Raw genomic sequence first — 288,358 nt, forward strand, 5'->3', positions numbered from 1 at the left:
GGTATTAACATCACCCCTCATCGCTACAATTCCTCCTAATGCAAACGTCTCTTGATTTTCCTATTTTTCTTAGGCTTGTATGTTTTTGAGAATCTGAGTTTTCTTGTATGCTTGAGTGTTTTCTAATAAGTTCTATTTTAGTATAAAAATTCCCTCATAATTTAACAGGCTCCTGGGAGGACTGACTCTGGTATACATAGGTTATTGCTCCTGTGTAATTTTTGCCACCTTTGCCCACCTAATTAGTTCCCCCACACCTCTCTTGAGGGCGATTTGGCTAACACCACCACCTCAGCTGAAGTAAACTAAAGACCATCTCTTCCAGTTTCCTCTCACTGAGGTTTCTCTAGTGATGGTGGTCCTACTGTTTCTGATCCAATTTGCACTGAAGGAGTTCAGACAGGTTAAAATTTGCCCCTTCAAATCCTTCCTTCTCACAGTGCTTGAGCTCAAGTAGTGAGCCCAGGAGTGGCAGGCAACGGGGAGCAAGCTACATGCCTAAGGGTGGGACTGTAACCGCTGTGTCATATGTTTTAGACCATGCCCTGAAAACCAGTCTGACTGCCTATACATTAACATGCACAATAGAACTTCTTACTTTAGGGAACAAAGTTTTCAAAAATCAGGTTTCGCAGAGGAGGGAGACATAACTTTTTCCTCCCTCAGTTACCTACAGACTGGAGAATAAAAGAGACCCACACCAGAAAGTGGCATTTTTCTGCTAATAAGCTTCTCAACTTCTCCAAAGATTGTTTTCTCTTCAGGAACTTTACTTACCAGTAGAGAGAATAGCACCTCCTCAGAAAACACCTCCATGTTCTCCCCCATAGACTCCCTTCCTACCTCAAAAAGCTTTTGTTGCTGCTAGATATTTACAGCTTTCTATAAATCATTTGCCACTTAGTGCTCTTAAAACTGTACTAACTGTGCTAACAGTGGGCTATATATATAAATGAGACCTGGCTGGGCCAGGTGTGTCATAAAATGTAATGCCTGGTAGTGGAGATATAAACTTTAAAAGGACACAGACAGACACAATTAAAGATTTAAAAAAACACTTAAAAGATGATTAAAAGATTAGCACTCCTGCAATATTTTATTTAATAGTTCCTGATAACTGACACCTTTTGCTCTGAATTATTGCATCAAAATCTGAACACAATGTCTGTGTTGAAGAAACCTTGAGTGTGCTGTTTGGATATTGGTCAGGTATGTGTCTGTAAGCTACAAACCTACTTTTGAGTTATTGACATTCATTACAGAAATCTCATGGTCAGTGCTTTGAAAACATGAAACAGTGCAGGGAAAATATGAAATGGCTGGGCACTATGAGCTTTTGTACATAAGTTGCTTCATGTGCTGGCCAGGCAATGGAGAAAATAGAGGCTTTGCTTTGTAGCTCCTGTGCAGCTGAGCATGCCCAGCAAGGCAAGCTGTGATGCAGAGGGAAGCAAGAGGCAGAGAAGGAAGCGGATGACAATTAGTTGCTTGTGAGCCTGATAGAAGCCCTCTGGGGGCCTGATTCAGCCATCAGGCCGGATGTTTGACATGTCTACATTAAATAGTTCGCAAAGGCTGGAGCTTGAGCATATAATTTTCAGCTGATAAAGCAGTTGATCCTTTCTCGAACATGACGACCAGGGCCGGCGCTGGGGGTTCTGCTGCTCAAGGCCCCAGCTCAGTGCCCCTCCTTCCCCCCCCAAAAAAGAAACCATGTGCGTGCAGGCGGCACAATGACGTCACTTCAGGCAGCCCCCATCCACCTTAGGCTTCCTGATTGGGGGAGAGCTGACAGTCGCGTCCCAGTGCCTTGCAAGATGTTGGGGACGAGAGCCCTGGTCCCCGTTCAGCCTTCCTGCAACACAGGGAGGCTGATGGGGGGGGGAGGAGCTGACGATCGCCTCCCAGGCACTTTGCAAGGCGGTGGGGACGTGAGCCCCAGTCTCTGTTCAGCCTTCCTGCAATGCAGGGAGGCTGATCAGGTGGCAGGGGAGCCGACGATTGCCTCCCGGGTGTCTTGCAAGGTGCTTGGGACGTGAGCCCCAGTCCTCACTCAGCCTTCCTGCAATGCAGGGAGGCTGATGGGGGGCGGGGGAGCCAACAATCGCCTCCTGGGCACCTAGCAAGGCGCTTGGGATGCGAGCCCTGGTCCCCGCTCAGCCCTCCTGCAATGCAGGGAGGCTGATTTTGGGTGCGGGAGCTGACGATGGCCCCCCGGGCCCCTTGCAAGGTGCTCGGGATGCAACTTGGTATCCTCCACAAAGTGCTCCCGCCCCCCGCTTCAAGGTGCTGGTTATCTTTAAAGCCCTATATGGTTGGGGACCTGCATACCTTAGGGACTACCTTTCCCCACATGTACCCCAGAGAACACTTCAGTCAGAGTCACAAAATCTGCTCTCAATCCCCAGCATCAAAGAGGCCAGGATCAAGATGACCAGAGCCAGGGCCTTTTCTGTTGCGGCCCCTGACTGGTGGAATGAGCTTCCAGAGGTGGTTAGGGCCCTGCGAGAGCTCTCACAGTTCTGCAGGGCCTGCAAAATGGTGCTCTTCTGCCAGGCATTTTTGAATTAAAATCTATGACAACAGAAAAAGCAGATATTAACCATCCGGCCCAATAAGAAACAGACTTCATTTGGCCCACCTCGAACATTCTGCTGGGACCTGGGACCTTTTTCTTCATAGGACACCTAGCAGCAATAGCTAAATAACATCAACTGAATAAACTTAACATTGACTGAATTGGTAGCTACCCACCATTACTAACACATTTATATATACTGTTTTTAGATCATAATAGCACCTGACATTGTTGTATGATATATGTTTTATTTATGATGTATTTTATATTTGTTATGTTATGGTTTATCAATACTGTGAGCCGCCCTGTGTCTGGTTTAGTGGGGAGATTGGGATCTAAGTCAAATAAATAAATAAATAACCAGTTTGGATTACTTTCTCCAACTGAAAGAACAAAATACTGGAACTTACTTGAAGGTTTTTTTCTCTTCAGTGGGGTTAAGTCATCCACACCCCACTGCAAAAATAAAAAATCTAGCCAGATGCAAAATCCATTATGCAGCTGGTCTGTTCAAAGACTGGAGGATCAGCCTCACATTGAGCCGATACAGTCTATGCAAATCTGTGTAGCTTTGCCTGGAGTGAGAGGTGGTGTGACCTAACCAGTAGGGATGCGCATTCGGCTCGGCCGAGCCGCATATACAGCCGAATCAACACTGATTCGGCTGTATTCGGAATTGGCCGCAGCCGAATGCCATTGCCGCCCATTATGCGGCTCCCGAATACGGCTTGCCGTATGCTTCTGAACAGCTATTCGGAAGTATACGGTACGGCTGTCAAAAAGGCTGTCAACAATAGAAAAGGCGGGAAGTAGCTCTGCAGCCTCAATGGAGCTGCTTGCTTACTTCTTTCCCGCCTTTAGTGGCCTCTTCCTGCCTCTCCTATACCTCCCTGGGATCAGGGAGGGGGGGAGGGGGAAGAGGAGCCCCAGCAGCCAATCCAAAGCATGCATTTGCAAAATGCATTGCAAATGCATGCTTTGCAGGGCTGTTGTGTAGCTGATGGCCCAGCCATCAGCTACATTGTTATTTTGATCTTTTGCTTACTTGGGTATCCAAGTAAGCAATGTTGTCTGGCCAATCAGAGAGCAGTGCTATTTTTTGAAATTGCTCTCTGTAGGGCCAGAGAACCTTTTTAAGGAGTCTTCCTGCTGGACTCCTCCATTGCTGTGTTGGTGTATGTGGGTTGGTGTGAGAGAGATTGTGCTGCTGCTGGTGGCTGGCCCTTGGCTTCAGCTCCTGCCTGCTGCTCTCTCACTGCCTTACCAGAGACCTCCCTGGACTCAGAGAAGACAAGGTAAGACAGTTTTGGGGTTCTTGTTTTAGTTTTTGTTGGTAAACGGACTACAGTCCCTTTACTTGTCCAGATTTGGGTGGGTGATACTGGGTGGGTAGGGTAGCCTATTTGGGGTTGGGGTTAGGTTCTGCTGGGGATGGGGGCCTGGGGTGGGGTTTTTTTGCTAATTTGCCCATATCTTAATTTAGTGAGAAGACTTTTTAAAGTGCAGTGTCCTTTTACTTCTCCTGATTTGGGTGGCTTGGATTTCTTGGGGTTAGGGTGAAGGGTTTTTTTTTGGGGGGGGGGGAGTTCCTGTATTATTAAAAGTTGAGTTTTTTACTGTTTCATTGTTTGATTTGTTGCTGCTGTGTTGTGTTGCTGCTGTGTTACTTTTATCTTCAGGTTATTGGGGGGGGTGTGCTGTTTGGCCTAATTTTCATTGTTTAAAAGGCCACTTTTGTCCCCCTTTTCTGGTTCTGGTTTTAGGGGTGGGGTGTTGTTGTTGACTGATTTGGCTTAATTTTTCTTATTGGTGAAAGGCCACTTTTTAAAATCTTGAGTTGCTTTGCTTGGCCTTTTTTTTCCTGTTGTCACTTTCTTGGTTTGGGGTTGGGGGGGGGGCTGGGGGGAGTGTTGTTGACTGATTTGGCTTAATTTTTCTTATTGGTGAAAGGCCACTTTTTAAAATCTTGAGTTGCTTTGCTTGGCCTTTTTTTTCCTGTTGTCACTTTCTTGGTTTGGGGTTGGGGGGGGGGGCTGGGGGGAGTGTTGTTGACTGATTTGGCTTAATTTTTCTTATTGGTGAAAGGCCACTTTTTAAAATCTTGAGTTGCTTTGCTTGGCCTCTTGTGATTCTGCTGGTTTTGTTTTGGTTTTTTAAAATTACCTCTGGTTGGTGTGGGGGGTTGGCGAGGGTGTGTGTGGGCTGGGTCACTTTCTTGTTGTTATAGAGTGATTTTTGGAATCTGAGTGTGCTCTCGGTTTGGGTAGGGCCACTAAATAGGCTGCCCCACTAATAAGGGTGTTTTTAGGGATTGTGTTTTTTTGAAATTTAAAACAAAATTAATCCAGTTTAGGGCTTTATCTCCTTTCACAATTCAAGTAGGCCAGATAGGGGTGCTTTAAAAAGTTTTTAGGTTTCTCATAAAAGGCGTGACTACTACTCATCTGCGAGTGCGACTTCCGCTGCTGTTGTTCATCCCCAGCCTCCCCAGCTAGGCAGTGTTTCCCACCAGACTCACGCCACGAGGAGTGCTGAGGTGACATTCATCAGGCGGGTCGTTGGCCCCTCTAGGAGCGGTAGGGCACCGAGAACGGAGACGGGTGCTGCGATGGTGAGGGACTATCTTTTTGAGCCCCTCGAGCCGCAGGAAGCGTCTCCTTTGGACTACTGGGTCACGAAGGAGGGGGTCTGGCCGGCCCTCTCCACCGTGGCCAAGGCGTTCCTCTCCTGCCCACCGACGAGCGTGCAGAGCGAGCGCGTCTTTTCACATATGGGCGACATTGTCTGCCCACATCGCAATCGACTGCAACCCTGGACAGTTCAGCAGTTGATCTTCCTGAAGGTCAACTTGCCTCTGTTCGGCTCCCCAAACATGGACTTTGAGATTGAATGAAGTGAGCACCTACTTGTGCCTGCATCCTCTCTTGGCCCGCGCTTGGAAGATGGTTGTAAAACGCTCCTCCAATAAAAACTGACTAGAGTCCAAAGACAGCCCAAAAACTCACTCACAAATTGATTGGCAGTGCATCCCCCCCCCCCTCATCCCTCCCCAAACCAAAAGTGAATGCTGGTTTAAAAACTGCAAAGCGATCCAAATTTCTCCAGTCCTCCACCCACACATGCCTCATGATACTGAAAGGGCCATTGCAGCCCCCAACTGTAACCGACAGCACCCACAGGCATAACCCACCCAGTTTTTTTTCAGGGGCAGGAGGAAGAAAGAGGGAGGTGCCAGTGATGATGACAGGCAGCCAGCAGCCATACCAATGCTGAGGTCCCTCTAATGGGACAGTGATGCTGGTGTGTTACTACTGAGCTGAGAGAGAAGGAATGGTTGCCTTCCTCTCACATAATCTGAGGCCCTCCCAGTGATCTTCCTCATTTGGGGTGTAATTCTGGCTCGCCTCCTCGTGGTGCACCCTGGGTAACGCGAAAGAGCCGGGACCAGCCAACCATCCATCACTCAAGGTAAGTCAAAATGCTTCTTGCTTTGTGTTGCAGAATGATGTAGAGCTAGGTGTGGTGGTCCATTACTTCTCTTGTTTGAGACTAGAGTTGTGTTGTTTGGGACAGGGAAGCTGGCACCTGGGTGAGAGACCCAGAGGCAGCAGGCTTTTTGTGGTTGGCCAGCTCTCCCCGTGTTGTTTGGGGCAGGGCTGGAGAACTGGCATCTGGGTTTGCTGCAGCCAGGTCTGCAGAGCAGACCTTGAGCAGATTGTGTTTTGTGTGGCAGTGACGTTGGCAACTGGGTTTATATTGGTGCCAGGCCTGCAGGGTTCATAGATTAGATAGAGGGATGTAGTGCATTTGGGGCCTATAGAGATTCTCTGGTGTGAAGTTAGGTTTGGCTTTGGGTGCCCCAGGAATTGGACCCCCTGGTCCAATTTTTTTTTTGGCCTTGTGGGTTTTGTGTGGGACAGTGCCCTGAAGCTGCACAGCAGTTTGGGGGGCTCTCCTCAAAACCTCCTGCTCCCCAGAGCCACTTTTCCCACGACAATTGCAGTGAGGAAGTGGCTCTAATTGGTTTTTTCTCACCATTGGGAGCAGTGTTCCTTTTGGGGTGCCCACAGATGGGTGCTGTCTTTTGGGGCCAGGGGGGTTGCATGCTGGGGAGTCCCCTGAAGCTGCCCTGCAGTTTTGGGGGCTCTCCCTCAACCCCCCCTCTGGCCAGAGCCACTTTCCCCACAGCAATTGTAGTGGAGGAAGTGGCTAATTGGGCTTTCCCCATCATTGTTGGCAATGGGCCTTTTGGGGAGCCCAAAGACAGGGACCTCCTGGCCCAATCTTTTTGGGACTTGGGGGGGTTGGAGGGGAGAGTCCCCTGCAGGTCCTCTGCAAATTTGGGGGCTCTCCCTCAAACCCCCTGCCCCCCCAGTAGCCTCTAATTATGCCCTATGTTGCCATTGATTTCAATGGCCCTTAGGGTGTAATGATGGAATAGGGGCACCCTCTTTGGGTGCCCCTGGAATGGGATCCCCTGGCCCAATCTTTTTGGGACTTGGGGGGGTTGGAGGGGAGAGTCCCCTGCAGGTCCCCTGCAAATTTGGGGGCTCTCCCTCAAACCTCCTCCCCTCCAGGCGGCTTCAATTATACCCTATTTGCCATTTATTTCAATGGCCCATAGGGTATAATGATGGAATAGGGGCACCCTCTTTGGGTGCCCCTGGAATGGGATCCCCTGGCCCAATCTTTTTGGGACTTGGGGGGGTTGGAGGGGAGAGTCCCCTGCAGGTCCCCTGCAAATTTGGGGGCTCTCCCTCAAACCCCCCCTCCAGGCGGCTTCAAATATACCCTATTTGCCATTGATTTCAATGGCCCATAGGGTATAATAGGGCCGTATATTCGGAAATAGCCGCGCATTACCGTACATGCGGCTATTCCGAATACGGTATTCAGTAGTACATGGGGAATCCGAATTTTTTTTCCCCGTGTACTTCCGAATCCGTGTAATTCCGAATATTTTTTTTTTGCACATCCCTACTAACCAGTTTGGATGACTTCATCCCACTTTACAGAAGAAACCTTCAGGTAAGTTCCAATGTTTTGCTCTCTTCCTCTGCATTCCTGAACACCCTAAATCTTTGGATCTGTTGTTGAAGATGTCTTGTGTGCTTCAGTGTTGGATAACAACAAAACAGATAATGAGCACACTTGACGAATGAGGTACCACAAACTTTTATTCATTTACCATATTTGGATTTCTGCACCATACATAGAGACATCATATAAAGAGAAGAAACTGTCTTTCTGCATCTGCATTCAGTATCCCAGGCATAAAATAGGGCAACAAACACCAAAAGGGCTGGTGACTTTTTTTTAAAGCAAGTCCATCAAACAGGGGACAAAGGGCACAAACTGAATTCTTCCCTAAAGTTCATCCAAGGAGTCTAGCAATAGTCAGGACCAACTTTGGAGTGAGGTCAGGGGGATATCTTGAATTATGGAGTTATTTCCATTCAGTCTATGAAAGGTTATGTTGCAATAATGGTCTTAGTCTTTGAGGTGCCACAGAACTTTTTGTTTTGTTTTTACCAAGTGACTAAACTTGGCTACTATTCCGAAATTAGGGCTACAGCTCAGCACATTTTTATATGCAGAAAGTCTTAAGGTTTAATTCCCCAGGATCCAAAACGGAAATATTCTGCTTCAGTAGAATCTACATGCTTGTGTAGAAGAAGGCAACAAAGACCACATAAAGCTGGTTTATCTTTAGTCAGAGTGAATGAAGCTGCCTAAAGAAGTTCCATGTGCCAGCTCAAAATTACCAATGAAGTGTCATTTTCTCAGTTTTGCATTAACAGACACTTAATTCTTTCTTCAAAGAATAACATAACTTGAAAGGATTATCATATCTATTCCAGTCTTTCCAAAGCCAGTACCACTAGCTACCAGTTCCAGACACATAAACCCATGTGCACTGCAGACAGCTAGTTTCAGACTGACAAATTCAGTATTATTCAAATAAACCTTGCCAGCAGATCTCAGCCATAAATTACCAGTAGGTCTTTTTTCCCCTTTGTTTGGATTTGCAGTGCTTGCTATATTCTCTTTTCTGATATTGGAACATTACATTTGATCACATTTGCATTGCATAACAGAAATACTAAAAAATGCAACATCTCTTAATGGATTATGAGATTTATAGGAATAATCCTTTTACTTTAATAATGAAATGGTCAAATCTCTCTGATTTAGTGTGTCTTGCTAGTCAGCAGCATTGAAAGCTAAGTGACATCCCATCTGATACTCTACAGGTCCTTTACACAATTCAGTAAGGACTTAATTAATAAATATAGGCCTTAACTGAAAACGCATCATTGTAATAAACCACTGAGTTGGTTACTGCTATAAACCAAAGGAGTAGCATTTTGCTCATACAGGTTTTCAAGGGTAGCAATCTCAAACCTCCCCCCAAAATAATATCTGATTGTAGCAGTACCTTGAACTCTGATCCAAACACAATATGTATATATTGAGAAAATCAGGTACAGGATCTGTTGAAATCTAACAGGAATTAAGACCACAATCCATCATAGGCATACTTTTGGATCTGTGAGCATACATGTGACAAAAATTGGGATTTTGTATTTTTGCGAAGACATTTAATACAGGTTAATAGAGAAAAATGAAAGGTTTAGGAGAAAGGAGAGATTAAAAACAGGCACAGGGCATCAGTATGTTCAATTAGTTGGGTTTAACTGTATTCTAAAACCTCACTGACAAAACCTGAATTAGACAGTTAGTAAGCATCTTCCAAAGGCTAAAATCCTAGCCCATTTACTCCAGAGTAATCCTATAGGTTGGGAATTGAATATTTGTCTTTTTTCCCCCCAACTTATTGTTGCATGTCCACCCATGGGATTACCGAAAGATTGCTGTAACTATTCCATATGCTACTCACTGGCACATTAGCGATACACACAGCTTCTCACATTTATTCCCCTATACTTTCACAGCAGCACACATACCATGTATTTGTATATACAGTTGCTTCCGCTTCCCCCACTTTCCTACAGGGTTTTAAGAAGAGGATAGATCTGAATTTGCACTTGACATGCATAATAGAGGATGCCACAGGGTGGAGTGGGAGACAGGTGGAGACATGACCAGGATGGAGAGGTAGCAGGCTTAGATGAAGAGATGGAACAGTAGCAGAAAATTAGTGCTGAAATGCAATTTTGCAAAACTTTGTAAAATGCCCTGTAGTGTTAGGAAGAAAACCAACAGCATAGCACCATTTTCAGCATTTCACTGATTATTTCCATAATATAGTTCAGCAGGTTAAGAAAAGATTACAACGGATGTTCCATATAGAATTCACCCATACAAAAATGTGCTCTGATTTCTGTGTAATGTTCTCCAATATGCTATATTTTATTGAAGACTATTGCTTGTTTGCTTGGAATAAGGTGAAATTTCTTCAAATGAATTCATTTTGGGGGAGTGTTACTCTTCTGGGTGCTCTTTCACAGCTGGATGCCCCTCTGCCCCAAGCAATAAGCAAACTACACGAAGTTGCTATAGCCTCATCCTCCTTTCAGAGTTTTTTTTAAAGTCCAAAGATGGTTTCCTAAGCACACCCTTCTGAGTCCACTGAATTAGTGGCTTAAAAGGGAGCAACTATGCTTAGGATGGCACTGCTAAGCTATAACATGACTCTGTCTGTATGTTTGTGGATACTGTCAAAGAACTGTAGAAAAGTTTGGTAAGCCTATAAAAAGTTTGGATACTCAAGCAACACATGCTTAGCGATGAGAGGAACACACTGATCCCTTCCCCTTCTTCAGGCATAAGATCAATATGGCCCTTATGTGTAATTCTTGCCTGAACCAGGACAAGTTTCCGCCGGTAGAATATGACTGCCTAGCAGCAGGGCTTTTTTTGAGCAGGAACACACAGGAACGCAGTTCCGGCTGGCTTGGTGTCAGGGTGTGTGGCCTGATATGCAAATGAGTTCCTGTTGGGCTTTTTCTACCAAAAAAGCCTGTGTGAAACCATGGTGATGTCAGGGAGTATGGCCTAATATGCAAATAAGTTCCTGCTGGGCTTTTTCTACAAAAAAAGCCCTGCCTAGCAGTATATGAGGGATGCGACCAGTGAAGGAAGGAAACATGTTGACTACGTCATGAACATGTAATATCTACTTTTATCTAGTGTTGGTTTCTGAAAGGATATGGAATTTTTTTTGTTATAAAACAATGGACATATCAGAGTCCTTAAGATTAAACTAGCTTATCTCGAAGCTAGTTTGAAACAAAGCAAATGCCATAGGATGATGGAAATGGAACAAAAGCAATTGATCCCACAGCACTGCTGTCCAGAAAAACCTTGATCTAGACTGTGGGTAGCAAGTAGTTCTAAATTGCACCATTTGAAAATGCTCCAGAGTATAGGCTACTGACAACAGACCCACGTTTAAAAGGGCAAGAGGATTCTCCCTCCTTTTTATGCCCTTAACACTTAGAAACCTCATCTGATTAGCTCCTTCTCAATCTTTATTCCTGCTAGATCAGGGCTTGGGAAATGGGACATACTCTTAAAGTCTAGCTTGGCAGCTGTGAGAAAGAGTCAACAGCAGCACCAACTTCTCTTGTAAAGTAACAAGACAAGCAACAAAGAGTAACAAACAGTGAAGGGACAGAGATGGAAGGGCAATCTTCATCAAAAGAATCAACAGAACCCAAGTTTTGGCAATGAATCTTGGGAATTCTGTGCCCTCGTGATCAAAGCTCTGTTAATCAACGAAAGGGAATAGTAGTTTGGCTGGGAAGCAATCAAATTTCCTGATAGTTCACTATAAGAAGATAAACTTTTTAGAGCCAATACATCTGAATTAAAGCAAGTTGCAATCAGTTTGTTCTGACTACAATACATTCCATGTGTCGTCAGTTGGCCAGCATCAAATAAGTTAAAACTCCTCTAATCAAAATATGTCTTTTCTTTTTTATATTATATATAAAAGAAGTTATGTTTATGTTTTTCATTTGATAAAAATTTCACCTTAATTTAAAAAATAAATCAAGAGCAATAAAAATACTTTATTTTAAAAAAATGAATAGCACCTTTTCTCTGCTCCATCTGAAGGAGCCTACAGACACACACACACGCAAACACAATTGTGCTACAAGCAGTGGAAATGGCAGCAAGGTGAGTCTCTGACCAAAGGGAGCAAGTATATATGAGATCTCGTGCAGGCTGCAAATAGGTTTCCCCTTCAGAACCTGCAGGGCTGGAGATCTCTTCTTTTGGTGAGTTCCTCCATTCCATCAGAATAAGATCCCCACTTCAGAATGTATGTATCTTTTTTCCTATCCATCTGCCAAAAACAAACAAACCATGATTGGTAAACAATACCTAGAAATGGCTCCTTGTCTTTTACATTTACCACATTAGGGAGTAGCTCCAGGTGAACAGCCATGTTGATCTGAAGCAAAAGAATAAAGTTAAGAGTCCAGTAGCACCTGCAGCAATAAATATGTCAAAATAGAAGATTCAAATGCTGTTCCCCTTAATTGGATCCATATAGCTGTTGACCTTGTGCGCTTTGCTTGTTGTCCCCACTTTGCCTCAAAATGTCTACATTATGTCATATGCTAATTTATTTATTTTTTCTCAATCTTGTCTATAAGTCTGGTGTGAGAGCCTGAAACCTCTTTGTCAGCTCTTACTTGCACTTGCTTGTGGCTTGCAATCATGCTCACAGGCCTCCCTGGAGTTAAATCGGTTGCGATTCCCTCTGCAGCCACTGTAGATGAAGGGTCGACACTCAGACACTCTTTGGTTATAGTACCACTTTAATGTGTAGTTGTTGCAGTCTCCCTCATCCAAGGGCAAGGCACAGGGGTCACCTGGAAGAAGAAAATGGACCTATACGTCAGCTTCTATAGGGTTAAGCATCTCCTCTCTGCTGTTAAATTTAGCAGAAGTCTCAACAGAAAACAATGTATATCTTCTCTAATGCTCCAGCTACAACATAAGGAGAGGATGGAAAGAAGCCATATGGGGTGGGTAGTTCACATACTAGCAGCTTTCACTTACATACAGTAGTGAGCCCTGTCAGTGTTACAGTATGTCAGTATTATAAGTTGCCTGAAAATTTCTGAATTAAATCTGAAGATCCATATGTAAGACATTGAAGGCCATGGTGGGACTTTTCTTAGTGGTTAACTTCAGCTTTCATCAGTGCAAAGCTCACACGTAAATCACTTATTATAAAAGCCCTTTACACATGGCCCATCTAGATGTTCACAGAATGTTTGGAGAGGCAGAGCAGGCATGAGTACGCTGGCTTTGTCTTCCACATTCATGGGATCACCATTCATGAGCACAGTCTCTGAGTGTGGAGAAACTGCCTGCTCATGTGATGCCTCATAGTCATTGGTGTTGCTTTCTGAATGCTGCAGATCATGGGAAAGGAGCATATGCATAGATGCTGTGCTCATGAACCAGCTATCACTTGGAGAGGGGGTTGGGGCCAATGAACTTGTGCCCAGTCTCCCTTTCCACACATTTAGTCAAGGCCCACACAGGTCATGTGCACAAGGGCTACATTTTCCCATTGTATCTCAAGATAAAAGGTAATTGCTGCACCCAAGGTAGCTATAATTGGGTCAGTATAGCTTATCTCATGCAAAACTGTAAGGTTTATCACATGTACTGTCTTTTGGAACTGGTTTAAAATGCACTGTTGTCAGATCAGAACTATTATCAGATCATATTATTAGTGGGCCAGCCATCATGGGATGACTTGGTGAAGTTTTGTTGATATATATTCAGCAACCCTGAACTGTCCAGCTGTTTTAAGATTTGAGCATGTTAGTTGTGCTGCAGTTCTATATACTTTAACAGTGCAATCCTAAGTGACTTCAATGGACTTAGAAGGGTGCAGCATTGCTTCGGACTGCACTGAGTCTTAATGTGCTGTTTGCTGTTGTCATTATTTTTTTATTTTTGTTGCATTTCTATCCCATCCTTACTCCAAGGATCTCAGAGTGGCATAATATAGTTCAACTCCACTTTATTCTCACAAGAGTTTCATGGATTTGAACACAGGAACACAAGATTCTAACACAGATCTCCCCTGTTAGTCCAACACTTTAACTACTACATTATACTAGCTTTTATTATTATCTATTCCTACACTGTCCCCTACACTTTTGGTACTGTTTTCATAACGAAGTTACATATAAAGTTTTTCTAATAAATGTCATATCTAGCTAAAACTTTAAAAATGTAATAAGAGTACACAATAAGATTCCAATGGGAAGAATACTTTGGATGTACAAAAGTCATTTGATGGAGCTGCCTCAAGATGATCCCTATTCCCCATTCAAAGTGTTGTGCCACTCTCACAATAAAAGCATTGTCGTGATAATGAATTCCTTATCTTGAGATGACTGACATCAGAAGTTGTATCACAATGCCATTTAAATTCTTGCAGAAAAACAGGTTTCCTACCTGTAACTGATGATCTTCGAATGGTCATCTGTGCATTCACACTCATGGGATGAAGCGCCAGCGCCGATCCCCGATCGGTAACTCTAAAGTCCGGGATTTTTCACAGCCTGACCCCGGTGGGCATGCGCGACAGCCCCAGTGTGCATACTCACCCGGTGGGTGTAAATATCCAGCCAGTTCCTTCCCGCTGCCACCTATCTAGCATACCATGACTAGCAGCAGAGGGAAAGGAGGGCGGGTAGTGTGAATGCACAGATGACCACTTGAAGATCAGTTGCAGGTAGGAAACCTGTTTATCTTCTTCATCATCTCTGTGCTTCACACTCATGGGAGATTAGCAAGCTAGGATTACCTGGAGGAGGGAGCTGGGGTTATGCAGAAGTAGCGGCTTGAAGGACCAGGGTACCCAGCTGTGCTCTGCGACGCTTCCAGACATCCAAGGCATAATGTCGCATGAAGACATGAGGAGATGCCCAGGTTGCAACCAAACAGCTGCCAAGGAAACACCCTTCAGAAACGCTGTGGACATAGCCATAGCCCTAGTGGAATGCGCACGGAGTGGCCCTGGCAAGGGACGCTTAGCCAACAGGTAGCAGAGACTAATGGCTTCTGTGATCCACTTAAAATGTCTCTGTGCAGAGATCTTGAAACCCAAATGGCTTGGTGCGATACACAAAAAACAACAACACCCTCTTAACATCCAGGGCATGTAGACGCCTCTCTTCCACAGAAGGAGAAGGGTAAAATGTAGGCAGAAACACCTCCAAATTGAGGTGGAAACTAGACACCATTTTAGGGAGGAATGAGATGTCCGGGGCCAAGGATACCCCATCATCATGAAATGAGATGTATGGAGCATCACACCTCAGAGCCACTAACTCACTTGCCCTCCTGGCCATAGTGACGGCCACTAAAAAGGCAGTCTTCCAGGTGAGAAGATGCATTGGGCAGGTAGCCAAGAGTTCAAAGGGCTGCCTTGATAGCCTTTCTAGGACCAATGGCAGATCCCAAGCAGGAAGAGGAACCTTCGACGGCGGGTGGAGCCGTAGAAGACCTTTAAAAAAACGCTTTGTATGCTGGTGTGTGAAAATCAATGCGCCATCCACGGGATAGTGATGAGTCGAGATTGCAGCCAGATACACTCGAATCGAGGAGTGATTAAGCCCAGCATCAACAAGAGTCAGTAAGAACTCAAACACAAGTTCAAGACTAGCAGTACGGGCACTGATGCCCTTGTCCTCCAGAAAAGTCAGGAACTTAGACCACTTCCCCTCATAGGAGAGGCGAGTTGACAGCTTTCTACTGTTCAACATCACATGCTTCACTCTGTCAGAGAATTCCAGAAGGTGACCCTCCAAGTCGTCAGTTTGAGATCAGGGATGTTGTGGTGAAACAGGCAACCTCCTTGAGCCAATAGGAGATCTGGCTCCGCAGGAAACTTGTGGTGATACCCCCCTGCCATGGGTAGGAGGATAGGAAACCAGTTCTGGCTCGGCTACCACAGAGCAATTAGGATGCACTCCGGACGCTTCTGGAGCAGTTTGTGAAGCACTCTGGTGAGAAGAGGCAAGGGCAGAAACAGGTAGAGGAACTTGTTTGCCCACGGGAGTAGAAGACCATCCCCTAGGGACCTTGGATCCGTCCCTCCTCTGGAACAGAATTGTTCACATTTTCAATTGTCTGCCATGGCAAATACGTCTATTCTGGGATGACCCCAATCCCGGAACAGGGGTTCGAGGTATATCCAGTTCACCTCTCATTCGTGATGGGAAACCGCACCCCTGCTCAGGGAGTCCGCTTGTACATTGAGTTCTCCCAGCAGGTGGGTGGCTACAACGAAGGTCCAGGAGGCTATGCAGGCCTCCCAAAGCTGCATCGCCAGCGCACAGTTTCCTGGACACAGTTCCCCCTTGATGATTTATATAACTTACAGCTGTCGTGTTGTCTGACATCACAGCTACAGTCTGACCATTGATCAGGGGTAGGAATGACCTCAAGGCTAAGTGAACTGCCATGAGCTCAAAGAAATTGATGTGATGGTGAGCCACTGACTGGAGCCATGGGCCGCCTATGTGAAGATCGCCTAGGTGTGCTCCCCATCCCCACAGCAAGGCATCTGTTGTTATCCTGACTGAAGAGAGTGGAACATGAAATGGAGCTCCTTCGCAGAGACTGGACTTCATCCTCCACCAACCCAGAGAGCGGACTACCAGCGAAGGAATCTGCAGAATCTTGGACGGGAGATCTCTCACAGGATTGTAATTCCTGATGAACCAGAGCTGAAGGATTCGCATCCTCAGTCTCACGAACCACTGGGCATTGGTAGTAGATGTCATGGGGCCCAAGAGACATTGGATCTGCAGAACAGAAGCGCATCCCACTGTTTGAAGGAGTTGAACCAGGGAGATGATATCCAGTGCTCGCGACTCTGGTAGAAACGCTAGGTGCCAGGTAGTGTCCAGAATCGCTCCTATAAACTGAATTCTTTGCGCTGGGACCAAATGAGACTTCTTTTCGTTCACCAGAAGCCCCAGTGCGCTCAAGAGCTTGAGAATCACTTGTAGATGAGCTCTTAGAGAAGCTTCGAACACAGCAACCACCAACCAATCATCTATATAAGGAAAAAGGATGATACCCTGGAGACGAAGGTAAGCCACCACAACTACCATGGTCTTTGTGAAGACCCCGAGGGCCGTGGAGAGCCCAAAGGAAAGCACCTGGTATTGGAAATGGTTTGTCCCAATGGCAAAACGAAGAAACCTCCTGTGACTGGGGAGGATGCTGATGTGGAAATAGGCATCCTTCAAGTCCAGGGTAGCCATCCAATCCCCTTTGTTGATGAGTGGAAGGATGCTCTGTAGAGTCAGCATTCTGAACTTCTGATAAGCGATGAATTCGTCCAGTCCCCTCAGATCCATAATCGGATGAAGTCCCTCGTCCCGCTTGGGAACCGTGAAGCATCTGGAGTAAAAACCCTGACCCTTGAGATGGTCAGGAACAGGTTCTATTGCTTGCTTCCTGAGAAAATTTTGAACTTCCTCCAGTGGAACAGCTGTTGAGTGTGTGATCACCAATCTGGAATGAGAAGGGGGCTGAACAAATTCTATCACATAACCCTCCTGCATAATTTGTCGGTGGTAATCCGCCGCCATGCTTGCAAAAATCTGTGGAGGTGGGTGGGCTCAGAGGATGGGGGGAAGGGGGGGTACCAGAGTCAAAGTCCCTGCTTAGGGTTCCTGTTGGTCTTGGACTTTCCCATGTGAGAAGAGAAGGAAGAAAACTTGGCTTTTCCTCCTGCTCTTTCAGCTTTTGGCATCATGCTGTCCTGCATGTGGCTTCCACGAACTCTCAGGGGATTTGGTCTGGTAGGACTTCTTAGGCCATTGCTTGGACCATAGATGAGGCCTGCCCGAGCGAGAGGAAGATGCAGGTACTCCCAGGTTACGAGACGTCTTAATGCTGTTGTCCATTTCTTGTAGGACTGCAACCGTAGTAGAGCTAAAGAGACCTTCACCTTCACAGGGGAGATCCTCAACCCAGGATCTGGTGTCTAACTGGAAGGCAGTGGCACGAAGCCAGGAATGACGACGCAACGTAATAGCCTCAGATGGTAAGCCTGGGACGTCTACAGTAAGCCTAGTCGAGGGAGTCTGCTCGATGTCGGGAATGCTGGAACGTGCTGGCTTACTGACTAACTTCGGGGTTGAAGTCGGCATCAATAAATCCCATAGACCCGGTGGAGAATTTGCTGAGACTCTAGAGCGGTGCGAGGCTTCAGAACACTGATCCAAGTCTGGGTTCTGAGGAGAGTACCAAAGGTATGGCGAATGGTAGGGATAGCCCCCAAATGGATAAGCCCACGGGCATGGGTCCCAGTTGGGGAGAGGATGTGGACGTCGAAAAGGGTCCAAAGTCTCCCCAAACCTATCAGGCTGTAGCATCAGCAGCATTTTTGACATTGAGCAGTCCTTCGGTTGCGAAACTTCTAAGTCCGATGCCGAACTTGGATCGCCGCCCTCCTTCGAGCATGCCGACCGCTCTGTAAGGTCAACCTCCTGATCAGAGCTGGAGAGGGGTGTGTGTGGAGCATCCGTTGGACCTGAGGGGCTTTTTGATTGGATCAGTGAACCAAGGATCTTTTCCAGAGGCTCCCCCAAAACGATCACCAGGTCCTTTGGTGGTGGAGAAGGGGTCTGCCGATCTTGGTGCATCTTCTTCTCCTTCTTATGCTTCCTGGGCTCAACAGAGCAAGAGTCTCGGATCCCTCTGGCCTTCTTGGCCGGAGTCAAGGGTTCTGACGGGGATACCAAGCTCGCCCACTTGTGGGGGCGGTCGGCTCCTGGAGTAGTTGAGTTGGTTGGCTCGATAACGAGGCTGGAACTGATGTCGATGCCGGAGTGGCCATCGAAGTGCTGATCGACGTGGATGTCGACATCTGTGGTGCGAGAGCCGATTTTAACAGCGCCACTGATAGTCTTGCCGCTGTTTTTTCTGGTCTGTTTAGAAAATTTCTTGCAGTGATGGCAGGGTTCCACCCGGTGACCTTCCCGAAGACACAGCAAGCAAAGAGAATGTCCGTCGGGAGAAGGGATCTTGCTCCCGCACTTAAGGCACTGCTTGTAAAACCCCCAACGCTTTTCCATAGACAAGGAATGGTGGGAGGGGGGGAGGGAAACCCCGAAGGGTAGTGACAACTAAACTAACAGTCTCTCTCTCTCTCTTTTTTTTACTAAGAACAAGAATGAAAGAAAAAACGAGGAGAAACCCAGAGAAGAAAAGGTAAGTAAACTACTGACTGGAGCAACCACGAACGTGTCCATCTGACCCGACGGTAAAAAAGGAACTGGCGGGATATTCGCACCCACCGGGTGAGCATGCACACTGGGGCTGTCGCGCATGCCCACCAGGGTCGGGCTGCGAAAAATCCCGGACTTTGGAGTTACCAATTGGGGATCGGCGCTGGCGCTTCATCCCATGAGTGTGAAGCACAGAGACCATGAAGAAGATTTGCAGGTTGGTCAAGTTTTCATGCTGGATAGGTGCTGTCTGCTCCAGTCCATAAACAGTAGTAAGAAAACTAAGATCTTGATATTTGAAATAAAGATGTTGACGACATGCGGAAAGTCTCCATAATGATATGGTTGATGAAAATGTAAAATATTTGCATTTAGGCCTTCAGTCAACAGATTTTCTTAATCTCACACAGCGAGGATGTTAAATTTGGGTTGTGGAAGCTAGCACAAGGACTATACTAAAAAATGCAGCTCTGGGCACCTGTCATTTTTATCCCAACAAGTTCAAGTAATATGTACTCTAGTGCATACCTACTACCAGCAGAATGCATTCTTCTTTAGTCTTCAGACTACATTTAAGTTTTGCTATCTCTGCTTAGAAATCTATACCATCTTACAATCAGGGTAGAATGAACCCATATTTGGTCACCCAAGACCATCCACCAACTTGGGACAGTTAGTGTCTGATTGCCATGAGGGTCTTAAGCATAAGCCGATTAAAAAACCTTTGGTACGTTGGAAAGAGTACACAGATGCTTTCTCTGTTAGCCTTAACCATCTGTTTTATTAGTCATAGGATGAGAAGCAGGAGGAACACATGGAAGAAGACCTGTTTCCCGGAGAGAAGGGCCATAAAGCAGGTCTACTGCTTACCTTGTTCAGAGAGAGCTCTCTTTTGTTGTCCATGTTTGGGAGCTGCCCTTGGGCTCATAATTTCTACAAACAGGGAGCAGAATACTGGTTTAAGAAGAAGATTTTGTATCTAACTCCTTTCCATTTAACCTCATAATGAAAAGAAGGAACACAATGACTAGAAGAGTGCCTATGGATTCAGATGACAAAGTGGACCTATTTCCAGTGAATAATAGAACAAAATAGGAAGCATAATCTTGTCTATATGCTTAATGAAAGAAAAGATGAGCTGGAGCAGTTCTCTCATCCTGGTCTCACTATCTGCACACACTTTCAGACTCAAGATCAAAGCTGCAAAATGGGACCTCAAATTTGTGCACAGTTTGCAGTACATAAGAGAAAAAAATTACTTGAAATCTATTGGAGAGATACAAGGAAAAGAAGTATGGCAGTAGCAGAATGAGTTCTTGCTCAGGGATAGCCCATTATCAGCACTCTACTTTTGGCAGGATGAGGAAGCCACATTTTATCACACACATCTTCTCTTAGATAGCTCAGTCAATGACATGCTATCCCAAGAGACAGCATTTTTGGAATGTAATTTTAATGCTGGATTTTGTGTGCACTAACCCTGCAACATAATGACATGTCATTTGTTCAGCTGCTGGGGAACACAGCTGTTGAATAACAATGATTACTGGTTACAAAGCAGTCTGCAGAATAATAAGATGGAAGCTTGTTGCTTGGCTCTCTTGGGGTCTTCACTTTGTGGTTGCTTGTTGTCTTCTAACATTTGATTCTTGTTAGAAGGCAAGGATGACCAACAGGTCCTACATTTGACAAAGACAACCTCTCTTATGTCTGGAAAAAAAAATCTATTTTTTAAGACTTTGCCAACTCTGAAATCAGTGGAGAAGAACATAGCCCAAATAGTGTCAATGGTTTTGTACCAAAGGTCTGTCCATGGACAAGCAGATACAAAAGCCAGATACATTGCACACAAGCTCCCAAGCAGTCACCAAATGGATATACTTTTACCAACAGGAGCTCTGTGTCACAGCCTATTCCTATAGTCACCTGGGGGCTTACTAAAGAACTCCAGTTTCTTCAAAAACATTTTAGACTGATGGACCTCACCATCCCTCAGCATAGGGCTCTCTGTCCCATCTGCTTCCAGGCCCTCTTCATAGTCCTCTGTGTAGAAATACTCATATTCAGGTTCATTTATGTTCACTATGTTTCGTGCGTGGTCCCCTACAAAACAGGAACAGCTTGTTCAGTAAGTCTCCAAGAATAAAAAGGGTTGCATGGCAAAAAATGAACAAAAATACTGGAAGATTTCATGTGCCTGAGGATGTTTAACCTCCTACTCCTAAGGAGCTGATGAATGTGCTGTCTTTAGTAACTGACAGAACATTGCAGCTGGTATACTGATTTTATTTGATCAGCAACTCTGGAAATATGTATTATCACCCAGAGTTGATTATCTATATCATGCAGGTCACTTGCTGAAAGATAAGCACCACAGCATTGGGACACGTGCAACTTTGTATACCACGGGCTATCAAATGCCAGTTCTTTGGCAAGGAATATCTATGGGCCTTTTCACATATGATATGCAGGTCACTTGCTGGAAGACAAAATACCACATCATAGGGACATGTACAAGTGTGTGTATTTTACGATAACAGTTGTCAGCTCTCTAGCAAAAAATACTTGCATGCTGTTTAACATATCACATGTTCTACAACCATCAGTTATTTCATGTGGATTTACCTTATTTAAAGTATTTTTACCCTACCTTTCAATCCAACATTTTTAAGCTGCTTTTCTTGTTGGGTATTATTAGTCTTGTTGCTACTGGGGCAAACAGACTGATATCACTATAAGGGTTAACCTGTATATTTTTGGCCTTATCACCATGGTAAAGATGTCTGTATTAATTACAAAGTAGTAGCTGTATTTGCCTCTTTTTGGAGAAACACAAAAAGCAACCGTGACACTATAAACTAAAATTTATTGTGGAATTAGCTTTTGTGGATGACAGCCCACTATTGTCAGATGCATACCTACCAATTTTAGGAGACTTATTTCCTGCACATGACAAAGGGGGCTCTTATCTGTGAAACTCTATACTTTAAGGCTCTGCTTTGTTACTTTATTTTATCATGCACTGCCCTGAGTCAGAAGAGAACACTTAGAATCCTAATAATCTGTATGGCTAAAATCTGCATTCTAAGCAATTCACATATTCCCTAAAATTTTAGTAATTGAGAAAGAGAAAATATGGTTGGAATTCCTTGGCGTCTGCAAGGAAATGAGAGGGTGATGACAGAAATTCTATGTATGATAACAGATATGATACTAAGCATAACAAAACAACAGGAGAGAAGACTCACCCTCCTCTTCCTCAGCGTGGGACAACTTAAGCACAGGTACTATTTGAGCATTAACAGATGGCAATGGTTGGGTGGATGGATAGTTGGGGAGGACACCTGGGAGGGGTGAGGTCACAATAAAACATCAACAAACACAAAAGAACAACTGATACATTACTCCTTCCCCTCATCAAGAACAATACAACACAAGCACCAGCTAGAGATCAAGAGCCACACCTGTGTTGTCCTGTTACCATACACAGAAGCAGAGTGCGTTTAACACAAGAGGAAATAACTCTGGAATAAGGTTTGTGTGATGGGCCAACTGGGATTGTAAGGAATAAAATTCTTTTTCCACACCAGTTCTATGGCATTCCATTTCCAGTTCAGGCATATCTCTCCACCATAGCAGCAGAGGTGGAAAAAAAACAGGTTGCTTACCTGTAACTGATGATCTTCGAGTGGTCAGCTGTGCAGTCACACACATGGGTTTTCTGGCTGGAACGAACCTGACCTCGGAGAATTTAAAGCTAGCCTACGCATTTATTTTGAGTGCATTCCCTCTCGCTCTGGGGAGCAGGCATCCACTGCGCATGCCTGGAGCGAGGGGGAGGCGCTCCACCCACCCAGTGCCTTCTAGCTGCTGTATAGAGGGATCTTAAAAGGTAAGCATAGCATAAAGCAGCAGTGGGGAAGGTTGGGCGGGCGTGTGTGACTGCACAGATGACCACTCGAAGATCATCAGTTACAGGTAAGCAACCTGTTTATCTTCATCGTGGTCTCTGTGCAGTCCCACACATGGGTGACTGATAAGCTGAAGTGCACAGAGGTGGGTGCTGGTTCTGAAAAGGAATGGCATGGATTAAGTATGCATATAGACACCCAAAAGTATTGTACTTACAGGAGAGGAGACTGTAGGCTTCAATCAAAGATAGAGCGAAGTACAGCTTGTCCGAAGGACACGTCTCGCCGTGCACGGATAGCTAAGGCGTAGTGCATGGCAAATGTCGATGTAGAAGACCAGACTGCAGCAGCACAGATGTCTTCCATCGGTACGCCCTTGGAGAAAGCCAAGGACGTAGAAAGAGCTCTAGTGGAATGGGCTCATAAATGTTCAGGTATAGGTTGTTTAGCTAGTTGGTAGCATAACACAATAGCAGCCACAACCCACTTCGAAAGTCTCTGGGTAGAGATTCTTTGCCCTTGTTTATGAGTTCCATAGGCTACGAAAAGTCTCGAGTCCTTAAGAAAAGGGCTTGTTCTATCAATATAGTAAGCAAGGGCCCGACGTACGTCAAGATTGTGTAAAGTTTGTTGGCCCTTGTCACTAGGATTCTGAAAGAAAGAGGGTAAAGTGGTTGGTTTTCCCAGATGGTAAGGTGAAATGACCTTTGGGAGAAAGGTTGGATCAGGACGTAGAACCACTCTGTCATGGTGGAAGACTGTATAAGGTGGGTCTGTCCGGAAAGCACAAACATCGCTAGCTCTTTTGCCAGATGTAAGTGCCACCAATAGCGCTGTTTTCCATGATAAAAGATGCAGTGGAATAGATGCCATTGGTTCAAAGGGAGGTTTCATTAGTTGACTCAGAACAAGGGATAAGCTCCACATAGGTTGCAATTGACGAATTGGGGGTCGTAGGTGTAGAATGCCTTTGAGGAATGATTTTGCAGCAGGATAAGAAAACACCATGCGTCCTTCAATATGTGGATGGAAGGCTGAAATAGCGGCCAAGTGAACTTTCAAAGAGGAGTAGGGGAGGCCTGAGTTGGAAAGAGATAAGGTGTATGACAGGATTTGAGCTATAGAGGATGATGTAGGTAAAAAATTGTGGTGGGCAGCATACTCAACAAACCACTTCCATTTTTGAGAATAAGACCTTCAGGTGGATGGTTTTCTGGCATTTAATAGGATGTGTTGGACTTCCGCAGGAAATTCTAAAAACTGATTCTCCATGTAGGCAGTCGCAGGAGCCCTGGATCGTGATGTAGGATCTTGCCGTTTTGTTGCGAAAGGAGGTCCCGAGTTTGAGGGAGGTAGTGAAATACACTGTTGGAGAGAAGGGGAAGTGTGGTGAACCATGGTTGACGAGGCCACCAGGGTGTGATTATTATGCAATCAGTCTGATCCGATTGGATCTTTTGAAGCGTTCTTGTTATTAGTGGAATGGGTGGAAAGAGGTAGTGAAGTGGTCCTTTCCATTGGTGGAGAAAGGCATCTCCCGCAGACTGAGTCGATAGGGGACCTCGCATGTAGAAGCATGTGCATTGGGTATTGTCCGGGGAAGCAAACACATCTATGACCGGAACTCCTAACATTTTGAAGACTGGTTGGAGATAGCATCATTTGAGCGTCCATTCATGATCGTTCACGAGTTGGCGACTTAGGGTATCTGCTTGAGTATTTTGGATCCCAGGTAGATGCACAGCTGTCAGATGTATGTTGTGAGCAATGTTCCAATGCCAGAGAGCCAGAGCTCTTTTGCACAGACAGGTAGATGCAGTACCTCCTTGCTGGTTGATATAGAACACGGTCGCAACATTGTCTGATGTGACCTGAATGTGTAGACCGTGAAGAGATGGCAGAAAAGACTTGAGTGCTCTGTGGACCGCCAAGAGCTCCAGACAGTTGATATGGAGGGATTTTTCGTAGGCTGTCCACTGCCCTTGCACCGTTAGTGTGCCAAAATGGGCTCCCCAACCCCATCTTGAAGCATCTGTCATGACAATGGCTGATGGAGATGATCTCATGAATGGCATCCCTGCCAGAAGGTGATGTTCTATTGTCCACCATTCCAGTGCTGGAAGAATGTGATGTGGGACTGTTAGTAGAGTTCTCTGGCATTGACGATGTGGATGGAATGACCTTACGAACCACAATTGTAGGGGTCTCATGTGAAGTCTTGCATGACAGAGGACAGAAGTCGTAGCCGCCATAAGGCCCAGCATGCGTTGAAAGATGAGAGCTATCTGGGTGGGATGAGATATGATGGTATTAGCTAGAGTCTGAATTGATGAATACGATAAGAATAAAAGGGGAAATTCCAAATACTTGGAAAGAAGCTGTAATCTCGTTGATTCCCAAGGAAGATAGAGATGTCACAAATGTAAAGAACTATAGACCAATTTCATTATTAAACAATGACTATAAGATATATCCAAGAATCTTGGCAGAACAACTTAAGCAATATTTGATCAATTTTATAAAGGAAGATCAAGCGGGATTTCTCCCTAAAAGGCAAATAAGAGACAATGTAAGAACTGTTGTAAATATTGTAGAATATTATGAGAAGCATCCAGAAAAAGAGGCGGTGTTATTTTTTGTAGATGCGGATTTGAACTGGGACTTTATGTTTGCAGAAATAGAAACAATAAATTTGGGAGAATATTTTATAAGAATGACAAAAGCAATATATATGGATCAACACGCAAAATTGTGTATAAATGCAGACCTTACAAATGAAATGAAAGTGAGTAAAGGTACAAGACAAGGATGTCCGCTTTCACCATTGTTGTTTATAATGACTCTTGAAATTCTGCTAATGCAAATACAAGACGATAAAGAGATAGAAGGATTGAAAATTAGAGGATTTTCTTATAAATATAAAGCATTTGCAGACGATATTGTGTTTATAATGGAAAATCCGATACAAGTGGTACCTTTGTTGCTAGCGAAGATAAAAGAATATGGGGAAATGGCAGGACTCTATATAAATAAAGAGGTCGAAATTTTTATGCAAAAATATGCAACTAAATAAACAGAAAGAATTGCAGAGTTTGACAGGATATGAAGTCACTTCTAAAGTTAAATATTTAGGTCTAGAAATAACTATGAAGAATATTGATCTGTACAAAAACAATTATGAGAAGTTATGGCGTAAAATGGATGAAGACATGATGAAGTGGAATAGACTAAATCTGTCCTTGTTGGGTAGGATTGCTGCAATTAAGATGAACATTTTGCCAAGAATAATGTATTTGTTCCAAAATATTCCAATTGTGAAAGATAGTAAACAATTTAATAAATGGCAAAGGAAGATCTCAGAATTTGTATGGGCCGGGAAAAAACCAAGGATTAAGATGAAAATTTTAACGGATGCTAAAGAGAGGGGAGGATTTCAACTTCCAAACTTAAGATTGTATCATGATGCAATTTGTTTGACGTGGATAAAAGATTGGATGACGTTGTTAAATAAAAAGCTTTTATTGTTAGAAGCTCATGGAAATAAATTTGGCTGGCATGCTTATATGTACTGTGGGGGAAAAAAAGATGGATGGTCTTTTTTCTCACCACTATATTAGAAACAACTTACTAAATACATGGATAAAATATAAGAAATATGGTGAGGAAAGAAAGCCGTTATGGATAGTGCCAGCAGAAGTAATAAAAATAACAATTGAATCTGATGAAGAGAGAGGGGTGTCATATAATCAACTGCTAAAGATTCAAGGTGATAAAGTTGAGTTAAAATCTGCCGAAGAGCTAAACAACAGGTATGACTGGTTTCAAATGCAACAAATAAAAAGTTTGATGGAAAATGATATCAAATCTGTTGGAATTAGACGTGAGCAAACGGAATTGGAAAAGGTTCTGTTTGGAGATAACGAAAAATTAATATCGAAAATATATTAACTATTGTTGAAATGGTCTACAGAAGAAGTAGTAAAATCTCAAATGATCAAATGGGCAATTAATGTAAATAAAGAAATTCAGATGGATACATGGGAATATCTTTGGAAGAACTCGATGAGAATATCAACATGCCAGAGTATGAAAGAGAATTGTTTCAAGATGATGTATAGGTGGTATATGACTCCGAAAAAACTGGCAAAGACCAGTAAAAAGATGTCGGATGTTGGAAATGTAAGAAATATGAAGGTTCTTTTTATCATATGTGGTGGACTTGTGGAAAAGCGAAAAAGTTTTGGCAGATGATACAACAAGAAATATTTAAAATTTTGGGATATGATTTTAAGAAAGTGGCAGAGACTTTTCTGTTGGGACTACAAATGGAAAAATTTCCAAAAGAAGATAGAACTCTAATTTGGTACTTGCTCTCAGCTGCTAGGACATTGTATGCACAGTTATGGAAACAAGAAAAAATACCAGAGAAATGGGACTGGATTGTGAAAGTTTTATCGTGGAGTGAGATGGATAAACTAACAAGAGACTATGATTTGGAAGTGTTTAAAAGGGAATGGAAGAAATTAAGAGGATATATAGAAAAAGAGTGGAATTTAAAAGGACATTGGACAATTTTTTAATAATGAGTATAAGAAAAGGGAGAAACTGAACTTTGACTGGTTAAGGGTACCTTTATAAGTGAACTCAAGTATATAACTTTGGCGGGAGTGTAGTACTGGAGGGAGGGGGGATTAGAAAATATCATATGGTTTAGGGATAGTAATGACATAATCAGATATTGTTACCATACGTTATTAATAAATTGTTTAAAACCAAAAAGATCTTGGCTGTCAAAAGGCAAATCTTCGATTTTAAATTTTATATCAGGTTGAAGTGATGAGGAGCGGAGCCAGGCATGCCTACATAGGGCAATGGAGGTGGCCATGGTTCTTGAAGAGCAAGTGACAGCGTGCCGGACTGAGCTGGTTTGTTGTTTACTTACACGGTTAAGCTCTTGTAGTATCTTTGAAGCTTGTTTCTGTGAAGTTTCAGGTAAGGATGGGACTAGCGTATTAAGTTGGGACGATAAATTGAAAGTATAGGCAGCAAAATAGGCCAAATAATTATGAATTTTGGATGTAGCGGTGGAGAGGGAGTAGAGTTTTCTGCCAAATGTGTCCAACTTCTTTCCTTCTTTTTCCGGTGGGACAGGGTGATGTGTCTGCTTTGATTTCGAGGACGAATGCACAATTTGGAGCCGGATGATTAAATAAGAATTTTGAATCTGGTGCATGTATTTTGTATAGGGATTCAATTCTTTTAGATGTTGGTGGTACTGATGCAGGCTTATCCCAAGCTTCCTTCAATGCTTCCAAATGGACAGGTAGCATGGGTAAGAAGGATCCTGCAGGTAAATCCGCATGGACCAGGTCGTGGACCACGTCTGATACTCTCAGCAGATCTGTGGTTAGTTTTATGTTGAGTGTATTTGCTATGTTTGTGAGTAGATCCAGATAAGCCTTGGATCCCTCAGATGGAGAAAGGTCAGCTGGCTTTGTGATGTCAGACGTAGGTGATGTTGGTGACAAGATTGAATGTGAGGACTCAAGAGTTTTTGGCTTTGGAATCCTCTGGAGCATCTATGGGAGTCTTGGGTCTGTCAAGTGCAGGTGTCATCAATGTTAAAGGTTTCGTCACCAGGGTAAGCTGGTCTGGTTGTATTGCTTGTTTAGACAGAGTGGATGTTGAAGGAACTGGTGATGTTTGCTTCGGTTCCTGTCGGAGTTTATAGTAGGCTTCGTCATGGTACCAATGATGTGTATCTTCAATATGCCTGTATTGATGAGCTTCCTCATGGTACCGAGGTTGATAGGATTCATCACGGTACTGAGGTTGGTCAGAGTACCGATGTCGGTATTCTACAGATGGTGATCTAGAAGGCCTGTAATAGCGATGGTGTCGGTATGGAGATGGAGACTGAGATCTGGATTGGCTATAATAGTAATATCGATCTCTATGTTGACTTGGGAATCGTTCTCGGTACTGACGAGTCGGGGATTCCCGATGGAGTGGGGAGACAGCAGAATCCTTAAATGTTCTTGGTGCTGATACCTCATGGAATGAATGCATCTCAAAAAGGTTGGCTCGTTGTGTTTGGAGTTGAGGTGATGGTTTCATAGACTCCATGGCTAAGATGTCTTTGGGCAGGGACTTGTGAATGGATGGTGACCAGGATCGAATCCGTATGATCTCGTCAGCAATCACATCAGTAGGCATCGAAAGTTCTGGTGGAACAATTGGTGCCATGGATTTCGATACCAAAGTTTTCGATACCAAGGTTGCACTCATGACATCCGAAGATCTCGGATCCGGTTGGGTCCTCAAAGTCGATTTTAATGCAGATTTCAACTCCTGCTGTCACTTGGACGAAGGTTCCAAATGGTGCTTTCTCTTGGATTCGTCAGACTTTTTAGTATGTTTGCCGGACTTAGGCTTACTGGGAGCCGATGCCACGGAAGCTGCCGGTTTTTCCACGTCCCTTTGTGAGGTCAGGGAAGGTGGCGAGTTTTGGGACCCAGAAGCGTGGGACATAACAGGCCGCAATGAAGACTCTAAAAGGTGACTCTTCAGCCTAGCGGTGCAGTTTTTTCTCGCCTATTTCCCAAATTGGCTGCAGTGGGTACAAGTGTCGGTCCTGTGGGCCTCCCCCATACAAAATAAGCACTGAGAGTGTCCGTCTGTTAAGGGGATGTTTGTCCTGCAACGAGTACACTTTTTAAAAGTGGTTTTCAGATCCTTTCCTTCCATATGCCCGGGAGGGGGGGAAGGGGAAGGAAGATAACGATACCAGTAGAAGATTGAAGAAGACGAAGAAGGAATACGAAGGTTGAAAAAGGTAGTATGGCTAGATGAAGCTGAGGAGACGCAACGAGGAAGGACTATCTCGAGTGGCGGTTAGAAAGAAACTGGGTGAGTGGAGCGCCTCCCCCTCGCTCCAGGCATGCGCAGTGGATGCCTGCTCCCCAGAGCGAGAGGGAATGCGCGCCAAAATAAACGCCTAGGCTAGCTTTAAATTCTCCGAGGTCGGGTTCGTTCCAGCTGGAAAACCCATGTGTGGGACTGCACAGAGACCACGATGAAGATCCACCAAATATATGCAGAAAGAAATTATATGCCAGTCCTCCTTTGCATGCTTGGGATTGGGGGCCCACACAGCGGTCTTGAATACTGGCATTAGTGTGCATATTGGGGGGGAATCAATGTTTCAGCAACACATACACACACATTCAAAACCACAGACCATTATTAGTGAAACATCCATCTGAAATTTATGTCAAGGACACAGATGAGCACAGCACATCATGCTCCTAGGTATGCAGCAATATTAGTGACAGATCGGAAGAAACCTGATTTCCCTTTTACTCTCCTTACAATGCCCCTTAGGGAAGAATCAGAATTACTGTCATCTTATGTTTATCCAGGTACTTGGCTGCTCTGTTTGTTCTTTCCTTTAAACATGTGGAAGTCAATGTAATCCAATGGCTGAAAACCTGGATTTTGACATAGGAAAGTAGGATTCAAATTCCATCAGAGTTGACAGCTTAGTGACAAGATAAACCAAGACACTCAACAGCAGATCTGGAAGTGGAAGCATGGATCTAAAAAGTGGAGCATGCATGCTCTGGAGGAGATAACATGACTGATAGGGAAGGTGTATTTAGCACTTCCCTCCCCAACTGCTTTTTCTAAGAATGCAAGAAAAAATTGAAAGGTTGGGCAACGTTATATGGCCCCTTTCTTCCTCACTACTTTTATATATGACCTCCATGTTTGGTGGCAGCATACATCTGCATGCTAATTGCTGGGGGAAAGTATATCTTTCTGGGTACCTTGCTGGCCACTCTGAGAAACAATATGCTGGACTAGATGGATAGTGCAGCCTGACTCTTCTTCTATTCCTATCTCCATAACACTCCTTAGATATTTAATAAATACCCATTTCCAGATTGAGGTCTCTGCTCAAGGTTTAGTTTGGTCCTGATAAATTATCACTCAGCTTTTTTTCCTTATTTGTAAAATGAGGCTATCTGCTTCTCAGGGTAGCTGAAGGGCTGAATGGATTTAAAAAATTGTTTCAAACCTTACAGAGATAATAGGCTGCAATTCTTAACAAATAATATTTAAAAATATAATATTTAAAAATACCCCACAGGATGTTGGTCTCACTAGCTTAATTATTATTAGAGAACAGAGAATACCTAGACGTAGGCTGCTGCATAACTAGCACAAGCTATTTATCAAACATGTGCTTGACAATAACCACAATACTCACGTGTGTCTGGTGGGGAAAACTGGCCTCCACAAGCTAAAATGAGACAAGAGAAAATGCTACTTTTATAGTGCAATCCTGCACAGAGGGCCTAAGTACATGCTGCAGGAGATCAATGATTAGCAGTGCAATCCTAACAGCACTTTCCTGGGAGTGAACTCCATTGAATAGACTTTAGTAGACTTCAGAGTAGACCTGTTTAGGATTGCTCTCTGAATCTTTCAGCATTTATTAAAATCAAAATACTGCCATGGAGATTGCTAATTTCTTTGGAGCAGTGGTTTCCACCGCCCCCCCCCCCCCAGGAATTCTTTCTTTCCATGTCATTCTACTGATTAAAATCCCTGCCAAATTCCCATATGGTCCCCCCCCCCCCAAAGCACAATCTGGAGAGCAACAATTTGATTTGAAAAATGGCATATGCTTGTGTGAAGAGAGTCTTCCTTCCCATTGCTGTAAGTTTAAAACCCTTTGTGAGTGCATTCAGATAAAAGTCAGGTGATACAATTGCAGATTTCTCACTCAGCATGACTTTAGCTCTAAAAGGACACTTCTTAAAGGACTCTGAGACACACACAAGAGGACTTGGAACGACAAAGCAAGCACAGTTTGAGCCCAGCCATAGTAGCTTATCTGAGAAAAGGTATTTAGAAGAAAGTGATGGGATATAGAAGGACAGAAAGGGAAATGATGAAAGCCTTGGGACAAAACAGGACGCTGGAGGCAAGTCTAAAAGCAATGAGTATAGCCTTACCACAGTGCTGACTCATCTCTGACCTGACAAACAGACGGATTTCTTCTTCCTACAGAAAAGACAGAACAAGGAGAGAAGAGAAATGAAACTATGTTATATATTATGGCACTGGTTGATAAAAGAATATGAGATGGAAAGAAGACGACATATCCCTTTTCTAAGCAAAAGAAGGGTTAAGATGGAGATGGCAAAAAAGAGGACTGAATCTTGACTGATCCCAATTTCTTGCAAAAGGAAGAAAAGCTATTGTAATAGCCATGCCTGGCTAATATAGAGTAGCATTATGCTAGATTTCTACTCAAGGTCATGCTTTTGATTCAGGATTTAATGTAGGAATGGCGGGATTTCTCGTCTCACCGTCATGCCAGGCTCTCCCTTCTCTCCTCTATGTCCAGCAGGCCCTTGATTTCCCTGCCAACAAAAATAAAAAGAACTCAAGAAAAAGGCAGGATTTATTGAATATAATAACATATGTGATACAAAATTAGATGCTGACTGGACCACAAGTAAGATGAAAAGAACAGGTTGCTTACCTGTAACTGATGATCTTCGAGTGGTCATCTGTGCATTCACACCCATGGGAGAGCGCGCCTGCGCTGATCCGATCGGTACTTAACAAGCCAAAGGATTTTCGCGCTCAGCTCCAGTGGGCATGCGCAAGAACCCCACCACGCATGCTCACAGAGTGGGCGCGGACATCCCATCAGTTCCTTCTGACCGCTGTATGATCCTAAAGAGTGCTGAAGGACCGACAGCAGTGGGGAAGGAGGGTGGGTGGTGTGAATGCACAGATGACCACTCGAAGATCATCAGTTACAGGTAAGCAACCTGTTCATCTTCTTCGTGGTCTCTGTGCATCACACCCATGGGAGATTAGCAAGCTAGGCCTATGTCTGGAGGAGGGTGCTGGAGGTCATTCAGACACAGCAGACAGCAGAAGCACATTGCACACTAGGAAAAACACAAGTGTAGATAGACGGTAGAGGCATAGCAGCTTGCTGACCGGCCTAGATCGCAGCTCTGTAGATCTGCTGTATAGACTTCTGTGGATCACCTGATGCAGCAGAGACATGGCTAAGGCCCTAGTTGAGGGACCTCAAGGCAGGTAAAGAGGCAACCCATGGTAAGGGACAGTAGAGCTCAGGATGTCCTGTTAGGCCTCCGGGAAGTCTCTGAGATCTTACAGTTTAGCTTGGAAGAAACTGTGGAGAAGAACAAGTTAGTATTGTTTCTAGAGTTGAATGAAGAACACAAAAGGAGGACCCTTTTGATATCCAAAGAAAGGAGACTTTCTTTATTTACCAACCCACAAAAAGAGTGTTTGCAAAAGAGATGTCAGAGTTACAAAGGGAATTCAGACTCTATTTCCAAGAGAAAGAATACCGCTGGAGAGTGGGGAAGAAGTATATTCTCATCATGAAAACAAAGGGTATCATAACATAGAGCCAGTAGTCCAGCTATCCAACCAGTGAGAGAGACAGCCCTCAATAACGCTGCTCCCTATGACAAGAAATGAATTGAACCAGTAGCCAGGGGTTTGGAGAGGTTCCCTGGCAGGATTGATAAGAGAAAGGCAAATGCCAAGGCGGAGTGGTCATTTGGCATAAAGATGAAAGCCGAGGTGGCCTTTAGGAAGTGAGTAATAGGAGAGTGTGAGGATGACCGGTACCCATCAATGGAGGTACAGTGTGCCAAGACGGCCAGGAGGCTGTCCAACCCAAGAGGAGTTGAGGCTGCAGCCCACAATTATGCCAATAGGATGTTCCATATTTGGAAGAAAGTAGGGGGAGTCTCTGGGACAAGATGACGCAGAAGAGGAAAGTAGCGATGGCAAAGCCATCATAGTTATGCCCTAGAGCAGTGAGGGCATGGCTTCGGAGTTTGTTGGCTACCCTGGAATTTCAAGGTGCACATGGGAACACGTAGAGGTATTGGCTGCGTTGCAGGAAAGGAGACAAGATCTGGTATCCACTCCTGCTCTGGGGTAGAACTGCCGATGTTTCCTATCTTACTCAGATGCTGTCGATTGATGAGTGACTCCAGAGGCATAACAGAGGGTGGAGAAAAACCTCTCAACATGAGGGGATGACGCCCTGCAGGTTCAAGAAATCACCTGTATGTTCAGGTCCGCAAGTGGGCAAATGACTTGTGGGAAGAGTGGAAGTCCATACCGTCTGTCAACATTCCCAGTACTAGGGTATAAGCATCCTGGCAATAGTCCATCTGTGACAGCTATAAGATGAGGGATGAGGCATTTATGCAAGGGTGAACACAGACCTCTCTGCAAGTGATAGCTGAGGGAAGTGTGTAGTGGATCTTATCGCCAGCGTTCCCAGAAAATGATGTGGTAGTTGGCATGGTCGGGAGGTTATAAGTGACTTGATACAGCCTGTCCTTGCCTCCCGTTCCCGGTATTCCAAGGAGGTCTCCCATCTAAGCACTTGACAGGGTTGGCCCTGCTTAGCTTCTGAGATCCGATGAAATCAGGTTCGCCTGGGCTATCCAGGTCAGGGCTGGTAAGCTCTTGACACGGGATCATTCATGTGCATCTTCCAGAATCAGACACTGGTTTGTAATGATCCAAAAGGAAGGACAGGGAGTTGGAGAGATGTCCCGAAAAACAGAAAGAGCTCCCATTATGCACCAATCCCATGGTTCAGGCAGTAGGGAGAAGTGGAGCAACAGGGGGTCTCTGAAGAGTCAGATAGATTTGAGGCACCAGAACTCCAGAAATGTAGGACATGCATGAGGAGGCTGGTAAGCACCCGGACCGAGGTGGTTGAAGCCATATGGCCCAGCGAGGATAGACATGGAAAACTGTGTGTTCTTACCATGTTCGGAGCACATGTTCAAAAGAGAAAGTTCTGCACTCCCCATATGATGTGTGCATGTGTGTGGACCCCACAGGCTAGCATTCATAGTTGTCCCTGTGGACTGGGCTATGTTTAAAGGATTTTAGATGTCTTTCTTTCTTTCTTTCTTTCTTTCTTTCTTTCTTTCTTTCTTTCTTTCTTTCTGTTTGGAGTTAGCAACCAACAGTTACAGGAGTGTGGTTAAACCTAGGAAGCAGAGCAGGCTGAGAGTTATAGTTTGAGAGGGAGGCATGATGAATTCAAATGCCCAATGGAAGTGAAGTGGTCCAACTGAAATGTAGTGGGAATACACACTCAGTGCCAATCCCTACTTCACGTTAGTTGGCAGGAGCATATCATGCAGGGCAGTCCTGCTAAAATTACTAGAGGGACTAGTACTACTGTCAATTGGAGAGCCAGTTTGGTGTAGTGGTTAAGTGCACAGACTCTTATCTGGGGGAACCAGGTTTGATTCCCCACTCCTCCACTTGCACCTGCTAGCATGGCCCCGGGTCAGCCATAGCTTTGGCAGAGGTCGTCCTTGAAAGGGCCAGCTGCTGTGAGAGCCCTCTCCAGCCCCACCCACCTCACAGGGTGTCTGTTGTGGGGGAGGAAGATAAAAGGAGATTGTGAGCTGCTCTGAGACTCTTCGGAGTGGAGGGCTATAAATCCAATATCATCTTCTTCATCTAGTGCTCTGTGGATCCTGATGAGGCAGAGGCCTCCCAGTCCTGTTCTTGATACCATGAAGTGCTGAAAGGGAAGGTGGAAACTTGGAAGGGTAGAAGAGCTTAGTCCCTGAACAGGAATAATGGGACTTCTGCCAGGAGAACAGTTGCTATTAATATGAGCCTACAACCGGCAGTTAGCTGACGCAGCTGCACTACATTCTCTCAGGTAAGAGAGAAAAGGTGTTGGTTAGTACTGAGGCAGAACCCTGCTTCTAGTAGAGTTCAGATGGTTGGTGCTAGGATTGTAGTTTGTTCTAGGCTGTGTTCCGGGTGGCATAGAACCTGGAGGCAGACCCAGACTGCAGGGCATTGTGATACTCCTGAGCATCTCATGCCAAATAGTATCTGCAGTAGAGTGGACAACAACTGTCTTGAGCAGGAAAACTTTAGTATATGTTCTAATACCCGACTGAGGCAGCAGAGCGAAGACATGATTGGCATCCAGGAATAACAACTACAAATGATGAGTTGTTGTGAGGACAAGAGCATGCCCCCTTTGAATTAGTTTGACAGCAGAATGCTGAACATACTGGGGGTGGGGGAGGCAGTGCTTCTGAGAGTTGTTGCTCTAACATAAACTGCCAGTAGCTGGTGTGAGTGGAGCAGCGGAGGGTCTAAACGCCAGGGTAACAACTGAATAAAATGTCCTGCCCAAGGTGTTAATTTCCCTCCCCCCTCCACAAAAAAGGGGGGGCTAGAAAGAGAGAGTTCAGTCCCCAGTTCATGTATTGTACACATATGATCCAGCCAAGGAGAGGAACTTGGAGGAAGGATCGGTGTAGTTCGAACTTCTTACTCCTTTATGGCACTACTGCTAGAAAGGGGGTGGGTGGGTGGGTGCTAAAAACAGCAAATGCCAAGTGAAATGATGTTAAAACACCATTGCAGTGGTCGAGGGTTGAAGTTGATAGGAGAAAGCGTCAGGGTATAGTCTAATGCTTTCATGCAGTTGCCATAGGAATTAGGGTCATCTGATGGTAAAGGCAGAGACCATAAAGCTCAGGGTAAAGAAACAGCGTGGAGGTAGGCAAGGTTTGATCTGCATCAAAACAGCCAGGGGATGGATAGAGACGCTGATATTCGGTGCTGATGGCAGAGCCATGTGAGTCTGCTCTGGAGGGCTGTGCAGATGCTTCTTCTAGCATTGATCCAATAATAGAGCAGCCAGGTCGTTGTTGCCAACAGTAGTATGATGGATGGTAAAGCATCCAGTACCTAAGGGAGGTTGCATATTGCTGGGCCAACCTGGGAGGTCCTTAGAACAAGAGCAACAAAAAGCTGCTGGGACATGGACACAGTGTGTGCCTCCTGCAGTCTGTCTTTATAAGACTAGAAGAACCCATGTGAAAACGAGAAAAGGGGGGGGGGGCAGCATCGCTGCCGACGAGCCTCTCTGCCCTCGAGGTCGAACATCGGTATGGGGGAGCGCTTTGGCTCCAGTGCCCACGAGACTGGCCAAGCAGAGGGGCATTGGCGCTTGGAGCCACAAGTATCGATGGGAGGTGCGTTTGCGCTATGAACTGGAGCGCGGAAGCACTCGGCTCGGGAATAAGCTGAGCGTCGGGGGGCTCAGTCGGCAATGTCAGACAGAAGCGATTGCCGATTCCGACGCTGATCCTTCCGATGCCGATCCTTCAGTGGGCAAGTGGCGTATGACGATAGAAGTCATGTTTGCCATGCCTGCTTCCACCTCAAATCCCTTGTCCTCCCCACAGCAGTTGCTGAAAGGTAACGAGGACTCCGACTTCGATGCCGAGAATGCTCGTAGGTCAGAGCGGTCGGCGTCGGAAAGGGAAGAGCCATGAGAGTTTGTCTTGCTCTCAGTGGGCTCCGGCACCAACATAGCGAGTTGGGCCGTGTGTTGTCCAGGCTGGAAGACATCGAAGTCCATTGAATCAGTTAGGGAGACGACGCAAGCAGTTCGAACAGGCACATTGCTGGCTTTTTCCTCGTTAGTCAGGAGGATTGGTGAAGATCTGTGCTGCGAGTCCCTCTCGGCAGGGAGAGGAGCGGAGAAAACGAATCAGGAGGGGAAATTTGATCCCAGCACTTGAGTCGGCAAGAGAGCCCGCCTCCATTGCTTTTCCGTAACGGGAAGGGGAAAAAAATGGGGGGGGGGGGAATCCGAAGGGCTGAGAGAGTAAAGTTTTTGACTTTTCTCCATCTCACTAGGTTTGTTTTTGAGGTAACATGAGATTAGAAGTGGCTATTTCAAAGGGAAGTAAATAAAAGTACCAGCCGGAGCGAGGAGATCAACTGATCAGCGCGGCGGTCAGAAAAGAACTGATGGGATGTCCGCGCCCACTCTGTGAGCATGCGTGGTGGGGTTCTTGCGCATGCCCACTGGAGCTGAGCGCGAAAATCCTTTGGCTTGTTAAGTACCGATCGGATCAGCGCAGGCGCGCTCTCCCATGGGTGTGATGCACAGAGACCACGAAGAAGATTATCCAAGTTGCAGCATGGAGCATGGATAACGAAAGATCCTACAGCTAAGAAGCACCTGCTGGAATTATCGTGGGTCAGCCATGGCTCTTGTAGGAGTTGTCCTTGAAAGGGCAGCTTCTCTGTGAGCTCTCTCTCAGCCCCACCCACCTCACAGGGTGTCTGTTGTGGGGGAAGAAGATAAAGGAGATTCTAAGCTGCTCTGAGACTCTGGTTCAGGGAGAAGGGTGGGGTATAAATCTGCAGTTGTCTTCTTCTGCTTCAATTGAGATCTTTGTTCCACTTACAGCCACAAATCTGATCACTTCCCTCTTTTCCTTCCTCCTGTTTGTCATGTTTTTCGCTTTCAACCATCCCTTGCATGTTCTTCCTACCATCCACTGTCTCTCATCTGCCGTAAAATCCTGCTCATTTACCTGACTAGCTCACTTTTGTTTTGTCCATCCTGTGGCGCTTTCCTCCCCCATCAAAGCTTTGTCTAAGATCCCTGGGGAACCTCAGCACTGGGATCCCACATTCCTCCTGCCTTCACTTAGAAACTTCTTGGCCATACTTTCAGCTCAGTCAAATGGTAGGACATCAGTATATGAGTTGCCTCCCTGTTAAAAAAAACTATGCTACTTACAGCAAGTTTAAAACAAACCAAAAACATCCAGATAGAAGACATAACGCAGTAAAAACACAACATAATTCAGCAATATGAAAACCAATTTTAAAATAGGTACATTTGACCCTGCCTGTCTTACGTAGCAACTAAGTTTTCAAACTGGAAACAGAAGTGAAAGTTCCAGCCAGAATTCTCAAAGCGTCCTATAACATGGGTGCTGCAACAGTGAAGAGCTTGTTCTGCAACTGTTCTGATCAGAAGGAACGCTGAGCAAGTGCTTCTCAGATGATCTCAATGGGCAAGGAGAAACATATGAGAGCAGACAGTCCTAAAGTACACAGGGCTAAGGTTGGTAAAGCTTTACAGTTAAGTAACTTTCTTCCTGTCAAGCTTTCACATCTATACAGAGTAATCCCTATGCAGTATGAATAATCTTGTTCTTTGCTTCCTTGCACCTAAGGATGTTATCTAATTCCTTTATAGTTGTCCTTCCAAATCTCAGTCTCGAAATTCTTTCTTGCAATCTTAGTCTGAGTTGATGATTGAGCCAAAGAATAGAAAATAATTGGCAATTTCTTCATTGTCAGCCTGTAATTTCTCAGTAGCAATTATTTTTCTCTTCTTGATGTTTAGCGATAATCCAAGTTTGGCAGTTTCTCCTTTAACTTCAGTAGTTCTTCCAGGTCATCACTATTTTCTGTCTGCAATATGGTGTCTCAAACTATTCATGTTCCTTCTACCAGTTTTCACCCCACATTCATGTAAATCTAATCCATCTCTCTTTATGATATATTCTGCATACAGATAGAACACATAAGGAGCTAATATACATCCTTATCTGATATCTTTGCCAATTGGAAACCATTCTGTTTCTCCATATTCTGTTCTGTCCTAGCAGTAGCCTCTTATGCAGAGGACAGGTTGCACCTCAAAGCAATCAAAGGTTGTTGCACACCCATTTCTTTTAAAACCATCCATTGCTTTTCGTGATCTAAACAGTTGAAAGCTTTGCTGTAATGGGTAAAACACAAACTGAATTTCTTCTGAAATTCTCTTGTATGCTCCAATAACCATCCTGGATCTTGTGGAGCAGATTTCTTGTTCTTTCTGTTTTATTATTCTCTTTTTTCTTTGCACCGGTTATTATAACAGTATTTGTCTCTGGATGCAAATTAGTGAAAAGCTGCATTTAGAATTCTATTTATGCCACATTTTACTTTTGCTTCTAGTCTATGTTTAGCAATTTTAAGAGTTTCATCTATCATCTTTTTGATTGGACTACAGGAATAGTCTTTGTGCTTTCTTCTTTGATGGCTATCCCAATAGTATGATAAATCCCTACATACAGTGACAAGTCCTGCTTTATTTCAAAGCAAGCAACAAAGTATGTTGGCAGCTAACTTAACACCAAACATAGGTTGGTACACATTACAAACCTGCTGTCCTCTTTCTCCTGGGACTCCTGGAATCCCCTGAGTTCCTAAAACAGACTCTCCTGGAGGCCCTCTTTCACCCTGTAATGAAAACAAACATATTGAGACAATTTTGTAGCAAGAACATCCCCTAGCATGGCCAGCAGTACAGTTAGCTGATCTACATCTACTTTCTGTAAAGAAGAGAGCTGTTTCAACAATATGTTCTTCAGTGGGGGAGTAGTTATGCCTAGATCCCTCCTCCCTCAGAAGGATGAATCTAGTACCTAAAAAAGGTGACACGGGCAACCTTCTTTCTCAGCATCTCACAGGGTCACATTCTCTAGACTCTTCCCTAGCCTGAAAATAGGATCAAACTAGGTTCTACAGTCACGTGGAAAGCATGCCCTCAAATATTGACCACAGGGGCTTGTCTGGGAAAAGTGATCCTAGAGGTGCATTGTGAAAGGGGTCTGGTTTCTAGCAGCTCCATTCCCTCCTTAAATCCATCAGCATTAACAACTGTCATCTCAGAAAAGGGCAGTAAACTAATTCCCTACATCACCTGGCCTTTCCTTACCTGGTTATCCTAAATATGTACTTAGTTAAAAAAATAGTTTTCTTGTCCTGGCAATTAGAGGTCATCAAACACAACAGACATTTTCACATGAAGTTACACTGCATATGCACATTTGTGGGAACACTGCAAAGCTTCCTTGCTCAAATTGTTTCACTATTACCATCACAGCATTATTCTAGGCGTTATCATGTCATGGCTCAAAGCTCAGAGCCAGATTGGTGTAGTGGTTAAGTGTGCGGACTCTTATCTGGGAGAACCGGGTTTGATTCCCCACTCCTCCACTTGCACCTGCTAGCATGGCCTTGGGTCAGCCATAGCTCTGGCAGAGGTTGTCCTTGAAAGGGCAGCTGCTGGGAGAGCCCTCTCCAGCCCCACCCACCTCACAGGGTGTCTGTTGTGGGGGAGGAAGGTAAAGGAGATTGTGAGCCGCTCTGAGACTCTTCGGAGTGGAGGGCAGGATATAAATCCAATATCTTCTTCTTCTTCATCTTCTATATCAAGTCATACTCTGTTCAGTAGCGTGTGTGTGTGTGTTTGGACATCCATTAACTTACACCCACAACACAGGGTTGGGTTTTCCTCTTATAGTGGAACACTAGTTTGTTTTGCTCATTCTTCTCCCTGAACCTTTGTCTCTTGGATAGATAAATATAGTCCCACAGAGTAAGTTTCCTTCTTTGTCTCTATAAGCTACTACTTTTATTTTCTCAGACTGGAGTTGGACCACTGTTTTCATCAAGTGCTTAACTGGTGTCAAAAACTGGGAAAAGTTAGATTCACATACAGTGACAAGCAACACTTCCAATTGAGAGGCAATTCTGGCAGATTTTCACTGGGTAATAAGTGCTAAGCAAGAGAGTCAGTTTTGTGTAGTGGTTAGGGACATAAACTCTAATCTGGGAGAACCAGGTTTGATTCCCCACTCCTCCACATGCACCTGTTGGTGATCTTGAGTCAGTCACAAGTTCTTTCAGAGCTGTTCTCAAGACCTGTTGTTGAAAGATCTACCTCACAGGGTGTCTTTTGTGGGGAGGGGAAGGGGAAAGAGACTGTAAACCACTCTGAGTGAAGGGCAGGGTATAAATCAGATCTCTCCTTCTCTTCTTCTTCAAGCTCAATCACTGATACTGTGTGTAGTGGTCTGTAGTACATTGTTCCCACTGGGTTCAGCAGTCTCCTGTATGTGGTAGTGAGCACACAGGACTGGCTGCTTCATGTGTAAAGAAAGGTTTAAGTTAACAATTAATATGTGTAGCAAACATCTGTGTGAGAGGGGGCTGTTACCCTTAGTGGAACGTCTCCTGATGAGTTTAGATGGGGAAATTAGGAAGGAAAACCAGGCTATGCAAAAGGTGGGTAAGGAAGATCTCCAATTATGTATACCAGGATATTTCCCTCAGCAGAACTCTCAAATAAACCAGGCAATGATGAATGAAATGGTTTTTATTAAAAAATAACTTAGAAAATTAAAATAGAACTATAGATTTGAAAGCATTTACTGAGAATTCACACAAGCTTCAGAGAGATGCATTACAGCTGACACAGCTATAGACTTCCAAAAGAGCACTGGGAAGGCAGACATAGTAAACACTACTAATACACTATTAGGACCTAAGATAGCCCCAAACCTACTATGAGATGGCAGGCCCTATCAGTGTCAAAACCAGGAACAGAACTATTGACATTGTTTTTATTTATTTATTTATTATATTTATATCCTGCCCTCCCCTATCGGGCTCAGGGCAGCTAACAACCGTTAAAATGCATAATGTTAATATAAAATACAGTAAAATCATTAAAATTCATTATACACATACAATACATTTGCCGTTTCAGTCTTAATTTCCAAGATAGTGTCAATATTATTAGTTCGTATTTGGCGCTGCATATGATAATGTTAAATATTGTTCAGCGCTCTATATTTACACTGGAATAGGTTTAGATATCAATGCTGTGGTATAGTGGTCGCTTCCTCATTAGCTGTTAAAAGCTAATTTAAACAGTTCTGTTTTACAGGCCCTGCAGAATTGTGGCAAGTCTCACAGGCCCTGATATTTTCGGGGAGAGCATTCCGGAGGACATTGGACATGCAATGGTGACTCAGGCAGAAACAGAATGAGGAAAACCAGACAGTGCTCTCTTGTTGCATTCCTAAGCTACAATGTCTTTCATCCCACAGACTTGTTCTCTGTCATTCTTGCCCTGTGTTTTTTTTTCCAGACAACAGGAGAAATGATAGCTGTCAGACAGTGCCTAAGACCCCATTTATTACTTTTAGCTGGGTCTGGTGTGCCAGAACCAGTGCTGTTGGTATGCATGTATATATGCATGAACATACATACACACACAGCCAACAGCTCTGATTCTGGCAAACAAGACATACTCATCTATCCATTCAGAAAAGCTACTTTCTCCACTGTGCTGGTTCATTCTGTCTCATGAGGCTCCCCATTACTAGATGTAGAAAAGAAGAACAAGGTCTTGCACAACACCTTGCTGTTGAGACTTAAACCCAGGAAGTGCTATACTATTAAACTAATGAAGCAACCGGACAGAGAAGTTTCTCCCCAGGTGACTGAGCACAGCATGGCACAGTGTTCCCTTACAACAGTTAGGAACAGATTCTGAAATAAATGATCAAAAAGTCAAAAGATTGGTACTGACCTTCTGACCCTGAATCCCTTCTGGACCTTTTGGACCAATGCTTCCAGGGGGGCCAGGAGGGCCTGGAGGTCCATCACTGCCTCTGGGTCCTGAGGAGCCAATAACACCTGGTACACCCTACAGAACAAGAAATAAGCATTAGGAATGATCATGACATAATCATTACCTGTGAACATCATTCAAACTGACTGCCTTGCTCCTGTTCTGAGTCAATCTTCTGCTGTACTGGCCTGGACTGTTAAGAAATCCTATTCAACATGTACCTTTTGGGCTGATTCCACTGAAGCAGACAGAGTTCCCAGCTGGGGCCTGCTGCAGGTGGTCACTGCCATGCACAGGACTGCAAACCTCTCAAACATCTGACATTTATTCTATGTGGCTCTTAAGTTAAGCAAGTTTGGCTACACCTGCTCCTAGGAATTTTCCAAATTTCTATAGCAACCCCCCCCATAGAGATTTGGGGAAATTCCCATAGCATCACTGATGCTGTGACCACGTTTCTGAATATTTAAGTGATGTTGCAGCATTATGCAATACCAGTTTCTAGAGTCTGCCTCCTCCCTCAATGCTTTCCAGGGACTGATGTGTTAAGGGCACATTTCACTGCTCTTTAAACCTACCTATGGATTTTTAGCGGGAAATTAAATTTGTTTCCATGTCAGTGAAGTGTTGGCACTACTGTGTCATGTTTCTGACCTTGATACTGCAAACTGGTCTTCATGTCAGCATAGGAAGTCTTGTCCTAGACCTAAGATGATTACTAAGCCCCCAAGAGATTGAATAAATCCATGTTTGGGTGATTTAGGATACTGGAACACCTAGCTTTGGTGAGCAATTAATGAGCATCTAGAAGGTGAGCAATTAATGAGCATCTATAAAGTCACTGTTCTAAAAACTGCTCAACATGTGTATCTTTTGTCCTTTTTTGTGATGTAAAATGCATTTATGTTGCTTTTCTCCAAAATGGGGAAGCACCGTACCACCATTTTATCTTCATGACAACCACCTTGTGATGTATGTTAGGTTGAGAAAAAGCTACTGCCCCAGGGTCACCCAGCAAATTTCAAAGCTGACTGTGGGTCTGAATCTGGGTCTTTTAGATTGTCCAACACTTAACTATACCATGCTGGCTTTCAATTGGATTATTATTAAAAACCAAAGCATAGCAGGGATGACAGGAACTGTCAAACCTCATACCAACAGATACTATGAGAACCAAATCTAATTTGCATAGTCCTGCCTGTATAGTAAGCAGAATGAATACTCATCAGGATATCCATCTCCAACAACAGCATCACATTATGTACCAAAGGAAAGAAGCATCTCAAGGGAAAGCCACTGAACTCCCCAGCAGTTTGATCCTGGCTTTGACCTCCAATTAAGTTAGCAGGCCACAAGAATAACTCACTCTGTCCCCTTTCTCTCCCTGGTCTCCTTTGGAGCCTTGCTGTCCATCAAATCCCCTGTCACCCTGGGAAAGAAAACAATGCAGTAAAGCATGGAGAGTACATTTTAGGCTCATTTTAACCTCTGTGGAGTCTACCAGAAACATCTCATAAAGACAGAAGCACTGCCAGGTAGTTTTAGTGCAGACAAATACAACATTCTCCTGTGGTCTGGTGGTTATCACTGAGAGACAATGAAAAAAAATAGCGTCATCTACTTCTTTGGTCACAGTTCAGTAAGAAAAAAACCCTGCTGTAAGATTTGTCTGTTAGATCCCAATAAGGGATGTGCAAAGCACATATTCTATACATATTAGTTTCATATTGTGACTTGAATGTCATCTTGTACAGCACTGTGCCAACTATTTATTGTCAAATTAGACAAAGACACAGTCATCATCAAGCTGTTACCTTTTGTGTAGCATTAATAACCTAACACTTGGTCCCATTTTAGTGATTCTGAACTCCATACCTTGGGTCCTATGAGGCCTTCTTTCCCAGGGATTCCTGGGGTTCCAGACACGCCCATTTCACCCTAGAAAAACAAAGCAGAAGGTAGGCTGACCAGTCCAAACACATTTCCAATTTTACAGCCTCATCAGCATGTGCTGTGAAAACTTACTGGCTCACCCTTCCTCCCAGGAAGTCCCATTCGACCTGGCAGGCCTGGTTCTCCCTAGAACAGAAGGAAAGATATATTAGAGAGAAGTAATGGGGGGGAAAACCTATGGCATTCTTGATAGACCTTTTGTACTTGGCTCCATAACTACTGAGCTGAGGGACTGCATCCTGTTTAGATGTTTGACAAAAAACAAACACAAGATTGCTTACCAGTGACTACTATTCTTCAAGTGGCCATCTGTGAATTCACACTTGTGCAGAGCTTCAGTTCAGAAATTTTTGGAGATACCTTTTAGGTGCAAAAATCCACCCAACTCAAGAGACACAGACTGATTTCCCACTAGCCTTAGCTCGCTCTCACTCTCCTCTTCTCAGCTGGGCTTCCGTCAGATTTCACACAAGCTGTCCCGAGGCTGCAACTCACTCCACCTCTTTTGCGCAGCAAACAAGATCCTCTGAAAACCAGTTTCTGTTTGCCGCACAAAAAAGGTGAAGCAAGTTGCAGCCCTGGGCAGATAGTGTGAAATCCAATGGAAGCCCCATGGAAGAGTGTGAGACCAGCATAAGGCTACTGGTCACAGTCCTGACTATGCATGTCCAAGGTGGAAGAGCTTCATCTCCCCAAAGGTATACCACAATAAATTAAAAGTTCTTATTGTAGAAAAGATGGGTGGTAATGTGAATGCATAGATCTCCACTGGAAGAACAAAAGTTAAGGCAAACAAGCTGTTTTGCTACTTCTTCATTGTCTCTATGCGTCGCATTGATTGCTGACAGCAAACAAACCTACCTGGTGATGGATTACAGGTGCATCTGGGAGAAGAGAGCACTGCTTCTAGATTCCTGATGACTCTAAAGTTAAGAAGCTCTGGAGGGAGTACATATAACTGGCTGATAGTATGCTTCCTGCAGTATGTGCCCCATTTCAACTGAGAGGCATCAGTTCTGAGTGTGACTTATAGAGATGGAAATGTGAAAGGGACTTCCAAGTGTAGGTGATGAGGATGACTCCACCAGGTGACCACTTCTGGGATAACTTTTTCCTGCAAGTCTCACATTATTGTGACTGACCCTATACTAGAGATCTCCAACCTATACTAGAGATATGGCAAATCACACTACCACAATAGATACTGCCATAAGGTTTAGATGCTGAATTTTCCTGACAAGCTGCAGGATGTCACAGAAGTACCACATGAGAGACTAGTGATAAGCAAGTCCAATGTGAACAGAAGAAAGTCCTCACAGAGAGAGAGTCCAGGGTTGCCAATATAAACTATGAAGTTTGAACATGGGAAGGACAGGAGCTTTCCTGTTGACACAAAAGCCCATAGCAGCTAGAAGTTAAGTGTCACATGCATGTGGTAGAGGAGGAAAAGCTGAGAGGAAACAGAGAGGAGCCAATTGTTATGTAGGAAAAGACTGTTATCTATTGATGCCAAAATGAGCTGCAACCAACTGTTATATACTTGGTGAAGACCCTTCGGATGTTGGGAGATTCCATGCACCTCTCCCAGAGCAAAAAGAAGTAAACAAAGTTCCTGGTGTTAGGTGGGGAAGGTCAGATCTCAAGAGCTACTATTTTGGGTGTGAAGAACTGACACCCCCCTCAGAGACTGAGAATGGGATGAAGAACTCTATCCTTCTTCAAAATAGTGAGGTATCTCAAGTAAACCCCTAAGCCTCTTTGGAAGAGCGGCACTGCTTCCATTACTTCATTCAGCAGAAGTCCATCCTGAAGATGAAGACAGAATTTGGGAAGTATATCTGAATACTTTGGATTAGAGAAGTGAAGCAAACTCAGTTATATACCCCAGTTTGATTATGGTTTCAGTCCAGGTGTGGTTTGTTGAATGCTTAGAGACATTTATTCTTAAATGAAATACTGATACATCAGCAAAGCATGCAGGTGAGATAGTTGGCCACTTTTAGGAACAGCACAACCATGGTGAGAATTGTTTACTCATACTGTCCAATTTCCTCTAATCATCACAATGAAATGTCAGGGAGAGTAGGGTAAAGGAACAACCATGTTGGTGGAATTGGAGGCTTTCCAGACTCTTAAACTTGAGACACACAAAGGATAGGTTCTCCCTTAAGCCTTTAGCCATTTGGAGGGGCACAGGGAGCATAGGAAGTGCCACTGATGTCTGCATGTTGGTACAAGATCTGGGACATTAGCACGGGGGTAAAGAGAGGAGAGGGGAAAAATATTTAGTGAAAATATTGGGCAGAACACTTGAACTACGGTGTATTAAATGAAGGATAAGTGGCGCGTGATTAACTGAGGAAACATTAATTGAGCCAGCCAGAGCAATGAGTTATGGTGAGGCAAAACAGAAGACACCAATAAAGATAGTGGATTCTCAAAACAGCACAGCAAAAACTTATATTCCTTTGAAAAAAGAACAAAACAGACTGTACAGTTATTAAAACCATCAGGGGTTAAAACTGGAAGAACATTTACAAGCATTGCAGCAAAATTGTGCTCATATAGCATTGTCACAGCTCTTTGTATAAAAAACTGTTTGTAATTAGTGTTAAGTGATTGCAACACTGGTGACGCCACAAAAATTGTTGTTTAGAGATATTAAGCTGTTTATACTTGTTAAATTGTGAATAATTTAATACACAAAATATTTTTTTTAACATGGAGAGCTTATCTGTTATCAAATATGAACACAGCAGACATGTTTTGGACTGGTCTTTTGGGACCAAATCCTGGTTATGTACAGCCAGAGAATCACAGGGATCTTGCCCTACTGACTAGGAGGTGAACCACTTAGGGAGCACTGTGTTGCTGTGAAAACCCTGGGGGAAATTGCCAAGAAGCAGTTTTTATTAGTTGCTTGAGATATGACTTGTCTGTATTAAAACAATTTTATTTCGGTAACATATGGTAACAATCAATTCTTCACATTATTAATTACTTCTTTTTATCTTTCCCATATATTACTTTTATAATCCCCCCTCCCCCCGTTACTTGACCCCCGCCGGTGTTGTATACTTAAAATACTAATATTTAAAGCTACCACTAATAAAACAAAAATTTCTATTTTTCTTTCTTTTAAGACTTAATTATTATCAAAAATTGTCCAATGTCCTTTTATTTTCCACTCTTTTTCTATATAACTTCTAAAATTCTTCCACTCCAACCTAAAAGTTTCTAAATCATAGTCTTTTAAAATTCTTATCAATTTGTCTATTTCACTCCATGTTATAACTTTTAAAATCCTGTCCCATTTCTCTGGTATTCTCTCTTGCTTCCACAACTGCGCATACAATGTCCTAGCAGCTGAGAGCAAGTACCAAATTATAGTTCTATCTTCTTTTGGAAATTTTTCCATATATAATCCCAACAGAAAATTCTCTGCAACTTTCTTGATTTCATATCCCAATCCTAGATATTTCTTGTTGAATCATCTGCCAATATTTTTTTGCTCTTTCACAAGTCCACCACATATGGTAAAAAGAACCTTCATGTTTTTTACACTTCCAACATCTATCTGGAATTTTATTGTTCATCTTTGCCAACTTTTTAGGCGTTATATACCATCTATACATCATTTTAAAACAGTTCTCTTAAATACTATGACGTGTTGAAAGCTTTACAGAATTCTTCCAAAGATATTTCCAAGTTTCCATCTGTATTTCTTTATTTACATTAATTGCCCACTTAATCATTTGAGATTTCACTACATCTTCTGTAGACCATTTCAAAAGCTTTTTATATAGTTTTGAAATTAATTTTTCATTATCTCCAAGCAGAACTATTTCCATTTCTGTTTGTTCTTTTCTTATTCCTTCAGTTTTGATATCTTTTTCCACCAAGCTCTTTATTTGTTGCATTTGAAACCAATCATATTTATTATTCAACTCTTTCGCAGTTTTCAGCTCTATTTTACCGCCTTGTATTTTTAATAGCTGATTATATGACAACCACTTTTCTTCACCCGCTTCAGCTGTTATTTTTATCACTTCTGCTGGCACTATCCATAACGGTTTTCTCTCATCCCCATATTTCTTATATTTCATCCACATATTCAACAATTCCTTATATAATGGTGAGAGAAAAAAATCATCCATCTTTTTTTTCCCATAGTACATATAAGTGTGCCAGCCAAATTTATTTCCATGACCTTCCAACGTCAAAAGTTTTCTGTTTAGTAGCATCACCCATTCTTTTATCCACACTAAGCAGACTGCTTCATGATATGGTAATTGGAATCCTCCTCTCTCTTTTGCATCTGTTAAAATTTTCAGTTTAATTCTTGGTTTCTTCCTAGCCCACAGAAATTCTGAGATCTTCCTCTGCCATCTGTTAAACTGTTTGCTGTCCTTCACAATCGGAATAGTTTGAAATAGATACATTATTCTTGGTAAAATATTCATTTTAATTGCAGCTATTCTTCCCAGCAATGACAAATTAAGTTTATTCCATTTTATCATATCTTCATCCATTTTACGCCATAGCTTCTCATAATTATTTTTAAACAAATCAATATTCTTCATTGTTATCTCCACACCGAAATATTTTACCTTCGAAGTAACTTCACAACCCGTTAGTTTTTGTAACTCCTTTTGTTTACTTACTTGCATATTTTACATAACATTTTTGATTTTTATTTATTTATATAAAATCCTGCCAGTTCTCTGTATTCTTGTATTTTAGCTAACAGCAAAGGTGTTACTTGAGTGGAGTTTTCATTTATAAACAGTATATCATCTGCAAATGCTCTATATTTATAAGTAAATCCTTTTATTTTTAATCCTATTTCTTTGTCTTCTTGAATTTGCATCAGTAAGATTTCAAGTGTCATTATAAACAACAATGGAGAGAGCGGACACCCTTGTCTTGTACCTTTACTAATTATCATATCTTCTGAAAGGTCTGCACTTATACATAGCTTTGCATATTGTTCAGTATATATTGCTTTTATTATTCTTATAAAGTCTTCTTCCAACTCCATTTTCTCCATAACTGCAAACATAAAGTCCCAATTTAGATTATCAAATGCTTTCTCTGCATCCGCAAAGAATGCTACTTCCTTTTCTGGATGTCTTTCATAATACTCTACAATATTTACAACAGTCCTATATTGTCTCTTATCTGTCTTTTGGGAAGAAACCCCACTTGATCTTCCTTTATAAATTTATCAAATATTGCTTAAATTGTTCTGCCAGTATTCTTGTGTATATTTTATAATCATTATTCAATAATGAAATCGGTCTATAATTTTTTACATTTGTGACATCTCTATCTTCTTTTGGAATTAACGAAATCACTGCTTCCTTCCATGTATTTGGTATTTTACCTTTTAATCTTATGTTCATCAATTTTTGGAGTTTCAGTATTAGTTCCTCTTTAAAGGTTTTAAAAAACTTAGCTGTATATCCATCTGGCCCAGGTGCCTTTCCAATTTTCATTGCATTAATCACTGCTTTAATCTTTATTCCTTCAAATTGGTGCATTCAAAACTTTTCATATTTTCTGTTAAGGGTGCTATTTTAATATTTTGTAAATACAGTTCCATCTTTTCTTTCTTTATTTTAACACCCTTAAATAATTTAGCACAATATTTAAAAAATTCTCTTTTTATTCCTTCTTGATCCACCATTTCTCTTCCATCAGCCACAATCTTACTAATAATTTTACTTTCTCTCTTTTTTTTCAATTGCCAGGCCAGGTATTTTCCAGGTTTATTTGCTCCATCAAAATTCTTTTGCTGTAGTTTTTTTCAAATTCCATTCCAGTTCTTTATTTAACAAATGTCTCATTTGTGTTTGCAATATTGTAATCTCCCTCATGATTCTCCTCTTTTTCCCTGGCCTTTTCTTTAATTTGCTTTCTTTTTTCTTTATTTCATTTTGAATGTCCAACATCTGTTTATCTTTTGCCCTCTTATCTTTATTATTCAATGATATCAATATTCCTTTCATTACTACCTAATAGGCATCCCACACCATCTGGAATTCAATATCTTCTCTATCGTTTACTTGGAAGAAAGCTTTGGTCTCCTTTTCTAGAGATGTCACTATTTCTTTATTCTTTAATAAATCTTCGTTTAACCTCCATCTTCTTTATTTTTTCAACAAATTTGTAATCCACATTATTGGGTTATGATCTGCTGCTATTTTAGGCAAAATCTCAATTTTCTTTGTTATAAGGCTCAAATCTTTAGTGCCCCCACAACATGTCAATTCTAGAGAAAGAACTATGTCTTGCTGAAAAAAAGGTATAGTCCTGTACTTCAGGATTAAATTTCCTCCATATATCTTCTAATTTTTCTTGTTTAACCAATTCAAAAAAAGATTTTGGCAATTTTGCTTCTTTATTATTCTTTTTTTGTCTATCCAATACATTCTGAATTGTCCCATTAAAGTCCCCCATTATCAAAACTTGATCATATGTTAATTCATCAATTTGTTGTGTAATATCTTTAAAAAATACATCCTTCGCCCCATTTGGTGCATAAAGTCCCAATAACAAAGTTTTTTTCCCATTCAACGTTATTTCTACTGCTATAAATCTTCCATTTTTATCTTTAAATACTAATTTCGGATCCAATTCCTGTTTAACATAAAAAAATCACTCCCCTTTTCTTCTGCTCAGCCAAGGAATGAAATTCTAATCCCAATTGTTTATTCCATAAAAATTTATAATCCTTTTGCTTGATATGTACTTCTTATAGACAAACTATCTTACAGTTTTGCTTTTTAATCCAATGAAATGTTGCCCTTCTTTTTTGCGGTGAATTTAATCCATTCCAAGATAAAAATTTGTAATCCATCATGGTGCAAATTCTTAATTTTCTTCATAAAATCTACGCAGTTCCTGTTCATTTGTAATTGTAATTCTTTTTCCCTGAAGTTCAAAGCTCAAACCTTCAGGTATTATCCATCTATACCTCATTTCATTGTCCTGTAATTTCTCTGTCAATTTTTTGTATGTTCTTCTGTCATTTATCACTTGCCTTGGTAACTCCTTCATGATTCTTACTCTGCTGCCAGCCACTATCAATGTCTTTTCAAAATTTTTGTTCATGATCTTTCCCACCATTTCCTTTGTCATATCTTATGACATCTTTTGGTAGATTATTTTTTTTGGCATAAAGTGAGTTCACTCTATACATATAGTCATACATATTTCTAGACCCTTCAGGATCTTCCTCCAAAAATTCTGCAATTATCTTTATTATATATTTTTTCAGGTCACTTTCTTCCTTTTCAGGTACTCCTCTCAGACGTATCTGAGTCTCCATCAATTTGCAGTCATTGATTGCCACTTTTTCTTGTATTTTCAACAAGGTGGAATCATGTACTTTGAACATATGAAGCTGCCTTCTACTGAATCAGACCTTCGGTCCATCAAAGTCAGTACTGTCTACTCAGACTGGCAGTGGCTCTCCAGGGGCTCAAGCTGAGGTTTTTCATGCCAACTTGCCTGGACCCTTTTTAGTTGGAGATGCCGGGGATTGAACATAAGAGAAGCCATGTTGGATCAGACCAATTGCCCATCCAGTCCAACACTCTGTGTCACACATAAGAACATAAGAGAAGCCCTGTTGGATCAGGCCAATGGCCCATCCAGTCCAACACTCTGTGTCACATAAGAACATAAGAGAAGCCATGTTGGATCAGGCCAATGGCCCATTCAGTCCAACACTCTGTGTCACATAAGAACATAAGAGAAGCCATGTTGGATCAGGCCAGTGGCCCATCCAGTCCAACACTCTGTGTCACATAAGAGAGGCCATATTGGATCAGGCCAATTGCCCATTCAGTCCAACACTCTGTGTCACATAAGAACATAAGAGAAGCAATGTTGGATCAGGCCAATGGCCCAGTCTGTCCAACACTCTGTGTCACATAAGAACATTTCATTCTCCCTTTCCTAAGTCTCATTTGTGAGATCTTCAATATCTTTTTCAATCTTTTCTATGATTTCTTTCTTAGAGGCAGTTATCATCTCTTTCATACCTTTCATCATTCTAGCCTCCATGGCCTCTAATTGTTCCTGCATTTTCTCCAGAGAAGTAGCCCTTGAACGGGTTTGCTTATGCTCTGACATTTAAAAACACCGAAAATTTTGTTCTCACCAATTTAAAATTTAACTATCAGGTTCAAAAGATTAGAGCTTGCTCTTTCCAACAAGCCTAATTTTGCCGTCCTCAGAGCTTCCTAGGCTGAGATATTAATTTTTAAAGTTTTTCTTTCAAAATGGCAGTCGTGACTTTCTACTTCCCTTTAAAAAAATTTCTTTTTTCCTTTAAAAGCTTTTAAAATCTATAATTAACAATAATGTCCAATAGTATTTATCTTTTCATCACCACCTCTATTATTTCCAACAATTTTTAATGTCCCGAACACCTTAAAAATATTTTAATTTGACCTCCTTGTAATGGCCGTCGATGTTTTTCTATGGTATTATAATCCTAGAGTAGGCTTTTCATCTGATACTTCCTGCTTTACTTGCCACCAAATCCCGTTTTTGCTGGCAGAGAGATCTCATGATACTTGACGTACTTCCTGTGTTGACTGTATATGCTGCAGGTCTGTGACAATGGTGCTCTTTTTTCAAAACCGCAAGTAGACCAAACAATAAATTCCTTCTCACTTTTTAGCACTGTCCTTTAAATTTAAAAAGTCCAAATTTTACCTCTTCATCCCTTCTTCTTTCAAGCTTTCTAGATTTCCATTTCCCACCTTCTGAATTTATTCTGTTTAACTTTAAATAGTCCCGGGATGAAAGATAGTAATCTGTACCTTTTCTGCAAGTTATCCAGGACCACACCGGTCTTATAGTTTTAGATATTTAGTAATGTCCAAGAAGGTTAGGATTCTGTCGAGCTTATGTCAAATAAATGACTCTGTAAACTTCTGCAGATGATGAAAATGCAACTCTTCTCCGGAGATTCCTCAAAGCCTCAAAGGAGCCCCCCTCCCGGGCCTCCCTTTTAGCCAAGGTAAATCTCCTCAAAGTTTTCTGTGCATATCTTGGAGTAATCTCTGACTGAAAAAAGTAGGCAGTAGGCATTAGTTTGTCTTCTACTACCCCGAACAGAAGTTCCAGCCTGCTCCCTTAATGAGAAGCAGCTCAGCTCGCCATTTTCCTACCCCGGAAGTCCCGAGAGATATGACTTGTCAAGGCATGGCTCTGACTTCCCATATCTCAAGAAAGAGAGAAGAAGGTAAAGGAGAATACTGACACAGGTACAGCAAAATCTGGAAAACCTGTTGTTTTCACTGTATCCTTGCGTAGAGCCCAGTAGTCCCTCTAGCCCACCTCCCTGCGAGGAGGCCAGTCTTGAGAACCTACTGTCAGGACCCTTTAAAACTTATTCCAAGAGAGAGGCAAAGCTCTGCTACCTTCCCTCAAGGTAGCAGAGCTGGCACCGACTGGGTATTCTTCCAGGGCCCAGTCCACTCTGTTCCCTCTAAAGGGTCAAATATCCCCAAATGGGCAAAAGATATCTAAGGAATGCACACTCTTCCTAGTAAGGCTGAAAGGCACTGGTCACTTCTGCAAGCCATAGACACATACTCCCAAAACAAGAGTTAAAATATGATTTATTTTGGGTACACAGGTATCTTCCCAACACCATGCAAAGAAAATAACAAAAAGCTTTAAAAGCTGACTTATTACCTTGGCCCTCAGGCCAACTGTAGGAGATAAAAGTCCAGAACTTCATAGGCTGTCTGGCCAAATCTTCTAGGATTCACAATGGTTCTCTTACTGACCCTCAGGTCACAACAGCCCCTTGCCTAAGCAAGCAAGCTAACCAGGAGGAGAAATCTCCTTCTTTTACCAACCCAGGGACCTCTAATTAGCAATCAAGACTTAATGCCTTGCAGCTGGCTGTTCCACCTGGGCTGCAAACAGAAGATGGAAGATCCTGCAAAACTTAGGTTAACTAAAGCTTAAGGCCCGGCACTACACCCTGCAACTATGTCATCTGGCATTGGAGCCCTTCAGCCAATGTACCTAAGTCTTTAACCACCTAAGACTTAATGCTGAACTGACCTCACATTGTTCGGTTTCTCCACTCAATAAAATCCTGTTCATTCAGTTTTGCTGGGTGAGGAACCAAGGGAAAATGTGTCACACACCCAGTTGTATGTTACCTGGTACAATCCATTTAGAGGAAGTAAAAAGAACATGGGTCCCTTGATTATTTCAAATAGTAGGGAGTAGTGAGGGGAGGCTGGAGAGTGCTGGTCCAGTTCCTTCATCTTAGTCTGTGATAACCTTTCTAAAAAGTGGTGCTCTGCACAAGGTTGCACCTTTTGTGGTGGTTATTACACATGTGCTGTGAACAACAATCATTAGTTTGGCACTGAGTTTTGGAATGAGCAAAACAGTCATGGACAAACTTTTGTGATGTTATAAAGAGTTTTGTGGGGCCTGAAGTGTTCTCCAAAAGATCCCCCCACCCCAAAAACCCCCCTGTTGTTTTCTACAATGTATCACTTCATTAAGTTCTTTTTCACTAGTCCTCTCAGCAGCTGTCTTGATGTTATTTTTTAAATAATCCTTTTGAAGAGGAGTCATATAATCATCATAACAATGCCACAGCACCAAACAGCCAATCAGATTTGGATACACAGTGACATCACAAAGTTAAATCAGAGTGAAGGGAATGTTGTTTGTCCTTTCTCTGCATGGGAAAAACATTTTTGCTCTATTTCCATAGCCCTCCTCTTAAAATAGGGGCAATAGTTTCAGAAGGGGGATTTTAAAAAAGGGAGTGGACCCCTCCCCCTTTTGGTTCAGCCCCACTAAGTTGCCATGCTATAATCACACAAACAGTAGCAACTGCACAAACTGTTCCTTTATGTAGGTGCTGGTTCATACAAATGGTCCTTTAGCGTGACCATCTCTGAGCTACGAACTGTCCCAAATTTCTGCTCAGCCTCTACTAAGCAGTAGATTCTTAACAATGGAAAGCAGACTAATTACCCTTTCCAGTAGAACAGCATCTCCTCTGTAGTTCCAATGACATAGTTTACCTTCTTTTTCATGAAAGAATTACAAATGAAGAGGTTACTGCCACATCTTGTAATGGAAAAAGAAAGAAAGAGAACCTCTGATACTTACCTTTTCTCCCTTCTCTCCATCCTGGCCACAGGCTCCTTTCATTCCTCGATCCCCCTTCAATAAGAAAACATCAACATGAATCAGTCTTCATTTCTGTAGAGCTTTTCAGAATACACAATACTTTGCATTTTAGCTTCAACCCACCATGTGAGAGTTTCATGTAACTGTTGTTCTTTTGCCAGTAATTTTAACTCTTTACTTATGCAGTGTTGAAACAGAAGTTTTAAAAGCTTCTAGGTTTAGTGTTTAGTCATAAAACCCTGTTCTCTTGAGCAGTGTCTTCTCCTGCACTCTGAGTGGCGATGGGAGTGATGTATGCAATGTATCCCTTCCACAGATAGCTGGTGAGGCCAATATAACAACCTACATCTATATATAACACTAGAAATAGCTATTTGCAGTACAATCACTATTTTCACTAACTGTGTACTAACAATATACAGAACACAACTAACCAGCTCCAAAGAAAGAGTTTTCCTAGAGAAGTTCCCAAATGACACAGCTGCCGCAGGACACAAAGGAGAACTGAGCAGGAAGGAACAGCTTCTCCCTGTAGGCATGTGCAGTCCAAACTATGCATCAGGGGAGAGGAGGGTTTCTTGACTAAACATTAGTTCTAGAAGTTTTCATTTGACAGTCGCACAGGTGCAAAGCCCATCAATGTGATGCCCGCAGACTGTGAAATAGTTTACAAGTTTGAAGGGTAGTGAATTTTCCAAAGCCTTCCAATAACCTACATGGCTGAAGAAGTATCTGAACTTAGATCTCCCACATTTAATTCAAGGTTTTATCAACTGTGTCACAATATCACATGATACATACTTTCTGCATGATTCAGGATGGCATTACACCTTTTTCAGAGACGGGTTTTACATGGCAACTTTGATGGTAAGTGCAAAGAATCCAATCCAATATGTCTAAATCACTATGTTTTCTTGGGAATATACACAACGTCAAGGGAGGCTTTAATAAGCCCCCCAGAAAAACTTTCCTAAAAGTACAAAGCCTGTATTCCCTCTTTGATGGCTCCCAAGTATCTAAAAGGCCTGTCAGTGGGCTCATCTTCCTCTGCTTTTGGGATGGGACTCATGCACATCCCAGCCTGGAAAGGCTCTCAAGATCACAGAACTAAAAACAAAAGAAAGCAACATGTGCTGTGTTACCTTTGGACCTCGCATCCCAACAGGCCCCATTTCTCCTTTCTCCCCTCTGAATCCTGGGATACCATCCTTTCCAGGTAGCCCCTGGAAGACAACAAGGTGGTGTGATTCTCAGGGTTCAACTTGCATAAATGGAGATCGACACAGCAACAAATGGCAAATCCTTACTGGCTCTCCTGGCTCTCCAGATGCCCCAACTTCTCCCTAAGTAAACACAAATACACAATAAGATGAGATATGAAGTGGGAACATAACCTAGACTTTACAGAAGAACTGTATTTAATATGTATACAACAGAAACCAAAGGTTTACAAATTGACATTACAACATTTCACCCATAAAATTAAATTGCACCTTCCTAGTAGCAAGAGAAACTGAATGGTGAAATAGTCATCTTTACCAAGACTGATTTTTCAAGCCTCAAAGGAGTGGCAAGGGAAATTAAGGATGGGGTTTCCCACCCCACTCCACTATCCATTCTGAATTTCTTCAGGTACATGGCCAATTCCAATATGACAACATCTGTATGGAATTTTAAACTATCTGCATTGAAACTTGAATGAAGATATGGATCTAGGTTGAAACTGTACTGACTTTAACCCCCAACAATGTGAATCAAATTGAACTAGTACCAGGATCTCTGTAGGATCAATACTATCAATAAAATGACAGATATATATAGTCTAACTATGTTTCTGTCAGAGAGATCCAGGTGGGTAGCCATGTTGGCCTGAAGCAGCAGAACGAAGTCTGAGTCCAGCGGCACACCTTTAAGATCAACAAAGTTGGAAGTGTGAATAAAACTTTGTTGGTCTTAAAAGTGCCACTGGACTCAAACTATGTTTCTGTCAGTTACCTTTGTTGGTGACTGTATAGCCATGGTTGATTTGATACCTTTTGTCCACCAGGGCAATTTGATTTGATTTGATACCTTTTGCTCATACCTTTTGCCCACCAGGACCTCGTGCTCCTGGAAATCCTGATGACCCCTTTTCACCCTGCTCACCTCTCACTCCCTGTAGGTTAAAAAAAAAACACAACCCATTACTGAAAAGCATTTGTGACAGTGGAAGGAGTATTTTTGCCTAACCCTATTATCAAAGGGACCAAAAAAAGGAGTACTCAACATTACTACAAGCTGAAACCAAAGCACTCCCTAGCCACGATAACCTTGCCAACACTAGATTAATTAGTTTCATTAACTCATTCCTAATTCTGGACAATGCTCAGTCTAAGTATCATGTTACTCCCCAATATGTCATCTATATCTCAGATACTGATGCAGGCAACATTATCCCTACATAACTGCAAAGGTGATATCAACTCTGCCATGTATGCATTATTTTCTGTTCACAGACTATGGTGACAGCTGCTGGTTTATTTACTGGACCAAACTTTATAGCAACACTTAGGAACAATAACATTTCCTGAAGTATAGTTTATATATGTAGCTTCTATCTGGCTGATGCTTCTATGTTTTCTGCCTCTTCAGAATAATGCAGATTCAGCTCTGTCATTTTGGATTCTTGGTGTTTACAGAGACAAGACCAGTCTAGGATAGCACTGCAGACAAGATTCTAATTTTTATTTAGTACTTGGCTTGAGCTGGTACTTGAGTCCTTGTGCACATAGTGCAGGCATGCATCCTACCCCAACTACTCCTCTACCAAAAGTATGGTGAACAGCTACCCAGGCATCTGCTGTGCTACCTTTTCTCCAGGAACACCTTGATCTCCTTTGTCACCTTTCTCTCCATCCATCCCTTTTGGGCCACGGTCTCCCTTGTGAGAGAAGAGTTAATTGTCAATAAATTGTCATCAATATGTCAATGTAATGGTATTGGTTGGATGAAAGATCAAAAAGTATATATTCAGCATGAAAGGAGAAGTACTTACAAGGGAAGAGTAGTATGTGTCAAATGGATTTTTGATGAAAACTGCCATCACTTGAGGCTTTTACTTTAATTACCCTAAATATCCTCAAGTTCGTTTGGACTCTGCTTTACTTAATACTAATGTCTATACCATTAAGCTATTAAACAAAGAGACTGAGATGGTAAAATTCTTCATTGGTTATGCACATAATTTTTCAATGCTATAACAAATGTGGCATTATAAAGCAAACTAAAAAAGGATCACCCACAACAACAAAAGGATCTGAAGAAAAATGAACCTCTATAATTACTACCCCTAAGATTACCATACCCAATTTGGAGATATTCTGCCTGGATACATAATAACTGTATCTCTGAGATTCTGTTCCTATACCACATATATTATTCTTGGGGCTTCTTCTAGAATGTTTTTTCCCCAGATCTCTTCCCTCAACTACCATAAACTTCCTATCCAAACAAACCAGCTTTTGCAGGGAATCAGTCAAAACAAAAGAAAATTTTCTAAACACATCTCATCTGATTTTTATTTCTTTAAAATCTTTATCTTTAAAATTGATCTTTAAAATCTGTTATTGAAATGAATTAACACCCCCCCCCCCAAATAAAAAAACCTTTTGTCATATAGAACATAAAACATTTTCAGGCTTCTGAAATGTCTTCCTAGTAAGAGATGAATAAAGTTTTAAATGTGCACTTGTTCAAGGCTGGGAAATGAATTCAGTAATTCATTTCTTTAGTTTTTTTATGCAACCATGTCATTTACCGGTTCCCCTTTGTTCCCCCGAGCACCTGGTGGGCCCTCCACAACGGCAGTATCACCCTATAATTGAGAAAGAATATGGCAACTCGTCAATGACTGAAGCATTCTATTGGTCTGCAGCCTACAATCCCATTGGCATATCCACTGCTAAACATCGTTTACTGCTGAGTACAACCAATCAATTTTTTTTACTCTAGAAGACATTAAAGAAAGTTTTTCATTTGACATGGCCAAAGTGAATGGTATTCGATGGAGTACGCCTCTGCTTTACAGTTAAAGAATTATTAGGGGAATGTTGGCAGTCAGGAAATACATAGTAGTCTGAAGAATAAGTGCTGGGCAATATAACCAGAGCATTTGAAGGGACTATATATTTCTTTAAAGTTTCTCAAGTGGATGGCATCAAGCCCTCTTTTCCTGTGAGTGGGAAAGTATTGTCTTTGTTTTTGAAGAATTTCCTTGGAACTGTTCAGGTGTCAATATGGCTGTATTTGTAATCAAAAAACAGTCACCAAGATTCTTTCACTGATGTGAGTACTTACCTTGTCTCCCTTTGGTCCTACAACTCCAACATCTCCCTAGGAAAGGAAAATAGGAAAAATAAGCCTAGCCAGAACTCAAGGCTCACTGAATTCTAACCTGACCATTCTAAACACATCAGAAGCTTATACTACAAACACATTTTGGAGGTTATTTATTAATATTATGTATTATTAACAGCACTTCATAGATCTGCCTTAGGTAATTTATAGGATTACAGTCTTCAGCTGAGAACCTGAGAGCCTGATGAACCCTCAGGAATTCCTTGCTTCCCAAATGCTGGATAAAAAGTCAAGACTACACAGGCTGTGCAAGGAAAGATGTGCTTTGCAGAGTTTGGTTCTGAATCAAATTATTTATAGCTCAAGATCTGCAGGACAGGACATCTATTGCTAGGCAGAAGTTCAGCAAATAATATCAATAAACCACCTGGTTTAGCTGTCTTCCTCCATTTGTCCTTACTATCAATGTTATCACTAACATTTGACATTTCAATGGACAACACATAAGAAGTAAATGAGCCAACTGTTCCTTTCCCACCATTTCAGTTCCCACGTTACTTTGCTTACTTTGTCACCTCTCTCCCCTCTGTTTCCTGGAGGACCCTATGAAGAAAACAGAAAAGACACTTCAAGATGACAATAAATGCCTGGTCTCAGATTTAAGGGAGCAAAGAAGGAAGAGTTAGATATTTACCGAAGGCCCCCGATCTCCGTCCAGCCCTGGACGCCCATCTTCTCCCTGAGAAAAAAAGAAAGCATTGAGATAGAGCAAAGAAAGGAAAGTTGGGGACAGTAGCTGCAGCTATAATCCAAGGCTATTGTGAAAAACTTGGTCCTTTGCTAGCATTCTGATTACAATGGCCAGCAAGCAGGATTTAGACAGGCTGCAGCTAAGCCTAAAGATACCATGTCAGATTTAGGCAGATCTTTGGACTATACCAAAGTGGGGTTTCTGCACATTCTGGTAATCATAAGCAAAATTATAAGATGGAGTGGCAGATTAGGTCTTCATCTGAAACTCCTGAACATCAGGCTCTCTTCATTGCAGCAGAAACCAGATGAAGAAACTGAAAACTAAACAGTACTACAGCCTTCCCCTTCAAGGTATGCAATGCTGTACACAGATGACTGATGCATCCTTTACCACTCCATACAGTTTTGGCATGCCTATGCACCCCACACAGCTGCACACATATATGCTATATACAGTGCAGCATCCCCAGCTGCCAGTGGGCTCCTCCCCACGCCTGGTCCACCTGCTGCCCAAGACACCTCCCCTACCCAGCCTCTCTGCTGCCACAGGAAGGCACAAGACTCAGTCTCACCTGTGGCCTTCTCTGATGGCCTCTGGACTGTTGCCCTGACCTCCACCAACCAAAAAAGATGCTGCTGTTTCTATCCCCTTCCTCCATGTCTCTTTGGATTCTGTTCAATGTCTAGGCAATAGATTCAGGCCAAGATACATACCTGTGGCCCTGGGTCTCCTCGCTCACCTCTAGAACCTGGCAGTCCAACACCTGTGTCTCCCTACAGTGCAGGAAAAGCAAGAAAAGTAAGATTTCACTGGTCTTGTTGTTGCTACTTGCTGTATCTTCCCAGTGAATTCATGGAATCAGCAACTTGGCAAAAGTTTTACGTATCTCAAAGTTCCAAAGTTCTGTATCAGAATGACCCTTACCAAGAAAAAATTGTTAGGCCCAATATAACTTAAAATAACAAGGTATGAAAGCTATGTTCTTTTTAATGATTCCTTTAAAAAACAGCCTCCCGTCTATTCTGCTCAGAAAACAGTGCAAAGTAGGGAAAGAATGAAAAAAACCTACTCTTTTTTCACTGTTTTATGTGAAAAGCACCCTTCTTCACTCTCTGTATTTGTTTTGCCTCTTCCCTTCTGCCTGCAAAGTAGCCAGCAGTGAATCAGGACTAATTTTTAAATGTGTTATTACATTATTTATGTTTTTATTTATGCATGTTTTTACTGATATTGTACATCACTTAAAGCCCTGCAATAGCAGGGTTTGGGTGATTCATAAATTTAAACAACAACAGTGAGGCACAGGAAGAAACGAAATTCCTATATGTTTTCACTCATATCTTTGTAACTCCAGAAGCTAAGCACTATATTAAAACAATGAAACAAGATATTTAGGATTCTGCAGCTGTTTGAAATACTTCCAAGTTACATGAAAAATTCCATGCTCAAGGCCTCATGAGGCCTAGCAAGCATGGGGGTTTAAGCCACTCCTCTTTCATAGCTGCTGAAGGCTAGCTGTATAAAAGAAAAAAAATCAGGGTCTACCTTATCACCTTTCAGGCCAGGGGTGCCCTGTGAACCCTATGATAGAAGAGGGATGAAAGAAAAAAAAAAGAGATACAGAAAAAATAAGATGAATAGTGCAGCATCACCACAGGAACATCAACAGGTTACATGACAACACGTGGGATGGGATAGGCAGACAGGCTGCAGCTAACTAGCTATACAAGCAACCCTCCTCACCTTGCATCCCAAATTCCCATGTACTTACTGCTGGCCCTGGTGGTCCAGGTGGTCCTGGCACTCCTGCAGTGCCATCTCGTCCAGGAAAGCCAATTAGACCCTGGAACAAAAAAGAGACCCCAGTTAATTCAGACAATGGCTTACCTGTAAAGTAAATCTACTTAAAGGGGAAGACATCCCGCTACATTTGGGCACTACTCCCATGATCAAGGGAGACAAGAAATAGGTAGCTCTCTCTGTCCTTGAAAAGAGAGAGCATACCCACCCCTCTGTAGTTCAGAGGCTTCTACAGCTGTTCAATGACAACATGATGTGTACCCAACTTTTCAAAATTTGATGACAGAAACACATAAACCCAGAAAAAGAAACAAAGGAACATTACTAATAACATTTAACACTCAGGAAAAAAATTGCTGGACCTGGGAGGAAAAACAACCAGAACAAAACACCACAATATGCGTGTTTGTGGGAGGGTGGTGGTGGTGGAAATGACACAAGTGAAAAAGAAAAAGAAAGATCCTCTGCAGGTAAACACAGTTGAAAAAAAGACCACACTTCAAACACTGGGTGGGTCCGGGATGTCATCCTCTTCCTCAAATATCTGATTAGATTACTAGGTCTATCAAAATCAATACTGTCCATTCAGACTGGCAGCAGCTATCCAGGGTCTCAGGCAGAGATCTTTCACACCACCTACTGCTGGCCCTTTTAACTGGAGATGCAGGAGACTAAGCCTGGGAACTTCTGCATGCAAAACAGAGGCTCTGCAGTGAGCCATGGCTTCTTCCAAGCCACAGCTCCCTAATCTTGAATGTGCTTGATCCCACAAGTTGCTATCATAGACCCCCACAGCCAAGCCAAAAATGTCAGGTCCACTGACTTGGCTGAGCATACCTGATTTATCACAGTAGCAATCTATTCAATAATTCTCTCAGAAAATTGTTCTTAGGATAGTAATCATAGTTCCTTGTAATTCCTGAGTACTACTATTCATTTATCTTGTCAGCAAAGGAACTTGTAGTATGGTAATGGTTATTAGCCATCTCAAGCAGGTCTCAGGAGAGGAAGCCTACACAATTTCCAGATAAGTAACCGAACATTTTCCTTACACGCTCTCCTGGAGGTCCTGGTGCACCAGTCAGTCCATTTTCTCCTCTCAGGCCTGCTTGGCCTGGAGTCCCCGGCATGCCTGCTAAACCTCGAGTTCCTGGTGGCCCAGGTAAACCAAGGTCTCCCTAAAAAGAAGCCATAATAGATGATGTCAAGTCCAGTAACTGGAAACTCTAATGGTAGTGCTCCATTCTTCCCCAATCCAAATATCTAAGAACCTCTTTCGCTTTCAATGCATAAAAGAAGTTGCAAAGAAGCTAAATTACATTTACACTTTTTTTGTTCCAATACACCTAGATAATAGTACTGAATGAAATGATTGTGTCTTTGAAACACCCTCTTCATTTTACCAAAATTGCAGAGGAATAGGATAATCTGAGTTCATAGAATCATTGAGTTGGAAGGTGTAACAACCTATACTCCCCTCACACCGAGGCAGAGCAAGGTGTTTTCTTTACAGTGACAGACAAGGCAACACAACTCAAAAAATATTACTTTATTGAGCTGGCAGGCAGTTTCAAAATAGACTAGTGAAAACAAAATAACAACGTTATAAAATATAACTAATACTACTTACGTAGTCCCATAATCTTTCTTGGGAAACAGGGCAATAAACTCATTTCTCATTTCTTAAACCTGCTCCCCTCCCTCCATGGATTCAAGCAGCTTTTAAGTTTGGCATGCACATCCTGCAGAAGCTTACATAAATTAATGACAAGAATTGCAGTAAAGCAAGCAAGTGTAGAGGGGAATGTCCAGGAGCAAAATTTTGAGTGTAGATGAAAAAATATACTCTGGATTTCTAGAAGGCGATTTCAGTGCCCAGAAAATCAGACCCAAACACAAATGTAGAATCAGCCGTGGATGAAGCGCTACAAGTTCTGTCCCTCTTGGCAGATAATACTTTAAACAACTAGCTGGAGGCAGCAGAAATACTAGAAAGAAGCCAGGAGCCCTTCCAGATTGATGGGTTTGAAAAAGTAGAGCCCCACTCCCAGCAAAACCATTTGATAGGTGAATATACCATTTTAGATAGCCGCAATCACTCATGAGGCAAGCTCTGAATCTCATCTCACTACCATCCTACTTCAATATTTGCCGAACAGCTTTGTGACTGCACAGCAGTTATAATGGTAGAGTTTAGTTACCCTGTGCCCTGCAGCCAATTTTGTTAATAAAGTAGGTGAAACTGTTTCTTCCTGGGGGCATGAATAGCTGTGTTGGAGAACTTAATGAGGTGGGGAGAGGGGGGGCTACAACTTCCATAAGAAAGACTGAAAATGTGTAGGCTTGGAGTAAAACTGATAACACAGACTTAGATGAACACCAAATGTCAACACTTTTAAAAGTGTTTATTTATAAATAACTGGTGACAGGTTTGTTCATTCTTTATTTAAACAAATGGCTGCAGAGTGAGGTACAGCAATGACGAGATGAGAAGGGGACAACATCAATATGCGTGAAAATGCACAAGCATGAAATGCTGCTAATTGCACTATACTGTACTGTTTGAATATGTACAAAGTAATCCACCAAACAAGCTCAAGCTTCTCATAAACAGCCAAACAGACGGATCAAAAACTGGCTCCTTGACTGTAGCTGGCAAGCAGGATGAAAGCCATTCCAGCACCTAGAGCATCCCTGCTTTTAAGATCTTTGAATAACAAGAAACAGTACAAAGGGGTAAGAAAAGATTAGAAGAATGTCAACGTTGCAGATGAGGTGTAGGTTAACAGAAACCATGGAAAATGAATTACCTTCAAACCTGGAGGCCCAGTCTGCCCTGGAGGTCCTTGTAGGCCAACTCCAGGTGAACCCTGGAATGGTACAGATGGAAGAAAAAATGGTGACCTGAACAACTGACATCTAAATGAGGAACAGCTGTCTATTTCTTAACAGACAGTATTGACTGAGAGCCCCTAGTACAATATAACACTGAGGAGCAGGGGAAGAACAACATCTACGTTACTTTCAGTAGGCTCGCTCATTGATTGCTGAAGAAATCAGGATGGATACTGGGAGAAGTGTAAATGACTCTTAATTCTGTAATATCTTCCCTTCTGGTTGTTGCCAAGTTTGCACCAGATATCTATAATGATGTACCACAAAGAACATTTTAAGTCTACTGTATTGGACAGGGTGACTGAACTAAGTGCCTTCCTATTCATATGGACAAGAATAGCATACCAAAAAGGTTTACCAAACAACTGTACTGCCTCTAATACAGGAGTGGGAACCTTTCTTCTGCCAAGTGCCATTTGGATATTTATAACATCATTCACGGGCCATACGAAATTATCAACTTAAAAAACAGTGTTCCGCTGAGGGAGAATGATTCAGGCCAGAAAAATTAATGCAAATAATTATTTTTCTATTTGAAGTCGTGTGGGGAGAGCCTAATGTGGCGCACACAAACACACGACCTGCTGCCCTAGACAAATGCCTAGGCCTAAGGCTTTTTTGTAGAAAAAGTCCAGCAGGAATTAATTAACATATTAGACCATATCCCCTAATATTAGCATATTAGGTCACACACTCATTAGCGTACTAGGCCACACTACTTGGGATAATCAAGTGCAAAGTGAACTGGTGGTAGCTGGATCCCACCCTCCACCCCTCCCTTCATGCGGAAAACTGCAGCTGCTCCCAGCAGACCTTTAAAGGCACCCACATAGCCCAGCAGCAGTCCTTCACAATGCCCACCACTCAGGCTCCACGGGGGGGGGGGGGGAGAGGAAGGAAGGAAGGAAGGAAAATGAAATGGAGGGAAGAAAGAGTAATAAAAAAGGAAAATAAATAAATGAGGGAAAGAAAAGGAAATAAAGGGGGGGAAGATAGGAGAATAAAGGGAAACAAATAAATGCAGGACAGAAGTAGAAAAAATGGGAAATAAAGAAATGAAGGGGAAACCTACCTGAACTGTGACAGTGACTTTTCCAGGTCCCCCAGTGCTCCTGGCCAGCCAGCCAGGCCCCAGGAAGGTCAATGCACAGCGTGGCTGGGCCCCTCAATCCCTGATGGCCAGCCAGGCCCCAGGGAGGCTGCCACATGGCTTGGCCCAGCAATCCCCAAGGGCCAGACCAAGTGATCTCCAGGGCCGTAAATGGTCCTCGGGCCGGACGTTCCCCACCCCTGCTCTAATATAAGCTGGTACAAAATACATGAAAGCCACTGTATACCTTTCCCCCTTTGATTCCAGGTGATCCTTTGGCTCCCTATTAAAATGGAAAAACAAGAAAACTGAGTATGGAAGAAGTATTACACATTTAGTAGATGGAATCAGGGCAGACTATTGACAAGTTGAGATGTCAAAAAGGTTAGGGTATCAATTGTACACCATATCTTCTAAAAAGAGGATAGAAAACAATGGCATGGATCCTATGAACAAGTTCTGGGTATGTTAGGTACAATACTCCCTCTAAACTGTGGAGTCTTGTGAGCAAAAATTCTACTTTGTGAGCTACTGGCAAAGTTACGAGCTACTGCATAAATTAACTTGCTCTGGAGCCATTTTTCCTGAGCTAAAACAAAATTATGTGAACTGGAAGCTAAAAAACTGTGAGGTATCTCACATAAACTCAGAGGAAACATTGGTTAAATAGTGTCTGCTACAGAGTGTGCTTCCTCTTCCAGTAAAACTTCCATTTGCCCAAGATCAATGATTTCCAGTGGGCCCTTGTGTAACCAGAAGTTTTAGCAGATTGTGTATGATCTACAGCACAAACTATCTAGTCACAGAACTCATTTCTAGGATCCAAGCCACGGAGCTTAAATCACAGAAAGCCAAATTTTGGTTTAACATTTTTTTAAAGTGCAACTGAATGACAGAATAAGCTGTCTGGGTGTGTTACATGCATCTGTTTTGGAACTGTCAGGAATGGGGTTAAGATATCCTGCCTAGAGTCAAACACTGGACTAGATTAAGAAACCAATTTTTAAAAACACCTTTCTCAGACTACTACGTTTTGCATACATTCTATTAGTCAAGCCAAGACTCACTCAAATGTTTCCACTGCTATTTTCTATTACATATCCTGTCCATATAGTTTCAGCCAGGTTGGTGGTGATTAAAGTATGCCTGGCAGCCGTATTTCTTCCTGGGCTATTCGCCCTCCTGTTACATTCACATGAACATATCCCTAGGGGGCTAGGGTCCACTGTGGGAAACATGGACTAAATGATCTATGTTTACTCTTCCAACACCCAAGCTATCATTACACAGCTGTACATAGCTGGGCTAACTATTCTACTATGTACTTCATAGTACTTACATCCTCTCCAGGATCTCCAGGTTCCCCCTGGTCCCCAGGTATCCCCTAGTACAGAGAAAGAAAAGTTGATTAAAGGAATCTTGAAAATATGCCAGACTTCCAGAGGTTCAATGAAGCCCTCGGCTGTCATGAAAATAGAACAAACACTATTTCCTGGACCATTTCTCACCTTCTCTCCTCGCGGGCCTGGTAGACCTCTATCACCTTTGGAACCCTGCAGAGTAGAAATATAATCAGTGACATCTTACTTGGGAAACAGGAGTCATAGAACTTGTAGTAGAAAGGTAGTAGTAGAAACAAAAAACAACTAACCGGCTTCCCCAGCAGTTCTCCATCAAAATCACCTGGTGCACCCTAAAGCAGATTATACAGAAATTGATTCCAACAGAGGCCTCCCCCTCAAATCTCAGCAAGCCCTTCCAAAACAAAGAGTCACTGTGCTTTTCGCCCTTTCTAAAAAGTTCCATTTTATTTTGCTGACTTTCATTCCTTTCCTAGACAGCAAAGATCAGAAAGATTCTTTCTTCTGATCCATCTATGACCATCCTTGTTGTAGGTGAGAAAGACTGTCAGAGGTAAACAATCTAGCAACGGTTCACACCAATCAATAGGCAATGCTGTCCTGAAAAATCATGCCATCCGTATAGTACTCACTGCCACAACAAACCCTTTTAAGATCAGATATTTGCAGGAGCAGATTCTGGAGTCTAATTGTTGGAGCTGCTGCTATGATCTTTCCTGAGCTACCAAGGAACCCAGTCATTCTGTATTCCAGTTCCTAGTCTCACCAGACTATATTATACTCAGTCTTCACATAAAACAAATAATATTTTCAGCTTACCTTCTCGCCTTTCTCTCCCGGAGGTCCCGTAATAGTCTGCAAAAAGCAAGTAAAGAAAAAAGAGAGGCGAATGCTAAAACTCAGCAAAAGTCATTAAATAAAAGAAAAGCTTGCAACTGAGTTTTCTTCTAAGAACAGGTACAAGAAAGAAAGAGATATAAATATCATAACGATGTGTCAGTATATTCTGAGGCTGTATTCAAACATCAAGGACAAAACTGAGTTTACTGACAAAACTGAGCTAGGAAATCTTTGGGGTTTTGTGTCCCTGCTTCTTCCCCCTTGCAGTTTGATCTGAATGATAAGTCAGGTTAAACAACTGCGGTTTCAGCACCAGATTCTAAAACTTGGTTTGTTCATGATGTCTGAGGGATCTCCCCACTACTAACTGGAGTAGTAATTCCACTGGATGTTATCACCATGATGAAAAACTTCCAGTCTTCACATCTATACAGTGATGATGGTACCACTAGCGAGTCAAGGTGGGAAGGCTAAATATGGTTCATGTAACCATTATTAATTACATAGGCAGAGAAAACATTACTACCCCAAGAAAGCAAAGGACAAGTACAGGATAAAGGAATGGCAGGGGAAAGGATTGGCAGGATTGAATACAAAGTCATACTAAGGAATGGTGTTATTTTAGTCATGTGTGGCTCCACCTAGGAGCAGCAGGACATAATTATTATCTTCCATGGGCAGCAGACACTCCCCAGAAGTAGTGGTGCTGCTTAAGTGTCTCTTTATTGGAATCTGCAAAGTCCACACAGGCTTTTTTTTCCCACTGGCCCACTTTTGCTCCTTCAAAACTTCAGTGTGCTAAGCTGTGCCTCTGCCTTGAGGCAGTTCTACCAGGCCTGCCCAGGTCTGGTAACCTTATCTTGCCATAGGCCCCAGCTCCTCCCCCAGGGTCTTCTTCCTTCCTTCTTTATACCCTCTCAACCTTTCCCAGCCAGCTTGCCTTCCTCACCTCCCGTTTATCCCCGAGGCTCTGCCCATGATGTCCAAGCCCAACAGCATCCCTCCCTTCTATGAGTCATGGTCTTCTCTTAACTCCTTCTTTGCCTTGCCCCACCCCAGCTAGGTTTGCATAGGGCCTTGCTGTTCCCTCCTGCGGCCAGCTAATGTCGTGGGTTGACAAACCTCCTGCCCATTCTGCTATGCTTAGCCACTGCCAAGTTGAGAGGGAGAGTCTCCTGCAGGTGGTACAGGTACACCCTCATTCCTGCTGGGCTCATCAAGCTACTAATGCCTTCTTGTGAGATGCCCAACCCTGTCCTAGGGCAGCTGCTGCCTCTGGCCTAGTAGGTGGAGCCTTCATCTGGCCTCTAATGCTATCTCAGTGAATGACAGCGCTTGTATCTGTAGTGGGAAAATAAATACTGAATAGCAAAAAGGAAAGGGGAAAAAAGTCCAAATAAAATCAAAGATAGACTGTCCCCCACCTGCCCTGGTAGACCTGCATCCCCAGGTTCTCCTTTAGGTCCAGCAGATCCCACAGGTCCTGGCATACCCTAGAAAGCAATTAATAGTGCAGGCAGGCTTTAATAAGAATAGAAATGATGGCTACTGAGCCCACCAGGTCCACACAGAATCTTTCAAGTTATTTGCTTCGGTTGTTCCTTTAAGAGGCTCAACAGGAAAAAAACATTTTTTTATTCAGCCACAATCTTGAATTTAATTTAGCCCCATTAACATGTCTCTAGGCTTTCCAACCTCTATGTTGAACAAGATGTCATTCATCATAGCATGCAAAAGGTTTTAGTCTGTATATGATACACTTTAAAACCTAGGGACATGTAAAATCATAGAATCAAGGTCTTTGTAATCAGCCCTTGGGCACATGGATCAGATTAGATCAAGTAGCCTGAATCTTGCCACATTATCATTCTTGGACAAAAAATGATTATATAATAATCTCATATTGTAGACCTTACCATTTTCCCAGGCAATCCAGGTTCCCCTTCTTTCCCTGGGACTCCATCTCTCCCTGATACACCTGGCTTCCCTGGTTCACCCTAAAATGAAAACAAAGCCAATGGAATTAGTGTGGGCATGCATCTATACATGAGATTACACTCCTGGCATCATCCTCTGTGAACAGATTCATATTGATTTGGTGAAAACACAGGTATCTAGCTTGTTAGAATTGGCTGTGGAATATGGTACCTGAGTCAGATAATCAAACACAATGAGGGGTAAAACTGTCTGTCACTACTGTAAGCTGCAGTTAGTCAAACAGACAAGTCGTAAGAGCTCCAGGCACTGAATGTATTAGCAACAGCTCAATTCCAGAAGATTGTGCTCACTGCAGAACAATTTTCAATTCCATATAAAATTAGCAAGAGATATGTGCGTGTATCAGTTGGAAAACTGTACAAAGGAAATACTTACCACTTGTCCTGGTAATCCTGGAGACCCCTGAGGTCCCTGCAAAGAAACAAACACAAGTAGGGGTAAAAACAATAAGGAATAAGTCATCAGTCTCACAATTTATCAGCTGCCAACCTAGATGACCTTACGGGCAACCTACCGCAGGGCCAGGTGGACCTGGGGGTCCTGGGATTCCAATATTCCCGGGGGGACCTGGCAGACCCTGCAGCAAAACAAACATAAATACATCAAAGAGCAAATGACAAAACAAAGTTGCACTTACCTGTAACTGATGTAAACTGATGTCTTCTGTGTAAACACATATTCAGTTCGGTACAAGGTGCTGGTTATTACCTTTAAAGCCCTATATGGCCTAGGACCTGCCTACCTTAGGGACTGTCTCTCCCCACATGTTCCCCAGAGAGTACTGAGATTGGGATCTCAAAATCTGCGTGTTATCCCCGGGCCAAAGGAGGCCCGCCTGCAATCCACCAGGGACAGGGCCTTCTCTGTAACGGCTCCTTTCTGGTGGAACCAACTGCCGGAAGAGGTGAGGGCCCTGCGGGACCTTGGCCAGTTCCACAGGGCCTGTAATACAGCCCTCTTCCGGCTGGCTTATAATTAATTGGCACTGGAAGCTGAGTGTAGTTCTGATAGATCGCTGTTATATGTTTTATTATTTTACTGTTTTAACTGTAAGATGTTTTAAATTAAAAAATTATGTTAGATTTTTATGTGTTGTGAGCAGCCCTGAGCCACTTCGGTGGGAAGGGCAGGATATAAATTTAAATAAACTTGAAACTTGAAACATATTGGAACCATGCTTGGCAGGCCTGCTTCAGATAGGACTTTTCTAGCTTAAAATGATCAACGATGGGAGCCTCTCCCTTCCAGAGCCAACACGATAGCATTTTTGCACCCAAACCATCATGTGCTTGGGGGGGGGGGGGGGTCACTTCTTCACCCTCAGTTCCTACCAGGTCACTGCAAAACCCCCAACCAGAACAGGAAAAATCTAAGAGAGCTCATAGCAGGCCAGGAGGGAAGGAATGTGTATCTGCACAGAAGACATCAATGAACATCAGTTACAGGTATGTGCAACGTTGTTTTCATCTTCTGTCTTCATTGCAGCCCCACATTGGGATTTTAGTGAGCTACTCACCAAGGGGGAGGAGAGGTGATGCTTACATTGAAACATCGATTGGAACATATGAAGCTGCCTTATATTGAATCAGACCCTTGGTCCATCAAAGTCAGTATTGTCTACTCAGACTGGCAGCGGCTCTCCAGGGTCTCAAGCTGAAGTTTTTCACACCTATTTGCCTGGACCCTTTTTTGGAGATGTCAGGGATTGAACCTGGGACCTTCTGCTTACCAAGCAGATGCTCTACCACTGAGCCACCATCCCTCCCCAAACCACCTTGCCAAACTCTGCATTCTTCATTAACTGCAAGTCCAGCATGTAGTGCTTGACAAATGTGTCTTCAGCTGCTAACAGTGAAGCCATACAGATGGCCAAGATCAGCAGCTTGTGATGGAAAGTTGCCAAGGACCCCTGCGGCTCGCTGGAGTGGGCCTTGATATTGAGTACACAGGGCGTGCTAGAAACCTGATAACAGGACCAGATGGCTGCTACAACCAACCTAGCTATGAACTGAGAAGAAGCTGACTTGCCCTTCTTAAGACCTGCATAACAAACAAAAAGGCATGTCTATTCTATCAATGTAGGCCTTATTCTGTCAATGTAATATAACACATCTAGAGTGTGCAGAAACATGTGGCTTTTCTGGACTCCCATGTGGTGAAAAGTGACCCCACATCATTAGGGAATGTATTCCAGATCCCTTAGAAAGGGGCTGTCTTCTACACCTTCCCTCCATTCCCCCTTTTGGGTCAGGTTCTAGAAAACATTGTGGCAGGAGCTATGGACTGCATTCTCGTAGAACCATTTTAGCCACAGCAGATGTGGTTTGCGAGACTCCTTCAGTTTTCAGACACAAAATATATAATTGTGGATGCAGATGTTTTTCACTGTGGGTGAGGCTTGGCAGCTGCTAGAGTCATCAGAACTTAGCACACAGACAGAGCGCTGGAATGGGAACCAAATGGGCTGAATGAACCACGTTTGTAGCCTCCGCCAGATCAGATTTCTGACCCAAATTAAGATGGTTCAGAGGAGGTGAAAGCCTTCTCCCAAAGTGCTGCCTTCAGGCAAAAAGTGTGCTTTAGTGGTAAACCTCTGCCAAATTTTATAAGAGGTCGCATTATTGGACTCTCCCAAATACATTAGGCACAGATTGTTCTCATTGCTGCATTGTGTGCATTTCTTGAACAGGGTTTTGGAGGCCATCAAAAACTCCAAAGGGAGACATTGGGACAATAAAAGGAGTGGAAGAGGGGTAGGTCCATGACAGCCACCTCACCACCACAAAAACACATCCCATGGTGATCTAATGCAGGCTACACTCTGGAAAAAATGCCAAGAAGAAAACTTCCAGTAAAAAAAAAAATTGGAAGCGTGGAGAGATCATGGGAGTGATCCTATCAATGCAGCAGCAAAAAAGAAACTGAAAGTGAGGGGAATGGTCCCCAGAGCATGCAATGGTGTGAGTGCAAAAACTCTTGCATTAGCTCCTGAGGGCAGGGGCTCTCCCTCTGATCATTTGAAACTAGGAAAAAATCCTATCTGAGGTCGGCCTGTGCAAATGAAGTCCCAACATGGGGCTGCACTGAAGACAGAAGATGAACTCAAACTACTAATGACATCCAGCTATTATATAGCCACTGAGCTTTCCCGGATTGCTGGAGATGTCAGCTGCCAGAAAGGAAGGGTCACATGAAATACATGAACCACTGTATGGTTTCAAAGCCCTCATGGCGGTTGTTACAGATCAGAGCATACAAATGTACTGGAGAATTAAGGTTAGATATACTCACCCTGATGCTAGAACCAGGCTCTCCTGCATCTCCCTGTAAAAGAAGGGGGGGGGGGACCCATAATTGTTTCTAACCTCTGTCAGACAATGACATAAATGATGATTGCTTGTGTTCCTGCAAAGGAGAACTTGGGCTAATAGGCATAATAAGAGTGAGTGCCACAATATTTTTAGAAAACAGGGTACCCACAGGAACTCATAAATGGTGTTCCACAGGTGAGAATATTTCTTCTAAGCAGCTGTATTAAGCTGGAGAATTCTACCTATGTGCAACTTTACACTATTCTTTATTTGGGCAGGAACAAGTTTCTGCAAGCTCTGTAATAACCTGGTTTGTCTATGGCCATTTTAACAGGGTGAGATATTTACCTTTATTCCTGGTGGGCCTGGAGGCCCAACAGGACCCTGCGAAGACAGAGAAAATATTCAAAATAACCAAGCACAAAAATGATTATAGAGTTAATTCACACATTGTACAAAACACAGCGACTTGGTTTCTATCCTGTCCTCAAACTTTTCTGTAAGCTTACAATATAGGCCATGGAGCAGCCAAGGAATTAAAGTAAATCTGAACTCAAAATGGCGTTCATTCTTTATTTAACTTGATCAAGAAGCATGCAGATACAATTTCAGTGACAAATGAACCAGAATTAGAACCAAATCAAAATGTGTAATGGCTAGACTTCCTGGCAGAAATCTCTACACTAAACTCCATGTATCTTTGATAACACATAATCCGTTTTTAAATCTCCACAGTGACTATTACTTTATGCCTTACCCCTGAGAAAATGACAGGGAAATAATTCAGAATGGCTGAGGAAAATTCATCTTACTCTGACTAAAGACTAGGTTCTCTCTCTACTAGCCTGAGAATTTTTTAGAACGTGGAACCATCCAACCACCACATTATATTCCCTCTTCTCAAACACAGGAACAACAAAGTTTTCTATGCTCTTCACCATTACAAGATCAAATCCAGTCTCATTTCCAATCAACAAATCTTTATTGTGTACCCCTGAATATATGGAAACAATTCAGAGTAAGAATAATCTCTTTTTTGGGGGGGAGGGGTAATATATGATCATATGAGAAGATCTGACCATTTTGTAACCAGTCCTCAACCCTAAGCAGCTTTTAAAAACACATGAAATAACTGAGTCATCAAACATTTATCTCATTTTTAAAAATTCTGAGTTATAGATAATTGATGCCAAAGAAGATAATCATGGGAAAGGGACAACCCCCGTTTCACTTACAGGAGGGCCTGAAGGTCCAGCATCTCCTTGGTTACCCTGCAAGAATGAAGACCCATAATTAGTGCAAGAAATGCAATAATTTTATTTCTCAGTATTATGGAGGATGATTGCTTTTTGTACACAAGTGCATTAAAAGAGCACCACCTACTCCTTGTTGTATGACACTGTGTATTTGATATCCTAATTTTTTTAGGGAGCACTGACAGACTGAATAACAGGAAATGGCCAAATGGTGGGTTAGATAGCTTTGTCCACTTAAACTGAAGTAGACTTGCACAGCCTTCACAAATAAGAGAAATACTATCTCTGATAACAGTACAAAAACAGCATCATTGGAATAACCAGTGGTAGATTTGCGTATCATCTCCCTGCATATCATCCTTACTGAAGAGATATATATTCACGGTTGGCTAACAGTACTTTTGATCATCAGTTTTTCTTCATACAGTTGTCCATGGAATTGTATATAACCATAGTTATATGCAGAAAGCATTTGACTATGGTCATATACAACCCCATGGTAGCACATAACATCTTGTGAGTGAAATGGCACTTCACAGATATTTCTATAAATCATGCCAGTACTTTTAGAGCTGCCATGGCTGCAGAAATTTCTGTGGTTACCTATGCTCTTTCAGTTCACAAAGCCATTTATCCAGTCTGGCACAATTAGCGTGAGTTACAAAAAGTGAGAGAGTTAAAAGCACAGTCTACAATCACCTAATGAGTTCATGGGTGAACTGACATTAGAACTGGGGGCTTCCAGTTCATAGCTACTTAACTCTAATAGTCCTATGAATAATTCAAAACAAATAGTATGCATGTTTGTGCAAGGACAGTAGAATGCTTTATAAATTTTAACTGAAAGCTTCGTTCTTCTGATTCCCATTTGACATATGTAGAGATTAAGACTTTAATTTCCTGTCAATACCAGCCTCTTGCTTTAATCACCATGAACTCCTGTCTGCAAAGTTTACAATACTGATTGTAAATGCAACAAAAAGAAGACATGTGCAGAGACTATTATTAGCAAGAGGCGTATTGCTACATGCAGTAAAGCAAGCAAGAGATGAGGGTGGGAGGGGAGCACCTACCGGTCTGCCCAGAACTCCTGGAAAGCCTGGTAAGCCCTGAAAAGATCCAATTCAAAGATCCAAAGAGTTAGCAAGACCCAGAGCAACCCCTTAAGCAAGCCTTGCTCATTCTTTGCTTCCTTTACATAGAATGCCAAAGAAGAGTTGCTGATAGTGAAACAAACAAACAAAAACAAAAAAGAGAGAGCATGAGCAGAGAAAGCCAACCATAACCAAGGGTTCAGATCTACTAAAGAAAGTTACTTACAGCTGGGCCAGATGGCCCTCTAAAACCCTGTGGTCCCTGGATGGGAGGGAATGACACACAAAAAAATGGAGACATGTGAACCAGCATCACAAATTATTGCAATAATGTAGGAAAGCTGGTTGTTGTTATCTGAAATACCTTTGTTCAGTTTTCAGCCTGTTTAATTACAATAGGGTAACCTCAGTGGAATAAGTCATATCAAAATAAGGGGGGGACATATAATAGGAGAAAGAGTTTAGAGGTTTCCAGAAATCAAACCACTTACTCAGCTGCTTGAATAACACCCCCCCCCTCATATTTTGATAGAGCAGAGTAGAAAGACCTGGTCCATCCAGTAAAAGTGTTGGGTAAAGTTCCTAACCTATCACCAATGAATGGAGGGAACACTAGGCAGATTCTTCTTTTGAAGCCTCTTTCAAAATATGGCCTACTATGGCATTTGGTGACTGAAAAGTTACAACATATCCATATCCATTTGGCTGCCAAAATAACCAGGCCATAAGGAGAGGCATGGAAATGGATTGATAAACCAACGCAGAAATCTCATCAAAAAGACATACATCATTATTATAGGCAAGGATGAAAAGCTCATAACTGGAGGGATCTAGCCAAACACCAAAGAAAAATTTATTGCAAACATAACCAACTTCTTCCCCTACCACTTCTCACTGTCATTGTGGTTCCCCTAAACTGTCTGTTCCAGAAAGGGATTATCTCTATCATCTTCACTTAGGACTCAGTTAGCCCTAGGAATTTCATGCAACCAAGTGAGCACAAATTCTCAGCTTGGCAGAAGCTCCTGGTGTCTCCTGGAAAGAGCAGAGTTGGCAGGTTAAAAAAATATAGTCATCTCTGCATAACAGTCAGACAATCCTGAACTGAACCCTGAGCTGTTGAAATACAATTTTCTTCAGGAGTCCAGATCCAGCAGTTAACTCCTCTCTAAGAAGCATCTCAGTCAGTCTACTGCTCTTTGTACAAATAATTTCACTTTGCTCTCTCCCTTCTCTTCTACTCAGAAATCACTCATATCTCCTACTCTCCCTTTTCCTTACCGATTTCCCTTCCGGGCCAGGAAGGCCCCTTTCTCCTGGAATGCCCTAAAGGGGAAAAAAGGGGTAAATGAAAGAGTAAGAAAAATTCCATTAAGGCATCAACATCACTTTTAAAGTCACCAGTCTAATGCAACATCAAATATCTGGGTGCTATTTATTTCTAAAAAGCATCAGCAATTCTAATTTCAGGACTGCTTCCCCTTCAGTAGCTTGTAACAATTCCAACAGTGCTCCATGATCAGTACTTACAGGACTGCCGTCTCTGCCTTTTTCACCAGCTTCACCTCTCTCTCCTTTCTGCCCTGCTTCACCCTGTAATTCAAAATATCACTTGCATGTCACAAAAGCAAGAAGGCAGCACTGTGGCGTCAAACCTCTATCCCAACAGCCTATCCTCATTCATCACATTGATTACCTTACTAGCATGCAAAGATGCTCACTTCAGTTCATCAAAGAGCGCAGAGGGGTTTTCAACATTTTGGAAGAGCCATGATTAATTCTCTTGTGTCCAGTGATTGTAGGCAAAAGTATGAATTCTACTGAAATTAATGAGTTCTATTTAACTGTGTGCTTATGTCCCAATGATTTCACAATGCCACAGCATTGTTTGAAATATCACACTATTGTTTTACTCCACCTTAATAGAAAAATCCCTTTTGTGAAATAATGCCACATTTTCAAAAATTCCCTGGCTTTTCCTCATCAAATTATGCAAAAAGTAGTGCAGATACCTCCTCTCCCATGATTTTCTTCTCAGTCTTTATATTACTACTAGGAATAAGGCCCATTGTGGGGGGAAATATAATGGGCTGTAAAAAGAGTCTCTGGGCAAGTGCCCCCCAACCCTTGCTGTCTTCCCTCCCACCCAAGTGAAGGCATTCGCTTCCCACCCTTCACTTGAAGGGGAGCTGATCTCTGCCATCTGAGGAGCAGTTGTAATTCTGAGTGAGCTCCAGCCCTCATCTGGAGATTGGCAACAGTAGTTCCCCAGGAGATGGCTGGTTTGGAGAGTGGAGTCTATGGCACTCTACCTGTCTGAGGTCCGTCTCCAGGTTCCACCCCTCAAATCTCCAGGAATGTGCCGACCTGAAGTTGGCAACTGCTAAGTCACACTGGCTGTCACAGGGGGGCTGCTGATGAACAGGAGCAAACAGCCAGGCCTAGTTAAACCATGCCAGTCAGGTGGCATCAAGTCACCCAGAGGGTGCTGCCAGGCCTAGAGAACAGGGTTGTCAATCCCCAGTTGGGGGCAGGGGATCCCCTGGTGATTTAAAACATCACATCATCCATAAATCAAAAAAACAACATTCAAAACCTAACAAGATTACAACCTCAATTACAACAGGCAATTACTTTCAAAGCCCCTCCAATACAAACTTATTTTCAAGTTTAGCAAGGATGAGGCCAGTTATAATTCATGGCAGAAAGACATCAATAATATATGGGCAGAAATTGAAAATGCTCTTCCATAGGTTACCACCAGTCATATTGCAAACAGCACAGGTTCCTGTCACAAGACCACATGGGCAAAACCTGAGCTGATTCATGTAAATGGAGATTGTCCTTTGGACCAAAGCTTTTCAAGGCTTCAAAAGCTAAAAGGCAGAGCTTTCAATTGAGCCAGGAAATAAACTGGAGCTCACTGAAGTTGATAAAACACTGGTTCCTTGATACAAATTCCTGTTAGCATTCTGGCTGCAACATTTTGCATTTATTAATGTTTCTAGGTAGTCTTCAAATTTAGTCCAACATAAGAGTACTTTACAGTTGTCTAAACTGGATGTCAGTAGCATCTCAATAAGGAATGACACTAGAGGCCACCTCCCCTGCCTACCTCTCCTTGTGCCGCCACCACCACCCAGAAGCTGGAACAGTAAACATTCTCTCCTTGTTCCCCAGCAGCCTTTAAGCACATGCAGCAAGCCATGCATGTACAATAGGGGTTTCTGTTACACCTTGCTCCTTGCTGAAGGGCTATGGCTAGAGGTGAAGTAGTGGTAGTGATGGAAGCCCCAAATCTACCACCTTGAGGCTATTGCCTCACCTCATCTCAACGTAGAGCTGGCCATGCTTGATGTTGACAAAGAATGTGTGACAGTGGCCAGGTGAACCCCTTTTTGGTTCTGGATTGCTGAGTTCTTCATGAAGCCAGTAAAAGGGATAGAGAAACAGATTAAAAAGCAAGATAAGTCAAACACTTGCAGAAGAAATTCCCCTCTAGCAAGTGAAAGTACAGAGCAGACACAGTGGAAAGCTGGAGAGATGCAGGGGTGGGAGACTTACTACACTCAGACCTTATCGCCTCTAGAGCCTTTCTCGCCATCTTCTCCTGGTTCTCCCTGTGCAAGAAGAGAATGAGAAAGGTTATATGTGAACCTTAAAAGAAACAGGGTGAATCAGAGCTTCCTCTAGTTCATCATGGATACCAAACACTGGATTGGATCCCACGTACGAATATCATATCCACTAAAGAGCCTACCCTGTACAGTGTCCTTCATCTTCCACTAGCATTTCCATTTGCTGACGACCAGTGGTTTTCAATTAGCTCTTAAGCAAACAGAAGTGCTAGCAGAACAGGAAATATGCTCCACAGCAGAGGCTATCCAGCATACATTGAACTCATCTATGGGATTCACACCTTACTTTCCCTTCACCCATAATACTCAATGGACAACTAATACTGCCACATCAATCTCAGCAGCTACACCTGTGGCCATTCCTTGTGGCACTATTATTTACTGAAGTTATTTCAGAAAGACACCTCTATTAGCTTTGGTATCAAGCAAATACATTTATATTTAAATGAAGATTAAAAGACTACCAAGAACTATTTAAGAGGCTGTAGCCATACTGAACACCAGGAAATTTGAGAGAATTTACAATACAGATATCTCAGATTCTGTTATGATTTGCAGGGCTCTCTGGTTTGAGTAACAGGAAAATTAAATATTCAATCCTATAAATATCAATGAATAAAGATACAACTCATTTCACTCAGCACTGAAATCACTATCAGTAATCAGATGGGATTCTAGTGTCATAATCAACAATTAGAGAAATTTATAAGGAAGTGGCATACCTTCATCATGATTCACAATAGTTATGGTGAAATGCACAAAGCAACACTAAATGTTAACCTCAAGGGGCAGCATTCCAGAATGTACAGCTCTATCCCCACTTAAGGCACCTAAGGGTTTTACGGAATGTCTCCAGTTAATCAGCACCCTTTCTCCTGCAGTACCAAAGGTCACCCCATAAAATATGATGGGAAGCACAAGAAAAGGTGAAGCATCTGTCCACTAACCTTGTTTCCCTTGGGTCCTATAGATCCTCGTTCTCCAGGAAGCCCTGAGACGATCCCATCCATCATGTCTATCTGAAAATACACAAATGCATGAGACAACTAGAGTAGGGGATCTGTCTGTCTTACATACGCCTAGCAAATCTATGCATTCCCACCGGTGTTCCTAATACCATAATTAAAAGTCACATTAATCATTCTAGGATTTTCCTAAATAGTATATTAGTAGAGAGTAATGTGTTTAGCGAATACCCAGAATTAAAAGAATTGCATGGATGGAAAATGCATGATGACCATCTGGTTGCATCCCCTGAGCATTCCAGTATTCCACAATGCTTTATCCAACAGATATCACAAGCTTCTGCCACACCTAGAGAACATTTGTGAGGATGTTTGGAAACCCAGAAAGAATGTGAAATCCTATGATCTAGTGGAGATGCAGAAACTGCTATACCTAAACAGACTATCCTGATGTGACATATCTGTGGCGCAGAGTGGTAAAGCTGCAGTACCGCAGTCCTAAGCTCTGCTCACTACCTGAGTTCGATCCTGGTGGAAGCTGGGTTTAGGTAACCGGCTGGAGGTTGACTCAGCCTTCCATCCTTCCAAGGTCAGTAAAATGAGTACCCAACTTGCTGGGGAGAAAGTGTAGATGACTGAGGAAGGCAATGGCAAACCACCCCGTAAAAAGTCTGCCGTGAAAACTTTGTGAAAGCAACGTCACCCCAGAGTCGGACACGACTAGTGCTTGCACAGGGGACTACCTTCAACTTTACTTTTACCCCCACCCACATACCATATGATTGACATATTGCCCTGAAAGAGGAGAGGTTGTATTCACCATATGTTTCAGATTTCACCTATAACTAGGAGAGCATTGTGTTTGCTGAATCTGGCAGTATTTTTAGATTTCCACTTTCAGGTATCTATAATAATAGGAAATAATCCACAAAGGATAAGATGCTGGGCAGCAAGCAAATCCCCTCATGAAACTGAAGACGCTCAAGATACAGCTCAGTTGCAATGACTTTACACTGCATATGATTGTGGATCCAGCATCCAGAGAATACTGATCAAAGGGGATGGTCAGGAATGATCAACTCACCTTGGGTCCTGGTGGCCCTGGAGGGCCTTGTAAACCATCTCTACCCTGGGGACAAGAAATATAGCATAACGACCAAGGACATTAATGCTTTGTTAGAGATTCAATTACATTCACTCTCAATGAAATAAGACCACAGAGCATGAACACTTCAAAAGACATGGGAGGTGTGGGGAAGACTGGCTCCCTGGTAGTCTGCAAGAATATCTATACATGAAACACAGCCTGATGATTTTTTTAAAGTGTGGCCTTAGAACAGTGGCTTCTGACCTTTTTGGCACCAGGGACCAGTTTCATGGAAAACAATTTTTCCATGGACTGGTGGGGGAGGGGGTGCTGGAATTTTGCCACCCCAGGCTGCCCCCCACCCACGCCCCATCCCTGTCCCCCACAGGGGTCTTTAAATGAGGGATAGGCAAAGGTCACTGCCGCACTGCCCCTTCCGCCTGCCTGGGACCTGGGCGGATGAAATAAGTGGTGCTTTGGAGCAAGGCCACACTACCTCTTTTGTCCAACTGGGTCCTGCGTGGGCAAAAGGGGCAGTGGGGCTGCTCTGTCTCACTACGAGGCTGCCTCTCCTACGTGGGCAAAAGGGGAGGTGCAGCACCTCTGCCTCACTCCACGGCCCAGTTGCTAAAAGGGCATGGACCAGTATCAGTCCACAGACGGGGATTGGGGACCCTTGTCTTAGAATAGAGAGACTCAGAGTGGAAAAGGAGCAAGGAAAAAACGGAAAAGGGGATGTTTAACCCTTTTCATGTTTGCTTGTTTTTCCATTATGTTCTTGGGGAATTTGCAACACCCTGATATCCTAGAAATATATGGAAATACTTGAGGCCAATATTTTCAGGCTCCCAAGGCTGTTTTTTCCCCATTTCTCAGGGATCTCTGGCAATAGGAGGGAGGAGGGAGAGGCAGCTGCCCCAGGCTATAGGATCAGACATTAGAGGGAACTGAGATTCTAATTCTGTGGAAAGGGAAAGCCATGGGGTGGAACACACTAAGAGTAGGCATGGAAAAGGTTATGCATTCCCCCCCCTACACAAACACTTCATGATCTAAATTCCCTAGTCTGGAAGCTACTTTTCATGTTAAGAAGCAATATCATTTGTGTGTAACATGTAGTTGACCTCTGTAGATACTTTAATGCTGCAGTCCCTTTATTAACAAGTGCTTGAACACTGAATAGCCGCATAATGAAGAAACTCTACTGGTCAGATACTGAGAGAACATGCATCTGTTGAATTTTCATTACCAAATAACTGTTAAATATACAGAGGCCTCTGTGAGGAAATAAGCCAGCACACATAGTTAAAAGGGAAACACTGTCATCTTCTGAGATGCTTCCTCCATGTTGGCATAAAGACTAGTCTCCAGGAAGCTGTCCTACAAATTCCAGTGTCTTAGGAGTTTGGATCACTACCTGTGTGAATAATTACCTAAACTGTCAATACAGGAGTATCCGACTAACCTTGTGCAAATATTCTAGTATGATCTCTAAGCACCAAACTATATGTTTCATTAGAATTCCATTATTGAAACTTAAGACAAAGTTGGATCCAGGCTAAATCCACTAACAGAGAGATCTAATTTCACTAATTCCCTCAACCTGCAGCAAACCCCCAGTTTGTCCCTTATGCCATTCCTGAGGGTTCCCTATCTCTCAGGAGCAGCATTTGGGAGAGATCAATGGGTTGCAATACGGAGGTGAGAGGAAATTTCTGTTCGACTGATGTATATGCCTTCTGTTAGCAGAATATTTAGACTGGATCCAACTTATATAACGAGGCCCTAAAAAGTACCCATCAGGGAATATGGATTGGAGCCACAACACTAGGAAAGGGGGTATTAACCCGCCCCCATGCCATTTCCTCAATCAACAAGGAAGAAGGCATTTCCATCCACCAATCTTGGTATCCAGCTCTGCAAAACACCCTACAGACTATAAATTGCAGAAATTCACAGAACAACCAGTACATTCCACAGAACAATCAGCACAGTCAACAACCATCTTCCTTTTCTTCACACCCCTTCCAACCCTCCCAGCAATTAACACAAACCAATGGTCACATTCAACAGCCAGTTTCCTTATCACTACCCTTCCAGGAAGCCCCACCAAACAATGGGCACATCCACAAACCTATTGCCTTTTCACCACACCCTCTCCAGCCTAAAAATAGCAGCTCTCCAGCAGCCCTGGCCTCACTCAATGCACAGCAGCCAAGAAGGTCAGAGCGCCTGCTCCGGCTACAACGCCACTGAAGATGTTCTCCGCAGCCAAGAACGAAACGTCTGGAAGAAACACTTTCTCCAGTAGAACACGGCACTTGAGCCCGAAAGATTCTACAAACCCTAATGCTCCTTGGATTGCTTTGAGCATCAGTGCAAAAAGAAAAAGAAAGGCACAATATGAATACCTGTTTTTTTCCCCTTCTGGAGTCTTAAAGCAGCCTGAGGGTTATATTGCAAAAAGAGCATGCATGTATGCAAAGAATTAACTGCCTCCATTTACCCAGCATCACAACCCCAAGCAATATTTGCTCTCTAGGGCCAAATTAGGTTTTTAGAGTTTTAACCATGGAACTCATGTGATACACAGCCTGACCCCAACAGATGCCCGCATCATCAGTATTTCCAAGTCATACCATCTACGTGTATCAACTCAACAGCACCCAGAGAAGGGATTTCAGATGCTTTTGATAAAGTGAGATCTATAACCCAGCATACTAGCAAAATGTAACACTAAGACTGTAATCCAAGTAAATAATTGTGTGGGTTATGTAGTACACCTACCTGGTCTCCTCGCTCACCTTTCTCACCCCGATCACCCTTGAATTTAAAAAAAAGAAGTTAGAAAAATAAATGAACCCTTTTCTCAAGGCCCATTAAAACTGTATTTTATAATGAACAAAAATATTCCAGTTATGGAAGATATTAACACTAGGAACATATAGGTCTACTTTCTTTAAGGAAACTTAAAAGTAAAGCATTTTTAATTCATGAATGAGGAATAGCCGTTATGACAGGGTTTAATCTCCAAATTACATTAATATGTACACAGTATTACATACTATCACATATCAGCACACATAATAAAACTGGAAAATATGGTCAAATTATAAGTACAGGGTGTATCCACCTGAAGCCTTTGTGACTTTCCTCTCCTATTGCAGCTCATGGAGCACTCCCCTCTCTCCCCCACACATTTTTGCTTCTGGGACTCAGGAACAGCAAAAAGGGGGGCAGAAGGGGTCTGCAGTGGGAGCGGGAATCAAGGGAGACTGCCACCTACTCTTCTTTTTAAAATCAATGATATTCCATTACAGGAACTGCATGATTAGATACATAATACTGTACTATCATTCCTAAGAAGACATAGGTTAAGGAATAACTCCTTTGAAATTACTAATGAAAGGGTTGATAGGCAGCAATTTTCAAAAGAAATGTGAAAAATATTTATGCATTATGATTTTAGAGAACAGAAACAGATCTTGTCATTGACAGCCTAACTTAATATTAACTAATTTAAACAATATCTTTTGTAAGATCCAATTCCAATGGTACTTGATATCCTATAAGCTGAACCCATACATAACCCATCATTTGGAATACTGTGTACAATTCTGGTCACCGCATCTCAAAAAGGATATTATAGCATTGGAAAAAGCGCAGAAAAGGGCAACTAGAATGATTAAAGGGTTGGAACACTTTCCCTATGACGAAAGGTTAAAACGCTTGGGGCTCTTTAGCTTGGAGAAACGTCGACAGCGGGGTGACATGGTAGAGGTTTACAACATTATGCATGGGATGGAGAAAGTAGAGAAAGAAGTACTTTTCTCCCTTTCTCACAATATAAGAACTCATGGGCATTCAATGAAATTGCTGAGCAGTCAGGTTAAAACGGATAAAAGGAAGTACTTCTTCACCCAAAGGGTGATTAACATGCGGAATTCACTGCCACAGGAGGTGGTGGCGGCTACAAGCATAGCCAGCTTTAAGAGGGGGTAAGATAAAAATACGGAGCAGAGGTTCATAAGCAGCTATTAGCAACAGTATATATATATGTGTGTGTGTGTGTGTGTGTGTATATGTGTGTATATGTATGTATGTATATGTGTGTATATATATATATACACACACACACATATATTGGCCACTGTGTTGGACTGGATGGGTCATTGGCCTGATCCAACATGGCTTCTCTTATGTTCTTAGAGGTCTACTGCTGACCTTAGAGACAAGAACCTTATTATAGCAGCTAGAATGAATGTGTCTTTTTTACTGGAAAAGGTCAGAGACATATTCAGAATGACTCAGAAGGATGTAAGGTATTGCTATTATGTCAAGCAACCCTAGTTATTAAAAAGTGGAGAATGGTAATAATGAACAAGAATAAAATCAATTATATAATGTTTGGAATCCTGCAGAAAGCATCCACTAATGGAGGGATTTCCTCTAGCAGAGCAGAAATTTCTCACCTTCTCACCACCACGCCAGTTTGGTGTAGTGGTTAAGTGTGCGGACTCTTATCTGGGAGAACCGGGTTTGATTCCCCACTCAGCCACTTGCACCTGCTGGAATGGCCTTGGGTCAGCCATAGCTCTGGCAGAGGTTGTCCTTGAAAAGGCGGCTGCTGTGAGAGCCCTCTCCAGCCCCACCCACCTCACAGGGTGTCTGTTGTGGGGGAGGAAGGTAAAGGAGATTGTGAGCCGCTCTGAGACTCTTCGGAGTGGAGGGCGGGATATAAATCCAATATCATCATCATCATCATCTCCTTCTCCTCCTCCTCTTTTCCCATTGCACCCCCAAATATCTCCTGAAATGCTGCTCTTAGAGTACAGAGGATTTCCCAGAAATGCTTTGGGGGAGGAATCAGTGACCCCTCCCCTTCTGTCAGCAGAAACCGTCTGATTTTTAAAACTGTAATTTTAAAATGGACCACACTTTATGTATATTATATGTACAACTGTGATTGTATATCTTCCTGTTTTCATAATAGTTTTTTTTTTAAAAAAACAGGAGTGAGCTACTAACATGAATTATAACTTCCAACAACTGTACCTCTCTGACGAGTTCCTTTTCATTCCCTTAGAAACTCATTGATCAACAAAGCTTGAACAGAAGATGATTCTCATTCCTCATTTTTTGGATGCAAGGTATAAAAGGACTGAAACAAATTCTGCTAATGCCAGAGTGATTTTAGGATCTTTATCAGAATATAACTTTCCCAAAGACGAAAGGAGGCTAATCCATCAATAGTAGGAGGGGTCCAATGTAGACCCCTTTTTAAATATTGGGACAATAATCAACCGTCTCCATGAATCAGGCATTTGCCCACTGGAATTAATTTTAGTAAAAATTGGGGCCAAGACTGCGGCTCCCCACTGTGAATCAGCCTTGAGTAACTCATTGGAATAAGGTCAGAACCAGGGGCTTTTCTTAATTTTAATCCCTTAGTAAGACTTCCTTGATTTATACCTCACCTCTGCTGAGTTTCAGAGCTAATACTAGCAGCCTTCCCAAAGAACTTAAAAGCTGAATGCCATTTTATTGCTGCTGTGCTGCAAGTTTGCTGTTAGCCCCTTGTCTGATTTTGATACTTTTATATAATTGAATTTCTTTTTAAATTGTCCTGGGTTTTTAGAAAGTTGTGGTAGAACACTTTTTATATAAAAAAAATATGTAAATGGAAAACTCATGCCTGAAACTGTTCACAATTTTGTCCACAATTTTCCTAGAATATTCCTATTCATGAGTTACCCCCATTGGTCTATGCTCTGCCTCACATACATGTCAAGATTTTAGGATAACAGACACAAAATATGGTCACTGGAAGCAAAGACCACAATTACTTGCAGCCTGATATCTTCTTGACCACATATGGGCCATATCAATTAAGGGGCTTTTTAATATTTCCTATCCTTGATTTTTTATCTTTGACTCACCTTCTCTCCAGGCCTCCCAGCTTCTCCAAGTTCTCCAGCTCGGCCTGGTACTCCTGGAATTCCAGGTTTCCCAGGCTCTCCTGGTTGGCCTGGTGGCCCTTCTGGTCCCCGTTCTCCAATGGCTCGACCTACTGGGCCTTGTGGGCCTGGTGGACCTTGGTCTCCTTTATCTCCCCTTGGTCCTCTCTCTCCAGGGAATCCAATTACACCCTGCAAGGAACACAAGTTTGAGTAGGTTTCTCTGCAGAGAACATTCAGAGACATGTATATCCAATGTGTCAGTGCCAAATAATGCTGCTGTCTACTGAGTCTAATAACAGCAACAGAATCTGGTTCCTTCCTCTGTAAGGTTGTCAACCAGGCAAATGACAACAACTCATTTCTTTACTGATAATCAGAGACACCCCAAAAGATGGGGGTTCAATTTGGGTTTATTATAGTTCTTATTCTATTGTACTTTTCTGTTTCATGTTTACTCCACGAAGGCCTAAAATCTTATGAATTCAACACTTCTTCATGGAATTAAAAAACTTTGATTGCAAAATCAGTGAATTAGTTTCCTCAGAGTCTCTGCAGAGAATTTTTCCAAAAATAATAAAATAAAGTGGTTCAGGTAATGCCAATGCTAATTAGAATCCATTTTAATTCTACTTCAGATGAAGGCCCACTGACCCTGGGGTTAAGGAAGACCTTACATAAACTGATTACAGAGGTTAGGTTGCATACTATTTGTGTTAAGAGCATTCTGCAAGCTAGGCCAACAGAAAGGTTGTAGGGCTATAAGTAATTCTTGTGCAAGAACAGCTCTACTTCACCTCTTTGCCTGGAGGACCCCTTTCTCCTGGGTCCCCTCTGTCACCCTTTAGGACCCTTCGGCGGTCAGGCACAGGCAAGAATTGATCAGCGCTCCCATCATAGGCACCAGTGATCTCCCGCAGTAAGGAAATCTGTGGGAAAGGGAATTTGTTTACAGAAGAAGTGAAAAGAAGAATGTCTAGTCTCAGTCTACAACACATGCTGTCACAAGTACAGAATGCCTTCTACACCCTTTTAAGCCTCTAGAAATGGAGCAAGCTTTTTGCTCTGGATGACACATGAAACCCAATGTCTACCTGTGAAGATGTTGGTGAGCTTGCAAACAAATATGGGGAGAGAGGAGTGAGGGTTGTACAGGACACAGGTGGGTAGCAATACCTATTATACCCAGTTCACAGTCTGAGACACTGAGAAGCAGCGCTGTAAGCCTACATGGTACAGTACTAACCATTATGGTGAAGCTGTTGGAACTTACTGGAAACAGAGCCAGAAGGAGCTCTGGGCAATGACATCACCACTCCAGATCCAAACATAAGCTGTGCTCTGGTATGGCTCGGCTCAAGTACAACCCTGCTTTTGAGAAGCAGCAAGGGTACCCTTATTGACCCTTACTTAACTGCCTACCCACGTTATCATTCATGTCTACAGAAGGTAAATAGCAGGAACTATTGACTATGCATACTCAGATAACTTATTTGTTTATTATTTATTTTACTTAGATCCCTTATTTTCTACTTTAAAAGTAAATCATCCTGTCCCTCGTAGTTTATTTAATCTCTCAGCTTCCTGACCAAGGCTTGGGTGGGTTTTTACTCAGATTCAGAATTTATCTCATAATTCCTCCTGGGAATCTTTTGATGTAGATGGGGAAAATGATGGAAAACTCTTTGAATGCTCTCTAGCCCCATAAAACTGTCATACTCCACACATCCAAGATTCTGGCATTCTGACACCTTCTGTGGACTCCATAGCAATCCCTCTTGGCCTTCAGCAACTCAGATGAAGATTCCAGTTTTCATTCAACTGCTTGCAGCACCCACAGAGGGGATCATGACAGACAGACATTGAAAAATATAGCCCAAATGTAAGCAAGCAAACACAGTTGCTAACTTATACCTTAATACCATAGGCGTCTAGGGCACGTTCAACATTCTACAAAAAAAAAGAAAGAAAGAGAAATAATCTCCAATAAGTAAAACAAGATCATTTAAAATAAATAACAAATAAAAGGTTTACTCTGTGCCTTCCAGGAAAACTGCCTATCTTTCCTGTTTGCCATCTTTGTTAATGAGAAACAGTCCAGTGGAGCACAACTAAGATATCAAGAAGTTAGAGCAAGAGCAACCTCTGCATGGGGAGTGGGGTTAACACAGTAAGGGAATCCACATGTAGGCTAGGGTCTTCCTCTATGCTAGCTGAATCCACACCGAATAAACTTCTGTGATACCTACATAAAACGTGCTCTCTCAGAGATGTAGGTCCAATTAAAATTACCAACAGAAAGCTGCACTGGCAGGAGGTGCTGCAATAAGTGGGATTTAGGTTAGGAATAGGACAGTGCGATATAGGTTACCATTCCACCAACTGCTACAGTCTAACCTTTATAGTGCTACCCACTATGGACTTCAAGTGGCAGAGACCAGCTATACTGCAAAAAAAATGCCTGCAGAGGAAATAGTTTCATTTTACACTAGCAGGCAAGTTGCACGTACACTTCAGGTGAAGACAATTCCTCCTGTATTTAGTGTCTACAACCAAGGTAATATGGAGGTAAGAAATTGTGTAACATACTTTTATTAGGCATTCAAGATTTAAAAAAATGTTACTGGTAACTCACTGGTATTGTTCCAGGTTCGCCTCGTTGTCCAGGATCCCCAGGTTTCCCCTAGTTAAAGTGAAGGGAGAAAAAGACAACCAAAATTACTGAGTTTCTCTAGCACTCTCAAGAAGCACAGGTAATGCAGCTTAGTTGTGTACCTTGGACAGAGTGGAAATCAATGAAAAGGTTGTAGAAAGACTTCAGATAACTTTCTATCTAGAGGCAAGTGGCATCAGCCCATTTTACATGCAGTAATTGGATTTCACTGTACATGTGGGGCATCCTCACGGGTCTCACAAAATCACTCCCCAGGCCAAGATAATGGTTTTTCTCAATGGTAAATGCAGAATGGTTCAGTACCAGTCTAAAAAAAGGCTTTGATGGACTCAAATTTATGTGTTCAGATTTTAATAGCTTCTAATTAGACTTCAGAAAATGCTCCAAAATATCTATCTTGAAATAAAGACCAAAAAAGTTATTACTATGCACATCAACAGCTCTTCTAAGCTTTTAAAAGTGCAGTCTGTTACAGCTGTGTATAAACTAATAATATTATAAAATACAAATCTTAATGGGCTTCCTCATTTCAACATTCCCAACTAGATTGCTGTATGAAATTAAAAATTGTATTATATATGCAAACACTGTTTGAAGGACATTTCTCAAAATTAGCTTCATGAGCAATTTTTGGCTTTTTTTGTTGTGCCATTTAGATTGTAAAGGTTTAATATTGTAAATACGGTAAATGTAACCTTAGATTGTATTTAGTTCTTTCTAGAAGATGATGCCCCTTGCTTCTGCTGTTTTAAAATGCCCATTCTAATGAAAGAATGTGGATAAAATCTTGGAATGTGCAATTGAGAGCATGGAAAACACACAGAAGAACTTTGAATATTTTGAAACAAATTCCACCAGTCCTGAAAATGTCCAGTAAACAGAGAACAAGAAGGTCTTCCCAGGCAGGCATCAGCAGTACACTCCAAAAAAAATCTGGCTCAAAAATGAAACTGCCTTTATTCTTTTACCTATGCTCGGAGCCATGAAGTCAGAATCTTCATGATTGGGCAGACAGTTCAAGCACTTCCTCTAAAATATCAGATCCTACTACCTGGAGCAGCTGCCTCTCTCCCTCCTCCCTGCTATTGCCAGAGATCCCTGAGGATCCCTGAGAAATGGGAGAAAAGTAGACTTGGGAGCCTTAAAATAGTGGCCTTGAATATTCCCAGATATTTCTAGGGGTTTTTTTTGGAAATCAGTATTCTGGAATTCCAAATACTATTTTAGCTGACAGAAAATAACAGGAAGGGTGTTTTTTTTTGAGGGGGGGTATATTTTCAGACATGAAATATCTTGGGACAAATCTCTAGGTCATAGCATGTTCAGATTGCTACTCATTCTTGAAGCTCAGTACACAAACCTGAGCCAGTTATTCTGTCTCATCATAAGGTACTTTACAGGACTGAGAATAAAGTGGAGAAGCAGAGAATTATGTACACTGTTGAAGTGAACGCCTTGCACACAAAGTAATTTCCACCTACTGCCATTTTGCTTATTTCCCCCACTTTCCTTTCACTGACTACCATCCAATTTCCTTTCACTGAACACCATCCACACTTCAAATGTGAGATGGCTGCTGTGCTTATTATCTGTTCTTTCCAGTAATAAGAAATTTCCATCCACATTTTGTGGTTTACGCAGAAGTTACACTTATAAGATATGCAGTCCTCATGGAGACACGTGAGTAGCTGAACCAACAGGATCTTTGGAGATTTACATCTGATACAGATAGGGAATAGTATACAAAGACATGTTCTTGCCCAGTATCCTTCTCCTGAAGTGAAAAAAGAAAAAGATAGACGCTCTTAAATCTCCCTGTTGCTACTGAACAGGCAGAACTGGAAGTGGATGAGGCCTTCTTCCATCAGAAGGGATGACAGCCCTTGTCTAATGTAAAGATCCTTGTGTATGAATTGAATGGGAGGAATACCCCACACCAGAATACCCTTCTTCATCTATGAACAAGCAGGTAAATTCTGCACTATCCAATGCCTTGTGGTACTGATAGGTATTCACCTGTTCTCCTTTGGGTCCAGTGTCTCCTCTGTCACCCTGAAACAGAATGAGAAGTCAGGATTATGGAACTAACTGGGGAAATTTACCTCTGCCTCCAGATGAAAAATAGTTTGAATCCCAAGCACAGGGAACAATGAAACCTGCACTGTTGCTCAGAGGTGGTATTCTGAGATGTCTAAATCACAGCATGCTTCCTCCACCCTTATGATGGACATGTCCTAGCATGATACTATTCTATTCTATATCAACACAGTGAAGCCCTGCCCTGCCTTTCAAGGCTGAATCTTCATGTCCCAAAGATCTGGCAAACACTAATACCTTGCTGTCATTAACTTATGGTCTAGCCTTTTCTATATTTTAGTAGTCTGCTTAAAACAAATAAATTAAGAAGCAGTATGATGTAGTAGTAGTAATACCTTGCAGTAAGGGACAGGAATAGGTCAAGCTCTAACCAACTTTGTTTATCGCACAAAATTTGTCACAGACCTTGGAAAGGGAGGCTTTTCCTACCTTTTGTCCTGAAGTTCCAGGGAGACCTGGCATGCCCTATAAACAGCAAGACAAAAATGTTACCAAAACAGAGGCACTAAATAAGGGTAATAGATATGAGTTCTGCCCAAACTATCAGAATAAGAAGATAGGTTCATCATCAATGGCTATCAGCCATAGTAAGTAAAGTTGGCCATTTGTTGGTCCTCCAGGGCAACTGGCGGGCCATTGTGTGGAATAGTTTGTTGGAGTAAATGGACAACTAGTCTGATCTGGCAGAACTCATCTTATGTTCTCAGAAGTTTTTCATGTGTGTTTCTTACAAGATCTAATTCTCCTCTAAGCCCAGAAAGACAGTATAGAACTCAGGGCCCTGTGAAAAGCCAAAAGCAACCATAGGATCAGGTCCCAGCTCTGATTTTAGCTTCTTAGTACAGAAGCCTTCTACTTTTTTCTCTTTTTTTTCTGCCTCTGCTGAGAGTTAGTTTTGCTATCAGCTCAGCTTTCTACAAGAAGCAAAAAATAGCTTAAGAGGAGCCAAAATATGTTGTGTGGCTGGCTACATACCTGGCCTGGTGGACCCACTTGCCCAGGCACACCAGGAACACCTGGTGCCCCTGGTGCTCCTGGGGGCCCACTGCTCCCTCGTTCTCCTTTAATACCTTCCCGACCCTGCAAACAGAGAATGAATACAATTTAGTTATTAGATATAAGGAGCAGTCTTATTTATTACAAGCTTTACATTTGCGCATTTCCTCATGGCTTAAAAATCATAATTAAAAGAATCACAGCTTCAAACAAACAAAAATATCCCAAAAGATACCTGCAATTTATATTCCATTAGAAGCTTTGACAAAAAAAATGGCCCTGCAGCACTTCCTAAAAAATTTCTAAAGATTGTGCATCCCTTACCTCTTTAGCGAGTCTGTTCCATAAAAAGTGAGCAGTGCAATGGAGAAGGCACAGGATCTGGCTGAGACCACGCAGGCTACCTTAAATGAGGAAGAGCCAGTAGGTGGCAGCCTGACACCTGCTGTTGGTGAATGGGGATATATGGGAGGAGACTGCCCTTTAGAACTATGGGTCCTAGGCTGCAAAGGGCTTTAAAGGTCTTTACCAGCACCAAGTTGTTTTAAGGTAGGCAGGACATGTCCTCATCAGCTAGTCACAAAAATTTCTTAACAAGGGCAAACATAATCTTGGCCCTGGGGAGGGGCAAATATGCATTCCCTTTTAGGGAATCTAAAGAAACCCCAATGAAGTCAATAGACTGAATGGGAATGAGGCAGGATTTCTCATAATTTACCAAAAATCCAAGTGACTAAACAGTGTGCAGGGGCAAGCTCAAGTTGTTGACCAGCCTGCCTGGGGAGTCATTGATGAAGAGCCAACTATCCAGTAAGGGTACACTATACAACCTTTTAACCTCATATGAGCTATAACCTCTGCAACACACTTGGTAAATATTTCAGGTGCCACTGTGAGTGAAAAGGGGAGCAATGTGTACTCACAGGGGGTACCTGAATAGTTGAACCTCAAGTACTTCCTACTGTCCTCATGTACCGAGAGATATGGAAGTATGGTTCCTTTAAACCTAGTGTGGCGAACCACATGTTGACAGCCATAAAGGGCATCACCTCCTGTATGGATAACACCCTGAATTTTGGGACATTCAAATGTTTATTCAGGGATCTTAGGTCTAAGATGAGCCTTTTACCCCCGCTGTTTTTGCCAATGACAGAATATCTAGAAAAGAAGACCTTCAGTAAATTTAATTAAAAAAAAAAAACCAAAACAATTTGACTGTTCCTCAGGAGCAAGCTTTGTAATTGCCTCTTTTGGTAACAGAGAGGAAACTTCCTGCATTAGAAGAGGAGAGGATTTGTAGGATTGGGCCAGAGAGTATTCAAGCGGAGGCAATGATCTGAAATCCAAAAAATAACCTCTATTATGGATAACACTCAACCATCAACAGTAACTCAGCACCACTTATAAAAGAATTTTGATAACCCAGGGGTGGAATTTTAGCAGGAGCTTCTTTGCATATTAGGCTACACCCCCCTGATGTAGCCAGTCTTCCAAGAGCTTACAAAAAAGAGCCTTGTAAGCTCTTGGAGGATTGGCTACATCAGGCCTAGTGTGTCGCCTAATATGCAAAGGTGCTCCTGCTAAAATTCCACCCCTGTGATAACCTATCCAAAATTCAATGGTCAGAACCCAGTCAGGCAGATGGGGCACTTCTAGAGCACTGGTATCTAGAGGATTGGGAGGGGTTTCTTCCCTGTTGTCTGGGATTGCCTGAAGCCTTCCTGGAGGGACAGAGGGCCTGATACCTGTAGCCCTGTGCACAATAGGGCCTCAATTTGGGATGCCTGGCTCTGGGTATGTGTTGGGAAGTACCTTTGTTTAAAAGGTGTCAATGAAGTATGGGATATGCCCAGGTTTTTAGCCGCCAACTCGTTCTTCCTAATCCAAACCAAAACCACATCACTTTGGTCATTGAATTGGTCTCGACCTTCAAAAGGGAGATCCTCTATTTTGGTTCTTGTATCCAGTGGAAGAACTGAGGATATCCCTGCATGATATTGCCAGAGCCAATTGCCCTGCTGTTTCCTTAGCTTTTGCCCTTCTGCAATGAGGACCTTAGCCACACTCTGCTTATCAATAAGCAGCAACTCAAGAAACTGTGACACATTTTCCCATACCAATGTTAGCCACTCTCAGTTCCATAGCCCCAGAGGAGTAGGTCAAGTTTTCTGCCCTCTTTACTGAGGGGGAATGAAAGGCTTCCAGTTCTTCCCTTGGCTGGTAAGACCTCTGAGGCTATGGAGTTTGCTTGAGGATGGTGAAACAAGTAGTCACAGCCTTCTTCCCTGATCCTATAGACGTTTTCCAGGAGATAAGCTGCTCTAAGACACTGGGTGAAGGGTGGGGTATAAATCCAATCTCTTTTTCTTCTTCTTTGACAATGCTGGTGTCGAGGCCAGCTTAACTTAGACGGCTAAAGCTATGCCATGTATCCCTTGCAACAGTGGAAGTGTCATAATGTCTGAGTCAGGGCTGTAAAAAACCTTCATTACAGAGGTGAACAGTTGCAGCTCTAAAGCATTAAACTCCAGACCCAGTGCTTTTGCCATTTGGATCAGTTGCTCCAAATACATCCTCTGTTGGAGTGGGAGCTGACTAGTCAATGACCATATCATCAGGAGATGGCATTCAAGTGCTCTCTGAACCCGCTTCTGAAATCTGGTAGAGTGCATCCTCTGAGTCATAAACATGATGAGGGAATCTCCATCAGAGTGGAATTGGTCCTGGTGGTCCCATCTGGATTTTGTGGCATATTTTACAGGTTGCCATGGGTATGGAGCCTGAGGGGATGCCCACTGTGTCCACTGCAGTGGCCTCATGGATGGAAATGGGCCCCATGGATTTTGCTGAGACAGTCAGTGATTTGGTGGTCCTTTGTCTTGTAACGCAGGAGGAATCTTGAAGACCTCATCTTCCAAAGAATCTTGGGACTTTGATAGCCTTCTCAATGACTAGGGCATCTTTGGACACAAAAATGAGTTGACATCAAGTCCCAATGGCAAACTGAAGATCATCAGTATTGATGCTCAGCCCCGATGAGAAACCAATTGTCAGGGTTGGGGCATGGAGGACTGATGTCCAGATCACATGATGTGATAGTATCACTGTACTCTGCTTTGGTAAGACCTCACCTGGAGTATCGTGTTCAGTTTTGGGCACCACATTTTAAGAAGGATATAGACAAGCTGGAACGGGTCGAGAGGAGGGCAACGGAGATGGTGAGGTGTCTGAAGACCAAGTCCTATGAGGAAAGGTTGAAGGAGCTGGGGATGTTCAGCCTGGAGAGGAGGCGGCTGAGAGGTGATATGATCACTATCTTCAAGTACTGTCATATAGAGGATGGTATGGAATTGTTTTCTGTGGCCCCAGAAGGTAGGACCAGAACCAGTGGGTTGAAATTAAATCAAAAGAATTTCCGTCTCAACATTAGGAAGAACTTCCTGACTGTTAGAGCGGTTCCTCAGTGGAACAGCCTTACTCGGGAGGTGGTGGGCTCTCCTTCTTTGAAGGTTTTTACACATAGGCTAGATGGTCATCTGACAGCGATGAAGATCCTGTGAATTTAGGGGGAGGTGTTTGTGAGTTTCCTGCATTGTGCAGGGGGCTGGACTAAATGACCCTGGAGGTCCCTTCCAGCTCTATGATTCTATGATGACCTCAAGCAGGCAAGCTACAATTCTGTGGAGATGGCTGATTCCAACAGGAGCTTGAATTAGGCTGATGCAACGGTGATCAGGCTAGACTGCCGAGTGAGTGTTTTGGCTCTGTCTTTAGCCTTCTCCAGAAGCTGTTCCAATGCCAGTCTTGGAGCAGAGACATGAGATTGCAGCTCCAAGAAGAAGGGTGTTGATACTGAAGCCACCTAATGGGCCCTTTCACCTTTATCTGTTTGGGCCTGTTTTTCCCCACAGGAGTCTGGGTTGTCCAGAGCTTTCCCCCAAAGCATGGCTTTAAGTCTTGCCACTTTCCCCTTGTGTGCTTTAGGAGTAAGGTGTCTACAAGTTGGGCACATGACTGTATTGTAGCCCTCTCCCAGAAACAGGAAGCATGAGGAATTATCATTTTTGGCCATTTTTGCTCTGTACTCCCCACACTTCTTAAATAGAGTCATCCTACCAATTAGTGGGTGAAACCCTTCACTGTTCTGTGTGGGAAAACCTCGTTGTTTTATTCCTGAGGTCGCATGAAGCAGCAGCTTAGAAGCACATCCTCTCCTCACAGAGGCAAGAACAGAACTAAGGGAAGGAGTGCTTGCCCCACCTCTGCCATGTGACCTTTTGGGCAGGAAAAGGGACCTATACAAACAGAGGGGAGGGCGTGCTCTCCAGAGCCTAGAAACTTCTTCAGAAAAGCTTGGAAGCTCTTCTCTATGGCTGGCCTGCCATCATGCAGTCCCCATGTGGGACTGCACAGAAGCCATAATGATGACTGTGCGTTTTCATCTTTTTCTATAAGCTTGCTCAGACTGAGGCTTGTATAGATGCTTTTTATTTTTCTTGTAATTTGAATGCTTGAAGCCTAATCTCTGTGCCCATACACCTCTTTGTCTGATTCAACCACACTTTACAACCAGCAATAAAGGGGAAAGGGCCCTGCATTAGCTAAAACAATGGGAGATACTGCAAATACATGGAGCATTTAAATGGCAAAGAGGGCTAGAAGTAATAATCCTTCTATAGCACCAGTCTTCAAGATTAGTTGGTGGCAGTAGTTAATACCCAGAACAAAGCTAGACAAACCCTCCGGGATTGTGGGGAAGGAAAGGTGCCACACCACTGAGCGGAAACCCTCCACATTCCTGGAACCCTGGGAATGGGGTTTCCAAGCTAGTTTCCTCACAGTTCATTTAGGGCATTGTTGATTTTTCCCTCAGTTAATAAAACCACTGTGATTTGAAGTGCTGTGTGTAACATAGTGGACCAAGTGGCATCAGCACCTATTGAATAGCTTGAGCTGCATTGCCATTTCCACAGAGAACAGCCGTACCAGCTAAAATCCCAGAAAGATATGCAACTCATTCCTATGCATGGTAATTCAGAAACCAATTTCACTGAGTTCCATTTGTCATATACCCACATAAGCATGCAGGGAACCATAGACTTATTTATATGACAGGACAAGGTTATGTTATCACCTTGGATCTATTTTAGATAAGAAAAGAAAGGAGAAATAAGCAAGAACATCAGAAGGCTTGGTAACAAGACTTGCAAATGATACCCTACTGGCTCTTTGCTCAGAAATCTTTGGTTTCTAATAATCCTATGACACAAGAAATCTGGCTCTGATAGAGAAAAGCAGCCTTGTTGCTGTATGTTAAACATGCACATCATCCCATCCTTCTCATGTGCCAAGATAAGGTCTCTATGGAGACTAGGGAGAAGGAGTGTGTTTTCTGTATCTGTGAGAGGAGGGTAGCAGCCTAAAAGTGAGTTAAATTTAGGTATTTTAGGGCAGCAGTACTTACATCTTTGCCAGGCTCTCCACCTTCACCTTTATCCCCCTGATTGAAATGGGGAAGAAATATTAAAAGTACATCAGTGTATAATGGACAAAACTGAGCTATTCTTGCTCCATTCGCCTTCCCTTGTTCCCTTTCCCTTCCATGCACTGCTGCAAGCTACACTGATATCCCAAAGGGCAGTCTGATCAAAAGCAGGGAAGTTACTAAGCAGGCATCCAGTCTGCTAAATTTTCTGTTAAAGCCACTTCTGGACATTTCATCACTGACAAAAAAATGTCAAAATGATATCCACAGAGTGTTCCTTTTAAGATGACACCCAAAAGATGACATTAAATGCAAGAAAATCATCAGCCCTCTGCCTGAAGCAACTACAACATCAGGCATCATGATGAGGCCACCCCTCCCACCTGCCAGGCTACAAGAACACTGGTCAAGAGATGAAGTCTAGCTAACACAGTGGAGGAGTATACAGGACATTTACCTTCCTGCCATCTTCTCCTGGTGTCCCATCTTCGCCCTGAAGAATAAAACAGCACAATCATATTAGCATTCTAAGACCTACTTACAGGCATGTGCTCTAATCTCTAATTTGTTCATTTGCTATGAGATCTAATGAAAATCTGGAATGTTTTAATTGCCACCACTTCCTTCTCTAGTGCAGTCCCTTGCTTCTCAAGGCCCAAGTCCCACTTCTCCAGTGTGCAGGAGGAGTCAGATTCACTACTTACATTCTTCCCATTCATCCCAGGTTTTCCATCTTCACCAGGCTTACCCTGAGAATGAAATACAAGCTGTTAGCTAGTTTTTCCTAAACTACACAGAGCAACTACATCATCATAACCATTAGAAAACAATTCAACTAGAATTTGGAGCAGCAGATGAAGCAACACCCGAATGCTAGAGTAGTCCCCACACAATATATGGCAGGGCAATTCGTAGGAAGTGGTTCTCACTAAATCAGATGAGTGACTTTGCATTCCACTACCTAGGAACTGAGACAATGAATTCCTTAAAATCACCTCATGAATTCCTAAACTAGAATCTGAATTCAGGTTACTCTAGCCAAATGTTCATTCTGACCCTGACTTTCATCCTCAGGTTAAAAAACAAAGGTTTTGGTTTTTGAAGGAGAAGAAAACAACAATTATCTAAAAAGTATTAAAGCAGCTGTGAGCCCAAATATCTAGAGCCTTGCAAAATCCTTACCTGTACATTTTAGTGCCATGACTTTAATATGCAGATGTGAGCCTGCTGAGCACAGATGTACTCAGGGCAATCTTCCAGCACAGTGCCCTTTACTTTTTCATTGGTTCTCTGTCAACATGTGATCATGTTTCACAATGCAGAGGTCTTCATGAGGCCCATGGTGATGTCAGAACTAGGGTTTTGCACATCACAACCTTCTTGCTTTCAGAGGAAGAATACACCTTGTGACACCCTTTTCCACCTCTTTCCTCTCTGGAAAGCTAGCAACAAAGCAGCTCCAACCTTAAATGCACCAGTTATCAGCTCTCTTTACAAAGAGCAGATCCACCTATAAACTTACTGCTTCATGCAAAATGGGCATTTAGAGAGGGGAGCGGAACAAAAATCAATGAAAATCGTTTTAGAGGAATAAGTGTTCATGTGTGATCAGAAATCATCCCCATAGTACGATATTGATAGTGGATACCAAACAGCCACAATACTCACAGGCAACCCTGGAGGCCCTGGCAAGCCCATTGCTCCAGGAGGACCCTGTTCACCACGCAGGCCAGACAGTCCCTGCAAACAAATAAACAAAAGTGAAGACCCCAGCTTGGACAGCAGAGTAAAGAACTATCCCATCTCTTCTTAGAATATGGTAGAGTCTATTGACACAGAAAAGAAAACATTCTTCAGAACAGGCAAGTCAGATGGACAGCTCAATTCCATGTAAAGCAGAGAGCCAGAGGCAACATGGACCATCATCATATTTAGGGGGTTCAAAGGCCAACCGAAGACGTAAAGGATTTTTGCATTCAGTGCAAGTCTCAAGAAGCACAGGCCAGAAAAATGAACAAGGGCTGTCCAGGAGGTTAAGAAGGAAAAGCAGGGGGGAAATTATCAATATTTTACACTGAGGTGTCAGCTTTCAAGCAATATCCCACTACAAAAACAGGGGTGTAGGAAGGACCATCAGTGTCTGAGCCCCATACTCATGTGCTCATACTTACATCTCTGCCTGGGTCACCCTGTTTTCCTGGGTCACCCTAGAACAAAAAGAAATAAACTGCAGATATGATTAAGAATAAGGGCAAAGCTCTATGCTGCTTGTCTACATTATATTAATAAAGTTTCTATGAGGTGATATCCCCTAATTTCACGGCAACGTAATAAGAAACTCTGTATTTCTCAGCAGAATATTATGCAGATGGATAATAACTGGGAACTTGAGACAAATGGACCAGACTTGTGCAGCTCTAGTTACCTAATAACAAGGTCACTGCAGTCAACAGTTTACAAAGAACAACACTACTATTTCATCAACAAGTTAAATAAACTTTGTAGTACCTTGGTGCATTTGGTCTACATACTTGTGGTATCAGAGAACAATGATGGACAGGTGAACCCCAATGGCAATGGGATAGTTGTAGAACCCAGTGGGCTCAGGATCCAGTATGAGTGAAATGCTGCCATCTCAGCCTTTTCTACCTAGAATCTTAAGACACCTACAGAAGCTTACAGGCAAGAATTATCCCATATCATTGACCTTTATCTGGTGTAACTAATTCTGGTTGAAACCCTCCCTTCCAAATTCTGCATCTACAAGACACACAACACTGACTGTGATGCCACAGAAACAAAGCTCCTTTCTTACCACAGAAGTTGAATCAAGTTTTATAATGGCCCAACATATGTAGGGATGGGCACAAACTGGCTCATGAACTAAAGATCATGACGGATTTTGACGGAAAGATCATGCTTTCCAAAGTCACGTTCACAGCATGTTACCACTAGGCCCAAACTTCTCACAAACTTTCAAGCTGTTTATGGAGGTTCCTGCCAATTTGTGAGGGGAGACATTTCCAGACAGATTGTCTCCAGTCAATCAAAATGTTTAACAACTTGGAAGGCATGTAGAGGAGCATCCGGTGAAGGTTCTCAATGACTCTGATGTCTCTAGCTTGCACAGAATCTTTTCTATACAATCTTCAACCTCAGTCATTTTGACAGCCACAGGTTCAAGAGTATATATAATGGATCCTGCAAAAGCTAGAGACACCAAACTCACAGAGGATCTCCAGCTGACACTCCTCTATCTACCCTCCAAGGTTGATGATTGGATTGGATTTACAGGGTCCAAGTTATGGCCCCTCAAAGAAGATGCTCCCAGGAAAATGCTTTCTGGAGAAATGACAGTAATTTCCCCAGAAAGCACTTTCCTTGGGGCATCTTCTTTGGGCAGCTGTAACTCAGTCCTGGTAAATCCAATCCTCACCAAACATGGGGGGCAGGTAGAGGAGAGTCAGTTGGAGCTCCTCTGTGAGTTTGGGGTCTCTAGCATACTGGGGGGGGGCATTCTACTACCTCACACATCGAACCAGTTCATGAGGCAGCTAAAAATTCACTATGGTCCATGGTTTGCAAATGGGCACATCACAAACCAAACTACGTTTTCCTGGTTTGTGCCCACCCCTAAACATATGTGATCAAGACAGAAAAATTCCTTAGGACTATGTAAGGACACACAATGAACTATGTTAGAGGTAACAGAACTAGGTCAAATGTTGGTCCAATTAAAACTAAGAGCCTTGTGTAGAAGTATGAAAATCTGCAAGGTTCAGAGAACATCATGGAACAACTATGCTCTCTTTTGCTTCCACTTAGTTAAACATCTGTTCTGGGTAAATTAGCAGATATGTTACTAAAGACAGAATTATAGGAAAAGCTTTTTATCCAGCACTTGATTATCCAGAATGCCCAGTTATCTAGCACTGCCTGATGGGCAAGTTCTTCCTGCCACCAGCCACCAGACCCCTCAGGCATGTATTCCTACTTCTCCAGACAGACAGCCTGATACCTCTTCCCATTGTTGGACTTCTGACAGCTGATGGGTGCTACCAGGGGATGGCATCCTTGAGTGCCCCTCATTCTACTCCAGGCTGTTGGGAGCCAACTCTCAGGCAGCTGGCCTGCTTGTCTGCGTGCTGGGTAGAATGACTCCATGGTCTGGGGAGAAGAGTCCCACCAGATATGGGGTCTGTCACCATGCCATTTCCAATATAGTGGAGTTTGGTCAATACAGTGACTGCCTGCTGTATGAGACAGGATGCTGGGCTAAACATGTGATCCAGTAGGGCACATATTATGTTGCTTTAGTTTTGCTCCGCCCATTTCCATCATTGGTACTAATGTTTTTTTTCTTTTATCAATATATATGGGTATGCAACTTTAATCAATGCATATGAATTGAATGTACTTATGAGCACCAGCATAAATTGCTCTTAAAAACACTATCACAGGGGTGGCCAAATTGCAGCTCAGGAGCCACAGGTGGCTTTCACACATATTGTGTGGCTCTCAAAGCCCCATCACCTTGTCAGCCAGCTTGGAGAAGAAGGCATTTGTCTCTTTAAATCACTTCTCCAAGACAGCTAGAGAATGCATTTAAAGTTGCTTTCTTTCCACCTCTTCCTCCTCAATCTTCCTTCCTTCCTGCTCTCAAACATCCTACATTCATGTCTTACAGCTCTCAAATGTCTGACGTTTATTCTATGTGGCACATGTTAAGCAAGCTGAGTCACCCCTGCACTATCCTATTTTGTATTTTTTTATTATTATTATTCTTTGAGACCATAACAGCAACCACCACCTTTATGGACATTAATAAATAAGGAAATAAGTACTCAAATCACTGTGTGATGTCTTGGCAACAGCTCTCCAGAACAGTTCTTTCTGCATTCTAAAGCAGTGACATCATGATTTAACTGCAGCTGCTTACCATTTACCTGTTTACTGGTCTTTTCACAAAGCCTTACACTTACCCTTTGTCCTGCAGGCCCAGTTTGCCCAGGTTTTCCATCTACCCCATTCCGACCATCCAGTCCTGGAGGGCCTCGATCACCCTAAAAAAGAATTGAAAGACATGTGAATCATTTGAGCTCTACATTTGATGTGAGCACTTGGGAGTTGAACAGTGCAGTGTAAATTCCAAAACCCACTATAATGACCCTAAGCCCTATACTTCATCTGACAGTTCCATAGTCCCCATCAGGGCTAAAACAAGTAACTGATACATTTCTGGACCAGAAGAACTCAAACAGACATCTTGAGCCTTCTGGGCTTTTCCATATCATGTAATGATAAAGAATGGAAGTGTAAGGAATCTCATGGTTTCATAGATCTCACTGATTCATTATGAGTTTTTTCCTTATTTTCACTGACTTTCCTGAATCAGGTTTTTTTTTTCAGTTTGAACCTTTATTGGCAGAAAAGTAATAATGATTCACAATCAAAAGTAGGTACAAAGGCCTGAAGTATAGTAAGAACAATAAAACAATCAATTAAAATAGCAGCCAATAATACTAATCAAGATTAGACACCCAGTAATGAAAACACAGTAGTATGCCTAGATTTAATTTTATAGGCTTCTACTAAGAAATCTGCAACACATGTAGCAATGTGGAGATTAACATCTTCTGAAAAGTAGGTTAGAGTTTTCCTTTAGTAAATACATTGTGTTGGAGATATTCAGCTAAAATTGTCTACGTTGTGAGGCCAGGAAAGGACATTCTAAAATAATATGGGATACAGAATCAAGGACTCCTAATTCACATGGACATAATCTATTTTGGAGAGTTATCTGTCTAAACCTACCAAAGAGAACTGTTGATGGGAATCCTTGTGTAACACTTTTATCTTTGAAGCAGCTAGATTAGTGGTCACAGTTAAACCCTTAACAACACTTAAACAAAGAGCTTGCACTTATAGAAGTAGTAGACTAGCAAATCCGCATTACCCTACACTTCCCATTTTAACAGCAACAGACACTGAATTTCAGGTGGCGCACTAAGCCCAGAGCCCCTTTTCTGAATTAAGCACCACTGAAGATATTTCAACAGACTGTCACAAGTCCTGTAACAACTCTCACACCACTATAATCATGCTGCTAGAATATAATTTTAAAATAACTGATATTTTATTAGATATAACTGCAATTCTAAATGCAGATATCTTTCACTTCTTGGAAATATGTTTTTTTCAAGAAGTGAAAGATATCTGCAGATGCATGGATACAGACTCAATGACAGTTCTTGATGACAGATAAAGAGAGGAAGACTGGAAATCAATCATTTAGCTATTTGTGGCACAGAGTGGTACTGCAGTCCAAGCTCTGCTCACAACCTGAGCTCAATCTTGATGAAGCTGGGTTCAGGTAGCTGGCTCATGGTTGACTCAGCCTTCCAAGGTTGGAAAAATGAGTACCCAGCTTGCTGGGGGTAAAGTGTAGATGACTGGTGAAGGCAATGGCAAACCACCCCATAAAAAGTCTGCCATGAAAACATTGTGAAAGCAATGTCACCCCATAATCAGAAATGACTGGTGCTTGCAGCGCAGTGAATTACCTTTACCTTTAATTTTTCTTTAAACTATGAATAGTAGCCCCTGACAAAGGAAGTTTCTTTTGGTTTAGCAGTTTAATTGTTCCATAACCACTCTTCCTCTGCTTCCTCATGTCCTCTACGCTGTCTTTTCTCTTTCTCTCTATCTTCTCATTCCCCTCCACTCTCTTCAGCTCCTTCTTCTTCAACTGTCACCAACTGACTTTATCTGCTTTCTTCTATCCCAGTGTTCTGTGCCCTCCCCTTCATTTGTTTAGTATTCTGTGATCTCATAAAGTAGAAGTTTGCTTCAGTATAAAGCAAAAGTTCCATAGGATGTCAAATCCTGCCACAGATTTTGCACTTACATGAAGAAAAGCATTACACAAGCATACATCTGCGTAGAGATTTCTTACCTTTTCTCCTACAGGGCCTCGGTCTCCAGGGTCACCCTGAGAAGTTGAATAGATGAGAAGATAACTGATTTACAAATGCATATGTAGGACTTGGAACAAAATTGTCAAGGAATCGCAGGTGAACTAGGGGATTTTGCTCCTTTCCAAGGCAGAAATGATAAAGACTTACACGAACTCCAGGGGGACCTCTGGGGCCTTCAATTCCCTACAACAAGAAGAAAGAGGTCTTTCCCATAAGAATACAAGAAGGAAGCAGTTGATCCCCATTTCCCAAGTTGACTTTCTTATCCCATGTTTAGACTATCTGATCTCAGTTTTGTGTTAAGCTTTGTAATCAAAAGACAGACACTTTTCTCATGAATGCTCTTTCCATTCTAGAATTCCTCTATCCATCCCCATCTTTACAGCATGATAAAACACTGCTTACATATTCCCTTCCACATTTACTGTTCTCTAGCAAGCCATCTTCCCCTGAAAGTGTCTGCTATTGCTATGCATGTTCAACTGCAAGACATCAGTATGATTATTGGTTATTCTTTTTGTTGACTCCTTTCTATTCATAGGTTACTCAAGGTTATAGAGAAAACTATACATAAAAACTTAACATTAAATAAAGATTAAAATTTCAAACACCTGTCCATTACAGTCAACTTGCTCTAATCTGCTGTCAACCTACTTTACAGTTATCCTACTTTACAGTTCTCTAGACCAGGCATGTCCAACTTCGAACAGGTCATGATCTATTTTTTCCGGACAAAAGTACTGGTGATCTACCACCATGAAAATTAAGTTTCAAATTAGTTTTGAATTAGATTTTAACCCACCAAAGTTGGTTCTACTGTTCCCCCCGCCCCCCGCATTTACAATGCACCTTCTGTCATTTACTAGTAAGCAAAATAAGCAAAAACAAAACAATGAGATGAAGACCCAGAAAGAACAGCAAACAGTTTTTCTTAAATTTTTATTGTTATAGCTTCATATGTCCATATATGTCCAAGAAAGGGAATCTGGAAAGTCGTCATGCTGTCTACAGAGGCCTATGAAACCGTTAACCTCACCTGTCATTGCTCTTGCTCCATCAGTAGTGATGGAAACAAGTTTATGCAATGGAAGATTACACTTTGTCACAAAAGAATGGAAAGAGCTGAATATTTCCTGACCGATAGGACTCCGGTAGGACATCAAACAATCATAAAAAAACCCCCAAACACCTCTCCAGCAAACCATGAGACCAAGTGGGGCTGGTGATCTACTTCTGACCCCTCTGCGATCTACCTGTTGGACATACCTGCTCTAGACTTCCTTTGGTATAGCTCTGAATCCCTTTCTTGTCCTATTATCCAACAAAATGATACCCACCCGTTCTCCAGGCTGGCCAGGTAACCCAGTTTCTCCTTTCACACCTTTCATCCCATCTTCTCCAGGGTCTCCTGGTTCTCCCTAGGAGGGAAACAGTTAAGTGACTAGTTAGAAAATAGGCCATTGCCAGCTTCTCATGAACTAACACCTATCACAAACTACTTCTGAAGTATCTGCTGAGTGGATGATTTATCATCCACCATTACGTTGCATAGAACACTGCTGTGCCTTCCCATGCTCACAAAAATACTTCTGGTTCAGGGATTCCAGTATTCCAAGAGGCCTTACTGGGTAGATGCAGGGATCCTACAGCACGATTACCTTGTCGCCTTTCTGTCCCAGTATTCCAGCTCCCTCACTGACCTGTAGAGGAAGGGGGGGGGGGCAGAAACAGCAAGTCAACCTCTTGTAGAATTGTACCCACCCGTAATAAAAACAGTACCAGGACCACAGAGTACAATAAAGAACTTACTGACTGGCCTGGTGGTCCAGGCAGCCCCTGCAGGGAGGAAAAAGGATACGAGGCAAAGATTAAGCAACAAGTGATTTAATACTGTCTTGGATCTATCTCATACAAGACCAAAGAGAAACACTGTACACTTGCTAACAGAAGGCAATACACACAATACAAACATGACATTCAAACACTTCTACCAGGCATTTAGGGTTTCTGGAGATTCACCTTTCCTAGAGGCAAGATGTCAAATTGAGAATCAGCACAAAGAATACTTAACACTCTACTGGTTGACATAACCCCACCAGTAAAATTTAGAGAAGTGGGACAATAGTTCTATCTGCATTGCCAAGAGTCCTTGGAAAATGAATACAATGGAGAGCACTAAAATAAGCTGAACAGTAAGAGCATGCATAGGAGAAGAGCTTGAGACAAAGGCAGCCCTGCATTGTAATACATACACAAAGAAACAGATTGGATGAGAAGTGCCATGATTAAAGTCAGCCCCTACAAGGGCTCTACTGAGAGGTTTTGAGTATCCCTTCTCACATCTGCCATGCAATGAAGGGTATGGTTGGGAAACAGCCTTCTGCATTAAAATTCAGGGCTTACTTTCAACTTTGCATTCTGATCTAAAACTTCAGTATTATCTACGTCTTTGAGGTAAAATCTAACATGGCATGCTTTAGACTATCTGGAAACTGCCCTCAGAAGGAAAAAAAGTTTTTTTAAACAAACTGGGAAAATGATATGGCTACTTACAGGATCCCCTCGGTCACCCTTTTTGCCTGGTGCTCCAGGGCTACCCTGACAGAGGAAAAAGCAAAATGGTAAAGACAAAGGTTGGTAGCTAGTACTGCAACAGAGTTAGGGGGAATGAAATATTATCTTACATTTCTTCCATCTTCACCAGGGCCCCCCATGTCCCCCTTCTCACCAGGGAGTCCTCGGTTTCCGGGCAGACCCTATGGCAAAAACAGAAAAAGAAACTGTTATAAGGTACCAGGAAGCCGCATAGCACAAAGTGGTAAACTGCAGTACTGCCATGCAAGTTCTGCTCACAACCTGAGTTCAATCCCGGCAGAAGCTGGGTTCAGGTAGCTGGCTCAAGGTTGGCTCAGCCTGGGGGTAAACTGTAGATGACTGGGGAAAGCAATGGCAAGCCACCCCATAAAAAAGTCTGCCAAGAAAACATTGTGATGTGATGTCATCCCATGAGTAACAACTCAATGCTTGCACAGGGGACTACCTTTACTTTTTTACCAGTCCTACATATGACAATGCTAAGGTGATGGCTTAAAGCAGGGGTGGGGAACCTTTTTTCTGCCAAGGGCCATATGGATATTTATAACATCATTCACGGGCCATAAAAAATTATCAGCTTAAAAAACAGTGCTCCGCCATGGGAGAACGATTCAGGCCGGCAAAATTAATGCAAATAATTGTTTTTCTATTTGAAGTCATGTGGGGAGAGCCTAATCTGGCATGCACACACACACACACACAGCCCGCCGCCCTAGGCAAATGCATAGATCCAGGGCTTTTTTGAAGAAAAAGCCCAGCAAGAACTCAGTAGCATATTAGACCACATCCCCTAATATTAGCATATTAGGTCACACACTCACTAGCATATTAGGCCATACCATCTGGGATAATCAAGTGCAAACTGAACTGTGACAGTAACTTTTCCAGGCTCTGCAGCAATTCTGACCGGCCAGCCAGGCCCCAGGGAGGCTGCCGCACAGTACATCTGAGCCCTGTGATCCCTGCCTGGCTCTGGGGAGGCTGCTGGCCAGCCAGGCCCTAGAGAGGCTGCCACATGTCTCAGTTCAGCCCAGCAATTCCTGAGGGCCACACCAAGTGACCTCGGCCCTCGGGACGGAGGTTTCCCACCCCTGGCTTAAAGAAATGGCTAAACTGGGATGGAAGTGGGCACATGAACAGACATTCTAGCAAGATGAGGGCCCTAACTCAATGAAGATAGAGAGTATATGGTCTTTACTGGAAGGAAAACAACATTGTCCAGGATTGCCTCAAAACAAGGATGATCATTATCGTCACATTATAGGTCCCTCACTCTGGGAACATTAGTACTAACAAATTATGCCAAAACTAGGCAAGAGGTATAAAAGAAGAAAATTTCCACACCAGGCATTCTGCAGATACAAAGCACTGTTTCAAACAGCAGAAGGTTTTACATGAGGGCATCTTAATTCACCTTTAAACTAACCATCTCACTAAATTCGGGTTTAATGGAAGGGGTCCAAATAAGTAAAACTATTGTTCAGTAGAAGCGAAGTCTTTATTCAGTAGACCATAGTCAAGGAAAGTATCTACTCTTCTTATCTCTGAGCTCTGCAGATATCCCTGCAGATATCTACCACAACAGTCCTGAGTTCCTGTTCTCACTTTTTTTGGGTGAACTTACCCTTAGACCTCTTTCTCCAAGTTTGCCAGGTGGACCTGGCTCACCCTTGAGAAAGAAGAAGAGAAATGAGCAACTGTTGATTAAAAGAAAGAACACAAACATCTGAATGAACAAGAGTGTAAAACAGAGGCTGTCACTTACTGGGGTCCCTTCTTCACCTTTGTCTCCCTTTTCACCCTAGAAGCAAAAAAAACCCGCATGCAGTGGCAAATCAATCATTAGCCTCATTACCACCAAAACTCAACCATAGCCAGTCTTCTGTTTTAAGTTAAAGTACCTCAAAATGTATCTCCTCTTTAAACATCAAGTGGAATCTTATGCAACAGGTCAGATTCTCAAAAGGAGTCTACATATAATTATAATATCCTTCTACATAAACCCATGAAAAGGAATCTGATTGTCTAAAGTAATGTGCTGATATTATCATAGCATTCTGATGCAAGGATACCCTTGAAAACCATATAAATGTGGTTCCTATAATGGCTATAATTTCCTATATTCAAATGGCTTGCCCATTTACAGGCATACATTCAGCAGCAAACAACACTGCATTTGCCCAACATGCCCATACTCTCTTTCTCACTCTTACCTCTTTCCCTCGCAAACCACTGGGTCCAGAGCCCCCCACTCTCCCCGGCTCTCCTCTCTCACCTGGCTCTCCAGGGTCACCCTAAGGAAGAGAAACAAAGGTAAGAGCATTATATTGCTCCCAACAAAGCAAGAGATTCAATCAGGACAAAACCCACAGATCATTATACGCATACATGCACCCGGAAGACCAGACTCAAAGTGGTTAAATTCCTAAACAACTTGGGACCGTAATACTTAAAGTGCCACTTCTTGCCATACAAATCTGCCCAGTTTGGGGATCTGCATCAGAAGCCTTTCTCTATCTGTTGTCTGAGAGCATGAATGGTTACTTTTCAATAGTGATGTCCTACTGATAAAATTACCTTCCCAGAAATGCTCATGAGATATCTAGATTACTTGTACTTGGGCACCAAACCGGCTTCCAGGGCCAATCTCCCAAGGTTTTTATGGGCTGCTCTATGTTTCTTCTGCTCTTATTAATGTTCGATGCTATTGGTTTCCATCTGGCTTCTTTCACTTGTAACTGCTTTGTGACTTTTAAGTGTTATTTTACAGTTTTGCCCTTTATTTGTTATACTCTTGATTTTACTGTATATCACCCTTTGTACCTCTGAAGTAAAAATGTGGCTTAGAAATATTCTAAATAAATAAAACAGATAGTTATGCAAGGTCCACTATCAAATATCTAGAATGGTGTTGTGGGCAGAGTATTGGACTTGAACTGGAGACACTAGTATTCATATCCACTCTCAGCAGTGAAACCACTTTTTCATGACTGTTTTGAGAGGGAAAAATAGAGAAACACCTGTTATTTCTAATCAATCCTCCATTACTTGGCAGCTATAGTCAGTTTCCTTTTGCTAGCCACAATAATGCCAGAAGGCTTGGAGTACACAACTGGGTTGGGATTACAAAGGCTGCACACATAAAGTTCCCCCACAAAATGGGAGAGATAGTGTGCTCTCCCACTTTGCTACATAAAGAAGGGAATGTCTAAAACAACTCATGTCTTTTGTCCGGAGGTGTAGTCCTGTACAGCAAGAGCTCTAAGATGCCCATGCTCTGAAGAGCAAGCAAGATCAGAACCAGGAGGATCTTTTCCCACTCAATCAGATAACTAGCTCAAATGAACTTGCCTACTGAACCGAGGAGTAACCCACCTTCAGTATACCATCTCCAATGATGAAGAAATTTTAATGTACATTGCCCTGAACTCCCTGGAGAATACAAATGTAATGACAAATAAAAGGCTTCGAAGTCGGAATCTTTCTAACTTGAGAGGCCCAAACTCATAGCTTGCCTGACCCAGAATAACATATTCTGGAGCACATGATGAGCAAACTAAATTACAAGAAATTTGTGCAGAGAAAAACTAGCTCAAATTCCAAATGTACATACCAATGCAAACCCCACCCAGATAGTTCAAGAACCCTATCACTATTCTTATGCTCTCTTCAATGAATCCACAGTAGTTACCTTTGGTCCAATTTTGCCAGGGAAGCCAACAATCCCCTGGTTATGAGAAAGAAAGAGACAGGTGATTAAAATGGTCCTGCGTTGTTCAGGGAAAGCAAAGCTCCTAGAACCTTCCTACAAGAGAGGGGAAGGGGGCAGTGGGAAATGGAAAAAGTACTGATGCAAAGATCCATAAACCTCAGATCTGCTCATCATATCTGCTGGTGTTGGGAGCCAAATCACGGTACTCATGTCAGGCTACTGCACCAATCACTACCAGGTCAGGCTTCCCATCTCCCATCAAAGAGCACAAACTAACAGATCCCTGCTCATTGGAGCAAAGAGGAAATCAACACAGCTCTCAGGAAACACAGCTAGAAACAAAGAAAATGAGGATACGACTCACTCTGTCACCTTGCTCTCCTTTTGGACCAGCTATGCCAGGGAGACTTAATCCAGGAGATCCCTTAAAGGAAGGCAAAACCAAGTCAAAATAAACATCTTTTACGAGATATGATGCATTCCTCTGTGCACACACAGTCCCTGATGTCACATTTTTACTTTGAGAGTAGTCTCACTTATATTGCAATGATTCAAAATTCAGTCACTCTTTGAAAGGACCCAATTGTTATTATATAATAATCTCTAACAGCAGAGTTCTGCTGTAGAATTTGGTAAAAATCTCATTATACTGACGACTGGTTTATCAAGGTCAGTACTGTCTGTACAGAATGGCAGTGGCACTCCAGCACCTCAGACACACGCATCATCCACATCACATACTATCTGTTCAAGATGGTCAGCAAAGTGTACTGTTTAGAGTGCTGGACAAGGACCTGGCAGAGCCAGGTACAAATTCCCACTTTGCTATGGAACCTTGAATAGACAAATTTGTCTACATACGATTTCAAGACCAGCTCCTCACCATGAACCCTATGGGCAGAGCAGTGCATTATAGCAGCTGTTGTAGTACTTGCTGCTGCTATGGGGAAAGGTGCTCCACTACGTACTGTTGAACAGATAGTGGGCCAAGGAGCTAGGACAGGAAAGATGGCTAAAGCAGAATGAGGAGGTGAGATAGAATGCCTCTGCATTCCCTGTCTATGGCTGTCACTGAGGAGTTGAGAAATTAATTTGCTGAGTTCTCAGAGGAACAGCTGAAGGACCTGTGTGATCTACTGGAGAACATTCTATATTCCTTGTTTTCTGTGGGAGGAAGGGAAAGAAGATAACAAAAAGGAAGCCGTTTTATTTTCCAATCTGAGCTTCTGCCTTGTTCTTGTTAATCCACCTCCATGCCCTTTCTTCTCCAGTCTGAGGGAAGAGACACTCTATCTCAAATGTTGGGGGGAAATCTTGGGGGTGAAGGGGACAGAAGCTGTCCTCTCTCCCTATCCTCAAAAGCACTGATAAACTGCTTGTGGATGTGCAACTGGTCTGGAAGGTTACTTACTGAAGCCACCATAAATTGAGGAACCCTGGTGCTAGGAATAGCAAGGGAAGGTCAGCTGCAAATTGTTTGCCCTTTTCTTGGATATCAGGCACTGGTGTGATCAGAGAAAGTGCAGTATCACCCACCAGAACCTCAGCTCCATCCTGAAGCATTTAAATAAGAGGAAGGAAAGGGAAGACTGCATAAGGCTGAAGATGAGTCCTTAGAAGCCACACACTGAGCTCTGGGAACCCACTGTTTTGCCTCTGTGGCCTCCAAAACAAGCCACATCACCAAAAAGCAGCTGATTTCTGGATGTCCTTACAAAGTCCACTTCCATATGGTCTGTGAAAGGAGTAGGATGCTTTAATCATCTAAACATACCCTCCTCCAGTAATGAAGAAGCTTTTGTCTGAAACTCAGATACCAAATAAAGGGAAGCACAGTCTGTGTTCTGAGTTTTGTAACCAGAAAGTGTTTTCATCCCTTTTGAATATCTAAGATACTCACACGATCCCCTTTGTTTCCAGGCTCTCCTCTGGGTCCAGGTGGTCCCTCTGGTCCAACAAGGCCTCTCTCTCCCTAGAAAGAACAAGGTGGTGTCATCAGTCCTCCATAGTGTCATGCCAAAACACTGCTTGTGCTATTTTTAATTAAAGATGAACATTACTGCTTGTTAAGGTGCTATCAAACCCAAGATATGAAAGCCAGATATGAAATCTTCCCCCCCCCCGCAAAAAAAGAGAGTTAAGATAGGGTTGGAAGACTTTTCACAAAGCAACTTTCCCCAAGAAAATATAAAGTCAATGAGGACATATTATGTTATATTTCCCATTCTGCAAATCCCTACTATGGAGCACATTTATGGCCATGAAGTTACCTTGTCCCCTTTAATTCCTGAGATGCTGGGAGCCTAGAAAAGACAAACAAGAGAAGAAACTACTAAAGTCTAGTTGAAAGAAAACTGACAGGGTCATCCAATTACAGGCTGTGTGGAAATAGCTAACAGAAACTGGGATCTCTTCAAGTTCAGGATGGAGGGATGATAAAGTTGTTCTTAGAATCATAGAGTTGGAAGGGACCCCCAGGGTCATCTAGTTCAACATTTTGCGCAATGCAGGAAATTCACAAATACCTCTCCCCCCCCCCCCACACACACAGTGAGCCCTGTTCCATGATCAGAAGATAGCAAAAAAAAAGCCTCCAGGATCCCTGGCCAAACTGTCCTGGAGAAAAAATGCTGACTGATCCCAAAGTGGAGATCAGCATTTCCCAGGGCATGTAAGAAAAGGCCACAAGAACTAAGCACTGATACAACCCTTCCTATCCTCTTTCTCATGATCTGCCTAAGTTCACAGAATCAACTGCTGTCAGATTTCCATCTAATCTCTCATTAAAAACCTCCAAAGAAGGAGAGTCCATCACCTCCTGAGGAAGTCTGTGCCACTGAGGAACTGCTCTAACTGCCAAGACATTCTTCCTAATGTTTAGCCAGAAACTCTTTTGATAACTGTCAACTTGTTGGTTATAGTCTGACCTTCTGGAGCAACAGAAAACAACTCTGCATCATCCTCTATATGACAGCCCTTCAATTATTTGAAGATGGCTATCATATCACCTCTCAGTCATCTTCTTTCCAGGCCATTTATTTATTTATTATAAATAAGGCTAAGCACAGACTAAACATACCCAGCTCCTTCAACCTCTCCTCATAGGATTTGATCTCCAGACCCCTCACCATCTCCATTGCCTGCCTCTGGACACATTCCAGCTTGTCTAAATCCTTATTCAATTGTGATGCCCAAAACTGAACACAAAACTCAGGTGAGGTCTAGGCAGAGCAGAGTAAAGCAGTACCATCACTTCATGTGATATGGGCAATATATTTCTGTTGATACAGTGCAAAATAGCTTTTGCCTTTTTAGCAACTGCATCACATTGCTGACTCATGTACATTGTACAGTCCACTAAGATCCCTAGATCCCTCTGGCACATACTTATGCCAAGACAAGTCTCCCCTATGCTATAATTATGCATTTGATTTTTTCCTACCTAAATGCATAACTTTACATTTATCCCTATTAAAATTCATCTTGTTTTAGTCCAGTTTTCCAGCCTGTCAAGATCATCCTGTATCCTGACTCTTTCTACTGTATATGCTATTCCCCCCAATTTAGTATCATCTGCAAATTTAATAAGCATTTCCTCTATCATCCAAATTATTTATAAAAATGTTGAACAGATCCTTGAGGCACTCTTGTGCTTTCTAACTGCAGAAGATGTGTAAACAAAAATGTTCAGTCCTCTGTTCATGCCATAATCCAAATGCTGCTTCCCCAGGAATTTAGTGGGAGCTGAATGTGCACTTCCACATAAACAAAGCTGAATTACTTGACTGATGTGGAATATCTGGATTGCACTGTAATATGTGAGCAACTGACATAAAGACAAAACTGCCTTGAGGAGGCAACAGGACATTAAATCTTCCTGGCCCAGGAATGATACAAGCAGGAAAAAAGAGCAAGAGTGGTTCTGGAAGAGATTCTTCAAGGAAATTCACTTAACCACCCCTCCCCTCAACATAGTAGCATTCTTACATTACCTTTTTATTCAATGAAGTGGCACTTACCGAAGTCCCAGGTTCACCAGGCTCTCCCTGAAGAAGGAAATGACATATGAAGGAGAGATGAGAGAGCCCATGAACATGATGATCATCTTACAAAGAAATCTGTTGTAACTGATCCCTACTTGCCATCTCATTGGCACATTTACCACAGATCAGACATTATAATATCAGGCTCCACATGGAGAGGGGGCCCAGGCCAGCACCCAAGCCTAATTAGGAGTTCATTAAGAATGAGTTACTCTATCAAGTGTTTATATCATTATTGCATGGAAACAGTTAAATTCTTGATCTCAGCAAGTTCAAGAAACAAAAAAGACCAACTCCATTTAGCTTTGCCAGCTTTTTGAAAGGAAAGATTAAATAGACTTTCAGGACCTTGTAGACCAGGCCTGTACAAGCCAAATGCAGCCAACTAGCCATATAAAGCAGTTCACTAGCAGCTTACTAAGTTTACTGCTTGTCTGGCAGCAAAAGGTGGGGGTGCTATGATGTATCTGGCAAGTCATGATTCAGCAGGAATTCATTTGGCTTAGTAGGTTACATATGGTATATGCCTCTTATTAACCACAGAGACACTCAGCATGCTTACTTTTCTCAACAATGCTCAGTATGCCTGTAAGGCAAAAGATACTTCACTTTGGGAAGTGAGGAGTGCTTTGCTTGTGGTACTTCCCAAAGGCCTTCCTTCCAACTAGCCACAGGGGACTGGCACAACTATACAGATTTGCAAGCCCAACAAATAGAATGGGTGACTATAAATGAGCTTTGCTGGTTAGGAAAAAAAAGTTACAAAAATTAAAAATCAAAGTTTTCCTCCAAAACCCCCACAGAGGCACCTGGGCTGGTCTACCCAAGAGTAATCTACAGGATGAAGGTTTTTTCAGATGTACTCCAATGTGACTCCATTCTGCAGGATTTGAACTATGCTTTTCAGTCAACCTCTGTGTGTCTGTATGGTAATGAGGGTTAGGCACCAGTGACAACAGTTAAGAGCAGCACAGGCACATGGTTGTCAAATACAAGTTATTTCTGCATAAAGAAGAATGACTGCTCCAATTTTGTCCCCTCCAGCTTTAACAGCTCTGCTTTGAAGGCATACTTCATGTATGGAAGTAGATCAGAAAGTACTTGCCCTTTGTCCTCGGGGACCAGGTGTTCCTGGTAAGCCCTGTTTCAGAGATCAAAAAGAAACATTCATCACAAACATGGTGACTTCCATGAGTCTCAAATTAGCACATACAGAAGAACAGAAACATCAGCCACTGTTGAGACAGACTTTTTCTAAAAACACAAGCCTTGGAACAATGTCAGGATTCAATTAGGGCTGAACCATGACAGTCTTTTAAATTAGGGATGGGTACAAGATGCATTTTTGCAGTTTGGTTTGTGGTCTGTGGCTCAACCACAAACTGAACCACAAACCCATACAAACTGGGAAGGTTGGTTTGTAAACTGACCGGATTTGTGAGCTATTTAAAGTCTAAACCCCTGCTTTCTGCTCCCTGCAGCTTTTCACTGGGCCATTTAAGCCAAACAGTGAAGAGCTGTTTATAAACTGCCATGGACTCCACCAAAACTTATGGAAGTTTGTGGCAGTTCTTCAGTTTGCGAACATCACTTTGTGAACCATGAACCAGGGAAAAGTCACAATGAACTTTAGTTTGTCAGCTGGTTCATACCTATCCCTATTTTTAATTTTTTCTCTTGGATTACTGTCAAAAAGAACCTCCATGGTTTGAAGATGGCTCAACAGCCCCCATGAAATATCATCTATTGCTTGTCCAAGTCCTGAACACTAATAACATCTTGGACAGAGTTGTTTGAAAGTCCACAAAGGCTAATTTTCAAGGCTTCAGGGATTGTGCAATCAGCTAACCTACAGGAAAATCTCTGAGTCTTGAAAGCAATGGAATTATGCAAACCCTGGGCTTATATGACTGAATTTAGGAATGTTTTCCAACTCTATTGAACTAGAACCAGAATTTATATACTACATTTATAGCCCAACTTTCTCAGTGAGACTCTTCTGTAACTGCCTTTCCTTTAGTCACAAAACTGAAAAATGGCCACATGATTGCTTTTGGGTAGCCTAGTGACTTGGTATTGTTAAGTATATTATTTAAAGCGGCTCCTTTAGAGATGTCCTGAATTCATGGCATGGGCAATATAAATAGAGAGATTCAACAGATTCGGAATTGGAACCTGAAATCTGTCAACAGTTGTGAAGCGGCCAGGGAAAGATGCAATCTGAAGCACAAAAATGGCAGACAGAAGATGGTGAAAAACACTTTCTCCTTTCATGTTTTCCCTCATAATGTGACAAACACATGCCTAGAAACGCACTTGGAAGCAAAGCGGCTGAGAGAACAGAGTGGAAAACCAGTGGATAAACAAAGGTTCAGCTCCCTCTTCTCACCCTCCACTAAGAAGAGAGTACTGAGCCCTTATCTGCCCCACTGCTTTTCCTCTGCTTTCTTACCTTGGCCACTTTGTTTCCAGGTGAGTTCCTAGGCGTGCATTTATAGTTTTCTACCTCCATGCTTCTGCAGTTATTCTTAAGATATGGAGTTCTGGTCTTTGGCATGGTATCTGAATGTTCGAACCCAGCAACAATCAGTGTGTTCTTCCCCACCTCTTTTCTTTCCCTAATGCTTTCCTATTCCTCATGTCAAAATCAGCCTCTAAGCTACTAACTTAAAAGAAGAAAGTGCGGCAAATTCTGTTTTTACAAGTAATAAGGAATGCCACTATCACAGCCATCAGAAATTGGAATTGTTGGCTTCTGCCTAGATTCTGCAGGTATTACATATTGAGGTTAGGTAGCATCCCACACTCACATCTCTGCCAGGAGGACCAGAGCGGCCTGATGGTCCTTGCTCTCCCTGAAATAACATGAAAACCAGATCAGTTTAGTAGGCTCAGGGCAGCTCCTCTACCCCATGTTTGTTTTTAAAATATTTACATAGCACCTCCTCACTTGAAGTTCTCAAGGTGGTTGTTTCAATTTATTTAGATTAAACTGCAATAATAAGCATAGTGACAAAGTAGCCTAAACCCCTTGATTTGAATGGCTTACACTGAAGTAACACTGCACATAATAGCACTATAATTCGCTGCCTTTCCATAAAAAATGCCTGAGGTAGTGTACAACAGAAGTCAATTAAAACTATAACATATTAAAACACATACAAATACCCCACTAATACGTAAGGGGGGAAATATGGTAATATAGAAGAATATTAAGACCAGAAGAAAACACATTCAGCAATAAAACAATTTCATACTTCAGCAAAAAAAATTAAAAGCAAATACAATAATCTGACTAGTGGAAACAATTTTATAAGCATAAATAACACCATTCAGTGATAAAGGAGCTTTTGCTAAATTAATGGGAATTTAAAGCTCAATAGAATAATTTTGGCAGTAGATTTGTGCAAAATATCATGACATAAAATTAAAAGAAAGCTAGGGCAAATAAAGACTTCACTTTGCACTTAGAAGACTAGGTGTCAGGCAAACCCCTTTGGGAAGGGGGTTCCACAACCAACTAAAAACCCCAGTTTCTGTCACCCCTTCCCACACTTTTTGGTGGCAGTGTTACATAACCAAAGAGAGAGAGATAACAAGAAAGTTAAAGACACACCTTATATAAAAACAGGTTTCCTACCTGTAACTGATGATCTTCAAGTGGTCATCTGTGCAGTCACACACATGGGTTATCTGCCTGGATTGAACCCGACCTCAGAGAATTCAAAGCTATCTTAGGCATTAATTTTGGCGCACATTCCCTCTCGGTCTGGGGAGGAGGCATCCACTGCGCATGCCTGGAGTGAGAGGAAGGCGCTCCACCCACCCAGTTTCTTCTAGCCGCTATACAGAGAAAAATGTTAATGAAGGAGAGCATAAACCAGCAGCGGGGAAGGCTGGGCAGGCGTGTGTGACTGCACAGATGACCACTCGAAGATCATCAGTTACAGGTAAGCAACGTATTTATCTTCATCATGGTCTCTGTGCAGTCCCACACATGGGTGACTGGTAAGCTGACCTGCCCGGAGGCGGGTGCTGGTTCTGTAAGAGAAAGGCAGAAATTAATTATGCATATAGGAAGTAGAAGTAATGTACTTACAGGATAGAAGACTGGAGACATCAGTCAAAAATGGAATGCAGTACAGCCTTTCTGAAGGATGTGTCACGCCGAGCATGAACGTCTAAGGCGTAGTGCGTGGCAAACATAGATGGAGAAGACTAGACCACAGCGGCACAGATGTCTTCCATTGTAGCCCTCTACAGAAGGCTGACAACGTGGAAACGGCTCGAATGGAATGAGCTTGTAGTCGTTCAGGTACTGGCTGCTTAGCCAGTTGGTAGCATAAGGTAATGGCAGCCGCAATCCATTTTGAAAATTTTGAGATTTTGTGTCCCTGCTGTGGGTTCCGTAAGCTACAAAAAGTCTACGGTCATTACGGAAGGGACGTGTCCTTTCAATGTAGAAAGCAAGGCCCTACGTACATCCAGATTGTGTAGGGTCTGTTGACCAGCATCAGTAGGTGTTTGAAAGAAAGAGGGTAGAGTGGTTGGTTTTCCTAAGTGAAATGGTGAGACGACTTTTGGTAGAAAAGGGTCAGGGCGTAAAATTATTCTGTCATGGTGGAAGATAGTATATGGAGGATCTGTTCTGAAGGCACAATGTCACTGACTCTTCTGCCAGATGTAAGTGCCACCAACAATGCCGTCTTCCAAGACAAAAGATGCAAAGGAATGGACACCATAGGCTCAAAGGGCAGTTTCATTAGTTGGCTCAGCACAAGGGATAAGCTCCATGTGGGATGTAGCTGACGGATTGGAGGTTGGAGATGCAGGATCCCTTTTAGGAAAGCCTTAGTCGTGGAGTGGGAGAAAACGGTGCACCCCTCAATGTGTGGATGGAAGTCTGAGATGGCCGCCAAATGCACTTTCAGAGAAGAGTAAGTTAGACCTGAGTTTGAAAGAGACAAAGTGTAGGTCAAAATCTGGGCTATAGTAGACAGTTCAGGATGAAAGTTATGTAGAGCAGCAAATGCCGAAAAACGTTTCCATTTCAGGGAATAAGATTTTCTAGTGGAAGGTTTCCTGGCATTGAGCGGAACATGTCGAACATCTGAGGGAAAATTCAAAAACTGATTTTCCAGGCAGTCAGTCACAGAAGTCCCGGGTCGTGGTGCAGACTTTGCCTTCCTGTTGGGAGATTAGATCTTGAACTTGGGGAAATCGAAGGAATACACTGTTCGAAAGGAGGAGGAGAGTGGTGAACCAAGGTTGACGGGGCCACCACGGAGTGATAAGAACACAGCTGGTCTGATCCAGTTTGATTTTCTGCAGTGTTCTTGTGATGACAGGAATAGGTGGAAATAGGTAATGCAGTGGTCCCGACCACAAGTGGAGGAAGGCATCTCCCACGGATTGTGCAAATGGAGGGCCCTGAGTGTAGAAACACGGGCATTGGGCGTTGTGTGGAGAGGCAAAGACGTCTATTGCCAGAATCCCAAATGTTTCGAAGACTGTCTGAAGGTAATGGCGGTTGAGGGTCCGTTCGTGGTCGTTCACGAGATGGCGATTTAGTGTCTCTGCTTGAACATTTTGGATTCCCGGCAGATGCACAGCTGTTAGAAATATGTTGTGAGCAATGCTCCAATGCCATAGGGATAAGGCTCATCTTTAAAGGCGGACAGAAGCAGTGCCTCCCTGATGATTGATATAAAAGACAGTCGCCACATTGTCTGAAGTGACCTAGATGTGTTGACCATAGAGGGATGGCAGGAAGGACCTTAGAGCTCTGTGGACCACCAAGAGTTCCAGGCAATTGATATGGAGGGATTATTCGTAGTCTGTCCACTAACCCTGAACTGTTAGTGTCCCAAAGCGAGCTCCCCAACCCCACTTCGAGGCATCGGTCATGACAATAGCAGACGGGGGTGACCATATGAATGGCATTCCAGTCAGAAGATGACGTTCTAGCGTCCACCATTCCAGGGATGGAAGAATGTGGAATGGAACAGTGAGTAGGGTCATTTGGTGCTGTCGATGTGAACAGAATGTCCGGATGAACCATAATTGTAGAGGGTGCATGTGGAGTCTTGCAAAGCAGAGGATGGAGGTTGGGGCCGCCATGAGACCCAACATACGTTAGAAGATGAAGGCTGTTTGAGTACAGTGCATAATGATGGTAGCGGCCAGAGATTGGATGTGGTGCACTCTGTCGGCTGGGAGGTAGGCCTTGTACGATAGTCTTGATAGGCGCGCCCCTATGAACTGAATGTCCTGTGTAGGGGTCAGGTTGGATTTTGTTAGGTTGACCTGAAGACCTAGTGAAGACAGGAGAGACAGAATGGTAGAAATGTCCTCTTGGAGTTGCTCTTTGGATTGAGCCACAATGAGCCAATCATCTATGTAGGGGTATATGGAAATTTTTTGCTGGCGGAGTGTCGCTGCTACCACCACCATGCATTTTGTGAAGACTCTTGGTGCTGTCGACGACAGCAAATCTGAGGTCCCCGACAGCAAATCTGAGGAATCTTCTGGGGTGATGGTGAGATGGAAGTAGGCGTCTTGAAGGTCTATCAAAGCCATCCAGGCCTGCTCTGGAATCAGTGGTAGGATAGACTGCAGAGTGATCATGTGGAATTTCTTGTATAGAATGTGTTGATTGAGTTTGCGAAGATCTAGTATAGGACATTGTCCCCCATCTCTCTTTGGAACCAGGAAGTATCGGGAATAGAACCCTGTGCGATGGAACTGCGGTGGAACTGGTTCTATGGCCGCCTTGTCCAGCAAGGTGGCGATCTCTTCCTGGAGAAGGAGGGAAGGGGGAGTACTTATGAATCGATGGAGCCTCGGGGGCGAATCGAACTCTATGGTGTAACCCCTATGAATGATCGCCAGGACCCATGAATCCGATGTTATGGATTCCCATATGGGGTAAAATGGACGTAGTCTGCTGCTGTCTGTGAGATGTTGTGATAGGCTGAGAGGTGGTATTAGAGAGTCAAAGAGACTGTTTTGAAGCCGGGGCCATCTTTTTTGTGGTTTGTGGTCGGGCCCTTTGATGGAAGGGTTGTTTAGCTGGAGGAGTCTTGCGCTTCCAGAAATCAGCTTGCCGAGGTGAGCAGGGACATTTGTAATAAGATGGTTTCCAGACTGTCGGTTGGGTTGAGACTGTTGTTGATTGACTCCCAACCTTCTAGCCCTTTTCCTACTGTTATCGACAGTGGTCAGAATATCATCCGTTGTGGAATTGAAGAGGCTTTGACCATCGAAGGGCAGGTCTTCAATTTTGAACTTGATGTCTGGTTGCAATGAAGAGGAGCGGAGACAGGCATGACGGCATAAGGTGATAGATGAGGCCATGGTTCTAGATGAACAAGCAACTGCGTGGCACACCGAATTGATTTGTTGTTTGCTCACTTGGGAGAGCTCCTGAAGGATATGTGATGCCTGCTTCTGTGCTGGGTCAGGTAGAGAAGGGATCATTGTGGTAAGTTGGGACGTCAAATTAAAGGTGTAGGTTGAAAAATATGCTAAATAATTATGAATTTTGGAAGTAGCAGTAGAGAAGTAAATTTTTCTCCCTAATGTGTCCAACTTCTTTCCTTCCTTTTCAGGTGGAACTGGATGACGTGTTTGTTTGGACTTGGATGACGAATGTACGATCATGGAGTTGGGTGCCGGGTGATTAAATAAAAATTTAGAATCTGGGGCATGAATTTTATACAGGGACTCAATCCTTTTGGATGTAGGTGGAACCGATGCGGGCTTGCCCGAGCCTCCTTTATGTCTTCCAGATGGACAGGGAGCATAAAAAGGAAAGAGCCTGCCGGCAGGTCTGCATTAACTAAGTCATGGACTACGTCTGACACTCTAGGTAGGTCAGATGTGAGCTTTATATTAAGGGTATTAGGCATGTTGGTATGTAGGTCCAAGTAGGCCTTGGATCCTTCTGACGGTGAGAGGTTGACTGGCTTGGTAATGTCGGAGACTGACGAAGGTGGTGTGGAAGCCGTTGACTGAGAAGAGTCCAAATGTTCAGCTTCAGATTCTTCAGGAGCATCAATAGGAGCCGTATATGTGGGCTTGGTAGGAATTGATATGGACTTAGTCGGCATGATAGGTTGGTTAGGCTGTTGTTTCGATGAGACTGAACAAGCTGATGTAGATCTGGCTGGTGATAGAGGTTTTGACACTAAACTATAATGCCGTGGTTGGTGGTATGGACTTTCTTGAAATCGAGTATATGAAACGTCCTCATGGCACTGAGGTCAATAGGTGTCTTCGTGGTATTGAGACTCCAGGTAGGTAGGTTGATAAGCCGCATCACGGTATTGAGTCTGGTACGGTTCCTCACAGTACCGATGTCCATGTATTTCTGAAGAAGGTGATCTATAGTATTGCCGATAACTACGAGGGGATGGTGACCTGGAGTGTGATGGGCTGTAATAGTAGTAATGATCCCTACGGTGATGTGGGGATTGCTCGGTAAAAACTTCAGTGGACGGCTCCCTACCTGTTGAAGGCTCTCGTTGGAGTGGAGATACTGGAGAGACTGTCGGCTCCTTGGAAGTGTAATGCATAGAAAATACAGGTTGCTTAACTGTAACTGCAGATCTTCGAGTGATCATCTGTGCATTCACACTCATGGGATAGAGCGCCTGCGCCGATCCCCGAATCGGTATCTGAAAAGCCAGGGATTTTTCTGCGCTCGGCGCCAATGAACATGCACAGGCGTCCCAGTACGCATGCTCACCGGCGCCAGTGCGGGGATCCTGCCAGTTCCTTCCTGACCGCTGGAAGCCCCTACTGGAGGGAGACCATCAGCAGTGGGGAAGGAGGGCGGGTAGTGTGAATGCACAGATGACCACTCGAAGATCTACAGTTACAGGTAAGCAACCTGTCTATCTTCTTCGTGGTCTCTGTGCTTCACACTCATGGGAGACTAGCAAGCAAGACATACCTGGAGGCGGGAAGATGGTCAACCGGAAGAAACAGCTTGCAACACTGCAGTTCCCAACTGAGTCCTCTGCTGAGCATGCACGTCCAGCGCATAGTGCTTCATGAAGGCATGCGGAGAAGACCAGGTGGCAGCCTTGCAGACATCAGAAAGGAACACGCCTCTCAGGAACGCCACCAACGTGGCCATTGCTCTAGTGGAGTGTCCATGAACAGGCCCAGGTAACGGCTTCTTCGCCAACAAATAACAGAGTTTAATCGTCTCAGTGAGCCATTTTGAGAGCCTCTGAGATGAAATCCTGGAACCTATCTTGGGAGCAGCTTACGAAACAAAAAGCTGCTTGTCCTTACGAAAAATCTTTGAGCGTTTCAAATAAAACAGCAAAGCACGCTTAACGTCCAGAGCATGCAACCTACGTTCCTCATCCGAGGAAGGGTTAGGGTAAAAAGTGGACAACCAAACTTCTAAGTTGAGGTGGAACTGAGAGACCACCTTCGGAAGAAAACTAATGTCTGGAGCCAGGGAAACCCCAGTCTCACGAAAAACAAGATAAGGATAATCACACTGCATCGCCGTGAGCTGCCCAACACGATGTGCTGATGTGATGGCAACCAAAAATGCAGTCTTCCATGACAAGAGCTTCAAAAAGCACATGGCCATCGGCTCAAAGGGGCGACGAGTTAGTTTGTCCAGCACTAAAGTCAAGTCCCACAACTGTGGGGGCGATCTTGATGGTGGGTGCAACCTAAACAACCCCTTCAAAAAATTTTTGGAATGAGGGTGTGCAAAAACAGAGTACCCCTCCACCGGATCATGGAAGGCAGATATTGCCGCCAAATAAACTTTGATGGAGGAGAAAACCAGGCCCGCATCCACTAGGGACAACAAAAAATCAAAAATTGCTGACAACCCCACCCTGCTAGGTGAGACCGACGGGTCAACTAAAAACTTAGTAAATCTCCGCCACTTCCTGTCATAGGAAGCGCGGGTGGATGGTTTTCTGCTGTTCATAAGGACCTGCTGGACCCTGTCAGAGAACCCTACTGGTCGATGAACCATGCTGTCAGCTTCAAATGGGGCACGTTTTGATGGAATACATGCTCGCCCTGAGCTGACAGAAGGTCCGGTTCTGCCGGGAACTGGTAGAAGACCCCCCGCGACAGTTGGAGCAGAATCAAGAACCAGTTCCGGCGAGGCCACCAGGGAGTCACCAGGATGCAGCGTGGTCTCTCCCTTGCTATTTTGTTGACCACCCTCGTCAACAATGGCAGAGGCGGGAATATGTAGATGAACCGACCCTCCCAAGGAAGCAGGAGCCCGTCTCCCAGAGAGGCTGGATCCGCTCCCCCTCTGGAACAGAACATGGGGCATTTCTTGTTCTCGGCCGTGGCGAAGACATCCAGCTTCAGCTACCCCCAAAGCTAGAATACAGGCTTAAGAAAACGCCACTGCAGTTCCCACTCGTGCGGGGAAGCCCCACCCCTGCTGAGGGAGTCTGCCTGAATGTTGAGGACCCCCGGTAGAGAGCTCTGGTGGAAGAATTGGTGCCGTCGGCATCAAGGTCGAAGTGGGGGCAGTCGGGTGCGGTGCCGAAGTCATGGCGGAGGGAAGACGATCCATCTTCAGCTTCGATCTCGAGGGTGTCGAATCCGAGAGGTTTTTAGAAGACGATTCTATACGGTGTTTCTTTCTGGACTTATGCTTACTGGAAGCCGATGCCACGGAAGCTGCTGGTCGAGCCACGTCCCTTTGTAAAGTTAGGGAGGATGGCGAAGTTTGGGATCCCGAAGCATGGGACATTACAGGCTGTAGCGATGACTCTAAAAGATGGCTTTTTTTTTTTTCAATTCAGTAAGCATTTTTACTAATCTTTAAAACTTTGGATGGTCAAGCCCTTTCTTGCTATAAAGACAACTATTTATTCTTTCAGGATTCATCCCCCATGTGAAGTCCCATTTTGTGGCCGTCAAGTCTGCTTGGCTCTGAAATCCCTCTGCAGTTCTCCATTTTCAATCTGACCCAATTAACCGAAGACGTATTTGATAGCGTTTAGCACAAGAGCTCACTTTGGACAAAGAAACACATTTCTTATGCAGTTTATTGATTTTGCCTATGAAAAATGTTTTGCAGCGCTGATCCATGAATACTGAGCAAAGCAGACACGGGATGTCCACACTGAGGAGGTAACCTGCTGCTGCTTGCTAGTGGTGCAGGAAGGCAACGGCCAATATATCTCCAGGGTCTCCAATGAGCTTGCAAACTTGGCACTGGTGACGTTTTATAGATGCTGCAGCAAAGTACCAAAGCTGTGTTCCTGTTCATTTGCCATAAATTAGTTTTAATGTGTTTGTTTGTTTTGGTTCTGTGTAGATCAGGAGTGAGACTCTCAGCAAGAGTTTGATGGAGTTCATGGTCTCCCATCGCCTTTCTGTATAGACTTCAAAAGCACAAAGCCTTGGACTTTTGTGGAATATAGGCCAATTTCTTCATCACCGACAAGCGTTCCAGACAGTTCATATCATTTCAGCTGCAAGACAACTTTATTAGCAGCTTCCAATGCACTGAGCAGGTTTTGTAGCTCCTCCTCATTCATTTCTACAGAATACTGCTTCATGTCACCATTCTCCGACACATCCAGATCAAGGTTCAGAAGCGGCATTTGCAGCATTGAGAGCTTATCGCTAGACAGGGCAAGCTTTAGTTGCCAGTCAAAATCCTGTAGCTGTGCAGAAGAGATGGCATTTGTTCTCTCAACCAGCGCCTGCCTGATATCCGGCTTTCTCCCTTTCAAGCAAGTCACTACTGTTTTTTGAGAATCAGAACTCAGGTCACTCAACTGCTGAAGAGCCTCTTCATCAGAGAGATCTTTCCCAACCGTGGATTTAAAATATGTGGCAGCTTGCTCTAAAACTTCCATCCATTCCGTCAAATTCCAAACTGTGTTGTAGTCTTGGTAGCGAGGATATGCGCGGCCACACACTCCATCAACTACTTTATGGAGGAACTGCAACGTCTCCTCAGCCGACAACTTCTCCAACTGCCTCATGATTTTTTTCCTCCCTTTGCCCCCTAAAAGATGGCTTTTAAGTCTGGCCACACGATTTTTTCTAGTCTGTTTCCCAAACTGGCTGCAATAGAGGCAGGTATCGATTCTATGGGTCTCTCCCAGACAGAATAGGCATAAAGAATGTCCATCTGTCGATGGAATTTTGGCCCCACACCGGGTACACTTCTTAAATGTAGTTTTGGAATCTTTCCCTTCCATCTGCCCGGGAGGGGGGGGGGGATAGGAAAGAAAATAATGTGTGTGTTTTTTTACGATACTAGTGAAGATGAAAACGAAAAATTGGAAAGGGACAAAGAAAGACGGTGAAGATCGCAGAGAAGGAGACGCAGCGAGGTAGGTGTATCCCGAACGGTGGTAAAGAAGAAACTGGGTGGGTGGAGCGCCTTCCTCTCACTCCAGGCATGTGCAGTGGATGCCTCCTCCCCAGACTGAGAGGGAATGCACGCCAAAATTAACGCCTAAGATTGCTTTGAATTCTCTGAGGTCGGGTTCGATCCAGGCGGATAACCCATGTGTGGGACTGCACAGAGACCACGATGAAGATCAGGAGTTTAGTTGTTCAACTTGATGGCAGGTTAATATGGAAGATGGTGATCCAAGCAATGAAACTCATACTCTCCACTGATGATGACAATGTCCAAAGGTATCTTACCACCCAGGGTCCAACCTCAAAAAGAACTACAGGCCCATGAGGGTAGCTTTAAAATTATCAGAACATGTGTGTGAGATAGGTTAGGCTGACTGACTAGTTCAAGGAGCAGGTATTTGAACCTAAATCTCCATTGTTCTATTTCAATACTTGAACTACAAGAACACACAAGCTCTCCAAGGATATAGTCTAAATCAATGTACCTTCTCGCCTTCAGGGCCAGGGGTTCCACGCTCGCCCTACAAGGAAAAAAGAAACAAAAAAAAGTACATTTCATAGAGATAAATGCATCTTGGTGCTTTGAATGAAATGGCATCTGACACCAGCCAATACTTCTTCTCCTTTTGGGGGGGCTGCTTCCATGAGAGAAGGCTGGGTTATGTTTTCTGCTTCCATGGTCACACTGCAACAATTTCAAGCTGAGCACAAACCTGTTTCCAGTACGCATCCTTGAGAACCCTCAACTCAAATTCAATTCAAGCCCAACATTTCTGTTTTGAGAATGAATGTGAAGTTTGAATACAACTCAGAGAAACAGGTACCACTTACAGAAAACAGGAGTTTAGACACTTGCAATCATAAATAACCACTGTAATTATAACTAGCTTTGTCCATGAGAAAGGTACACTGCATAAATTATAAACAAAATTGAATCACTACTAGTTTTATATGGTTGATGGCATTAACTTTTTTTTTTTAAAAAAAATTATTATTGTCATATAATTACAACAATAGTCAAGATTACAATATATTACAAGAGTAATCATTTTAAAATAATACAGTTCAAAAGTAAATTAAATTATTGTATACAGGGTTGTTCAGTATAACTTTATGTTCTAATAAGTACATTATTACATGATACCATAACGCAATAACTTTCTTTTCATACACAGAAGATGAAACATAATAAATTGAACAAGCTAGTTTACATAGTATAAAATAATCCCAAATCTTCTTTCTCCAACATTTTAAGGATGGTATTGTAACAGATTTCCAATTGTATGCTATAAGCGATTTTGCAATTCTTTTGATAAAACAATTGTAATAATTTCCCTTTTTCTCTGTTCTATTCCAGATCGCAAAATTACTTCCGGATCTAAAGGAAAATTTGTATTCAGTATTTGGTCTATCTGGTGTATAATGAGTTTCCAGTAAGTTTGAATATGTGGACATGACCACCATGAATTAATATGTGAGGCTATATGTCCGCTTTATTTAGTACAGTTTGGTGATTGTACCGCTTTGAATCTATATAAAATTGAAGGAGGTAATCGGGTGATTAACTTAAAAGACTGAAATTTAACAGCAAAGAGGTTAGAACTTATACCCAAGGTAGACCATATTTCTGACCAGTCCTCTTTTGTTATTAATTTTCCTAAGTCCATAGACCATTGTTTTTGATAAATTGTTGTCTCCTCTTCATCAATTGGAAGTAAGATTCTATATAATAAAGTGTTAATTTTGGTGAATGCGTTCTATGTTTATATAAAATTAATTTGAAAGGGGTCATGTCTCTATTCATAGCTTGCTTTACTGGTTTGGATTCTAAACACTGTTGGAGTTTGTTTTAGTTTCTTCTCTAATCTATAAGAGAACCTTTCCCCCCAAAATGACATATATATACAAATCCAGCTTCTTTCCAAGTCTGAAAGGGTGAAGACTCTATTCCTGGGACAAACCATTTTTGATTAGCGTAAGAAGATATTGGAGAAAACTGAGAAGCTAATTTTTCCCTTCTTTTGGACCATATAGCAAGTGAGTTTTCTAAAAAAAATTGTAGGCCTATTTTTTTCTTTTTTTATAAGGTCTAAGTTCCATAACATATCATACAGCATGCCAGGGGATAGTGGATATACCTCAATCGGCACCCAATCAGGTGGATTCTTAACGATGGCTGCTATTATTAAAGTTCCAATGTTGATTGCTTCATAGTATAGTTTTAAATTTGGTATATCCAAACCTCCTCTTTTTTGAAGTCTAGATAAAGCTTGAAAGCTAATTCTAGGTTTTTTCTGTGCCCACAGAAATTTTGTAAAGTGTTTCTGCCAGGAAGAAAAGGCATCTTTCTGAATTTTGATTGGCAATGTGTGAAACAAAAATAGAAATTTAGATAGAATGAAAGATTTTAGATTACTAATTCTATCAGCCCAAGTCAGTATTTTCGCAGTACCTCTATTCAAAGTGTTTTCTATTTCTTTCTGTAACCTGTTAAAATTGGCTGAATAAAGGTCTGAAAGATTTTTGGGGATAAATATCCCTAGATATCTCCAGGGTTTGGTTGGGAGGTCATATCGATGATTATTTTTATAGCTTCCAAGTCTCTTTGTGAGATATTAATCAGGTGTATTATAGATTTCAGATGGCATTAACTTAAGAGAAGTCATGTTGGATCAGGCAAACGGCCCATCCAGTCCAACACTGTATCACACAGTGGCCAAAAAATCCAGGTGCCATCAGGAGGTCGATCAATCTCTCTTGCAAAGCAATAAAGTCCTTGCAGTAAGTACCTGCACACATGACCAATAATAAACAACAGTACATGGTCTGATTTCTTTTTCTTCTGCATTGCAACTTGCCATCATTCATGATCCCTACAGATCCCACACCAAACTTTGTATTTTATCCATATTTCTTTATGTATAGGAGCTCAAAGCAAACAGTCAGGCCCTTTTTAAGAAGCTACCTGAAGATGATTACTACTGGAATAGGTCTGTCCTTGAGCTGACACATACATGCACATGACTGCCACATTGTGATTACATGCATATGCGAAAGGATACCACAGAGCAAACATCACAGACAGAGCTTTAATATCACAACACATGGGAAAGGAGGCAGTTGTCACATTGAGTCATCAAGTGCAGAACATTAAAGAGAAGAAGCATCAACTGATGTACATGTATGTGGGAAAGAACTCTCTACTCAGTAAGCTGGGCCTAAGAAACTTGACTGTTTTCCTTCTTATCTAACAGGAAAGCTTGACTTGACAAGAATCTGCCATCAGCAGCATAATAATAGCTTTCTGCTCCATTCTCTCACCTTCTCTCCTGATGGTCCAACCTCACCAGGCTGCCCACGGTCCCCCTGTCACATAAATAACAGATTTGTCAGTAGCATGAAATGATCCAAATGAATCACCAAGAGCTGGGGTTGTAAGTGTAGATGGAACAGCTCATTAAAAGATGACCATGGGACTGCTGACCCCCACTACAACCTGTGTAACTGAATCATAAAATCCTATGAAGGAAAAGTGGCTCTGCATATCAGATAACTATAGTAGGCCAACTTCATCTAGCTTCCCAGTATGAATGACAGTGAATGGAAAAGCACAACAAACACAGCTGCTGAACGCACATAGGCAGGACATACATGTGAAATGGACTGCACCATGTAGCACAGGCTCTCTGTCTTGTGCAGAATTTGGTGCTATAGAGAAATTCCTAAGGATTTCTTTCTTATTTGAAAAATAAGACTTTTTCATTGTGTTTTTTGGAACAATGAATAGTATCTCTAAAGCCCAATGGTGAAAAGAGAAACAAACATAAGGATTTACAGTACTAACACAATGCATGGAGTACTGGAAAAATATTTTACCCTCATTTATCAGAAAGATTAGAAACCAGTTATACCATCAGAGAAGTTTGGGAAAAACTGCCACATATCTACTAGCAGTATCTACTAAAACTAGCAGTCTCTACTAAAACTTCAGAAAGCAAAATATGCTGGATTTTTGCTTTTGGAAAGTAAAACAGCACTCACAGAAGTGACTGGAAACATAATGCAGAATCCTGATTTCTAAGTGACATGACATCCTAATTTCTAAGCATCACTTGAGCAGGGTGCTTCAAACTGAAGCTTCATCAGAACCCACCTTGCTTCCTTCTTCACCTGGAGGTCCTCTAGGGCCCTAAAGTAAGAACATTTCATTTCAATTAGGAGTTTGCTGAGGTTTCCATGAAATGGATCAACATTTGTTATCACTTCACTAAGCATAGAAGAGTGAGAAAGCAGGTCAAGATTATGAAGATTATTAGAGATGCAAATCAGAAATGGTAAAGGGTAAGTCATGTTCTTTGTGTTTTTCAGTATATTAAATGACTACAGTGCACTATACCAAAGAGAACATCAGCCCTACTTGTAAAGGTTCCTTCTGTTCAAGCAGATTAGACTGAGACTGAACTCTTCCCATCCCCTTTCTGAAGGCCACAGAGGCTTCTAATTTCAGCTGGGGCAGGGTCACCTTTGCAATTTTTAAAGTACTACTGCTGATTGAAAGAATCCAAACAAATACAGAAAAAAGAGTCAGCCAGAGGCGGCTGGAATGAAGGTGCAAGTGACAGTTTCAAAGCCTTTGTCCAAAGGGATAATAACAGAAATGAAGAAGTTTTGGAGATTGGGAATTGTTATTTTAGCAGAACAGCAAGAATTGAAGCGCATCTGTTTATTCTTTCTGTTGTTTCCCCTTCAGTTTTCCCAGTTGATGTTAAATGATCTTGGGATTCAGAACCCTTACAACACTTAAATGCTGTCTTCAACACATGATGTTGTTTTATGTTGACAGACCATTGGTTAATCAAGGACAGTGTTGTTTACTCTGACCAAAAGCAGCTCTGCAGGGCAGAGGAGTTTCACCTACTACCTGATCTTTGTAACTGGAGTTGACAGTGACTGAACATGGGTTCTTCCGCATAGACAAAGGTACAGGTCCCAGTGCATTGTTATTGACAGTACCTTGTTGCAGTCCAAAAGTGAAATATGACCACTAACACCAGAACCCCTGCTCCAGTGGGACATAGTGTGAAAGGCTGATGCTCTATTGGTATCAATGTCAGCAGAACCATAAGGAACATTTTTCTGTGGCGGATCCAGTCCATTGGCTTACCAGAGTGGGTGTGGGTGTCTAAAATGGTTTTATTTCTAAGGGCATCCAGGGGAAGCCGTTTTGGTAAATCTGGTTGTGTTCCTAACTTGTGAGTTGGTTTTTATTTTGTTGGTGGCCTGTTACTTTGGTTTTTATATGCTGCTTTGTTAGCAACTTTGAGTCACTTTGCGATAAAGCAGAATTATAAGTATTGTGCACTTTGCTCAAGCACAAGAATCAGAGGTGCTGACGGCCAATAATCAAAGAAGTCTGCCTCTGCAAATATAGCAGTGCTTTAAAAAAGGCCATTGTGTCATATACAGCCTGAAAAAAACACACAGAAAGAAAACACAAAGACAATGTCCAAATGGAAAATTGACTGAACTGTTGATAGTTACTTTATCTAAAGATGAAAGAAAAAGAGAATCAAAAGCTAAAGCAACTAAGGTAATTCTCTTGGAGTGTAAATGCAGAAATGCTAATGGAATAGCAAAGGATGAGTGAGTGAGAAGGCATGATAACCTATAGAAAAGGGATTTGAGTATTTTGAATTTGGGCTTTTAGAAATTTTCCAAGCTGTTCTGCATTGATGCAAACCCCACATGTGGGACTGCACAGACTACACGAACACAGTTCTGATTTGCACAGGCTCCAAAACAGTCATGCATCTTCAAGAAGACTGCGATCAAAACAAGCCTAAGATGTTATTTTCCAGCTAATCTACAACCCCTCTTTTTGCATTTTGAGCCTAGAAATGGGGGGAGGGGGATCTCTTCTTGTGAAAGGGATATTGTGACCATTTTAGTTCCTTTGAATAGATGGCTAAAAAGTGGCAGGGAACTCAATATCCATGGTAGGGAATATGCAGCTGCGCCAACTAAACAGCCTTTGGAATGGGCCTTTCTTTTCGTTACTGCAAATTAGGAATGCCTGGCTGATTTAAAGACTCCAGAGCCTGGAGAAAACAATTAAGAATGAAGTCTGTTTCTTGTATAAGGTTACCCCCAACTGCAGATAAAAGAACTGACTTGGATTTCACAAACTCTCATAAACCTTCGGGTCATCTCTCACTAGAAGAAGATAGACTCACGCGATCTCCTGGGTCTCCTGGACGGCCAGGTGGTCCAGGAAAACCTTCTTCTCCATCCCCCTATAGGCACAAAGCAAATTAGAAGATACCACAAAAATCAAATCCATAGACAATACCCCCCCCCCCTTTAACTAGAGGAAGCTACAGGATACGAAGCCCACACCACTAACTACAGCCCAAATTCATTTGTGTCTGCACAACCCTGATTCATGGCCCCACAGAAATGTCAATATAGAAACAAAGCAGAACAGTAAGCTCCCACTTGACTTCCATAAGCAGACTATTTTCTTACCTTGTCTCCCTTCTGTCCTGGAAGCCCAGGAGATCCTCTAGGTCCTGGATCACCCTGGAAAATAAAATACACATGATGCAATCAGATTTAGGCCAATTATAATTTTTCAGAATTTGTACCACAAGTAGCACATTCTCATGTTTGGCAAATCGTGAGCTAACAATCTTCCCTTCAATCCCAGTATTACCATCTTCAACAACTTTTATCATTCACTAATTGGTCAGTACTCCCAAATATTGCCCTCGCCTCTATATGGGAATACTGACTGATAAGTGAATGGTATGGTCTGATAAAAGAGTTCTGGTTGTTGAAAGCTTATGCCCCAAAAGTCTTGTTTGGCTCTATGATACTGGCCTCCAAAATAGCACTTCTACTGCAAACCAATATAGCTACCCTCTGAAACTATTCTCAACTCCATATGTTTCTTATCCATCTCAGTGTTGTTCAACTGCTGCCATACCCACATCTACAACTACTGCCTTTTCCTATATAATTTTATCCCTTCTGCAGTCTTTCTAATAGAAACATGGTAAAGAATACACTTACAGGATTGCCCGGTTCTCCTTTCATCACTGTTCCATCACCATGTCCAGGAGGACCCTAGAAAGACAACCAAAGTGAGCTCTGAACCTCTATAAAATCCCAACCACAACTCTTGCACAGCACACCCCAGAACCAGAAAGCATGTTCTGCAAATCAATAGGAAGTATTTGTAGCAGAGTATGAGCTTTCTTGAGTCATAGCTCACTTCTTCAGCTGTGACTCACAAAAGCTCATGCCCTGCCACAAATTTTGTTAGTCTTTAAAGTGCTACTGGAGTTTTGCTCTTTTCTACTGATACAGACAGACTAACATGGCTACACATCTTGATCTATCAGTAGGAAGAATGGAGATGGTTGCTATCATCAGGGATAAAAACAACAGAGAGAACAACCAATTTGGAGGCTGGCTCCAAATTGGCTGTTCTCTCACAGAGTATTGTGCTAGAACGGCATAATTTCAGGATCTGGTCACATAATAAGCTATTGGTGGTACAAAGCTATAAACTCTGCATCCAATTTAATCAGGAGACAAGGTGGAAATATGGTGGCATACATCTGCTTTCAGTTTGTTACCATGGAAATTCAGAGTTTTCTGGATTACACTGGCTATCCTCTAGCTCCATTTCAATACAGCTTCTGTCCAGATTATAAAACAGCCTTGGTCACCCAGCCCAATGTCATCCACTGGGCAGTTGACAGGGGGAGTGCATCCCTGGTGGTGCATAACTTTTGATACCATTAATCTTAGGATATTTCTGAGATGATGGGCTCAGGTGGGCTTGGGTGGAACTGTTTTGCATTGACTATGGTCCTATCCAGCTCAGAGATCTCAGAAGGTGATACACTGAGGCTACTTCTCTGCCTCTTTACCTATGATGTATAGCAGAGTTTCATTTCATCCCCCATGCTTGCTAATGTTTACATAACACCACTAGGAGAGGTCATCAAGAAGCTGGGAATACAGTGTCACAACACAGTTCTATTTCTTCTTTCCATATGAATCCAGGGAGGCAACAGCAAGGTCAGGTTTCTTACCTGTAACTGAAGATCTTCGAGTGGTCATCTGTGCAGTCACACACGTGAGTTATCCGCCTGGATCAAACCCGACCTCGGAGAATTCAAAGCAATCTTAGGTGTTAATTTTGGCACGCACTCCGTCTCGTTCTGGGGAGGAGGCATCCACTGCACATGCCTAGAACGGGAAGGAGGCGCTCCACCCACCCAGTTTCTTCTAGCCGCTGTATAGAAAAATCTTGTAAGTAAAGAGAGCAAAAAAACCCCCAGCAGCGGGGAAGGCTGGGCGGGCGTGTGTGACTGCACAGAAGACCACTCGAAGATCATCAGTTACAGGTAAGAAACCCGTCCATCTTCTTCGTGGTCTCTGTGCAGTCCCACACAAGGGTGACTGGCAAGCTATTCTGCCCGGAGGCAGGTGCTGGATCTGTAATAAAAAGGCAAAGATTAATTATGTATATGAGAAATTAAGAAATGTACTTACAGAATAGAAGACTGGGGACGTCAGTCAAAAATGGAGTGCAATACAGCCTGTCCGAACGACGTGTCACGCCGAGCACGAACGTCTAATGCGTAGTGCGTGGCAAACGTAGATGGAGAAGACCAGACCGCAGCGGCCCAGATGTCTTCCATCGGGACGCCCTTGCAGAAGGCTGATGACGTGGAAATGGCTTGAGTGGAATGAGCTCGTAAACGCTCTGGTACAGGCTGCTCAGCCAGTCGGTAGCATAAGGTAATGGCCGCCACAATCCATTTAGAAAATCTTTGTGTTGAGATTTTACGACCTTGGTTGTGGGTTCCATAGGCTACGAAAAGTCTAGTGTCATTGCAGAAGGGGCGTGTCCACTCAATGTAGAAAGCAAGAGCCCTACGCACATCCAGATTGTGAAGGGCCCATTGACCATCATCAATAGGATTTTGAAAGAATGAAGGTAGAGTAGACAGTTTTCCTAAATGAAACGGTGAGACGACTTTAGGTAGAAAGGAAGGGTCAGGGCGTAATATTTCTCTATCATGGTGAAAGATAGTGTACGGAGGATCTGCCCTGAAAGCACAAATGTCACTGACCCTTCTACCCGATGTGAGTGCCACCAGCAATGCTGTCTTCCATGACAGAAGGTGCAGGGCGATAGACGCCATAGGCTCAAAAGGTGGTTTCAAAAGTTGGCTCAGCATGAGAGATAAGCTCCAAGTGGGGTGTAACTGACGGATTGGAGGTTGGAGGCGCAGGATTCCTTTCATGAACGCCTTAGTCGCGGAGTGGGAAAAAACGGTGCACCCCTCAATGTGTGGATGGAAGGCTGAGATGGCTGCCAAATGCACTTTCAAAGAAGAATAGGTTAGCCCTGCATTAGAGAGAGACAACGTATATGTCAAAATCTGGGCTATAGTGGAAAGTTCAGGGTGAAAGTTATGACGAGCAGCATATGCCGAAAAGCGTTTCCATTTCAGAGATTTTCTAGTGGAAGGTTTTCTGGCATTGAGCATGACCTGGCGAACATCAGAAGGAAAATTCAAAAACTGATTTTCCAGGCAGTCAGTCTTAAAAGACTAGGGTCGTGGTACAGGACCTTGCCTTTCTGTTGGGAGATTAAATCACGGACTTGGGGAAATCGGAGGAATGTGTTGTTTGAAAGTAAAAGGAGAGTGGTGAACCAAGGTTGACGGGACCACCATGGAGTGATCAGGATACAATTGGTCCGATCTAGCTTGATTTTTTGCAGTGTTCTTGTGATGAGAGGAATCGGTAGAAATAAGTAATGCGGTGGTCCTGACCACAGATGGAGGAAGGCATCTCCCACGGATTGCGGGGATGGAGTACCCTGAGTGTAGAAACATGGACACTGGGTATTGTGTGGGGAGGCAAAGACGTCTATTTACGGGACTCCGAATATTTTGAAGACTGTCTGAAGGTAATGGCAATTGAGGGTCCATTCGTGGTCGCTGACTAGGTGTTGGCTTAGTGCATCTGCTTGCACATTTTGGATTCCAGGCAGATGCACAGCTGTCAGAAATATGTCGTGCGCAATGCTCCAATTCCATAGGGACAGGATTCGTTTGCAGAGGCGGACAGAAGCAGTGCCTCCCTGATGGTAGCAACATTGTCCGAAGTGACCTGAATGTGTTGACCATGAAGAGATGGCAGAAAAGGCCTTAGAGCTCCATGAACTGCCAAAAGTTCCAGGCAACTGATGCGGAGGGATTTTTCGTAATCTGTCCACTGATCCTGAACTGTCAGCGTTCCCAAGTGGGCTCCCCATCCCCACTTCGAAGCGTCGGTCGTGACAATGGCAGATGGGGTTGGCTGTATGAACGGCATTCCAGTCAGAAGATGGCGTTCCAGAGTCCACCATTCCAGAGATGGGAGGATGTGAGATGGAACCGTAAGTAGGGTCATTTGGTGTTGATGATGTGGACGGAATGTCCGGACGAATCACAGTTGAAGAGGGTGCATGTGGAGTCTTGCAAAGCATAGGACGGAAGTGGTGGCTGCCATGAGACCCAACATACATTGGAAGATGAAGGCTGTTTGAGTACGGTGCATAATGATGATACTGGCTAGGGATTGAATATGGTGTACTCTGTCCGTTGGGAGGTAGGCCTTGTGCGCTAGAGTTGAGAGGCGTGCCCCTATGAACTGAATGTTCTGCGTAGGGATCAGGTTGGATTTTGTTAGATTGACCTGAAGGCCTAGCGAGGACAGAAGAGACAGGATGGTAGAGATGTCCTTTTGGAGTTGCTCTTTGGATTGAGCCACGACAAGCCAATCGTCTATGTAGGGGTAGATGGAGATCTTTTGTTGTCGGAGCAAGGCTGCCACCACCGCCATACATTTTGTGAAGACTCTTGGCGCTGTCAATAGACTGAAGGGGAGAGAGCGGAACTGGTAATGTTGGTCCCTGATGGCAAACCTGAGAAATCTTCTGTGATGATGATTGATGGTGAGGTGGAAGTAGGTGTCTCGAAGGTCTATCGACGCCATCCAGGCTTGCTCTGGAATTAGTGGTAGAATAGACTGCAGGGTAATCATGCGGAATTTTTTGTAACAAATGTGTTGATTAAGTTTGTGTAGGTCTAATATAGGACGTTGACCTCCGTCCCTCTTTGGAACCAAGAAGTAACGGGAGTAGAACCTTGTGTGATAGAACAGCGGTGGAACTGGTTCTATAGCCTCCTTGTCCAGCAAGGTGGTGATTTCATTCTGGAGAGGGAGGGAGGTGTACTTATGAATCTGCGGAGCTTCAGAGGTGAATCGAACTCTGTGATGTAACCCCTGTGGATGATCGCCAGGACCCATGAATCTGATGTTATCAATTCCCACATGGGGTAAAAAGGACGTAGTCTGGTGCTGTCTGTGTGATGTTGTGACGGATAGAGAGGAAGTATGAGAGAGTCAAAGAGACTATCAAAGATTTCAGGTTTTCACGGCTGGTAACATCATTAGGGTTTGCAGAATCTTTCGGGATCAAGTGCCGTGTTCTACTGGAGAAAGTTTCCCTTCCAGACGTTTTGTTCTCAGCTGCGGAGAACATCCTCAGTGGCGTTGCAGCCGGAGCAGGCGCTCAGACCTTCTTGGCTGCTGTGCACTGAGTGGGGCCAGGGCTGCTGGAGAGCTTCTATTTCTAGGCTGGAGGGGGTGTGATGAAAGGGCAATTGGTTTGTGGATGTGCCCATTGTTTGGTGGGCCTTCCAGGAAGCCCCACCAAACAATGGGCACATCCACAAACCAATTGCCCTTTCATCACACCCCCTCCAGCCTAGAAATAGCAGCTCTCCAGCAGCCCTGGCCCCACTCAATGCACAGCAGCCAAGAAGGTCTGAGCGCCTGCTCTGGCTGCAACGCCACTGAGGATGTTCTCCGCAGCTGAGAACGAAACGTCTGGAAGGAAAACTTTCTCCAGTAGAACACGGCACTTGATCCCGAAAGATTCTGCAAACCCTAGTCAAAGAGACTGTTTTGAAGCCGGGGCTGTCTTTTTTGTGATTTATGGACGGGCCCTTTGATGGAATGGCTGCTTGGCTGGAGGTACCTTGCGTTTCCAGAAATCGGTTTGTCTAGGTAAGTGGGGCTGCTTATAGTATGAAGGTTTTCAGACTCTCTGCCGATTAGGTTGAGATTGTTGTTGGTTAACTCCCAACCTCTTAGCCCTTTTCCTGCTGTCATCGACTGTAGTCAAAATATTATCTGTAGTGGCGTTGAAGAGGCCTTGACCATCCAAAGGTAAGTCTTCGATTTTGAACTTGATGTCAGGCTGTAGTGTAGAGGAACGGAGCCAGGCATGGTGATGTAGAGCGATAGATGTGGCCATGGTCCTGGGGGAGCAGGCTACTGCGTGACGTACTGAATTAATTTGTTGTTTGCTTACACGGGAGAGCTCCTGTAGTATATGTGATGCTTGCTTCTGTGTCGTGTCAGGTAAAGAAGGAATCATGGTGCTAAGCTGAGACGTCAAATTAAAAGTGTATGCTGAAAAGTAGGCTAAATAATTATGGATCTTGGAAGAGCAGTGGCAAGGGAGTAGATTTTCCTCCCTAATGTGTCTAATTTCTTTTCTTCCTTTTCAGGTGGAACCGGATGGTGTGTTTGCTTAGATTTTGATGACGAATGCATGATCATGGAATTGGGCGCCGGATGGTTGAATAGAAATTTTGAATGCGGGGCATGAATTTTGTAGAGAGACTCAATCCTTTTGGATGTAGGTGGGACTGATGCTGGTTTATCCCATGCCTCTTTTAAGGCTTCTAGATGAACTGGAAGCATAGGGAGAAAAGAGCCTGCCGGCAGGTCTGCATACACCAAGTCATGGACTACATCTGACACTCTAGGTAGGTCAGCGGTGAGTTTGATATTTAGGGCATTAGCCATGTTGGAGAGTAAATCCAAGTAAGCCTTGGATCCTTCCGATGGTGAGAGGTCAGCCGGCTTGGTAATATCAGAGGCTGGAGAATGAGGTGTGGAAGTCATTGATTGAGAGGAGTCTGAGTGTTCAGCTTCAGATTCTTCAGGGGCATCAATGGCAATGTCGGTGGGAGCCGAATAAGTAGGTTTGGTAGGCATTGTCACAGGCTTAGTTGTCAAGGAAGGCTGTTCAGGCTGTTGTTTCGAAGAGATTGAGCAGGCTGAAGTAGACCTGGCTGGTGATAGTGATTTGGACACTAAAGTATAATGTCGTGGATGATGTTGAGGACTTCCATGGGATCTGGTACAAGAAACCTCCTCACGGTACCGAGGACGGTAGGTGTCTTCACGGTATTGAGCCTCTCAGTATGTAGGTTGATAAGCCATCTCACGGTACCGAGGCTGGAATGGTTCTTCACGGTACCGATACCGATGTGACTCTGAAGAAGGTGACCTGTAGTACTATCGGTACCTACGTGGGGATGGTGGCCTGGAACGTGATGGACTGAAATAGTAGTAACGTTCCCTGCAGTGACGTGGGGATCGCTCTGCTAGAACTCGAGTGGACGGCTCCCTGGGCATCGACGGCTCCCGTCGGAGTGGAGACACTGGAGAGACTGTCTGCTGTTTGCGAGGCAAGGAAACTTCTCGAAAGGAGTGTGCTTCAAGAAGGTTAGCTCGTTGACGCCAATGGCGCAATGATTCAGGCGACTCAGTGTCAAGAATGTTTTCAGGCAGGGATTCATGGATTGAAGGAGATCTATAGTGGACATGGACGATCTCATCAGGTACCGTGTCAATATGCTCCGGTGGAGTCGGTACTGTCGGCATCGAGGTCGAAGTGGAAACAGTCGGGTGCGGTGCTGAAGTCATAGTGGGAGACCTAGGGACCGAAGACCGATGATCCGTCTTTGGCTTCGATCTCTGGGATGTCGAATCTGAGGGTTTTCCAGAAGTCGATTCCATACAGTGTTTCTTTTTGGAATTGTCAGACTTCTTGGAGTGTTTTCCAGACTTATGCTTGCTAGGAGCTGATGCCACGGAAGCTGCTGATTGAGCCACATCCCTTTGTACCGTAAGGGATGATGGCAAAATTTGGGATCCCGAAGCGTGGGACATCACAGACCGTAGTGATGACTCCAGAAGGTGACTTTTGAGCCTGGCCGCACTATTTTTTCTAGCCTGTTTCCCAAACTGGCTACAGTAGAGGCAAGTATCGGTTCTATGGGTCTCCCCCAGACAGAAAAGGCACAGAGAATGTCCATCTGTCGATGGAATTTTAGCACCGAACGCACTTCTTAAAGGTGATTTTGGTGTCTTTCCCTTCCATCCGCCCAAGAAGAGGGGAGGGGGGGAAGGGGGAAGAGGAAGGTAGAAGAAGATAAGATATATACACACACACACACATATATATATATATATATATATATATATATATATATATATATATATATATATATATATATATATATATATTTTACAATACCGGAGAGGTGAAGATCAAAAACTCGGAAGAGTGAAGAGAAAAAGAATGCAAGGAACAGAGTGAAGATTGCAGAGAAATACGGAGACGCAGCAAGGTAGGTGTATCCCAGACGGCGGTAAAGAAGAAACTGGGTGGGTGGAGCGCCTCCTTCCTGTTCTAGGCATGCGCAGTGGATGCCTCCTCCCCAGAACGAGATGGAGTGCGCACCAAAATTAACGCCTAAGATTGCTTTGAATTCTCCAAGGTCGGGTTCGATCCAGGTGGATAACCCATGTGTGCGACTTCACAGTGACCACGAAGATCATCTCTAAAATACTGTCAGGAGATGTTGAAAGGCTTACTGAAACAATGCATACAAGGTGGTGTAAAGCAGAGGTCCTCAACATCTTAGAGCCTGAGGGCACATGTGGAATTCTGATGCAACATGGTGGGTGCAGCAACAAAATGGCTGCCACAGATGCCGCAGGAGACAGAGTCAGCAACAAAACGACTGCCAGAGCTTAACATCAGTAACATATCATAAATCCTTGTGCTGTGATGGCAGTTGCTGCCAAATTAACATTTAAAAAAAATCTGCACAGCCAATCAGTCAGAAGCCTTGCTGGGCAAAAGCCCTACCTGGCCCCACCCACTACCTAAAAACCCACTACCTAAAAACTGGTGGGTGCACTGGCACCCATAGGTATCACGTTGGGCACTCCTGGTGTAAAGCACAACCAGGATTACAGTTTAGTGGCGCTCCGAGATCCTGACCTCTCAACACAGCAACAAAGAAAGAACTGAGGGAAAAGGGGAGTCCCACCCTTCAGAGCATATGACATGAGCAGGAAAATGGTCGCTGAGACACTCCAAAGAGAAGGGGCTCCTCTAGAGTGTTTCTCAGCTCTAGAAAATGTTAGGAAAAAACCTCCAGCATCTAGCCTGCACAAGCATAGTCCCAATGTGGTACTGCACAGAAGACTGAAGAAGAAATAGAGGTTCCCAAGTCCGCATACTTGCGCTTAGGCTGGTTTGCTAGTTGTGACCAGTCTTGGAAGTGGAAGACTTGATCCTAGCTACATATGCCTTGGTAATATTGATTTTAGACTACTGGCTACTGTAAGTATAGCAAACAATTCAGGAACTACAGCTGATGCAGAATGAAGAAGCCAGGGTCTTAACTGGGAATTTCCACAGGAATCATATATCCCTTACAGTAGCACAACTACACTGGCTTTGGATTTGTTTCTTGGCCCAATTCAGAGTACTGGTATTGCCAGTTAAAGTCCTAAATGGCTTGGACCAGGATATCTGAAGAACTATCTACACCCATCCAAGTCTGTGGAGTGCAATATGCCAGGACTAGTGCTCACTCCACAACAGCTGAGAACACTCAAGAGAGAAGGCCCTCTCCACTGTGACCTCCCAGGCTCTCAAAGTGGCTCTCCCTGGAGAGCTGAATGGCCCCCTCACTGAAAGCTTCCCAAAGATTAGTCAAAAGAATTCTTTTCTGTGAGGTTAAAATCTTCCTCCCAAATTTTAGATTGATTTGTGTTAGGTTTTAAGATTTTAATTTCAAATTCTGATGGGGCTTTATCATGTTTTGAATTCTTGCTGCTTAATGCTGTTTTCTGTTATAGACATAACTGGTTGAATTTTTTATATGATTATTTATTGCTTTAATATTTATTTATTCTAAACTGCCCTGAGTACTTTGAAAGCAGAAGGGTGGGGTGTATATTTTGTAAACAAATACATTCTCACTGGCAGACCTCACTTGGTATTGATGGGCTGGAAATCATAAGGATTTCTTCTCAGCATGACAGCAAGGTGAAGAAAACCTTCAGGTTTCTTCCAGACCTATTGTTCAATTATTTTGCTCCCACAGATTTTTGTTTCAGGATACAGTGTGCCATGAGCAAGGGCAGAACAGGCAGGGAGAAAAGAAGGATCACTTACTCGCTCACCTCGGTCGCCCTTGTCCCCCTACAAGAAAAAATACCTTTATGTAAGTACATGTTCCACACAGTACATGTTGGTGGCCCACCTACCTAAATACAGGAAAAGTAAAGCACAATAGGCATTTATAGGAATGTGGCACATGAACAGCACAAAAAAAGCACAGTGCTGAGCCAAATTATAACAAATAACTTTAGGATCAATTCTATGTGCCCACATCCAGTAAGATATTTCTGACAGGTCTATGATGCACTGGGTGATAAACTCAGGGTATACTTGTAAAACTACACAATTAGAGATGTGGCCCAGGAATTTTTAAAGGTCCAAGAGAATCCAGGGGCATTTCTCAGATTGCTTCAGTGATGCCCCCAGATACGTTTTTGCTTGGATTCACTGCCCTGCCAGGCCAACCTTGCATATATGAATGATGATGTCATATGCATTATGAAGAAGGGACATGTAGGATTGATAAATATGCCACTTCAAAGAGATAGAGGGACAAGATGGAAGAACTACAGCATAAAGACAAGACCTGTTATTGTAGGGGTAATATTAATGAGTTTGGGACAGGTATGCGGGTGTTTTCATTCTCTCTGTGTGCACACAGAAGCATACATGTATGTAACTGCTGTCAAGCCACAATCAGCTTATGGCAACACCTGCATGGGGGCTTTCAAGGCAAGTGGGAAGCATGGGTTGTTTTGCCATTGCCTTCCTCTGCCAACCTTCCTTGGTGGTCTCCCCATCCAAGACTGAGCTATATCATGACACCTTGCTTCCTAGAGATGCTTATGGGGTTCTGTAAACTTGCCTTTGGAGAGGGGACAGTAAGAAGAGCAACTGCTGAAGCACAACACAGTCTGAGGCAGTCGGAGAAAGAATACCTTAACAAATTCTCCTGGAGGTCCTTGTGGTCCAGGAGGTCCGAGAGGCCCAGGAGGTCCAGGAAAACCACTTGCTCCCCTGGGTCCAGGACTTCCAGTAGTTCCAGGGATTCCCTTGAGACAGGAAACACATATTCAAGGATGTGCACAGCAAAACCCAGGGTCTATTTAACAGGTATTCTGAAGATGCTTTTTTCAACAATGGCTCAAGTAAGCAGTGAAATTTCAAAAATGGAACAGCAATACTGAAATGGCTATATGATGCTACAGGTTGGACTAAGATATTCATGTCCTTCCCACCCCACTACTGATTTCTTGCCTGTATAATGCTACATACCGGGTTGCCAGGCTCCCCTTTCTGGCCAGGAAGTCCACCTTCTCCATCTACAACTCCTCTAGGCTCTCCCTGCCCAAGACAAAAGGCCGAAGGTCATCATGGCACATTTAAAGACAGAAATGAAATGCAAAGCTGCATCAGCTTCTCTGAGAAAATGATAGATTCAGTTGGGTAGCTGTGTTGGTCTGAAGCAACAGAATAAAAAAATTAAGTTCAATGGCACCTTTAAGTCCAATGAAATTTTATTCAAGGTATAAGCTGAAGAGGTATGTGTTTACACTAAGGCTTATAAGTTATACCTTGGATACAACTTTGTTGGTCTTAAAGGTGACACTGAACTTGAATTTTGTTCTGAGGAAAAACTCTGCCCTCTGCTGCTACTTTGAAGAATTACCGGTATAACCTGGGAAGATATCGGAGGAACCTGAAGCATGCTTAAATATGACTGAGATCCAGTTCATCTTTCATGGAAATAGATAAATATGGGTAGCCATATTAGTCTATCTATAGTTGTAGAAGAGTAAGAGTCCAGTAGCACTTAAAGACTAACAAAATTTGTGGTAGGGCATAAGCTTTTATGAGTCAATGCTCTGTAACTGAAGAAGTGGGCAGACTCACAAAAGCTCAAACCCTACTACAAATTTTGTTTAGTCTTTATGGTGCTACTGGACTCTTACTCTTTTCACATCTTGTATTCCATTCTAAAACTCTATAACAACAGACTTCAGGCTTTTCCACCATAGTCTGAAACAAATCTTTTTTACTCTCTCGACTTTTTTTTTGGGGGGGGGGGTGGTTATACTGAACATTCAGACTAACAAAGAGCTCAGGAGAACTTGAGGAAGGTGCCATGGCTCAGTTATGGAGGAGTCATGACTCAGGAAGAATATCTGCTTGACATGCAGAAGATTCCAGGTTCAATCCCCATCATCTCCAGTTGAAAAGACCAACAGGTAGTAGGTAATGTGGTTCCACTGCTCTTTTATGTTAGCAAGACTCAATGTTCTACCCTCAGTGGTACTGTCTGGGAGGTTTGCCAACATTCCTCATCAGGATAGAGCCTGCCCATGTAATGGAAGGCACCTTGAAACGGGCGCCCATGTCTTACTTGTGATTTTTATGGGGAAGTGCGGGACTGTATAATCAAACCTATTCTGTCTAATTTTTATGGATTACCTGAAGCGAAGTTATTTTTTTTCCTACTATCTGACTAATGTTTCCATATCACAAGCCTAGTTGCAAAGTACCTTTTGGCTGCCATAACAATCAGGGAGCAAAAGACTAGCTCCCCTTCTTGATGTTTGACTGGTTTTTATAGCTGAAACTCCATGTAAATTTGCTATGCTGTACTTTTTATTTCTATGCCAATAAAAATATCTGGATTTTTTTTTTTAGGTAATGTGGAAGACCACTGTCTTAAGACCCCGGAGAGCTGCTGCCAGTCTGAGCAAACAACACTGAGCTCGATGGAGCAGTAAGTTTGCACAATATTTTGTTATATTTTTGCAGATTCTAATAAAACTTGTTTAATAACTTTTGCTTTTAAATCTGGGAAAAGCAACCCTGACGAATTATCTACAGCAAGCCCTGCAAACAAAACAGCAGACTAAGACTCTTAAACAAGGAAACACATCCCAATGTAGTTTTGTCATCATTTTACATTTCTAACTTGGTGGTAACTAATGTCAGACAAATTGGACACTCCCCCATAGTGATAGGGTGAGACTAACTTTTTCTATCTGCAGCACAGTTCCACCAGCCAAATAGCAGATTACATATGGGAACAGGAAATGAGGGTTGTATTCAAAGACTACCTGGCTGAGAGAAATTCCCTAAAGGAGTGGAGGCACACTTTTTGGTGAGAAGTTGATAAGCCCTTTTTTCACCTTGATCTGAATGTGCTGAATTCAGAAATGAAGTTTACCAAGCTCTATTTGTCATTTTCATTATAGCAAGCAATGCCTCAGGTGACAAATCTCTCAAAAGAACAATGTTGAGGATATTCTGGGGTGAAAAATTGATAACATCATTTTTCTACTTATTTTTAACGTGTCTGCTATAAAAAAGCTATTTTCTGAGCTTGTCATTCTTCTACTGTGAAATAAAAAAGCAAGAATAAACTGACATCTAAAATTGCTATATTTCTTCACAGTGGACTGATTCTGCAAAATTAACACATAGCGTTCAGCAGAACAAAACAAAATGCTTTTATATAGCTTAGCAAATATTTTTTAAAAAGAAATTAGCAAGAGGTTGCATCATGAGGTTTGATGCTTCATATTTTCATGTATTTCACTACCAAAACACAGCTGAAAGCATCCATACAATGGGTTTGTCATCAGCAATAGGTGCTGGAGTTAGCAATGTGAAGCTTCCTACTGCATTATGTCCAATCCATTTTCTCTGGGGCAGAAAAGTTAGGAAACTTACAAGTTGCTTGCCTCCATACCCCTGATTGATAACAAGCTCTCTTTATGCAGTACATTGTTTGCAGAAAGCAATATTTTAGGTGACCAACATTTGTGAAACAAAACCAATCTTGTATGACTGCTGCTGCTCTCATTGGGCAGACTGCACATTTCAAAAGACAAATTTCTCCACTGACTTGTATGTTTTTTTGGGTTTTTTTAGAAAGACCACTTTTTCCTAGATTTTTAAGTAGATCGGGATCTGAGCAAAATGCTTTCCAAGCTCTTTGTTTGCCACATACTACGAGAGCCAGTTTGGTGTAGTGGTTAAGTGTGTGGACTCTTATCTGGGAGAACCAGTTTTGACTCCCCACTCCTCCACTTGCACCTGCTGGAATGGCCTTGGGTTAGCCATAGCTCTGGCAGAGGTTGTCCTTGAAAGAGCAGCTGCTGTGAGAGCCCTCTCAGCCCCACTGACCTCACAGGGTGTCTGTTGTGGGGGGAGAAAATATAGGAGATTGTAAGTCACTCTGAGTCTCTGATTCAGAGAGAAGGGTGGAATATAAATCTGCAGTCTTCTTCTACAACACAGCTTGCATTACAGCACACAAAGTAAAATTCTTGTTATCAGCTGACATGTGATTGACTACCAGTGCTCTTGAATCCACAGTGGAATCAGAAAACTTCATTTGAATCATCTTCTCTGAATCCTCTAGAAACTATCATGGTCTTGTTCTTCAGAATGGAAAAAAAAACAAGAGCATCCTTTTTGTCTAGAACAGTCAGGAAATCTGGCCAGTTGCTTAGAAGTAGAACAAATCTGCAAACTGCCTTAAAACTTTATTGTTTGCCCTTTCTTTGACAGATTCTGACCTGTAACATCAGTCCTGATGAAATGGCATCCACTGTGAAAAACAAATATCATGGAATTGTCAGCCAGGTCACTAACAGTGCCACAGCCACAGGGTTTCCCTTGAACCACCACAAATGCTTGGCCATCAATTAAATGACATGAAGCACTTTCAAGCATCACTTGAGAAAATAAATATAACTGCTTGTCAGTGTATCTCCACTAACAGATTTGTTCCCTTCTCTGAAGTTTCCAGTTCTATGAATGCAAATGGCACCAGCCATGCTGCAATGTTTTTTTTGGAGTTCTATTGCTCTTCCAGCTTCAGAAGCCACAATTAAATGACACAAGATGTTTTGACTGGCTGCTTCTGGCAAAACTCCAAGTCTTCTGTTTCTGAGATGCAAGTATCTTTACCTTATCTAATAGATTATGGAATTTTATTTGCAAAGTTCCCTCCACTAGCACCACAAATCTTTCTCAAACAAACATGATCAACTGCATCCGGTCCAACTTTTCAATACTGCATAGATAATCTTGTATCAGTGCTGTACATGACGCCTTTTGTAGCAGTGACATGAAGAGTTGCAATGGGGGAATCAGAAGACAAACACGTTGAATTGTTCCAGAGTCTAGAGCACTTCACTTTCATCTCCCTGATCAGATCTTTCATCTAAGCCTTTAGCAACCGAGTTGTCCTGCTGGAACTGATGGAACCTAAGAAGCTAAAGCTTTTGTGCAAGATACAAGACTACACCTGGCATGATTTGCATGATCACATCTGTGCAAAGATGGCACCATTATCCTGAATTCATACAGATGCAAATCACCATTTCCATTTCTCCAAGCCCTTATGAAGAGCAGAAAGAATGAAATGATGTCCATATATTGTTACTGGAAGTAAAAATTAGAATTGTTAGCTGTACTGCTTTATAAAAATGCTGGTTTTTATGTGAGTTTGGATTGTTGGATGTAGTAATGGACAGAATTTTTAACACCTCATAGTTGTTCTCTGTACATGATTCTGCAGCATCAACAAATACTGGCTGAGATCGTTCTCCTGCACCTCAATATAGGAATGAATCCCATAAGAAGCTTTTGACACAACAAATGTGTTAATGTTTCCGGTGCCATAGGAATCTGCTATTTTTGCTGCAACATGGCCTCTGAAAAATATTACTGTAACTGGAACCAGGAGAGGGAGGAAGTAGATAAATACTGGTAAATAGATAAAGGCAGATTAACTTTTATTTGAGGTAGGGTGCCTTTTCCCTCCTCGTTGTTTGAAGGAAGCAGTATATTTATCCACTTACCGGCTCACCTTTCTCTCCCTTTAGCCCAATGGGACCAATAAGGCCACGGTCCCCCTGGAAAACAAAGGAAAGTATGAATAAATGGTTGTCTAGCTGGCAATTGGGGATCAGTGAAAAATCAGACTCTGTACTTACAGGATTTCCCTTGAGACCAGGAAGGCCAGGGCCGCCCTGGGAAGACAACAACACCACAACAATCAATCAATCAATCAATCAACATTTTATTTATATCCTGCCCTCCCCGCCAAGGTAGGCTCAGGGCGGCTAATAACATCAATACAATAGGTTATACAATAAGTATTTAAAATCAGTATTTAGCTTTAAAACAGTCTAATTTAAAATTTAAAATTAACATTCTGGTGCTATTTCCAATAAGCATGATGGCGAAATTCACTTAGGCGAGTCCCTCTGTCATTTAATCGGCAAAGGCCATCCCAAAAAGGATGGTCTTGCAGGCCCTGCGGAACTGTTCAAGGTTCCGCAGGGCCCGCACTTCTTCTGGGAGCTGGTTATATAAGTGTGGAGCTATGATAGAGAAGGCCCGCATACGAGTACTCTGCAGTTTTGCCTCCTTCGGCCCGGGAATGGTTAGTTGGTTCTTCCCTGCTGACCTCAGTGTTCTCTGGGGTTCATATGGGGAAAGACGGTCCCTCAGGTAGGCAGGTCCTCGGCCATATAGGGCTTTAACAGTCTTTCCCCTATAATGATGAGGAGCAGTGGGTATAATATGCACGTCAGCAATCCCAGTCCAATCAGGGTAGCCTCAGTCACTCCTCTGTAAGACTTTTGTAAGAACTAAGTAAAAACAGCAAGATGAAGTCTTAGCTAAGACTTTCTAGTCTAAATTTACATTGATGGATGAAAATAGAAAAGCATCATGGGAAATGTGAAAGCCACTGCATGTAATCTTGATTACAAGATGAGGAGGGAAAAAGGCTACTTACTGGCTGACCAGGAGAACCAGGGTTACCAGGGCGGCCAGGACTTCCTGGTATGCCATCTGCTCCTGGGAATCCCTGGAAGAAAAAGAGGCATCAAGTACATGCATTTGTGAAGATACATCCATTCATCTGCTGGGTTTTGTGTGTGCGTATGTAAAGTGCCATAAAGTCACAGTCAACTTACGGCAACCCCTCATGGAGTTTTCAAGGCAAGAGATGGTCAGAGGTGGTTTGCCATTGCCTGCCTCTGCTCAGCAAGCCTCGACTTCCTTGGTGGTCTCTCATCCAAGCACTAACCAGGGCCACCCCAGCTTAGCTTCTGACATCTGACAATATCAAGCTAGCCTGGATCGTCCAAGTCAGGGTGAGTTTCACATACTAGAATTTTAAAATGTGTGCATATGCCTATGTACACACACATTAAAGTCAAAACCAAGTATAGTACAACACAATACACATAAAAAAGGCCTTCTTTCAGGGATGGTTCGCATATACATGTTCACTCTGTCTGTGTGTGTTAATGTAAGTTCACAAATTTGGCTAAGAGTAAACAAAAACAATAGATCAAGTGATGTATATGCATATATGACAGACCTCTATTTGGATTTGGCAAGAAGTCAGGGACCAGCATACCACTGTGATAGTGCCATGCTAGAGTGGGTTAAAATAAAGATAAATGGTTTAGAATTTGTGTGTGTGTGTGCGTGTACGTGCTGTCAAGGTGCTGTCAAGTTGCTTTTGACTTCTGGTTTGGAATACAGAGTAGATAATGAAGGATTGAGAAAAAGATAGCAGTGATTTTCATATCTTGAAAAGCCCATTATAAGGAAGAGAATAACTGTTTTTAAGACCAATTGAGATGCAGAACAAAGCAATGAATTCTAATTGCAAATATATCATTGATACCAGCAGAAATTCCTAGTTACAAGGCCAGTTAGTCAAGGAGCCACAATATCCTGGAAAGCTGAGGGATCTTTTGTTTACTGGAAGTTTCTTTAGATGAGGTGGGCTGAATATCTGCTATAGATTATTTAAGAATTCTTCCTTGGCGTGTACTGATATGAGATCTCTAAACTGTATTTATATTTATTTTTCAAAGTTTATATTCTACCTTTCTGCCCTCCCTAGGATTCTACTATGCAATTTTTGCATCATTTAATATGCATTGCTTATACTGATGCTTTGCTTCAGTTCTGTCTTTAGAATCCTGGTTGATTCTACAACCTTAGTCCTATTGTATTGTTTACTGAATGTCCCATCCTGTCAATTGCACAGGTTCACTCTGTGTCTTCCGCCTTAAATTCAAGGGAGACAGGTGGACTATAAATAATGTTAAATAAATAAACTTTGCATTACATAGAAGAATTATTTGCTTGGGTTACCTAAATTTTTATTGACTTGTTTTATCGACATTATTTGTTTTGATGTATTCCCTCTGTATTATTTGGTTTGGTTTGTTTTAATTGTGAACTACCTCAAACAGGCCTGGAGAGGCAGCATGCAAATTTTCTAAATAAGATCAATAACCATGCCCCCCCCAAAAAACAAACAAACAAACAAAACATTCTGGGTTCCCTCCTTTCAGAGAAACACACTGAAATGACTTGCAGGAAGAAAGGCAGGCAGACACGAGTAACAGCCACACACTAAAATGTTTCTCTGCTGCTAATGTTCAAAGCCTCACTAAGTGTTACGGTGTCATCCTAAATCACTGTTTCTTAGCATGAAGTCTCACTGACTTGAAGAAGGTATGTTTTTGACTGCCATCTTAAAACAACAAATTCAGGAAGGTATCAAGGATCATCTAATTCTTATACTAAAAAAGGGAAAACCTGTCACTCATTATCCAAAGACCAGCCAATGAAATTCACAGTACACTTGGCACCACAAATAGCATCTGCACAGAAGAACACCAATAAAACCATTGAGATTCACATTCTCATCTATGGTGTAAACTGGAATAGAATCCTATGGAAAAACAAGGCTGGTTTCTGCCCTTGTAGTGAAGCTCCATAAAATTCAGTGCCCTGTTTTCTCCTCAGTAGATAACCATGTATGAGATGCTGGAAATACCCACCCTGTCTCCCTTCATATCTGGCCTTTCAATGACATCGCCTGGTGGACCCCGAGGTCCTACTGGACCTGGAGGGCCTGGGATCCCATTGCGTCCCTGAAAAAAAAAAATCAAATACAAGGATTATATTGTTTTACTGCTGCATACCAAGATCAGTGACACTAATCCCAAAGGCAGCAGAGCCTTTCGATATTCATAATATACAGATGGCCATTGACTTATGCAGCCCTCTGCAAATAAACAGAGCAACATGAAACTGCAGTGGAGCAAATAAATGATTAGCATCCAATGGATCATTTCAAGAAGCATCATTGCAGCCTCCTTCTGATCAGTTTAATGAGGCAGTATACACTGTGTGTGTGTGTTTAACTCTTTGATGAACTGCCACAAATCAATCCTGAAACTCTTTCCAGTACACAGAGTGGTATGAGTTGAGCTGCTGGTCTACAGGGAAAGAAGGCTCAGACCCAATTTTAGAAGATTTATTTTAAACACACATTGGTACACAAGTGAGAGAACTGGGGAAGACAAGTAAACTTATAGATAATCCAAAAATTATTATTCACATTTCCCTGATGAAACAAGTCACACATTGCAACATTTGCAGTTGGAATGAAGTTGTTATTTCAGAAGGAAGGAGAGGGTTCATTTCTGACCAGTTAGAAAGTGGAGGCCTACACAAATGATACTTACAAAAAGGATCAGATAATGAATTATTCTACCAGGATCATATTGGTCTTGCATTCAGCACTTCTGGGGTTATGTGCAGAGTTAGAAACATGGAACCAAAGCAGGTGCAAAGAACTTCTAGGCAGCATGCAACCCAGGTGTCAGATGAAATTAGCCATCTTTGAAGAAGTACTTATCAGGCTGCTTTGACAACTACTGTGCCAAACCCTTGAGGTTTATGTAACATACTTCATCTTGTGAAAAGGAGTTTTGGACAGCTAAGACACTCACAGCAATGGCCTGTTTTACAGCTAAACAGCAAAAAGATGTTTCATTTATTACAAGGAGAGATTCATGTGTTTGGTGTCAATACTTCGATTTTCAGAAATGGGATCTCCATCAGTACAAGCATCATACACTTAAAATTATCAGAAAAGGAAGAGGGATTCTCTATCGATGGAGATCAACTTCTGAAAAATGACTGACATGCAGTACGTGTATTTCATGTTAATACTATTCATTTGGGCAGTAATTATCCAACTTCATTAGGGATTGTTTTGGTTTGGTGGGGGAGGAAGGTAAAGGAGATTGTGAGCTGCTCTGAGATTCAGAGTGAAGGGTGGGATATAAATCCATCATCATCATCATCTTCTTCTTCCAATAGCCCTAGTTAGAACTCAGGTTCCTCTCTGGGTTCTCCTGGAGCAGCACTGAACTAAATTTGAAAATAACCTTGGAAAACAGTGCCACCTGGAATTACCCCAGCTTTGAAAGAGACACCCCAAGCCATTAGTTCTTATTTTATGTGGTGAAAAGCTAGTTATCAGGAGAGGATCCTAAGAAATTGGCTAGCTCAGAGGTGTTTTGAAAACAAGTTATTATTTGGCAAAGGCCAAAATATTTTTATAACTGGCCTTATGTCCATGACAGTCCCTAAGTGACCTGGGACTAATTAAGCTAATAAACCACTGAACCTTAGCTTAACAAATCTCTTGCCTATAAAGAATGAAGAGAACAACTACTTGTTTGAAACAGAGATAAAGGGTCTACAGACACACTGGATGGAAGAGAGCTCTAGTCAAACCAGCCTGACTCTAAAGGTCAGTACCTGCTCCTGAACAATCCATACAATTCAGAGACTGACAAAGAATAGCAGACATTACCAGTTCTCCAGGGGGGCCAGGAAGTCCCATGCGTCCTTTCCGTCCCTACAGAAATGGCCAGAGAAATTAATGAGCATTCTGTCACTTCTACTTTGGCCTCTAATGGAGTCCCATGTGAGATTCCCTTCCCAGACATCTCAGATACTCACAATCTCACCAGGCTCCCCCTTCTCACCCTGCAGGAAAAGAGAGGAAAAAATTCCTTTTGTCTGATCTGTCAGAGCTACCTCAGTGATCATTTTCCCCCTTGATTACCTCTGGGCAGTCATAGCGGCCTTGGGATTGGCTACATCAGAAGACAGTGTTGAGCCAATGCAGAACATTTTCTGTTCCTACTAATGTTTTTCAAAGGCCCTCTCTCTCCCCCTCTGGACACATCCCCAGAATACTGTACAGTAGCAAGTAGTAAAGTGCCATGGCTGATGGGAAGCTTCTGGCTCATCATGGAATTTTAACTGTCCATTTTCCCAAGGGACACAAAACCCACTAGCACATACTCTTTGGAGCCTACAGATTTTAGAGCACCTTCCTAAGATGAAACCCCACCAAACTTGGTAAGGTAGGGTTAGTCCTCTCACAATTCTTCTCACATACTTCTTTGACCCCAACTGGCACTTACAGTCAGAAAGCTGTGTATGAACTGCAAGTTCAAAATAAGTTTCCAGCAAAACTTTAAAAAATTAAGCTTCTTAGACTTTTATCTGCCACTTTCCTGTATTACAAACAAAAACACCCCTCTGGAAACCATCTTCTTGCCGCATTAATTCCTAGAATCCAAACGGAAAGCTGACATCGCTTTAACAAACATAGAGATTTTTCTTCAAAATTCTCCCCCAGTAGTCTGCTATCATTCTTTCATGGCTCTGGAAATGTTCCTTGATTTCTGCTTCTCAAGAGTACCTCCTCCTCTGATTTTTTTTTTTGGCCTAAGAGTAGTAGTTCATTAGAAAATGATTTGTTCTAGTCTAGCTTTGTAGTAGAGACTCACCTTGGGACAATGCACTACACAAGGTTCTGGTCTAGGCTGAAAGAAAGTTGGAGACAAAAAAAATTAGGTCTTGGATAAATACCAGCAACCATGCACCAAATGATAATTTACTGCACTGCTTGAGTAACCATCTTGTAAGGTACTCATCTAATATGTCCTGCCAGGGGAATTTTATCACATGCTCGCATCCAATCAGCAATCTCAGGAAGCAGGTTAACTGGTAACATTCTTTTCAGCATGTGATAGGACATTACAAACAACTGGCTTACCATGTGATTGCATGCATACTTTCTGCTGAATACAAGATAATCTGTATTCACCAACTCTGTAAGAAATCTAATAAACCACAGTGTTTATTTTTATTTTAGATACCTGTTGTGCCTTCCTACACTTACTCAAAGCAACTCACAATAGGATAATTACAATAAAACCAATAACACTAAAACAACAGACAAATGCACAACAATAAAATCAAGCAGCTCAATAAAAATCAAATAAGAAGCAGTAATAGTATTACAGACTCTCCGTGCAAGGAAAAGCAACAGCTTAATTTCAAAGCCCTCCTGGAATAAGCAAGTTTCCAAAGTACAACAAAAGGTCAAAAAGGGGGGTCAAGCAAAGTTATAGCAGGAAATACCTTGTCCAAAAAGATCACCAGCCTCACTTCTGACAGCATGTGCTCCCAAAGACCACAGCCACCTGCCAATCTCATATCTCAGGCAGGTTTATACATTAGAAATTATGGAGATAGCTGTCCATTCCTCAAGGTACTTCAGCTGTATGGGTGCTTCTTCAATGAAGCAAGTATGCTCCTCATCATTGCCTCATTTATTTATCTCCACTCCTCAGTCCTTCCAAATGCTTAGAAAAATGCAAATTAATGATGACCATGGTCTCTGCCTTACCCCATCTGTGATGGGCGACCTGCAGAGGGCACTAGAAAATGCTTCCTCCAGCTCTGAAAGGCTGCTTGAGTCCCTCACAAAGAAAACATAGCGTGGGTCTTCATTGGTTACCAGGCGGCGCAGCTGCTCATGTTCAGCCCCATCCATGCCCACCGCCAGTACATGAATCCCTGACAAGCACACAGAAGATAAGTCAAAGGAGTGGCCCAGTGATAACTATCCCACAGACACAATATATATAGGCTGAGGAGAAAGGATACATAGCACTGCCACCAACTTAGCTAACTCTTGCAAAGGAAAGATTCGGTCTCATCAAGCCAAGTCACCCCACATCAATAAGAATTATTTCAGTTTCCCAAGAAGAGTAAAAAAAAGGCAGACAACTCAGTTAGCTGTGTACACAGTCTACTCAAGATTTTAGCTGGACTTAAAGCCAGCCCTGGTAGAACTCTCTTCTGTATTGAGAGTTTGGTGCTTTAATGTGCAGCAGAAATTCCTTCCAAAAGTTGATTTGATATGGTGTGGGAGAACACTTTTGCAGAAATTGCATCTTGGCTTAGGAGTAGTCTGTGGCGTGTCTGGGCCTTACTATGATCCACTTTCACAATGCAGGCAGCTAGGAAAAGTACAAATTCAATAAATGTGATGAGCTGAACCACTACATCTGATCCTTATGGGGAGGAAATGTATCTGTATGGATGCACTGCTTGGGTCAAACTAGATACTGAGGCTCCCAGTTCTGTATTTTCAATATAACACGAAAACAGGGATTAAGTGGATTTTCAGAGAAAGGGGCTGGGGAGAAAGAACTCAGCCTTTTTTGCTGCCCTCCAATTCTGTCCTACAAATAACTCCCCAGCAGCAGTGTTAATTTACTTCCCCAACTCAGCTTCAAAACTAGAACTGCGTCCCTGCAGAGGGGAAATGGCTCTGGCAGGGCAGTATTTGCCATGAAATATCAATGGATGTAGGAAAATTTGGGCACTCCTCTCTCCTATCTGCAGATCTTCCCCTGTAAATGCCCACCCCTTATTCCCTGGGTTAGAACCACAATTTGATCTAATAATGTCTAGTCTGGATGACTCAACCATGGGAAAGAACACAGGTAGCTATCATGCTGCACTGGCCCTGTCATGTGGTGGTAACAATATTGTGTACTACACAGCCTGAATTCTATATAATTCTTTGTAGTTTTTTGTGAGAGTTGCCTCCCAACTTAATGGGGTAGGCATGTAGCTGCTGCTTCTTCACAAACTGTTGTTTACTGCTAACCCAGACTCACTATGCCCCATGCCAGTTCACAGTTAAGCTTTCATACACAAACACAGCCAAGGCATGCAGCCAACCACCGTGCCAAGGAAACAAGAGACAAGAGAGGGATTTGGATTTCTAATCCCAGAAAGAACTGTTTGCTGTGAGATTCTTGTAATTTAAGTTAACTGCAAACTGCCTGCCTGTTATTTTACCTAAGTATCATGTTAGAAACAGTTTACTATTTTATTGTCTATTGATAATTTTATGTTTCTGTGTATATTAAGTAAAAGTCCAGCCTCTTGGTTAAAAAAATATAGTGGTCTGATTTGGGGAAGGCTCTACTCAACCAGCTCTACAGACCCGTGGCACAGAGTGGTAAAGCTGCAGTACTGCAGTCTGAGCCCTCTGCTGACGACCTGAGTTCGATCCCAGCAAAAGCTGGTTCAAGTAGCCGGTTCCAGGTTGACTCAGCCTTCCATCCTTCTGAGGTTGGTAAAATGAGTACCCAGCTTGCTGGAGGGAAAGTGTAGATGACTGGGGAAGGCAGAAACCACCCCGTAAAAAGTCTGCCATGAAAACGTTGTGAAAGCAACATCACCTCAGACTGGTGCTTGCACAGGGGACTACCTTTACCTACTCAACCAATTTCATATCACATCTGTAACTCAATAAACCAGAAAGATTTCTTAGCTGGTTCAGTTACACTCAAAAGTAAAAGCTGAAGTAATTAGACCTGCACCTAACCCAGATTATCATTGACTTCTTGGGGTGTCAGAGAATGGAGAGAAGTGAGAGCCAGTTTGGTGTAGTGGTTAAGTTTGCAGACTCTTATCTGGGAAGAAGAAGAAGAAGAAGACATTGGATTTATATTCCGCCCTCCACTCAAGAGTCTCAGAGCGGCTCACAATCTCCTTTATCTCCCTCCCCCACAACAGACACCCTGTGAGGTGGGTGGGGCTGAGAGGACTCTCACAGCAGCTGCCCTTTCAAGGACAACCTCTGCCAGAGCTATGGCTGACCCAAGGCCATGCTAGCAGGTGCAAGTGGAGGAGTGGGGAATCAAACCTGGTTCTCCCAGATAAGAGTCCACACACTTAACCACTACACCAAACTGGGTTTGATTTCTCACTCCTCCACGTGCACCTGCTGGAATGGCCTTGGGTTAGCCATAGCTCTCACAGAGGTTGCCCTTGAAAGGGCAGCTGGTGTGAGAGTCCTCTCAGCCCCACCCACCTCAGGGTGTCTGTTGTGGGGAAGGAAGATAAAAGAGATTGTGAGCCACTTTGAGATTCGGAGTGGAGGGTGGGATATAAATCCAGTATCGTTTTCTTCTTCCAAGGATCCCAGGGATGTCACAGGTCCTCAGCACTGTGAGTCAACACAAGTTGAGCGGTATACCTCCCAACCTATGACAAACCAATCGCTACAAAATAGCCTGGTCACTCAAGACAGCAATAAAATGAGCAGAGGTGTGCCTTGAATGAGGTCACCATGGTTTCTTTAGGTCTTTTCCACACTCTTTGAAAACTGTATTCTTTACAGCAAAAGCAAGAACTCTTAGAGAGTTGAATTTTTAAAACTCTGAGGACCTGTATCTCACCTGCTGCCTTGATCTCCCTGGCCTGCTCAATGGCTTCATCACTTGATGGTCCATCTGCCAGTATTACCAGTACTCCTGGCACACCAGCTCTACGGCCTGCATTTGAACTCATGATGTAGTTCTTAGCAAAATTAATGGCAGCTCCTGCAAAGCACAGAAAAGAGACTTTTATAAAATGAAACATGCACAAAAGATATTACTAAGACAGTTGTCACAGAAGCACCCTTTATAGCCTGGCACACTACTCACTTCAAGCCTCAAGGCACCAACTGACTGGTCAGTACATAACCATACAGAATTTCATTAACAGCAGCCTGAACAATAGTGTTTCTAAAGGTTCCAGGTTTATCTCACTAAGGATACAGAGAATTTATTCCTCTAGCCCCACCTCTCCTAGCACAGGAGAGATCCAATTGGCAGGTGAACCCACAGAGGGGGCCCGATTTATATAGGCCCCATTTGGGTTCTGATAACACCAAGATCAGCTGAGAATAAGTGGCACTTGCCTTCAAGGCCAACTTCCCATTTTCTTGTGCTCTTACCTTGTTTTCCCCTTCTCTTTTTATAAAACTGCAACCTTTCGGCTACCCCTCAAAGATTTACTCTGAAACTTGTTATTCATGTCAGAATACTGGCAGATTGCCAGCGCCATTGCATCTCACGAATAAGAGGGTTTTTGAAAATTTATGGATTACAAATTACAGAGAACTAACAAGAGATTTATGAGATTTTTCTCAGGGAGTAGGTAAACCACTGAACTTTGCTTATTATCCCCTCAAGAAGGCTCTAGTATAAAACAGCAGATAAAGAGGACTAACTCAGATGGAGAGTCCTGATTCGCTGCAATTTAATTTCTTGGGTGAACTTTTTATTAGTTTATACTAATATATATCCTTTCTATGGACTATACAATCAGCCATTTCTTTTCCTTCTTCCTCCTTTTTTTTCTTTGAAGAAAAATGTTGATTTAAAAAGGTCAGAGGTCAGTTCTGCAGTCACACAGCAATAAGTGCAACATACAGACTGGCACAGATCAGATTTGTCATTTAGATGGCCTAATAGGAAGATATATTATCTACTAAAGTACTAGTCTTGATATTCCTCAGCAAATTAAAATAATGAGAAGACTTTGGACTCTGGACTATTTATTTACAAGACTTCTCCTTCTGACGATGGGAACCACAGACCAATCAGCACACGGGGAAACAAAAGCACAGTTGCCGGGCAAGCTTCCTGCCCCCCCTTCACTTTTTTATTCTTTTGCCTTCTTTGGGTGAATCTTAACAGACTAATATAGACTTTTAACAGCCTATATATTTTTTAAAAATTCATTTTTTTCTTATGGCTTTTCATCTTTTTTCTTCCCCGATATAATTGTTTATAATATTTAATACGTAATCAAGCCTCCATTTTTCTCTTGTCCTGTTTTTCTCCTGTCCATTGTTCTGTTGTTTTTCCTCTCCCTTCCCATTCCCCATTCTCTTATTATCTCTCTCTTCCCTTCCCTTTCTTGCTAAAACCAAGTTTTAATAGATTATAAACTGTTGGTGCAATAACTATGCTTGTGAAATGATGATATAAAAATAAGCTACATCCCTCATCTCATCTATTCCTACTTAGAATGTTTATTATTTACTATAAATAATTCTCCACACAAGGATTTAAGATAACATCTCTGCCTATTATAACAGATATATATATATACTTGAGTCTGGTTATTTTAAAATATGAAATGTGACAGTTGTAAATTCCTATACTTGCATAGAAATATATATATATATATATATATATATATTTGCCAACTTGCCTAGAAAAAAGTATACGGAAATAATATATGGAAAATGTATATAAGATTTTTAGAATGAGAACAGCAAAAAAACCCTGGCAACTGAAAGTCAAAAAGACAAAGAGACAAATGGAAAGTAGAAGAATCAGATGAAGACCAAATAACTGAAGAACTGGTGGAAAAAATTTTGTGAAAAATTTGAGGAAAGAACCCAGAAAAATATTCAGAATATCCAGACAAAAATTCAATAATCTAAGGAAAGAACCCAGAAGAATATCCACGAAGCAGGTCAAGAATTATTGGCTGGACTGTCAGAAATTAATGTAAAATTACAAGAGCAAACAGAAGAAACTGTAAGAATTAAAGAGAAACGAAAAGACAATAATATGTACTTAGAAAGAGAAAACAGCCAGATTCAGAAAGCAAAACAAAGAACTGAAGTTTTGAAAACCCAATGCAGATCTAATAACCTGTGTTTTAAAGGTATCTCACAGAACTTTGGGAGGCCAGATTTGGAAGAGAGCTTTTGCGAGCTGCTTCAAGATTATCTGAAGATACAAGGAGATTTTACTGCTATCAACCAGATACAGAGTGAATTCAAGATTTGCATTCAAGAATAACTTGCCCCAAGATATATTGGTTCATTTCACACAGAACACGAGATGCAATATCAGAGAAGCAAAGAGAACCTCCACTTAAAGTAGCAGAGAAAGAAGTGCAGATCTTTCAGAATTTACCAACAAGTGTATTAAAGAAGAATAAAGATTTTGACTTTCTGAGACAGATTTTGCAAAAAAATAAAATAAAATACTGCTAGAAAATACCATTTGCAATAGAGGTATATTCACCAAAAGGAAGAAAAATAATGAAAACAGATGAATAAGCCAAGCTACTGGCCAAAGAATTGCAAGTGGAGCGTCTAAATGGAGGAACTGAAGAAAAATCTTCAAGCAATTCAAAGCAAATTTTACCTAAGAGTGCAGAAGTAGAAACAACATGGCATCAATATCAGGACAAAATGGATAATTTAAAATAGTATCATTAAATATTAATGGACTGAATTCTCCCACAAAACATACAAAATTTTTTAACCAGCTTAAAAAGCAAAACACAGATATATTATGCCTACAAGAAACTCATGAAGAAGAAACACATATTTTAATTCATAAAAAATTAGGTTAAGTATATCTTCCTTTGGCTTACAACAAAAAGTGTGGAGTAGCCATTTATATAAACAATCCAAAATTACAAGTACTAGAAGAATTATAAGACCCAGAAGTAAGATATCTAATTGTAAAAATGAGACTCCTGGAAGGCCAAGTGGATATGTTGGGGGGTTTTTTTTCGTTATTCAAATTTTATTAAGTTTCATACAGGGAAAATTGGGGGGGGGGGTAGGAAAAGAGTAAGGAAAAGAATATGAAAAAGAAGAAAAATAGAATACAATTATTTCTACTTTTAAAAAAGAGGAAAAAAGTATATAGTTCATTATACCTGCAAGTATTCAGAATTATTACATAAGTAGTACATAACCATACATGGTTTTTGGAGACATGAATTGAGAACCAGATCCAAAGGATAGATTCAGGAATTTTAAATTTTAAGAATTACCCAAAAATGTATCTAATATTTGGAAATGCTAGAATTGGAACATGCCTGGAGGATCAAGCACCCAAAAACCAAAGACTTTACTTTTTTCTCCAATAGACATCAAATGTATTCAAGAACAGATATGTGCTTGATATAAAAAAACTCCCAACAATAAATCTAGACAAAGCAGAGATTCAACCTAAGATATTTGTAGACCATAATCCCACATAAATAGTTTGGCAATGGAACAGAAAACGAAGAGGAAGATGGAGTCTAAAAAGATGCTCTTTTACTACAAGATGATATAACAAGCAAGTGTAAAAAGATTTGGAAGAGTTTTTAAAACAAACAATACAGAAGGAATGCCTTCAGTTACAAATAGGGAAGGAAACAAAAAAAAAGGAAGAAAAAAAGAATACGTAAATTTATCTCATTACATATACTTAACCCATTTTCATTTTATGTATTCTTTTTTTCTAATGGCGAACTAGAATGTTTATAATGTACAGATTGATGTTGAGAAGTAAATTAGGTGGACAACAGCAAAGAAATACATGTCCTTTTGTAATTTACCTAGACTTGCAGAAACACCAATTGGCAGGCAACTTTATTACCTTTTATATTATATTACTATCCAGACCAAATGGTCTTCTAAATTGTCACACTATTCCACCATGTGATCCCAGCTCTGTAGCAGTTTGTCCTCTTAATCAACAAACTGAATGTATTTCAGTCCACTGTACCTGATCCCCTCATCTGAAGAAGCGTGCTTTTAGCACATGAAAGCTTACGTTCTGAATAAAACTTTGTTGGTCTTAAAGGTGAAACTTGATTCCTGCTTTGTTCAGATATAAGACAGATTAGTTATGGAATTCAAAATAGAAAATGTTGAATATAAATGTACCCTAACAGAAGTAAATATTATTTGTATTTTATAGATCAGGGGTGGCCAACGGTAGCTCTCCAAATGTTTTTTGCCTACAACTCCCATCAGCCCCAGCCAGCATGGCCAACAGCTGGGGCTGATGGGAGTTGTAGGCAAAAAACATCTGGAGAGCTACCGTCGGCCACCCCTGTTATAGATAGTGTTTTAAAAATTATAATGAAGAGGGTGTTGGGGAGAAATGCTTTTTGTTTCATAATAATTATTATGTGTTACATAAATTTTTGATAGACATAATTGTGAAATGTGACCCCTTTCACTTCTGTATCCCCTTCACATCTTTACTTTGTTTTCTAAAAAATAAAATATATCTAAAATAATTTCATTCTCCATCCCTGCTGATTTTTTATCACAGGAAACCACTGGCTCCTTCCCCCCCTCCTTTAAAAAAAAGGAAATTGCATTCCCTAACTCCATGCCCCCTTACCAATAGCATTGCCACTAGGCTCCTCATAGCGCAGGGTGCGGATGTGCTGCAGGACTGTCGCAAGATCACCAGAGCGATTGAACAGAAGTAATGGAAGGCTACGGTAGCTGTAAATTACAAGACCCACCTAAGGAAAGGGAGACAGAGAGAGAGCACAAGTAAGCAGAATGGAAGAACTGAGGGGCAGCGCAGCCAAGACATGGACTTCTGAAGCAAAAACACTATCCTGACAACACAGGTAAACCAGGAGTGGGTTGTCACATCTGGATCTATACATCAGCCTATTATTTATTTTTATTTTAGTAAACCTATATTCCACCCTACTTCATGAATGGATTCAGGGTGGATTACAACATACAACGTTACAACACTTAAGACTTTAAAAATCAATATATTGAAACAAGTATGTGATTGTGATGTGATATGCTGATATGTGACATACTGCAACTGTATATATAACACAGGGAGCATGTAGTTCATTTTCTCACATCACACCACTCTACATAGCACAGAAATCAGAACCACAAATTCAAGAAACCACCCAGATGGCCATTTGAAACTTCACAGCATGAAACTGCATGTAAAGACAAATCATATTATACCCACAAACTTGATTTTTTAAAAAGTTCTTTAAATAACCAAGAACAAAGACAATCCAAACAAAGATCCAATTAAGATGTACCATGGATAGGAATAAATAAAAATGAACTGCAAAATACAAAAACAAACAAAAAACACTTTTTCAGTTACATCCAGTCAATGGCAAATGCAATATTGAGGTATTTTTAATCCATGGCTCGGCTAGAGCTGGTTATAGAGCTGGCAACCAACTATATTCTGGAATTCAGGTAAAATGCACCCCCAAGCTGTTATTCCTTCAGCTTTTCCCTCAGAACCGCTGGACAGAGATGGCCCAGCTCTTTAGAAGTACACTTGCTTCACTCACACAAAACCCAGCCTAGGGTAGATAACCAGAAAGAAGCTCTCATAAGAACATAAGAGAAGCCATGATGGATAAGGCCAATGGCCCATCCAGTCCAACACTCTGTGTCACACAGTGGCCAAATATATATATATATATATATACAGATACACACACACACACACATACATACATATACACACTGTGGCTAATAGCCACTGATGGACCTCTGCTCCATATTTTTATCTAACCCCCTCTTGAAGCTGGCTATGCTTGTAGCTGCCACCACCTCCTGTGGCAGTGAATTCCACACATTAATCACTCTTTGGGTGAAGAAGTACCTCCTTTTATCCATTCTAACCCGACTGCTCAGCAATTTCATTGAATGCCAACGAGTTCTTGTATTGTGAGAAAGGGAGAAAAGTACTTCTTTCTCTACCTTCTCCATCCCATGCATTATCTTGTAAACCTCTATCATGTCACTCCGCAGTCGACATTTCTCCAAGCTAAAGAGCCCCAAGCGTTTTAACTTTTCTTCATAGGGAAAGTGTTCCAAACCTTTAATCATTCTAGTTGCCCTTTTCTGCACTTTTTCCAATGCTATAATATCGTTTTAGAGGTGCGGTGACCAGAATTGCACACAGTATTCCAAATGAGACCGCACCATCGATTTATACAGGGGCATTATGATACTGGCTGCTTTGTTTTCAATTCCCTTCCTAATAATTCCCAGCATGGCGTTGGCCTTTTTTATTGCAATCGCACACTGTCTTGACATTTTCAGTGAGTTATCTACCACGACCCCAAGATCTCTCTCTTGGTCAGTCTCTGCCAGTTCACACCCCATCAACTTGTATTTGTAGCTGGGATTCTTGGCCCCAATGTGCATTACTTTGTACTTGGTCACACTGAACCTCATCTGCCACATTGATGCCCACTCACCCAGCAGATCCCTTTGGAGTGCCTCAAAATCCTCTCTGGTTCTCACCACCCTGAACAATTTAGTGTCATCTGCAAACTTGGCTACTTCACTGCTTACTCTCAACTCCAAATCATTAATGAACAAGTTAAAGAGCATGGGACCCAGTACTGATCCCTGCGGCACCCCACTGCTTACCGTCCTCCACTGCGAAGACTGCCCATTTACACTCACTCTCTGCTTCCTATTACTCAGCCAGTTTTTGATCCACAAGAGGACCTGTCCTTTTACTCCAAGACTCTTGAGCTTACTAAGGAGCCTTTGATGAGGAACTTTATCAAAAGCTTTCTGGAAGTCAAGGTAAACAATATCTATCAGGTCTCCTTTGTCCACATGTTTGTTCACCCCCTCAAAGAAATGTAACAGGTTAGTGAGGCAAGATCTTCCCTTACAGAACCCATGCTGAGTCTTCCTCAATAACTTGTGTTCATCAATGTGCCTACTCATTCTGTCCTTGATAATGGTTTCTACCAACTTTCCCGGTATTGAAGTCAGACTGACTGGCCTGTAGTTTCCCGGATCTCCTCTGGAACCCTTTTTAAAGATGGGGGTGACGTTTGCTACCTTCCAGTCATCAGGAACGGAGGCAGATTTCAATGAAAGCGTTCAGAGAATGCCAGGCAGAATCTCTTACCATTCAAACGTCAACTCCCACTGTCTCTTCCACTGGAGCATTCTACCCTTTCAGCCCCTCTCTACAGATAGAATCATGGGTAAAGAAGACTGCTAACAAGGCCTGGTAGCTTATCACACCTCACCTCCACCAATCATAAAAAAGATTTTGCATGAGGACACATGGCCACACAAAGCAAATTTGAACCAGACCATGAAGCCTGAAAGACTCTTACAGTTTGATACCTGAGTGGCAGTAGGGCCCAGCTGGCCCAGCATAGATATCGTATTGGAGAGGAAGCTTCGCACAGCCTCTGCACTGTAGGCATTGTCTCGAGTTGCATGTATAAGAAAGGCTATATCGCTGCGGGCATCTCGGCAAACTGCAAAATTGAAAGGTTCATATTAAGTCAGGGTGGACACTGCAAATTGGAGCAGAGGATCCCTCTCTTCCACTCATCCTCAAAATAGACACACAAGAAATGAGAATGTCCTTTGGATTTGGAATCCAAATGCTTTGGATTCCAAGTATGAAATGAAAGATTAAGTAGAAAAGGGCCAAGTACAACTAAAATCCTTTTATCTCAGCCAAATTTCCTTGGCAATATGTTAGGGGAAAATCAATAACTCTCTCCTCATATTTAAGGTATCACCCATTCTGGATGGTGCTCTACTCCCTTTGAAAGAACAAGTCCATAGCCTGGGGATGCTCTTAGATCCACTTCTATAACTAAATAAACAGATCGCAGCTGCGGCCAGGAGTGCCTTTTACCAGCATCAACTGGTTAGCCAATAGCAGCCTTTCCCAGGCAGAAAAAATCTGGCCACTGTAGTGCATGCCCTGATTACATAATAATAATAATAATAATAAGCTTTTATTTATATCCCACCCTCCCTGCCGAAGCAGGCAGGGCGGCTCACAAGACATGGAGTGTACCATGATTATAAAATACAATTATACAATAAGATACAATTAAAACACCTTAGATAAATAAATTAATTAAAATCACTAGAAATTAAAAGGTGCTACAGTACAGTGTATATATATATATATATATACACATACACATACAGATGGTTAGATGTCGCATTCAGGATTCCATCTTATAGGCCAGTTGAAAAAGGGCAGTTTTACAAGCCCTGTGGAACTGATTAAAGTCCCGCAGGGCTCGCACCTCCTCTGGCAGTTGATTCCACCAGTGGGGAGCCATTATTGAGAAGGCCTGTTCCCTCATTGTTTTCAGTTTGGCCTCCCTTGGCCCAGGGATTTTTAGAAGATTTTGAGAACCAGATCTCAGTGCTCTCTGGGGGATATATGGAGAGAGGCGGTCCCTAAGGTAGACAGGTCCTCGGCCATAGAGGGCTTTAAAGGTAATAACCAGTACCTTGTAACGAACTCGGAACACAATTGGCAGCCAGTGCAGCTCCCGCAGCCTAGGCTGTACATGTTCCCACCGAGGTAGCCCCACTAACAGCCTGGCTGCCGCATTCTGGACTAGCTGCAGTTTCCAAGTTCGGTACAGGGGCAGCCCATGTAGAGGGCATTACAGTAGTCCAACCTCAAGGTGACCATTGCATGGATCACTGTTGCCAGGTTGCTATGTTCCAGGAAGGGGGCCAACTGCCTCACCCTCCTAAGGTGGAAAAAAGCGGATTTCGCAGTGGCTGCTGTGCCTCCATTGTCAAGGAAGGCTCCAGGAGCACTCCCAGGCTTCTGACCCGGCGCACTGGTATCAGCGACGCACCGTCAAAGGCTAGTAGGGAGATCTCCTCCCCTGGCCCACTGCGACCTCTGCAAAGGACCTCTGTCTTCGCTGGATTCAGCTTCAACCCACTCCGCTTGATCAACCTGCCACGGCTTGCAACGCCTGGTCCAGATTTACAGGGACGTCGCCGGTCCGGCCGCCCATCAGTAGATAGAGCTGGGTGTCATCAGCGTACTGGTGGCAACCCAGCCCATGCCTTCAGGCAATCTGGGCAAGGGGGCGCATGTAGATGTTAAACAACATCGGGGAGAGAACTGCCCCCTGAGGTACCCCACAATTAAGTAAGTGCCTCTGGGACAGCTCTCCTCCAATTGCTACCCTTTGTCTCCGACCCTCAAGGAAGGAGGAGAGGCACTGTAAGGCTAGCCCCCGAATTCCTGCGTCGGCGAGGCGGCGGGTCAGCAGCCGATGGTCGACCATATTGAACGCAGCCGATAGGTCTAACAACAGCAATACTGCCAAGCCGCCTCGGTCCAGATGTCGCCGAAGGTCATCCATGAGGGCGACCAGCACTGTCTCCGTCCCGTGGCCCGGGCGGAAGCCAAACTGGTATGGGTCTAAGGTGGAAGCGTCATCCAGAAAACCCTGTAACTGCAACGCCACAGCCCTATCAATGATTTTGCCCAAAAAGGGCAAATTTGAGACCGGCCAATAGTGAGCCAATTCGGCCGGGTCAGATGTAACCTTTTTCAAGAGAGGGTGGACCACTGCCTCCTTCAGGGGCGTTGGAAAAAGGCCCTCCGAAAGAGATCCATTTATGATGTCCCGTATAGGACATCTTAGCTCCTCCCGGCAGGCCTTGATTAGCCAGGAGGGGCATGGGTCCAGATCACAAATAGTTGGGTGTGCAGTGACCAGGATTCTGTCAACTTCCTCCAAGCTGAGTGGGTCAAAGTGAGCCAGGATCAAACCAGAAGACACGCACGGGGCCTCAAGTTCACTTACTGTATCTAATATTGCAGGGCAGTCGTGGCGGAGCGACTAGACCTTGTCTGTAAAAAAATTCGCAAAAGCCTCACAGCCTATCTCCAATTCCTTAACATTTAGCTTGCCTTGTGGCAATGTGGTGAAACTCCGAATTATCCTAGATAATTGTGCTGGGCGCGAATTTGCAGATGCAATCTTAGCCGCAAAGATTACTCATTAGATTACTGCAATGTGCCATTACATGGGGCTGTCATTGAGATGCACCTGGAAATGTCAATTGGTACAGAATGCTGCAGCTAGGATTTTGACAGGAGTGGGCCATAAGGAAGAAATCACTCAAGTCTTGGTCCATCTATACTGCCTCCCAGTTTGTTTCTGGGCACACTTTCAAGTTCTGATCTCAACCTTCAAAGCCATATGCAATTTGGGACCAACATACCTGAAGGACTGCCTACTCCTTTACAAACCTGCCTGAACACCACAATCATCTTTGGATGCCCTGCTTTGTGTGCCTCCACCTCCTGAGATTAGGTGGATAGCAACCTGGGAGAGGATGTTCTTGGTCATGGCACCAAAGCTGTGGTACTCTCTCCCCAGGGAAAATTGTCTGTTCCCTTCTGTTGCAATCTTCCACCAGTGGGTGAAGACTTCTTTGATTCATTCAGCATTCCCTCAATGATTCCTCCCTCCTAAACAAAGTTTAATTGCTATTTCTTATGTTTTGTATGTATTTTAACTCTGTTACTTTAAAATTGTTTTAATAATGTATGCTTGGGAGCACTGAGGTCCCCCAGAGAGCACTGAGGTCAGCTGGGAAAAACCTGCTGAACATCCCCGGGCCGAAAGAGGTGAAGTTGCAAAGCACCTGCAACCGAGCTTTCTCTACTATGGCTCCACGCCTGTGGAACCAACTTCCAGAGGAAATGCGGGCCCTGCGGGACCTTGAACAGTTCCGCAGGGCCTGCAAGACTACCCTCTTCCGGTTGGCCTTCACCGAAAAAGGGGGAAAACTGCTAAAGAACTCGCCCTCATAAACATAAACGTAATCATAGCACCAGTATATATGTTATTAATTTTTATTAATTTTAGAATTTTAACTAGAATTTTAATTACACTGTTAATGTAGTAGTTTTAATGATTGTATAATTGATGTATGAAATGTTAGCCGCCCTGAGCCTGCTCCGGCGGGGAGGGCGGGATACAAATAAAAGTTGTTGTTGTTGTTGATTTAAATTATTTTAAATTAGGTATGCTTTACATTGTTCACGACCTTGGTGGTCCTTGCAGGGATAGCATAGATACAAATTTTGTAAATAAATATATTCTATTCTAGATACTTATGTCTTATATTACGTTTTCCATGCCCGAAGTCGTTGATGTTGAAGACCATTCATGGTAATCAAAAGGATGAAATGAACAGAAAATTTCTGTTCAGATAGTGGGCAGAGATTCTCAGCACTAGAGAGATGAAATTTTACATAATCTATGTCTCTCCTAGAAGCAAAACCTCACCTGTGCGCTCAGTAACAGAAGTCTCAGCACCTGTGATGCTGTCAAACACTGGGCGAATGGTGAAGGTATATCTGTCACCCAAACGCAACCCAGACACTTGGTGAGATGTTGCTGATTCAGGCAGTGTTGTTTGTGCACCTCCTCCACCTAAAACAAAAGAAGAACTATTAGTACAGGCAAGTTCACAACTGGATGGCACAGTGTGGACATAACAGTCTGCTATGCATTAGGGCTCAAGCTTGCAATGGATCTTGAACTGATCACCAGAGAGGATTGTATGGGGATTTTGCTTGTGGCTGAAGTTCTGGCTGAAGAAGAAACTTAAGGTAGACCAGGCTGAAGAAGAAAAATGCAGGTAGCCCAGGTATTCAAATTATCTCCCCCTAATAGGTCACATCTGATATTCCATGATTCCAGCAAGAATTTACAGATGAAATTTGCTGGTAATGTAGGCAATAAAGAGATCTACTCTTGCTAACTGTACATGGTTTCTCTCTCCCCACCCTCTGCTATACAAGACTGATGCTATGGTACTCCTTCAAAAACTGCAACCCCCCCCCCCCCCCAACATGCTCATTTTACCATTGTTGGAAAGAAAGCCATTACCTCGTGAAGACTCCCATGTGAGGAGATAGCTGGTGGCTCTAGCGACTGGAGTCCAAGTCAAAGTCACAGAATCTTTTTGAGTTTCTGCCACCCGGAAATTAGTCACACGGCCCAGTGGTGCTAAAAAAAGAGAGCTGAAGATAAGATAGATGCTGTTGTTCTGGAGAATGAACACTCTGTCTCCGCTTAGACAGACAACTCAGACTGTGGCAATAGTTATATGAATGTTGACAACACTTAACAACACTTGTGATATATCGTCTTCCTCACTGTTATTAGCTTCTCTGGGAAAGAGGGTACATGAATAAGCACCACAGTAGCCAATAGGGTGAATCCAACCATCCTCCAGGTGGCCTTTCTTCAGTCTAAAGAGCCCTCCTCCAAATTGTGGACATTTCTCCGATGGAATTTGGAGGAAGGCTTAAACCTGAGTCAAAAGGACAGGTGGGGCATAAATATTTTAGCAAATAAAGTTTGTTCAGCTGAGTAGTAGCAGGATCCACATCTCTAGTTTTTACTGTAACTATTGCGAGCTAGTGGGAGTGTCCCAATCACAGTGCTTTTTAGTGGGGATAGCAGAACAGTACCAAATGCATGGTTTGCTATTTCTAGTTTATTATAATAATATATCAGCTTGGTACTCTCGAATGTTAAGATGAAACACAAATACAAAAAAAAAGATAGACAGAATGGCTTGGACGTACCTACTTTTTTGATATGAAAATAACATGCTCTTTTTTCAGATGGGTATCCAGCTGTGTTAGTCTGTAGTAGGGGAACATAATTTGAGTCCAGTAGCACCTTATAAAACCAACAAACCAAGATGGTTCATTAGTTAAAGCTCACTTTGTCAGACACAAATTTTGTTGGTCTTTAAGCTACTGTTGGACTTGAATTATGCACTTTTTTGAAACAGTAAGTGGAATTAAATGACTATAAGATAGTGGATGCAAGACCAATGCATTCAATTACCTCTGCTGGAATTATACAAGCATTTTATTTCTATGTGTCTAGTGGTTTAAGAACAAGAGAAGCTATGTTGGATCAGGCCAATGGCCCATCCAGTCCAACACTCTGTGCCACAGAGTGAATTGCCTCCAGTGAATGCCTATATACATCCAAGGGTAAAAAATTCAATCAATTTGAGCCCTGGGAGAGGGTACAAACCAAATTGGGAGTACAAATTGCTTTGCATTTATTGCATTGTATTCTATCTTTGTAATCCATTTTCTGCATTATAGTATGTCTTGCTTTCAACGGATGTTGGGTTCCCCACTCCATTGTTTTCCAGTTCTGTAACCATAGTCCTACTGCATTGTATATTGGATATCTTAAGCCATCTGACTGTTTTGTTTTTTTTAAATAATGTTAATGTTCCTTGAGTTTCAGCTAGAAAGCAGGCTATAAATGAAATAAATATCTATTAAAAATTAGGGATTTTTGTTCCAAGGAAGTGCAGCTTGACAATTTCATCAAAAGGTGATTTTCTTATTCCAAGCAGAATTTAGTATGCAGCAAGTCTCCACAAGGGACCAGGGCCATTTAAATACTACAGTTAAGCCAGATTCAATAGCGAAAGCTAAATGACTGGATCTCCAGCCAGGGCTAGAAGGCAAAACGTCTTTTCCCTTTAATAGATGCTTAGTAAGATTATCAGGTGATATTATTTCCCTCATTGTCATGAAAAACTGACTATTTCTGCACTGTAACATTTTCATTCTTTTCTATGAGGCCTGTTATGTATGTTGTTGTTCAGTCACACAGTCAAGTCCGACTCTTTGCGACCCCATGGAAAAAGTCACGCCAAGCCCTCCTGTCTTCCACCATCCTCCAAAGTCTGCTCAAATTCATGTTTGTTACATCAGTAACATTGTCCAGCCATCTCATCTTTTGCCATGCTCTTCTTCTTTTGCCTTCTGTCTTTCCCAGCATCAGGATTTTCTCCAGGGAGTGCTCCCTTCTCATTTGGTGGCAAAAGTATTTGAGCTTCAGCTTCAGCATGTGACCTTCCAGTGCACAGTCTAGGTTGATTTCCCTTAGGACTGCAGTCCAAGGGACTCTCAAGAGTCTTCTCCAGCACCACATCTCAAAAGCATCTATTCTTCTGCGCTCGGCCTTCCTTATGGTCCAGCTCTCACAGCCATACATTACTACTGGGAATGCCATCACTTTGACTACATGGACTTTTGTGGCAGGGTGATGTCTCTACTTTTTATTATACTGCCCAGGTTTGCCATAGCTGTCCTCCCAAGGAGCAAATGTCTTAATTTCACGGCTACAGTCACCATCTGCAGTGATCTTGGATCCCAGAAATGTGAAGTCTGTCACTACTTCCATGTCTTCCCCGTCTATTTGCCAAGGTGTGATGGGGCCAGATGCCATGATCTTAGTTTTTCTGATGTTGAGTTTCAAGCCTACTTTTGTGCTCTCCTCTTTCACCCTCATCAAGAGGTTCTTTAGGTCCTCACTTTCTGCCATTAGAGTAGTGTCATCTGCATATTTGAGGTTGTTGATGTTTTTTCCGGCAATCTTAATTCCGGCTTCTGTTTCATCCAGGCCAGCATTCTGCATGATGTACTGCATGATGCATATAAATTAAATAAGCAGGGTGACAATATACATCCTTGTCGAACTCCTTTTCCTAATCTAAACCAATCAGTTGTTCCATGTCCCGTTCTGACAGTTGCTTCTTGACCCTTATACAGGTTTCTCAGGAGAAATGTGAGGTGGTCTGGTACTCCCATCTCTTTAAGGACTTGCCACAGTTTGTTGTGATCCACACAATCAAAGGATTTAGCATAGTCAATGAAACAGAAATAAACGTTTTTCTGATACTCCCGTGCTTTCTCCATAATCCATCAAATGTTGGCAATTTGATCTCTAGTTCCTCTACCTCTCCGGAACCCAGCTTGAACTTCCGGTAGTTCCCGACTGACATATTGCTGAAGCCTAGCTTATAGGATCTTTAACATGACCTTGCTGGCATGTGAAATGAGTGCAATGGTGCGATAGTTTGAACATTCTTTGGCATTACCCTTTTTTAAGATTGGAATATAAACTGATCTTTTCCAATCCTGTTGTGTTTTTTTCCTTTTCCTTTTCCAATTCCACTGTTGTGTTTTCCAAATGTGTTGACATAATGTGTGCATCACTTTAACAGCATCATCTTTTATGACTTTGAATATAGGTATATATAATCTCTGTTCTCCACTCCTTCCTTAACATTCCCTGCTTATTTCTGCTGCCAACAACGGCTCTCAGATTTCTTAGTTGAACCCCAAAACAGGGTGGTTTAATTATATTTGGAAGAATGACAGAATGATCAGCAGATTGGACTGGCTCTGAGGTAAAAGGGTAACTTTTATACTAAATAAAACTGTTAATTCTCTTAAATACGAATAGAGTTTATTTGTAAGTACAACAGCATCATATTTCTGTATGGTTAATAAGCTTAATGGTTCCAGACAGGTGGTATTCTTCTTTCTCTAAAGTTCCTTAATGGTTCCAGACAGGTGGTGGTCTTCTTGTTTCTCTAAAGTTCCTTAACTAAACCTAGCCACAAAGGCTTATTTTTTCACCTGTCAGGCTAATAAAACCTAATTTCTTTATTTACCACTTCCATACAGGCTTATTTTCTTCACTTGCCATTTAGGTTCATAACTTTCACACAGCACATGGATTTCCCTCACAGCACTCTACAGTATCTCACTTCATCTCTTCACACACACTGTACTTTTTTTCTCACACAAAGTCTCTCTGAACAAAATAATCAACACCCCCTAGAGTACAGCTAAAATCTAATCATAAGGCACTTCAATCATCCACCAACCCTCCATTTCTAAAGGACTGTATTTTAAATCATATCTCTGACAAAGGTCCCTGTAATACAAACAGGTTCAGGAGCCTGGATTCAGGGGTGCAGATGCTGATAGCCTGCAAGAGAACAGCTGATACCGGAGAGGGTTCTATTGTTACTGATGCCTTTGTTTGGATTGACAAGCCATTAGCTGGGGATGGGGGCAGATTACCAGTGCTGGCCACAATGGCCACAGCTTCACTCTCCTGATTGCCTGTCAGGCTGGTGATGTGGAATTCATAATGCCCTCTTGGCTGCAAGTCTCCAATTTCATAGGTGTTGATGTGGGCTGAAAGCAGCTGACTCTTCTCTGGTCCACCTGTCCCATAGGAGAAGAGCAGTTATTTTTCTATGCACTGTGTGGCAGTGAGAGAAAAGGAAGAGAAGGCATGGAAGATACTTACCACCTGCTGGTCGCCAGGTAAGTCGGTAACCTGTGCTACCTGGTGCAGGGCTCCATGCTAGCTTGATGCGCTTTTCTGATGAGTCAGTCACACGCAGATTCCCAACCGGTTGAGCTGCAACTGTTGCTGAAGAGAAAAGTAGGGAAGAGTTAGTGGAAGAGAGAACACAGAAAGCCGAGTCATCAGTAGACAGAAGAAAGCACTTTCAATGGAACTATTATTCTGATAGGTGAGAGGCACAAGCTTTGCTGAGGAGGCACCTAAAATCATTCTGTACATGGTTTCAAAAGCCCATCTGAACAAAGTATGTGGGATAAAAATAACATCTCCTTGCATAGGAAAAGCCATCTCTGTGTTTTAAATGTTGTCACGTCACTTCTGACTTATGGTGACCCTATGAATTAATGTCCTCCAAAATGTCCTATCATTAACAACCATACTCAGGTCCTACAAACTGAGGGCTGTAGTCTCTTTTATTGTGTCAATCCATCTCATGTTGGGTCTTCTTCTTTTCCTGCTACCTTCAACTTTTCCTAGCATTATTATCTTTTCCAGTAACTCTTGTCTTCTCCCAATCTGACCAAAGTACAAGAAGTTCAGCTTAGCCATTTTAGCTTCTAGGAAGAGTTTAGGCTTGAATCTCAGACAACAGGAGAAAATGAAACCACAGTTTAGGCTATCAAGTTGCAGATAAAACAAGTCAAATGGCTGACTGTAAAGTAAAGTAAGTAAAGTAAAGTAAAATTTTATTTATATCCCGCCCTCCCCCGCCGAAGCAGGCTCAGGGCGGCTAACAACACTTCAAGTGAACAATACAGTAATAAAAACATTAAATTCACATTAAAATCAGTCAATAATCGATAATTAATTAAAACATTCCTAAATCAACACTGGCGGTAAACGTTATTAATCTGGCGGTAAACATTAATTCAGTTATTGGTGAACGCCTGTTTGAAGAGGGCGGTCTTGCAGGCCCTGCGGAACTGGTCTAAGTTCCGCAGGGCCCGCACCTCCTCTGGGAGTTGGTTCCAGAGTTGTGGGGCCGCAACGGAAAAGGCCCGAGTGCGGGTGCTTTGAAGTTTAACTTCTTTTGGCCCAGGGATATTCAGTCTGCTTTTCCCCACTGACCTCAGTGCTCTCTGGGGCTCATATGGGGAGAGACGGTCCCTCAGGTAGGTCGGTCCTTGGCCATATAGGGCTTTAAAGGTTATGACCAGCACTTTGTACTGGATCCGGTATACGATTGGCAGCCAGTGCAGTCCGCGCAGCCCCGGCCGTATATGCTCCCATCTTGGGAGACCGAGTAACAGCCTGGCCGCCGCGTTCTGCACTAGCTGCAGCTCCCGGGTCCGGTACAGAGGCAGCCCCATGTAGAGAGCGTTACAGTAGTCCAGTCTTGAGGTGACCGTCGCGTGGATCACCATTGCTAGGTCCTGACGCTCTAGGAAAGGGGCCAGCTGCCTCGCCCGCCTCAGGTGGAAGAAGGCTGATTTGGCAGTGGCTGTTATCTGGGCCTCCATTGATAATGAAGGCTCCAGTAAGACGCCCAGGCTCTTTACCCGCTGTAACACAGTGTTAGTCACTACAGGTTCAAATTCCCATTCATTTGTAAAGGCAAATGTCACCATCCTTGACCTATTTTTCAGAACTGCTGAGAGACTAAAATACTACCCACTCTTTAAAAGAAAGGTGGGACAATTAAACAGGACTTACGTGTGGTAACAGTGATAGACACAGGATCTCCCTCACGGTTGCCAATCAGTGCAGTGACTTTAACAATGTAGCTTACTCCTCCTTCCAGGTTGAGAATGTCAAAGGACCTGGTGCTTCCTGGTACTAACTTGCTGGTTTCAGCTCCACCTTCAAAAGAAGACATTGTTACCTTCCCACTTAAAAAAAAAAAAAAAGAGCAGAGTTATGTCAGGTTATTGCAGTCTTCAGAAGTATAAACCATGCTCCTACCAACAAGAGGCAACGACCCTGGCCAACATTAGGAGATGATCTCCTGCCCTACAATAACCTTCTAAAAATTTGGTTGGGTAACACCCAACAGTATCAACATGGTGAGCCAGCTCTCTCTGTTTTGTTGTGGTTTTCCCAAGAACTGAAACAAAATGTAGCAAGAAATCTGGCAGAATTTCACAATTCAAAATCTGGCAAAATTTCAGAATTAAATTAAAAATCTAGGTTTTCAATTTTATACTTGTATAACCTTTGTTTTTGAAATTCAGACTTTTTTGTATTTTTATATATGCGTGTGTGTATGCACATGTGTGAGTGTGTGTGCACCTGGAAGTCATGGTAACCTCTGATCACTGACCCCTACTGGGAGCCTGGAGAATATCCAGGGAGGTGGCTGAATAACACCTGCCCCTGCCTCCCAACTCCAAGGAGATCTCCTATCCATCCAAGTACTTGCCAGATTCAACCCTGCTTAGCTTTCAAGATCTGACAAGATCGGTTTTGCCTGAGCTATCCAGGTCAGGACAGAAATTCAGACTTGAGGGATTCTTTCTGGTCTTATGAATAAATTTTAAGGCAATAATACTATATATCAGCTTTCCAAGCCAAATTCAATAGTTCAGTATAATATCTCTATACCCTTCCTATACTTCATATTCTAACTCAGAATCCCAGCAGCAAACAACCACTGAGTCTAGTCATGGGGCAGAGCCTATATCCTCCCTACAGTATGCAGAAGAGGCAAGGAAGAGAAATTAGTGAAAATATCTATATCCTGCCTTTCCTTGAGATTCAAGGCAATTGCAAATCATGATTACAAATATCACAATTTAAAACCAACAAAATAAAATCCCAAATGACCCCTTGTCCCCCTCAAAGAAACCTGAAGGTTATGGCCCACTAAAAGCCCTGGCAAATATAATGGACATGCAGCATCTCCTGAAAGTGAGCTTTACAGAAATGACACAAGGCAAACAAAGCCTAAGCAGCTATTTTACCATCACGCTGGCTCCACATCACTCTGTAGGCTGTAACCCCTGGCACACCAACCCACGTGACTCGCACCACATTGCTTCTGGATTCAAGGACCTTGAGACTGGAGACAGTTCCTACTACATCAGGGGCTGCAAATGAAACAAACAGAAAAGGACAACAGTGAACAATACTGTCAAGATGGAACAATAATAAGGAGCTCAAGTCAAATAGCTAAAGCTGGCCTCACCTGTTGTAGTTGTGGTGGTGACCTGACTTCCTTCTCTACTCCCAGCCAAGGCTGAGACCCCAATGACATAGATTGACCCAGCCTTCAAGCCCTCAATAGTGTAGGAGTTCACATCAGCTGGCAGAACCCGAGAAATCTCTTGACCTGGGTGAGAAAACAGTAGCTTTTACAAGTGGGTTAAAAAAGAGACAAGGAATACATGTATCTCTTGATCAGAAGTGGTGCTATTACAGCAAAAAAAATAATCTCAGTTTAGGGTCATGAAACATCCACTGGATGGACATTTCTTCAAACATACAAACGATTCCAAAGGCTACATCCAGACAACAGAGTTTAAACCACATTCCTCAGTCTCTGAGCAACATCACTAGATTATGCTAGACTGCATTCATGTATACCCATGGGAGGGACAGGGAGAAAGTTGTCCATCTTCAATGCAAACTGCAAACAAATGAGGAAAGGAGTGGGCAAGTCACTACCAGCAGCATCGTGATGAATGTTGAATGCATGACACATCCAATACTCTGAGGGATGGAGACAGTTGCTTTCCTCTAGACTAAAATTTCCTTATAGGAAGTAGATGAATCATATTCCTGGTAGACTCAACAATGAACCATGAGTCAGATCATCAGAATGCATTGTTGTTTTAAAAAAGGTCTATGAATGATTTGTAAACAGTCTGCATTTTCCTCTTGAAATTAAAGGTTACTAAATTGTATCTTTGGAACACTAAATCTGTTCTGCTAGCTCTTAAATCTTAGTTCTCTAGATGATGGTTACTGATTGAACTTGAACCCTTGATATTAAAATATCTAATAACACTACCCTGTCTAAAAAGGGTAGTGTTATATTTAAAACTTGTTCAGTTAGCAAAATCTATCCTCATCTAAGTGGAACTTCCTGAAATGTGTTCTGAGAAGCAGGAAAATGTGGATCAAATAAACTCCTTTGACCATCTCCCAGCTTCCTGAAGGAATGCAAGCAGATTATGAGGACAGGAAAATTTAATTTGCATATTGGAAATAGAGATACACTATACTGTGCAATACCAGGTATGTCTTGAAAGAGATTGAATCACATTGTATCAATAGGCACAATGCTTTCACATAGGAGATTCTGAGAACACAGTTGCGTTTATCCTGTTAGATAAAAACTTGATTTCCCCCCACTAAGATTTTACCATTTAAGATAAAATGGTGGGGAGGAACACAAAGGACTTATTGAGGGCCTCTCATGTCCCCCTTTTCCGCTATTCCCTCTTCCCTGAAAATTTCCATAGCCTTCTTCCTTCCTACCCATAAGCTAACCTAACTTTATCTGCTTTTCCTCCTTCACTCCCTGAGCTGAGTAAGTCAAATACGTCTGTGCAATCACAAGCCAATCTCAGAACAGTAACTCAGCCAGGACAGAAGAAATGTCAAAAGGCAGGTGCCTAATTCTGCATCAGTTGCAACCCTTAACAATCCTGGAGTTAGAACAAACGATAGAAATTAATTCAAGGCCACAAAATGTAAACTATAACCATCAGTTTAAACATTGTAGCATTTTATGAGGTTGCAGCATTTTTACCAGATGACGCTGATGAAAAGTAGTCCTAGTCACTACTGCAATCTAAACTTCTAGAGGCAGCACTAGATGCAGTAGCATATCAAAGATGCAAAATTGAGAGGTCAGGCAATTGAATTTCAACACTTAAGGACATCCCAATTTAATTCAGGTTGCTAGTCTTACTGGCCTTCATTTTGACAATTTCACCAAGACAAACCTAGAGAACTACAATGCAATAGTTACTGTAAACTGACAGTTCCTACCATCTGAAATAATAAATCAGGTCTTGCTCACTTGTGGCTTGTTTTGTTCTACCCACTATTTCCATTTTCTAGTTTTGGGGTCATTCAAGCAGCAAACCAGCAGTCCAGCCTTCAAAACCAATATGATACCAAATTCCACAGTAAAGCATGCCAACTGTCCTGTTGGAGTACACACAAACACATACTAACTCCTAGCAGGAATTAATACTCTTACCATCCCTCAGTCGCCATGTCACCTTATAGCCAGTTGCCCCAGGAACTCCACTCCATGTGATCTGCAGCTGGCTAGGCCCAGTCGCAATTGCTTTTAGATTGGTGATGCTGCCCACAGATGGGTATTCTACAAGACCAAAGAGGGCACAGTTGGTAATGAACTCACACAAATGCAAAGATACTGCTGCTACTCTACAATAATAATGCTTTCACATTTTCACCAAGGATGTGCAGTCAGAGCTTAACAAAAGCAGGATAATTTACTGATGTTCCTGCCAAATAGGAATTATCCCAGTTGGCACATCTTTTCACAGCATTTTTTCACAACCACTGCAAAGGCTGTGGTTTGGAGAAGGTTTTCTGGCTCTAAGTATAACTATCTCTGGGGCTTTGCCTGCCTGCAGGACAATAAAGCCTTGCATATCCATGCTGGCAGGCAAGCAGGGCTCCACAACTTGGGAGAAGAAACAGCAAGAGAAGCTAGCCATGCATTATACTCCTCCTCCCTGGCAGACAGGCATAAGAGTACACATACTGAGGAGAAAGGCAAAGATATTGCTTGCGCTCTCTTCTCTATCAGGCGTGGGGGTAACCAAGGCAAGTGCTCTCTCCCTCCAATGTAAACCAGGAAAAACAAGACATCTGTGATAAAGAAGGATCTCTCTCAATGTAAGAGACAAGCAGTGAAAATCAAATTTCTGAAATGTTAGTCTTGTAATTGGTTTAATTAATAAAAAAGCACTCGTGTACCCAGCTGCACCATTTCCGTAACAGAAATCTCACCTCCAAATTGTTATAAGCCTTAGTATGGGGAAAAGACAAGCAACTTCCTATTCAAATCTAAAGAAATCAGAAGGTGGTTGTGAGGAATCCATTTCCCTCCTGCAATTTAGCAGGGATCCCTTTGGTGAAGAGGCCAAGTAGGCCAACATTTTTACCCCAATTAGATCAGAGTAAGAAAATGAAAAGCATTTTCAGCTGAAACCAAATGGAAATGAATGTAAGATTAATTATTACAAATAGTTTAAATGTCATACTAAAGAAACTCACTTCTTTAAAAAGACAAAGGAATCAACCCTGACTCGACTTTGGCGGCACATTCCTAGAACAGTTTATCTGCTTTTGGCATCTTAGAACTCTTCACATATGGAGGAAAGAACAAACACCAAAGGCTAAAGAATGGTTGCAGAGCACTCTCATGATACCCAGAGTCATTAATAGGGATGCTGAGTACTGCTGAAAAGACACACGATCTAAAGTTTTGCACTGTGTTGTTGTTGTTCAGTCGCACAGTCGAGTCCAACTCTTTGTGACCCCATGGACAAAGGCGTCCCTGACTATTCAGAATCTGTTTCTCCCCAGACCCCATAGACTGTACTGGTGCAAAAATCCCATATCCTTACTGAAAGAGGCATCCACCAACCAGAAGGACCCCACAGTTAACCCAGCCTAGAACCATCAATGAGACACACATCCCAGTTCCTGAGACAGAACATACCCATGTTAAAAGTAATGATGGCAGGGACACTCTCCTGGCTGCCCATCAGTGTTGTTATTCGCACCAAGTATCTGACTCCGTCCTTCAGATCTTGCAGTTCAATGAAACCCCGATCACCAGGGATTTGTTTAGTCTCCTCAGTGCCATCTGAAATAGTGTACAAAAGAAACAGAAACAGACTCTGCACAAAGTGAGCCAAACTTAATTAACCTCCCCCATACTGCACACAATATCCCTCCCCCCTCATACACTTATCAGAAAAAGCATTCTTTTTCAGGGCTGGTTCTATCACTTACAGCGCAAACTTAAAGACACCTTCCTGAGGGTAAGCCCTATTCAGTAGACTTGAGTAGGATTCTTAGTAGGCCTGCTTAGGATTGCTTTGTTATACACACCCTCATAAAGGCCCTGCAATACTGCAACCATTCCATTGGATCCTGGTTCAGCTTTCAAAAGTCTAGAATAACCCTGACTATTCAGAATCTGTTTCTTTCCAGAACACATCTTATTTCCACCCATGTTGATAAATACAATAGTCAGAACACATGATAGCCCTGAGTAGTTCCAATGTTTGTTTCCCAACTGTTCCCCTGCAGTACAGTCCTTACCCTGAGTGTTGACAATCACCAGTTTATAAGCTGTAGCCCTGGGGATAGGGGTCCACACAAGTCGGATGCGACCCAGTCCAGCCGGCACCATACGCAGGTTTGATACACTGCTTACCAATGTTGGTCCTGCCACAGGAGGACAAAAGATCCTTTTAGTGGAACCTAATAAGGTTACAAAAGACCACTTAATTCTCAAGAGGAATATGTATTAGCAGGAGAAACAACAGCCCACAAAGAATTAGAAGATAAGAGCAGTTTCATCCTGCATGATTCATTTATGAGGAATATTCTGACAAAACTAAATTAAAAGTCATGGCGGCTTCCGGGGTTGGAACATGGTGAGCCGACCTGTCTCTCACAGAGGGGCAGTACGAGTTCTTTGTTTTGGACATAAAAGGCATTTTAATGCCTGCTGTCTACCTGTTTCCTGTAAAGGAACTTGTCTAGGACATGCCTGTTATCTCGAGGGGAGAGACTCTGACTGATGAGAGACCCCAGGAGGGGTTTTTTTCGGCTTTGAAGAACCTCCGATGAGAGATTGCATCCCATCGTCTACAAAGAATCTCTGGAGTCATTGAATTGACTTAAACTCATAAGGTTCCAGCCTTCTATAGACTATAATAACTTCTGAAGGAAAACTGGATGGTATGAGCAAGATTAGACGGTGCTAAGGTAAAAGATTCTTATCTATCACTCCGGGAGCAAATTAAGACTGTTTAAAGAAAAGTGCTAAGATCCAGAACTATTTGTCAAAGTAAGAAATTAAGGAGAAGTGGAAGGGGATAAAGGTGGAATTTTTGGAGCTAAGAGGAAGCAGTAAAGTGCAGAAAAATACTTGCTGTTTGGAATTTTTGTGGCTTTGAAAAAAAAACCCAGCCATAACAAAGCTGCAGACTCTCATGACGAAGCAGGAAGTGATGACTCCTTCAAGTATCGTGAGATTTACAATCACAGAGAATGGGACTTCATTACCAGACAGTCAGGAAGCAAGTGGCGAAAGTAGAGGAACCTCCAAACATCAGGGTATATTCCAGAACCAGGAACCATAGAGAATCATCGGAGGCCATTATAGAAAGGCCAAAGTTTTGGACTATAACAACGTTTAAAACCAACACAAATCATCCTCAAATGGTGAAACAGTTTGGACTAAACATTTGGAAATAAAGACTAAGCCCTGGGGGAAAAAGGAAAACTTTTGAAAACAGAGGCTTGAAAACATCGCGGCTGCCATTTTGGGGAATTTAAGAACTTTAAAAATTAATATCTGGAGCTAGGAGGCTCCTAGGATGGCGATTTTGGCCTTGCTGGAAAGGGCAGGCTCCAATCTATTGAATGCAACCATTGGATTGTGAATTGGTGAGACCAACTAAGATCCCATTATAAGCAATGGGCAGACAGTAATGTCTGATTAGAAGCTAGGATCTAGAGTTACATGTTTAAGAGAAGCCTCAGTGGGAGAAGGGAAAATGTCTAAACAAGTCCAAGAACAATTGGACGCTATGGAAACAAGATTATTAAAGGCAATGAAGGAATTAATAACGGGCAGTGAAAAGAAATTAACTAAAGAAATAACCAAAGAAATCAACTCCAGTGCTGAAGAAGTAAAGAAAGAATTTAAGAAGGAGACTGAGGAACTTGAAAAAGAGTCTCAAGCAATAGCAAAAAAACCTGGAGAGAATTAAGTTAAAATAAAAGACCAAGAATTTAAGAACTTTAAAAATTAATATCTGGAGCTAGGAGGCTCCTAGGATGGCGATTTTGGCCTTGCTGGAAAGGGCAGGCTCCAATCTATTGAATGCAACCATTGGATTGTGAATTGGTGAGACCAACTAAGATCCCATTATAAGCAATGGGCAGACAGTAATGTCTGATTAGAAGCTAGGATCTAGAGTTACATGTTTAAGAGAAGCCTCAGTGGGAGAAGGGAAAATGTCTAAACAAGTCCAAGAACAATTGGACGCTATGGAAACAAGATTATTAAAGGCAATGAAGGAATTAATAACGGGCAGTGAAAAGAAATTAACTAAAGAAATAACCAAAGAAATCAACTCTAGTGCTGAAGAAGTAAAGAAAGAATTTAAGAAGGAGACTGAGGAACTTGAAAAAGAGTCTCAAGCAATAGCAAAAAAACCTGGAGAGAATTAAGTTAAAATAAAAGACCAAGATGCTGTTATCAAGAAATTGCAGGATAAAGCAATATTGCAAGACTGTAAGTTGATGGAGAATATGATTCGTCTAAGGGGAGTGCCAGAAGCTGACCAAGAGGATTTGAAGAAGTATATGGCTACAATTTTGGCTGAATTTCTGGAAGACGACCCAGTTGAGGTGGAACGTATGTGTGACTATATATATATAGGGTCAACTCAGAATTTGCGAGAAAGCGTAAGCTACCCAGGGACGTGGCAGTGAAATTTACTTCAAGGGATGTGGTGGGAAGGATCTTAACCAAGCAGTTTAGTAGCCCAATGGTTGTGGAGGAAAGCAGTGAGAATCATGAAGGAATTGCCGAGAAAGGTCATCAGTGACAGAAAGCAATTCAAGAAACTAACTGACAAGCTAAGAGAGAAGGGCATAAAATATAGATGGATTTTACTTGAAGGTCTCAGCTTTGAGTATAATAGACTGAGGAAAAACGATAGTGGACACCCAAGGCATGAATGAATTTTTGGTGGACAATAAAGATTTCGAGGGTACAGAATAATTGTAAAAACCATTATGGATTACAAATTAATCTCTTGGAATGTAAATGGACTTAACTCACCTCAAAAAAGAAAGGCAATTTTTCATTGGATTAAAAAGCAGAAATGTAATATAATTTGTCTACAAGAAGTACATATTAATCAATTGGATTACAAATTTTTATGAAACAAAGCTTTGGGAGAATTTTTCTCGCTAGCAAAAGATAAAAAAGGGAGTGTTTTTTTATGTTAAAAAAGGAGCCAAAATTGGTTTTTAAAGACAATGAAGGTAGATATATTGCGGTGGAGGTGTTTATTAATGAGAAAAAGACTTTGCTGCTGGAACTATATGCCCCTAATGGGGCGAAAGATGCTTTTTTCAAAGACATTTTGCAGCAACTTGACCAAATGACTTATGAGCATGTAATGCTAATGGGAGACTTTAATGGAACTATTAAGAACTCTTTGGACAGATCTGGAAATAAAAAGAATAAAGATGGCAAGTTGCCCAAGTCTTTTTTTGAATTAGTAAAGCAAGAAAATTTGGAAGATATTTGGAGAGAGTTCAATCCTAAAGTACAAGATTATACTTTTTTCTCAGCAAGGCATGACACTTTCTCGAGAATTGATATGATATGGTCTATGAAGGACCTGGGACTTATTACTAATAAAATAGAGATTCTTCCGAAAATAGGTGCAGACCACAATCCATTACTGTGGTTAGCAAAAGGAGTGAAAAAGTGTAGAAGATGGAGACTAAATGAAAATTTGTTGCAAAAAGTTAAAGTAGTGAAATCTCTGGAAAAAGAAACTAAAGCTTTCTTCCAAATGAATGAAGATCAAGATGTTAAAATTCAGACCGTATGGGACGCATACAAAGTTGTTATGAGAGGAATACTAATTTTACTGAATAATAAAGATAAAAGAGTTAAAGAAAAACAAATGAAGGACTTACAAATAGAAATAAGTAGAAAAGAAAATAACCTGAAGAAAAGACCAGGGAAAGAAAAAAATATTGCAAGAGATTACAATTCTACAGAACCAACTGAGACACCTATTGAATAAGGAAGTGGAGTGGAACTTAAAAAGGTTGCAGCAGAAGTCTTTTGAAGACGCTAACAAACCAGGGAAGTATCTGGCCTGACAATTAAAGAAGAAAAGAGAGAAGAAATTTATAAATAAAATTATTTCAGATAGTAAAGAAATTTTAGATCAAGCCAGGATTAAAAGGGAATTCTACAAATTTTATGCCAAATTATTTAAAGGCCAACAAGTGAATAAAGAGAAAATTGAGGCCTATTTGCAAAGAATAAAAGTGAAACCTTTAAGTGAAAGCATGGAAAAAAATTTGAATGATTCAACTGAGAAAATGGAAATTGAAGCAGCAATTTGTTCAATGGAAGTAGGTAAAGCTCCGGGTCCTGACGTTTTTTCAGCAAAATTTTATAAAGTTTTGACAGAAGTATTAGTACCCAAACTTCAAAAATTGATGAACTGTATCAGACAAGAGGGGAAGGTATTAGAAGGCCATGGAAATGTTTTTGGTTGGCATGCGTATATGTACTATGGGAAGGAAAAGTTGGATTTTTTTTTTCACACCATTATATAAGGAGGACTTTGTTGAATACCTGGAAAAAATATAGTAAATATGGTGATGAGAGGAAACCACTTTGGATAGTGCCAACTGAAGTCATAAAGCTGTCTCAAAGTTCACAGGAAGAGAAATGGGTTACCTATGAGCAACTGCTAAAATTTCATGGAGGCAAAATAGAAATGAAGTCGGTGAAAGAGCTAAAAGATAAATTTGATTGGTTTCAATTTTTACAAATTAAAAGCTTGGTAGAGAAAGATATCAGGAGTACAGGTATAAGACGTGAAAAAACAGAAATAGAGAAAGTGCCGTTGGGTGAAAATGAAAAATTGATTTCAAGGATCTATAAGCTATTACTGAAATGGTCTACAGAAGAGGAGGTGGTAAAACTTCAAATGATTAAGTGGGCAATAAATTTTAACAAAGAAATACAAATGGAGACGTGGGAACACCTATGGAAGAACTCTATGAAAATATCAACATGCTATAACATAAAAGAGAACTGTTTTAAAATGCTGTATAGATGGTACATGGCACTTAAAAAACTAGCAAAAATGAACAATAACGTTTCAGATAGGTGTTGGAAGTGTAAAAAACAGCAAGGTTCTTTTTACCACATGTGGTGGACTTGTGAGAAGACAAAACAAAATTTTGGTCTATGATTCAACAAGTGATATCGAAAATCTTGGGTTATGTCAAGAGAGCACCGGATGTTTTTCTGGTGGGATTACAAATAGAAAGCTTCCCGAAGCATGATAGGACATTGCTGTGGTATTTGCTTTCAGCTGCAAGAACACTGTATGCACAAATGTGGAAGCAAGACAAAATACCTGATGAGTGGGACTGGGTCTTAAAGGTTCTTAACTGGAGTGAAATGGACAAACTTAGTAGAATCTTAAAAGAATATAATTTGGAGAACTTTAAAGAAGATTGGAATAAATTTCAAAACTATGTGGAGATGCAATGGAAGGTTAAGAGACATTTAGTGGTTTTTGATAATATTAACTGAACTCTAAAAGAGAAAAAGGACTGTGATTACTGAGTACTGTTTTAGTAGTGAAATATAAGTAGCTGAGTTTATATAATAAGTTTATGTGAGTTAAGATAAGATTAAGATTTGAATAATTTTTAGTGATGACTTAAGGACTATGAAATATATGTTTAATGTTTAACAAGTAATAATTGAATTTTTAAAAGTGCAAAGAAGAATAGATTATGGTTATCTGCTTAAATCTGTAATATTGAGGATTAAGAAGTAAGTAATGAGTAAAAGAATAAGAACAGTAGTTATATTGGAGTTAAGATAAAGTTAAGTTAATAAGATTCTATATATGTGAATTTTTACTTTCAAAAGGTTTTTAATTTGACTTCCGGGGGAGGAAAATGCCAAGCTGAGCTGCTTCTCATTAAGGGAGCGGGCTGGAACTTCTGTTCGGGGTAGTGGAAGGCAAATTAATGCCTACTGCCTACTTTTCTCAGTTAGAGATTAGTCCAAGACATGCACAGAAAACTTTGAGGAGATTTACCTTGGCTAAGAGAGAGTCCCGGGGGGGTTCCTTTGAGGGGTCTCCGGAGAAGAGTTGCATTTTCATCATCTCCAGAAGTTCTCAAAGTCATTTATTTGACATAAGCTCGACAGAATCCTAACCTTCTTGGACATTATTAAACATCTAAAGTTATACAAGACCGGTGTGGATCTGGATAATCGGCAGAAAAGGTACAGATTACTATCTTTCACTCTGGGACTATTTACAGTTTAACAGAATAAAGTCAGAAGGTGGGAAATGGAAATATAGAAAGCTCGGAAGAAGAGGGGACAAAAAAGTGAAATTTGGACTTTGTAAATTTAAAGGATAGTGTTAAAAAGTTGAAGGAATGTTTAGTCTACTTGCAGTTTTGAAAAAAGAGCACCATCGTCACAGACCTGCAGCATATACAATCAACGCAGGAAGTACGTCAAGTATCGTGAGATCTCTTTACCAGTGAGAACGAGATCTGGAGGCAAGTAAAGCAGGAAGTAGCAGATGAAAAGCCTACTCTAGGACTATAAGACCATAGAGAAATATCGGCGGCCATTGCAAGGAGGCTAAAATTAAAATAATATTTTCAAAGTGTTCGGGACATTAAAAATTGTTGGAAATAATTGAGGTGGTGATAATGTGGCAGATGATAGGTTGGAAATAGGTATTAGGATGGTTCTGGAAATACGTATCAATATATATTGCAAGTAGAATTAGAATCAATAAGCAGGCAGAAAGGAAATTGCTTACAGAGGCGTTTGAGAACATTATTAGGTGTGAAATATGCTTGTGGTTAGCAAAATGGGGAACTAATTACAACATAACTTCAACAGGAATAGAGATAAGCTGTACCTTGGCCTGAGGGCAAGCCCTCTGGACGGCTGTTTACTGCACAGGAAATTGTGCTGCAATGTATCTCAAGCCATGTAAGGAAAATCCCAAAATGTCCCATTTGTGCCATGGGATGTTTCCAGCTAATGACTCATTTCCAGTTTGTGATGCTTATGATCATATGGTATCTGCTGATGTATAACTTTGAGATAGTATAAAAACTTGTGCCTTTCCTGTAAATGACACCGGACTCTCAGCTTTTTGGCGTGAGCCACTGGAGTCAGGTCCGTGTGCACGTACTTCAATAAAGAGAAAGCTGTTTTCCTGATTACGCCTCAAGCCTCATCTGTCATTGAACCAGCTATTAATTGATCATTGCGGGGTCTTCCTGCTACAATAAGAAGATAAATATTATTGGCATATTTTTTATAATGGACTTTAGAAGCTTTTTAAGAAAAAAATTTTTTTAAAGGGAAGCAGAAAGTCGCAACCACCATTTTGAAGGATATAAAAACTTTGAAAATTAATATCTCAGTCTGGGAAGCTCTGAGGACGGCAAAAATAGGCTTGTTGGAAAAAGCAAGTTCTAATCTATTGAATCTGACAATAAAAATTGAAATTAGTGAGATCAAAATTTTTGAAGTTTTTTTAAATGTCAGAACACAAACAAACCCGTACAAGGGCCACCTTATTGGAAAAAATGCAGGATCAATTAGAGGCAATGGAGGCCAGAATGATGAGAGGCATGAAAGAGATGATAAACACATCTAAAAAAGAAATTATAGAAGAGATCAAAAAAGATATTGATGATCTCAGAAATGCAACTGAGGAAACATCTAACAAAGTGCAGGAGGTAGAAGGGAAAATGAAAGTACATGACTCCATCTTGTTAAAAATACAAGAAAAAGTGACAATCCACGACTGCAAATTGATGGAGACTCAGATACGACTGAGAGGAGTACCTGAAAAGGAAGATGGGGACTTGAAAGAATATATAATAAAAATAATTGCGGAATTTTTGGAGGAAGATCCTGAAGGGACTGAAAATATGTATGATTATATGTATAGAGTGAACTCACTCTATGCCAAAAAAAATAATCTACCAAGAGATGTGGTTGTAAGGTATACGACAAAAGAAATGGTGGGAAAGATCATGAATAAAAACTTTGAAAATACACTGATAGTGGGAGATAGCACAGTAAGAATTATGAGGGTGTTTCCAAGACATGATAAATGACAGAAGGGCTTATAAGAAATTGACAGAAAAATTACGGGACAATGAAATGAGGTATAGATGGATAATACCTGAAGGTTTGAGTTTTGAACTTCAGGGGAAAAGAACCACAATTACAAATGCACAGGAACTGCGTAGATTTTATGAAGAACACAAAGAATTTGCACCATGACGGATTACAAATTATTATCTTGGAATGTAAATGGACAAAATTTACCACAAAAAAGAAAGGCAACATTTCATTGGATTAAAAAGCAAAATTGTAATATAGTTTGTTTACAAGAAGTGTATATCAAACAAAAGGATTATAAATTTTTATGGAATAAACAATTGGGACTAAAATTTTATTCTTTGGCTGAACAGAAGAAAAGGGGAGTGATTTTTTATATTAAACAAGAATTTGAGCCGAAATTAGTGTTTAATGATAAAGATGGAAGATTTGTTGCAGTAAAAGTAATATTAAATGCAAAAAAAAACATTGTTATTGGGATTGTATGCACCAAATGGTGCAAAGGACGCTTTTTAAAAAGACATTATACAACAATTTGATGAACTGACTTATGATCAAGTTTTGATAATGGGGGATTTTAATGAAACTATTAAGAATACTTTGGATAGGTCTGGGAGAAAAAAAATAACAACAAAGAAGGAAAATTGCCAAAGTCTTTTTTCAAATTGGTTAAACAAGAAAATTTGGAGGATATATGGAGAAAATTTAATCCTGAAGTGCGGGACTATACCTTTTTTTTCAGTAAGACATAAAACTTTTTTCAGAATTGACATGTTGTGGGGTACTAAAGATTTAGGCCTTATAACAAAGAAAATAGAGATTTTACCTAAAATAGGGGCTGATCATAACCCAAAAATGTGGATTACAAAATTGTCTAAAAAGTCGAGAAAATGGAGATTGAATGAAGAAATGAGGTTGAATGAATAAAGAAATAGTGACATCCCTAGAAAATGAAACGAAAGCTTTCTTCCAGATGAACGACAAAGAGGATATAGAATTTCAGACGGTCTGGGACGCCTATAAAGCAGTAATGAGAGGAATATTGATTACTTTGAATAATAAAGATAAGAGAGCAAAAGAAAAACAGATGTTGGACATTCAAAATGAAATAAAGAAGAAAGAAGGGGAATTGAGAAAAAGGCCAAGGAAAAAGAAAATTATAAGGGAAATTACAATACTACAAACTCAAATGAGACATTTGTTAAATAAAGAATTGGAATAGAATATGAAAAGATTGCAGCAGAAATCTTTTGATGGAGCAAACAAACCTGAAAAATATTTGGCTTGGCAACTGAAGAAAAAGAGAGAAAATAAAATTATTAATAAAATTGTGGTAGATGGAAGAGAGGTAGTTAGTCAAGAAGGAATAAAAAGAGAATTTTTAAGTATTATGCCAAGTTATTTAAAGGTGTCAAAATAAAAAAAGAAAAGATGGATGAGTATTTACAAAAGATAAAAATAGAACCCTTAACAGAAAATATGCGAAAAGTTTTGAATGATCCAATTGAAAGAATAGAAATTGAAGCAGCAATTAACGCAATGAAAAATGGGAAGGCACCTGGGCTAGATGGATATACAGCTAAATTTTTTAAAACCTTTAAAGAAGTGCTAACACCGAAATTGCAGAAGTTGATGAATATGATAAGAATAAAAGGGAAAATACCAAATACATGGAAAGAAGCTGTTATTTCATCATTGATCCCAAAGGAAGATAGAGATGTCACGAATATAAAAAATTATAGACCAATTTCACTATTAAATAACGACTATAAAATATATACAAGAATCTTGGCAGAACGGCTGAAACAACATTTGATAATTTTTTTAAAGGAAGATCAAGCGGGGTTTCTTCCCAAAAAGCAAATAAGAGACAATATCAGAACAGTTGTAAATATTGTAGAATATTATGAAAGCCATCCAGAAAAGGAAGTAGCATTATTCTTTGCAGACGCAGAGAAAGCATTTGACAATATAAACTGGGACTTTATGTTTGCAGTAATGGAGGAAATGGAGCTAGGAGAAAGTTTTATAATAATTATAAAACCAATATATACTGAACAACATGCAAGATTATGTATAAATGCAGATATTACAGAAGATATGATAATTGGTAAAGGTACAAGACAAGGCTGTCTGCTTTTCCCATTGTTGTTTATAATGACTCTTGAAATATTACTGATGCAGATCCAAGAAGACAAAGAAATAGAAGGATTAAAAATAAAAGGATTTACTTACAAATACAGAGCATTTGCAGATGATATAATGTTTATAAATGAAAATCTCATACAAGTTACACCTTTGTTCTTAGCTAAAATACAAGAATATGGGGAGTTGGCGGGACTTTGTATTAACAAAGAAAAATAGAAGTTTTTATGTAAAAATATGCAAACAAACAAGCAACAGATCTTGCTGAGACTGACGGGCTGTGAAGTTACCTCCAAGGTAAAATATTTGGGTGTGGAGATAACAATGAAGAATATTGATTTGTTTAAAAATAACTATGAGAAACTATGGTGTAAAATGGATGAAGACATGTTAAAATAGAATAAACTTAATTTGTCATTGCTGGGTAGAATAGCTGCAATTAAAATGAATATTCTACCAAGAATAATGTATTTGTTTCAAACTATCCGTATTGTGAAAGACAGTAAACAATTTGATAAATGGAGAAGAAAAATTTCAGAATTTGTGTGGCCTGGGAAGAAACAAAGAATTAAAATGAAAATTTTAACAGATGCAAAAGAGACAGGTGGATTTCAACTACCAGACTTAAAATTATATCATGAAGCAGTTTGTTGAGTGTGGATAAAAGAATGGATAATGCTGTTAAACAAAAAACTCTTAGCGCTGGAAAGTCATGAAAATAAATTTGGCTGGCACGCTTACATGTATTATGGAAAAAAGAAGATTTTTTCTCTCACCATTATATAAGAAATAACTTGCTGAATACATGGATGAACTATAAGAAATATGGAGATGAGAGAAAACCAATATGGAAAGTGCCAGCTGAAGTAATAAAAATAACGGCTGAGATAGGTGAAGAAAAGTGGTTGTTGTACAGTCAACCATTAAAAATACAAGGTGGCAAAATAGAATTGAAAACTGCTGAAGAGTTGAATAATAAATATGATTGGTTTCAAATGCAACGAATAAAGAGTTTGGTGGACAATGATATCAAAGCTGAAGGACTAAGAAAAGAACAAACAGAAATGGGAAAAGTTCTGCTTGGAGACAATGAAAAATTAATTTCAAAAATATATAAATTGCTTTTAAAATGGTCTATGGAGGATGAAGTAGTGAAATCTCAAATGATTAGATGGGGAATTAATGTAAATAAAGAAATACAGATGGAAAATTGGGAATACTTGTGGAAAAACTCTATGAAGCTTTCGACATGTCATAGTATTAAAGAGAATTGTTTTAAAATGATGTATAGATGGTATATAACTCCTAAAAAATTGGCAAAGATGAACAACAAGATGCCAGACAGATGTTGGAAATGCAAAAAACATGAAGGTTCTTTCTACCATATGTGGTGGACTTGTGAAAGAGCAAAAAAGTATTGGCAGATGATTCAACAAGAAATTTCTAAGATCTTGGGATATGAATTTAAGGAAGCTGCAGAGACTTTTCTGTTGGGATTACACATGGAAAAATTTCCAAAAGAATATAAAACTGTAATCTGGTACTTGCTTTCAGCTGCTAAGACATTGTATGAGCAGTTATGGAAGCAAGAAAAAATACCAGAGAAATGGCATTGGATTGTAAAAAATATGACATGGAGTGAAATTGACAAATTAACAAGAATATTAAGAGACTATTAGAAGTTTTTAAGACGGAGTGGAAAAAGTTTAGAAGATATGTAGAAAAAGAGTGGAAAATAAAAGGACATTGGACAATTTTTGATAATGATTAAGTTTTAAAATGAAGAATATTAATTTTTGTTTTATAAGTTAAGAGTATCTTTAAATTTTAGTGTTTTAAGTAAATAACACCAGCGGGGGTCAAGAAACGGGGGGAGGGGCGGGTAGAAAGTAATATATGGGATAGATAAATAGAAGTTATTAAAGATGTAAGATTTATTACCATATGTTACCAATAAAATTGTTTTAAACTCAATAAAAGGTTTTTAATTTGTTTTATATACCGGCGGAGGTCACAATTGAGAGGGTGGAAGGGGTGAGAAATTGTGTAATGTATTGATGAACTATATTTAGATTTTGATAGTAGATTCCTTTTCAATATATTGCAAAATAAAATTTTTGTTCACAAAATAAATAAATAAATAAGTCATGGCAAAACAAGAAATCCAAAAGCAACTGCACAAAACTGATAGGCACTTCTGAATACATCATAAACCTCTGTCATTTCTCCTTATTCATTTGGGAGTATAAGAGCCCCACTGACCTGCGAGCCTTATTCTGTTTTGGCCCTCCAAGGTGTCTAGGCAGTCAGTGGCTACCCAGCAATACCACACTCTCCCAAGTCCAACTGACTCGCAAAAGGGTTTTCTCACAATTCTCCTTTAGTACACTTCCACCATCTATTCAATTTTGGAAATTCCATCCAAAGAGCCAGCACTCCTAGCTTCTCTTCTGTGTTGCCATTTGAAGGCACTGCCTAGTGACCATGTCTCCTGCTACCCAGCAACTGAATACTATGGGGACAGCTTACTGCACTTATGCACTTTGGGGGAACTATGATCTCGTAACCAACCACCTCTCTTCCCCTTGCACCCATTTTAGATAGTGAGTTCAAACAATGGAGGTTTATGTGGTGTGGAGAATAACCACCAGCATTTAAAAGAGAAAATGATTTGTTGAAAAAGAAAGTCCACACACATACAGATTGAGCAAGGAATACAAAGAAAAGGTGTGAACTTGCAGTCCTCTTTTCCTCAATTTCATACATGCCCAACTGATCTTATTCTGAGGCAGCATCTTTAAACTTAAAAATCATGACATTTTAAAAGCTTCCAATTACCTTGGGGGTTTCTGTTTGGGCTGCTGGCTCTATGTTAGCTCCATGTGACAATGGTTAGAACTGACATATGATATAGTTACATGGAAAGCTATTTCTACACAGCAGAGTAGTCTAGCCCAAGATTGTGGGGAGAACAACTAAGAAAGAATCAACAGTATCCCAATAAAAATTATTTAGCTTCCACTGTCATTGTTATTTTGTCTCAGAACATGCCCTACTCAGAAGTATCTTCCCACTCACTCACTCTATAGTCCTTTCTGCTTAAGTTTCCACAGGCCAAACAACAGTAGTACATAAGACAATAGTGGAACAGTTTAGAGCTACCTCAGCTCCAGTCCTTCATGCAAAGGCAAACAGCTATTAGTGGGCTTGGACTACCTAGGAATAACTTCCTCACCCTCACTGTTAACACTTACGAAGTCGGATGTTTAAAGGAACAGCACTACCCTCACGGCTGCCAATAAGAGCTGACACACGCACCATATAGATGATATCTTCTTTCAGATCATTCAGGTCCACAGTGGTCTGGGAACCTGAAATATGTCGACTCTTCTCTGTGCCATCTGCAAGAGATATCACAGTAGCCATGCACTCACATGATACTTCTATGGATATAGGTTCGCAGTATTACTCAGCAAGTACATTATCTATTTTCTAGTTCACAATCTCAGCTACCAGTTAAAAGTGAAGGTTCCCATTGAACATTATTTATAGAATAAAATCTAGAAACATGTAGGCGTAGCCCAGGAACTGTACCTTAGAAGACATTCAATTGTAAACAGATTGTTTCCTTACCTTTGACAACTTCCCTCTCTCCCCTATGGTTACTATTTCCTGATCCCTCTGCCCCTACTAGCTACCAGTAATAAGCAGATTAGAGAGCCCCCACACACATACACCAAAAAGCCATCCTCACTCCGGGGGGGCAGGACCCACTGAGAGTTACCTTGGGTATTTCGAAGCACAATCTTATAGCCTGTGGCCCCAGGGACACCTGTCCAAGCCAGTCGAACTCTGTTTCCTAAGGTCTCAGTGTACCTTAAATCAGAGATGCTACCCACTGATGGTTCCACCCCTGCAAGATAAATCAGATCAAAATCAGGGAAGTCAATGAGGGAAGGAAAACTGGATCATAAGTGGAAGTGCCAGCTTAGGGTTATTGAATAATGGAATCAACTACAATACTTTTTACAAAAAAACTAGTCTGCAGCACAAGGAATAGGAATGAATAAAGTATGTTGAATTTTATAATCAAACCATACAAACGTGTCAGTCTTAACAACATGGAAGTGTCTTATCCAGAGGGCCAACTGAAGTCAACACTCTCTCATAGGCCAAGACAGCACAAAAGATTATTATAAACCCAAAGTAATCTAGCTAATTGCCCTGTGACACACAATGCAGGGATATGGCTGGAAAGGGACTTAGACATTCCTCAGTATTCCCTTACAGGCAAACCTAGCACAGACATCACTGCTGCTTCTCACATCATAACCTGGTACACTGAGTTTCCTGTGAACCTGGGTTTGACCGCTCAGCACTGGAACAACTAGGTTCCTCCTAGGACCACCAAGGTCCCTCTCTATCAGCTACCACCACACTGAAAACAGCATAAATTAAACTGATCCAGGTAGTTTCATGTTTGCATATACACATCTCACTTCTAAATGCATGCTGAAAGCAAAAACAGCTGTGGAAGAAATATGCATAACCACCTTGACAAGTTATTTACCCAATCAAGTTATTTATGCAAGACAATGGAAGGGCTAATAATACAGGAAGCAGCACTAAGCAGCAAACTCTTACTCACCAGTCTCTGAGATGGTAACTGGGGTCGCAACCTCCTTGCCATCATACAAGGTGTAGAGGGTTATGTGATATTCTGTGCCTGGCTGCAGGCCTGTCAGAGTATAACTGTTCTCACGAGTAGACAGGGACACTGTCTTGGGTGCATCCACACCTGGTGATAGGTAAAAGATGGAAGTCATAAAGATGACCCATATCCAGCCCCACAGCCTTCAAAATGTCTTCCAACCTTACATGGGCTTTGTAAACAACCTCACATTCCTTCTTCTGAGATTTCCATCTGCAAAAGAGGAGGACCCTGTGCCTGTGAAGGACCTAAGGGATTATATCTCAGAAAAATTTTGTGCTATTTGGGAAGGAAAATACAGATCAAATATCCTTCCTCAACTATTTCCCCCTGTCCATCCACAGATATTTTTCTCAATTTTCTCCATGCAGTGCAGAAATTCAGATAGCCTACCTATTGCTTTTCTCCACTCCAATCGATAGCCCCGGGCATTAGGGATGACATTCCAGGCCAACTGGATAGATGTTGGACCTACAGTGATGGTCCTCAGTATCTGGATTATATCTAAATAATGCAAAAACAGACTGGACTCAGCAGGTTTATGATCCTCAGAAAAGCTTGCATGACCCCTATGTAAGTATTTCCAATTTCAAATCTGTCCCAAATCCTAGACTATGATTATAAGATAACTATAGTTATAAAACACAATTAGCCAGTCTGCTCAAGAAACATCATCATGGCTAGTCCATGTACACTTTACAATGAAGAAGCTAGGGCTGTCACAGAGAGCAATTTTTTTCTTTCTTCAAGGCTCTAAAAGCAAGGTCAAACTTTAGTATAAGAAAGTGAAGGCAGACATATTGGTCTATACTCAAATCCAAAAGCAACAATAGGATAATGCCTTTCTTTTAATAAAATAAATCACCACAAAGTAAACATCAATCCATATACATTATATGACCTGCAGATAGCCTGTGGTCCGGCAGAACCATATTGTTGGTCCCACAGCCCCTTCCCATGAGGATGGGGGAATGAGGTGCTGGCATGGCTGTGCAATTGTTTTTGCAGATTACTGGAATATTAGTACACAATGGTGAAATTTCCTCTCCTGGGGAGAATCAGAATGACAACTTTGACAACCATGTTTTAATTCACACACACAGACCCCTACCTGAAACTTCTTGCTGCACTGATGTTCTTGGGCCCCAAGGGAGGAGGTCAGAATGCTAACAGAAAACTTTTCACTGTTCAAAGAGGAGATACTCAGCAAGAGGTTTTGAAGGGGGGGGGGGGGGATGGGTCAGAACACCAATTCTCAGCTGTTCTCTGAGCTCACAGGCAGCATTTTAACCTTCTCAGAGGGATATTTTTCAGAGGAAAATTTTTCACCTCAATTGACTGAAACACAAGTCCCTAAGATGAAACAGAAGAAATGTCCTTGGGAAGTAAGGTAAGAATGCTGCCTTTCTGCCCAGGTTAGAAGTTGAGCAGTGGAGTTCAGACCTTTTCTAGATAGTTCGGGGCTAGGTACCTTACAGGGCAGGTCACTTAGCTCCAGTCAAGTTCCATTATGGCCAATATAAATGTTTAAACTGTGTATCCCTACTAACTGGTAACATTAGTGTTTCTTCGCTCAAAGGATATTGAGGAAATAAAAAGGCTGCAAATGCCATCTTCCAGCCATCCAAGCAATACTGAGGGGATGGATTATCACACTCAAATTGGTGTTCTGTTCAGACAATCTATAACATAACAACATAATGGCATGCATCCAAGCATGCAGTTCCTCCAATGGAACCATATTTATGTTTGCGGAAGAAGGGGCTGTGCTTTCCCCCAGTTTCCCCTTTGCACTGCAGACTCCTACTTTGCTCCCTAACCTTTTACTTGGGGGTCTCTTGATCCCCAGGGACAAAATTTCCGGAATTCAGGAGCTTCAGCAGGAAGAGAACTGGGAAAGTCTTTCTCTGTGAGGCCCATGGATGGCTGGATACAAACCACTACAATTAACTTTTTAAAAACTTTATTTAAGCATTATAGATAGTCTTGATTTCCACATATGGATATTAACTTGTCATTAGATAATATTGGCCATCTGCTGTATCACTGAGATCTGGATCCCACTGTTAACATTTCTTATAAATGGCCTTTGGTTTTCCATTGACTGTCTCTTAATCAGTCTCCTTCATCTTCACCCCCAGCTGTACAAAATAAGCACCAAACAGACACACAGATTAAAATACTCCTCAGTCTATGTTCTTAGAGGCATTATAACAGATGTAATGAATGCAATTCCACACTGAAGAATTCTGTATTATATACGGTTGCCTATCCTACAGAGAACAGTTGAATCTGAACATGTTTCAAATGTCATACCTCATTCAGCCCTCAAGGAAGATTTCACACAGCATTGTTTCTCCCCACCCTTCTCCTCCCTTTCATTTTGATATCCTAGTGTTTAAATGAGTGGTTTATTTATAAAAACACCTACAAACCAAATGTCCAGCAGACCAATATTTAAATAATAGGCAACACTTTGCTTGAGTAACAACAACAACAATCCTTTGAGCACACACCGGTTCTCTTCCTGAGGGAGGCCTTGGGCCCTTCCAGCTGCCCATAAATTGGAGCAACAGTCACCACGTACTCAGTGTCAGCTTGCAGTCCAGTCAGCAAGAAGGAATTCTTGCTTGAGTCCACATCAATGCTCCGAATATCCTGACCTAAGAAAGCACAGAAGAGCAGCAGTGGTATTTAATACACATTTGCTGAGTGACCTCGTAAAGGGCTTCCCATGTGAATGGAAATGGACCTGTAAATTACATATACCTGACTCAGGGAACAAAACACAAATGTTTGGTATTTTTAGATAAGTGCTGCTTTTAATCATGAGTTTATGGACTTTACTTCCTGTTTTATGTCTGTATGTTTTATGTTTTTTATTGTAAGTTGGCCTGCGTACTCCTTTAAAGGTACAAAGCAGAGGCAACCAATTTGCTAAATGAAAACAATAAAAATAAAATATAACAAACTATCTGCCCATCTCTTGAAGACTAAACAATGTTTAATGAAATGGACCCTCCGTGCCCTTACAACAATTAAAAGATTTGTATTGGAAAAATAAAAGCCTTCCTCCAGTAAATCGGTGAACTGAGCGCCTTAGAACTCTATCAGTATTTGAACAAATGGCATATAGATGGCAATTGCATATGGATTTGTTTTTAGATATTTGGAAACCATTTATAAAACTTATGTGTAGATCTGCTACCAATGTTGTTATATTTTTGTCTCTACTTTATGTATATCTTCTTTTAACTGTATTTAGTGCTGGATTTTACACTTTTTCCCCATCTTGCTATTTTTTCAGCTTTTCTGAATACAAAACAAAATGAAATAAAATTTAAATGGAAAGCTAAGTTGAGCTCAGGATGGAGGGTATAGCAGTCTCTTTGCCCAGCAATCAGAACAGCACATAGCAGATAGAATCTCTGCAACTGCCTACATGAAACTGACCCATACCCCCATCTAACGCCAATACCTCTAACTTCTTGGACAAGTCAATGTCAAATTATAACTTGCATACCAGACATAACATTAAAAGGTAAAGGTAATCCCCTGTGCAAGCACCAGTCGTTTCTGACTCTGGGGTGATGTTGCTTTCACAATGTTTTCATGGCAGATTTTTTATGGGCCCGCTTTGGCGGGGAGGGCAGGATATAAATGAAATTAAATAAATAAAAATGGGGTGGTTTGCCATTGCCTTCCCCAGCAAGCTGGGTACTCATTTTACCAACCTCGGAAGGATGGAAGGCTGAGTCAACCTTGAGTTGGCTACCTGAACTCAGCTTCTGCCAAGACTGAACTCAGGTTGTGAGCAGAGCTTGGACTGCAGTACTGCAGCTTACCACTCTGCATCTGGGGCTCTTATCCATTGTCCATTACAGCAATCTAAAATATTAATACATTAGTACAATTACTGTCCTTTTTAAAAGTTTACTGTAACTGCAATGTCACCACTTCTAAGTGCTGCAAATGTGGGTGCGCATGATCACTGCTTTACCAAATAGTAATGTCTGGTTACTCATGTGATTTTATTAATGTTCATAAACTGAAGGGGTTAAACAGATAAGTGTCCTTTTAAACCAAGTAGATACAGACTCAGGGAACAATGCTAAGCAGATCTACTCAGAAGTAAGTCCCTGGGCACTTACTCCCAGGAGAGTGTTTTTAGGATTGCAACCTCAATCCTCTTGTCTTGATCATCTGATAAGACTAACAGCATAGCGTGTGATTGCAGCAATAAGATTAGACCATAAGATTTTTATATGATAGCAGCACTGCCCCTCTAGGGGATCTCAAGTGCTACGATTTTTTTAATCTGCCTTGTCTCAGCCAGAAAGGTAAACTATAAATGAAATAAAAAAATACTAATACCTTTTATACCGTGTAAGTTTTTGGCATGTATGTTTGTTTTTTCAAAGGTTATTATAAATGCTAACAATGATTTTTACACAAACATTGGTACTTCTAGTAGGTTGCATATCAGCTTGCTTTGGTCAGTCCCCTAGTTTCTTCCATACATATTACAGCACTGGAAAAAGTCCAGAAATGAGCTACTAGAATGATTAAAGGGTTAGAACACTTTCCCAATGAAGAAAGGTAAAAATGCTTGGGGCTCTTTAGCTTGGAGAAACATTGACTGAGGGGTGACAAGATAGAGGTTTACAAAATTATGCATGGGATAGAGAAGGTAGAGAAAGAAGTACTTTTCTCCCTTTCTCACAATAAAAGAACTCGTAGGCATTCAATGAAATTGCTGAGCAGTCAGGTTAGAATGGATAAAAGGAAGTACTTCTTCACTCACAGGGTGATTAACACATGGAATTCACTCCCACAGGAGGTGGTGGCAGCTGCAAACATGGAAAGCTTCAAGAGGGGATTGAATAAACATATGGTGCGAGGTCCATCAGTGGCTATTAGCCACAGCGTATTGTTAAAACTCTGTCTGGGGCAGTGATGCTCTGTATTCTTTCTGCTTGGGGAGAGGGGCAACAGTGGGAGGGCTTCTAGTGTCCTGGCCCCACTGATGGACCTCCTGATGGCACCTGGGATTTTGTTGGCCACTGTGTGACACAGAGTGTTGGACTGGATGGGCCATTGCCCTGATCCAACATGGCTTCTCTTATGTTCTAATGTTCATACAATAACTTTAACTAGTTTGTCAGCAACTGGGCTGGGCTGCTAAGGATCAGAACCTAGACCAAAAACCCCTCTCCCCTACACTTCCTATCTTGCAGCAGCTGCCAGTAGAAACATTCAAATGTAGATACTCACTAAAGAATTGGCTTATCCTATTCTCTGTGTGATGGCTAAAACAACAGTGTCTCAAATCAGCTATCATGGGAGTTAATATGATTGCTGAGTACTACATCTGTATGGTGCTTTGCTATCACACAGACAAGCAATCTATAAGGTCATATCAAGTGATCATTCTCTGGTTTAGAATCCTTATGCTGGAGCCTGGGAAGAAAATACAGAGCCAAGCAAACATACCTGAGAGAAGTCCCCAAGTAATACGATATGCAGTAGCTCCACTCATACCCTGCCAAGACAGCAGCATGCTCTGGGAGGAAATGTTCTGGGCAGACAGATGTTGCACTCCTGCCAAACTCACTGTGGATTCAAAGCAAACAGAGAACAATATGATGTTCCAAACCTACCAGACACCATTTTACAAATAATCCATCTTTCCTGGTCAGTCAAAAACAGTTCAGACACCTTCAGCATATATTCAAAGCAGGGGTGGGGAACCTCCATCCTGAGGGCCATTTACGAGATCACTTGGTGTGGCTCTCAGGGATTGCTGGGCTGAACCAAGCCATGAGGCAGCCTCCCTGGGGCCTGGCTGGCCAGCAAGGATTGTGGGGCCTAGTCACACTGTGCAGCAGCCTCCCCAGGGTCCGGCAGAGATTGCAGGGCCCAGATGTACTATGCAGCAGCCTCCCTGGGGCCTGGCTGGCCAGCCAGAATTGCTGCAGGGCCTGGAAATGTTATTGTCACAGTTCAGGTAAGTTTCCCCCTCTTTATTCTCCTTTCTTTCCATTTCTACCACTCTGTGGTAGTGGTTGACTAATTTATTCTGATATCTCAGTAGAGATTAAGAAACAGACCCACTGGCCTCCATAAACTGTTTTGATATTATAGTCATCTAGGCAGAAAGTATGGAGGGGGGATTTTTTTGTTGTTGTTTATTCATTTCTTTGTTCTTATTGAAAAAATGCCAATGAAACTTGTTTTGGAAAGAAAAAAATGTGCACCCCTAAAATTTTAAAAATAACCCACAGAGTGAAACTTAGCTCATTCACACATGTTCAAATGTGTGAACTCACCTGTTATATCATGGCAAGTTTGGTAATATTCCCTTACTGAACTGCTTCTCTGGTGATAGTCCCTTATTGAACTGTTTAGTTATTTTCCTCTGGTCCCTAGGCTGTAATTTGTTTTCACTTCCTCTGCTGGTTGTTGGTTGTTACTTTTTGTACAAGCAGAGGCCAGGAAAGGTCCTGCTTTCGTTCCAATAAAACTTGCAATCCTTCTGGCATGGTGTGCTTGTTGGAATTATTACAGCACCTAATTCAATTAGATTAAAGCAGGTTAAGCTACCAGCCTCCCAAGTCTTGTTTCTTTCTAAATGGCCAATTCCAGACATTACATTGAGAGATAGTGCATAGCCGCACAAGGTAGTAAACAAATATACCAGACACTATAACTTACTTCCAGCAGGCTAACATTAAGGGGTACAAGGCACCATTCAAAATCCCAGCACACAGGCAACCCTTAACAAGAATTACTCTTAGATCTTGAAAGAATTACTCTTAGATCACTCTCCTTTACCCAACCCCTAAGATATCAAAACAGCTACTTTTACAGCACCAAAGGAAGTGCTTCTACCTTTCCTCTAGCCTACATAAATCTACTCTGACATGAGAGTCACTCCATGGCCAATACATGCACAACCTACAGACTGTAAATATTCCAGTCATGGACATCAATCAGGTTATTTTTCTCAATCACTTTCCAACCACTTTCAAATGGGACTTAAAATGATCCCTTTGTGCAGTGTGCATCTCAGTCTGAGAAATGCACCACATGTACTAGGCTGAATTTACTTGTGATGACGAAAAATTGCAGTCAGGCACATCACTCAGCCTACATTATGAAGGTCTGCAGTGATACTATGAGAGGCTATTCTTTTTTTTTTTTTTTAATAAATCAAAAGTTTATTACAACACCAAAAATAATTTACAAAACAGTATAACTCTAACATTTCGCATACAGATAGATTTGCCTTCCACATAAACAATAATATCCTCTAAGATATAATCTATCCCCGAATTACCCAAATGGGGTAGAACGTGGTGTCAAACCGGATTCGAACATCCATCTTAACGACATTTTTTCTTTATAAATGGTAACACTAACATTTCTTTTTACCTTTAATTGTCTTTTACCTTGCACCTTTTTTTTTAACCAACTATAAAACTTTTCCCATTTTTTAATTGCTTCAACTTTGGGAATCCCTTTTAACATATTCGATAAAATATCCATCTCTGCGGCTTGCAGTGTTTTATCTACCACCTCCTCTAATTCAGGAGTTTCTTTTTGTTTCCAATGCTTGGCATAAACAATTCTAGCTGCTGTTAACACATATATTGTCAGATATTCATCCTCCTGTGGAACCTCCTTCCTTACTAAGGACAATAACATAATTGCGGGTTTAAACTGCCAGTTTATATTTAGCATCGCTTTCAGCATCTCATAAACTTTAACCCAAAATTTCTTTGCCAATTTGCAAGTCCACCATAGGTGGAAGAATGAACCAACCTTTGTCCCGCATTTCCAACAGTTTGGGGGAGTAGACACCTTAATCTTATTTAATTGAACAGGGGTGATGTGCCATCTATGAAATAACTTAAAAAAGTTTTCTCTAAAATTATACGGCTTAACGATTTTATAGTTCAATTTCCAAAAGCGAGACCATGATTCCAGATCAACATTTTCCGTCAAGTTCTTGGACCAATTCAGCATCACATCTTTAACGACTTCATCCTCCAATTTCATCTGCATTATATAATTATAAGTTTTCTTAATAACTTTATCCACCTTATTTACTAAAATTTTATCAAAATCAAATTTGGTGTTGGTAAACCCTATCAGTTTATCCTTATTAAATTTGGCCAATACTAGGGTCATGGTCCACCAGTCTAACTTTATACCTTTCGCCTCCAATTCTTCTTTCCCATATATTCTATCCTTTCCATCCAGTAGGTCCTGGTATCTGACTAACGTTGAATAATCCCTTAATTGTGGTTGAATTGCAGCCTCACTAGGTGATAACCATCTCGGAACTTTATTATATATTTTCTTTTTAAGTTTCTGCCAAACATTGTAGATCCCCTTACGTACCAAATGGTTGACAAAGTATTTCTGTGCTCTGTCTGCATACCATAGGTTATGGTGCCACCCATTTTGGAGGTCGAAACCTTCCAAGGTTAATATTCTTTTGTTTTCAAGGCCTATCCAATTTCGCAGCCAGACCACACCACATGCCAAGTGATAGTTTTCCCAATCTGGTAGACCTAAACCTCCGTTTTCCTTCGAATCCATTAAAATTTTCCATTTAATTCTTGGTTTCTTATCTAACCAGATAAAGGATCTAATCAGTTTCTCTAACTTAACAATAAAAAATTTTCTGGCTGCGATGTTGACCATTTGAAATAAAAATAATACCTTAGGTAGGATATACATTTTAGTCAGAGCAATTCTACCCATGAAAGATAGTTGCAAGTTACGCCATTTCTTTAGCTTGGCTTCGAGTTCTTTTAAAAGCGGCTCATAATTGAGCTCATAAATGTTACTGCATTTATTACTAAGCACTATCCCCAGGTATCTTACCTTAGTTTCACTATGAGAGGCTATTCTGATGAGTTCTTCACTATTTGCATGTTTCATTTTAAACTGAAAATGTGGGTAGCCATGGGCAGAGCAGTCAGAGGAGTCATTTGCCAACATCTGTCCCTAACCAATTCAGTCCAGCTCCTCTTAAACTAGGGATAAATCTCTTAAGAATGTGTATCTGCCAGAACATCCATTTATCTAAGATGGCACTTACACGTTCGGCCACTAATCACAGAAGGCGCTATGGTCTGATGTGGATAGATGGGGTACAGTGTGATCACATAGTCAGTGTTAGGGCGAAGGTTGCTGAGCAGGACAGATGAAGCGCTGGATCCAAGCCTCATCTCCTCTGCCTGAGTTTCACCTTGGAGGAGAAAAGCAAAAGTTTCAGGAAAACACACTGCAGAAAAGGCCACTGTTATAAGGGATGCTGCATTTTGGAACATCACTAAATACACCTTAACTTAGTTCTTTTATTTTGACATTCTAATTCTGCAGATCTTCAGGACAAAATTTGGAGATAAGCCAGGGCTTTTTTTTTTTGTAGCAGGAACTCCTTTGCATATTAGGCCACATACCCCTGATGTAGCCAATCCTCCTGAAGCTTACAGTAAACCCTGTAAGCTCTTGGATGACTGGCTACATCAGGGGGGTGTAGCCTAATATGCAAAGGAGTCTCTGCTATGAAAAAAGCCCTGAGGTAAGCTAACAAGATTCAACATCTTCAAAGCAGGACACCCATCCTGTTCTGACCTATATCCACAGAATCTTGAATTCACAGAAGGACACAAGCTATAGCAAAGGTCTAGAAAATCCACATTTGAGGTGTATGATTTCAGGTTCTAGGCCCTGAATGGGCAACTGCAAGAAGACACCCCAGTGGGAATGGAGCTAAGCTTATTTCACTGGCTCTGGAAAGGACAGCTACAGTCAGACAAGTGAGCACTGGCCCAGAACACAGCTGAACCACACAGCAAGGGGATGTGACTGAGACTGTTACCAACAACTTTAAAGACAGGCTCTACTATTAATAAAGCTGCAGTATTTTGGTTGCTGCAGGCTTGGGCTAAGGCTGAGGCTCAGCAGCACAAAGAAGCAGCCCAAGCAGTGACTGGATCTGCTGAAATCAGCACCCTTTTGGTGCCCACAGGGCCAACATTCTCTGCTAGGGAGATGCAATGCCATGGCAACAGGTGTGGCCAACACAGGGTGAGGCTCTGGGAGAGTTGCCAGAGCTATAATGCACTGAGATGGCTGCAGGCTGAGGAGGAGCAGCTCCAGGTGCAGCTCCCAATAGGCACAGTGCAGGAAGTTGCAGGAGAGACTTTCATAAATGAGTGTTGTGCCTAGACTGGACTCAAGCAACCCAGCACACACTGCACACATTTATTTACCCACCATTCACCTGCTTGCGCATGCCACGATACCAGACCACACACTCCCATGCCCTTCATTCTAGCAACAAGCTATTCTCTCCCTTATCCAAATGCTCTTTCAAAACTGTGCCAGGATACAAGGATGTTCTTATCTACATAAGCACCCTCCCCCAGCCATGTGTAGAAACATGCTCACACAAAGCTCAGGGTGATTCAGCTTCTCTTTCCCAGGTAACTGTCCCCATTCTCTTGATCTCAGTGGTCCAGCTGGCCCAATCTTGTCAAATCTCAGACGCAAAGCAGGATTAGCCTCAGTTAGTACTTGGATGAGAGAGCACTGGGGAAGCCCAGGGTTGCTACTGACAGGCTGCTCTTCTCTTGCCTTCAGTACCTTATGGGGTCGCCGTAAGCTGGCTGCAACTTGACAGCACATTCCACTACCGTTTTCCTGGCCTAGTTGGAACCTTGATGGCTAAAGAAACTATGCTAATTTCCATCCTTCAATATCCAGTCTCTTTCAAAATCCAGTCTCTAGGATTTCCTCTCTCAGTCCTCCGTACAGCCAAACAACAGCTTCCCCCCCTCTATCTCCATCGAGCATCTCCTAAGAACATATTTAAAGCAGATGTGTATCACGATGCCACTATGCTCTGCATTTCCACACCCCTATCATTTCACTGGCTGCTAAACAAAGGATGGAGTGGGGAACTGTTGGGAACAAGGAAATCATAAATAGGCTGTTTTAACAAAATATTCCTGGGAGATGCAGGAAGGAGACATGTGTTGGTGGTAGCCATGCATTTAAGGTAACCCTAGTTTGGCCTTTAAATTCCAATTTTTTTTCTGCTTCGAGAATCCAAGGTTAGGAATATTTCTAGAAAAAGACTGAGGAAGAACCATCTGCCAGGAACAGAGGCACACAGCCTCTCCTTTCTCTAGTCCTGAGAAAGAGTGTGAAACCATATCCAATAACTGTTTCTCCACTTCTCTCAGAAGGCATGGCACAAGTGCTCATATTGTGAGCTGAAGCTCTCAAAAAGCCAAACCAAACGCTGAGAACTCATTATTGTTTTAAATATTATAGATGAAGCTCTTGTGAACATTCAAAGGCACAGTATATTTTACAGCTCTCCAGTAATGCCTTCACCTGCCAAAGGATTCAGGTGGGCTGGGGGACCAATTGTATCCAAGAATTTTGTACCAGCACTACTGTCTTTGTTAGGATATTTACTGACCTCGGGCCATAAAAGTGAGCCTGTAACCCTGTATGGCACCTGTGCCAGCTGCCCAGGACAGTCTAAGGAATGATGGTCCAGCTTCCAGCACCCGAAAGTTTGACACTCCAGACAAGATCTCTGAAAGATAAACAAAGTGTGGAATGAATAAGCAAGCGAAAAGTCTATCATTCTCAAACCAATGGATGAAGACAGCAACTTCAGTTTGATTGTGGTGCCAGGATGAGGGTAAGCAACTTGCCTCAAGTATCATATTGTGTCAAGAAGAATGGCACAACGAAACGCTGTTGTTTGAAAACCCAAAAGGCCAACAAATAATTGAATCACTAATTATCAGAATCCGCATTCCGGATTTGCTTCAAGGTGATGGTTATAACCTTTAAAGCCCTATATGGCCTGGGACCTGTCTACCTTTGGGACCACCTTTCCCCATACACATCCCAGAGAGCACTACGTTCAGGGTCTCAAAATCTCCTTAAGATCCCTGGACCGAAAGAAGCTCGACTGACCAGCACTAGAGCCAGAGCGTTCTCAGTAATAGCCCCCACTTTGTGGAATGCCCTCCCCAAAAACATCAGGGCCCTGCGGGACCTGCCACAGACTGAACTATTCAAGCTCGCCTTTAATGATTAGGGGGAGGTGGCTATTACCTTCAGCACCGACAATCTCAATGAACTAATATAATAGAAGCTTGCCATCTTGGAGTTTTAATATGTATGGAAATGTTTTTATGTATTTAATTTTAATATGTTTGTAAATTGCTAATGTTTTTAAACTGTTGTTAGCCGCCCTGAGCCTGTTGGGGGAGGGCGGGATATAAATCTGATAAATAAATAAATAAACAAAATTAGCTGATGGATTGCAATTCTCCCCCTTTGCAGACTAGCAGTCCTCAACATCTCTCAAACCCAGCAGCCATATTTAATGCAGATCTGCAAACACAGGACTCACCTTTAATTCTTTTGTCAATTCAACAATGAAATCTGTTACAGTGGGAGTGGGGCTATCCCTCATGGGAAGGTTTTCAAGCAGAGGCAGCAATCTGTTGGGGTGCTCCAGTTTTGAATTTCCTGCATTGGGCAGGAGGTTGAACTAGACGGCTTATAGCACCCTATCCAACTCTATAATCCTATGTGTCTTTTCTCTCTCACTCCCTAAATACTAAGAGTGCAGGGACTGAACTGGATTGCTGCTGCAACAGTCAAAGTACCACCCACTTGTGGGACCCATCCCATCAGCTGACGTTCTGTGTTTAGACAACCAGTACATAATCAAAACGTAGGCTCCAAGACCCACCAGGACTGAGAGCTACTAATTTCATGGAACTCCTCAAAAGGATCCAACAAATTTCTTCCCACCATCACCACTATCATTCAGTTATAGAATCTAAGAAAGCAGCACTAATGAAGAAAACTGTCAGTTCCCCTATCCCCAATGATATCCATATGGTCTGAGCTTCATGAAAAATAGACATTAATTTCACAGATGATGCATTACTCACTGAACCTCCGATTACTGTGACTGAACAAACTGTGGCCATTTTACATGTTACCAGGCCTCATTTTGGGCAGGAGGTCACAAGAGCAGAGCTCCAGAACCTCTAAATTTTATTGTACTCTGTCTTTCTTATCCCCCACCCCAATACTTGCTTCTGGGCTCTGTTGTTCAAACCCCGGGTGAGAATTTTGCTGAATTCTAAGATTTGACAAGCTTTCTAATATTTTTTCCCCACAAAAATGGGAAAATAACCAAAACATATCAAGCACACAGATGGAAACCTTCATCATGCCACTGTAGCCACATAGGAGAAAGTTAATTTTTAAAGTATGATGGGAGCAGTGTTCTCTCTAAGCTGTGTTAGTGTGAGCTAGCTCACACATTTTTGTCTTAGCTCAGGAAGGATGACCCCAGAGCACACTAATTTATGCAGTAGCTCACAACTTTAATGCCAGTAACTCACAAAGTAGAATTTTTGCTCACAAGACTCTGCAGCTTAGAGGGAACATTGGATGGGAGTAAAGTTTTATAATGACAAGAAGCATTTTAAGGTAGATGCTGAACTGATATAATTTAATACACCTTCCAATGATGCCAAGGGTGTGTGGCATATGCAAATGATTGTGTTAATGAGCTCCAGCACCTCTTTTTCTACAAAATGACCCCTGCTCATTACAATGTTCTTTCAGAGAAAGAATTCCTGTGCTGGAAAAGCATGCAACCCCTCTGTAGATTGTTAGTCATGATACACCTACGCAGATGGCTAGCACAAAAGAAACCCAAAAAAACACATGCTAATTAGACTCTTAAATGGGGAATCATCACACTGGAATTGTAGAAAAAGAAATAGAGCACAATGGTATATCAGACATGGGCTATATTACTCACGGGTATGTTCTCTGCCAGACACAGATTCTCCAATACTGTTGGCATACTGAGCAATAACAGTGACCTGGTATTCTGTTGCTCCTTTCAAACCACGCAGCACAGCACTTGTCTCCTCAGGGCCCAAACTAACCTGCTCAATAGAAAAAAGAAATATTATCTAAGCCTGTTTTTCTCTGCAGACTGTACAACTAATAGACCACATTCAGTAAGGCATGACCTGCATCTGTTTTGTTGTGTACACAAAAGGGTAGAAACACAACATGAACATACTGGTCAGATTTCCTTCATAAGACAGACTTCTTGTGAGAAGTGGCTCTTAGCTGGAGAATAAAACCAAGCCTCTCTCAGACATAACCTGGTTATCCAGTCCTACTGCTCTACTGAAGAAGTCTTCTTGCCTTCCCATCACATTTTACGTCAAACAAATGATCTCTGTTTGATAGAGGGGATCCAAGTAATTCCTGCACGTTATTAGTTATTTTTTCATTACCAATTTCTTTGCAAGTCAGGATGGGTAAAGGTATACTAAATACCTCCATATTACAACAAAATCCTTAAAAGATACAGTGTTTATCTTCATCTGTGTTAATAAATGAATTATCTGTTTAAAATATAAGATTGCAAGATAAAATTGCAAGAAAATTCCCAGATAACGTAATGAAAGGGAAGCAGAGAACCAGGATGGTAACAGCATGCAAGTAATAAAATTAATATGTGACAAATGATCATAAAAGCACACCCTAGAACCTGGATATGTGATAGTAATGCTTTCTAATGATCACAAAAATAACAGGATAATAGAATACTGTTTACTATAGATTCATTATAATTGGGGAAATTCCCAGCTAAAATAGAATGATCTTGATAACACAACCTCAAACCTGACTGCCTTGTGAAAAGCACTCACCTCCTGCCTCTCTGCTGTTACTGGTTGCCCCAAACCTGTGAGAGGTACATATTGGACTTTATAGCCCGTTACAGGACCACCAGCTGGAGTCCAGCGGATCCTCAGCATGTCTGTCCCCTGATCTACAAATACCAGGTTCGTCGGACCACTGTATGCCTGTGCATCTTAGGGAAATAAAAGAAAAATTAGGCTTCTTGCTGACACATGCAGCTGCCAAAAGATCTGATCTCTGAGAAGAACAAAAACAAAGCAAAGGTTTTTTTGCCAAAAAAGAAAGTATTTCTAGAGTAAGTGACTGTGTTGACACCAGACAGCATTGGAAAGTAACAAGATTAAATGCTACCCACCCACAGGGCAAGGTTAAATCAACGCTGAGTTCAGATCAGTGGTCAGCGGTGCAGTATCAAATTGATTAAATCAGGACTTTCCTCCAGAAATGCTTATGTATTTCCATAGAAACAGGACAGGGAGGAACTTAACCCTTCAGTTGCAACTGCTATAGTAAAAGAATCGGTAACCCAACTGCTCCCAAACCTTTTACCTGTTGTCTGCAGGATGCCTCCAGTGCTGGCACACACCTTCCGTGACATTAGAGGTAGAAGAGTTCTCAGGATTTTAAAATCATTGACAAAGAAAAAGTAATCTTCGGTGGGTGTGGAGGCCACCTTGGTGAGCTCTTTGGTGTCTGCATTCTTGATGCCTAAGTGAGGGACAAAAGTGAACCTTTATTTCTAGCCTTTAAGCTGGATGCTCCGTTTCTCTGCTCTAGCTGAAAAAAAAATTGATAAATTTGCACTAAATCATGCAAGCCATACAGGCATTCTCTTTATTTGCAGCTAGAGGCTTTTCTGAGTGACAAGAGCATAACATAAACAATCCACATAAATACTATGCCAGTCCCTGTCCTAATATAACAGCTGCTAGTCCAAACAAGACAGTACCTTAGCGTCGTTAATACAGCAACTGTGGCATAAAGCTAGCAATGACACTGCCAAACCCTGTACACTTCACAGATTCACATCAGGCACAAACATCCTGTCAGAGGGGACAATTTCTAGAATTAATCTTGTAGGCCCATCCCATTCCTACACTAAGTTTCTGGTCCCCTCTTACATTTAATGTGGTAACCAGAAACTGCTGTAAATATTAGCAATATCATCCATCTGGCTCTGTTTCTTCTTATACAGACATCACATTCTTATACAGGCATCTTATACAGTCACACTAGGATCAGGGATCAAGAGAAATAATGGTTCTGTGACATATGGAGGGAGAAAATCCCATGAATGTGGTCCTTCATGGAGCAGAGAAGCTACTTACCCACAGCAAAGACTTTAACATCTTGAGCCTTCAGCTTCACCACTGCCTGCTCCACATCATCCTGAGATTTGCCATCTGTGATGAGGATACAAATCTAAGGCACAGAATAAAAACTAACTGAACAGGGAAAACACAGAATAGCAGGCCCTGCTTTTTCTCTTTCTGCATTTAGAACAGCGTGAAGGCTTTGCATACCCAATCTAATCTGACAGAAATCGGCCACTGCAATGGAGAAGTAAATGAGAAGCATTTTAGGAAGATGGGCTTCATTCTAGAAATGGCCTCCATAAAATGGAACATGTATAGCCCAATCCAAGTACAGGAACATGTACAGGCAGACAAGATCCAGTTGCTTGGGGGCCTGATAGGAGTTCCATTTCAAAATATTAACACTTCACAAAATGTTCAGAATATAAACTATAGTTTCAATATGTTAAATTTGATATGGCAATTTGCCTTTTATTTTGCTCTTGCCTCTGTTGGCAAAATGGAGACTGAGCAGGACAGACACTGCTCACACAGGAATATTAAATCTCAGAGATTTAGCAGTTCCTCCTCTCTTTGTGTGCTTGCCCAAATCAATAATAGTTAATACTTCTGCTTCACAACACTGCCATAGTCCAGCAGAGAGAAGTCCCACTACTGCGCTGATATTTTAGCAAATGCCATCCTTCTTTGATCTGAAGAAAAATCTTCATACCTTTGGAACACTGGGTCGGATCTGATTGGCTCCAAAGAAGTTATCTGCTACATAACGAAGGCCTGCACCTGTGCGCGTGTTCCCGCCCTTGTAGCTCAGCTCTCTGACAGCCCTCATCAGCTCTGTTCCATTGTGGTACTTGGAAAATGTGAATTCAATTCTGGGATCAAAAGGAAACATAACGGGTTACAGGAACAGAAATCACAACACTTGATACTCCTTTTCAAACAGGACAGGTCACTTCCTTAAGGGTAGCTTCCAATGCTCCCTTTAAGCTACGGAGTCCTGTGAGCAAAAATTCTACTTCATGAGCTACTGGCATTACAGTTGTGAGTGAATGGTTTGGCTGCTGCATAAATTAGCTTGCTTGGGACCATCTTTATTGCGTTAAGACAAAAATGTATGAGCCAGAGGCTAAAAAACTGTGAGCTAGCTCACACTAACTCAGCTTAGAGGGAACACTAGTAGCTTCTGTTTTTTTCCAATAGTTGGTTCAGAAAGGCTGAGTTCCATTAACACTATACAAACAGAATAGCTGGTTTCTCAGAAAAGCAAAAGAAATCTGTGTTTGGAAATGGGAGAACTGATTTTTTTTTAAAAAAAAATGCACATATTTCATACCCAGCCTGTGTTACTCAACAAATACTTAAACCTCAGGTCAACTCTGTGGATATAAAAGAGGAGCAACAATGTCTAGTCCTTTCCCATCTCTTAGACCTAGAGTTGCCAGCCCTTCTCTGGTAACTGCCAAGAGATTTACCAGCCTCTGGTGACAGGCTGGGGAGACAGAAATGGCATTGTCCAACATGCAACATCACTTCCAGCCAAAAACCTGGAAACACAGTGATGCTCTAGAAATTCAACAAATCTTTATCATTTAGCCATAGGAATTTGTTGAATTCCTAGAGAATCACGACAATATGTTAATATCACTTCCTCCTCCTTTGTTTGTTCCTTGCTTTTGATATTCATAAGTTATACTTTTCCTAAACATGGACAATCCCTTAGCTATCATACTTAATGGCCATTAATAGAACTATTTTCCCCAAAACTGTTTAACATGATTAGCCTTGGAGATAGGCCTATACTCACCTGGGGTCATCACTGTACTGCACAAGTCCAAAACGCACCCCATTCTCGCTCACCACATTGACAAAAGGCACAACCAGTCCCTCCATGAAGGCTTGGACCATGCGGAAGTTGGCCCTTCCAATGCTAGATGATCCATCCACCAGAAATACAACATCAGCTGTGTAGACATTGGTGCAGATCACTGCAAGGTAAGAGCCAGCAGATCAAAAGGCTTCTTTCTTTTCTCACAACATGCGATATTGATGTATGATCGCCCCCCCCCCACACACACACACACAACATAGCATGGGGCTGGGAATCACATATATCCTGTTCTGTATAGGCAAAAAGTCCTTAAAGAGTCCTTTCAGTAAAGATGCTATATAATATGGTCAGGCTGGTGTCACATTCATTCCTGCTATTTGAAGCCATGTACAAAGGAGACAGAAATACATATAAGCATGTCAGTTAAATGTCTTTTCCACTGGAATATTCTCTCTCTCTCACACACACACACACACACACACTGCATTCTTTTGAAAATAAGTCACCAAAAAGTGACAGCTTAGGGCTCCAGGTCTCATGGGGGTTGGCAAAATAATCTCCATTCAAACAGATCTACGGGCTCTTTCCTTCACACACACCAACTCAATAGTTTGATCTCTTAACTCTCCAATCTCCAGTCTATGAAATAAGACAGTCAGTTCTAGTCAAAATGCTGGCACAGAAGAATGAGAGAATGAATGGAACCATGAGATCTAATCTAGGAAAGAAATGCAGAATATAATCCATATTCTGTTAACTTTACTTTACTTTACTTTTACTTTATTCGATTTATATCCTGCCCTACCCCACCGAGGTGGGCTCAGGGCGGCTTACAACAATAAAAGCTAACAAAGGTCGATTTAAATACAATTAAAATTATACAATAAAATACATAAAAGCCTAAAAATACATAAAACTCACATCGATATACACTATGCTACTATTACTTAAATCAGTCCTTCAAATTTCCAATATTCAGTAATCTGATGTTTAAGATTTAATATTCAGGCATTCTGCTCACAGTTAATTATATGCCAACCGGAAGAGGGTTGTTTTACAGGCCCTGCGGAACTGTTCAAGGTTCCGCAGGGCCCTCACCTCCTCCGGGAGCTGATTCCACCAACAGGGAGCTGATTCCACCAACAGGATGAACATTATAAATCCTTTGCTCCATGGTCTGATGGTGTAAAGTCACAACTGGCTTATGGCGACCCTGTAGATTTTCAGAGCAAGAGACATTCACAGCTGGTTTGCCATGGCTGGCTCTGTATTACAACCCTGATCTTCCTTGGAGGTCCCCCATCCAAATACTAGCCAGCCTGCTTAACTTCCAAGATTTGACAAGATCAGGCAAGCCTGGGCTTTCCAGGTTAGGTTACTCCATGGTATGCCCTCCCTCCAAATATTGAATCAGACACTTTAGGGATTGGAGCCCTAAAGGATGTGGAAGACTTAGTTAACGTGTATTTTTTTCTCTATCAACACAAAGCCCTATCTGTAGAAATGCCAAAGCAACTGATATACAAAACCATTTTTCAAAGCCCCACTGAAGCTACTAGAAGCAAAAAAGGAGAATGAAGCAAGCAGTGGACCTCTTCCCCTTGTAAATCAAAAGTAAAGGAAGTGGACACAGTAGTGGGAGCACAGAAGAAACATGAGTGGAAGGAAAACACTTATGTGCCATGTTTCAGTCCAGAAAAACTCAGCTGAGAAAGAAGGTGAAAGGTGGGGTGTGAAATAGTCCTTGTTCTATGAAAGTAGACACAGGAGTGCAGAATGACTACATAAACCATCTCTAAGCAAAGATAGAATGATGACAATAATAAACTGGGATTGGGGTAGGAGGAACTATAAAACAATGTGCCTGCTTATGCCATGGGATATGGGGCAGTTTTGCTGGTTACTCTTTCCTCTCCCTTTTGTACTGCCAGGAAAAAGTGACTCAGAATTCCTTGTGAACGGGATATATTGAACCAAAAGAAATCAGCATCTGAAGTAGGAGGGGAGGATACTGAGAGATGAATCTGATCTCCCACAGTCAAAGCTCCCCTCCTGAGCCAAAGTCATCCCTCTCTATTTTCCAGGGTACACTTTCCCAAAGAATCTTCAATATACAAATGGCACGCTGAGCAGGTCAATGCAAACAACCCAATCCCAGAGATCCTTAGACTGAACCTCCAAGTGGTGAGAGTCACAACCTCCAACCACTCTTGCTCCTCCCTATGCCTCCCCTTTCATCCTCCCTTTGTTAGAACTTAGTCTACAGGTTCCTTGAGGGAGGGACATGTCTTGCTTTTTCTTATGTATCACAGAGGAATGCACACATGGAGCTATCGTACACCAAGTCAGACCAGAAATAACTCCTCTTAACTGGCAGCAGCTATACAGAAAGGAACATACCTCTCTCTCTCTTCTGAGCCTTAATCTGAGTTGAAGCAAAAAGTGTGGCATGGAGCGCAGCAAGGAGCAGCATCTCCCCTCTCATTGTGGGAGTCTAGAAGACAGAAAAAAAGAAGCAGCACATTGGGGGGGGGGGTGTTTGTTTCTGCTGTTGTACCACATGGTCACTCCTATATCATACCCACAGCCGTAAATTTTTGGAAGGGTGTTACAGTATTGAGAAATGATGTGGGCCACACCATTCCCTTGTACTGATATGGACCTATAGAAAATGATGCAACTGTAGAAGCAAGTGCATATTTGTCAATTATCACTGTAATAATTAATACAACCACTTGGTAAATAAGTTCATTGAAATATCTTGCCAACCAGTGAAACTATCACCTGTTATTTTTTTCCAATCAGGTATGAGGTAAAGTTCTCCTCATCACACTTAGAGGTATTAAAGAAACCTGCAGTTGTTGTTGGGGACACTGAGCTGCTTGAGAGGGGTAATACAGACATTAAGAACATAAGAGAAGCCATGTTGGATCAGGCCAATGGCCCATCCAGTCCAACACTCTGTGTCACACAGTGGCCAAAAAATTTATATAATTTATATAAATTTTTTTATATTTTATTTTTTATATAAACTTTTATATATAACTCGTGGGCATTCGATGAAATTGCTGAGCAGTCGGGTTAGAATGGATAAAAGGAGGTTTTATATATATAAAACCTCCTTTTATCCATTCTAACCCGACTGCTCAGCAATTTCATCGAATGCCCACGAGTTCTTGCATTGTGAAAAATTGTCCAGCAGAGTGACAGGGACTGGGGGAGGAGAGATTTGGGAGTTAAAAAAAAAGTCAAAAATCTGGTGCTGCCAACCAATCAGCTCCCTGGGGGGAGGCCCGCCCTCTGGCAAGAGCAGGGAAACTGTGGATCAAACTGCCCCCTCTTTATGCAGGCCTGTAAGAGTCAGACAGTAGCTGATAAGGACAGACTTGTCTAGAAACCAGGCAGTGGAGGAGCCAGCTGGAGGAAAAAGAATTAGAGTGATGAATCTAACCACCCTCTCCCTTATTTAGAGTTGTGGCCTTAAGAGGAGTAGGCAAATGGCTGGCTGGAAGGGAGTATGCATATGATGTGTCACCCATTAGCAGAGAGCTATCTAAAATACTCCTTAAGCATGCCAGCTCAATAGACTGGGAATTGCCAAGGCCAGATGCTGGCAGAGATACAAATCAATTGCACGTCTGACAATAACCATTAGTACCAGATGATTGAAAGACAACTGATGACCACCCTACTGGAAATGAACACATCAGTTTAATCACAGATTATCAAGTGGTTAGCATCTAACTTGATGCATGTTCTCCTTTTAATTCAATGTATTAAAGGTGTTTATAGAGACTACACTGGCTACAAGACCAATTCTTTTAAAACTACACCAAATTCTTGGCCTCAGTCATCAAACAGCAAACCAGGATTACTTCAAATGTAGCTTGTGGTGGGTGTGGGTAGATGTGTGGATGTGTATTTCATAAGAATACCAAGACAGAACCGTGAATAGATATGCTACATTATCCAAGTCAAACTTCTGAAGTTGCCTTAAACCAAGTCAGATTCCTAGCCTATCAAGGTCATTAGTGTCTACTCTGACTGGGTCTCAGGTAGATATCTTTTCCATAATTCATTATCTGCTCCTTTTAACTAGAATATACGAAGGATTGAACCTGAGACCTTCCACATAAACACAGATGCTCCATCACTGACATATAGTACATCACCTCTTGAATTGCATTCCTGGTGAAGAGAACAATCGTAGAAGCAATTTAGGTAATATCTAAATGTACAGGTTTCAAGACTTGTGGGAGGGAAAGGGGGAACTTTTCAAGCACCAGTTTCTAGCCTCTAAACAAACTACTGATTTGCCATTTGGTGGCTGAAAATGGTTATCTGTAGAAAGAAATGGTCTTTTGTACATGGTGAGGAAGCTTTTATGTTGCCTCTACAACTGGTAAAAATTCAGAACTGCAAAAATACAGTAAAAACCAGCCCACTGCATGACTGTATCCTACAAATAACATGATGTCCACATGGTTGCACATGCTATGGGACCACTGCATATGCCAAATCTATCTTCTGTCAGGTGAGAAAGTAAACAACTTTAAAAACTAGCAAGCAATACAGCTACTCCCATGCAAATCCCCAGACCAAGTCACCTTAACAGCAACTAACAAGGCAACTTGCTTCCTAGCCAACTGAAGCTTTGTAACCATGAATTGTTCCTCATAGTAAGACCAGAAAACCTCTTGACTTTGTTTTTGCTTAATCCTGACTTCATTAAAGGTGAGTGGAGTTCCTTTGATGATCCAGGCCCTGCAGTTCAGTAAAAGTGCTTGATGTCATTCTTCTAGCTTGTGAACTTGGGTCTTAAAGATGCCAGCCTACAGGCCCATAATCTGGAAAAAGGAACCTAATATACAGAGTTCAATCATTTTAAAGACATTTCAAGCTGTATCCTTCTCATTTATATTGCAAAAGAATCAGTGACTGTGCTAGACTATAATGCACCATACATGGGTTTCCCCTCAAAAATCTACTCAGAAAGTCCAACTGGTCCAGAATGCTACAGCTCAGCTACTAGTGGGAGTTAGATGGAGCATGCATATTACTCCCATTCTGCAGACACTCCATTGGGTGCTCATTTGTTATGGGATTCAGTTTAAGGTATTGGCTATCGCATACAAGGCCCTTCATGGCCTTGGCCCCTTCTGTTTGAGAGACCACTTCTTCCCCTATGTTCTGCCATGACAACTTTGTTCATGTCAGCAGGGGCTTCTTGTGGGTGTCAACCTGCAAATGGGCAAAAAACAACTGCCCCCACATGTGCTTCCTCCATTTTGGCACCCACCTTATGGAACAGGCTGCCCGAGGATGTCAGGAAAGTTCCCACTCTCCTGGCTTTCTGCAAACTATGCAAAACAGAATTATTCAAGAGGACTTTTTCTGCTCAGGTAGCAGGGTTCCACTATATAAAATGCTTCTCATACGTATTTGGATAAATTATTAGGGACTGCAGTCTATACCGCTATGTTTCACTTACTGTGGGCAGGATCCTATTATGTAATTTTTGTAATGCTGGGTGTGTCATCTTAAAGCTTATGTTGTGCTTCAGTTCTTTCTGAATGGTTCCAGAGTCAGACTTCTAAATTCCTAATGCACTGGTTACTGAATGTCCTATTTTGTGAATTCTTCCCACTTCCCCCAAGGCCAAGCAACCTGCACCCTTCAAAGAGCAGGCACCACTGCAAGCAATGAAATGATGCATACAGTTATTATTAGACCCTGTTCCTTCTCGATATCCAGCAAAATTTTCTGGCCATTCAGGTAGTATGCACAACTTTCAGAGCTGAAAATTTAATGGTTAAAACTATGAAGTCACATATCTGTTTGTCACAGGCACAAGCACAGGTATGAACAATGTGCCTTCTTATCTCTTCCACCTTTTCCAGGTCCTTTATCCCTGAGGGGCTCCCATTCACTTTTCATCTTTTGACTAATTCTCTGCAACTCCAAGAGAAGGCAAACACAGCCCATGAGGCAGTGTTTTTAAAGAGCTCTGCATGAGGAGTGTGCTGCTGAAAAGTTCTCAGCCTCAGGGCAGAGGGTGTGTACAGGCAACAAAATGTACCTCCACAGGCACTGCTGCCCAGCCCTTCTTAGTTCTTTTCTGCCATCTGCTCTCTCCCCTCCCCATTTTGCTCTTCCAATTTCTAGTTATCGAGAATTTTTCTCCTTTTCCTTCTGAATTCCACTGCATTCATATCTCATCTACAGTATACATGCCACTGCCAAAGCTTACTCCCTTGGTGCTTAATTGGTCTTTCTGGAGTCACTTGGATCATTTCCACAGCAGTGAAAGTCCCTGCATTGATAGCTTTAAAACTGCATGTTATTTGAAATTTTCCACAGCAGATTTTTCCTCACCAGATGCAAACCCAAAGTTTTCTTCTTAACCTGCATTTTCAGAATCCCCAGTTTTCACAAGTTCTGAAAATGCAGGGTAAGGAGAAAACTTTGTGCCTGGTGAGGAAAAATCTAAGGCAGAAACTTTCACATAATGTCTAGTTTTAAAAACATCAATGCAGGGAATTCCACTACTGTGGAAATGGTCTTAGTGCCTTAAGGATACATGGTCAATTTACAACTGAAAATAATGAGAGTCTCCCATTGGCAAAGCAGCCCCGTGGCGCAGAGTGGTAAAGCTGCAGTACTGCAGTCCTAACCTCTGGTAACGACCTGAGTTCGATCCCGGCGGAAGCTGGGTTCAGGTAGCCAGCTCAATGTTGACTCAGCCTTCCATCCTTCTGAGGTCGGTAAAATGAGTACCCATCTTGATGAGGGAAAGTGTAGATGACTGGGGAAGGCAATGGCAAACCACCCCATAAAAAAGTCTGCTGCGAAAATGTCGTGACGCGATGTCACCCCAGAGTCGGAAACAACTGGTGCTTGCACAGGGGACTACCTTACCCATTGGCAAATCCAGCCTGATGAAGAGTTCTGCAGAACTCAAAAAGTTACATACTGTTCTGTGTCATTTTGGGTGGTCCTAATAAAAGCTGTTAAGCGGCTTTTAAGCGGTGAATGAAAGAGCTCCCTTTCCCCAGACAGTGGTCCTTACACATAGAGTAAGACTGTATCAGAAGGTGTACCAGCACTCCAAACCCCCTCATCTTCCCCTGTACAGATAATAACTTCCTAGCCTTGTGTAAGTTCCAAATCCCTGCTACACTTAAAATCCCACTTCATCCACAGATTAGATAATATTGGCAAATTGGTATTGCTCAGGGCCTCTCATCAATAAATATGTGGCTGCTGCTCCCATGATGTTGCTTCTGTTGCATGTTCATTCCACTTCTGTTACTCCACAATACATTTCGTCTGTGAGAAAATGCAATTCTTCCTCCGGCTTCTCTGTCTTTGTCATATGTCAGACATCAGCAAGACTACACGTGCCCTGTAGCAATTCACTCCCATTTCATTAACCTTTTGCCCTTTTATTTTTTTAAAAAAAGATTTTATTTAATTGTCTGGTGTCTGCACAGTCTATTGCTCTTTTTATTTCCTGTATGACATTATTATCCCAATGGTTGTTCAGTGCTCTCAAGGCAGCACATGGGGGGGGAGGCTACTTTTACCCTTGCAACTGTGGTTGGTTCTATGCCCAAACCATACAAGGTGTTGCTTAGGGGAGCACAACAAGGATGCTGACCCATTTCAGGGATTTGGCTTACTCCCTCCCATTTAGTGACGCACAGGAGAAGGCAGGTGGCACCTCCCAGATATGTGGTGCTGGTGGTTAGGTCCAAGCTTAGTACCCTCAGCCCTAAGTGGGCTGCTTATTCTCACCTCGTTCTCTTGCTGTCAAGAATACATAAGGAAGCAACACACATTTGTTGCTAGGGATGACAATACGCAAGGAGTGGCCAAATTGCAGCTCAGGAGCCACATGTGGCTCTTTCACATACATTGCGTGGCTCTCAAAGCCCTCACTGCCCCATCAGCCAGCTTGGAGAAGGCATTTCTCTCTTTAAATCACTTCTCCAAGCATGGAGAATGCATTTAAAATTGCTTTCTTGTCACCTTTCCCTCCCTCATCCCCTATCTGTTTTCCTTCCTCCTTCCCTCTCTCCCTCACAGCTCTCAAACATCTAACATTCATGTCTTGAATCTCTCACACATCTGACATTTATTCTATGTGTCTCTTATGTTAAGCAGTTTCGGCCATCCCTGCCGAAAACAACCTTAAAACAACCTGTGAGACAGACTGAGAGACAGCACAAGATCATCCTGCAATCTTTGCAGCTAAACAGACTCAGTTCTCTCACCTGTCCAGTGTTGCAACTGCTACTCTACACAAGCTCTAAACCAAACATGTGTCCTTAATTTAAAATATTACTGTCCCGCATTATTTATTTATTTGCAATGTTTACACCCTGTCTTTCTACCTTCATCAGGGTCATCAGGGTGGCTAGCCGCTGTGTGTACTATCCCACAAAAACTAATCCGTAGCTGAAGCATGCTTTTAAGTTTTAAGAGTGGGCCACAGGTCAGTGATAGAGGATGGCTAGGTCTCCCCCTATAGTAAGAGCCACCCTTCCCACTGCTGCTCAGTGGAACAGCAGGAGCAAAACTGAAGAAAACAGAGGAGTCACAGTGGTGCCACTTCCAATTATGTACTTGGAAATATGTCACATCCACTCTAGGAATTTCCCAAATCTCTGGTTTTTACTACAGAGATTTGGAGAATTGCTGGAGCACTGTCACAACACTATGATGTCAATTCCAGTTACGTAGCCCAAACTCACATTGTGCACTGCGACATCACCATGTCTCATCCCCTAAAGCTCCCAAGAGTTGCCAGTAAATGATTAGCAACCCGAATGGTATAGCATCTATTTTGCATGTAGATGGTCCCAGGTTCAATCCCCAGCATCTCCAATGAAAAAGATCTTGTAGTGGAGGATGTAAAAGACCTACCTGCCCTTAGACAATATTGAAAGATTAGTGGTCTGACTCAGTAGATGATACGAACAAACCCTAATCCTCAATTAACCTGCAGTAAAATGGACACAAATGTCCAAAGGGCTGTTGGGAAGGTGAACAGGTGCAAAAGTTTTAAAGTACTTTTGGAAATCAAACAAATGTCACAGAAATTATGACCTTTCATATGAAATTATGGAAGGCGGGAGTCAATACTAGCTGGAATGAGCAAGAGACTAACAGCCTATGAAAGAAGGCAGACAGATTCAAAATTTAATCTGACCTAACCCTCACTAACGCTTAATTTAGAAACCGGTCTTCCGAATTGAAGTACACTTCCCGGTAGTGAAATGTAAAGCAAGGGTACGCCTGAGCATGTGCAGAGCACCATTTTCTCCCTCCTAGGGACTAGCGCCAAAGCAATAGAAATTAGAATGAATGGCGAGGGGGTGACTTCTAGACATACTTAAACCACCTGGGCATGTCTGAAACCGAGGATGCAACCCTGTGCACTCGGAACTCAATCAGCGTGCCGGCGCCGGTCGGCAACAAATACTAAGGCCCAGTTGGAACAACATGCATTAGGTGGTGGTGGAAGAAAAGCGGACGGGCATTCCCGGAGCCCTCCGCGCGGTTTTCTCTTCAGCAGGAGCTTGGCGCGCCTAAACCTATGGCATCACTTCGCTCCAACTCAGCAGCAAAAGCTCCCGCCACACTTCCCCCGCCGAGACTCCATCAGCCCCCCCCCCACCTGGCCGGCTCCCCACCTGGCCGGCAAAAGCAGCTGCTCTTCCACTCTTCGCAGCAAATCCGCGGCTCCCCCCGAAAGGCGGGAGTCGTTACCTGCTGTCGCTGCCCGAGAGCATAATCTGCAAAGTTTGCAAACCAAGTTGGGACGCTGCAGTTCCTCGACGGCTCAGCAAGACCCCCGTTTTGCTCCTCCCGCGATGCACATTAGAGAAAAGGAGAGAGGAAATCAAAGGACTTCCCAAAAGCAACCGGGAGGAAATCTGGAGGGAGTCCCAACGCCGCTCTTGCCAAGAGGGGTGGGGCTACTGTGTATGTGGAAGGCTTGCTCCTCCTTCCTTCTGTTGCCGCACAGGCCTCGTTGCCCCCCAAAAATCCCTTAAGCTCAAAAACTCCCCGTTGGCTCCAGAAGGGCGGGCGGGGGGGAGAGAAGAGAGAGTCCTGCAGGCTGCACCTCCAGCTCAGCCCCTGTTTCTCGGGCAGCCAATGAGCTCCTAGCCCTCTTTTTCAGGTGGAAGGGGGCTGCTTCTCTTCTCACATGTCAGGGAGCTGAGAGGAGGCCACACCCGGGCGCTTCCAGCTCCTTGTAGTCGTTCTTGTTTGGGTAGGATTTTTTTTAACGTTTTCTTTTCTCTCTCTCCAGGAATAAATAGAACAGGAAGGAGCATTAGTTTATGACATTTGTTGCTATTTATACTTTCTAAAAATCCTACATAAGGGCTTTATGTAATGATTTCCCCCTCACAACTAACCTGAAAAAGAGGTCATGGTTATTCCAGTTTTCTAGGCAGTGAGCTAAGGCAGAGCTGAGACTTGAACCAAGGACTTGCAGATGAACATTCACCATCCTTGCGTGTTAGGCTATCATGGCTTTCTGTGTAGGACTTATCAGTGCTTTATGGTGTGGTTTGGCTGGGATATCCAGAACAAAAGGTTGGCCACTGTATGGGACTGGATACTGGACTAGATGAGCCACTTGTCTGATCCAGCAGGGCTCTTATGTATCCTCACCACAAAAGACAGATTACTGAGCCAATAACTGTAGCTCAGCTCCAGTTCAAGCTCAAGGGATCACCATTTCTGGAAATCAAGATTCTGTTACATAATTCCTATTATGGAAGTAATTCCTTTTTAATCCAGAGAATTAAGATGTCAGACTTAGCATCCATACATTATAACATTTATCAGCAAACACAGCAACTGACTGCAGCTTGTTGCCTCCTCAGTAATAACCAACATGCAGCTTGTTGCCTCCTCAGTAATAACCAACATGCAGTTGGAATGATTCAATAACCAACATAATAAAAAGGGAACTTGTGGATCTTCTAACAAAAATCTGTAATCTTACATTGAAATCTGCCTCTGTTCCTGAGGACTGGAAGGTAGCAAATGTCACCCCCATCTTTAAAAAGGGTTCCAGAGGAGATCCAGGAAATTACAGGCCAGTCAGTCTGACTTCAATACCGGGAAAGTTGGTAGAAACCATTATCAAGGACAGAATGAGTAGGCACATTGATGAACACAGGTTATTGAGGAAGACTCAGCATGGGTTCTGTAAGGGAAGATCTTGCCTCACTAACCTGTTACATTTCTTTGAGGGGGTAAACAAACTTGTGGACAAAGGAGACCCGATAGATGTTGTTTACCTTGACTTCCAGAAAGCTTTTGATAAAGTTCCTCATCAAAGGCTCCTTAGAAAGCTTGAGAGTCATGGAGTAAAAGGACAGGTCCTCTTGTGGATCAAAAACTGGCTGAGTAATAGGAAGCAGAGAGTGAGTATAAATGGGCAGTCTTCGCAGTGGAGGACGGTAAGCAGTGGGGTGCCGCAGGGCTCGATACTGGGTGCCATGCTCTTTAACTTGTTCATAAATGATTTAGAGTTGGGAGTGAGCAGTGAAGTGGCCAAGTTTGCGGATGACACTAAATTGTTCAGGGTGGTGAGAACCAGAGAGGATTGTGAGGAACTCCAAAGGGATCTGTTGAGGCTGGGTGAGTGGGCGTCAACATGGCAGATGCGGTTCAATGTGGCCAAGTGCAAAGTAATGCACATTGGGGCCAAGAATCCCAGCTACAAATGCAAGTTGATGGGGTGTGAACTGGCAGAGACTGACCAAGAGAGAGATCTTGGGTTCGTGGTAGATAATTCACTGAAAATGTCAAGGCAGTGTGCGTTTGCAATAAAAAAGGCCAACGCCATGCTGGGAATTATTAGGAAGGGAATTGAAAACAAATCAGCCAGTATCATAATGCCCCTGTATAAATCGATGGTGCGGTCTCATTTGGAGTACTGTGTGCAGTTCTGGTCGCCACACCTCAAAAAGGATATTATAGCATTGGAGAAAGTTCAGAAAAGGGCAACTAGAATGATTAAAGGGCTGGAACACCTTCCCTATGAAGAAAGGTTGAAACGCTTAGGGCTCTTTAGCTTGGAGAAACGTCGACTGAGGGGTGACATGATAGAGGTTTACAAGATAATGCATGGGATGGAGAAAGTAGAGAAAGAAGTACTTTTCTCCCTTTCTCACAATACAAGAACTCATGGGCATTCGATGAAATTGCTGAGCAGACAGGTTAAAACGGATAAAAGGAAGTACTTCTCCACCCAAAGGGTGATTAACATGTGGAATTCACTGCCACAGGAGGTGGTGGCGGCCACAAGCATGGCCACCTTCAAGAGGGGGTTAGATAAAAATATGGAGCAGAGGTCCATCAGTGGCTATTAGCCACAGTGTGTATGTGTGTGTGTGTGTGTGTGTGTGTATATATATATATATGTTTGGCCGCTGTGTGACACAGAATGTTGGACTGGATGGGCCATTGGCCTGATCTAACATGGCTTCTCTTATGTTCTTATGTTCATACTGAGTGGATTCCCCTCCATTCATGAACTGGGAACAGAGATGAATTAATAGGCTTGGAGAATATTGATGATAATTCATAGGATCATTCAAGTCCAAGGTGTTGAGGGTCACTGAACCGGAAAAGATTGAAGAGCCAGGATTAATTTGATCCTCAGTAATTTGGGGGTGGGGGGTGGGTTCCTTTAATAAAATATGTCAGTACCAGGATGGCAAGGGATTTTTGTAGATTAGGCATCCAGGAGACAAGCATGAAAGCTCTATGGAGATTTTTAAAAGAACACTTGGCCAGGAGGGGTTTTCTGCACAGTCCTATTACTTTTACCTAAATACATAATTCCGGGAAGGAAGTGAGCAGTCTCACCTGTCAGTGCAACTCAGTATATGCTGGTGGCAGCTTTCCATATATCATTGTTCACATGGGTAGGGATGCATCACCCTCGTGTCTTAAGATGCCTGGAAATGTGTGACACAGAATATGCATAATAGCACATCTTTGAACCCCATGCTCATTCATTTGAAATAACAACTACCCTCTTGTCTTCATATCTATAATCACTGTTACAGATTATAATTCCTCTGTTATTTTATAATTATTCACATGCATTTATGCAGGAAAATACCCTCCCTCCCTTTAATGAGCAAACTTTCCCTGAGCCCATATCATTTTTCCTTTGATTTTTCCTAGGCAAGATTACAGCATCCTGGACACTAAATCTGTTGAGATCCAACACAAATCTTTCTGTTTAATTCTGTTGTGTCATGGCATACAGCATTTGTACTTCTCAGTTCAACATCTCTTCAATGACATTCTGAGGAAAGTGCAAAGTGGGAGGGGAGAGAAAAGTAAAAGAATACACAGAATAAAGAAATGTAGTTTCTGATTTATATCTTGATTGCTAAATTTAAGTCCTTACCAGCATGCCAAGGCAAGATACCATCTTGGAATTTTCTTAGCTACATCACAGATCTCTGAAGAGTTTTCATGTCATCTGAAGGATGCTAATATGGGATCTTATTGCTGCATTTGTGTGTGTGTGGGGGGGGTTCTTTCCTTTTGTTTCTTTGACTATATAGGCCTTCTGCTCAAAGCAAATAGGTCTGTCAGAAGCAAATGCTGTAGTTAAGGGCACACCAAAATAGAGTCTGTGACACAGACTTTTTCCAGTATGAATTGATAAGCGTGCAAAATTGCCAATTCTGCTGGTCTGCTCACCAATTTGGATTTGGCAGAAGCAAAGAGAAAGAGAAGCTGACCAAAGTATGGCTGTGTGGATTGCATTTCTATCATTGTTCAATTTTTGTGTCACCAGTGAACTATCTGAAGCGCCTGTGAAATCCTCTTTTTCCCCATACACTTGTACACCTTTCCACATTTTAACCTCTCATCCCTATGTAAAGTTATCTCTGTGGTTTCTGTTAACAGGTATAATATTTCAAAAGTAAGAAAATTGTGCCTCTGTGGTTTTGCTTCCCTGTCAAGGGACTGCAATGCAAGAATTCTGGTTTGCAGAGTGCTTGAGGCACGGATGGGAAATAGTGCAAGTTCAGCAAAGAAAAAGGAACACAGAAACAGCAGCAAATAGCTTCAGAGGGGAAGGGAAGAAATTTTTCCTAGGCCTCCCTAAGGCTTGGGGTGCAGGACATACCAATTCATACTGCCTATGGCTAAGATGACTTTAAAAGACAACTAGATTCATGAAGGATATATCCATCAATAACTACCAGGCACACATGATCAAAGGGAACTTCCACATTAATTCCCATTGTGCTGTATGGCTGTTAATTATACTGTTGATAGCTTTTCATGTAATTATGGTTTTATTGCATTTTTCTGACCATTTTTTAGAACTCTAATTGTAAATAAATGTATAACTGCACACAATATTATAAGATCACATCCGAATTCATGAGCCAGGACCTGGACCCACCCAGGTTCTGTTTGCAGTGCTGTGGGGAGGGGGGAAGAGGGGGGCAGCCGTGGCTACCTTAGCTGGGTAGAAGGGGCAGGCCATGGTCAAGCACAGGAAGCTGGGGCCCGCCTGACCCAATGCTGGCCCATTAGCTGGGTCTGGGGTGTTTGAAGGGGTGGGGCCACCCAATGGCTATTTAGGGTGCCACGCTGCCCCCACTCTCCCTCTTTGGCTATCAGACAGCTTGGCCCACCCTCACAACCCTTTATTTAGGTGTTTAGCAGGAGTTGCATGTGGTTCTGTTTGCTTTTTTTCTTATCACATCTTGGCAGTATCAGCATGGGATTGGATCCATTCTCAGGAAAACCAGCCTGTGTGCCCATTTCCTGAGTGTGGGAATCCCAATAAGGGATCTTGGTGTGAGAGGCAACTGATATGTCCAGCTAAGGGGCATGTCCAGGGATTACTCTCACACTCAGGTGGCAAGGGAGACCACCTCTGGATTTCTGCCCTAGTCGGATCCAGAACCTGCCATCCCAAGGGGACCAGTGGATCATCGACTGGCAGGTGGGTCAGTCAATGAGCAGGATCCTTACCCCATGCTGTGTTGTCTTACTACAGCTGTAAGTAATAAAAGTTGTGGCCAATTTTATTCCACTCTTTCTGAAAAATGGTGTGTATGTGTGTTATTTCAATGGAAACTGTAAACTGGATTAGAATTTGTGGATATAGTAGAACTTTTATCATGGGTGCCCACCTCAGCCCCTCACATTGGCGCTGGAGTTACAAACAGTTACTATGAGCCAGCATACAGGGTAGGCAGGAGAGACCATTATTTCCACCACTGTGAGCTGGTGATGTGTTGACATTTAAATTGTGGAAAACATAGCTTGTGAATGGTGGTAATGCACATTAATTGAATTGAGGGAAGATTCCCAAGTGATAATGAAAGCCCTTTGAAGTACACATGTGATTTTGGCATCAGTGCCTGGAGGAAAATTTCGATAAAATATAGAACATACACAAAGAATTTCCTTTAATTTTAAAAGTTTCCAGTACGTATTATGAAAAGAGGCTTGAAAGTGGATTGGCAATGCCCAGTGAAATCTTTGAAACCAGATGTGACTTAATAGTTTTCCAGTAACCACAAGGCAGCTCTGAATATAGTCAAAGGGACTGCAGTGACCCTAAATGTACAGAGATAATGAGTCTCCCCTCCTGTGTATGGGTCATATCACACCATGCCAATGCATACAATGATATCTTCTTAATATGAAAAGGGGCCATCAGAGCAATAGGGTTGATGAGTGGCACCTGGGACCATCAGGAAAACACAAAACACAAACTCCACCCATGATTGCAAAAGAGAACGATGTAAGCTACTTTTGGTCCCCACTGGGGAGAAAGAGGGGATATAAATTAAGTAAAGAAAGGAAGAAAAAAAAATCACTATCTGATGCTACTAGCGAAGCATTCTTGCACTGTAGTCACCTTGTTGTACAAAGTAATATATAAAAGCAAACAAGGAAATCCGTCTTCTGCATTGAATTGTTCATGGCCTGATGTTCAAAGACTGATTCCCACCATCTTATTTTTTTTATAAATATTATTTAGATGCTGTTTTGCCATTTTTCTACAGAACCTAATTCAAAGAATACATTCCTTAAAACTGATTCCAGTACAACGAAGGATTACATTCCCTCACAGACGCAATATCAAGAGATACTAGAATTTTTCGGTTAGGTAGAGTAATAAGATTAATTTCTTAGGAAAATCTTTTCTACATGATACTCAATGAACAATGGTTCTCTGGCATTTTCATCATTACAGTTTCTGTTAATGCTCAAGTATTCCAAAGCAAGCAAATATTTCAGTTTTTGTATTTGACTGACTGAATCAGATGGCCAGATCCATCAGTGTGGGATATTCAGCAATTACTAGGACAAGAGACCAGCACCAAAAAGCATTTATGTCATAGTTCACATTTCACTGCTCTTGGGTCAGTGCTGTGAGGAAATTGTGGCCAGCTAATGGGTTGGATGTTATCACTCAGTATCACCCAAGTCCCCTTCTTATGACAGCCCCTATCCAATGTGATTTTTATCCATGAAGGCCTCACAACCCTCAGCATGGTTCTTTGCATGGTCCAAAGTGAATCTGTCCTCCTTTTTTCATTCAATAAAAACTTGGATGGAACCAATCCAATTTCTTATTTAGAGAAATCTGGGGGAAAATGCATTCTGTCCTTGTCAATCTGTAGATTCATTTCTGATTTCTAAAATGCTTATGAGAAAGACGGGCACAAAACATGAATTAATAAATATCATAAATACATTTCAGACTTGTTTTATAGCTGGACTGGGAAGAAACACATGAGTTTAAGAAAACCCACTGCTAACAAGTAAAAACATCAATGCACACACTTCATGGCTCATATTCAGTCATCCCATGTGAGCAAATCACTGCTTATCTTGGGATAAAATGTGTGAAGCCAGCCATTCTGCTACCCAACAAACCAAACTGGACAAACTCTAACCATGTACAGTAACTTACCAAAGACAACATCGCGGGTGGGGGTGGGGGTTGCACCTAGGACTACAAAGATAGGGGATGTGATGCTGTCAAGCAGATGGCAAGCCACAATACATAGGTAGTATCCTGTCTTCAGTCACAAGTGTTCATACTTTTTGTAAGATATCACCCCACAGCCTGAACAGGCAAATGTGACACAGAACAACCAGCAGAGGGTGTAAGGGCTTACACACAACAGCCAGTGCTTTTCTTAACCTGCATTTGCCTAACCTTTACCTGCATAAGAAGACAACTTTACTAGCTTCTGATGTGTAGAGAATAATCATTAATTTCTGGGCTTAAAAAAAATAATCAGGTTTTGGTTTTGCAGTATAAAGGCACAGGTATGACCCCTCTTTCACACTGTCCAGTTTTTGATGGTTAATTTGGGGTGGAGTGGAGAATGTAACTTTTCTTGCAACTAACATTTCCATTGATACTGTAATTGCCATTAGAATGTGGTTGCAGATTAGGAACACTACTTGGTTACTGTCTGTAATGCCATTAGTGATGGCAAAACAACTCTCACATCTTCCCAATGCCTTGACTATTTTAAAATTCTAAAATATTCTAACAAGTCCTTAGTGGCCAGCTGTTTTCCTGTGGCGCTGCAGTGCTAAAATGCTCATTGAGAGTGGGCCAATGGCATGAGCACCCACTTTGCACATGAATAGTCTCTCACATCTCCAGGGAAGATCAAAGATCACCATGCAAGTGGATTGCTTGGGGGTTATATGGATCAAAGCACAATAGTGTTAACCCTTTTCCTTCTATTGCATTTCCTCCAATGGAAATTGCCTTTTCCAAACCGCATTTAGGGCCAAACTATGTGTGATGCTGGAAGTTCAATGCATCCAGTTTCCAAGCCCCTCCTCCCAATTAGTTGCCATATAGGCCCTGATTCTATTTGGGACCATGGATTAGAAGGGGGAGGGGGGTTAGCCCTTCCCTTCAGATCATTGTCCCAACCTGAAAGAGCTACACATAAGTGCTGTCTTGACAGAACTCCCCAAGTCACTATTCAAACCTGAATTGGGCCTCCTCCATTCAATTACTATATATAAGAAAAGCATGAGACTCTCAAAAAGTCAATTCCAGGTGTTTCAGTCTGCCCTTCAGTTGCAGTAGGGAAAAAAGCCAGGCACATTCATCACTAACCAGGAGAATGTGTGTTAAGGTTTGCCACCCTAGAAGTATTTTTTTCTGAAACGCCCGTTTGACATTTACTACAAAAAAGGTTCCTGGCTGACATACATTTTAATACATGTCTCATAAGCAATATGTGTTTACTGCACTCCATAGCTCAGACTCCATGACATCTCATATCTTAGAAACATCTTATGTGGCTGTGCTGTTTTTTGCACAGAAACTCTTGGAAGACTTAGTTAAGACTAGGAGCTCATTTACAGTAAAATAAATCTACTCAATATCAAGATTTATTTTAAAAAATATCTGTTTGGGGAATTTTTCATCAAGTCATCTTCAGTTACAAACAGTTACAAACAAATATTGAAGTCTGAGTGTTCACATGGAAGGAGATTAAACTTGTGTAACTATTCACTCAATCCCTGGTGTCTGCATTGCTTAAAAAAAAAAAGCCTGGGCATTCAGAGATTGCCCCATATTGAAGAGAGCGTTCTCAAAACTCTATTTTTATTCAGTGCCTAACTTTCTGAACAGCAAATTCTAAATTCCTTCAATAGTGGAGACCAAATTTATCATACCTCTTCATTATTTTATTTATTTATTTATTTTATTTGTATCCCACCCTCCCCGCCAAATCAATCATCATGCTGCCCAAAGAGTAGATGTAATAGTGTTCGTGGATGTAATAGTGCTTCTCACTTTCCTAAGTAAATAAAATAAGGTGTGACTTAACATAGACAAAACAGAAGACTCTTTTTTCTGTCATTAGTCCTGAAGTGCATGAGTTTAAAAAAAGAATGTAAAGAGGAAACAGATGAATGGACAGAAGAAGGGCAATCCAAGTTACCCTGTCGTAGTCTGGCTTTCATCCACTTCATGGAGGGTGGCATCTGGGGAATTTTAGCTTGCCCAGCTCAAACTGTGGCAAATGTTCAAACAACAGAGACAAAAGAGATGTCTCTCATAAACAAATACTGAGGGAAATGGCTCCAGGATTTAATGACAAAAGTACCCCATCAACCCCCAGAAAGAAAACAAATGGGGAACATGATTCTTGAGAGCAATCAGTATACATAAGGTTAAGAAAATCAGGGGCTTCTCCTTACTCCAACTTTCCCCTACCATAAGAATGAACAAAACTGATTATGCAACAATAACTGGGCATAAAGAAATCCTTCTTCTCATATAACGGACAGACTTTGGAACACACTACAAACAGACTAGACAGGGAAAGGAAGAGGGAGGGTATCACCTATGTTTTGAAGAGTTTCAAAGAGACATGAATGACTGGGTTCTGATAACAGTTTTCAGTTCATATTTTCTTTCCAAGGCAGTTATATGTGCTAAGATGGCCAGGTGACTGATTTTCCTGTGTTCTTGAGTCCTCAGGATTCAGCTTGTCTCTGCTGTCTCATGTAGAACGCGTGCCTGTGTGTGAGACAGGATGGCTGTGGCGCCATGTGGTTAGCCATCGCCTTGACCAGCTGGTCGTAGGTGGCCCTTGCGAGGGTGGTCGGTGTGATGAGTCGCTTCATCAGCTGGATGGTCTCCACCCCGCATGAACTCAGGAGAAGCGCTTTCTTCTCTGCTGCCTCCATTTTGTGCAGCTCTGTGTAGTAGTTGATCTGGTCAACCCATGATTCCCATAAGTCGGGCCGGGTGACGTCGAATGCCGATAGGGTTTGTCTGGGAGCAGTAGCCATGACCTCGGCTGCGAAAGCACTAGAGCTCGGATCGCAGGGCTTGTGGGCGGCTGGAGGCTGCTCTCTGCTCACCGGAATCCCATCCTCGTCGCCAGTGTAATGTACTGAAGTCAGAGACGTTCAGATGGCAACATGCTTTATTAGCGAGTACATCACAAAGACAACATGTTGGGGCCAGGAACAACCTTCTTCCTGGTCAGGTCTAATCCTGGCCAGTTAAACTTCCCACCACTGGTCGTCATAGGTGGGCTGCATTCGTCCCTTCCAGGCACCGCCCACAAGTGCGTTGTGCTGTACTTTCCGGGACAAATGCCAAACACAACAATATGCATAATGAATATTCTTTGGTAGAAGCAGAGGTAAGGATTTATAAAGGTTTTTCATACAGATTTATACATTTGCTCTAGTTTTTTGTTCACAGGTATAAATTCAGTGTTCTGCCTGTTTCTGTAATTCTCTCTGGTGTGTTTATCCCACCTGAAGGTTGGCAGCCCTGGTAACCATGCATATACATATTCACACATATGCACAAATGCACGCAGAGCTCTACATTATGTGATCAACAGAACCTTCTGGCCTTCCTCCAATCTGAAGTAGCCTCCCATTCAGAAACAGGATTAACAAAGGAAGGGCAGCCTGTCCTAATTAAAAGCTGGGACTGAATTAAACTAGGAATGGCTGAGACTGCCAAGACCTTTGGATCTGGCTTCAGGCCTAGAGTGGGAATGTAACATTTCTCTAAGAGCAAAATCTGTCTGGAGTTGGTGGCTAGGAGCTCAAAACAAAGGACTGTCTCTGCCTTTCAGAAATGTCCTGTTTTATGAGAGTTTACCACTATAAGGAACCAAAAAGTACAGAGTCAACTTTATAGCACAGCACAAAGCCTGAACCAAACAAGAATGTGCTTCTTCAAATACAGGTTTTATGGGAAAGTTAATAGGGAAAGTAGCTAGTATGGGATCAACATTATTTTTCCAGGTCATGCTTCAGTAAAAATACATAAACCCTATTCCTCCTCCATAATTGGCTCCAAAGTGCCAGATTAAATCCTGGATAATGGAAATCTGGTCATCTACTAGGAAACACCACATTAAATAGAATATGGGATAAAAGAACTCTCTGTTTGCAATTGGGAAATATAACAATCTAGTTTGATACTACAACACTAGCTTAAAAAAACATGTTGGTGGTGTGGTCAGGAGAAACCTCCAAACAAATGCCTATTGTGGTGGTTATGAGATTATAGTTCTTCCTGGAAAGTGGTAGAAGACAGAATTAAATTTATCCTCAGACACATCCTAATGGTGTACCATGAATACTCTTGCACTAGGCTACCATCCGATAATTAAGCTCACATCAACTCTGAGGTCTGAGAACTACAATTGTGGCAGAAAGGCTAGTATTGCAACACCAGTGAAATGCTTACCCCTGTATATCCAGACTTAAACTGAGGATCTTTGTTTAACGTTAAGGAATGAAACATACAGTATCTAATAGGCAGGAAACAACTGTTGAATTTCACAGTATCTGCTCAGAGCTCCTGTAAATTTATGAAATATACAATACATATAATTATTCTGTTCCTGTGTATGTATGGCTGTCTTTTTTCTGTGTTGAGCATGAAATGTCCATATGTTAATTTATTTGTAATATCTATATTAGATAAAGGATGTGGGTTATAACCCCTTCCCATAAAGGATGTGGGTTATAGCCCCTGCTAAATGGCAGGAACTGGATGATCCAGGGTAGGAAGAAGCTCTTGTGTTTCTGTCATTCTGCAAAATGTGCAGAGCAGAAATGTTCAGGAGGACATTTTTATAAATAAATTAGAATTGCAATATAATGGAACAGCTCAGGAGGTCACTTTTATAGAGGAATAAGATAAGCAATCTCATGGATTGCTGCCTTGATGTGGCGAGAGGGCTTGAGCAGTTCAGTGAGGCTGTGGGCTATGACATGCAGGGCCACCCAAGATGGACAGGTCACAGCTGAGAACCCAGACAAAATGCAATCCACTGGAGAAGGAAATGGCAACCGCTCCAGTATCCTTGCCAAGAAAACTCCATGAACAGTAACAAAAGGCTAAAAGATATGGCACTGGAAGATGAGTCCCTCAGGTTAGAAGGTGCCCAATATGCTACTGGGGAAGAGCGGAGGGCAAGTCCAAGTAACCGCAGAAAGAGTGAAGTGGCGGGGCCAAAGCCGAAAGGACACTCAGCTGTGGATGTGTCTGATGGTGAAAGAACAGTCCGATTCTGCAAAGAACAATACCGCATTGGAACATGGAATGTAAGATCTATGAATCAAGGTAAGCTGGATGTAGTCAAACAAGAGATGGCAAGACTGAACATCAACAACTTGGGAATCAGTGAACTAAAATGGACCGAAATGGGTGAATTTAACTCAGAGGATTACTACATCTATTATTGTGGGCAAGAGTCCTGTAGAAGAAATGGTGTGGACTTTATAGTTAACAAGAGAGTGAAGAAGGCAGTAATGGGATACAATCTCAAAAATGACAGAATGATCTCGGTCCGTATCCAAGGCAACCCATTCAATATCACAGTAATCCAAGTCTATGCCCCAACCACTGATGCAGAAGAGGCTGAAATGGACCAGTTCTATGAAGATCTACAACACCTTCTAGAATTAACACCAAAAAAAGATGTCCTCCTCATCATAGGGGACTGGAATGCCAAAGTGGGAAGTCAAAAGGTAATGGGAACAACTGACAAGTTTGGCCTTGGAGAACAAAATGAAGCTGGGCAAAGGCTAATAGAGTTTTGTCAAGAGAACAAGCTGGTCATAGTGAACACCCTCTTCCAACAACCTAAAAGGTGACTCTACACATGGACATCACCTGATGGGCAACACAGAAATCAGATTGATTATATACTCTGCAGTCAAAGATGGAGAAGCTCCTTACACTCAGCAAAAACAAGACCTGGAGCTGACTGCGGCTCAGATCATGACCTAGTCATTGCAAAATTCAGGCTTAAACTGAAGAAAACTGGGGAAGCCACTAGGCTATTCAGGTTTGACCTTGATCATATCCCTTATGAATATACAGTGGAGGTGAAGAATAGATTTAAGGGACTAGAGTTGATAGACAGAGTGCCTGAAGAACTATGGACGGAGGTTCATGACATTGTACAGAAGGCAGCAATCAGCACCATCCCAAAGAAAAAAGAAATGCAAGAAAGCAAAGTGGCTGTCTGATGAGGCTTTACAAATAGCTGAGGAAAGAAGGAAAGCGAAAGGCAAAGGTGAAAAGGAAAAATTCACCCAACTGAATGCAGATTTTCTGAGAACAGCAAGGAGAGATAAGAAGGCCTTCCTGAAGGAACAATGCAAAGCAATAGAGGAAAATAATAGAATGGGAAGGACAAGAGATCTCTTCAAGAAAATTGAAGAAATCAAGGGAACGTTTCGTGAAAAAATGGCCATGATAAAGGACAAAAGCAGTAGGGACCTAACAGAAGCAGACGAGATCAGGATGAGGTGGCAAGAATACACAGAAGAGTTATACAAGAAGGATCTCAATGTCCTTGACAACCATGACAGTGAAATCACTGACTTTGAGCCAGACATTCTGGAGGGTGAAGTCAAATGGGCCTTAGAAAGCATTACTAACAACAAAGCGAGCGGAGATGACGGTATCCCAATTGAGCTATTCAAAGTCCTAAAAGATGATGCTGTTAAAGTGATGCACACATTATGTCAACAAATCTGGAAAATGCAACAGTGGCCACAGGATTGGAAAAGATCAGTTTATATTCCAATCTTTAAAAAGGGTAATGCCAAGGAATGTTCAAACTATCGCACCATTGCACTCATTTCACATGCCAGCAAGGTCATGTTAAAGATCCTACAAGCTAGGCTTCAGCAGTCAATCGGGAACTATCAGAAGTTCAAGCTGGGTTTCAGAGAGGTAGAGGAACTAGAGATCAAATTGCCAACATTCGATGGATTATGGAGAAAGCACAGGAGTATCAGAAAAACATCTATTTCTGTTTCATTGACTAAGCCAAAGCCTTTGATTGTGGCAAATCCTTAAAGAGATGGGAGTACCAGACCACCTCACATGTCTCCTGAGAAACCTGTACAAAGGTCAAGAAGCAATTGTCAGAATGGGATATGGAACAACTGATTGGTTTAGAATAGGAAGAGTTCGACAGGGGTGTATATTGTCACCCTGCTTATTTAATTTATATGCAGAGTACATAATGTGGAATGCTGGCCTGAATGAAGCAGAAGCCGGAATTAAGATTGCTGGGAAAAACGTCAACAACCTCAGATATGCAGATGACAGAAAGTGAGGAGGACCTAAAGAACCTCTTGTTGAGGGTGAAAGAGGAGAGCACAAAAGTAGGCTTGAAACTCAACATCAAAAAAATTAAGATCATGGCATCTGGCTCCATCACACCTTGGCAAATAGAAGAGGAAGATATGGAAGTAGTGACAGACTTCACATTTCTGGGATCCAAGATCAGTGCAGATGGTGACAGTAGCCATGAAATTAAAAGACATTTGCTCCTTGGGAGGACAGCTATGGTGAACCTGGGCAGTATAATAAAAAGTAAAAACATCACCCTGCCAACAGAAGTCCGTATAGTCAAAGTGATAGTATTCCCAGTAGTAATGTATGGCTGTGAGAGCTGGACCATAAGGAAGGCCAAGCGCAGAAGAATAGATGCTTTTGAGCTGTGGTGCTGAAGATAGAATCTTGAGAGTCCCTTGAACTGCAAGAAGATCAAATCAGTCAGTCCTAAGGGAAATCAACCCAGACTGTTCCCTGGAAAGTCAAATGCTGAAGCTGAAGCTCAAATACTTTTGCCACCAAATGAGAAGGGAGCGCTCCCTGGAGAAGATCCCGATGCTAGGAAGACAGAAGGCAAAAGAAGAAGGGGACAGCAAAAGATGAGATGGTTGGACAGCTTTACTGATGTAACAAAAACGAATTTGAGCAGACTTTGGAGGATGATGAAAGACAGGAGGGCCTGGCGTGACTTTGTCCATGGGGTTGCAAAGAGACGGACTCGACTGTGCGACTGAACAACAAAAGATAGTAGTCTATTACAATGTTTACTGTGTTATTACATTGCTTTTAAAGCATTGTCTTCTAACACTACAATCCACTTAGACATTTTTGCATTGTTTTCTGTAATCCTAGTTCTATTTCATTATTTATTGGATGTCTTATGCTACCTGATAGAAATGCTTTTTATATTTTGTGATCCACTTTGAGTCTCATAGAGAATGTGGACTATAAATGAATTAAAGAATCTTTAAAAAACCCCACATATAATAGCAAACATAATAATAACAATTTTTTCACATTATATACATATGACCTCCAGAAGTCCACAGAACTTTGAGCTGTGACTATTAGGGTCCATTCACACTACACTAACTAAAGTGTTTTACATCCAGATTTTTACCGTGTAAGAATAGCGAAAATCCAGATGTAAAATGCATTAGCTAGTGTAGTGTGAATGCATTAGTGTAGTGTGAACCCTTACACTCTCACACACATCCATTTTCAAGCACCAGAACTCAGAACTTTCTAAATAGAAAGAGGCTTCCAATTCATGACAATGTTGATGTTCTCAAACAGATTGTGCCTTCCACAGATCTGTTACAACGACACAAAATTAAATTTTCACACATGCCAATTAAAACACTGTCAAGCCTTTCTCCAACTGGTAGTATGCATGTACAAAAGACAGAAAAGTAGTTCTGAATGTGCTTATATCCGGTTATGGAATGAACAGATAAACATTTAGGAGTGTGAATTTACAATTGCATTTGTGCCTTCTTGGGGTTTTTTTTTGGGGGGGGGGAGGGGGAATCTCCTATGAATAGTTAGCTGTCTATGAAGTACATTTTCTATCCTTTCCTGCCATTTTCCCCACAAAGTACATGTTTAGGAATGACTTTTTCATAGTCTAACATCTTCGTGACTGAAGTATCCTGTTAGTAACTATTAACAGAGACCTCCCGCTTATGCAATTTCTTGCTATGAACAAAGGCATCTGTGGCATGACCATTTATTTATTTTGTGCATTTTAGTCTCACCCTTCCTCCAAGAAAGACCCATTCTCCCCTTCTGCATTTAGTCCTCACAACAACCCTGCAAGGTAGATTAGGCTAAAAGAGTGTCGTTGACCCAAGGTTGCCCAGCAAACTCCATGGCAGATCTGAACCTGGGTCTCTCAAATCCTGCTCTAATCATTACACCACACTGGCTTTCCTTCCTTCATGGTTCATTCAGTCTGCTTAGAAAAAGACAAGATTGGTCAAGAAGAACCCTGTCAGTTTTGCTAGCTTTCCCCCCGCCCCTTCAGAAAGTCATATGTGCAGATCAGGGTTGGTTGCACATTACTTTAATTAATAAAATTAATTGAGGAGGCATGGTGAAACTGAAAAGACTTCAGTCAGTTTCACTAGAAACAAAAACAGGAGGGAAAGAGGAAGAAATAGGCATTTGTTAAAGTGACAATGCTCCCCCAGCTTCAGTTTCACCAGAGACCAAAGTGGGAGGATACTGAGCAATGGAAGTGGCAGTAGAGCAAGCAGGTGGACAGATAATGCTATAAATGTGGGGCACCCTGTAGGGAAGCATCTTATCTTGCACTGGTCGGAGAAGGTGCTGACATTTCAAATGGAAAAAGCACTATCAGTACATGGTGGTAATGCACATTATCTGAAGCTGGAAAGGTTCCTGAATGATCATTAGTGTTCTTGAAAATGCATCTTGATTTTTACTTTAAGAAAAGGACAAGCAGAGAAGCTGACTTTTACATAAAGGAAACTAACAGAGTCCTCCCACTCCAGACTTTCCAAGCTTCTACCCTAGTTCAAGTGGCTTTCTATCCTTCTGTCAGAGGCTTCATCTTGAGAATACCTATATTGAGTAAAAAAATTCTTTACTTAACCCTCAGGCACAATGACTGTCTTATATGCAAGGTGAGCACCAGGTGTGAATACCACACAACACCGCTCCCAATTTTTACTCATCCAAAAGGGGGGGAAGCAGGAAAAGAAGGGAAAGGAGTGGATGGGTGTCCTCATATACTAGCCTCACAGTCCTCTCTTGCTTCCTCCTTCTACAGCCTGGAAGAAAATGTCCTGACCCTTTAATTGAGGGTAAATGTGCAAAAATGGTCAGCTGAAGGTTTTCATGGCATGAGGTAAAGCCTCTGCTAAAGGGAGAGGACCAGGACTTTTTTTTAAGCAGGAATGCACAGGAATGCAGTTCTGGCTGCCTTAATGTCAGTTCCGGCTGCCTTGGTGTCGGGGTGTGTGGCCTAATATGAAAATAAGTTCCTGCTGGGCTTTTTCCACAAAAAAAGCCTGTGTGAAACCATGGTGATGTCAGGGAGTATGGCCTAATATGCAAATGAGTTCCTGCTAGGCTTTTTCTACAAAAAAAGCCCTGGAGAGGATGTTTTATTTGCCAGGCAATTGGTAACCCTATCCAAGAAGAAGCCAGATTTCTCTCAGAACCAGTGTGGTATAGTGGTGAATGAATGAATGAACTTTATTACAGTCATAGACCAATATAAAAACTACAACACATCATATAAAACCCTCCTAAAATACCTAAGATAGTATAAAATACCCTCCTAAAAAAACATAAAATACTTGAACATTTCCCCACCTATACAATCCAAGATAACTAAAATATAATTTAACCAATTTTAAAATTCAAGTCAGTTCCAATTTGTATAAATCCTTTAAATCAGAGTATATAAAAACATTTATAAACTAAAATTCCAAGAGGTCATACAAGACATGCAGTTTCTTGTTTCTTAGTATGGAACTTCACAAGATAATGGCAAAATTTGGCTATCTGTCTAGAGAGAGTTGGACTTGCATCCACCAAAAGTTTCTCCAAACATGCCTCATCCGCGTCTGCCATTGGTTTAACTACAAACGGGGAAACAAACCTATTCCTCTGTACTTGGTGGAAAGGGCATCGAAAAAACATATGGGTCATCGACTCCACCTCTCCCATAGCACAAGGACAGCGTCGGTCTTCATACGGGACTTTTCTATATTTCCCTTCTAGCACCTTTGAGGGCATGGCTGCACATCGAGCCAACGTAAAGGCTCTTCTGTGGGCTGGTACCTCCAAATAAAAAAAGTACTTGGCCGTCCTCATAACATATTTGGTCTCAGTAGATGCTAAAAAAGAGGGGGCCTGTTCTAGATCCCTTTGTCTCTCTATATCGCAGATTCTTTGTTTGATAATACTTTTTGCTTTGGCATAGCTCTGCGCCAAGAGGTTTTCAAGTGAGAATCCTATACTTTCTAAGTTGCTTCTGACCAATTGCAGCCACCTTGGCCTATAGGGGTCTTGAGTTATTAAAGGGAAGAGGCCTTTTTTGTTTTTATGGATCCTTAGCCATTGATATGCCGAAGATAACATAATTCTGGCCTCAATTCTCATTTGCCCAGTTTCTAAACGCAAAAGGGCATTTGACACACCTGGCGGAAGCTGCAAAACGTTACGAAGAAATTTAGATTGCACTTTCTCGAGAGCCTTCAGTTTTTTAGCCGAAATGCCCAGGTTAATACCATAGAGCAATTGTGTTAACACTTTGTATTGGAACAGTTTCAGTGCTGCCGGAACATAGAAGGCCCCCTTAGAGCGAAAAAATCTCAGGATAGCGTACATTGTTTTCTCCGCTTTCTCCACCCTCATATTACAATGTTCAGTATAGGCACCTGTATTCTGAATTACCATTCCCAAATAAGTAAATTTTGTTACTTGTTCTATTTTTTTCCCTTTCATAGTCCAATACCTCTTCTTGGCTTTTTTGCCAAATGCCATCACTTTTGTTTTTTCAAAGTTTATTACCAACCGTTCATTTTCGCAGTACTTAACAAAGCTGTCTAATGCTCTCCGCAACCCAATAGGTGTTCTAGATAACAGTACCACATCGTCTGCATATAGCAGTACTGAAAGATGGCGAAGAGCCAGCTTTGGGGGGTGAAATTTAGTATCAGTCATATGTTCCACCATATCACTGATATAGTAGTTAAATAGGATGGGGGCCAAAAGGCAACCCTGTCTTACACCCTTCTGAGTTTTTATTGGTTCTGTAAGTAATCCCTGCATATTACATCTCACTCTAAGAAATGATTCTTCATGGAGTCCACGAATAAGAAATAGCAGCCTTTTATCAATATTAGAAGCCGCTAGTTTTTGCCACAATCGTTGCAATCGTGGTATAGTGGTTTGAGTGTCAGACTAGGATCTGAGAGAACCAGGTTCGAATCCTCACTTTGTAGAGGAAGCTCAATGGGTGACCTTGGGCCAGTCATACTCTCTCAGCCCAATCTATATCATGGGGTTGTTATGAAGATAAAATGGAGGAGAGGAGAATAATGCGAGCTGCTTTGGGTCCTCTTTGGGAAGAAATAAATAAATAAGGTTAAGTCTTCTCATGAAGGGAAAAACTTCTGAAAGCTGAATCTGCAGGCAGCCTGCATATATCATCACTCTTTCTGCTGTCTCAATGGTGAGGACAAGGGACAGTTGGCTTCTGATTATCATCCCTTAGTTTTTATTTTTGCTAATACTTTACTTCATGTTTGGAGCCAAAATAGATGAAGCTCACAGACTATTGTAGGTCTGTACTAGGTGAATGGTGCAAACGTGCAGCTACCCTCCAGATTAGGCCACATAGGAAGAGCAAAGGGGACTCAGTCTCACTAACTGAAATCATGCTTCCTACATCCTTAGCTGCATTTTAAAGCAAATGAGGTTGATTATCAAAGAACACATCTTTTTTTTCTTTAAAATGCTAACTGTAGGGTGTTCGGTTTCAATTAGCAAAACCAAATAGGAGCTGAACCCCCTCTTCCTTTATCATGTGGTTCTAGTCTGAATCAAGGCTGCATGCCCAATATACTTTTGAGAGACTGACAAAGATCCATGAGCTTTGTCAATTGTGGTACAATGGATTCTGTTAGAATTCAGATATTTTACTTAAAAACAGCATTTCCACCTTCTGATCAAGTATGTGGAGTACTTTGAGCACTCAGCAGTTTGAAGTAACAATTTCTGAGTGATACCTGTCAAGTAAGATTTCCCCGCCCCTTGCAGCACTGCAGAAATGAAAGAAATTGTATCTGTTAAGCCTTCTATCCTCTGTGCAGCTGCTAATGGCCCAGGAATACATTTCAAGGTTACCTGTTGAGGATTTTAACCTTAAATCTGCTCTAAACCTTGTTCCCCTGCATCCAACTAGTCTAGAACTGCTTTAAAGTGAGAGTTGCCAAGAGCTATCCTAGGGTAATACCTCCGGCAATCAAGAGTACATCTAGCTGCTTCATTTATGGGCTCCATACACAGTTCTAGCATGCCAATATGCTGATTCAACACTGGCAGGCAGACCTGAGTCCTTGTGATGAAGGCATTATGAATGATAGCCAGAGAGACAATGCCAAAACGGAGATTCTCCTGGGACATGAAGTAGGCACAGCTTACAGCCAACTGTTATTTGAGCTTAATGAGACATCCAGCAAGATGCCCTATGGCAGGGAAGCACAGCTGTACTTCCCAAGAAAGGAAACTGAGATTTTGCATCCTGAGTCCGAGCAGAACCTTTTAGACAAAACTACCATCTGTAGCATTCCAATGGATTTAAGATGCCTAAACAGGATTGCTCTCCTGTCCCCCCCCCCCCCTTTATATTACTTGTCTTCTTCTTGTATTCCTCTTGTCTCTTCATACTTTGTTGGTTGAAAGTTGTGCTGTTCTGAATTAATCTACAGGTCTCTGTAGTCTGGAGATCAGTTGTAATTCTGATAGATCCTTCCCCCCCTCCTGGAGCTTGGCAACTCCATATAAAATTTCAATTAGTGGTTACTGTAAGCATAAGCAATGGTTTCTGGTGATGACATACAAGGTTGTATTACTATTAAACTCAACTTGAACATGTGGGTGATTTATGCTGAGAGTGAGCTGAGCAACTCAAACAACTGCTTCACTAGGCACAAGTTCAGCTGACTGGGGGAAAAAGTCATCCTGGATTGAGAACAAAAAAAAAAAATCAAAACAATTCCATGAAATTATCTGAAAGGTTCAGAGGAATGTCATTCCAATTTGCAAAGTCAGCAGAGACAACAATATCCTTATTGTTATCATATAAATGTTTTCAAGTCTCATAGCTATATACTGAGGATCCAGATACACATCACAGAGAAGTACTTTAGCTGCAAACAGACTGTAGAAGAGGTTTGCAGTAGGTGGGGGCCACAACACTAGGGAAAGCGGTTTAACTCCCCCCTTGCCAGTTCTCTGATCAGTAATAGCCTTTCAAGAGGCCATTTTTTTCTTCTTAAATCAGTTCAGGATGGATCATCATGGAAATGTCACAGGCAAGGGGAGCTAAATTTTGCTTCCTTAGTGCTCCTGCCTCACCATATTACCCCCCATTGCCCCTGCCTTTTGGAACTAAAATATACTTATTCCTGCTGCCTATTGCACTTTGGTATTTATTATTTCCTGATATGCTTCTATAGCTGTTGTTTTATTTTGTTCTTTGCTTCATTTTGTGGGTTTATTTTATTATAGCTGGTAAGCCCCCTTGAGACTTTCAGGTGTGAATAATCGTATTTTAAATTGAAATAAAAAATGTTAAGAGCACTGCCCAAGTTTGAGGACTGCAAAAGATGCAGTTACTGTCACCTGTGTATGGTTTTCATCTTGCATCTTTAGTTTGAGTACAAAAGAAAGGAAGGTGTTCTCAGAGGACCCCTCTATAGGCAAGCAAAGTGGAGGCTCCTTCTGTCTCAGTCTGCTGAGACTAGGTGACTCTGTACTAAGCCTTTAAATATAAAGCATGCAAAAGCATCAGTAAATCCCTCATGCAGACAAGCAACTCAGTGGAGGCAAAGGGGTGAGCAGAACACGAGGAAAGGAGGAGCCTGGAGGTCAGCAGTAGTGCCAAGCAAAGCCTCCAGCAGCCCTAATTGGGTTAAAGTTAGTGTAGAGCAAGAAAATTAAAGGGAACAGAAGAGATGATGGCCTTTCTCTGTGCAGAGGTGGCTCCCTTAATTACATCTCTGCCAAGTACCAGTGGCACCTCACCCTCCTTGTGCCTCCAAGTCCTTTCCCCAGCAGGCACCATGCAGCCAATGCAGCCTTCAGTCAGGAAATGAGATTTTTGCACAGAAGGTAAGACCAGGCAAGAAAATTAACTCACAACTTTAGAGACGGAACACTTCATATTGCTAGCCCATCCCATCCTTGAGGCATGTAGCAGGTTGCAATTTTAAAAAGAGCACATAAAAGAACTCTCATACAATCAAATGAAACAACAGCAACATACATCAAAACCTCATTACAAAAATATCCCCAGCTCCAAATAAAGGTTTTACAACCCTTCTGAAAGTTGCTGATCCCTGGGCTTTTGTGAAGTCTCCATATTTCAACAATTGTGGTTGGAGATGGAATTGCCTCTGAGTGCTTCTCTAAACTTGGCACATGAGTGGACTTGCCAAGTCAATCTCTAGGGGGGAAAAACGGGAGAGGAGATGGGCTCTTAAAATTGTGGGCTTTTTTTATTTTGAGGGTCATGCCTTCTAAAATATTGCTATTTATCCCTGAATGTCACAGTACTACTGATGAAGACCTACACTTCAAATCCAAGTCCTACACTTCAAATCCAAAGCTACAAAGTCTCCCTTGTTGCTGGCATTTGAATCTGGCACCTAGTGGGGAGGTACTGCCAACTTTACATGCATGCATATTAATATCCTTTAGTACTGCACATTGACAAAAAAGCTTCTTTGTTTACTTCTGATGCCAGCCCTATAGATGCCACTCTTGTTCTGATAGCATTTCTCTGTCTATCAGTTGCATGACAAGAAACCATTAAACAAGTACAGCCCATAATGAAGTTGCCATATGCAAAGAAGTCTTTCCTGAAAAATAATTTGGCTGGCCACTGTTAACCACTGAGCCCATCATCCAGACTAACTAAATACTGCCATTACCTAGGCAATTACCAATAAAGAGCAAGGTACTGGGAACCAGGGATCTTCAAACTGCTCAGATCAATACTGGTTTGGCTCACATCCTGCTTGTGAGTCACAGTGAACTGGTTTTTCAGCAGACTGCTTATATGTTGGTTGGCCAGCTCGTGGCTGTTCAACCAGATAGCTTCACCATGTTCCTTTCTAACACTGCACAACAGTGCCATCAACTTTTTGTGGATGAACCTGCTCACACAGCTGGATTGAGTTCTAGTTCCCCCTTGATGTACCTTTACTCCACTTAACAAGTAATTGTTTAAAGGTTGCTTCTCTCTCGTACTACTGAATAGATTTTCCAGGGTTTTTTTTTTAAATCAGCAATTGCTATCATACTAATTTGCACTGGTGTTCTAACAAATCTATTGCCACAATCTCTTTGAATCCCCAGCTTTCATTAAAGAATAAAGTAAGTCTGCAGCTCTTTTTGCTGAGATAAAACAAGAGCTGCTTCAATGAGAGCTGGGAATTCAGACAAGCTGGTTGATTGTGGCAACAGATTGTTTAAATATTAGTGCAATATTGGTGGCATAAGGGGCTGAGGCAAGGAAAGCATAGGGAAAACTGCCACGTGGATCCTCCCTTGCCATTGTTAAAGATTCTGCATGGTGTTACACAGCTAAATCAGTCACAAATAATATAAATCAGTCATAAAAATGATTTTTAAAAATACAAACATTTATTCATCAAAATATTCCTTAGCAATGTTAATGTTTAATATTAGTAATTAATATTTCAGTTCATGTTCAGCTTAGAAAAACCTAATGCAAATTTATCCAGTATTGAGTATTTATTGAGTTGTTTGGTACCAAACCAAACAGTCCTTAGTAATCAGCTCACATCTAATCAGCGCTGCTGAACAAGTTAAGTTCGACTGTCGACCATGTTCAATATGAAATTAATGGTCTCTGTATTTTGAATTCAGACCAGAGCAGTATTTCATCTTTCCCATCTCTTTCATCTGTAGAATAAAAAAATCCATTAAAAATCTCTCTCTGATTGAGATAATAAATTAAATCGATGAGGTGAACCCATTCTGGGTTTACTGAAGTTTGCAGCTTGGGTGTGTTCTCCCTCCAGCTAGCACGGGAGTCGGATGAATGGGTAGTAACTGTGCCCCAAAGCACCATTCATTAACTAGATATAATCCTCTGACTGCAGCTCTTCTTTGAGGATCAGGATTTGGCATCATCCATGTTTTCAGCTGAAACACCATCTGCTGCAACATGCAATCACTATACCTAACAATAAACTCTTTGGCCCCTGTGCAAGTAATGAAAGCTGTATCATGGGTCTGCTCACAGGTAATGAAGGGTCCTCTACCTAACTGGTGGGCTCCTCAGCTATGTAGAAAGATAGTTTTTGAAAAAAAACAATGAAAAAACCCAGCCTGTTGCAGACTGAACAAGCTCCAGAAGTGACCTAGTGTTAACAGCAGCTGTTAAAGGGAAAAGGGAAGAGGAAGGAGAAATCAGTATGTTCAAGCCACTGAGAATTTGGAGGAGTGGGATTTCCAAATTGTTTATCCCCCTAAGATTCATTATGAGTCCCCAGCTGGTAACTCTGCTATTGAAAAGCACAGATCTGCAAACACACATCCCAGCAAAGCTGTGACAATTGTACTGGCTCCTGTCTTGGTTCAGTTTAAAGTTCCAGGGCATGGCCTAGTTCTTGCATACCAGAAGTGCCTCTGTCCCTAAAAACAAACAAACAAATAATCAATAAACAATCAACCAATAATAAAAAAACAAACAAATAATCAATAATAATAATCTGAATGCTTAGAGAACAGTACAAAAACAAGAAAAAGTTCCTAACCTGCGCACATCATCATTCAGATGGGATTGCATATCTTTAGTTGAAACTGGGGAAGGGCCCCTGCAGAGAAAACATATCTCTGTACCATTCACAGTTTGCCCTTTGGTCTTTTAGCCTATGTGCAGAACAAGACTAAGAGATTGACTCCATGTCATTCCATGACAATGTACTTTACAAACATGAGCTCCCGCTGTACACAGAGGTCATGAGCCATCACACCCAATCTTTTCTACACATGCATAATGCAGTAAGTAACCCTTTTCGCTGAGGACAGAATTGGGTACACAAAACTATGGTTCAATTGTTCTCGGGAGGCACCTAGCATATCCTCCCTTCCCATGTCTGAACAATTATATATTGTTTGTGAGGGATAAATTGCTCACAGATTCCATAGACCTCAGAAAGTGCATATGCTATCTGGGGTATGTCCAAGATCCAGGATCTGTCAGGTCCAACACTTTCTCCAAAACTGGCCACTCAGAGGCTCCTGGGAAACTTAGAAGCAAATCAAGATGGAAATAGGATCCCTTGTTGATTGTCCCAGCATCTGATCATCAGAAGTATAATGTCAGTCTGTGATTCTGTAAAAAGAACACACAATTGTTTTAATCTTCTCTGGATAAAGTCAGTTTTGCACATACTTTAGTGACACAGAACCAAAGGCCAGCTATATTCTTGAACTCTCATTTGAGTTAAGCTGAACTTTTGACAAGTAGGAGTCCAGTAGCACCTTTAAGACCAACAAAGTTTCATTCAAAATGTAAGCTTTCATATGCATGCATACTTAATGCATTCTTAATAAAATTTAGTTGGTTTTAAAGGTGCTACTGGACTCCTACTTTGTTCTATTGCTTCAAAACAACACAGCTGCCCACCTGGATCTATCTTTTGACAAGTAATTGAAGAGATATGGTTCTTACACTGGTGGAAAGAAATTTGAGGGGCTCCTGAATTAAGCTCCCCTATTAACCATGGAATGCTTCAAACATTGTAGAAAAGGCAAGATCACAGTATCTCAGCCAGACCTATCCATACTTAAGACAAATGAAAATTTGTCCAGAGCCTCAGTCAATCATTGCACTCCAAAGAATGCTTTCTGGTTGTCAAATACTTGCATCTTACCCTGTGCTCTAGTTATGATGGGAAAGGTAGGGGACCCGTAGTGAATCATAGTTAAATCATGTCCCTCATAGTCACTAAAAACAGTTCTGCACTAGACTAATAGAGCTGGTTTCTATGATTCTATTATTCTAGTGTAGAATATCAGTTTGGGGACAAGGCTGAAGCAGGATTAAAGGTCTAGTGAAGAATTGGTAAGGGAGTGTCAAATAAGGCTAGGAGACCTGGTGGTGACCAGAGATTTAAGCTCTGATGTTCCCTTACAAACATTACACAAATGCATGGATGATATGACATATTTGAAACACGTATTAACTACTGTCTGAACACATATCCTTATAGCCTTTTGCCATGTTAATTTAGCCTCCCTGGGCACCTAATCCTTTCACCTCCAAGACTTGTTCTGCATACAGTCTCACTGAGTGAGGTAAGTTCTTTTTCCTGACACACTCCTCAGTGACAATGCAGCCTATGCAAGAGAGAGAGGCAGCCAAGGGCTGCACAACCTGTGGTTTTCTTTGAGTGTCCAAAAGTCAGATATCCTGAAGCAGTGTCTGAGACCTGAGGATGTGAAACAGATAGTGACTTGTCAGGAAGCAAGATCATGCACGGATCTTGCTACTGTGACAGACTTGTGGGATGCTTGCCAATCAGACTTTATGGGCACAAATCAACCAGACCTTGGTTTGGAGGGAATGGTTTCTTCTGTTAACTGAACTGGTAATAACATGAAATTTGTCACCTTCATACAATTCTGTGTTTTACTTCAAGGAAATGAACACGTATACTGAGCTATAGAAACAATTGTTTTAACCCTGTATTGTTTATTATAAAACCACGAAGACCCCCTTTGCCACCCTAGCAAGCACAATATATTTTGCATTGCCTTGCAATTGCCTAATCCCTGTGAAAGACCTTCTGTGACAGAGGGCCAGCATCGGAGGTTACCATGGTCAGGCTTCTACTGTGGCCTACAACATGGCAGGGAGCCCACTGCCATCAAGAATCATTTGGCCTATTCCCACCAGATCACCACAGAGGCTCCAGTGATGTCCACAAGCCCCTCTTGGTATGATTTCCTATTTCTCAGTGGGAATGTTGCCTGTGGTAAACAACAGAAATTCATTTATTTATTTTATTTAGAATATTTCTGTGCTGCCTCTTTAGAGTCCAACCTGAGGTGGTTTACAATTAAAAACAAAAGCATCAGAAAAAATGCAAGCAGATTGATTTGACTTGTTTAGTTTTGCACTCCTACCTGACATTTATCCAACCAAGAAGCAGGATGTTATCCCCCAAAGCACACTGATGTTGTAGGGTCCTCTGGATTCTGGAACAATCTCTCCACTGGAGATCAGTTTGTCCTGTGCCAAGTCCCCTGGCCACCAGCAGGGAATGGGTGGGTAGGGTTGCCAAATCCAGGTTGGGAAACTCCTGGAGATTTGGAGATAGAGCCTGAGGAGGACAGGGACCTCAGGGGGGGGGGTACAATGCCATAGAGTCCATCCTCAAAAACATACATTTTCTCAGGGGAACTGATCTCTGTAGTATGAAAATGAGCTGTAATTCTGAGGGATCTCTAGTTCCCACCCTGGTTTGTCCAGAAATCCCAGAAAATTTGTCTGATGTGATTTTACCTTGAATATTTGGTCATTTGCAGACCGACTCAGCTAGCTACCCATATTCAAGACATGCCCCATAGCCTGAGATTCTAGTGTTGCCAGCTCTGGCTTGGGGAAATCCTGCAATTTGGCTGGGCGTGGGTGTGCCTGAAAATGGTGGGTTTTGGGTAGGCAGCTGTGTGGAGATGTGATGCCATAGTCTGTCCTCCAAAGCTCCAATTTCCTCAAGGGGAACTGATCTCTGTATTTTGTAGATCAATTGGCCTCTATAGGCCAGGACATTTTTCTCTAGGATGTTGGCGACCACTAAAGTACCATAATAATTCTGTTTAATTTTGTTGCTGCAGACTAACACAGCTGCCCCTCTAGAATTGCTGAAGAGTGTGAGGGGGAGAATTCTCAAACTAAATCTCACAAACACAAGAGTTGCCAGGTCTCTGCCCTCAACCCTAAGGGATGTTTTGGGAATGGAACAGGGTGAAGGGGAGTGTCCGTGCCATGATGCACTAGGAAGTCTCCAAGGCTCTATGCTTTTACTAAAGAGTTTGGGAAAATTCCTGGAGTGTCATAATGTTGAGTGTCCCTTCCCTGCTCTGATGGGTATGGGGCAGCATTAGCAGGTGTTTGCTTGGAAGAACTGGGCAACTGGTAAGCTCCAAAGAGCAGGTTAGGGGGCAAACTTAGCCCTGAACTGTACCAATTTGGAGTCTGCAAGTGGAAGATAGAATAATGGAATGTGTTCATAAAATAAGAGCTTTGAAAAACTGCACTTTAGGGAAAAGGCTTTAGGAATCTTTTTTTTTTTGGCAGGGTATTTTTTGTCTATTGGAGCATTCACTCACATAAGCTACCACCTACAGTCTTGAAGTGGTGCAGTCTACACACAGGTTTGCTAGTACTCTATCTGTTCTTTGTGAGAAATATGCCTTAGACACTGAGAAGTCTTGAGAGGGTGGGTCTATACACTAGTGCATTTAAAGGAGGTTTCAGTTTTTTTTAAATGGAAGCACTAAAATAAAAGACATTGCTGTAACAGCATGTGGAAAGATGCATTAATGGAAAATTCACCTGTGTGCCACTTCTGGAATATGGGGAACCTCATAAGGGATCTTACGGTGAGGGTGCTAGGAATGCCAAGCTCAGGAGCTGCGCACAGGTCACCCTCATACTCAGGTGGCAGGGAAGACCACCTAGTGGCAGCTGCCCTGGTGGAATCCCAGATACCTGGCATTCTGATTGGCTGCTTCTGAAAGCAGGTAACAGGACTGATGGGCCATTGACCTGCCCTGACAGAAACTTTTAACATTCTCATACTGAGTGAGATGCAGGGCCCAGTTGTGGGCAAATGAATGACCTTGGACAGGGGTCAGTAAGCAGAGGAAGTGAAGAGTGCCTTAGGGCTCTGAATGGAAAGAAACAGGAACTGTGGAATTTCTACCCTGCCCCAGACATGCTGGGACATGCTTCTGGAATGTTCGTAGAGTGCCAGAAACTGGCTGGAAGTCAGCTGCCCACGATATATGGATATGCTCCAATAGCAATCCTCTCTTAAGGAAAGATTCACCTCAGCTAAAGCCATGAAGTGGAAATTTGGGGATGCAATAGGACAGATGGAGTGTATTATCTAATTTTCTATAGTAACTGTTCCTTGACACTGCCTCCTTGAGCCTGTAGGGATGATCAAAGGATCCCAGAGGCATCTGGTTGGCCTCCATGTAAAACAACTAAAGAGAAAGGAAATTTAAAAGGGAAATCTTTTCCAGCCCAGTAACTAGGACTGGAACACCCAATTAAAAGTCACCTTATAGAACCTTCATAAATGTGTTCTGTTACTCCTTATGATATGCTGTCCTTATTCTGAACGTTCTCTCCTAAATGTGATGATCAGAAATGTATAGACTTCTCCCCTTTTGTCAATCCCCTTGCTAGCCAAATTGCTTCTGAGATTGAATTGGGGAATTAAATTAATAGGCAATTGACTAGGGCAGGATCAACAACCTGTGTCTACAGGAGTCAGAATTCCCCAGAGACCCAAATGAGATGAAGAAACTGAGCTACAATTCAATAGGCTTTTATTGGAAAAGATAGATTACATAATCATACAGTTACACTAACACACTCACAATCATTAAAGAATTAGGAATATACAGAGGTGAAATTTGATAGGGACATTTGCATTAGCAGGTTTGAAGCTATGATCACGGGTTATACAGTTACCTGTCCAGAGATCAGAGAAGGTCTCCACAGCAGTGGTCAGGAGAGAATGGGGTAGCAAGAACTGGCCAGCAGATCTTACAATAACGGGCTCACACCTGATCAGGTTACGAGGGCTATCACGGTTGGCAATAGTAGGAGAAACATCACCAGGAGAATGATGAACACCCCCTTACCTGACCTTAAATAGTCAGGTTTATGACCTGGGGCAAGAGGGCATTGACCAATTGGGCAGTAACCCTGATTGGAGTGGACACTAACTCCTGCCCTACTGATTGGTTCCCAAGGAGGGCCAATGAAGGCCAGGATTGTGTTATCATGTGACAAATTTGGAGTCCTGATGCTAACTATCTGTGTGATACCTCTTGGAAACTTTTAGCAAAAAAAAAAGGGAGAAAAGGAAGAACAATGGATGTGGCCTGTTGGCTGCCTGGTCTCAATGGTTGGCATTGATTTGTTGATGGGTTTTCTGGCTTCGCTGGTGCAACCTCCTTTCATCTGAGCCAGCAGTAGTCCATAAGCATAGACATGATTGCAACTGTGAACATGATGTGGCTGTTTTGCAGTAATGGTGGCTAATAAGGAACTGTGTTGTCCATTTTCCATCCTCCCTCTGTAAATGGCCTTTTCCCTGGCTTCTTGGTTAGTGTGGTGAAGCCTAGTCAGTAGCGGAGGAAATGACTGGGACTGTAGCCTGTGCATGTTCATCCTGTAGCCTGTTACTGTGCATGCGCATTCAGAGCCTTAGGCATGGCTCTGTATTAGTTTCTGGGACAAAACTCCCCATTTCTATCACTATTTGGCTAAGTGCTAGGAGTTGAAATGCAGTCCATTGCAGATGACCACCCATAGTGCACAGTCCTTGGTAGATAGTTAATGGGGTTAATGGTAGTTAATGGGTAGTTAATTTGGGAGACCATGGCCTCTGGCTCACACCCTCGTAAGCTACCATAATTTCAGTACTTTTGTCTCTTACTAGTATATTATTTTTGTACTCCACTTTTCTCCCCAATGGGAACCCAAAGCAATTTACAAGATTGTTCTCCCCTAAGTTTGTTTTAAATGATAAATCTTCCTCTCAGTTACCAGGTGTTTTTAAGATAGTTAGCGTTTAGGTTTTGGGCTTGCTACCATGAAGTAAGTTTTGTGGTGTGCAAGCAGAATACAGAGATCACTGAGGCAAGATTTGTATATAAACAACACAGCACAGCTGAGTGGCTGTTGTCCCCTTCCCGGCAGGACAACCTCCTGTCCATCACATCCCTTTCTCCATTTTATCCTTATAACAACCACCCTGTGAGATAGGTTAGGCTGAGAATGACTGAGTTTCCATGGCAGTATTTGAGCTTGGGTCTCCCAGTCCACTGCTCTAATCACCATTCAGTACTGTTAAGAAAATAAAAATAAAATTAAAGTGATTTCTATCCACATCAGGACTTAAGGCCTTTTTTATGCGCTTGTATTGTTAGGATCTGTGTGGGAAGAAAGGAGTCCACAATGGAAATTGTGGTTAGACATTTCCTAATCGTTCTGAAGGATCCAAGCATTTGGGATTAATTTCTTGAATTTAGCAGTGGGTTACAAATTTCTATTACACAGTGTGTTCCCTCCACATTATGACTCCAGCGTCTGAGACCAAACCAATATCCCAGACATATTTTTGAAGACAGGACTGCAATTCCAAACCCACTCAACCCCCTGATACCTTAAAACATCTTTCTGAGTATCACTGTTGAAACTTGCCCTCCTCCCCAGCAGATGTGACTGCTTTATACAATGAAACAATATCAAGAAGATTTAGTTGTGTCAGAAATCACAATTCAGATTAAAACCCCGTAATGTTTCAGAAATACAGCTGAGCCAGAATTGTCTGAGAATGAGGGGCTCTATAATACTTCTCTTGGTGGCAAGCCAAAGGTCTCTTTTTGTGAACTGGCTGGTATTTTGTCCCTAGAGGCCTATCATATACAGAATTGGCTTTTGAAATGGAAACAAAAACAGAAGAGTCAGTAACCATAAACTGGCTTCATTATCATTTTGAATTCTGTGCAGCAATGCTGAATATAGTTTGACCATTACCCTTCCAACTGGACTACATGGCCTGTCCTTTGGTGCAGGCATGGAGAAACTAATATGGAACTTCAGCTTCTGGAAGTCTTTTCAGAGCTAACCTACAACTTACAACTCAGTCATTCTCAGCCTTCAGAACTATCAGGACCCCTGTTCTTTTGTCATGCCTCAAAGCTTCCAGGACACTGAGAATGTGGTTATATTGCTGCCCACTCCAGTGTGGCCTTGGATTGAAATGGAAAAGGAACTGCAAGTGGTAGGTGGATGGGCAAGAAGAAAAAAAGTCTGTCATTACAGTATCAACTACTGAGGAAAGAACCACAAGAACCACAAATGTTCTTTAAAATCATCTTTATATTTTACTTGCTCAAATCTGATAGTTACAGCAACCTAATATGGAATCACGCTGGGATCAGTGACAGATTGTATATTTATTAATGTCTTTTTATAGGAGCTGCCCCGTGGCGCAGGGTGGTAAAGCAGCAGTACTGTAGTACTGTGGTCTGAACTCTGCTCATGACATGAGTTCGATTCTGGAAGAAGTTGGATTCAGGTAGCTGGCCCAAGATTGACTCAGCCTTCCATCCTTCCGAGGTCAGTAAAATGAGTACCCAGCTTGCTGGGGGGTAAGTGTAACAGACTGGGGAAGGCAATGGCAAACCACCCCATCAAAAGTCTGCCGTGAAAACGTTGTGAAAGCAATGTCACCCCAGAGTCGGAAATGACTGGTGCTTGCACAGGGAACCTTTCGTTTCCTTTTCCTTTTTACAGGACAAGCAGGCTGAATACATCTGGGTGGTGAGAAACTGATAACCATTATGTAGGGAGACACAAAGGGGCCAGTTTCAAAGGTGAAGAGCTTTCCAAATCGATTGCTTCCATGTATACAAACCTTCCCATTTCCCATCCACACATGATCTCTAGGAAGACAAGAGAGGAACCAGCTTCTTTTGATTAGATGCCACAGCAGTGTCCCCAAAACCATTGTGAGTTTATATCCCAGAGCCTGGAAAGGTTTCAGGTTAGGCCCCCAGCTGCCCTACTCCACTGTGCAAATTCTTTACAACCTGTGCCAGTGAGTTTTTGAGAGAGCCAAGTTAGTTCTTGGCAAAGATAGGCAGGATAACTTGCAAACAGAAACTGGGATTGTTTAGGCAGAACATCCTTCCAAAGAGAAGACAACTGTGATAGCTGTCCCACTCATACACTATCTTGGGCATAATTTACATCCAGTTTTGGGCACTGCTGCAATCAGAATGTAAGCAGAGGCTTGCTGGATTGGGCCAAAGCTCCATTTAGTCCAGTGTCCTGGTCAGATGCTAAGCTTCTAACTAGAGCATGAATAAGGTAACAGCTTGTTTTCCCCAGGAAGTAGCATTAATGGAGGTTTAATTTACTGTCACAACTAACCTCCATTGTAAGACCTATAAGAACATTAGAATATTGTCTTATAAACACATGTAGAAGTAAGAATATGTTGTTATTATTATGATTTATTAAAAATGTATTTTTAAAACATAACATTGGAATAACTCTGCTGGATCAGACCAAAGGTCCATTTAGTCCAGCAACCTGTTTTCCAGAGTGACCAATCAGATGCTATAGAATGCACACAGTTGGGGCCCATCAGACAATGTCTCCTGCTGCTCCTGCTCCCATCAACTTGCATTCAGAGTCCTGTTCTCTCCAAAAAGAGAAGTCTCATTTAACCACCATGCCTAAGAGCATGAGCCTATAGAGATGATCAAAAGTTCCCAGAGGCATCTGGTTGGCCTCCATGTGAAACAACTGAAGAGAAAGGAAATTTAGAAGGGAAATCTTTTCTAGCCTGCTAACTAGCTAATTCTCTGACTGGCCTGAAGGATTTCTATATGCTTTTCTGGATGATGTAGAATTAGGAATTAGGGTAAATGTGTAAGGATAATATTCAGAAAGCAGAACTATGTAGGCCAGGGGTGTCAAACATGCGACCTGGGGGCCAAATCAGCCCCCTGGAGGGTTCTTATACTGGAGAGCCAGTTTGGTGTAGTGGTTAAATGTGTGGACTCTTATCTGGGAGAACTGGGTTTGATTTCCCACTCCTCCACTTGCAGCCGCTGGAATGGCCTTGGGTTAGCCATAGCTCTGGCAGAGGTTGTCCTTGAAAGGGCAGCTGCTGTGAGAGCCTCTCAGCCCCACCCACCTTACAGGGTGCTGTTGTGGGGGAGGAAGATAAAGGAGATTGTAAGCCTCTCTGAGTCTCTGATTCAGAGAGAAGGGCGGGGTATAAATTTTCAGTCTTCTTCTTCTTCCTATCAGGCCCCTGAGCAACTGGCTGTCATCTGTTTCCTTTTCCCTCTCTCTTGCTTCCTTCTGCATTGCAGCTTGCTTTGCAAGGCTTGCTCAATCACACAGGAGCTACAGAGCAAAACTTCTATTTTCTCCAGTGGCTTAGGCTCCTCCCTTAAGGAGGAAGGAAGGGAGGAGGAGGTTGCTTTGCCAGGCTCTCTCAATCGCACAACAGAACTACTGAGCCAAGCCTCTCTTCCTTCTCTTAGCTGAGGCTTTTCCTCCTCCTGCTCCCCTGGTGAAGGAAGAAAAGAGCCAGAGTTCCCTGGATCCCATGGAAGAAATACAAAGAAAGCACCTTTAAGACCAATAAGCGCTAATGTTTAAAACATGTTTTATTTTGTGTGTTTTTTAAATATCTTTGTGTTTGTCTGTGTCTTTAAAAAAGTTTGTATCTCTGCTACCTAATCTTAAATAGGTACACACATGACCTGCTCTGACATGGTCCAGCCCAACCTGACCAGGCCCTACAAAGTCTCATTTATGTCATATTTGGCCCTCATAAGAAATGAGTTTGACACCCCTGCCTAACCGGAGGTGGATTCACTTGATGCAACGATCGCATTGGACAAAAGTACCCAACCACCTCCATCCTCTTGTCTCCCAAATAAAAGCCCAGAAAAGACTCCTTAAGCAACTAATATAGTGCATGCTGGAGGCTCCTGAAAGGAAGCAAAGCTCATTTTGGAGTGCAGCAGAAGAGTGCAATGCATGAAGAAGGCAGACTGCCAAAGCAGGTTGCAGCTCTACAACCAGGCCACCTCAGCCTTCCCGCTGTGGGTGAGACACAGAGCAACGACCACCCACATGGCTGAACAGAGTTTGCCTCATCCTATGTATTCACAAAGGGAGTAAGATGCTCCCCCATCCTCCAACTCTCCTCCTGCCCCCCCACCTCTTAGGAGGAACAGCGAAGGCATGCCCACTGTTTTGTTTTCAGCAGCTGGTGCGGTGGTGGTGGGGGAGGAGGTGTCTGCACCAACAAAGCAGAAGGAGAAAGGGAGAGTGGCAGAAAAGAAGGAGGGAGCAGAGAATAAAAGATCTAGTGAGACATCAGGGCCAGGCTGGCGAGGACACTTGCAGGGTAACAAGCGCAGCCTTTGTCTGCCACCATAGAGCAGACTGAGGGCACAAAAACCAGCCAAACTGCAGAAGCTCCCTGGGGGAAGACAGACAGCTTTCAGGGTCTGATGTTCATCCTGAGCAGCTAAAGATAAAGCTTCTCCATATGCCATCCTGCCCAAGCACTCAACATTCAGTTCTGTACTGCACTGCACATAGAGATTCCTTGCCAGCCTCTTGGCTTGTACCTCAGAGGCCAGGAGAAATGCAGAGGACAGAATACTGATGCCTATCCTGAAGCTGTGCACAGCTGCACCAGTGTTTTTGCACTGGGTTTCCAATACAGCTAAATTGAGCATCCATATACAAATGATATATAGTGCAGCAAAGATTCCATAAGCCACATATGCCCTGGCACACAGCCGGTAATAAACCAGTTGAGAGGGTCAGACTCTGAAAGTATGGAGTAAATAAGCCTCAAAAGGAGGTGGGGGCAAGACAGTAAAGTGACTGTGTCTCTGGCACCGTGACATGATGTGCCATTTGTGTATGGTGTGTGTGTGAACAACAGGTATAAGAGCTGAACTATGATGTCAACTACCTGAGTAGCAGATAACATGGACTGAAGGACTTTCTGGTCTTTAAATAACAGCAAGGACGGAGGGCATGCACCTGAATCCTTGTGTCAAACACATGCTGAAGTGTTTGAACTATTGCTTCATGACAAACTTTGTTTGCAACTAAACTGACATTGACTGCAAGACTGCAGAAAATGGACAGAGTGACAACACAAGAAGAGTTTCTAGCTGACCCTTTCTACATGGGTTCCTCTCAAGATACATTCTCAGCACTCCACTGAATTTGCTCATTGCCTTAATTCTTTTCCACTGAGACTCTGACAGGAGAGGGAAGAATGACCTAACTTTGCCCACCCCACCCCCACCCCCAGCTTAAGCCATTATACAAAAGTGGAGAAACCACATTACTCTACCGCTGACTAACAATGTGGTGTGTGAGGGCTACGTGCTGTACCAGACAGAGGTGGTGCGGCTTCACCAGGTGGGGTCAGAACTACAGCAGGAGGCAAGCAGGAGGCAAGCTGTGTGGTGTCTGCGGGGCAAGAGCAGCTGGGCTCAACCACAGTAAATGCTGCCTGGGCCAGATCTGAGTATGAGTAATGCAGCACTTATCAAAACATAACAAGGAAAACTTCAAGCCTCTTCAGAAAGGCAGCATAATTACCACCTCTTGAGGGTATTTTGGCACACTTTGAATTAGAACAATGCAGACAAACCCTGTCTCTCAAGGCGGGCATGCTTCTCAAAGCAGTATTCCAGGCAGGCAAGTCTCTGGCACCAAAACTAGAGCACAGTCATAGCTACAACACAGCAGCCAGCTTATTTCCCATGGGAAGGCACCCATGTGGAGTGAAAGCCACACAGGTTGAGAGGCTGAAATAAAGAGGAGGAAGGTGGCAAAATCGATCCCTCCTGCCTCTTCTGAAGAAAAATATTCTCACCCAGTTTATACAGGCTTAAATGGGTAGGTGTGCAGACGGGTAAGTGAAGCTTCTCATGGCATGGAGGTAAATAACATCATCTGGTACCAAGCATCCCATATAGTCTCTATCAAAGAGGCAGGATATTTTTTTGTCAAACAGATGGCAACCCTATTTCTGTCAGCTAGGGCTGCCAAGCTCCCACAGGGAGATCAACAAGCCAAGTGAGAAGCACAGGGAAATAGCAAACAGGAAGCAGAAAACACCTCTGTGCAATATCAAGTCTCAACTACATGTTATACAAAATAGTAAATATATTTTGTAAATTGTTCAGAATCACTTTTCCATAGCAATATATAAAAATGTAGTAAATTTCCAATACACAATGGAAAACATGTATAAGGAACAAGTAACCTGACATACAACAATTTAAAGGGAACCAGTCCCACTTTCATCAGGTATCCCCCACTCCAATATCATATCCAAAAATGTCCGTATCCAGCTGCATATGTTCTTAAGTAGTCCAGGCTGAGCTAATGAGATGTACCAGTCTCAGTCCTCGTTTCACTGGCACTTTTTCAAAGCCATAAATATTAAAATCATATTAAATAATCCCAGAAATTCACACTTCAAAATTTGAAAAAACATATCCTAAAAACATACCTTATGATACAAACAGAACATTCTCAAATAGTCTCCCACAGTACTACAACCTTCCACATGGTAAAAAGAATTCTAAGAAAATCACTTCTCCGCAGTCAGAAGTGTTAGGATATAATACAGGTGCATGTAATTAAACCCAACAATATTCCGTTAAAGAGAAAATAACCTATAGCCAATGTCAGACAGCATACATATTGAAAAGTTATAGAAACAAGACAAATCCCATTCTATATTCAGTCTATTAGGTGTTAATGTGTCCAGTTGGAAGATCCATCTTTTCTTTTGCTCTATTTTTTTTTCCACATCCAGGGTATTATAAGGGAGAGTCACATGTTTAGATAATACAAGAAACCTAAGTGAATCAGAATCATGTTTCATTTTAACAAATTGTTCTATAAGCGGGACTTTTTTCATCTGGTTCTTCACCATGAGTGGTGTCCTAATATCCTGGTCTTGACTGCTCTTATTGCACTTCCTACATATATTAATAAACACAGACATAAAGTGGCATAGACAGCCTGTTTTGCAGAGCACATGGTATGGTTCCTCAGTTTGACAAGATATCCCATAGTTTGTGCTGGGTAATTACATTAGTTTGTTTTATTGTGTTCTAATTACTAATAAGCTGCTTGAGAGCCTGTTTGTGGGTTAAAAGGAAAGATATAAATTTTAGATTACAAAACAACTTTTTGGAAGGAAAACCTGTGATTTATATATACGGATACCTTTAATAACTGATGCAATATATGTACATGTGGTCCTTGGAATCATTTCCAAGAACAAAGAATGCTTTTATGAAAGAACCTTGAGTAGCCACTAGAGGTTGGAATATGGCCTTCAGCATTCCACCAAAACCCTTAGAACAGGACAACTGTATATAGGATGCAGCCTTTAACAAAAAGAAATGGTCTGAGATTAGAAATGGTAGCCTCAAAAGGCTGTGCTCAGCATGCAGCTACTGATCCTCCCTCATCAGAATTGCTCCCTTGCATTGGACCCAGATTTGGGAATGTAGCTCAAAGGCATATTGGAAAATGCCATATGCTTTCACACTTTTTCACAGGTGTGCCCCCCCCCCCCCCAAAAGAGCAGAAAATGGGCAGGGAGGATCAGAAAAGCTCTGCGTGACAGTCTGGCTGCTTCTGGCTTCATTCATACTTTTCTAAACTGATTCTCTGAAATTTGGGTGGGCTGATGCTGAGCATCTGTAAAATGTGACTCAACGGCATTCTCAGGTCTGAGTCACACACAGCACCAGTGTCTCATTCAGCAGCTGGAGCTAGCTCAGCGGAATCCAGAGAACCAGCTGTGTATCTTATTCTGTGCAATCCATCATAAGCTTCCTTGTTCTAAATCCTAAGGCAAATTTTGTCTTGAGGGCTCACAAAAAATGCTCCAAGTTCATAGCAGAGTTAGTGAGAAACCTTACCTCTTTAGTGGAGGTAGCAGGTCACATCTTACCTTGCTGAGCTCTGGTACTGGAAGCACAAAAAGTGAGACTGATTTCCCAGTTGCCTTATGCCACTCTCACATTTCTCTTCTCAGCGGGGCTTCCTTCTTATTTCGCACTATCTGCCCCAGGACTGCAAGTAACGTCGGTGTTTTTGCGTGGCAAACAGAAACTGGTTGCTACACAGAAACGCTGACGTTACTTGCAGCCCTGGGGCAGATAGTGTGAAATCAGAAGGAAGCCTCGCTGAGAAGAGGAATGTGAGAGTGGTGTAAGGTGAGTGTGAAATCGGTGTGAGTTTGGCCACAAGAAATAAATGTGGGGAAAGATGGAACCCTGAAAGGAGAAGAGGTTTCTTTCAAGGAATTGGTGTAGTTATTTTACAATGAAATTGAAGGTGTCAAGAGATCTCAAATCTGTTGTCATCACTGATTTGTCAGTGGGGCAATTGATTTTCCTGTCACGGTTGGGTAAGGCCCAATCCTGAGGCCTGAATTTTACTAAGGACACTGAGGGCAGGAAGAGAAAGAGCTAATATCTTTTCCAAAGTCAGAAAAATTCTCCGCTAACAACTTGGCTCCCAGCCATAAGCTAACATGTCAGAGAGGATGTTCTGAGTCTTGGGAGAACTTGCTTCTAGACTACAAAAGCTGAGGAAGGAAGCACAGAAAGAATAGGAAAAATAATAATGAGGGATCCAGAAGATTCAGTACAACTCCATTGAAAAATTCAAAATTGCATTTGCCAGTCAACATCCCAGACAGACTGGCCTAAATTATCCAGGGAGCAGACTGCAGCAAGCAGAATGCACAAACAAGAACTATGAACTATGTCAAAGATGCCTGTTACAGGCAAGGAATACATTTTGTAAAGCAATTCCAGATGGTTTAAACAAATGAGTAATGCCAAATGCTACAGCAGTGTTTCCCATTTGCAGGGTTGTTGTCACGTTCTCAGGGTGCAGGCAGGCAGGAATCCAAAGCCAGTCCAAGGTCAAAGTTCAGGAAGTCAAGCAGGAGTCAAATCACCAATGCAGAATCACAAACCGGAATCAGAAGTCAATGTCCAAAAGCCAAAAGGTCAGGGTGCCAAGGAAATCAAGCAGGTCAGGATCAGGAATCAGGAAGGAGCATGGATGCAAGGCAGAGAATAGACTTGTTGCTTCCACAAGGTGACCAGTCCTGGATGGGAGCTATATGAGAGTCTCAATCAGCCTGCTCCCTGGGTGTCAGTGACTCTGCTAGAACTCAGGGCTGAGAGATCTGAAGCATCGGCGTGCCTCATGTCTTCGCTCTGAAAGTTCTTTCCAGAGCCTGCTTCGAACTCTTGAGATGGGAGGAGGAGAGCTTGGAGGAGATTGATCGTCAACAGCTGACACTGGTGCCTGGAGAGTGATTGGTGGGCCAGTTGCCATTTGTAGGGTTGCCGATCCCCAGGTGGGGGCAGGGGATCCCCCGGTTTGGAGGCCCTCCCCCCGCTTCAGGGTCGTCAGAAATTGCGGGGAGGGGAGGGAAATATCTGCTGGGAACTCTGTTATTCCCTATGGAGATTTATTCCCATAGAAAATCATGGAGAATTGATCCACAGGTATCTGGGGCTCTGGGGGGCTGTTTTGGGGGGTAGAGGCACCAAATTTTCAGTATAGCATCTAGTGCCTCTCCCCAAAATACCCCCCAAGTTTCAAAAAGATTGGACCAGGGGGTCCAATTCTATAAGCCCCAAAAGAAGGTGCCCCTATCCATTATTTCCTATGGAAGGAAGGAATTGAAAAGGTGTGCCATCCCTTTAAATGTGATGGTCAGAACTCCCTTTGGAGTTCAATTATGCTTGTCACAGCCTTGATCTTGGCTCCACCCCCAAAGTCTCCTGGCTCCACCCCCAAAGTCCCCAGATATTTCTTGAATTGGACTTGGCAACCCTAGCCGTTTGTTCAGCTGAGGAACTGGCTGGCAACTCTTTCAGGTCTGTTAACCCTTCAAGCTCCTCTTCATCAGGGCTCATGACAGTCGTGACCCGTTACCAGGCCACAGAAGCCTCACTACCGGGTCACAAGAAAAGCCAAAGCTAGCCCTGCCCCCAGCAAAGCATGACCTCTACTCTGCTTCCTTCCTTCCCTCGTCTCTCTGTTGTGCAGAGAAAAGCACTGGAAGTGATGGTACTATGAACCATTTTACCGGTCCTACTTTTAACAGCTATCTGACACCAAAATTAAACTCCTCCTGTAGATATTAAAAAGGATGAAAGAAGTTCACTGGCAAAATATCTGCACAACAGGTTGCTTTTAAAGGCATGGGAAACACAGCCAGTAAAAAGCTGCAAGCCCCTCATAAATATCCTTTTTGGGATAACTGCAGAAAAGCTTGTGTGAACTTTATATAACTTGAAATTAATTAATTAATTGCAGTACAATTCTCTCCTACCTTTCGCAGCAATTTCCCAGTGTTTCAGCCAAAGAAAAATATGAAAAATCTCAAAAATTTTCTTGAAACCAACCAGGCTTGGTTGTAACTTGAGGCAGGGTTCCAGTAGTAGCAGCTGAAGGAAGGGCCTACTAAATGTGTCAGCATATTTTGAGGTAGAGCAGCTGCCAGGGCCCAGTGTGTGTGGTACACAGTACTGGCATTCCTGATGGCAATGGTAACTGCACTCCCAACTGTATACACTGGCCAGTGCTGTTGAGAAAGGGGAGTGTAGGTGGTGCAGGCAACTGAACATAGGCATTAGGAGTGCTTACAAACTGAAGAAGAACATGCAAACAGATAGGTGCATGCAGGTGTGGGGGTGGAAAGAGAGGACCCTGGGAATGTATGAAAAAGTTGCAGACCGTCCACTTTCCACCCCCATTTTGGCTCAGCATGAGTTTCGGAGAGATTTTTCTGAAAACAAAGTTACTTCAGAAGAGGAGGCAGGTTTGGGGGAGTGCCCTGAAAGTGACATCATAGGAAAAGGTGGAGTTTTGGTTCAATGTGCCCCAAAAGTGACATCACTTGGCCCTTGACCTGGAAGCGATACCTCAGGAAATGGCATAATTCATGTCTCCCAGCTCCACCCCCAAAGTCTCCTGGCTCCACCCCCAAATTTTAGTGGGCCACGAAGGAGAAATGTAAAAATAACTGGGCCACAGGAAAGAAAATGTTGGGAATCCCTGTGCTACAGGGAAAGGAAATAAACAACAGGCAGTCTTACCAGTTAACACGGGACTTACAGAAAACTTCTTTCCAACCCTCAATATGGCACTCTCCATCACAGTGCTAGCACTTGGTATCACTTATCCCCTTTCCACAAACAGCCTCCTCCTCCACTCAGAGACATCCCTAAGCAAGTCCCCCTTCACCTTCTGGAGCCAAAGAGGAACCTTTGTTTAGATGCACCAGTAGCTAAAGCAGGCCCAGCTGGATGTTATTTTGGCAGATCATACATGGAGCAATTAGGGGGTTGCTGATAGATGGAGAACACAAATGCAACTAATGAAGAAAACAGCCAGTCCAGGAGAGCCAGGAAAAGAGAGCTGTTCCCGTTTGAACTCAGGAATACAGCAGAGAGGGCTGACGGGTTAAGAAGACCTTGGCAAAGGAGTCACAAGGATCTCTTTGAACATGGGGGAAGGAGGGAGGGAGGAACACTGCATCTGACTGCAGAAAGATTCAGACTTCTTTGCCTTTGAACATTATGAACATCAGGTCAGCTCATATTTATACAGCCTGAGCCAACCCATCCTCCCACCACCCCCTGGAACACTTAGCCATATGGTTATACTATAAACCTAGCTACAGCAAAAATCAAACAGAAGAGCACTAAGTGGATACACAATGAACTCATGACACGCCTCTTGCACTTCCAGATGCTGACAACACCAGCCTCATGTTTACTATGACATAATTACAACCTATCATATACAGTCTGTCTGTCTCTCTCTCTCTCTCTACCTATCTATCACCAATCTATTTTATTATATTTGATTTATAGTTCACCCTTTCCTGAATGGGCTCTGAGCAAATAACAACAATCAATAATACAAAGTTAAAATCAGATTCATATAATAAAACAAAATAACAGTATAAAAACAAACTCTAATTCTGCATTTGGTGGTACCAGTTGCCTCCAATTCTTCCATACATCCCCCAGCTGGTATAAGCTAAATGACTCCACAGTGTTATTTCATTGGGGTCCCTGCAGTAGAGAGATCACAGAGTAATAAAATGTCCATCTCCTCAGTAGAATGCCTAGTGCAGAGGTGGCCAACGGTAGCTCTCCAGATGCTTTTTGCCTACAACTCCCATCAACCCCAGCCAGCATGGCCAATGGCTGGGGCTGATGGGAGTTGTAGGCAAAAAACATCTGGAGAGCCACCGTTGGCCACCCCTGGCCTAGTGGAACAGCTCTGTCTTACATAATTATAACCTACCATGTACACTGCAAAGTGCTTTACTATCCTGTGAAGTTCACAGATAACCATCAGAGAGTATCACTCCATGGTTGAGGATTATGGAACTAAAGGTGAGCAGTAGGAATTGTCAGAAGTTGTTTGGAGTTACACAACCCTCCAGTACCCCAAAACCAAGAGGATCCAACAGGTGGTCCCAGGTTCACAGAAAGCAGTCTGGGAATCAGGTGGTCTGGGTCAGCCAAAGAATTTGGGGAGCACAGCAGGAAACACATTATAGGGTAGAAAGGAGTCATATGAGCCTACTTTGACAGGGTACATTCTGGGTGCGATCACATGAGGAATTTGGCATGGCAGTATTCTGGCTTTGAAAAAGCTGGTGTTCTTTGATGCATGCCGGGGCATTCACACATCCCCCACCCTGCTGCCGGGAGAGACACGGTCTGCATGTGCACAAGAGGAGCATTCAGACAACTCATGTGCATGTGGTGTGGGTGCATTGCATGCCCCAGCCATTCAGACAGCCAGGAAACGTGCCCTACATTCTCTTTAGTGATATAGAACTTCATGGTAGCTATTTAATCTAGTCCCAGCCCATCCTAAAAAAAGGTATGTACAGGTGGGATGGGGGGGCATATGTGCATGTGTGATTGCACACATTAAATCTGGATGGGAGGCATGGCTAAATCGAGCCAAATTTCACCCCCTGTTGGGATTAACTGGTATCATCAGGTCTGCATGTAGGCCTAGCTGGCCTAAACAGGTCTTCTGGGGGAATCAGAATGGCTATTGTGGAAAACAGGATGCAAGACTCCATGTTCCTGTGTACCTTAACAAGGATTTTTTTGTGACAGTACGTACTGGTACTGAGTATTGTTATGTGTCTGTGCCCAGCTGCAGAGTCAAGAAAGTATGGCAGTGGAATCACATGCAGCGAACTCTGCAAGCAAGTATATTGCAAAAGGATAAAACATACTTTTATTGAGGTAGATTCATATCCATTTTGTAGCTGAAACAAGACAGCAGCCTAGTCTAAAGAATACTTTTCTCTGTCACAATCAGCTAGCTAATGCAGTGTCACATGTGCAAATATATGCTTCCTTGGGCATATCACAGGAAAGGTAGAAGCACCTTACCTATTGCAAGACAGACAGAGCAAGACACAGGAAGAGAAGGAGGAGTCAGAAAGTCTAGACAAGGGGCGTTTTCGCACTCACCTTCAAGTGGCGCGACCACCCTCTTCACGCCAGAGGATCTGCAGGGATTTCGCATAAGAAGCGCCAGAGCAGCCAAAAGAGCCGGCGACTTCCGTCACAAAAGCCGCTCAAACGTTTTCCTGCTTCTTGGCGGTTTACGTTTGAGCGGGTTTCGCGACTGAACTTTCTGGCTCTTTTGGCTGCTCCGGCGCTTCTTATGCGAAATCCCTGCAGATCCTCCGGTGTGAAGAGGGTGGTCGCGCCACTTGAAGGTGAGTGCGAAAACGCCCAAGGAGAGGCATCATAATCTGGTTCTAGTGCAAAGAGAAATATAGCAAGATCCCCACCCCCCCACCCCGTGAGTGAACACAAGGCATGCTGGGTCACCTTTTACTCCAACACTAAGTACTGGCAACTTTTGGGGGGACTCTCCCAATTCCTGAGGGGGGAGAGAACTGGTGGAAACCTGTGCAACTTTATATACAAGCACTGTCACTTTAAAGAAAAAAGCAAAAAAAGCACCTTTAATTAAATTGGAAGAAAGGATAAAGTCAGAATGGTAATCCAGTTTCCATTGCATATAGAAAAGAAAGGTTAAGGGAGGTGTGGAGAAACAGACACAGCAAAAGCTACTGACTGATGAGCTGTGTTAAGTTTTGTAAACTAACATATCTGCTAAGCCTTAATGGAAAAGCTAATAAGAAACTGCATCAGATTTATCCACCTGGATGTGAAAACAAATATTTGATAGAATAAGAGTCTGAATTAGGTCAGACACCATCGCTTGGAGGTAGAGGACAACTCACATTCAAGTAGCGATGAACCAAACAGGCAGCCAGCAGCAGCTCTTGTTCATAAATGATTTGGAGTTGAGAGTAAGCAGTGAAGTGGCCAAGTTTGCAGATGACACTAAATTGTTCAGGGTGGTGAGAACCAGAGAGGATTGTGAGGAACTCCAAAGGGATCTGTTGAGGCTGGGTGAGTGGGCATCAACGTGGCAGATGAGGTTCAGTGTGGCCAAGTGCAAAGTAATGCACATTGGGGCCAAGAATCCCAGCTACAAATACAAGTTGATGGGGTGTGAACTAGCAGAGACTGACCAAGAGAGGGATCTTGGGGTCGTGGTAGATAACTCACAGAAAATGTCAAGACAGTGTGTGATTGCAATAAAAAAGGCCAACGCCATGCTGGGAATTATTAAGAAGGGAATTGAAAACAAATCAGCCAGTATCATAATGCCCCTGTATAAATCGATGGTGCGGTCTCATTTTGAATACTGTGTGCAATTCTGGTCACCGCACCTCAAAAAGGATATTACAGCATTGGAAAAAGTGCAGAAAAGGGCAACTAAAATGATTAAAGGTTTGGAACACTTTCCCTATGAAGAAAGGTTAAAACGCTCGGAGCTCTTTAGCTTGGAGAAATGTCGACTGCGGGGTGACATGATAGAGGTTTACAAGATTATGCATGGGATGGAGAACGTAGAGAAAGAAGAACTTTTCTCCCTTTCTCACAATACAAGAACTCGTGGGCATTCGATGAAATTACTGAGCAGTCGGGTTAGAACGGATAAAAGGAGGTACTTCTTCACCCAAAGGGTGATTAACATGTGGAATTCACTGCCACAGGAGGTGGTAGAAGCTACAAGCATAGCCAGCTTCAAGAGGGGGGTAGATAAACATATGGAGCAGAGGTCCATCAGTGGCTATTAGCCACAGTGTGTATATATATGTGTATATATGAGTAGGGTTACCAGCTTCCAAGTGGAGCCTGATTTCTAAGCTACAACTGACATCCAAACTACAGAGATCAGTTCCCCTAGAGGAAATGGTGACTTCCAAGGATGGATTCTATGATATGCCATAGATATCACATCCCCACTGAACTCACCACCCCAAACACTGCCCACTAATCTCCAGGAAATTCCCAAGGCAAAGCTGACAATTCTCGTAGTGAGAGACGGTCAGACTGACTGGTGAAGCAGTAAAAAATGAATGAGGTGGGAGAATGAATTAAAAAGAATTCTGAGAAGACAAACTGCTTTCAAAATGGAGGTGGAAAGGAAGATGTTACCCAGGATTTTAAGCTTTAGCTCAGGGGTGGCTAAATTTGCTTAATGTAAGAGCCACATAGAATAAACATCAGATGTTTGAGAGGCACAGGATGGGAAGGAAGGAAGGAAAATAGAAGGGGGAGGGAGGAGGGAGGGATAAGTGGAAAGAAAACTATTTAAAATGCATTCTCCAAGCTGCTAGCTAGTTTTGCTTGGAGAAGTGATTTAGACAGAGAAATGTCTTCTCCAAGCCAGCCAAGGCTTTGAGAGCCACACAATATGTGTGAAAGAGCCACATGTGGCTCCTGAGCCAGTTTGGCCACCCCAGCTTTAGCTCAACTTCTTTCTTGCTGTGCTGCTATGCTTGTGAGGAGACAGATGACAAGGTCTCAGTCAATTATTTTCAGCATTCTACAATAAAGGATACATCAATCTCCAATTTTGACATATTTATTTCCTCTGTTTCCCCCTCAAAATTGAACCCAAACGAATGGAAGCTATATAAAATAAGCTTATTATTCTTGCTTGACCCCTGAATCTGTTAAACATCTTCATTATGCTGTATGATAATTTACTGCTCATCACCTACATGTATAGACTGGTAAATTCCAATTTTCTGTGTCTGTCTTGACTCTAATTGGCCTTTCCTGACAACTAACCCACTTCCTATATGTAATGGTTGAGGAAACTGTTTCATTGTATCTGAAGAAGTGTACTTGCTCACAAAAGTTTATACCTTGAATAAAACTGTGTTGGTCATAAAGGTGTCACTGAATTCAAACGTTGTTTTACTGCTTCAAACCAAAATGGCTGCCCATCTCGATCTTCCTTGTTTGTTGTGAGACTGAGACCTGGAGCAGTTCTTGAGGTCTTGCGTAGTGTGAAGCGATTGCCTTATTTGAAAAAACAAGCTCTATTCATGGCTGGTGCCATGAAAAGTTTGCCTTTCCGATGGCACCACCCAGTGTGGCACATACCCATGGCAGAACGTTGAGGTCAGCTGCTAAGTCCCCTATTTATTGCTTCTAGGACCAATCACTTATCTGGCATTTTCAACACTGATGTAGGGAATTCAGGAAGGGCTGCACTCATGAGAGCCAGGGTGCTGAGGCTCAGAAACTGATCCTGCATATACAGACCTCATTTCCACACATGTTCCATGTAGGTACATGTTCTATAAACATGGACTGAAGATTTTGCCTGGCTATTGGTTCCATTCCCAACATAGGATCAAGGACTGGATTTACAAATGCCAATTTGCTTTTTGAGCTACAAAGTGAGTAGTATTTTCTGCTTTAGCAGAAAGACTGTGCATCTTTGAAGTAGATGCAGTCTTCTGAACCTATTTCAAGAGACTTGCTGACACTATTTAGATCCTTTGGCTTTTTATGAGGAATTAGCATTGTACATTCTTTGTGAATTACTCACAAATGCTCAGGCATTAGAAGCAAAATCCAGATGAAACATGTGGGCTTGTATTATGCACCATATGTCTAATAGGGGAAAAGAAAGGACATTGATGATCCTGTTCTTTACATAAATCTTCTTAGTTCTGTATCCCAAAACTTGCAAAGCTACACGATTGTTTGTTATATTGGGGGGGGGGGGGGTGTCCATTTCTTCCTGTGCATTCATGACTTGTCTGACTACACTAGAATTTTATCACAGCTTAGTGCAGCAGCCCTGTGGTGCTGAGTGGTAAAGCAGCAGTACTACAGTCCTAAGCTCTGCTCACGACCTGAGTTCAATCCCAGTGGAAGCTGGGCTCAGGTAGCCAGCTCAAGGTCGACTCAGCCTTCCATCCTTCCGAGGTTGGTAAAATGAGTACCCAGCTTGCTGGGGGGAAAGTGTAGATGACTGGGGAAGGCAATGGCAAACCACCCTGTAAAAAAGTCTGCCATGAAAATGTTGTGATGCGACGTCACCCCAGAGTTGGAAACAACTGGTGCTTGCACACCTTTTTACTAGTGCTAATTTGGGGTACATAGGTTTGCAGTTCATAAACTGAAAATTGTACTGTTTATGGAAAAAAGCAATTTAATTTTTTCTTTTGAAAGGTGTTTGGTGTAAGTTGTGCTTGTAACAGGTAAGATCCAAACATGTTTTATGGAACAAGCAGCACAGATGTAGCCAGAGAATCCCCAGACAAGTCACTTCCTTCAGGACCAATCTGGCTCCTCAAGAAGCCTCTTGAAGTGACTTCAGGGAAATAGTGTAAAGTTCAAATGTATAAAGACATGGGCTGGATGTGTTTCTCCCAGCCCATAACCAGCCACCTGTAGTTATTCTCATTTCCCATCATAGTAACTTTGTGTTCTCTGTTCACACAAGCATGTAAGGATAACCAAACAAAAGATTAATTAAACAAACAAACATATAAACTTCCAAACAAGAGACAAAGCAAGGACTATAGTCTAAAACGTGGACACTCAGAACTTCTTTTCAAACCTTTCTTGTACTACAGAGGGAAGTGGTCAGATCAGTTTGGCTCTTTTGGGAAGAACATTAACTACTGGCAGAAGATCAAAACAGATGAGATTGGATCTTCTTGATAGTTTTGCAAGAGCAATTTCAGCTGCACAAGAGTCCATTCAGCACATGGTTTTACAGAGTGGATTGGAGAGGGGTTTTAACCCTTTATCCTTATATTTTTGCCAAAAACTCCCTGGGTGCCCATCTGGTTTTCTTTTGAATAGTAATAAGTGATATGTAGAGGGGGAAGTTAGTTGTATAGCAAAACAGTGTGGAATGGAATGCTTAAACCTCCTTTTCATGTGACTCTGACCGAAACTGGAACTGCACAGCTGAAAAGAAGAAAGCCCACAATCTGTCTAACTGATGGGGGAATGTTCTGCTTTCCCAGTTGCTGGTATGGCTGCAGATAAAACACAGCAGTAATGGGGCTTTCACATGGCACTTTACCTGCAGTTTCCCTGTCCTACCCCCCACCCCCAGTAACTGCCACACCCCTCACCTGAGTCACCAGGGATTTTACAATTTTTTTTTAAAAAAAAATACCACTAGAATATTGTTATAGCAACATACTGTTCTAATTACAGATATAGTGGGAGTGGACTAGACAAAGAAAACATACAGAAACATTATGCACAAGAAACAAGGTGACTCAAAATCAGCTTCCAGGAAAAGACCAGGGTAATGGTATCAAAATGACAGGGGGCGGGGGGAGGAAAAAGCAAATCAAACAACAAAAAGCAAAAACTAAGGCACAAAATGCATGTGATGCAGTAATTAAACGAACATAAACTTCCAAACAAGAGACAAAATTCTGAATTCCCAGTTTTTGTTTTTCAAAAAAATAAGTCTCTCTTCTCTTTGGTTGCAAAAATATGCTTTCCTCCTCATATTCAAGGGAGAAAATTGGAGACTTACTTTAAAAAAATAAAGAAAAGCTGAGAATCTGCTACACCTATTCTTACAACAGTAACACATGGCAGCTATTTCTTCTGTTGTAACAACAGTATATAGATATAACTATATTATAGTGCTGTTTTTAAAGCCCCCTGGTGGTGGTGGTGAGGAATTGAGTGCTGCATGGACAAGGTCTGGGAAAATGGCTGCCATTTAGGCCAGAATATTCAAATTTTCCCACCCATACAGCAACCATTCAGGCTTTATTGAGATCTTTCTCAAACTTGCTTTGCTCTGAAGTTTTGGGAAAAGGAAAAGCCAGGGAAGCTCCCAGAGGTGCACAAAAGCACCATGATGCTGTGGGGAAGCAAGTGGAGGAAACACTTCTCAAGAAGACTGAAGAAGACTGCAGATTTATACCCCGCCCTTCTCTCTGAACCAGAGACTCAGAGCGGCTTACAATCTCCTGTATCTTCTCCCCTCACAACAGACACCTTGTGAGGTGGGTGGGGCTGAGAGGGCTCTCACAGCAGCTGCCCTTTTAAGGACAATTCCTGCAATAGCTATGGCTAACCCAAGGCCATTCCAGCAGCTGTAAGTGGAGGAATGGGGAATCAAAGGTACTGAACTCGGGGCAGATAACCCATGCAGAAGCCATCATCTTGTTTGACCCTGGGTTACAAAAAATGACTATTTCTCCACTGGGACTTTCCGCATGTTTTCCCATCAGTTCTGGCCCCATACTGCTGCTTTGGTTTAGTCCAACTTCATATGCATTTTTGTGCCTTAGTTTTTGCTTTTTGTTGTTTGATTTGCTTTTTCCTCCCCCCGCCCCCTGTCATTTTGATACCATTACCCTGGTCTTTTCCTGGAAGCTGATTTTGAGTCACCTTTTCTCTTGTGCATAATGTTGGGGGGGGGGGAGGGGTGGGCTCCCTCTTGGGTATCCTGCCCCCCCAGGGAAAGTGTATGCGCAATACATAGCCTCTCCTTCCCGGTGTAGTGAACGCCGCGTGGTCACTGTCCGGCTATGCCTGGCAGATGGTCACTGCAATGGCCTCTCCTGCATTACTGCATCCGTGGCAACACCTTCCCGCTGGTCCCCCCCGTTTCTCACAGAGTTTGCCACGTCATGGTGCGACCGAATGTCCGGCGGTATAACCGGATGGGCAGGCTGGGCCCACCAACCTCGCCAGCCAAGAGAAGGAAAACTCTAACATCAAACCCGGGCAGATAGAGCTCGTTAATGTAACACCTACCACCTGGAGGATTCGCTGCCGGTGTCCCGGCTTACTGGGCCATGGCAGATGACCCCAAGGTGAAAGGGTGGAGCCAGTACTGCGCACACTGTGCTTCACCTAAAAATTCCTCTGCGCAGGCCTGAAGGGCATATCCACATCCACAACCCACAACACACCAAGTCCTGCAGCGATGGGCAAGGGGCGAAACGGCAGGTGGAAGATGCCACTGGAAGCCGCAGTCCCGATCCTGCATGTAGGCGGTTCAGGGTATTGGTCGCCTGATGCTGACCCGGAGACGAAAGCATCTTTCGGCAGCACCCTGAACGACCAAGCAGCCTTATCTAGGGACAGCACTGCTTGCTCCACACGGAGAGGGGCCTAGAAAAGGTGGCCTAAACAAAGCTCGTCTCCCCCACCCCAGTTGGCTAGCCACGGTCAACGGGCATACTTACTTGCGGTCAAAAAATAACAACAAAGAAAAGGCATGCACCTGCCTCACAAAGTGTGCAAAGACTTAAGCTTGCGTGTTGGAACATCAGAACCATGCTTGACACAGTAGACAGTGGTCGCCCTGAACGACGCTCTGCTCTAGTTGCCCACGAACTTCTCAGGTTGAATATTGACATAGCAGCTCTCAGTGAGGTCTGTTTCCCTGAGGAAGGTAGTCTTCAAGAACATGGTGCTGGCTATACCCTCTACTGGTCGGGTAAGTCAAAGGCTGAGAGCTGTCTTTCTGGCGTTGGCTTCATGGTCAGGAACTCCATTGCCTCCAAACTCGAAAACCTGCCAACAGGTCACTCAGATCGCATCATGTCCATGCGCCTCCCACTTCAAAACAAGCAGCATGCAACACTCTTCAGTGTGTATGCCCCAACCCTTCAAGCAGATCCTGCAGAAAAGAACAAGTTCTATGCTGATCTACGCAACCTCGTACGGAAGACCCCTACAGAGGACAAGGTGATCATCCTTGGTGACTTCAATGCCAGAGTAGGTAAAGACTCGGAAGCCTGGAAAGGAGTACTTGGTAAACATGGCATTGGCAACTGCAATGATAACGGGCGCCTCCTGCTAGAATTCTGCACAGAGCACCAGCTCACCATCACCAACACTATCTTTCAGCAGAAGAACAGCTTGAAGACAACCTGGATGCACCCACGGTCCAAGCACTGGCACCTTATCGACTACATTCTGGTGAGCCAGAGAGACCTTTGAGATGTCTTACACACCTGAGTAATGCCCAGTGCGGAATGTCATACGGATCATCGTCTTGTACGCTGCAATCTCCGTCTTCACTTTAAACCCACACCCAGGAGAGGAAGTATCCCTCGGAGGAAGCTTCAGGTTGGCAGCCTTCAGTCAGCCGAAGTTAAAGCTGCCTTCCAGGCAAAACTCCAGTCAAGAATTGAGGACCCCAGTTGCCCCACAGACCCTTCTCCAGAAGCACTCTGGGAACACCTAAAAACTACCATCCTGTCGATCTCTGAAGAAGTCCTCGGGTTCTCCACAAGGAAAAACAAGGACTGGTTTGACGAGAACAATCAAGAGATCCAAGAATTACTAGCGAAAAAGAGATCTGCCTACCAAGCACATCTTGCTCAGCCCTCCTGTCCCGGGAAAAAAGCAATCTTTCGCGCTGCATGTAGCATCCTCCAGCGCAAGCTTCGAGACATTCAGAATGAGTGGTGGACCAAGCTTGCAGAGAGAACCCAGCTATGTGCAGACACTGGTGATTTAAGAGGGTTCTACGAAGCCCTGAAGGCAGTATATGGCCCATCATATCAGGCTCAGAGTCCCTTGCATAGTGCAGACAGCCAAGTGCTCCTCACAGACAAGGCATCCATACTGAATCGGTGGTCGGAGTATTTTCAGGCTCTCTTCAGTGCCAACCGCGTAGTTCAAGATTCAGCAATCCACCTCACCCCACTTCAACCAGTGAAAACAGAGTTGGATGAGATCCCCACCCTAGAAGAGACTGTTAAAGCCATCAAGCAACTGAAAAGTGGCAAGGCAGCGGGAGTTGATGGAATCCCACCAGAGATCTGGAAGCATGGGGGCACAGTACTACATAGCACACTTCACAAAGTACTTGTCACCTGCTGGGAACAAGGCAAACTACCACAGGACTTTCGCGATGCAATCAGCATCACTCTACACAAGAACAAAGGAGAAAAGTCAGACTGCTCCAACTACCGGGGGATAACCGTGCTCTCCATCGCAGGCAAAATCCTTGCCAGAATACTCCTGAACAGACTGGTGCCCACCATTGCAGAAGAACTCCTCCCAGAGAGCCAGTGCGGCTTCAGAGCTAACAGGAGCACCACCGACATGGTATTTGTTCTCAGGCAGCTCCAAGAGAAATGCAGGGAACAGAACAAGGGTCTATATGTGACTTTTGTCGACCTTACCAAAGCTTTCGATACTGTTAGCAGGAAAGGCCTGTGGCAAATCTTGGAACGTTTAGGATGTCCCCCAAGGTTCCTCAGCATGATCATCCAGCTACATGAAGACCAGCGAGGCCAAGTCAGACACTGCAACGACCTCTCGGAGCCCTTCCCAATAGGCACAGGTGTAAAGCAAGGCTGCGTTCTTGCGCCAACTCTCTTTACGATCTTCTTTAGCATGATGCTTCAAAGAGCCGCAGTAGATCTAGATGATGACGATGGTGTCTACATCCGCTATCGCACTGATGGCAGCCTGTTCAACCTGAGGCGACTAAAGGCTCACTCCAAGACAATGGAAAAACTCATCCGAGAGCTACTATTTGCTGATGCTGCTGCACTCGTCTCCCACTCGGTATCAGCTCTGCAGCATATGACGTCCTGCTTTGCAGAAACTGCCAAGCTATTCGGCCTAGAAGTTAGTCTGAAGAAGACAGAAGTTCTCCACCAGCCTGCACCCCAGGAAGATTATCACCCTCCCTGCATCACTGTGGGTGAATCAGTTCTGAAGACAGTCCAGCAGTTCAGCTACCTAGGGTGCATCATCTCCTCAGATGCCAAGATCGACAAGGAGATTGACAACAGGCTGGCAAAGGCAAATCGTGCATTTGGCCGACTGCACAAAAGAGTGTGGAGCAACAAACATCTGAAAAAAGGCACAAAGATCAATGTTTACAAAGCGGTTGTGATGACAACCCTCATCTACGGCTCCGAATCGTGGGTTTTATACCATCATCACCTGCGACTCCTTGAGCGCTTCCATCAGCGCTGCCTTCGCACCATCCTCAACATCCACTGGAGTGAACACTGAAGTCCTCAAGAGGGCGGAGGTTACAAGCATCGAAGCACTGCTGTTGAAGACACAGCTGCGCTGGGCAGGGCATATTTCTAGGATGGAAAACCACCGCCTTCCCAAGATTGCTCTGTATGGCGAACTTTCCACCGGCCATCGAAATAGAGGGGCACCAAAGAAGAGGTACAAGGACTCCTTGAAGAAATCCCTTGGCACCTGTCGCATCAACCATCACCAGTGGTCTGACCTAGCCTCAGATCGCAAAGCATGGAGGCGCACCATCCACCAGGCTGTCTCTTCCTTTGAGAACGCACGCATAGCTGGTCTTGAGGACAAAAGGAGATTGAGGAAGAATCGCACTGCTACAGCACCAACCCCAAATCAGACTTTTCCCTGCAGCCACTGTGGCCGGATCTGCCTGTCCCGCATTGGTCTTGTCAGCCACCAGCGAGCCTGCAGCAGACGTGGACTACTGCACCCTTCTTAAATCTTCGTTCGCGAAGTCAAGCCGAGAGAGAGAGAGAGAATGTTTCTGTATGTTTTCTTTGTCTAGTCCACTCCCACTCTCCTCCATTCTGTTTGTTGATTACTGGACTGTCATCATTGTTAAACTACTCCCACTCCTCCCTGCCTTGGAAGACCAGTGGCTTTGTTTTTGATTTTTTTTTTAAAAAAGGCACTAAAATACTGATACATTGATAAACATTATACAATAGGTTTAGTAGGTTTTCTGAATTCCCAGCTTTTATTTTTACAGTAAGTCTCAAGCCTTTTCTCTCACTTTCCCCCTTTTCCTTGCTTTTGATGACAGAACCCTTTCTTGAATATCCTGATTATCTAAGGCACATGCAGAAGAAAATAAAATTGACTCAACAGCTGCAAAAATACAGAGGGAAGGCAGATGTGTGGAAGAATTGAGCCCAAACCGATTCCAATGTCTGTGGATCATCTATCAAGAAAATCAGGAATAAGCTAAGCATGTGGAAAAGCCCTCTGAGTCTATGACAAGAGCAGGCTGCTAAACCAGCAATGCTTGTTGGACTTGTGGTCGCTTTTTGAATTCTGAGAATCATTACAAGGCATCATAAAAATAGCTGCCATAGGTGGGAAGTGGGACCAAATACAGAATGGCTAGCATTGTGGCTTGGTCCAACCATAAATCACCAGGAGTTTCCACAAAATGTGAGGAGGGTGCAAACCAGAGCTCATCCTATGGAGGCAGCTGGTTCCAGCTGAGTGCTGCCTGCATACACAGAGATGCCTCCCAGATTCTTCTGTAGCACCTAGGGTTGTCAAGGCCTGTCCCTTTAATAAAGTCTTAATATGTGGAAATCGGCAGCTGAAGCTTTTTATGGCATGGAGGTAAATAACAACATCCCATTGAGCCTGTAGTAAAGGAGCAGGACAATTTTTCTCCAGGGTGTTGGCAACCCCAGCCAAAACTCCTATTCCAGTGATTTGATTTGATTTAGATTTATTAACAGCCCATGGCCAGTATAGAAATATATAAATATCACAACAATCATACAAGGAAAATGATTACACAATAAAATGATTAAAACTTACTAAAATTAAATACATAGATTTACAGCTCTAGTAAGACAGTTATGCAATTCAGCTTCCCACAATTCCTTGAGAAACATAAATGGAGTGCAATTTCATTGCTTGAGTACAGAATTTTGCAATTTTTTTACTAATCTCCGGATTCTCGTCTGAAAGAAATTTATTAACAATCTCTTTGTCGGAGATTTTGGAACCTTTTGATAATATTGGAGAAATAAACGTCAAACGAATATCATTATATATCAGGCAATGAAATAAAACGTGTATTGTTGTCTCTATTGCACCAACATTACAGGGACAAACTCTCTCAGCTTGAGGGATTTTATTATATCTACCCTCGACCACTGCTGATGGCAATACAGTTCACCTTGCAAGAGAAAAGGCCCTTCTCTGATTGGCATTCTCCAGGCTATAGAGGTAAGGGGACGGTTGAAGAAGGTAACTTCTTTGGGAGGCAACAATGAAGTTTGGTGATTTGGAGATGTCAATCTGACATTCTGTGTCTTCCACTCTGCTTAAAAAGCTGTCTAGCTGTATCATGGCCCAAATGAAAACTATATCAGGGGAAAGTCCGGGCTGAGCTAACTTAGTTTGGACTTCTTTAAACCAGCTTGATTGAAAATCATCCTGCAAAATTAACGGTGCAAGACCGCAAGAGTTTTTATGTCTTAAACCAAAGGAGTTATTCTGGCAGTTATTTTCACCATCCCTATTTCTAATCGAATCATAGAATTTGAGACACAATTTGGGACCCGTAATACTGCTCTTAAAAATTTAGATTGGACCCGTTCTAAAGGCAAAAAGCGAGACTCAGAGGGGCCTAGAAAAGTTCTGTACAGTAATTGTGGTATGATCTTAAATGTGAAAGCTTAAGGGCAGCTGGAACAAGTTTTTTTGGGGGGGGAGGGGGCAGTGTCAGCAACCAAAATAGTTTGCACTGGTATAATTGATTTTATTCTTTTGTTATGACTTACGGCCCTGAAAAAATGACTTAGTTTACTAACTTAGATATCATATTGCACATGTTCGTACAGGCTGTCTGGGCTGGGGTAGACATGTTTTACACAGCAGATTTCAAATCTAGCAAACTGTCAGCCTGCTTGATTATACCATACACATCTAAAGGACTATAAAAAATTCAGGTTTATTTGAGACCAGGACTAAACTCTGCTGGAATTCACTGTCAGAAGATTTATGGGCACAAGCACAGATGACTTTTAAAGAGAATTAGATAAATTAATGGAGGATAGGTTCATGAGTAACAACTAACCTTGACAACTAAAGGTAACCACTATGTTCGGAGGCCGTAAAGCCAGGAGGTAATGTCAGGGGAAGGTCTCAGTCTGTATCCCTTGTTATTGGTCACTGTGGTTGGCCACTGTGTGAGACAATGCTGACTAGATGGAGCATTAGTCTGATGCAGGAAGGATCCCATTATATTCTTAAGGATTTTCACAAGAGCTTTTAGAATGTTGCCTTCTCACATGGATCCATCAGATGGTCAGATGTCATGGTCAGGAATATGGCCTATTATGCGCACACAGCTTACTGCAGAGAATTCTAGTAGTCAAGCCTTTAAGCTTGACTTCAGGTTCTGGGCCTGCAGTACACACCATTCCTTTTCCCCAGTGTATTTATTCTGCAGCTACAACCAAAATCACAGGGGAGCCCAGCCAGTATCATTGTCATTGGCTGCCTGCAGGCACAGCTCTGCATTGCCCAGTTTAAACCATGAGATGGAAGAGGGCAGCCTAGCTGGGAGTCATTTGACCCCCAAGGACGAAATAACGAGACAGACACCAAGTGTTGGAATAAAATTGGGCCACTTTATTAATTAACTTCATAAACAGCAAGGGTACCCCACCAGTGGCCTGGCCAGGTCTAGGGGTCACCGCGACCGCTCCCCTGCCATAATGGGCGAGAGACCCAGCCCCCTGGCCAGAGCTGAGCGCCAGAGGGCCCAAACCCAGACGCACATCTCGCCAGAAAGCACCCTCTAGCCGAGTCTCCTGGCAGTCTGCATTCTCCAACCGGGTCTTCAAACCCCAGGGTTGATCATGCCAGACCCCAAATTCCCCAAAAGGGGGATGCTTCACAGTCGTCCCCTGGCCGCATAGTGTCCTAAACCCCAAAAACCTGCCACTACTAAGCCCAAGTCTCTACTTAGGGCTTAGCGCCCACCTGGAGACCCGCAACCCTTGCTGCAAATCTCTCAGGAAAAGCATATTACCCTTTTCCGAGAGATGGACCCCATCCCCTCTGTAGAGGTCAAGATTTCTCACCAGAATATCCAGATGGGGCAGATAGTGGCTGAACCTCTTCTCAAGCAACTTTTTAAGCTTCTTATTAGCCTTGTACCTGGCCCTTTCTACAGCTGCGGGGTCCAAAGCACAATGCCACACCAGGCGGGGCAACACGGCTGACCACACTACAATGGTCCCCGGCCATCGCTCCCGAATGTGCACAAAATCATCACGGGCCTGCCAAACTAAGGCCTTGCCCTTCAGTAACCCCAGATCATTACCTCCTAGGTGAACTATTAAGACCTGAGGAGGAAGACCCACTCTATCACGAAACAATAAAGGCAGCAGGCCCGGCCATTGAAGGCCACGGCGCCCCTGCCACTCAATAACAGCATGCTGGCTGAGTCCCAGCTGAGAGCCCACCGCAGTTCTCCGTGCTTGCAGAGTGGCCCAAAACACGTGGCTATGGCCGCAGATGAGAACTTGGCTCCGGCTCTTCTGGCCAGGAACAACAGCATCTAAAAAGAAAAAACAGTTAAACACCAACTGAACAAAACATTCCCTGAAACCCAACTCATTCATGGCCTAAGCAAAGGCCGCACATAGGCCTTATAAGCCGATGAACGCCAACGCCCCAACCTCTGAATAGAGGTGGAAGGATAGCCCATTGCAGCAGCAGTTGAGGCTGCCCCAATTCTAAAGGAGTGGGTCCCAAACCGCACCCCTGACAACCCCAAATCACCCAAGGCCTGAGACGTCACAGCCCAAAACTGGTGCTTCGTCAAAGGGGCACCCTCAGAATGAATAAACAAAACCCCTCCTGACTACCCCGGACTGCCAAGTAAGCAGCCAAAGCTGACACGGGGCACAAATCAAGATCAGAGCAACTACCCAGCTCCAACACAGTACCCTGCTGCAACTGATCCATCTTAGAACGACAGACGGTAACGAATGCCTTACCCCCTAACATCCGCTAATCCCTCAACCGCAACGCCCTACCAGAAACATTGTTCCTGGATTGGGCCACCAACTCGCTCACCTTAAGCACCCCAAAGAAAGCCAACAAGGACGAGGAATGAAACAAACATGCCTCGAACAATGAGGAACACACACCATCCCACACCCTCTTCAAGCCATGCAGAATCGACGGAGACACCGGATTCCGCATGTCAAACCTAGGCCCAGCTTCTCTAGACCAACCCTCCAGCATCTTTCGAATACGAAAGTCTGCTGTTTCCTCCCTATAACCTAGCGCCTTGCTGGCAAAAGCCAGCGCCGTCAGGCGCCCCCTAATAGAGCACACCACTAACCCCTTACCTTGCAGCGACACACAGTAATGGAGCAAATGCTCCACCGGGAGGAGCCAAACCCTGCAATACTTTACCTCTGCCCGAAAGTCCTCAAAATGCCGCACAGCCCGTTCATATGACTTCCGAGTGCTAGGCACAATGGCTAGACTTATCGCTCTGCATGCCTTGGCTCTCCAATCAGCCATAGCTCCTGGGGCATTGCAATCGGCTCTCTGTCGGCCTCCGGGGCCAGCTGACGAAACCTCTCCATCTGTTTACGAGATAGAGCATCAGCCACCCCGTTACTCACACCCGGAACATGCCTGGCTAAAAACAAAATGTTAAGCCGCAAACAGCGCAGAGTGAAGGCCCTCACCAACCGCATAACCCGCCCGGATTTGGATGTAAGGGAATTAATGACGTGGACAACCGCCATATTATCACACCAAAAATGCACCGTGTGATTGGCCATATCCTTCCCCCACAGCCAAACCGCAACTAAAATGGGAAAGAACTCAAGAAACGTAAGATCTTGGTTCACACCCATCATCGCCCAAGAGTCAGGCCAACTATCCGCACACCAATGTCCACGAAAGTAGACCCCAAAACCTAACGATCCCGCAGCATCAGACATGACCTGGAGCTCAGCTTCAAGCCTCAAATCATCCCTCCAAAAAGAGACTCCGTTAAAGGACTCCAAAAATTCCTGCCAAACCTCCAAATCATCCCTCATGCTGCTTGTGACCCTAGTTCTATGCTGAGGCAAGCGTAATCCTGCCATAGCATCGCACAGCTGTCTAAGAAAAGCCCTACTAGGAGCAACCACCTTGCAAGCAAAGTTGAGGTGCCCGACCAGCTGCTGCAACTCCAACAACGTAACCTTCTTCTTAAGAAGAAAGGTAGAAATCCTAGCCTTTAGCTCAACTAATTTCTGAAGGGGCACCCTCGACAACTGCGCAACAGTGTCAATCTCAATCCCCCAAAAGGTCAACCTCTGGGTTGGTCCCTCAGTCTCCTCAGCCAGCTCAACAAAGCCAGACAGCAACTGAGCACAACGCCCTGATCCTAAAGGACCCACAAAGAGGTAGTCGTCCAGATAATGAACGACGTCCTGCAAACCCACTTTCGCCCGCACAGCCCATTCTAAAAATGTGCTGAAACGTTCAAAAGCCGAACATGATACAGAGCAGCCCATTGGCAATGCTCTGTCCATGTAACATTGCCCCTCAAAACAAGACCCTAAGAGCTCAAAATCAGCAGGGTGAACAGGCAAAAGGCGAAAGGCTGACTTAATGTCACATTTCGCCATTTCAGCCCCAACCCCACAACACCGCACCACGGCAATGGCC

General features: G+C 42.5%; 3 protein-coding genes across 3 annotated transcripts; all 3 read right to left on the reverse strand.

Moving 5' to 3' along the window:
* Positions 1–11,596: 11,596 nt before the first annotated feature.
* On the reverse strand, positions 11,597–108,299 carry LOC132572013 (collagen alpha-1(VII) chain-like). Its single transcript, XM_060238804.1, has 62 exons — positions 108,186–108,299; positions 106,996–107,031; positions 106,827–106,862; positions 104,854–104,934; positions 102,043–102,078; positions 101,540–101,611; positions 100,576–100,620; positions 100,329–100,364; positions 99,851–99,886; positions 94,366–94,470; positions 93,820–93,855; positions 93,224–93,345; positions 92,931–93,012; positions 91,255–91,302; positions 90,534–90,569; positions 89,417–89,548; positions 88,602–88,811; positions 85,450–85,485; positions 82,660–82,704; positions 81,558–81,629; positions 80,548–80,592; positions 78,503–78,565; positions 78,238–78,298; positions 75,501–75,616; positions 74,971–75,006; positions 74,603–74,635; positions 71,826–71,888; positions 71,687–71,722; positions 71,230–71,310; positions 70,738–70,806; positions 69,293–69,328; positions 68,764–68,805; positions 68,621–68,665; positions 68,452–68,496; positions 67,360–67,395; positions 65,938–65,997; positions 64,180–64,305; positions 63,099–63,170; positions 62,873–62,908; positions 62,041–62,100; positions 61,268–61,312; positions 61,141–61,176; positions 60,574–60,609; positions 60,035–60,091; positions 59,087–59,158; positions 58,322–58,393; positions 57,546–57,581; positions 57,381–57,461; positions 56,218–56,271; positions 45,121–45,174; positions 44,971–45,033; positions 44,462–44,524; positions 43,054–43,170; positions 39,834–39,911; positions 32,123–32,176; positions 31,766–31,814; positions 31,015–31,047; positions 22,080–22,175; positions 20,818–20,934; positions 19,702–19,764; positions 12,247–12,426; positions 11,597–11,894 (listed from the first exon to the last, which is right to left on the reverse strand). Exons 1-62 carry the CDS (start codon positions 108,234–108,236, stop codon positions 11,887–11,889), a joined length of 3,978 nt encoding a protein of 1,325 aa, XP_060094787.1. The 5' UTR covers positions 108,237–108,299; the 3' UTR covers positions 11,597–11,886.
* A 192-nt stretch (positions 108,300–108,491) lies between these two features.
* On the reverse strand, positions 108,492–227,707 carry LOC132572014 (collagen alpha-1(VII) chain-like). The gene is made up of 60 exons (XM_060238805.1): positions 227,452–227,707; positions 220,078–220,171; positions 217,654–217,834; positions 216,562–216,721; positions 215,862–215,955; positions 215,083–215,241; positions 214,542–214,705; positions 213,635–213,764; positions 211,250–211,369; positions 208,853–209,002; positions 205,234–205,353; positions 202,257–202,403; positions 200,134–200,244; positions 199,678–199,827; positions 198,814–198,942; positions 198,284–198,430; positions 185,021–185,146; positions 184,413–184,559; positions 182,916–183,041; positions 180,891–181,034; positions 180,667–180,792; positions 179,420–179,566; positions 177,707–177,832; positions 177,475–177,621; positions 173,447–173,566; positions 172,841–172,987; positions 168,882–169,018; positions 166,123–166,249; positions 161,377–161,520; positions 158,523–158,692; positions 157,618–157,653; positions 156,779–156,805; positions 156,630–156,674; positions 154,801–154,893; positions 152,727–152,798; positions 151,918–151,953; positions 151,783–151,836; positions 147,212–147,280; positions 146,875–146,988; positions 145,991–146,017; positions 136,657–136,710; positions 136,111–136,164; positions 135,819–135,878; positions 133,739–133,774; positions 132,907–132,951; positions 130,071–130,106; positions 120,009–120,053; positions 118,304–118,339; positions 117,175–117,201; positions 115,426–115,458; positions 115,056–115,127; positions 113,520–113,579; positions 113,135–113,170; positions 111,657–111,737; positions 111,209–111,244; positions 111,068–111,112; positions 109,533–109,604; positions 109,402–109,446; positions 108,658–108,684; positions 108,492–108,548 (listed from the first exon to the last, which is right to left on the reverse strand). The coding sequence occupies exons 2-60, from the start codon at positions 220,160–220,162 to the stop codon at positions 108,492–108,494; spliced, it is 5,511 nt and encodes a 1,836-aa protein (XP_060094788.1). The 5' UTR covers positions 220,163–220,171; positions 227,452–227,707.
* LOC132572548 (COMM domain-containing protein 8-like) lies at positions 128,232–129,215 on the reverse strand. Its single transcript, XM_060239709.1, has one exon. It carries the CDS (start codon positions 129,195–129,197, stop codon positions 128,670–128,672), a length of 528 nt encoding a protein of 175 aa, XP_060095692.1. The 5' UTR covers positions 129,198–129,215; the 3' UTR covers positions 128,232–128,669.
* Positions 227,708–288,358: the final 60,651 nt, after the last annotated feature.

Source organism: Heteronotia binoei, chromosome 5 (genome assembly GCF_032191835.1).
Source record: "Heteronotia binoei isolate CCM8104 ecotype False Entrance Well chromosome 5, APGP_CSIRO_Hbin_v1, whole genome shotgun sequence".
NCBI classification, from domain to species: Eukaryota; Metazoa; Chordata; class Lepidosauria; order Squamata; family Gekkonidae; genus Heteronotia; species Heteronotia binoei.

Coding starts and splice junctions, on each gene's coding strand:
- LOC132572014 (XM_060238805.1), bottom strand. CDS start 220,162: ATGAGAGGGGAGATGCTGCTCCTTGCTGCGCTCCATGCCACACTTTTT. Junction 217,835..220,077: donor GGCTCAGAAGAGAGAGAGAG/GTATGTTCCTTT, acceptor CTTACCTTGCAG/TGATCTGCACCAATGTCTAC. Junction 152,799..154,800: donor CAGATATGAAGGGAGACAGG/GTGGGTATTTCC, acceptor TTTTTCTTCCAG/GGATTCCCAGGAGCAGATGG.
- LOC132572548 (XM_060239709.1), bottom strand. CDS start 129,197: ATGAGGCAGTTGGAGAAGTTGTCGGCTGAGGAGACGTTGCAGTTCCTC.
- LOC132572013 (XM_060238804.1), bottom strand. CDS start 108,236: ATGAAAGGTGTGAAAGGAGAAACTGGGTTACCTGGCCAGCCTGGAGAA. Junction 82,705..85,449: donor AAGGTGAGCGAGGAGACCAG/GTAGGTGTACTA, acceptor TCTTGTCCCCAG/GGTAGAGATGGTTTACAAGG. Junction 71,889..74,602: donor AGCCTGGTTCTAGCATCAGG/GTGAGTATATCT, acceptor GTTTTGCTGCAG/GGTCTGCCAGGTCCCCCCGG.